The sequence below is a fragment of the Delphinus delphis genome, chromosome 5 (genome assembly GCF_949987515.2).
Source record: "Delphinus delphis chromosome 5, mDelDel1.2, whole genome shotgun sequence".
Taxonomy (NCBI): Eukaryota; Metazoa; Chordata; class Mammalia; order Artiodactyla; family Delphinidae; genus Delphinus; species Delphinus delphis.
In genome coordinates, this window is record NC_082687.1 from 75,213,563 (window position 1) to 75,501,920 (window position 288,358).

The following is a 288,358-nucleotide window of genomic DNA, read 5'->3' on the forward strand; positions in this document are numbered from 1 at the left end:
TGGCACATTCCTTGGATAAGTCAGATGGTGCTGACTACCAGTTCTGATGTGGTTACATTTTCAATTAAACCAGAAATTTGAAGTTCAGCTACTTATTCTTACAGTCTGCCGCAGTTATTATGGTAATGACATTTGATAGCTATAAATCATAGAAAATATTGTATTTATAAAAATTCTTAGTTAATAAAATGAACATAATGAAAAGAATAATTGATTATTAAACAAGCAAACGTTGACTTTAGTCCATTCACTTTTGTACAATCTCATTTAGTACATTATATATTCTCATTTCTACACTGCTTTTAAAATTCCAATTTTGGACTCTTCCATATCAGCTGACAAAGGAATACTTTGAGCCAAAGCTTGGTGGAGCTGCCTGCCAAGCAACAGTTCCATTTCTGCAGTTTCTCTTAGTTGTACAATTATTTAAATATTTGCTTGCATATTGTTCTTATTTCCTAAGAATGTGAGAAAAATGGAAAAATGAAAATGTAGATTCTAGAGATAAATTAAGGTTCACAAACTTAATGCAATTGAGAAAAATGTAGAAATCAGGTAAGCTGTCACTCACTGCTTTATAAATGTTCTATAGCTCTCTTTAAAAACAAACGAAAAAAATTAGGTCCAAAAATGAGAGTGATGAAATTTGTCTCTCAGAAGGTAAAATGCTTTTGCTACTTTACAGCTACTAACTAACCCACTTTAAGACAAATTTTACTTATGGCTGGTGGCAGGTGTATTAGTTTCCTAGAGCTGTTGTAACAAAGTACCATGAACACAGTGGCTTATAACAACAAAAATTCATTTTCTTACTGTTCTAGAAATCAAGGTGTCAGCAGGGTAATACTCCTTCTGAAGCCTCAAGGGAAGAATCCTCCCGTGCCTCTTTCCTTAGTTCTGGTGCTTGCTGGTGATCCTTGGCATTCCTTGGCTTGCAGCTGCCTCCCTCCAATCTTTGTCTCTGTCATCCCCTGGCCTTCTTCCCTGCATGTCTTTTTTTCTTTTTTTGGAGTAAAATTGCTTTACAATGTTGTGTTAGTTTCTGCTGTAGAATGAAGTGAATCAGCTATATGTATGCCTATATCCCCTCCCTCTTGGACCTCCCTCCCACCCCACCCTCCCATCCCACCTATCTAGGTCGTCATGGAGCACCGGGCCTAGGTCCCTGTGCTATACAACATGTTCCCATTAGCTATGTATTTTACACATGGTAGTGTATTTATGTCAAACCTAATCTCCCAATTCGTCCCACCCTCCTCTTCCCCGCCATGTCCATGTGTCCGCTCTCTACGTCTACTTCTCTATTCCTATGTCTTTTTTTTTTCGGCTGTACTGCAGGGCATGTGGGATTTTAGTTCCTGACCAGGGATCGAACCTTCACTCCCTGCAGTGGAAGCGCGGCATCTTAACCACTAGACCGCCAGGGGAGTCCCTCTGCATATCTTCTTATAAGAACACCAGCCATTGGACTTAGGGTATACCCTAAGTCTAAAAAAATTAAATTATCATATAAAATTTTTGAGTCTGTCTCTTTTTCTCTTCTAGACCTCAGGTGACCTGAATCGGATTAATCATAATCCTTGGGTTACAACACATCCCTCCTTGTTCCATGGATTGCTCTCATTCATTCATCCATTCATTCGCTTAACATATAATGAATGTAAATGAAGCCACCACTACACCCAAAATTAAAGCTTTAACAAGAAAATATCTGCCTATGTATTCATTCTCCCATATTGTTCCCCTGTGTTCCCTGCTTTCCCTTGTACTCCAGGGGTAACCAACATCCTGATCTTTGCTTTTGAACTTTATAAATAGGTTATCATAGTATGTCACTAAGATATACTCATGTTGTTTACATCTGTAGTTTCTTTCATATTTGAAAATATTTAGCTTTAGTTTGCTGTCCCTGCTCATTAAATAATACTTAATTTTGATAAAACAATTTTAAGAAAGCTAATATAATTAATGATACAGGTCAGCCTTCACACTTTAAATTGAAGAGAGAGGGGCTTCCCTGGTGGCGCAGTGGTTGAGAGTCCTCCTGCCGATGCAAGGGACACGGGTTCGTGCCCCGGTCCGGGAGGATCCCACATGCCGCGGAGCAGCTGGGCCCGTGAGCCATGGCCGCTGAGCCTGCGCGTCCGGAGGCTGTGCTCCGCAGCGGGAGGGGCCACAACAGTGAGAGGCCCGTGTACCGCAAAAAAAAAAAAAAAAAAAAAAAATTGAAGAGAGATGTGCATGGAGTCTAAGATATTAAATAAGATTCAAATAAAGTCTTTAAATTACCATGACAAATAAGTTAATCATTAACATCTTGGTCACACTAGGCTAAAATGATTCAGACTTCATATTTTTAGTCATCAGTCATCAGTGAAACATGTCAAATTCATTTCATTCACTACAGATAGATATGTTATTATCCTATGCCTAAATATATTTAAATTTTAGCTAAGCTGTCAGTGATATCTGGAAAGACACTTAAATAAATTAAAGTACAATTTTTTTAGTTTCACACTAATTATGATGTATTGTTAAAATTTCTCTGTGACCAGAGGTATATAGAAGATTCAAATGTTTAATCTGTGAAATTACTCAGGATAAATTAGCTAGTTACATTTTAAATTGAAAAGCAAATAAAGAATTCCAGATAAATAAAAAACATATTTTTAAAAACTGCTTTAAATATTTTTTCATTTTTATCTGTTTGGTTGTATTTTTACCTTAATTCACTTTCACTATAAATGTCTTTAGTCTTCTATTACCCCCATTCATCCTTTGAAACTACCACTCTGTTCAACATCTGCAGCATTCAGTATGAGCACAGTTTATCCTCTACCCTCATCTTCTGTCAATCACTCCTACAAACTTTTCACTCCAGAGCTGCACTGTCAAATATAGTAGCCACTAATGGCTGCTTAGATTTTTTTAAATTAAATTAAATTAAAAATTTAGTTCTTTCATTGTAGTAGCCACCTTTCAGGTGTTTTATACTGGTACCTACAGTATTGGACAATACAAGTGTGGAACATTTCCACTGTTGCAGTGCCCTAGAGTTTGGATCTAGAATTTCTATGTAGGAAGAATTTGTGGTTGGTAGTATGATTGAAATAGGGGGTTAGGGATTTGTCCTGAAGCTGCACTGGATGCCATTTTGTACATAGATTGTATGCTTGTACATTTGTATATGGGAGAGGGGCTGATGGAAATTAAGTGGGGGTAGAATAAGTCTCACAAAGCCAAGCTACTCTTTTATGCAACTATTGTTCTAATCACATCAAAGTCTTTTCCTTAAAAAGAATTTGCACTTAATTACCTCAAGGCTTTTTTTCACCTTGTGGTTATCTGTTAACTATTGCTCGCCCCACGAAAACTACTCACCACAACAACTCACCCTCCAATGGCCAGCCTCAAATGCCCCTTCCTTTGGGAAGTTCCCATAGCACCCCTTTCCGAGGCTCCCAGACAATATAATGTAAATCCCTATTATAATATAAATCACACCCTTGCCTTGATTATGTTTCGTTGTATGTCTGTGATTCCTCCATTAGACTCTGATCATGTCAAGATCAGGGACTTTGCCTTCTTGTTTTCTAAATATTTCCCCAGGGCCTAGTATAATGCCTTACCCACTGCAGGAGCTGAGTAACTGTTAAATTAACTTTTATTTATTTATTATTATTATTAATTTATTTATTTATTTATTTCGCGGTACGTGGGCCTCTCACTGTTGTGGCCTCTCCTGTTGCGGAGCACAGGCTCCGGACGCGCAGGCCCAGCGGCCATGGCTCACGGGCCCAGCCGCTCCGCGCATGCGGGATCTTCCCAGACCGGGGCACGAACCCCCGTCCCCTGCATCGGCAGGCGGACTCCCAACCACTGCGCCACCAGGGAAGCCCTAAATTAACCTTTAAATAGCTTAGATTCTAAAAGACATTCTGACTCTCAATCTGCTCCAAGCACAGTCCTCCCCATCCCAGTTAGTGGTAACTTCATCCTTCTAGTTACACAGGTCAAAAACTTTGGAGCCATCCTTGCTTTCTTGACTCCTCTCTTTTTCTTGTACCATTTTTCATCACTTCCACTGTTATTACCCAGTTCTTATTACCATCTCTCCTTGGGATTTTTGCAGTTGTCTTATACTTGGTTACCCTACTTTCACTTTTGCATCTCTACATTATTTTCAACTCAGCAGCTAGAGTGATTCTTTCATTTTACATATACTAAAAAATTATGTGGGGGCTTCCCTGGTGGTGCAGTGGTTGAGAGTCCGCCTTCTGATGCAGGGGACACGGGTTTGTGCCCCGGTCCGGGAAGATCCCACATGCCGCGGAGCGGCTGGGCCCGTGAGCCATGGCTGCTGAGTCTGAGTGTCCGGAGCCTGTGCTCCACAACAGGAGAGGCCACAACAGTGAGAGGCCCGCATACCGCAACAGGAAAAAAAAAAATTATGTGGAGCTTAGTATGTACCAGTTACTATTCTAGGCACTTTACAAATGTTAACTTATTTATCCCTCATAATGACCCTCTGAAATAGAAACTATTATCCTTGTTTTACAGATGAGGAAAATGAGGTACAGAAAGATTAATTTGTCAAAGGTTGCCTAGCGCATAGAACATAAATCATATAATATCACTTCTCTTTTTAAAACACTCCCATCTCAGAGTACATGCCAAAGTCTTTCCAAAGGCCAAAGGCCTAAAAGGTTATATGTGGTCTGCATCTCACCCCTGCTTCTCTACTTTATTTTCTTCCATAGCAATTTATTTATTTATTTTGTCTATCTCTCCCCAAACAAATTAAGCTCTACCACAACAGGTAGGGATTTTTGTCCACTTCCCCACTACAGATTTTTTTCTCAGTGCCCAGAACAATGCCTTGCATAATAGGCCCTCTTTAAATAATTGTTGCTCAAATGAATGTACCTCTTCTCATTTACACTAAGTGAAAACTTTTTAAAAAAGAAAGTAAAAACAAGAATTTCAGAATTCCTGAATTTTAGAATTATATAAATTCCACATTTTTATGTGTTATAATCCTTAGGGCTTACTATCCTATGAGTGTTTATAAAATCAAACAGTATCAAAAAAGTAATAAGTTGTATAAAATTAAAACTTATGGGTATATACAAAACTCCATTTAATTATGGGTAAATTACTTAGAGCAAGAATGAAAACAAAAAGCAGCACTCTTTAGCTATTTAAATGTGACAGATTTTTAAAAATCATAAGTGAGAGAAGAGCCTGAAAAGAGTGTAGGTTTTGGTCAGTTTCATAGTTTGGATGGAGACAATCTTAAATGGATTCTGCCTGCTACTCTAAATGCCCAAGAACAGAGCTCTGACTTTTGGGCAGAGTTGTAGCAAATCGGCAACTGTGGTGTGTTAGATTCCAAGATGATTGTTCCCTTGTGGAATACCTGAAAAACAATTCAGTGAGGGCAGCACCTATATTTTTTTTTTAGAAAGAATTTTTAATATTTATTTATTTATTTGGTTGTGCTGGGTCTTAGTTGCAGCAGGCAGACTCCTTAGTTGCAGCATGCGAACTCTTAGTTGTGGCATGCATGTGGGATCTAGTTCCCTGACCAAGGATCAAACCCGGGCGCCCTGTATTGGGAGCGTGGAGTCCTATCCATGGCACCACCAGGGAAGTCCCAGCACCTATAATATTTTTAAGATCAAGCAAAGAATGTGGAAAAGACCGATGGATATCCATCAAGAATAATTTAAATAAATAATCGAATATAATTTTAAACTATGGTAGTGGTCAGTTTCAAGAGCTGCCTGCTATTTCACATTATTGTGTTCTTTTTTCAACTTCATTTTCGGAAATTATGTACGTGCTTCTGAGGTTCATCTGCTTCAATTTTCTTTTACATTAAACTGCTCAAACACCACTGCATTGGGCTTTCCTTTGGATGAAAGAAAGTTATTCTTCGGTATACTTAACACTTAAAAAAATGAATTATTCCATATTCACAAGAGCCATCTATCTAAATTGTAAACACGCTTATTTCTGGATTCCAGTCTCATAGATCTTCATTCTCCAGGTTTGGGAGTGGAGCCCAGGATCCTACGTTTCAGACCTTTCTTTAAGAACTACTCGACTCAATGCTATTTTCATATTTTGCTGCTTTCAAAATATTAATTTTAGGCATCTAAAGAGGGGAGGGCAAACTCTGGTGGTTGTCAGAAGGAACAAGAATGAGCGGCCCACGTTGTACCATGTTGCAAAACTTTTCCTCAGTTTGTAGATCCTCCGTCCCTGGGGAGGAAATCAGTTCATTTTCACCAAGTAATTCACCATTTTTCAACCATTTCCGTCCACGTCCCTCAGGATGAACCCCAAAAGTCATGAACTCATCTCCGCGGCATAAGATAAAGCCCTGTTCGTCCCGCTTGCCCTCACAGGGCCGCGGGGACCGGTTCGCTTCCCGCCAGCCGGGCTCCTCCTCCGCTCGCCTTTTGGGTCTAGTCCTCCCGGAGGCGTTCGCCGAGGCAGGTCTTGGCGCCAACCGGGTGGCGGCGCTGTCTGCCCCGCGCGCCACCGCCTCAGGCCCGAGGGAGGCGGAGGCACGGCCTGCGGAGGAAGGGGCGGGAGCGAGGCGCGCGCCCTTCTCTCGCGTGCTCCCGCACCGCTCGCGTGACCGACCGGTGGGTGCGAGAAGCGCCGGCTGCCCGGAGCACGGACTGCCGGGCGCGCGCCGCTGCGAGGGGCGTCCGGGTCCGGGTTGGCGGACCCGGCCGGCGCGAGGTGCCGGCTGGCGGGCCCGGGGTTCCGGGGCGAACACACGAGCACACGCTCCCGGAGGAGCCTTTTCCGAGGCTGCTCTTCCTCGGCCAGACGGAGAGCGGCAGTGTCTCCCCGCCCAGCGCTCACTCGCCCCGCGTCTCCCCCCGCGGCGACTGCTCCTCCTCGGCACCGCCAGCCCCAGCGCCGCTCCGGGGCGGGCGGCGGCGGCGGCGGCGGCGGCGGGACCGGCGGAGCCGCTTTGTGTGCAGCCCGGAGAGGGGCGGCGGCGCAACCACCTGACAGAGGCCCGGGCGCTCGATGCACCTTCCGCCCGCATGAGGAGGAGGTAAAGGCGGCGGCGGCTCGGCTCCCGCCCTCGGCTGGTGGAGGGAGGGGACGGAAGGGGAGACCGGAGCGGGTGGGGGGTGGGGGCGCGGGACCGAGGCCCGGCGGGGCTGCCCGGAGGTGCCGGTAAGGCCTCGGCGGCGCCGAGTGGCCGGGGGCGAGAGAAGCCGCCGGGGAGCCTCAGCCGAAGTTGAAGGAACAAAATGTGAAGTGCGGAGCCGCGTCAGCCGCTTCCTGGCTTGGGGTTCGGGGTGGAGGGCGGCTTGTTTTCCCCTCCCGCGGGGGTGGGGGAGCGGGACATGGGAGGGGCGGGAGCGTGGCGGGGACGCCTGGGGTTCAGCAGCTCTGCCCGGCAAGGGCGTTCGTCCCCGGGAGACGCCGCTGCGTGTGGGTCCGGTTGGGTCCCTAGTTTTGCGGCCTAAGCCGAGCCCTATAGGCCTCGCGTCTCCTTTCCCGGAGGGGACCGGCCGGGCGGGGACTCGAGGCTTCTCTCTGACCGAGCGGGGGCTTTAGGGGTTTTGCCGGGCTCTCGAAGCCGCCAAACTTCGGACTTCGGTGTTTGGGGGTGGATTTCATTGTGAAAGGAGGACTGGGAAACTCCTGGCGCTGCCCGGGGCTTCCCGCGGCCGCCGGTGCCAGAGAGCCCAGTGGGCCCGGTGTTGGAGGGGCCCGCGTGGGTGGGCGCGGCGCGGCGGCCGCCAGGATCCAAGCCCCGGGAAGGAGCGGGTGGCGGGGCCGCCGCGAGTCCCCGGCCTCCCGGGAGAAAGGGCCCTTTGCAGATTAGAGATTTTTGAAATGAAAAAAGAGGTTACAAAGTCGTCCCTTTCCCGCTGAACTTTTGTTTTCTGACCGATAGAGGCCGGTAGAGGACTGTGAAAGAAAAGTTGTCCCCCAGGATGGACTTCTCGACCGCGCAGCCCAAGCCTGCCCCTGCCCTCTGTGGCGTTGTGAGTGCCGACGGGAAGATCGCTTACCCTCCGGGGGTAAAGGAGATCACCGACAAGATCACCACCGACGAAATGATCAAACGACTGAAGGTAAGCTCCTCTGGACCGAATGTTCACATTTCAGACGTTTGTGGTAGGAGGTGCTCTCTCCTGTGGTATTACAGCTCTGCTGGGCCTGGCCTTTAAGAGTTTCACTGACCAGGGCTTTTTTTTTTTTTTTTTTAGATATTTTACGTTTTCTCTTTTACCGCCTCTGAAAGATATTGTTCTATCTTGGCTATATCTTTGAATGGTGATTTCTGTTAGGGGCATAACCATTATGGGAAATTAGAAGGGTGTGTGTGATCTTTTTTAATCTTACTTTTTTTTTAAAGTATAAGAATTCGAGTATTTTTTTAAGTTTTTTTTTTTTTTTTTCTAGAAATATTTACGAGAATACTATTCAGAGTAGCTTGCAGCCTTAAAGGTAGGCAGTAATTTGCTTAGGAAGGTTTTCATCAACTTCTGAGGAGACTGATTTATCAAAGCACAAAAGGCATTTTAAAAATTATCACAATTTTCTAACATCCAGAAGCTTAAATATGTATATAGTATGGTTAAACTTTGACAGAAGGTACTGACTTTTCAAACTTCAGGCTTGAAGTAAGGTGATGATTTATGCCCACATGTTCAGAGGGGTTTGTATGTGTTTGTTTGTTTAAATATTTATTTATTTGGCTGTGCTGGGTCTTAAGTTGCGGCATGCGGGGATCTAGTTTCCTGACCAGGGATCAAACCTGCGCCCCTTGCATTGGGAGCACAGAGTCTTAACCACGACCACCAGGGAAGTCCCCAGAGGGGTTTTAAGAGAGAGTGATTATGGCTCTTTTTATGAGTCAGTGTATTTTTAAGCGTGGTGGTCCTAATGTCAAGGTTGTAAGTTTCAGCCTTAGGTAAGTTAATTTTTTGCTTTTTGTTGCATGGACATAGATTGTGGATACAGCCTTACAAAGTAAGTGCTGTTCTTGTTAAGGGATCAGCTTGATGCAGTGTTTCTCAACCAGGACATGTTTGACCCCCAGGAGACATTTGGCAATGCTGAAGATGTTTTGGTTGTCACTATCGGGGCTGGATTGGAACAGGGTAAGACTGGAGACAGGGAGTCCAGCTAGGAAACTGTTAACAGTAGTCTAGGTCAGAGATGTTGAAATCATGAAGTAGGGCTATGATAGTGGGAATAGAGTGATAGGGAACGTTACAAGACACATTTCAGTGTTAGAATCAATCAGAGTTGGTGGGAGGTGAGGGAAGAAACGATGTTGACACTTTGCCAGTCTTCACCTTGGGCACTTGGTGAAATGTATTTTAAGGAATAATCTTGCCCTTTTGCTTTTAGAACTTATAGTGTCTAGTAAATGTTTACCATGTTATGAGTGATTAATATTTAAAGTATTCCTGTAGTTTATTGTTAAAAATCTAATTGGATTCTGCGGTTTGTTGCCCCTTTGGAAGGAATGGGACACAATGCCGTCCATTAAAATAAACCTTGATACTAAAGACTGTACATAAAGTAGGGTGCTTAATTGATGCTTCTTAAGGTTATATTATTGTTCTTAAGTGTTCTGAGATGCTGAAATATGAATTATGAAATATAAAGCTAAGTTAAAAAATTTATAGGTCCTTTAATTTTTATTTTCATATTAAGAATATCAAAACGTTGAATTCTAGTGATGGATAATCTGGTTAAAAAAAGAAAAGTTATGACTGTATATACATCTTCCATTTGGAAATAGATTAAATATCAGAAATATTGTTAACTAGAAATTGACACCAAGTCTAGAATGAGCATACGGTTAGAATATTCATTTTTATGAGTTCTTTTGGAAGTTAAATTTGATACACATATTAACAAATTTGAATGTCCTGTTGCTAAAATTTTGCTTTTCTCAAGAATTATGATTCTGTCTTCCTCCTGCCTTTCTAAGTCGATTTTGACTTTGTACATTTTAGGGATCCATGTTTAAAGTATTACTGTCTCGTTGGAAGTATAGGTTTCAAACAATGTTTAACTTTTTTTTGATAACTTTGGTGTTATTTGTGGATAAATTTTATAAATTTGGTAGTTTGTTATAATACAGTAACAATGTTCCAATGCTGTATAAATACAAAACCGCTTAAAGGCAAGTAAAATCTTCGTTAATGGGGCTTCCCTGGTGGTGCAGTGGTTAAGAATCCGCCTGCCAGTGCAGGGGACATAGGTTCGAACCCTGGTCCGGGAAGATCCCACATGCCACGGAGCAACTAAGCCTGTGTGCCACAGCTACTAAGCCTGTGTTCTAGAGCCCTCGAGCCACAACTGCTGAGCCCACGTGCCACAACTACTGAAGCCCGCACGCCCAGAGCCTGTGCTCCGCAATGAGAAGCCCACACACTGCAACGAAGGGTAGCCCCCGCTCGTCGCAACTATAGAAAGCCCGCGTGCAGCAACGAAGACCCAACGCAGCCAAAGTTAAAAACAAATAAATTAAAAAAAAAAATCTTGGTTAGTGGAATTCAGAGATGTTTGGTCCATTTTGTTCAGTTTTCAAGACTGGAACAAGCATTTTTACAGTGGAACCATAATTTTAGAGTTAGAATGATTCTAAAAGAAATTCTGGAACTCCCTTTATTTCACAGATAACAAACGTTAGACCCAAAGTGGCCAGGTAACATTTACCAAGGTCAGCCATAGGACAGGTTAGTGGCAGAGCCAGGGCAATAGCATCATGTATCTTTTTATTCTTACAGCTGCTTTCTTCTAAGGAATCTAAACGAAGTTGAACAAAGAAGTTGTGATTTTTATTATGCAGTTGAAAACAGTAAAGTGAAAAGAGAAGGGAATCAATGAGAGTTAACTTGGTCTTTTGCAGGGAGATATGGGACAACGTTTTTTTTTTTTTTTTTTAACATTAGAAATTATTGTGATGCTTTGAAGCTTTCTTGAAAATAATTCTTAGAGTATATCTTTGGAAGAACTTAGACATACTTTTGTATTTTAGAAGTTTTAATTTCTGTTTCCAAGGAACTACTTTAAATATTTTTATGTCCAGTCACACTGGCCTTCTGTCAGTTCCTTGAACATGCCATGCTCATTTTTGTCTAGACAGATTTAGAATTATGTAGCCCATATATGTACTCTTCCTCCCAGTTCATTAAGGGAAGTCTCTTAGATTCCCTGTTAATATATTCTTTTAATTCCTTCATATCACTTATTACAGATGTGATATTACATTTATGCATATGTTTATTTGGTTTGTCTCCCCAGCTTCTCTGTAAGCTTCATGAATATAGGTATCACATCTGTTTGCTTAGTTTTGTATCCTCCCAGTGCTAAGTTTAATACCTGGCACATAGGTTCTCAACATATATTCCTTGAATGAACGAATGAATGCTTTGGTTTTTTTTTTTTTTTGGCTGTGTTGTGTCTTCTTTGCTGCTAGGGCTTTCGTGGAGCGGGGACTACTCTTCGAATACTTTGTATTAATACTGATTTAGACAAATATTTTTATTTTTGAAGATGAAGGATAATTTGAAAATATTTTGAATTGCAGCTAAGTACTTTATCTGAGATTGCATACTAGAGATGATAACACAGATATTTAGAATTTTAGAACCAGAAGGTAGCTTAGAGTTTATTTCATTTTGTTCTAATTTTCTGGATGAAGAAACTGTCTCAGAGGTTGTGACCAACCCTAGTCACATAAAGCTGAAAACCATCATTAACAGTTTTGTTATTTAGATAAATTACAAATATATATTAATTGGCAGAAATATTAAAATTCATACAAAGGCTGTTTGCAAGGATAGCAGACATTTTAATACCAATGTTATATTAAGCATCAAGATTTCATTAAGGATTCTGAAACTAATGCAAATCATGTCTGATAAGTTTAATAAACAAGATACACCTATAAACAGTGTTATACAAAGTTCCATTAAGTGCTTCTGCCCACAGTTTGTTATACACAGTCTATCTCAGATCATGTATTACAAAGCTGTGTGCTACACACTTTTTTTTTCTTCCTTTTTTGCTATTTTGGAAGTGGGAAGCCCTTGAAAGCCTTCATTTTTAAAGGGAGGGATTAGGATGAAGTTTGTTACTATATCCATTTCTTATTATCTGCTCTCAGAGTTCAGTGCCCCAGACAGTTCTCTAGCCACAACTCCATACCCAAACCTGCCATATTCATTCTGTCACAGAATCAAATCAAAATACTTATTACCTTGGTGCTAAGAATTAGGAAAAATTAAATAATAGGGTTTTATTGTTCTGAAAATGTCCCCCACTTTTCTCCCACTAGGTGTTACTTCTGTGTTTTCTTTGTATTTTTCTGTAATCTTTCTCTTTCTGTCAGCCATTCTCCCTCTTCCACATGCTCGTGCTTCTACTTTCTATAGTCTGGCCTGTTGGATAGTTCAGTAGGAATTGGGGTATGGTGAGCTTGATTTAGGTAGGACATCTCCCTTTTGCAATCAAACCTAGGTTGGAAGAGGGGAGGAATAGATTAGGGGCAGGAAGGCCATGAATTCTTTCATTTTTCTTCCCCTCAGGTGGACCTCAGAAATACTTGATTTGTTGTAATTATTTTCACTTGCATAAATGACTTTTATTTATCCCTAATTGCCACATAGTATGCTAATTTTGCTCATGATTCAGTATGTGATTTCAAGTCTGAATTTTGTTTATATCTTTTACTTTAGTATTTGTATTAATGCAGAAGATTCTGCTAAGTAATTAAGAAGTTAAATGGAGAGGCAAGATTTCTTAAAATGAAGTCCTAAAATATAGCCAATATACATTTGTGAAGTAATACTTCATGCAGCACAGCTTTTATTTTATTTATTTATTTATCTATCTGTTTATTTATTTATTTTTGGCTGTGTTGGGTCTTTGTTGGTGCGTGCAGGCTTTCTCTAGTTGCAGTGAGCGGGGTCTACTCTTTGTTGTGGTGCGCGGGCTTTTCGTTGCGGTGGCTTCTCTTGTTGTGGAGCACGGGCTCTAGGCACGCAGACTTCAGTAGTTGTGGCACACGGGCTCAGTAGTTGTGGCCTGTGGGCTCTAGAGTGCAGGCTCAGTAGTTATGGGTGCGTGGGCTTAGTTGTTCCACGACATGTGGGATCTTCCCGGACCAGGGCTCGAACTGGTGTCCCCTGTGTTGGCAGGTGGATCCTTAACCACTACACCACCAGGGAAGCCCCTACCATTTTAATCATTTTTAAGTGTACAGTTCAGTGCTATAAGTACATTCACATTGTTGTGCAGCCTCATCATCCATCTCCACAACTTTTCATCATCCTTAACTGAACTCTGTACCCATTAAATTATAACTCTATTCTCCCCTTCCCCCAGCCCAGGCAACCACCTTTCTGCTTTCTGTCTCTATGAATTTGACTACTCTAGGAGCCTCATATAAGTGGGATCATACAATATTGCTGCTTTTGTGACTGGCTTACTTCACTTGGCATAATGTCTTCAAGGTTTATCTGTATTGTAGTATGTGTCAGAATTCACGTGTATAACATCTGTTTATCCTTTCATCCATTGATGGACACTAGGGTGACTTCTGCTTTTTGCCTACTGTTGGTAACTTTTCTTACTATCTCACAGTTTTGTGGATTAGAAATTTGGGCAGGGCTTGGCTTGATTATTCTGCTCCACATCGCATACTGGGCTCACTCACTGGTATTCAGCTGGTGATTAGACTGGTGAAGTATATACACACTGGCTTCTCTCAAACACTTGGTACCTCAGTAGGAACAGTGGAAAGACTGGACTCAGCTGGGCCCTTCTTCTTGTCTATGATGTAGTGTTAAGGTTTCTCCACATGGTCTCTCCAGCAGGGTAGTTGGGTTCAGGGTTCCAAGACACTATGGAGGAAGTTGCCAGTACTTTTAAAGACTTTATTCAGAATTGGCAGTGGCACTTCTACCTTACTCTACGGTTTAAAGTAGTCATAGCACAGCTGACATTCAAGGAGAGAAAATTTGACCCTACTTCTCAATGGAAGAAGTAGGAAAGAATTTGTAGCCGTCTTTAATCTACCACAGGAGCTCTCATGGTAAGTCAAAGTGTACTATGTAGTTATAGTCATACATTTGTAAAACATTTAATCTCAAAAACAACAGTATATATTTGCAGCCAATTTGCTAGATTTGTAAAATTTATTTTAAATACTCTAAGAAAAAAATTGTAGGAACTTTTTTACGTGCTAGTTATGGAAGAATTATGGGGGAGGTTCATGATTTGATCCTAGAACTTGTTTCTTACACTTTTTGAATTTTTACTAGAAAGTATCACTGGCCAATCATAATGATGATTCCCCCTTCTCTCTTTTTCAAAAAAAATCCATTTTAACTTCTTATTTTGAGACATTTTATCCCTCTAGAAAAGTTGGAAAAGTTGTACCTTCAACAGCCATCCCTTCACTTAGATTCACCAGTTGTTAACATTTTGTTACTTTTGCTTGCTTTAATTTTTCTCCAAACACACACACACAGAGGGAGACAGATGTAACATACATTTTTGTTTGAGAGTTACTTGCATCTGTCATGACATTCCACCTCTGAATGCTTCAGCAGTCTTCTTAGAACAAGGATATTCTCCTACTTTATAACAATTATCATTATCACACTCAAGGAATTTAACATTGATACAGTGATATCTGTTATGCTATCCATAATAAAATTCCCTCAGCTGCCCTAAAAATGACTTATTAAAAGTTGAATTTTTCTTCCTCTATCCAAGTTGCAGTATAGGATCACATGCATTTATTACGTCTCTTTTGTCTGTTTTAATCGAGAAAGTCCTCTCATTTTCTGGGGGTGTGTTGTTCATGACATTTTTTGAAGCATTTGTCTTATAAGAGTTCATAATCTGTTTTGTCTTATTTCCTCATGCTTAGATTCAAATTGAACCTTTTTTGGCAAGTATACTACACAATCGGTGTTGTGTAGTTCCCTTAGCATCATATCAGGAGACATATAATGTCATTTTGTCCTGTTGGCTTTGCTAAGTTTGATCACTTGTGTACAGCTCTCTGCATTGTAAAGGTATTTCCCTCCCTTTGCAATTAATAAGTAATATTCAAGGTAATAAATAGTTTTTAAGAATAATTTGTTTTCCAACAATTCTTACTCAACTGTTTTAGCACCCACTTTGGTGGTTATAAAATGTTGCCTTGATTGATTGATTGATTTGGTTTTTTTTTTTGTTTGTTTGTTTTTGGCTGTACGCGGGCCTCTCACTGTTGTGGCCTCTCCCGTTGCAGAGCACAGGCTCCAGACGCGCAGGCTCAGCGGCCATGGCTCACAGGCCCAGCCGCTCCGCAACATGTGGGATCTTCCCGGACTGGGGCACGAACCCTTGTCCCCTGCATCGGCAGGCGGACTCTCAACCACTGCGCCACCAGGGAAGCCCTTGATTGATTGATTGATGGCTGTGTTAGGTCTTCGTTGCTGCTCATGGGCTTTCTCTGGTTGTGGCGAGTGGGGGCTAATCTTTGTTGTGGTGAGCCGGCTTCTCTTGTTGCAGAGCATGGGCTTCAGTAGTTGCGGCGCACGGGCTTCAGTAGTTGCAGGGCATGGGCTCAGTAGTTGTGGCTTGCAGGCTCTAGAGTGCAGGCTCAGTAGTTGTGGAGCACGGGTTTAGTTGCTCTGCAGCACGTGGGATCTTCCCGGACCAGGGATGGAACCCGTGTCCCCTGCATTGGCAGGCAGATTCTTAACCACTGCGCCACTAGGGAAGTCCCAACAATTGGTTTATTTTTTTCTGTTTGTATTCAATTTTATATGTATATACACATACATACATACATTCACTCTTGTGGACTGGACTCTTCATTTCTACTGACGATTATTATCTTTGCTTGATTTTTTTTTTATTGTGGTAAAAAACATAACAAAAACCATCTTAACCATTTTTAAGTGTACACAGTACAGTAGTGTTAACTATATGTACATTGTCAATACTACAGATCTCTAGAAGGTTTTCATCTTGTAAAACTGAAACTCTGTACCCACTGAACAACTCCCTTTCCCCCATCCCCCTCAGCCCTTAATGACCACTTCCTGTTTCTAGGAGTTTGACTACTTTAGATACCTCACATATAAATGTGGAATCATATGGTATTTGTCCTTTAGTGACTGGCTTATTTCACTTAGCATGAAGTCCTTAAGGTTTATCCATTTTGTAGCATATGACAGGATTTTCTTCTTTTTTAGGGCTGTGTAGTATTCCAGTGTATATATCTACCACACTTTCTTTATCCATTAATGGAAGTTTAGGTTGCTTCTACCTTTCAGCTATCATGAATAATGCTGCAGTGAACATGGGTGTGTGTATATCTCTGAGATCCTGTTTTCAATTCTTTTGGATATAGCTGGGATTGCTGGGTCATATGATAATTCTATTTAAACATTTTTGAGGAACCCCTTCATACTGTTTTCCATAGTAGCTGCTTCATTTTACCTTTCCACCAGTAGTACACAAGGGTTTCAGTTTCTCCACATCAGTGCTTATTTTCTGTGTTTTTGATAGTGGCCGTCCTAACAGGTATGAGGTAATGTCTCGTGGTTTTGATTTGTGTTTCCCTGAGGACTGGTGATGTTGAGCATCTTTTCATGCTTACTGGCCAGTTGTGTATCTTATTTAGAAAAATGTCTATTGAAGTCCTTTGCCCATTTTTTAATCAGGTTATTTGTTTTATTGTTGTTCAGTTGTAGGAGTGTGTGTATTCAGTTTTAGGAATTACATTGTTCGTTCTTTTTATTTAATTCTACATGGTTCAAGAGTCAAAACTATAGAAAAACTTACACTTCTGGAAGTCTTCTTCCCATCTTTATCCTTTTCACTTCATTTCCACCCACCTCCCCTCTGTAGATAATCATTTTCATTAGTTTCTGGTTTATCCTTTCTGTGTTACCGCCCTTCTTCTTAAAAGATAAACTACTATATATACTCTATTGTGCTTTGCTTTCTTCACCCAATATGTCTTGGAAATCACACCATATCTGGAAATGTCTTTAAATTCATTTTCATGGTGTTATATTATTCTATGTGTAGATGTGCCATAGTTTACTCAACTAGGCTCTCATTGTTGATTTGAGATTGCTTGTAATATTTTCCTATTACAAGTAATGCTGAAGTGAATAACCTTGTTACACATTGCTTTGTATTTGTGGAAGTGTATCTTTAGGGTAAGTTCCTAGGATTGTTGGGCAAAAGGGTACATTTCTGAGTTTTTGTTAGAGGTGGTCATATTCTCCTTCATATGAGTTGTACCATTTTGTACTTCCACCAGCAAGTATAAGAGTGTCCAGCCTCTCAGTAATGTATTGTCAAGTAATGTCTACTTTTAAAGTAGCAAATTGGCAAATTAACTCTTGCCCCAAAAAGCCATTTTATTGCCTCCTGGCAACAAGAGAAGTTCTTTATGAGAATGATTAAATATAAGTGCTCCATTGAGGTTCAAAAGGATAAGAACCCTATTTAGATTTCCTTAGAAACTCAAAAGGAATTGAGTGACTTTTTTAGTATGTTTAAGGAAATGAGGGTGGGTAGGGTAGAGATGGAGACAGAATTTTAGGAACAAAGATGAAGTTGAAATCATCAAGCCTCACTTAGGTCTTTATTCAAGACCTTGAGTTAAATAGAAATGAGGTGAAGGCTTATTATTAAAAATCATAAATGAAATAAATAACGTCATTGGCATGTAAAATGCCAGTGCCGTGATTTATTTTCCAATTATCAGAAATCTGTAGATGTCCAAGGGAAAAAGTGCTTTGTGTTCACAGTAGGAGAATAGGCTTAAAGCGTTAATGAATTTTGTTCCTATTAGCTTCTATTTTCAGAGTTAATTATTTAAATTAAATACTACTTTGACTGAGGTTGTTGGCATATGGAAGTATGTCCAGTTGAATTCACTGGTCAGATAAAATGAGTGGAGTTTATACATGATATAAAAGCATAACAAGTTTTTATTTGCTGAAGACAACAAATCGAGACGTTTCTAGATAACGGTTGTAATAGAAATCTAAACACAAACATAATGAAGGAGTTTACTAAATTTCTTTCCCTTGCTGTTGGCATTTGGTCTTTTACATTAGTACAGATCTTCCCAACTGATACTCTACACAGTTGTAAGTATGCCTAAATACAGAGTCCCTCAGCCTTTGGAGATTACAAATATTACATCGTTTTTTGTATATTATGTGATATTTTAAAAGTTGGGAACTGCCATAATATATGTGTTGTTTTTCATGTTATATTATAAAATTATTATTAAGATCAAACACTTAAAACTTCCTACCAAATAGGGGCCCTGTGATTAGTGCTGATAAAGCCAGCCCTTGAATAGCATTAGTCCATTAGGGGAACTTGGATTTATACGAGGAATAACACTGGAATGGATTTCCGTTTATATGAAGGATATTTGAGATTATTATATCATAAGTTAAATGTCAATTATGTGCTAGGATTGTATCTGTTTCTTTGGATAAAGAGCTACTAAGAATTTTGGTGGTCAAGAGAAGTTTCAAGGAAAAGGTGACAGTTATACTGGGATTTGAAGGCTTAGACTTTGGTAAGCAAATAGGTGGTAAAACATTTCAAACAGATGAATAGCAGGGACAAAGAGACAGAAGCATGCTTGGTGTGTTTGAAGAAAATGAGTAAAATAGTTTTGCTAGAACTAAAGCATCCTAAAAGAGTAGTGGAGAGGCAAAAAGAGGAAGTTACCAATGAAATTGGTAGAATCCTTAAATGACAGAGGAATTTGTATTTTAAAAAAATAGCTAAAAAAAAAAATAGAGCTGAAGAGTGATATGTCTGCATTGTGGTTTTGCATGATTAGCAAAGCTAGGTGACCAAGGAGTTTTTTAAGCACATGAATACCACCCTTCTTTGAGGCCAATTTGTGGAGATTTTTTATCCTCACATCCAGACCAGATAGTATCTTTTGTTGAACAGTAATCCACTTCTAATTGATACTGTCTGAATGAATCTGTTGGTTGCTGAGAGTTTAGTCACATGATACTAGGTGTGAAGGCTGTGGATGAGTAAAATTTTAAGAACAATTAGTAGGATTTTATGTACTAGATTATAACAATATGAATTGGATTTTTAAAAAATAAATTTATATATTTATTTATTTATTTTTGGCTGCGTTGGGTCTTTGTTGCTGCACGTGGGCTTTTTTCTAGTTGCAGTGAGTGGGGGCTACTACTCGTTGTGGTGCGCGGGCTTCTCATTGCGGTGGCTTCTCTTGTTGTGGAGCACAGGCTCTAGGCACATGGGCTTCAGTAGTTGTGGCACATGGGCTTAGTTGCTCTGCGGCATGTGGGATCTTCCCGGACGAGGGATGGAACCTGTGTCCCCTGCATTGGCAGGTGGATTCTTAACCACTTTGCCACCAGGGAAGTGCCAGATTTTTATTATATATATTCAGTGCATGTTTTTCCAAAATTTCCTGGAACTTCTGTGGTAGGAATTCAAGTAAACATTAATTGTAATTTGATGCCAAATTATTTTTTTTTCTAATTTTTATTTATTTTTGGCTGCATTGGGTCTTCATTGCTGCGTGCAGGCTTCAGTAGTTGCAGCATGCAGGTCAGGTGTTGAGGTGTGCGGAGTCAGGAGTTGTGGCTTGCGGGCTTTAGAGCACAGGTTCAGTAGTTGTGGCGCACAGCCTTAGTTGCTCTGCAGCACGTGGGATCTTCCCAGACCAGGGAAGGAACTGATGTCCCCTGTGTTGGCAGGCGGATTATTAACCACTGTACCACCGGGGAAGTCCCTCAAATTATTTCAATACTTGAAAATTAAGTTCAGTGACCATGTATTATTTACTGTAATTTCAAATGTTTGTTGAATTGAATAGCCTTCATCTAGCCACTATAAAATTAGTAGAGGTGAATTTCTCATCTGCAAAAAGAAAATCATTGAATAAAAGTGTTTAAGATTTATAAGGACTGAGTCAGTGTATATCAGGAGACTGCTTTGTTTCTGGCAGAAGTTTCAAAATGATTTTCTTCTTGAAGCATATACCTAAATAGCTTTGAAGAACGTGATAAAAAGCATCAGGCAGTAATAAAATGAAAATATTTTTAGATCTCTTGGAAATCATGTTATATAATCTTGTCTACTATATTCAGTTTTCATCCTTTTTTTAAAAATTTTATTTATTTTTCTCTGCGTTGGGTCTTCATAGCTGTTTGCAGGCTTTCTCTAGTTGCAGTGAGCAGGGGCTACTGATAGTTGCAGTGTGTGGGCTTCTCATTGCGGTGTCTTCTCTTGTTGCGGAGCACAGGCTCTAGAGCACAGGCTCAGTAGTTGTGGCATGTGGGCTTAGCTGCTCCACGGGATGTGGGATCTTCCCAGACCAGGAATCGAATCCATGTCCCCTGCATTGGCAGGTGGATTCTCAACCACTGTGCCACCATGGAAGTCCCCCAGAAAGCGTACTTTTAAGATCTAGTCTTTTGAAACCTATTAAGCTTTGTTTTTTTGGCCCAGTACATGGCCTATCCTGGCAGACATACCATGTATACCTGAAAAGAATGTATGTTTTGCTGTTGTTGAATGTAGTGTTCTATAGGGTCAAGTAATGTTCTTTAAGCCAGGAGATTGAGATCGTTATTCATCATCAAGTCTTTTCTAATTCTGAAAAGTTTTGATCTAGTTCTGTTGCTGAGAAAGAGTGATAAAGCCTCAAATTGTGATTGTGGAATTGTCTGTTTCTCCCTTTAAATCTGTCAGTTATTCTTTCATTTATTTTGAAATTCTGTTGTTAGGCACGTGTGCATTTAGGATTGTTAGACATTACCAAGAGTTGACCCTTTTAGCATTATGAAATGTTCCTGATGTCTAAATTGCACCTTTTACAGTTTCTGTATGCATTATATGTTTTTATACCCTTTTGTTTTCAACTTATGTGTCTTTATATTTTAAATGCATCTGGCATATGGTTGGGTCATGCTTTAAAATTTTTTTTTTAATATTTAAATATTTAATCTATTTTGACAATCTTTGCCTTTAAATTGGAGTGTATAACTCACATTTAATATTATTGATGTGGTTGGATGATATATGTCTACCATTTTGTACTTTTCCTTTTTTTTTTTTTTTTTGCGGTACGCGGGCCTCTCACTGTTGTGGCTTCTTCCGTTGCAGAGCACAGGCTCTGGACGTGCAGGCCCAGCGGCCATGGCTCACGGGCCCAGCCACTCCGCGGCATGTGGGATCTTCCCAGACCGGGGCACAAACCCGTGTCCCCTGCATCGGCAGGCGGACTCTCAACCACTGCGCCACCAGGGAAGCCCTGTACTTTCCTTTTGTCTCATCTATTGTTGTTCCCCTCTTTTCCTGCCTTTTATCTTTTAAAAAATATATTTGTTGATTTATATTTTATTTGGCTGCATCCGGTCTTTTTTTTTTAATTTTTATTTATTTTTGACTGTGTTGGGTCTTTGTTGCTGTGTGCGGCTTTCTCTAGTTGCAGGGAGCAGGGGCTACTCTTGGTTGTGGTGCACAGGCTTCTCTTGTTGAGGAGCATGGGCTCTAGGCACGTGGGCTCAGTAGTTGTGGCTCTTGGGCTCTAGAGCACAGGCTCAGTAGTTGTGGCACACGGGCTTAGTTGCTCTGCGGCACGTGGGATCTTCCCAGACCAGGGATGGAATCCATGTCCCCTGCATTGGCAGGCAGATTCTTAACCACTGTGCCACCAGGGAAGCCCTGTGTCCAGTCTTAATTGTGGCACATGGAATTCTTCTGGTTGTGGCATGCAGAATCTTTTGTTGTGGGATGCAAGATCTTTTAGTTGTGGCATGTGGGATCTAGTTCCCTGACCAGGGGTCAAACCCAGGCCCCCTGCATTGGGAGTGCAGAATCTTAGGCACTGGACCACCGGGGAAGGAGCCCTGCCTTTTATCTTAATTTGCTATTTTTTAGAATTCCATTTTAATTATTTTTGATTTTATAGGTATATCTTTACACTCTGTGTGTGTGTATCTGTCTGGCTATGTCTGTCTGTCTGGTTGTGTTGTACAGGGATTGCAATACATATCCTTAACTGTTCATAGTCTTAGACTTTTATTTTTCTGCTACTTCATGTAAAATGTAAGAACCTTTCATTAGCATGGGTCCATTTATCACAGCCCCACCCTTTATGCTATACATGCATTATAAACCCCACATTAAACAGTTATATGTATTTTAAATAAATGCAAGGGAAGTAGTCTTTTATATTTATGCACTTATTACCATTTTTTGTGCTTTTTTTCATTTTTTCTCAAATGTTGGATTTTCCACCTGATGATATATCCCTTCAGCCTGAGAAACTTCCTTTTAGTGTTTCTTTTAGTGAAGATTTGCTGAGATAATTTCACTTAGTTTTCATTTGTCTGAAAATGTTTATTTAACCTTCATTTCTGAAGGATATTACATTTTGGATATAAAATTCTGGGTTGACAGTTTCAGTGCTTTAAAGATGCAATTCCACTGTCTTGTGTTCTCCAGTGCTTCAGATGAGAGGTCAGTGATAATATGTATTTTTGTTTCTTTGTATGTAATGTGAGATTTTTTTCTGGCTGCTTTTGAAAGGTGTCTCTTTTTCTTTGATGTACAGCAGTTTCATTGTGATGCCTTGAGGTTTGTGTTTCCCAAATACTTGTCCTGCTTTGGAATCACTGAGCTTCCTGGGTCTATAAATTTATGTCTTTCACCAAATTTGGGGAATTTTTGGTCATGATATCGTCAAGCTGTTTTTTCTTTTTTTTATTTCCTTTTTTCCTCTTTCCAGGTTCCACTTACACATATGTTAGATTTTATTTATATTGCCCTCAGATCACTGGGGCTCTTTTTTTAAAAATAATTAATTTATTTATTTATTTATGGCTCCATTGGGTCTTCGTTGCTGCGCGTGGGCTTTCTCTAGTTGCGGTGAGTGGGGGCCACTCTTCGTAGCGGTGCACAGGCTTCTCATTGCGTTGGCTTCTCTTGTTGCGGAGCACGGGCTCTAGGCATGCAGGCTTCAGTAGTTGTGGCATGTGGGCTCAGTAGTTGTGGCTTGCGACCTCTAGAGCGCAGGCTTAGTAGTTGTGGCACACGGGCTTAGTTGCTCCGCGGCATGTGGGAACTTCCCGGACCAGGGATCGAACCCATGTCCCCTGCACTGGCAGGCGGATTCTTAACCATTGTGCCATCAGGGAAGCCCTCTTTTTCTTTTTTCAGTCATTTCTCTTTGTGTTCTTCAAATTTGGTCATTCCTATTGATTTGTTCTTAAGTTTATAACTCTTCTATTATTTTCAATCACAGATACAGCCTGAAAAATGTAAAATCACAGGGACTTGGGAGATGATCTATATAGCATTAACTGTGTGTGTGTTTCCTCTTTTTAAAAATATATAAATTTTTACATATAGTAAAGTTCATAAACCTTAAGTATGACATTTTATTAATTTTTACATATGTATATGCATATTGCCATTATCCAGATCAAGATGGCACTGCAGTAGTCTGCCTTATGTTCCCTTCCCCAGAGATAGAGACCCTTCTGATCTTTATCAACTTAGATTAGTCTTGCCATCAAAAAAATGAAATCATGCAGTATGTACTCTTTTATGTCTGACTCTTTTCCTAAACGTTGTGTCTGAGATTCATCCATGTTGTTATGGGTTGTAGTGGTTTTCATTGTATGAGTACACCAAAATTTATTTATCCATACTGTTATTGATAGGTATTTGGGTTAGTAGTTTTTTGCTTTTATGAAAAAAACTTCTATGAATAATGTACGTGGTTTTTGGTAGTGGTAAGGATTCATTTATCTTGGGTATATACCTGGGATTGGTGGATTTTTTCTGTGAAGGGTCAGTAAAAATTTATTTTGTGGGTCAAGAGAATACTGTATAAGTACTTACATAGTAAGAACTTATATTTTTTTTTAACAAAATTCAAAACATAGTGATTCAGTACTTTTTTTTTTTTTGTAACACAGGTCTGCTAATGAGAAAAATGGAATTCTTTGGAGGGGAAGGTGTGGAACTAACATTTTACTTAATTGGGGCTCAAAGTTAGTGTTTTCTGTCACCAAAATTGATTTCAAATGTTTACCTATTGAGCATCCCTGGTGGCGCAGTGGTTGAGAGTCCGCCTGCTGATGCTAGGCGACACGGGTTCATGCCCCGGTCCGAGAAGATCCCACATGCTGCGGAGCAGCTGGGCCCGTGAGCCATGGCTGCTGAGCCTGCACGTCCGGAGCCTGTGCTCCGCAATGGGAGAGGCCACAACAGTGAGAGGCCCGTGTACAGCAAAAAAAAAAAAAAAAGTTTACCTATTAATGCAGATCTGTAGTGAAATGTGGTGTATTTCATTTGAAAATGTTTTTTCACACAGAGACTTCCAAATATTGATATCAGTTCATGAACATATGATTTTAATTGATCATATTCATTGCTTGGAAGGCATTTATAGAATTATTTTATATTTTTCTCTTGATAATTGCCTTTTAGCATGTCATTACATTGCATATTAATAGCCTCCAGTGGAAGGGTTAGGTGGAAGTTCCTCAACTGCAATTTGAAATGGACTTTGAAATGTGGAAATTTCCTGTGCATGTGTGTTGAGGTCCTAAAAATCCTGCTAGAATTGCAGTTTGAGCATGGAAATCTCAGTTTTTATTATAATTTTTGGCAGCACAGGAAGAAGGAGCTTGACATTTCTTGTGATTCAGTGGATGTTAGTTATAGAAATATGTTAAATTTTCACATAGATGTGCTTAACAGCCCTTTGGTTACAACTTGAATTCATTGAGAAACAGCCCCACACCAGTAGCCAAAGCTACTTTCTGAAGCCGTTCAGTGTTTAAAAATACTAACAACAAATACTATCAATTAAGGGGTGTTGAGTCTACTGGAGTGATGTTTGCAGGAATCGCAAGAAAAACAAGAAGGAATTCTCTTTTTCCTATTCCTGCCTTCTAATCACCTTCCTGTCAAGTCTAGGCAATGCATTTTCCAGAATCCCAGTTTCAACATCAGAACAGAGTATAGAGGAGGTGGATTTGGAGTTGAGAGACACTGTGTAAATAATTAGCATACTATTCTGATATGTGAACTTCAGTAGAACAAGAAAACTTGGTTCATGTTTCCAACTAACAAGATACAGCTATCCTTCTTTTAAAAATGAGGATGTTCTCACCTCTTTCCAGATAGTCTCAGTAGTTATGCAATATCCAGTCCCTAGGTGACAAATACCCTATTCTGGGTGATGTTATTGGTTTTTTAGTTAAAACACTATTCCATCTGAATAGTCTAAGTCAAGGGTTAACTTAAATTTCATATTTTACACATGTAAAGGAAAATAAAATTGAAATAATTTGGCTGTTAGTCCTAAAAATCTTCACATTCAGTTTGACCCTTCTAAATCTTATTTTTGACTAGATGTTGATGTTTGTGTTTTCCCACACAGTATAATTGTTGTCAGAAGTATTAATGATACCAAATATCTTGAAAAAGTGCCCCCAAACTGACAGAGGATTAATCTCCAAAATATACAAGCAGCTCATGCAGCTCAATATCAAAAAAACAAAAAACCCAATCCAAAAATGGGTGGAAGACCTAAATAGACATTTCTCCAAAGTAGACATACAGATTGCCAACAAACACACGAAAAGATGCTCAACATCACTAATCATTAGAGAAATGCAAATCAAAACCACAGTGAGGTATCACCTCACACTGGTCAGAATGGCCATCGTCAAAAAAATCTAGAAACAGTAAATGCTGGAGAGGGTGTGGAGAAAAGGGAACCCTCCTGCACTGTTGGTGGGAATGTAAATTGATACAGCTACTGTGGAGATCAGTATGGAGGTTCCTTAAAAAACTACAAATAGAACTACCATATGACCCAGCAATCCCACTACTGGGCATATACCCTGAGAAAACCATAATTCAAAAAGAGTCATGTACCACAGTGTTCATTGTAGCACTATTTACAATAGCCAGGACTTGGAAGCAATCTAAATGTACATCGACAGATGAATGGATGAAGAAGATATGGCACATATATACAATGGAATATTACTCAGCCATAAAAAGGAATGAAATTGAGTTATTTGTAATGAGGTGGGTGGACCTAGAGTCTGTCATACAGAGTGAAGTAAGTCAGAAAGAGAAAAACAAATACCGTATGCTAATGCACATATACGGAATCTACAAAAACAGTACCGATGAACCCGGTGCCAGGGCAGGAATGAAGACGCAGACATAGAGAACGGACTTGAGGACACAGCGGGGGAAGAGGAAGCTGGGACGAAGTGAGAGAGTAACATTGATATATGTACACTACCAAATGTAAAATGGATGGCTAGTGGGAAGCTGCTGCATAGCACAGGGAGATCAGCTTGATGCTTTGTGATGACCTAGAGGGGTGGGATAAGGAGGGTGAGGGAGGCTCAAGAGGGAGGGGATGTGGGGATATATGTATACTTACAGCTGATTCACTTTGTTGTACAGCAGAAACTAACACACCATTGTAAAGCAGTTATACTCCAATAAAGATATTTTTTTAAAAAGTGCCCCAGTGTTGTTTCTGAGATGTTCTTCCAAGTCATTAAACACTTAATGCTGCAGGATTTGGTGCCAGTGCTTTTCTAGATATTGTCAGGCATTGTCAGCTCAGGGTTTTCAAACTGAAGTTTATACAAGCGCGAGCAACAGCACTTCTTACACTTACTTCCAGCTGTGACTTTTTCTAAGATCACTGATTTTTAAGACACATCTGAGTATCAGACATCTTAAAATTTGGGTGTTATAATTAATAAATATGGTAATTTAAATTTATCATGGACCCATGTATGCCAGACACTAGGCTGGGAACTTCATGTCTGTTATCTCAAAATATAATCTTTTAAGATTGTATTATTATCTTTGTTTTATAGACAAAGAAGGACTTATTTATTTATTCAAGTCACATATCCATTGAGAGGTAGAACAGAACTCACACACATGGTCTGAATAAATCCAGAATTTAATTTGTGTTCTTTTTGTGCTCTAAGGAGGAGATCAGTTTCAGAGATCAGGGTAGAATGAGTGTGTATGCTCATCAGTCCTTAGCATTGTTGTCTCAGTGGACTCAGCCAATAGGAACCACTGTGGATTGGAGATTGACAATCAAAAAATTACCAAAATCTGGGATGGCTGTAGGCGCAATACTATTAGAGTTTGACTGAAATAGCTACACTTGGGTGTAGGCAGACAGGGAGGTAAGTAAGGCAGGAGGGGCCTGTAGAATATGATTGAAGATTTAGAATTCATATTGAAGGCAATGAGTAGATTTAGTGAGAATAAAAAATGAAGGAGTTAGGGGTGGAATGTTCTAAAAGGATTTTAAACCACTGGACCACCAGGGAAGTCCCTAAAAAGGGAACTTTTTAAGAGGTAAAACACTTTGTAATGAGGTTCAAGATGTGACTCAAGTAGGATGAAGATGAAAAACATTGATGAGATAAATTAGTGAGAGATGCTTTCAGTAATTCTGAGACAACAGGTATGAACTATTTGAGGCAAATTGGGGCATGTAGTCACTCTGTGAATAAGGAAGTATAATGCTGGGATATTAATTGGGTCTTTGATCTAGAGTGAATTGTAAATTTAAATTCTTAGTCTGGGAATTCTGAATTGAGAATCTGAAGATTTACATCTAAATCCTGGATCCTCTTCTTACCAACAATGTAACCTATATAAAATCTTTTCTTTGAAGTTTTTTCCTCTGTTGAGAATGGGTATGTTAAGACTCTTTCCATCCCTCCCCCATAGTCATAGTTAAGGGTTATAGACTACACACACTACAAGCTAATGTGTTTTTCCCCCCAGGCCTAGGCTTTAGTTTTGTGGTCTTACAATTCCTTGGGACTTTTTCACTTTGTAAAAGGCATGCATTTTGCCTTGCAAAAGATTGTCCTGTCTTTGAACCTTTGCGATCTCCCTTAGTTTCTCTGGGTGACTCTTTTTTGCCCCTCTATGTTTGCTTAGAACTTACAGGAGGAAGAGAAGTCTATATGCTATAGATGTCAATGCCCAGTGGTTATATAGAAAAAGCCATGGGTAGCTTACTTGGCTTACATTGTCTAGGGCGATTATGTGTCTTCCCTTTCAGTTATTCTCTTTCCTGATGTTGGAAGGTGGCTTGTAAATCACAGCTCTCTCAGTTGAACCTTTTTCATTGCCTTAAAGGGACCTTAACATTTAAAAGAATATTTTTTTGGAAAGATATGAGGCTTTTATCTCTCCAGTTCATTTTTTAAAATAAATTTATTTATTCATTTATTTTGGGCTGCGTTGGGTCTTCATTGCTGTGCGGGGGCTTTCTCTAGTTGCAGTGAGCGGGGACTACTCTTCGTTGAAGTGCATGGGCTTCTCATTGCGGTGGCTTCTCTTGTTGCGGAGCTCGGGCTCTAGGCCTGTGGGCTTCAGTAATTGTGGCATGTAGGCTCAGTAGTTGTGGCTCACGGGCTTAGTTGCTCTGCGGCATGTGGGATCTTCCTGGACCAGGGATCGAACCAGTGTCTCCTGCACTGGCAGGTGGATTCTTAACCACTGTGCCATTAGGGAAGTCCTCTCTAGTTCATTTTTATTCATCTGTATTGTCTTGTTTTAAAAACATCCTTATTGAGAGGTAATTCGTATACCATGCAATTCACCGATTTAAAGTGTACAATTCACCTATTTAAAGTGTACAATCCACCTATTTAAAGTGTATAATCACTGGTTTTAGTATATTCACAGATACGTGCAACCTGCAATGTGTGGCTTGCGGGATCTTAATTCCCCAACCAGGGATTGAACCCGCACCCTCAGCAGTGAGAGTGCGGAGTCCTAACCACTGGACCGCCAGGGAATTCCCTAGAGCAGCGGTCCCCAACCGTTTTGGCACCAAGGACCACGTCCTTCCACCAAGGACTGTGGAAGACGGTTTTTTCCACGGACGGCGAGGGAATTGTTTTGGGATGATTCAAGTGTATTTTCATTGTGCACTTTATTTCTATTATTATTACATTTTAATATATAATGAAATAATTATACAACTCCCCATAATGCAGAATCAGTGGGAGGCCTGAGCTTGTTTTCCTGCAACTAGATGGTCACATCTGGGATGATGGGAGACAGTGACACCCAAAGTGTCTTGCTTATGCCCAGTCTACTCTGTAATCTCATTTTGGCTGCTGTCACTGCAGAAAACCCTGCTTCACAAAGATAGGATGTTGTAAATCGAAGCAGGCTTTTCAGTGCTTTTGTGGCAATCTCAGGATATTCCACCTTGACTTTAATCCAGAAGGTATAGAGATTTGAAGTTGTCTCAGACATATTTTTAAGGGCACCGTCATTTGCCATCTCAAGCAGTTGATCCTCTTCTCGCACGGACAAAGTCGATTCACCTGGCTTATTCACAAATGGGTCGCAGATCCATTCCTTCCCAGTTCGGGGGTCTTTTGTGCTTGGGAAGTAATGCTCAAACTCTTCTGAAAGCTGAGATAGGTGATGATGATGCACCAGCTGGGAGAAAGAAGGCCCTGGCTCAGTCTCTTTCAAAATCTCTGCTAATGTTTGAAACATGTCAAAAATCCCAATGTTCACTTGTCGCCCCCGTAATTCCAGTTTGGCTTTGAATGCAGCCACTTTATCTGCCGACTTGAACACAGTTGTCATTCTCCCCTGAAGTGACAGAGTTCATTGAGCAGGTTGAATATGTCACACAAGTAAGCAAGTTTTGCGACCCATTCTTTGTCACTGAAACGTGCTGCCACTGGTGACTGTTTTTCTAAAAGAAATCGCTGGAGTGGCTCTCTTAACTCAAAAACTCTGTCCAGTGATCTACCTTTAGAAAGCCATCTCACAGAGCTGCATGAACAGATGTGAGTTAAGGGCATGTACTTTAATGTGGTTGATAATTTTAATCACATCCTGTAAAATGTTGTTAAGTTCACGTGACATTTTTCGGCTAGCCAGCATTTCTCTATGGATGACACAGCATGTAGACTCACATTCAGAAGCAATCTCTATGACCCGAGTAGTAAAACCAGAAAGCCGTCCAGTCATGGCAGCCACTCTGTCCATGCATATACTGACACAAAATGACCAGTTCAGTTTTCCTGATATGTAATCATTCAAAGATTTGAATAGTTCTGCAGCTGTGGTGTTGGTTGGCAACAAAAGTGCACATAACATATCCTCATGCACATCCTCCTGAAAAATATATATCACAAAAACAAGCATTGTTGCCTTGTTGTCAACATCAGTAGACTCAGCTTGGATTGCGTACCATGGTGATTCATTAATCCTCTCTAACAATGTGCCTCAGTATCCTCTGCTATTTCATCAATTTGTTTAGTTATGGTGCTAGCTGAAAGAGGAACATGTGCCACCTTTCAAACTGCAGCCTCTCCTAAAAGTTCTTGACAGATGTCCTTAGCAGCAGGCACGATCAACGCTTCACCGATAGTAAAGGGCTTCTTAGCTTTAGCAATGTGGTTAGCCACTAAGAATGATGCTCTCAGTGCAGACACATTTGATGAAGTGTTGGCCTTCAATAATTGCTTCTGTTCTTTGTGTTCACATTTTTTTTTCTTTTGAACAATTCCAAAGGCTTGTCTTTTGATGCAGGGTGCTTGGTCTCCATGTGGCAAAGCAGTTTTGAAGGTTTCATGGCTTCGTTGGGTAGCCAGTCGCCACATGTTATACAAAGTGGGCTTGGAGAATGTGAATCACCTGTTGCAGTGAACCCGTAATTTAAGTAGGACTCTTGGTATTTTCTTTTAAATGCAGCTTTCTTTTTGTTGGCAGTCTTAAAGTCTTCTGCTGTCTCATCATTGGGTCTTTCCCCCTTTTCCAAGAAGCTCTCCAGTGGTGTTTGTTTTTTACTCATTTTGGCTAGGGTTAGCTTGTGGGCTTACCAGACTGACTGAGACAAGTGCACAGTGTGGGCAAGAGGCACGGACGGAAGTGGTAAATAAAATAATGGTGGGCCACGCGCAGACTAAAATAAGTGTCGGATTCTGACTTAAAGCCTGCCACCATATGCAGCTGTACAATTGAAGTACGTCCACTCACTTGCCACTGTAAAGCCTGCCACCAGATGCAGCTTAGCTGTCACTTGCCACTCACTGATAGGATTTTTTTTTTTAAGATTTTTTTGATGTGGACCATTTTTGAAGTCTTTTTTATTGCATTTATTACAGTATTGCTTCTGCTTTATGTTTTGATATTTTTGGCCGTGAGGCTTGTGGGGTCTTAGCTCCCCAACCAGGGATCAAACCCACACCCCCTGCATTGGAAGTTGAAGTCTCATGATGCTAATGATAATCTGTATTTGCAGCCACTCCCCAGCGCTAGCATCACTGCCTCAGCTCCACCTCAGATCATCAGGCATTAGATTCTCATAAGGAGCACACAACCTAGATCCCTCACGTGCGCGGTTCACAGTAGGGTTCGTGCTCCTATGACAATCTAATGCTGCTGCTGATCTGACAGGAGGCAGAGCTCAGGTGATAATGCAAGCGATGGGGAGCAGCTGTAAATACAGATGAAGTTTCGATCTTTCGCCCGCGGCTCACCTCCTGCTGTGTGGCCCGGTTCCTAATGGGGGTTGGGGATCCCTGCCCTAGAGCAATTTTATCTTCTCAAAAAGAAACCACCTGCCCTTCAGCTGTCATTCCCATATGCCCCTCCAGCCCTAAGCAATCACTAAATTGCTTTGTCTCTGCACATTTCCCTGATTTGGACATATCATATAATTGGAATTATATAACATGTTGGTCTTTCATGACTGGTTTCTTTAACTTAAGATAATGTTTTCAAGGTTCATCCATTTTGTAGCATCAGTACTTCATTCCTTTTTACAGCCAAATAATATTCCATTGTGTGGATGTATGAAATTTTGTTTATCCATTCATCAGTTGATGGACATTTGGGTTGATTCCACCTTTTGGCTATTAGGAATAATGCTGCTATAAATATTCATGTACAAGTTTTAGTGTAGACATTTTTACTTAATTGTTAGGTCATATGTAACTCATTTGAGGAACTGACAAACTTTTCCAAAGTGCACCATTTTATATTCTCATCAGTAGTGTATGAGGGTTCCAATTTCTTCACATCCTCATCAACACTTATAATTTTCTTATCTGTGTAATTTTTGATTCTAGCCAACCTAGTGGATGTGTAGTGGTGTTTTATTGTAGTTTTAATTGCGTTTTCCTGATAACTAATGATGTCAAGAATCTTTTCATGTGCTTATTAGCCATTTGTGTATCTTTTTTGGAGAAATATCTATTCAGATCTTTATTCCATTTTAAATTGGGTTATTTGTCTTCTTATTGAATTGTAAGTGTTTCATATATATAAATATTCTGGATATGAGTTCCTTATCAGTTATATGATTTGCAAGAATTTTCTTCTGTGGGTTGTCTTTTCACTTTCTTGGTGATGTCCTTTTTTTAAAAAATAAATTAATTAATTCATTTATTTATTTTTGGCTGTGTTGAGTCTTCATTGCTGCGTAGGCATTCTCTAGTTGCCGCAGGCGAGGCCTACTCTTCATTGTGGTGCACGGGCATCTCACTGCAGTGGCTTCGCTTTTTGTTGCAGAGCAAGGGCTCTAGGTACGCTGGCTTCAGTAGTGTGGCACGCAAGCTCAGTAGTTGTGGCTCACGGGCTCTAGGGTGCAGGCTCAGTAGTTGTGGTGCACGGGCTTAGTTGCTCCGTGGCATGTGGGATCTTCCCAGACCAGGGCTCGAACCCGTGTCCCCTGCATTGGCAGGCAGATTCCTAACCACTGCGCCACCAGGGAAGCCCGGTGATGTCCTTTGAAGTACAAACGTTTTTTATCTTGATGAAGTCCAATTTATCTATTTTGGTTTTTCTTTTTGTCACACTTTTGGTATCATATCTAAGAAACCATTGCCTAAATTAAGGTCACAAAGATATATGACTGTTTTCTTCTAAGCGTTTTACAGTGTTATCTCTTACATTTAGGTCCTTAATCTGTTTTGGTCAAATTGTTCAAAAATTTAAATTGGTCAAAATTTGTTTTGTATATGGTTTGAAGTAAGGGTCCAAGTTAATTCTTTTTTATTTATTTATTTATTTTTATAATTTTTTTTTTTTTTTTTTTTTTTTTTTTTTTTTTTTTTGCGGTACGCGGGCCTCTCACTGTTGTGGCCTCTCCCGCTGCGGAGCACAGGCTCCGGACGCGCAGGCCCAGCGGCCATGGCTCACGGGCCCAGCCGCTCTGATGCATGTGGGATCCTCCCGGACCGGGGCACGAACCCGTGTCCCCTGCATCGGCAGGCGGACTCTCAACCACTGCGCCACCAGGGAAGCCCCAAGTTAATTCTTTTGCATGTGGATGTCTGGTTGTTCCAGCACCATTTATTGAAAAGGCTGTTCTTTCCCCATTGGATGGCTTTGGCACGTTTGTTGAAAATTAGTTGACCATTGCTGTATGCGTTTCTTTTTGGACTCTTAATTCTATTCCACTGGTTTGTAAGTCTGTCCTTGTGCCCAGTACCACACTTTCCCCCCCAAGTTTTATTGAGATATAATTGACATACAGCGTTGTGTAAGTTTGAGATGTGCCAAATGGTTTACATATATTGTGAAATGATTACCACGGTAAGTTTAGTTAACATCCATCAACTTGTATAGATTTTTTAAATGTTTCTTTTCCTTGTGATGAGAGCTTTGTTTTCCCCAGTCCTGTGGAAGTCCTGCAGTCAAATCCCACTTGCACATTCCCTGGGGATTCCTAGTCCTGTTGCCGGACCCCCAGGCTGGGAAGCCTGATGTGGGCTCAGAACCTTCACTCCAGTGGGAAAATTTCTGTAGTATAATTATTCTCCAGTTTGTGGGTCGCCCACCCATGGCTTTGGGATTTGATTTATCGTGATTGTGCCCCTCCTACCATCTCATTGCAGTTTCTCCTTTATCTTTGGACATGGGGTATCTTTTTTGGTGGGTTCCAGTGTCTTCTGTCAATGGTTGTTCAGCAGTTAGTTGTGATTTCAGTGCTCTCGCAAGAGGAGGTGAGCACAAGTCCTTCTATTCGGCTGCCTTCCACAGGGGTCTGTGATGAGAACTTTATACACCATATTAATTGGTGTTGCTTTGCAGTAAGTTTTGAAATCAGGAAATGTGAATCCTCCTACTTTGTTCTTTCTCAGGATTAACTATTCTGCATGAACTTTAGAATCAGCATGTCACCTTCTACAAAGAAGTCAGCTTGGATTCTGATGAGGATTGCATTGAATCTATATATCAGTTTGGGGACTGTTGCCATCTTAACAATGCTAAGTCTTCCAGTCCATGAACGTGGGATGTTTCTTCATTTATTTAGATCTTTGACTTCTTTCAACAGTGTTTGTAGTTTTCAGAGTATAAGTTTTACACTTCTTTTGTTGAACTTATTCCTAATATAATTTATTCTTTTAATGCTATTGTAAATGGAATTGTTTTCTTAATTTCATTTTCAGATTTTTCACTCCAAGTATTTAGAAATTTAATTGATTTTTGTATATTGATTTTGTATTATGCAACTTTGCTAAACTTATTAGTTCTAATTGGTTTTAATAAATTCCTTAAGAGGAGTTTTTATGTGCAAAATCATGTAATCTGTGAATAGAGATAACTTTACTTCTTTTCTAATAGATGCCTTTTATGTCTTTATCTGTCCAGCTGCCCTGGCTAGAACCTTCAGTATAATGTCAAACAGGAGTGGTGAAAGCAGACATCCTTGTCTTGTTCTTAATCTTAAGCATCCAGTTTTCCACCTTGAAGTATGATATTGACACTGGATTTTTCATGAATGCCCTTTATCTTGCTGAGGAATTTCTCTTCTATTCCTAGTTTCTTGAGTATTTTTATCATCAAAGGGTGTCAGATTTTGTGAAATGCTTTTTTGCATCTATTAAGCATCATGTGATTGTTGTTTTTTATTCTACTGATATAATGTATTACATTAATTGATTTTCAAATGTTAAACCAACACTGCATTCTTGGCATAAATCTCACTTGGTTATAATAGAATTCTTTTTATCTGTTGAAGATTTGGTTTGCTAGTATGCTGTTGAAGATTTTTGCATCCAGAGTCATAAGAGATACTGGTCTGTAGTTTTCTTGTGATTTTTTTGTCTAGTTTGGTATCAGGATAATACTGACTTCATAAAATGAGTTGGAAGTGTTTTACCATCTTTCATTGTTGGGAAGACTTCTGGGAAAATTGGTATTCTTTACATGTTCAGTACAATTCAGCAATAAAGACATCTGGGCCTGGGCTTTTCTTTGTTTCTAGTTTTTGATAATTCAGTCTCTTCCTTTGTTATAGGTTTATTCATATTTTCTTTTTTTTTTTTTTTATGTGGTACACGGGCCTCTCACTGCTGTGGCCTCTCCCGTTGCGGAGCACAGGCTCCGGACGCGCAGGCTCAGCGGCCATGGCTCATGGGCCCAGCCACTCCGTGGCATGCAGGATCCTCCCGGACGGGGGCACGAACCCGTGTCCCCTGCATCAGCAGGCGGACTCTCAACCACTGTGCCACCAGGGAAGCCCTCTATTCTTTTTTAATTGGAGTATAGTTGATTTACAATATTATGTAAGTTTCAGGCATACAACAGTGATTCACAAATTTTAAGGTTCTGTTTCTTAAGTCAGTTTCAGTAGTTTGTGTCTTTCTAGAAATTTATGCACTTCATCTAAGTTATCTAATTTATTGGCATATAATTGTTCATAGAATTTCTTTACAATCCTTTTTGTTTCAATAAAATCAGTAGTAATAGACCCTCTTTCATTTCTGAATCTAGTAATTTGAGTCTTCTCTCTTTTTTCTTGGTCAGTCGAGCTAAAAGTTTGTCCATTTTGTTTGTTTTCAAAGAACCAGGTTTTGGTTTTCCCTTTCTCTAGCAGTCATCAAGTTCTTCTGGGCAGAAGTATTTTGGGGCAACTGATAATAGGGAGACTTCGCCCAATTCTGCTTCTCTGCCACTATCTAGTCTTTCCCACTGTACCCCTTTTTATCTTGCCCCTAGGGAGGGAATTTCCCTGTACTTACTATTGCTTATTTTCTGGCTCTCACTGCTTGAACCATAATTAATTCCATCTGTTTTTTACATATATATATATATATATACACACACACTTTGCTTGAACCTCATTATTCCTTTCTTTCTTTTGTCCAAATCTTAATCCATTTAACCTTAAGGAAAGCCAGCTGCTTTTCATTGTGGGTTTTTCATTTTTTGTAGATTATATTCCATTATAGCTTATTAAAAAATATTGTATAATTCCCTGTGCTATACAGTTGTTGTTGCTTATATATGTTACATATAGTAGTTTGTATCTGTTGTTTGTATCAGTATCTGTTAATCCCATACTCCTGATTTCTCCCTCCCCCACCTCTCCTCTGGTAACCACAAGTTTGTTTTCTATGAGTCTGTTGCTGTTTTGTATATAGATTCTTTTTAGATTCCACATATAAGTGATATCATATAGTCTTCGTCTTTCTCTGATTTATTTCACTAAGCATAATATTCTCTAGGTCCATGCATGTTGCTATAAATGACAATATTTCATTCTCTTTTATGGCTGAATAATATTTCTCTGTGTGTGTGTGTGTGCACGTGCGTGACATCTTCTTAAGCCATTTGTCTGTTGATGGGGACTTGGGTTGTTTCTGTGTCCTGGCTATTGTAAAGGGTGCTGCTGTGAACATTGGGGTGCATGTATCTTTTCAATGTTCTGAGTAAAAAGACCTTAAATTATGATTGATCATTTTAAGAATAGAGCAAATGATCCACCTTTATCAAGGAAAGGAAAGTTAGAAAACCGAAAGTTAAATTAATATATTAAAGGCATCTATTAAGCAGCCATATACCCCCGTCTACATTCTCTACCATAGTCTTCACCTAACTACGTTGTGAGAAAAGTAGGCTTTATGAGCTGGCCTGGGAACATAACCACATATAGTAGTTCTAGCGCTATAATATAGTGTAGTTTCTATAGTATACTCTCTATATATGTATATATTTTATTTTTCTCTAGTCATTTTGGATAACCACTCATATTATACTATACTATATATAATGTATGGATTAAGAATGGTAAGAGGTAGGTAAGAGTGATTAGCCACACAGCCTGGATTTGAATTTTTATGCCCTTGAGCAAATTACTTAGCTTAAGTTTCTCATCTGTTAAATGGGTATGTTAATAATGCCTCCCACAAAGAATCATTGTATTATATGGGTTAATAGTACATTTAAGTTACTTGAAATATGCCCAGCACATAGCAAAAATCAGTAAATGTTAGCCATTAGTACTATTACAAATAATTCACCTATTAAAATATGCTTTTTGAATTGCAGATTTTCTCTATGAGGATCAAACTGTAGAATAACATTGATTTGTGCCATGTTGCCATCACTCGTTTTGTCCTTCTGCCTCACAAGTACTCGGAATTAGAGAACATCTGTGGTTACAATAAACCAAAAGTCAAAACCTCTGAAGCCTCAGTGAAAGTGTCAGACCCTCAGTCTTTAAGGCTAATATTTTAGGACCTTAAGAATTTCCCTTAAAGCTAAAAATAGCTTCCATGATGACTGTCTCTTTTACAGTCAGTGTCCAGGTTATTTTTAGAATCCTAGTATTCAGGGTATTTTTAGAACTCTAGCAGTACCAGCTTATCTTGAAGGTGGAAATAAATGGAGTAAAACATTTCTTGTAATTCAGAAACTTTCAGGAATCTTTGTGAAGTGTAGTTTTGTAGTATATGCTTGTTAAATGGTTTGGGGCTGATAGAATGAGTCTTTAAAATGTAATTTGGTTTAGCTCTTAGGAAGAGTATAGTGAAATGTGTAGCATCTAACTTTTCTATACCACACAATTTAGGTATGAAATAATAACCTTGTCTCATTAAAGAATAGTGACCTTGACTAAGTATATGAGTAACAAAACAAATTGTATCTTCAAGTAGGCTCTATTGGTTTATTAGAAAAATAGGTTATTGAGTTTTTTCCATAGAGTAACTCAATTTGTTAAAATTGAAGTAGCTGTATTGATACTCTGTTGTTTGTTTGTTTTTTGGATTTGACCCATAAGAGAGATCATATGGTATTTGTCTTTCTCTGTCTGACTTATTTCACTTAGTGTCCTCTAAGTCTATCAGTGTTGTTGCAAGTGGCAAGATTTCATTCTTTTCTAATGGCTGAATAATATTCCATACACACACACACACACATATATACACACATATGTATGTATACAGAGTCTACAATTTCTTTATCCATTCATCCATTAGTGGACATTAGGTTGTTTCCACATCTTTGCTATTGTAAATAAAGTTGCAATGAACATGAGGTTGCATCTATCTTTTCGAGTTAGTGTTTTTGTTTTCTTTAGATAAATACCCAGAAATGAAATTGCTGGATCATATGATAGTTCTATTTTTAATTTTTTGTTTTATCTTAATATTAGCACTTAGTCTTGAAATATATATTGATTGCATAGCTATTGACAAATCAGAATTTTAGGGAGATTTCTGTTCTCAGACTTGATCAACCACTGAAGTCTAGAGCGTGTCAAAAAGTACACTAATAGGTTTCATTCCTTTAGAAAGTATGCATTTATATCTTACTTTATAAGACAAATGTAGAGCCCTTAGGAGATTACAATCTTCTTGAGGACACATAATTTTTCATACTAATAACTGCAGCAAGGAGACACTGTAAGATAATTGCTTTGTAATTGGTATAGTGTTTTCAGTTCAAAGGAGTCAGTGATTCCTTCAGACTAGAGTGAGTCAAGCAGGGCTTCAAGAAGAGGAAGCAGAATTTGGGCCAAAATTTTAAGAGCAGGTAAGATTTTTTTTTTTTTTTGTGGTACACGGGCCTCTCACTGTTGTGGCCTCTCCTGTTGCGGAGCGCAGGCTCGGCGGCCATGGCTTACGGGCCCAGCCGCTCCACGGCATGTGGGATCTTCCCGGACCGGGGCATGAACCCACGTCCCCTGCATCAGCAGGCGGACTCTGAACCACTGCGCCACCAGGGAAGCCCTAGAGCAGGTAAGATTTTAATAAGAGTACTGAGGGGTAGAAGCAATTCTATGACATATTCACATATTTTTTCACCAAGTGTTGAACTCTTTCCTATGCAAAGCTGTAAAGATACTCAGGATGCTTTTTGAAGATAATGAATAAACCTAGTTTGATTGGAGTGGAGAGTGGAAATCAAAATAACATTTTATATTTACATACTATAAATATATGCATTTATATATATAAATATATATACACATACCTACACATAAAGGTAAGATAAAATTATAAATTGATTATGGATGTGTTTTTTTTGTATGTTTGCTTTTGCGGTACGCGGGCCTCTCACAGTTGTGGCCTCTCCCGTTGCGGAGCACGGGCTCCGGACGCGCAGGCCCAGCGGCCATGGCTCACCGGCCTAGCCGCTTCGCGGCATGTGGGATCTTCCCAGACCGGTGCACGAACCTGTGTCCCCTGCATCAGCAGGCGGACTCTCGACCACTGCGCCACCAGGGAAGCCCTGATTATGATGTTTTAAATGCCATAAGGTATTATCAGTGGGAAACCATTGTTCTATTGGAGTGACATTAAAATAGATGTTTTAAGAGTAACTTAGAAGCTCTGGGTTTGATTTTGAGACTTAAAGAGACTAAAATCGGGTGTGATGTAATAAAGGCCTAGAGTATGGAGCATTAGAGTATTAATACAGTTTTATCAACTGTTACTAGTATGAAGGTAACTTACTTTTGAGAAGAGTAGTCTGGGCACTTAAGAATACTGAAGTTTTCTTAAAAGGAATTTACAATGTAGGTACAATGGAAAAACATTCTATTTTTTTTTAATTAATTAATTTAATTTTTTGGTTATGCTGGGTCTTAGTTGCAGCAGGCAGGCTCCTTAGCTGTGGCTCCAGGGCTCCTTAGTTTTGGCTCGCCAGCTCCTTAGTTGCAGCATGTGGGCTCCTTAGTTGCGGTATGTGAACTCTTAGTTGCAGCATGCGTGCAGGATCTAGTTCCCTGACTAGGGATTGAACCCGGGCCCCCTGCATTGGGAGCGCGGAGTCCCATCCACTGTACCACCAGGGAAGTCCCACGGTATTCTAATTTTTAAGGTCACATTGGAGTTTTTGCTTCAAGTTCTTTTGGAACAGTTAGGATTGAATGGGGGATGGTTTTACTTCTTAATTGCTTATAGGGAACAGAAATAAAATCTAGAGGGTCTGGTTTTTTTAATTAAGTTTGCAGCACTTAATGAGTGCATGAGCTTTACAGGCTGAAATACTTTGCTTTTCAATTACCTGAGAATACCCAAGATGAATGGGCACCAGTTTATTTTCTTTTTTTTTTTTTTTTTTTTTGCGTTACGCGGGCCTCTCACTGTTGTGGCCTCTCCCGCTGAGGAGCACAGGCTCCGGACGCACAGGCTCAGCGGCCATGGCTCACGGCCCCAGCCACTCCGCGGCATGTGGGATCTTCCCGGACTGGGGCACGAACCCGCGTCCCCTGCATCGGCAGGCGGACTCTCAACCACTGCTCCACCAGGGAAGCCCCAGGTTATTTTCTTAATGTCATAACTGCACCTATAGAGTAAAAATTAGAGTTATCTAGTTAACTTGAATAACCTCCCCAACCTAAATTGGGTAGTTCCAGGATAAACATCACTTTCGGGATTGCATTTTCCCATCTGTTCTATTATTGATCATATAAACTAGAAAATATCCTAACACTCGCTTTCTACTACTGTATGGGCTCCATACATACTTTAATTCTTCGAATGAATTATATATTAACATAATTACTTATACATACTACATTAAAAAGAGATTGGGGTAATATTATCTGTATATTTTATGGATCATCATATGGAGTCACGCAGAGGTGGCATCAATTTTGTTCATCAAAGCTGCTTGTAGAAAGTGGCAGAGTTTGAGTTGGGCTTCTAGGGTGAGCCAGCTGAAACTTTCTCTTCAAGGCCTGGGTCATTACTGGGGTCAGCCCAGTTCCTGTTTCCATATTTTCTTTATTGGTAAGTGGAGTTCCACCTGGGCTCCTCTCTACATCGACTTTTCTGAGTAGTTTCCGCAGATCTAACTGGCTTTTACCAGGAGTAATGAAGACATTGTAACTCGAGTTGATAACACTTTGGACTTTCGTTTCAGGGAAACGCACTGCAGGTCAGAGACAGTAACTAGTGGATTCTGTGCCTTTGGTGATGGTACAAGCTTCCTCCTTTCATCAAAACTCTGTGTCTTCTTTAATTTCACAGTCAGTAGATCTTTAACTGTTATCTGCATGGGTCCACTTTTTTTTAATGGTCCAGCCTCAAGTGCTTTAGTGAGATCAGATTTTCTGAGCAGCAAAGGTGCTGTCAGTGGTGGAGGCAGAGGCGGAGGCAGGGGCGGAGGAAAAGATGACTGGATGGCTGTCACAGTGAGGCAGGAAGTACAGCCCCGGAGTCTCCAGGGGTGGTTAGAGCACATGCAGGCACATTTGTAAGTTTACCACGCATGTGACACATCTGACCACAGCTTGGACAGGAAGAATTTTCTGAGACGGCCTTCAGTGCTTCCTGGAGCTTGCGTAATTCATTTCCCAAAATGAGAAACCATTGTTTTAGACTATGAAGTTCTTGGTGGCAGGATGGTGTCTTTCAATACTTCCAAACTCCGGGCCATGCAGTTCTGAAACCAATTGTATGTAGACCATACTCTATTTGTCCGAAGTTTTACTGAATCTTTAAAACTGGGAAATTTGAAGTTCCAGGATGGTCTTAGCCAGCTTCTGCTAAGGGGTGTATCTGTTGAAGGAATAACCACTCTTTCTGTTGACGGTGGCGGAGGGGGAGGTGTAAGTAGCTTAGACTGAAAGTGAGAGGCTTCTTTTCTTTTGAAAAATCTTTTTGCTTTGGCTTTTAGCTTTATTCTTTGTTGCTTGAACTTGGGCATGGTTTTAGGCTAAGAGTCCAGGGATTCGATGGAGTCCCGGCAGTGGTATCTCCCTCACCATAAAGAAAAATTCAAAAAATAAAATTAAATTAAAAAATCAAGACATACTATTAATGTGATAATTTAGTCACTATGTCACTTGAACTTTGAGCTTTAGGCCCCAAAGTTGCTCTGATGTGAACACACTTCTAAAATTATCATCAAATGTGTATTAGGTAGACTTAAAATTTTTGTAATTGTGTTTTTTGTTTTTTGGACACACCGCACGGCTTACGGGATGTTAGTTCCCCAACCAGAGATCGAATCCATGCCCCCTCCAGTGAAAGCACGGAGTCCTAACCACTGGACTGCCAGGGAATTCCCTAATTTTTGTAGTTCTAATGGCTTATGCATTAACTATACCCCTGCCTCGCCTGCTTCTCTCAGGTTTCACCTCAAATGTATATTAGATAAAAGGATTTATGTTAAAAATAATTAGGTGAAACCGGAAAGGAGTGCATATTGGCAAATAGCTCAGTGCTCATTCTTTTTTTAATAAATTTATTTTATTTTATTTTATTTATTTTTGGCTGCGTTGGGTCTTCGTCGCTGCGTGCGGGCTTTCTCTGTTGCAGCGAGTGGGGGCTCTTCTTTGTTGCGGTGCGTGGGCTTCTCTTGTTGCGGAGCACGGGCTCTAGGTGCATGGGCTTCAGTAGTTGTGGCACACGGGCTTAATTGCTCCGTGGCATGTGGGATCCTCCCAGACCAGGGCTCGAACCCGTGTCCCCTGCATTGACAGGTGGTTTCTTAACCACTGTGCTACCAGGGAAGTCCCTCAGTGCTCATTCTAATCTGGCAGTCCATGTATATATTTACAGAGTGAAGCACCATATTAATATAAAACTATAAGGCTTATTTAACTCCAAAACTTACATGTTTTCATGTGGATTTTATTTTTGTTCTTGAAAGGTTAGTGTACATGTAGAGATTGTCTGAACTAGTCAGTTTATTCATAATTCAGCAATTACTGAGCACTGTGTATAAGGCATAGTTTTATAGATTCTGGTACTACATAAATGAATACATTTTATTGCCTTTGCAAAACTTAAGTCTAGTGCAGGAAAGACAGAGAATAAGCAAGTAAAATATGAGAAAAATGTTGATAACGTAAAAGCATGTGAGAATTAAAATGGTGTCCTGGAAACTATTAGATTAGTAATCTTGAGACCTGGATTTAATTATCAGTCCTAGACCGGCCATTAACCCACTGTATTTCTTCAATTAATAATCCCCCTCCCTACACCTTCTCTTTTTTTTTTTTTTTTGACTAAATCACAAGTCTGTTCAATTATTTATTTCTTTATTTTTGGCTGTGTTGGGTGTTCGTTGCTGCGCACAGACTTTCCCTAGTTGTGGCAAGCGGGGGCTACTCTTCGTTGCCATGCGTGGGCTTCTCATTGCAGTGGCTTCTCTTGTTGCGGAGCACAGGCTCTAGGTGCGTGGGCTTCAGTAGTTTTGGCACGTGGGCTTAGTAGTTGTGGCGCGCAGGCTCAGTAGTTGTGGCGCACGGGCTTAGTTGCTCCACGGCATGTGGGATCTTCCCAGACTAGGGCTCGAACCCGTGTCCCCTGCATTGGCAGGCAGATTCTTAACCACTGCACCACCAGGGTAATCCCCTTCTCTTATTTTTAAATGGAAAATTTCTGAAGTCTTTACATTATCTAAAATATGATTAGGGAATTCCCTGGCGGTCCTGTGGTTAGGACTCCTCGCTTCCACTGCAGGGGGCATGGGTTTGATCCCTGGATTAGGAACTAAGATCCCACATTCTGCATGCCAGGTGGTGGCCCTGTCCCCCAAAGGTGATAAGATTAGCTCCTTTAAAAGGAATCTAAGATTCTTATGATACATGTAATTTTTTTTAACTTTTCCATTTTTCATTATGGAAAAACTTCAACAAAAACAACAGTGAAGAAAAGAGAATAATGAACTCCTGAAGCAAATCTCAGATAGCATTTCATTACTATTTCAGAATGTATTCCTAAAAAATAGGGCACTATATTTAAAAAAAAATCATACTATGATTATCATACCTAAAAATTTATTATTAGCTATTATTATAATTAAAGTAGCCATTAACTATTTTATTAAATGCATATACATATATTATGGTGGGTCTTGTGTGTGTGTATATATTTATATGTGAACATATAAAAAGTACATAGAGTTTAACAAGTAACTATAAAGTGAACATATGAACAAAGAAATAGACTATCAACACCTTCAGAATATCATCAGCACCCCCAAAAGTCTAGTGTGTACCTCCCAGTCATAAACTTTTTCTTTCATAACCACTATATAAATGCAGTCTCTCTGGTTTTCTTATAGTGTCACTGTCTATGTACAAATCTCTAAAAATATAGTTTTCTCTAGTTTTAGCTTTGAATTTTATATGAATGGAATCATATAGTATGGTTCCTTGTGTATGCGTCTTTTTCAGTATTATGTTTGAGCTTCATCCATGTTATTGCTTATGTGTTTTTCAATTATTTTTATTGCTGTATACTAAGTACTCTATTGTACTACTTAACCAATCCTCTCTTGCCACTGACTTCTAGTTTTTTGGCTTTTACAAACAACATTGCTATGAATATACTTGTATGCCTGTTCTATTGTACATGTACAGGCTGCTTTAGGGCATAGACATAGACATTGGTGAAATTGTTGGGCCATTGGGTGTGCATATCTTTTACTTGCCGAAAACACCAAAGTGGTTGTAATTAAGAATGAATGAGAGTTTTCATTTTCTATGTTGGACTTTTAAAAGTTAATTTTTACCAGTGAGGTTTTAAAGTTCTGTTACTTTACTGTTTTTCCCCCAAGACAGTGCCTTTTTAAAAAAACAGCTGTATTGAGTTATAATTGAAATACAATAGGTTGCACATGTTTGAAGTAGATACTATAATATATATCTAGTCTAGTCTTTGTTACCAGTTCTTAGCAGGGAGCTTCAAAAACCCTTGCAACTTCCTGAGTGATAGGAGTATCTTTGTTATGTTAATGAGGTGACTCTTGACCCCCTTCCTGGAGAGCTTCAGGAAGGGACTGGTCAGCAAAATGTTGGAGATTTGGAATTTTCAGCCAACTGGGAGAAGTGAGGGGGAGGCTAGTGACCTAGCTCAATGAAATGATAATGAATGAATGAATGAATTATTCCCACATAAGGAAGCCCAGTAAACCTCTGGAAACCAGGAGGAGCTTCCTGGTTGATGAACACATTGATGTGCCAGGAGAGTATTGTGTCAGATCCACCAGGAAAGAACATGGAAGTTATTCATCCCTGCCTTCTCTCCCCAAGATCTTGACCTATGCGTCTCTTCTGTTTAGCTGTTCCTGAGTTATGTCCTTTATAATAAACCTGTAATCGTAAGTATAATGCTTTCAGCGAGTTCTGTGAGTCATTCTAGCAAATTACTGAACCTGAGGGTATTGTAGGAAACCCTAAAGTCATAACTGGCCTATCACAAATGCAGGCGGCCCCCAGGACTTGCATGTGTCATCTGAAGTGCGGGGAGTTTTGTGAAGGAATTTTTTGCTCTTTTACTTGCGGGGTCTGTGCTAACTCCAGGTAGTTAGTGTTAGAACTGAATTGAAATGTAGTACATCCAGTTGGTATCAGAGAGTTGCTGTCAGGGCAAAACAATTTGACAAGTTTTGACGTACATATATAGCCTTGAAACCATCATCACAATCAAGAAAATGAATGGATCTATCTCCCCCATATGTTTCCTTGTGTCCTTTTTTTTTTTTTTTTTTTTTTGCGGTATGCGGGCCTCTCACTGTTGTGGCCTCTCCCGTTGCGGAGCACAGGCTCAGCGGCCATGGCTCACGGGCCCAGCCGCTCCGTGGCATGTGGGATCTTCCCGGACCGGGGCACGAACCCGTGTCCCCTGCATCGGCAGGCGGACTCTCAACCACTGCGCCACCAGGGAAGCCCTCCTTGTGTCCTTTATTAATCTACCCTGCTCCCCATTTGTGTCTGTCTTTTTTGGCTCTGAACACAATGGAATTCCCAATTAAATTGGGAATTATATTCCCAATGGAATACTTCTCAGCACTTAAAAGGAATGAATTACTGATATGTACAGCATGAATGGATCTCAGATGCATTATGTTAAGTGATAGAGCTAGATCCAAAGAGCAATGTACTGTGTAACTCCATTTATGTGATATTCTGGAATCACAGAATATCACAGATCAGGGGTTGCCAGACAGCACAGATCAGGGGTTGCCAAGGGCTAAGGAAGCAGCTGAGGGTTGACTTCACAGGGACACAAAGGAACTTTTTTAGGGTGATGAAGTAGTCTATGCCTTGATTGTAATGTTGGTTACACAACTGTGTATTTGTCAAAATTCGTAGAATGGGACACTAAAAAGTGAATTTTATGTAATTTAACCTCAATAAACCTGTCTTTTAAAAAAAAGGTAAAAAGATTGGAAGAATTTGCTAATGCAGATCATAAGTTACAGTGGCAGTATTTCAAGCAAAGTGGACTTTAGAACAAGTGATAGTGCCAAGGATAAGAAAAGATACTTGATAATAATAAAGGGGTCACTGCAGTAAGAAAATACAACAGTATATACCTAATAACAGCTTCCACATAGCTGAGAAATTAACAAGTACACATGGAAATTTCAACACTCCTCTTTCAGTAATTGATTAAACAAGTAGGCAGAAATCAGTAGGGTTGTAGAAGAGTTAATGTACCAATGCACTTGACCTAATTGACATTCCATTCAATAACAGCAGAAATACACATTCTTTTCAAGTGCACATGAATCATTCACTAAGACAGATAGCCCATGTGGTGGGCCATTGAACAAATTTCAATACATTTAATATGATTCATATTACATACAGGGGTAATATCACAGGGAGTTTAATGAGAAATTAGTAAGAAAAGATGTCCAGAAAATACCCCAAATATTTGGAAATTAAACAGTATATTTCTGAGTAATACATGAATAAAAGAAGGAATCACAAGGAAAACTAGAAAATATTTTGAACTTCGTAGCAGTGCTTATTGAGAAATTTATTTTGATAAGCATTTAAATGTTCATATTAGAAGAGAACAATCTAGAATCAGTGATAGGCTTCTACCCTGAGAACCTAGGAAAAGAACAGCAAATTAAACCTAAAGAAAGTATTGGGTTGGCCAAAAAGTTAGTTTGGTTTTTTCTGTTAAGATGGCTCCAGTAGCGCTTAGTTGTCTTTAACTTCCTTTGAAACAATTTTGTTAGATTGTATTGTGACAGCTGTCATATCAGTGTGCATTAAAAAAAAAAAAATCTTATCAAAATTGGTGAATTTTTGTGTAGCCATTTTAACATTGAAGATGGAAGAAAAACAACATTTTCAGCATATTATGCTTTATTATTTCAAGCAAGGTAAAAACGCAACTGAAATGCAAAAAAAGCTTTGTGCAGTGTATGGAGAAGGTGCTGTGACTGATTGAATGTGTCAGAAGTGGTTTGCAAAGTTTCCTGCTGGAGATTTCTTGCAGGTAGACCAGTTGAAGTTGATAGCGATCAAATGTAGACATTAATTGAGAACAATTAACGTTATACCATGTGGGAGATAGCTGACATACTCAAAGTATCCATGTCAAGCGTTGAAAATCATTTGCATGAGCTTAGTTATGTTAATTGCTTTGGTGTTCAGGTTCCATGTAAGTTAAGTGGGGGGTGGGGGGGGTGGGAACCTTTCGGCCGTATTTCTGCATGCCATTCTCTATTTAAACGTAACGAAAACGTTGTTTTTAAAACAAATTGTGACGGGCGATGAAAAGTGGATACTGTACAATAATGTGGAATGGAAGAGATTGTGGGGCAAGCGAAATGAACCACCACGAACCACGTTAAAAGCCGGTCTTCATCCAAAGAAGGTGATGTTGTGTATATGGTGGGATTGGAAGGGAGTCCTCTATTATGAGCTCCTTCCAGAAAACCAAATGATGAATTGCAACAAGTACTGCTCCAAATTAGACCAACTGAAAGCAGCACTTGACGAAGAAAAGCATCTGGAATTAGTCAACAGAAAACGCATAATCTTCCATCAGGATAACACAAGACTGTGTTTCTTTGATGACCAGGCAAAAACTGTTACAGCTTGGCTGGGAAGTTCTGATTCATCTGCCGTATTCACCAGACATTGCACCTTTGGATTTCCATTTATTTTGGTCTTTACAAAATTCTCTTAATGGAAAAAATTTCAATTCCCTGGAAGACTGTAAAAGGCACCTGGAACAGTTCTTTGCTCAAAAAGAGTAAAAGTTTTGGGAAGATGGAATTATGAAGTTGCCTGAAAAATGGCAGAAAGTAGTGGAACAAAAGGGCGAATACGTTGTTCAATAAACTTCTTGGTGAAAATGAAAAATGTGTCTTTTATTTTTACTTTTAAAACTGAAGGAACTTTTGGGCCAACCCAGTAGAAAGCAGGACATAGTAAAGGTAAGAATGGGGATCAATCAAATAGAAAATGCGCAGACAGTAGACAAAACTAATAATGCCAAATTTGGTTCTTTGAAAAGATAATAAAATTGGCAAAACCGCTGTTAGATCAGGTTTCTCCACCTTGGCTCTGTTGACTTTTACAGCCTGATAATTGTGGGGAGCTGTCCTATCCCTGGTCTCTACCCCTAGATGCCAGTAGAGCCCCTTTTCCCAGTTGTGACAACTAAAAATGTCTACAGACATTGGCAGATATCCCCTGGAGGTGGGTGGCAAATTCACGCCTCCTCGAGACCACTACATTAGAACAACCAAGATAAAAAAGGGGGGGCAAGGGGGAAAAAATAAAAAGTAAAAAAAAGAAAGAAGACAAAAATTAGCAATATCAGTGAAAAAAGAAACATCAGTTTAGATTTTATAGTCATTAAAAAGGTAATAAAGGCATATTATAAGCAAGTTAATGCTAGTAAATTCAGTATCCTAAATGAAATAGATATATTTCTGGAAAAATGCAAATTACCGAAACTGACTTAAGATGAAATAGAAAACCGGATAGCTTTATACTGATTTTAACTATTATACATTGCAGGTGATAACTGGTCACTTAGCTTTTGGCAGATGTTGTGATTGATTATCACTCCTGCTCAAGGTCAAGAAATATTCACTTAGGAGCTACTCTGTGCTAGGCAAAGGGCTAGGCACTCAGTGTACAGTTTTTGTTTTTGTTTTTTGCCGCTCCACACAGCACGAGGGATCTTAGTTCCCCAACCAGGGATGGAACCTGTGCCCCCTGCAGTGGAAGAGCAAAGTCTTAACCATTGGACCGCCAGGGAAGTCCCACCTTATACTGGTTTTATTTTATTTTTAAAATTTTATTTATTTATTTTTGTCTGCATTGGGTATTCGTTGCTGCGCGTGGGCTTTCTCTAGTTGTGGCGAGCAGGGGCTATTCTTCATTGCAGTGTGCCGGCTTCTCATTGTGGTGGCTTCTCTTGTTGCGGAGCACAGGCTCTGGGCGCGTGGGCTTCAGTAGTTGTGGCACGTGGGCTCAGTATTTGTGGCTCAAGGGCTCTAGAGCACAGGCTTAGTAGCTGTGGTGCACAGGCTTAGTTGCTCTGGGGCATCTGGGATCTTCTCGGACCAGGGCTCGAACCTATGTCCCCTGCATTGGCAGGCAGATTCTTAACCACTGCACCACCAGGGAAGTCCCTTTATACTGATTTTAGAAACTAGATTTGCAACTAAAAACTTTCCCACAAATAAAGACCCTGATGACTTCATTGATGAATTCTATTAAACACTTAAGGAAAAAAGCGTACTAGTCCGACACAAACTAAGCGAACAGGAAGAGTGAACACTTCCAGCTCACTTTATATGGCCAATATTACCTTGATACCAAAGCAAAACATATTACAAGAAAAGAAATCTGCAGACCAAGAGCCTAAATGAACAACAAAATATTAGCAGGGGAGATCCAGCCAGCCAAACCAAACAAACCAAAAATAGGAAAAACAAAAAAACCCCACCGCACACATGCGAAACATAGTGCACCCCCAATGACCACCATGTCAGGTTTATTCCAGGAGTGCAAATTTGGTTTAATATTTGAAAATCAGTCAATTTATTTGCACATATTAACACTAGTGTAAATTGGGAAAAACATGTTATCATCCCTACAGATGTGGGAAAAGTATCTGAAAAAAAATTTCATAAAAACTAACAGCACCTTAGGAATAGAAGGTAAAACTTTCTCAACCTGGTAAAAAGGCATCTACAGAAACCCATTAACTTAATATGTAATGGTGAAAGACTGAATGCTTTCTAAGATCTCAAAAGAGGCAAAAATGTCTGCTCTCACTTTTGTTCAGTATCGTGGTTTTGCTAGCACTATAAGGAAAAGAAAAGGCATACAAATTAGAGAAGATAAAATTAAACTGTCCTTTTTTGTTAATGATATTGCATTTATAGAAAATCCTGAGAAATGCATAAACAAGCTACTAGAACCAGTAAAGCTGTGTAGCAGTGTGAAAGGCTCAGTATGCAAAAATTGACTGCCTATATGTAATAGGAACCAGCAATTGGAAAATGCAAAGTTTTTAAAATTCGCAGTAGCATCCATAAGGTAAATAGTTGGAAGTAACAAAATATAGAAGACCAATACACTGAAAACTACATAATAAATGCTGGAAGACATTTTTTTCCACTCAACAAACTTTTATTGAGTATATGTCAAACCAAAGTCTTCGTGCCAAAGGTATAGAAATAAACAGGGTGCAGCCATAGCCCTAGGAGAGACAATAAATAGGAAAGCAGAAAGCACAGTGAGATAAGCATTGTGATGGAAGTGCAACATAGAGAGTATCCTTCCAGAAGGATGCAGTGATTGTCCCAATATTCAGTCAGTCTGGAAGAGAAAAACCTAAATCAGTGGAGACATATACCATATTTGTGGATCAGAGAACTCAGTATTATTAAAATGTCAGTTCTCTTACCATTGTTTTCCGTTGCATGTCCTTGGCCACCAATGGGATTTAGTCCCCCATTTTTTTGACTATTTGGGTTTCTTTCAAAAAGTGCTTAGTCTAGCAAGTCATTTGTCCATTTTACAATTGGCTTTTCTCTTCCTTACTGAATTGTAGGAGTTCTTTACATATATTTAGATAGGTTCTTTGTTGGTTATGCGTGTCACAAGTATCTACTTTCATTAAGTGGCATGTCTTTTTGAAAACTTTAGTGATACCTTTGATGAATGCACATTAACTTTAGTTTATGGAAAGAATCAATCCATAGCTAGTGCTTTTTGTGTCTTGATTTAAGAAATCCTTCCTGCTCAAGATCATAAAGATATTCAATTTTTTTTTTGCTGCATTGGATCTTCATTGCTGCGTACAGGCTTTCTCTAGTTGCGGCGAGTGGGAGCTCCTCTTCCTTGTGGTGCATGGGCTTCTCATTGTGGTGGCTTCTCTTGTTGCAGAGCACGGGCTCTAGGTGCGCGGGCTTCGGTAATTGTGGCACGCAGACTCAGTAGCGTTGGCACACGGGCTTAGCTGTTCTGCGGCATGTGGGATCTTCCTGGACCAGGGCTGGAACCTGTGTCCCCTGCATTGGCAGGCAGATTCTTAACCAATGTGCCACCAGGGAAGTCCCTCTTATTATGAATTTATTTATTTATTTTTGGCTGCGTTGGGTCTTTGCTGCTGTGCACAGGCTTTCTCAAGTTGCGGAGAGTGGGGGCTATTCTTCCTTGTGGTGCACGGGCTTCTCATTGCGGTGGCTTCTCTTGTTGTGGACCGTGGGCTCTAGGGGCGCGGGCTTCAGTAGGTGTAGCACACGGGCTCAGTAGTTGTGGCTCGTGGACTCTACAGCTCAGGCTTAGTAGTTGTGGTGCATGGGCTTAGTTGTTCCGCAGCATATGGGATCTTCCCGGACCAGGGAATGAACCTGTGACCCCTGCATTAGCAGGCGGATTCTTAACCACTGCGCCACCAGGGAAGTCCCCCTCTTAATTTTTAAAAACTTTCTTAGATGTCCCTTTCAAATTTTGATTTTTATCCCACTGGGAATTAATTTTTTTTGGTAGGTTCTAAAGTGGTCTGTTTTTACCATTACTTTTGGGCTTGGAAAATGTTATTGGTATTTTCTGTGGTATGGTTTAGGAGTATGTGCTATAAAAATCCTCATTAACATTTTGAAGGCTCTCTGGATTTTAATGATGTTCAGTTTATTGAATATTTTCTTCATAATCTTTTATAACTAATTAAAGAAAACTAAGTATAAAAGAAATGGCAAAACAGCTTTTCAGAATAATTTGTCTACCTGAAAAGTTGACTGTGCTGACATTTTTCCTTTGAAATATTTCTAACAATTTGTAAATTGCTGATTTGGGGACCACATAGACACGTTTTGCTTGTCCCTCACAATGGTATGAACTTTTTGGAGTTGCTGAAATTCTCAAGTCGGATGATTTCACTTAACCTTTTATTGTGTCCTGATCAACTGAATGATTTTGCAGTACTAGGTCTGCATTCTCACCTGGCAACAATTAGCTGAAACCAGCTCTTGTCTTTGGATGGGGCATGTGCTCTCCATTTCTCCCAAGTTGTTATTTCCATTTCCCTCCCCTTGAGTTGTGACCCCTGCTATAGACCTATGTTTAGACTATATTTACTTAAAAATTCTAAACAAATTTCGAGCAACAGACATAATATACTGATTGTCTAGAACTGATGAAGTTTTTTGCCAGAATGGTAGGGACATATGGATCATATTTTTAAAAATATACATGATATATATTATCAGAGTAGATGTTAAAAAGACATTTCATGAATTTAAAAAAATTTTATTGAAGTATAGTTGATTTACAGTGTTGTGTTAATTTCTGCTGTACAGCAAAGTGATTCAGTTATACATATACTTTTTCATATTCTTTTCCATTATGGTTTATCACAGGATATTGAATATAGCTCCCTGTGCTATACAGTAGGACCTTGTTGTTGATCCATTCTATATAAACTAGTTTGCATCTGCTAATCCCAAACTCCCAATCCTCCCCCACGCAAAGCTTCCTAGCTTTTATGAGGGGTAGCAATGGTTTACAAACGTATTTTAGTCTTAAGGTATTGTACTGCCCAAATACAGAAGGTCAATATATAAAGCTAATGAAAAGCCAGCTGCTCAGAGGCAAGCAACTGAGAGACCCTGGGCATGTGCCCGTCACACCACTCCTTTTGGCTGTCTTGTTGCCTCTACCAGGGCTACTAGGAACCTCAAAATTGGAACATGGTTGAAACAGCTGTTCTGGAAAATCTCCCAAGTAGCTCAAGTCATATTGGAAACTTGCACCCGAAACCTTAAAAACAAAAGTTCGTTTTACCTAATCAAATTGCGTCCTTATAATTTTGTAATATTTCAGACATTCATAGGGAATAATAAGACAAACATTTATGTACCTACCACTCACCTTTATCAAATCTTAACATTTTACTTCGTTGCTTTGGTTTTTTTATTTTAATTGGAGTATAGTTGATTTACAATGTTGTGTTTCTGTTGTATAGCAAAGTGAATCAGTTACACATATTACATATATCCACTCTTTTTTTAGATTCTGTTCCCATATAGGTCATTACAGAGTATTGAGTAGAGTTCCTTGTGCTACACAGTGGGTCCTTACTAGTTATCTGTTTTATATATAGTAGTGTGTATATGTCAATCCCAATCTCCCAATTTATCATTCTCCGCCTTTCCCCCCTGGTAACTATAAGATTGTTTTCTACATCTGTGACTCTATTTCTGTTTTGTAGATAAGTTCATTTGTACCATTTTTTTAGATTCCACATATAAGTGATAATCATATGATATTTGTCTTTCTGCATCTGACTTCACTCAGTATGACAGTCTCGGTCCATCTGTGTTGCTGCAAATGGTATTATTTTATTCTTTTTTTGTGGCTGAGTATTATTCCATTGTATATATGTACCACATTTCTTTATCCATTCCTCTGTCAATGGCATTTAGGTTGCTTCCATGTCTATTGTAAACAGTGCTGCAGTAAACATTGGGGTGCATGTATCTTTTCAAATCGTGGTTAGCTCTGGGTCGTGAATTTTAATGTTCTTTCAAAAAAAAAGTTTGCAAGCTTACTATGTGCCAGTCGTGTTCTAGTCATTGAGGATACAACTGTTAACAAAACAGATAAAAATTCTTTTCCTGACAAGAGTTAGGTGAAAGAAACAAATGACTTCTAAAACTGGAAAACATTTTTCTCAGCTATATGTTAATGTTAAAATCAAGTGGAATAAACACAAATATTTCAAAACATGTTAAAAGAAATAAAGCTCTGGATGAAGTAATAGTAGTGTAATAAATAATAATTTTAAAAAGAACATCTGGTCCTTGGGAATTCGCTAGGATTCAAAACTTTCAGAAGGGAATGCACCACACACATTGTCATAAAATATAGACAAGTATAATATGAATGGCTTAACCTGGGAAAAACAACACAGATGTGGATGACTGTAAATCACTATGCCATATGCATTTCTGATTTAAAAGGTTTTAAAGTAGAATTAGAATACTTTATAAATGTGATTTTATTTCCATATTATTAACATCTCTATATCAAACTAGTGATGCACAGATAAAATCAGAAAATCAGAAGATTTTATATATTAAAATCAGAAAAAGAATAATACATCTTCCCCACCCCCGATTAATATTTAACATTATTTGTTAAAAAAATTTTTAAAAGACAAGTCTTATTTGGTGAACTTTCATTTCAACTATTAATATATGTATGTTCGTCCCATATCATGTGGTAAATGTGTTCTTTTTTAATTTTGACTTTTGATATAATTGCTGACTTGGAAAAGTTGCAAGAATAGTAGAGAGCTCCTGTATTCTCCAGATGTTGACTGTTTCCACTTTTACTGTTCCCTTCCTCCTTCCCCACCCCCAAGCTCTGTATGAGCACAAAGCCATTTATAATAAAATCACCGAATTCAGTTCTTTAAGATGCCATTCCTGACATTTGTATTTAGGCTCATAAGGAATAGTGATTTACAGTCATCCTCATCTGTGTTGTTTTTTCCAGGTTAGGTCATTCATACTATACCTGTCTATATTTTAGGACAGTGTATGTTATACATTAAAATTGGATTATAATTAGAAAACCAGTCAGTGGGATTTACTCTCATAACAGAATTAGGTGGAAAACATCACTTCAGTAGACACAGAAAAAAGTATTTGAAAAAACCCAGCACTTACGATAAAAAGTCTTGTCAAAATAGAAATAGAAGTACACCTTCAATATTTGAGAATGTTGACTGGTTAGGTGAAGTCTGATTTATTTAAAGAAGAATTGTGATGGCATGAGGAAATAATCATGATTGGATAAATGAATAAGGAATGACTATATGGTTATTTGCATCTTTACAGAGAAAACAGACCAGCATAAAATACACAAAAACATAAATAGTGGTTATTTTCTGGGGTTGAGAAATTATGGATTTTTTCATTATACTTTTTTTGCCTTTTAGAGTGATTCTAAAATGTGCATTTGTTAATTTTGAAACCATAAATAAGAACAGAGGTTATTTTATAATTAAGGCTTTTAATCAGAAGTACAACTACATAAAAATATTTAAACATGGCTTTCTATTGTGAATTGCAAAACCCATTAAAGTGTGAAATGAAATAGTTTTAAGGAGCCTAAATCAAGGCAGCTTTGATGATAAAATGTACAAGAAACATAATTGATGAGGTTGCAAAATAACAAATGATTTGCTTATCCATATGAAGCCATGAACTTTTTACCTGGGGCTAGATATAATATAATAACGAGAGTCTTTAGTTCTTCGTAAACCTGGTACAAATGCAGATAATGTATCTATCAGTAATCCAAAAGTTGGCATTTGTTCACGCTTGGAATCTTTACTCGAATTCTTAAATGAAGATGTACAAAAATTGATTGTGAATCCTCTGATGGTAACTGATTGCTAGTCTGTGTTGTAATGGAGATGATTAAATATATATACTCCACTGGTTTCTAAATATCAAGAGTTGTATTTTTCTTCTATATATTTTTGCAGATGGTAGTCAAAACTTTTATGGATATGGATCAGGATTCAGAAGATGAAAAACAGCAGTATCTCCCACTAGCCTTGCATCTAGCATCTGAATTTTTTCTCAGGAATCCCAATAAAGATGTGCGTCTCCTTGTAGCATGCTGTTTGGCTGACATCTTTAGAATCTATGCCCCAGAAGCTCCATATACTTCCCACGATAAACTTAAGGTAAATACAATCTTTACAAAATTGGTTTACTTTTATAGTTTAGCTTACTACCCTTAGGAACATAGGTTTCATTTTAATCATCCTGTGACCGTAAGAAGATTATATCATAAGTTCTAAAACTAATTAATTATTCATTCAATTAATATTGAGTATCCACAAAAATGATTGGTATTTTTATGTGGCATTAAAAGGTATGGATCAAAACTAGTCCCTGTCTGCTCATATCTAACCTTCAGGAATATCCATCTGAAAGCCCAGATGGCTGAATTGAAGGGGGGATGGTGGATGAATGACACTTTTCAAAACAACTATATAACAGAATTTACACATTCAAATGACTGTTTTCCCCTGCAAGTTATATTATATGCAAAACTGTATGATCATCTTGATGGTTCTGCCTTTGTTAGAAATGTTTGAGGAACTCCTCTTTTGAGTTGATCTCTTGAGCTGATTTCGTATTTTGAATACTTTTATACTTTAATCCTTTGGATTGCTTTCTTTTAAATAGTCCTAAAATCAGTTTGTTCCATACTGATACTATTTGGGGTTAAAACTTCTAAAGAAAGCTTATTAAGAAATGGAGCACTATTGTTGTGGAAAGTACAACCCTTGGACCAGTCTATTATTGCTTTTGTTCCACACAACTTTGTAGTCACTCATCAAATTCAAAACTAGGTACTGAAAATTACTATTTAATTTGGGAAATTATAATGGGAGACTCATATCCAGGTACTTAAACTGAAGATAACTGCCATAATACAAGATGAAGATAGTGAATAAAGTTCTGTACTAGAAGGGTAGCAAGATATAGAACCTATGGTCCTCTCAGAATGAGAAAGCCTAAAGATTTGTGGCAGTAATAATCTTTATTTTTGCTTCTAAAGAATGTAATTTTAGGTGATTTGCTGTTTTCCAGATATTTTAAGTAATGGACTAGGCCAGTCCCAAGTCATTGGCTAAAGGAGAATTTTCTTTTATTGTCTATAATGGAGAATATATATTGTAGACTATTAGTGTATTGTGAATGTGACAAGTATTTGTATCTAAATTAATATGTTTTATCATTTTTTAAAACAGGACATATTTTTGTTTATTACCAGACAATTAAAGGGTTTGGAGGATACAAGGAGCCCGCAGTTTCATAGATACTTTTATTTATTAGAGGTAAACAAATTTTATTTAATAAATATCACATTATTTCATGTTGTAGAAAATTCTTTATAGTAACTTTATAATGTAAAATGAATCTTTTGTTTGTTTGTTTTATACTAAGCCCACTTAAGAAAATGTCATTTACAATCTTTTTTTTTGCTCCTCATATCCTGAAAAGATAAAGCATATTCCACTGGCAAAGCTGTTATATTATTTGAAACTTTATTTTTATATTTCTGTTTTTATTCTTTTCTAATCCCAAAAGAGATTAAGTTGAATTAATTTTCACTGTGCCCTATATTTTGTACGTATATATGTGTTACTAGCCTCTGACAGTATTTTTCAATTAGAGAAGGTTAATACCAGCAGATACGTCTTTTTAAAGATCAGAGTACGACTGTTTAAACAATTGTAATTTTATATGTTGGGCCATTATAAGTTTTACTGTAGATTTATAATTCTAAAAATTAAATTTTATTAATGAGCTTGCTTTTGTGTAACTTTTATGTATGTGTAAATAATTTTATTTATTTATTTATTCAAGAATTTAGCTTGGGTTAAATCATATAACATCTGCTTTGAATTGGAAGATTGCAATGAAATTTTTATTCAGCTTTTTAGGACTCTCTTCTCAGTGATCAAGTAAGTTATTTTTTAAGCATCTCTGTCTCTTTTTCTTGCTCTATGTATTAAAGTATCATGTACTGTGCATTTACACTAAGATCTTTTAGTTAAAAGGAAATGTTTTCCTTAGAAGAGTTAACATAAAAAGGAAAATAAATTCTGTTGTCTGAAACCTGCCTTTGTCCTTATATTACCATTTTAAATAATGGTGTCAATTGTATAGGTTGACTCTTGTAAAGCAAGCGGTATGAGACCTTATATAATGAAGTACTAACTGATGAGGTGGAAATTTTAAGTATTGTAAGTATCATTAGTGAGTACTGGGAGGCATAATAGCTCAGCGGTTAAGTATACTGACTTTGATATCTTCTCATTTTACAGCTAAAAAAAATCGTAAGCATTGCTCTTTCCTTATAGAAATAGGGACATTCATGTACAGAGGAGTTTGGTGGCTTGCCGGGGCACAAATTGCTGAACAGGAGAGCCAAAACTGATTTCAATCCAGTGTTTCATTCTGGTGTGTGTGTGTGTGTGGTGTGTGTGTAGTAAACCAAGCATTGTTATGAGATGTGTTCTGCAACATTACATTATATGCAAACATAATATATGTCAAATATATTTTAAATTTTCTAGTAGCCACATTAAGAAAGGTAAAAAGAAACAAGTGAAATTTATTTAAATAATATACTTGGGCTTCCCTGGTGGCGCAGTGGTTGAGAGTCCTCCTGCCGATGCAGGGGACACGGGTTCGTGCCCTGGTCCAGGAAGATTCCACCCACATGCCGCAGAGCGGCTGGGCCCGTGAGCCATGGCCGCTGAGCCTGCGCGTCCGGAGCCTGTGCTCCGCAACGGGAGAGGCCACAGCGGTGAGAGGCCTGCGTACCGCAAAAAAAAAAAAAATATATATATATATATATATATATATATATATATATAATAATAATATACTTTATTTATTTCATGTTATCCAAAAGCATTATTATTTCAACATAAGGCTCTCTATTCAGACTTTATCTTCAGTAGCCAAGTGGCTGTTGGATAACAGCTTCTGTATTGGACAGCACATTTCTAAAGTTTTCTGTAGATTTCTTATGAATACTTTAACATATTTTTCTTTTCCTTAGATAGAATGGTAGGAAGAGAATTAACCAGAAATAAACAGGAAAGGACTGGACCAACCTGGTCTAGTGATAGAAGCTTATAAAAAAACTGCATGAGAAAAATCTTCCTGTGGCAACTAACTGAAGGCCCTTAAATAAAAGATAAAATGTATAAACTTTACCTTTGTGTTACTTAGCTTTTGCTGCATAACAAAGTAACCCACAACTTGGTAGTTTAAAACAGATTCCATTTTATTTTGCTCATGATTCTGCTTGTCAGTTCTTTCTCTCTGGGCTGGACTTGCTCCTGTATTTGCAGTCAGTTAGCAGGACATCTGGCAGTTGGCTGAGGTAATAGGACAACTGGGTCACGTGTCACTCTCTTGTCATCCAGCAGGCTAGTTCAGACCTCTTCTTATGCTGACTGGGTTTCAAATGTAGCAAGAAGGGCACACCCCACCACACAAGCACTTTTTAAGACCTCTGCATACTTCATGTTTACTTATATTTCATTGGCCAAGCAAGGTTCATAGGCAAGCCCAGATGCAAAGGTTGGTTAGATAGACTCCATATTTTGTTGGACAGAGCAGCGTTTTAAAGGCTTGTGCATAAGAGATGGGAACAGTTTGTGGCCATTGTTTGCACTCTACCACATATTTGCAGTTTTTTCTTTTAATATTAAAATCACCAACAAAATGAAAAAAAAAAATGCCTGACTTGTCATTCTGCCCATTTTGTGACCTTGGTTATCCACTTAAGTCCGCTTCCCACTCTGCAGTTATACTTCTTTCCTCTATTACTTTTACGTACAATCCTATCAATATTTTTCTTTACTAACTCTGAAGATCTAAGTTTATTGTTGACCTAATTATCTAATTGAAAGAATTCACAATGAGGTATCAGTAAATAAAGGACTTGCCTTTTGATAGAGTTTATTGATTTGTATTTACTGACGCATTCACCATATATCTGGTATTCTTCATTCCTTCGCATATATGCAGATTTCCACCTGGTATTATTTTACTTTACTCTGAGGGATTTCCTTTAACATTTCCTATAGTTCAGGGCTACTGTTGATAGAATTCTTTCAGTTTTTATATGTCTGAAAAAGTCTTTTATTCCACCTTCATTTTTCAAAGTTATTTTCATGGTATGAATTTCAGGTTAATAGACTTTTTTTTTTCTCTTTCAGTACTGTTAAAGATGTTTCCTGCATCTTTCTCTGGCTTGCATTGTTTCTAATGATAAGTTTTGTCATTTTAAATCTTTGTTCCTCTGTAAATAATGTATCTTCTTTTTCTCTACCCACCTAAGATTTTCTCTATTACTGGTTTTAAACAGTTTGATTTTGATGTCCCATTGTGGGTGGAGCTCGTAGAGGATATGTGGGTTTACCCTTCTGATTACTCTATTAGATGCCCTTGTAAGTTATAAGATTTTCCACTGTAGTTGGAACATGCACATTGTTAAGACCTGTGTGAATTCCGGGAATTATTCCCTCCACGCCTTTCAGGTGGTACCTTCCCCAAACTCAAGAAATTTCCTCACCTGCGTGTGCTGATCACTAAGCACCTGAAGACTCGGGGAGGGGGGTACCCTCTGTGAGCTTGCTCTCTGAGTAGCTCTCTCCCCTCTGGTATTCTGCCCTGCAAGCTATAGTCACCCCAGACTCAGGAAAACCATTAGACTCTGCTAGTATCTTCTCTTCCCATACTGAAGCCTGGAAACTTTACCAAGTAGGAAAAGTAAGCTGCGAAAATTGTTCCCTTGTTTCAGCAGCATGTGTATAATGTCTGAAAACTGTTATTTCTTATATTCTGTCCAGTTTTTTAGTTGTTCAAGTAGGAGAGTAAATCTTACCCCTATTATTGAAGCTTGGGCTGGAACTTGTGGAAATAATTTTTAAGTCCATTTTTCATTTATCTTTCCTTCACTCCTTTCCTATCCTCAAGTGCATATGGATCTGAGAGCTATATACTCTCTTCATTCTTTTGCATCAAGCTGAATATCTGTTCTTCTTCACCCCCTACCACACACACACATCCCACTATATAATTGATCTTTCACAATCTTGGCCTGTAGTAAACAAGATATTTAAGAGAGGATATGCAAGAGGGGTATCTTTCTAAAAGGGGTATTTTTCTGCCTTGTAGAAAACTGTGTCTCTAACGATGGGACAATTTTTCTACCAACTTTATAAATTTTTTCATCTTTGATTTTACAACTAAGTGTCCAACAGGTGTATTATACATTATTTCAAACTAATTTTTAAAAAATTATAGGTAAGAAATACATAAATGAAATAACATTTAGTTTAGTCTTAATTTAAACTTCCCTGTGTCTGTAGTAGTACAACTAAGTTATATTATCTTGATTTGTCTTTGCATATGTATTCTGATAAATGTGAAAATGGATAGGTCAAGTCTTTATTTAAGATGCAGTCAGAGAGGGAGAAACCTAGATGCTCTACTAATTTATAACAATTTTGTAGCCAATCTTTTGGGGTAAGTTTGTATCAGCAGTAGAGATATTTACTGAGGAGGTCCACATTGACTCTATACTGGCTAAGGAAGCAGGACTGAAACTGATTCTTGGCTTTTTACCTCGTTGATTTTTCATTCGTTTGAAATTCTTTGAGAGATAGCAGGATGACATTTTCAGAACCTTCTAGTTATAAGTTCTGGTAAGCATTTTATATCATACTTTGGGTTTTCAGTATGGTTGAACTAAAAAGTCCAACGGCAAAAATATAGGAGTGTTGACTTAGGCTTTTTTGTGTGTTTATAGTTCTGCCTTATTTGGAGGAATTATTAAGATCAAAAAGGATAAAAAGGATGAAAAACTGCCTACCTTCATTATCTTGTACATTTTTTTTGTTTCCTTACTTAAAATTTTATCACCTTTTAAAATCCAGGGGCATATAAGCAAAGATGTCCTTTCTTTGAAGTTGACATTTTTGTTTAGTTGAATTTAACTCACTCTTTGAATTCTAATTGTATAGGGGCTTAGTTAAATTTAAAGGTTTTTGTTTTTGTAAAATACTTTACAATGATATCTTAGTAGCTGTTTTAATAATCAACAAAGGGAGAAAGTAAATATAGAGCAGCCAAAGTTTCTTTGCCATTACTGGCATGGTTCCCTCAATCAGGTGAAAATCCTTTTACATTTGAGATAGTTGTTTTAAACTGGGAAGTTTTAATTTTCTTTTGTAAGCCTAATTGTTTTTTCTTTTTTTTCTTCCTCTTTTTTTAAAGCAATAGCCACAATAGGAAGGTACAAATGCACATGCTAGACTTGATGAGTTCTATCATCATGGAAGGTGATGGAGTTACTCAAGAATTATTGGACTCCATTCTTATTAACCTCATTCCTGCACATAAGGTCTGTATAGTATGAAGATATTAAAGGTTAATATTTAATGGTAGTACTACACATATGAAAAATAATTGTTTTTCACCATTTGCAATCCCATGTAATTATTCCCATTATCATTCTCCAGCCCCAAATAAAATAGAGTAACACATATTGGTCTTATAGCTATTGTTATCTTTAGAAGATATATTGATTAATATATTATGGAAGATTTTCATTCAGTTAAGTGCTGCCTATTCTCTGGAAAACTAAAAATGTTCCAGATTGATTGACCACTCATATCTAATCTAGAAATTACAAGGGATTGGAGTACTGTCTTGGTTAGTTGCTGTTTGTTTGTTTTGGAAAAGAAAATGTATTTATTCTTTTGTAACGTAGATGTAGAGTGTAGGAATTTGTATTTCTTCTCAGAACCCATGTCCTACATTTTTCTTAGGCACTTTCAGAAAAAGATTTAGGCAGAAGTGGGAACTATGTGGTTAATGTTAAGGGGAAAAGGATGATTCAGAGCTGTATATTCCTCTCCATTTCCTTTTCTGTTTCTCTCTGCTAGCTCCCCCTAAGAAACTGAAGGACTTAGCTCCCTACCAGCTTCCCCTCTGGGGTGGACTCAGGCCTACCCCACTGTTGATACTTACTCTTCTGCCCTTTTCCTCTGACTGTTCAGTGACCTATTATCAGATGTTAAATGAAGATGTATCTAATGATACTTACTCACTATAAGATGCAGTCAATTATAAATTTTTCTCCTTACTCACTATATATTATTTGCATTTTTTTAATTCAAATGAGTCTGTAATTGGTAAAAATTTTGAGAGTATGGCATAGGGGGAGTATATGTCAGGCAGAATAAAGGAAAAACTTTTTGAGGAATAGTGTATTTGGTGTTTGTATTCTAGTTAGAGGTTATTTTTAATGAGTAGGAAATATACCTTTTTAGGAAACAGAAAGGTTGCCTTAATTTTTTTCTTCCAGTTTTATCGAGTTATAAGTGACATACAGCACTGTATAAGTTTAAGGTATACAGCATAATGACTTGACTTATATTATGAAATGATTTATTTCATTTAATTTAAACATTATAAAATGTTTAGTGAACATCCATCATCTCATAGATATAAAATTAAAGAAATAGGAAAAAAATTTTTTTCTTGTGGATGAAATGTCTTAACTCTCTTAACAAGTTTCATATATAACATACAGCAGTGTTAATTAGATTTATCATGTTGTACATTATATCCCTAGTGCTTATTACCTCATAGCTGGAAGTACCTTTTGAATGCCTTCATCCAATTCTGCCCCCCCACCCCCCGCCATAACTACAAATCTGATATCTTTTTTTGTTATTGACCTACATAACACTATGTTAATTCCTGTTACACAATATTTCTATACGTTTCAAAATGCTCACCTAAATCTAGTTACAATATATCAGCATATAAAGATATTACATAGTTATTGACTTATGTTCCTCACTCTGTACATTTCATATCTGTGACTCATTGATTTTTCACGTGGAAGTTTGTATCTTAATCTCCCTCACCTATTTGTTTCCTCCAAGGTTGCCTTAATTTTGAGATAATCTTATCCTCTTGCCAATGGAATAAAAACCTGGAGCAAGTGTCAGGAATCTACAGTTTGTAGACCAAATCTGACCCACTGCCTATTTATGTAAAAGTTTTATTTGAAAACAGCCATGCTTATTTGTTTTCATTTTGTCCGTGGTTGCTTCCTGCTACAACAGCCAGAGTTGTGTAGTTGCAGTGGTGACGATATGGCTGGCTAATAAAGCCTAAACTATTTACCATCTGGCTCTTTGCATAAAAAGTTTGCTGACTACTAACCTAGAGTATAGGATATCCTTGCCTTTTTGGGGGATAGGTGCGAGATGATGGTCAGTGAATCTCAGGTTGGTCTAAAACTGCAAAGTGTGGAGATGTTAATGGGTACTCTTCAACACAAGAATTCCATTTACAGTAAGTTTTTAAAAATTAAATATATGTCTTTTCTATAGGCTTCCTCAGACCCTTTAATTTGTTACCATGCATTGGGAATCTTGAGGAGTGAAGACAGTATTTGGCGTTTTAAAAACATAATTGGCTGAGAATTTTACCAGAAACACTTACCAGGTCCACTCTTGCTCAGAACAGACGTTAATTAGACGGTGAAATACTGAGGATAGTGGGTTCGAAAGGGGTGTGTCCGTGCGTGTGTGTGTATTTGTTTAGGATGCATGGGTGTGATTGCCAGTTCAAATTGGTTAACAAACAAAACCAAAAAGCCTTAGGTCCAATTTAAGTTAAGTAAAACTAAACTTAATATAGGGTTGGGCTTTTGGCTAATTATCTAATGTATTTTAGTTTTTGATTCATGGTTGTGCTATTTGCAACTTCTGCATTTATGACCACTTGACTAGCCAGATATTGGGTAAAACCTTGAATGGAGTTCAGTTATATTTTTTGCTTCATATTTTGTGGACTTGAAGACATTGGTGTTCTAGTGTTGCTATCTAGATCATAAATTCACTAATTCATTTGTAACTTTGCATATTTTTATTGTGTTTCAGAACTTAAATAAACAGTCCTTTGACCTCGCAAAAGTCCTATTGAAAAGGACAGTCCAGACTATTGAGGCATGCATTGCCAATGTATGTATTTCTGCCTATATTTTTTTTCATAATTCTATAGTTCTTAATCCATTGTACTAATTTATTGAAACCTTTCACATAAAGGCTTATTTAGCCTGTAAACAGTTTCATCTTTTTATAAGAAATATATAAAAAACTGATATGTCTAAATGTAACCAAATGCAGCATAACTTTGTAAGCTATAGACATTATTTTTAAATGGCATAAGATGGGAGGATGTTATTTTATGAAAATTTGTTTACAATTTCTACTCTTTTTTCTACTGCCTTTGTATTTATCTTTTTATCTCCTGGATATGCTGACCTCTTTCACTTTCTCCTTTCATCTTTATCTATGGGTCTCTCTCTTTTTTCTTCTTCATGTCTCTAGGCCATTCTTCTGAACCTTTTTGGTTTGCTTTCTTAAATAATTGTTATAGAGTAATAAATTTTTTTTTTTACTTTATTGAATAGAAGTTTTTTCGTTTTCTTTTTGTTCTTTAAAAAATCAATGAAGTAATTTGGAAAAAAAAATTATAATTCTACTACCTTAATGTAGCAATTTCATTATTGAACATTTGCTCAAACTCCTACCTATTTTTTTCATATATAAAACTTTGAATTGTCTTCATTTATACATGTATTTCCATATTTTGATTTTTTTATTTATGATAAGAATGACTATAAATGTTCCTTTGAATTCACATATAATTTACCTAATCATTTCCCTCTTGCCTCACATTTATATTTTTTCAGTGTTTTCCTTTAGTAACTATCTTTAGTAACTATCTTTAGTAACTGTCTTTGTAGCATTTCTCTATTGTTTAATTATTTTCTACATATAAAAACCCAAGTGAGAGTCTGTTAATTTAAATGGTATGAATTATTAGTATTATTTATATTACTAAATAAATACTTAAACGTGGTAAAAAAAAAAATGTTTTCTCAAGTAGTACAAAAGGTATACAGTGAAAATTGTCTCTTCAAACCCTGAATACTCTATTCTTAATTCTCAGAAATAGGCATCACCAATAGATTTTCATGTATCCTTTCAGAATTTGTGTTCTGTGCTTATTTGTGTGTGCATGTGTACTTTTTAGTTTTGTTAAAACTATTTTCCTTACTCTTTTCAAGGTCTGTGTAATAAATATTAATGTTTTCTAACTCTTAATGTGTGTTGCTTTTCAAAAGAAATATATCATTTGATGATACTACCAAAAACATATGCTCAAATCGGTTGCATACAGCTGCCTCTGTAGCATTTTTACATTTAATTTTTTTTCTAAGTTTATGTGTGTTAGCAAGGAGTGGAGGTATCTTTTAATTTGTGCTTTTATATTCTCTCTGTTTCTTTTTCCTAGAATTCTTTTAAATTATCAGCCTTTGTATCATCACATTTTCCTTCTCTTTGTCCTCTGAGTTACAGTGTTTTTGACTTTCTGGGTATTTAAAAAAAAACCAAACAACTCATCCTCCACCTTCAATTATTCTTTATTACTAAACTAATAGAGAGAATCCTCAAGCTTAAATAAAAATTCAAAAGATTAAGACTTTAAAAAATTTTCTGTGCTATAAAAGGAAATTTCTCAATAAAATTCTCTATAATGAATTACATAAACTATCTAAATTGTTTTGTTTTAATGAAAGTTAAGATTCCTAGAATTGTCATCCTAATTTGAAAGAAAGCTAACAACTCAATTACTTTTTATCTCTTTCATGTAACATTCATAATTTGATGATATTTAGAGGTTTATTTCTTCTGTTTTGGTGGACTGTCCTATCATATATATTAGTAATTTAAACATCTGTTCTTTTTCACCACCTTCACTTGTATATGGAATGCCTAATTATATCGTTTTCTTTTAACATGTTTATTAAAAAACCTATCTAAGTTTTTAAATGAAACGGATATTTTATTTTTATGTTTATCTCCTGTAGTTTTTCAATCAAGTCCTGGTGCTGGGAAGATCATCAGTAAGTGATTTGTCAGAACATGTATTTGATCTGATTCAGGAACTTTTTGCTATAGATCCTCATTTATTATTATCTGTCATGCCGCAGCTTGAATTCAAACTGAAGGTAGGACTGACTATAATTTCTAAGCCCTTTAACATTTAAGAGAAAAATATATATCATATTGTTTTTCTCTAACTGTAAAAGAATAAAATGTGAGTTCAGTTTACCTTCTTATATTTAGTTAAGGTATGCATTTTTTAAACTTTTTATTTTATATTGGAGTATAGTTGGTTAGCAGTGTTGATAGTTTGTTGATCAAACTGTCAACATATAGTTGATAGTTTCAGGTGTACAGCAAAGTGATTCAGTTATGCACGTGGGCTTTCTCTAGTTGCATTGAGCAGGAGCTACTCTTTGTTGTGGTGCGCGGGCTTCTCATTGTGGTGGCTTCTCTCGTTGCAGAGCACAGGCTCTAGGGTGCATAGGCTTCAGTAGTTGTGGTGCGTGGGCTCAGTAGTTGTGGCTCGTGAGGTTCAGAGTAGTTTAGGTACTATCTATATATAATTAGGGTGCCCCCTTTGGAGTCACCAGTGTGTGCTAAGCAGATAGCCTAGGAAGTTTTTATAGCTGTGGTGATTTTCTGTAGTTATATCCCTGAATCATATAGCTACAGCTTTTTATAGTTAAAAGTCCTAGGTTACAGTCCTCTGAGAACAATAAAAATACTTGAGAAAATGCTTCAACATAACAGTTTGTTTGATTTTGCTTTATACTGGGCCACTGCATGCAACTGTATACACTGTCCACTGTGTGGGTCCATAGTGCTATTATCACTTATGTTTTAAGGGATACTCTGGAGTTGTGCTACTTAGCAGCTTTGCTATAGTCAGAAAATTTGCCACATTTTATATATAAGACTTTTTTCATGTTAGGCAGAGATAGACATTTACATTTATTCACCAATTTAAAACATAAAACAGTCATAATTGCTTTATTTTGGTTTTAGAAAATTTTTCCAGAGAATTGTTCTGAATCAATTACTTTGTAATTAGAAGCAGTAACAGAGTGGTTACCTTTTTCAACTAAGGTTGAAGAAAAATAAAAACTAGGTGGCCATTTGAATTTCTTTCAGAAAGTCACTGGTAAATTACTAATGCAGAATTTCTCATTTTACCCATTATTTTAATTAACATTATATATATATATATATTTGTATTCAAACAATGTATTAGGTAATATCTTAATGAGATAATTTTCACTTTGGTATAGATTACTAATAACAGCTGTACATCAGAGACACCAAATGATTTTTGCACCAGAAAAAAATTACCAGCACTATCATCATATTCCAACCTCACTCAGAGAACATATTTAAAAATTCAAAAAGGCAGGGGGTGGCTTCCCTGGTGGCGCAGTGGTTGAGAGTCTGCCTGCCAATGCAGGGGACACAGGTTCAAGCCCTGGTCCGGGAAGATCCCACATGCCACGGAGCAACAAAGCCTGTGTGCCACAACTACCGAACCTGTGCTCTAGAGCCTGCGAGCCACAACTACTGAAGCCTGTGTGCCTAGAGCCCGTGTTCTGCAACAAGAGAAGCCACCACAACGAGAAGCCCGTGCACCGCAAGGAAGAGTAGCCTCCCCTCTCCGCAACTAGAGAAAGCCCGTGCGCAACGAAGACCCAGTGCAGCCAAGAATTTAAATTAAAAAGAAAAAGAAGGCAGGGGGTGGGAGCGAGTTTTCATTTAATTTTATTTCAGTAGTTAAATTACATAGATGTGAAATGTCACATTTGAAATAATCACTAAGCTACTAAAGTAGTCACCTTCAAGTAAAGTAAAATTTCCAGTTTTTCTAGTGTTTGACATTTAAGGGATAGATTGATTTTTCTTTAAAAAAATAAATCATGTTGGATACTAAGTTGGACTTACTTACCAAAAGGCAGCACTAATCTGCATTGTAGTCACATTGCTTGCGAAAAACTTTGTGAAAGAAAATCATTTTTGTAGTTATAAGTGTTAAAACTTGAATTTTCATTTTTATCTTTGTTTAGTAAGTGTGCCTATTTTAACCACAAAACCCCTATCCCTGAGAGTTGAGACATTCTTAAGGAAAAGATGATATCCTGGAGTCATTTTTCTTTTTTCACTTACTGCCTTTCCCCATAAATATTTTTTTTATTGACTTGCTGGTATTGCTTTAGACACATTATATTTGAACACTTTACAAATTAGCAACTGCTTTTCATTATTGCTTTTATTTTCCTAGTGAATATGTGACTTTTAAAAAGTTTCATGCACCATATGGTTTCAGAATAACTTAATTTATATTAAGACGTGACATCACTAGTGAAAACTAGAACACTTTTTATAGAGTATATTGATTCAGGATAAGAAAATAGGCCTCTATCAAAAAATAACTTTAAGTTTTGTTTTGGTTTAAGTCAACAACTTTTATTACAACTCACATATTTCATAGAAAAAAGAATGTAGCGTCAGGTCCAGTTGTGTGAAAAACGGTAAAATGCAGGTTTGTCCTGGTTGCTCTCTTGACACCCGGGGCAGGCTCTCCGCGACACCAGGCACAGCAGCTTCACTTGTCCGAGGCCCCTTTGCAGACGCAGCCCTGGGCACACTTGGCGCAGCCCACGGGGCAGCAGGAGCAGCAGCTCTTCTTGCAGGAGGTGCATGTGCAGGCTTTGCAGGTGCAGGAGCCAGTGCAGCTGCAGGAGCCGCCAGTGGGGCAGGAGCACTTGGGGTCCATCTGGAGGAGAAGTGAGGCCCAAGGTCCAAAGCACGGGACGAAGCCGGTTCACTGGTCCGGTGGGGGGCATCAAGTTTTGATTTTTGGTAGTGTTCAGTTCACCTGACCTTTTAGGTACTCTTAAGATTCATGCTCTTCTATTAAAATGAGTTTTCCTGAATCATGACATTATTCAGTATCATGTGCTCCAGTCAGCAGGGGAACCTTGATTAAAACTTCATGTATCAAAACCTTAATTGATATGGGTTTATGTTGGAGATCAAATTATAGGATTAGGGCAGGAATTATTTGTAGCTCTTCCCTTTATAGAATTTTTTCTAGGACTCTTACGGAATGTTAGAATTGAATGATTATCTTCATGTTTCTACAGCATCTGTACAGATTGCAAACAAGCAGTGAAGTAGGCATATATTAACAGTTGGGAGTGTATGAAATAAGAGCAAAGAACCTGATGATCTAACATGGAATCAAGTCAACTTCTGCACAGTAAATGAGAGAACATGATATTTTAAAGTTCTTATCATTTTAAGCAGAAATAATGAAATTGTAGCTTCTCAGAAATGTTTCATGTTATTTTTTTGTAATCTGATGAATAAACCTCAGGGTTTATTTATTTTCTTTTTTCCCTTAGAGCAATGATGGAGAAGAGCGATTAGCTGTTGTTCGACTTTTAGCTAAATTGTTTGGTTCTAAAGATTCCGATTTGGCAACACAGAATCGTCCTCTGTGGCAGTGTTTTCTTGGACGGTAAGAGAACATAATTCTGTGGATTCTAACTTTTATATTTTGGAGGCTAGTGAATGTGGCGCACTTGATTAAAACCACACATATCAAAACTTTGATATGTGTTTGTGTCTTTAGTACCTGTGTTGCTGTCTTTATTGGAGAATAAATTGTAAGACAAATTCTTTATGAAGAAAGCTTTGTCTTATTTACCCACATAACAGGTTTTAATCTTTTTTGTGTGTGCTAAAATAATGTCATTAGAATAAATAATTCACATCTGAGAATGTTCAGAGTCTTAAATTTTTTAAATAAGTCATGAGACTGAAGACATCATGGTCCAAAACATGCTAGTATGTACTATGTGTTTTTTTCTAGAAGTTTTCTAGGTGTTAAACTTCTAGAAAAAAACATAGACAGTACACACTTACTGGTTTTAGTAGTATGCTTTTGGATGTGTCTCCTCAGGCAAGGGAAACAAAAGCAAAAATAAACACATGGGACTACATCAAACGAAAAAGCTTTTGCACAGCAAAGAAAACTATCAACAAAATGAAAAGGCCACCTGCTGAATGGGAGAAGATATTTGCAAATGATATATGTGATAAGGGGTTAATATCTAAAATATACAAAGAACTCATACATAAGTCAACCTGATTTAAAAATGGGCAGAGGATCTGAATACACATTTTTCCATAGAAGACGTACAGATGTCAACAGACACATGAAAAGATGCTCAACATCACTAATCATCAGGGAAATGCAAATCGAAACCACAGTGAGATATCACCTCACACCTGTCAGGAAGACTGTTACCAAAAAGACAACAAATAACAAGTGTTGGCAAGAATGTGGAGAAAAGAACTGTGTACTGTTGGTGGCAATGTAAATTGGTACAGCCACTATGTGAAATAGTATGGAGGTTCCTCAAACATTTAAAAATAGAACTATTGGGAATTCTCTGGCAGTCAGTGGTTAGGGTTCATGCTCTCACTGCCAAGGGCCCAGGTTCAATCCCTGGTCAGGGAACTAAAATCCCACAAGCCACACAGTGTGGCCAAAAAAAAATAATGATGAAAAATAAAAATAGAACTATTATTTATCTGAAGAAAATAAAAACACTAATCAGAAAAGATACATGCACTAGCTCTATGTTCATTGTGGCATTATTTATAACAGCCAAGATATGGAAGCAACCCAAGTACCCAGTCAGTAGATGAATGGATAAAGTAGATGTGGTATATACATGAACAATGGAATTTTACTCATCCATAAAAAAAGAATGAAATTTTGCAATTTGGGATAACATGGACGGATCTAGAGAGTATTATGCTAAATGTAATAAGTCAAACAGAGAAAGACAAATACTGTGTGATTTCATTTACATATGGAATTTAAAAAACAAAACAAATGACCGAACATAACAAAACAGAAACAGAGTCATAGATAAGGAGAGCAAACAGGTGGTTGCCAGAGGGGAAGAGGGTTGGGAGAGGAAACAAATGGGTAAGGGAGATTAAGGGGTAAAAAAATCACATTATTCATAATTAATATGTTTTTAAATTGCCCAATAAATTTAAAACTTGAGAGTTTCTCAGCTTATCCTTATTATATGCAGTTCTGAATTGACATACTGAGTTTCATATTATTAAGTTCTTAAAATATATTAGACCTAAAATAGCAGTTACAGGTTGGTCCCAGCCATATGAAACTTTTTTGCTATGAGGCAATATGGCACATGTATTTTATGTACTTACCTTTGAATTTCTGGGTCTGCCTCATATATGATTTGCTTTCTACCTCACATTCCTCTAGTATTTTCCTCCTATTAACTTCTTTCAAATAGATTTTGTGCATTTTGAATATTTATTTTTTGTTTTGTAGCATAATTTTAAGCTCCAATTTTTGGTTCTCCAGTGAAGGTAGTTTGGGTTGGGGGATGTGTTTATACCGTTTTTGTTTTAGCATGGTGAAAAAATCCTGTTGTAAAAAATATTCTTGTGAAATTATGTATCTTTTTACTTTATATTCTTCCTTCAGTACAAGTTAACTGTCATTTTAATAAACCAACACATCTTATAATCAGTAACTTGTTGTTTATAGGTATTTACGTAACGTTGATATACCTTATTTGAAAATAGTTATTTTGCCTTACAACTAATATTAGCAATCTTTTTCTATGTAGATTCAATGACATTCACGTTCCTGTGAGATTAGAAAGTGTGAAATTTGCGAGTCACTGTTTAATGAATCACCCAGATTTAGCAAAGGATCTCACAGGTAAGGTAGCTGGTTTATTGAAGTATGAGAGTAATCACACAAATATATTTTAGTTGTGGCTTTTGACTTTAACTTCGGTTTCTGAATAGGTTTCACTCTGGCACTCTTTCAGGTCTCTATCAGTCATGGACTACTAGTAAGGGATTTCACGTTTATACAGTAAAATTACATTTGAAATCTTCACATTGTAATCCTTTGGAATTTTCTGGAAATCATAGTTTGAGGAAGTAGACTCTTCCTTATGACTCTGGGTTTGGGCACAAATCATTATATCTGTGTGATAATTAAATATAGTAACATATCTAATAATAGGTGGGAAAATGATTTCTTCTGAAGTAGACTAGAATTTCTCATTTTTCACTTGAAGTAGAGCATTTAAACCTACTTACTTGGTTGTAACAAATAAATAACTGCTATCAAAATATTGTTTACCAAAAAAGAGGAAATAACTTTATTTGTATCGTAGTTATTTAGGATTTTTTTTAGAGGTCACAGAATGTTATTTTATGTTGCGTAATGTGAAGATATATACCTATCAGCAAACTTGCTATAAGCATTTTTACTATATTTTAAGTCTTTTAATATGTATCGTTAACTTAAATTCTAAACTGTATTAAATCAGGTGCTGATTTGATTTCAGGTGCCGATTTGGCTTTTCCAGAATAGTTGATATAAAATGTTTTATTAAGATGTGACTTTACAGTAATAAATAGTGTGGTATAGTTTATTTTGTTATTATGTAGGGTATTGCCACCTGAAAAATTAAATAATTTTAATTTATGCCACATTTTACAATCATTGTTCCAGTATGGACATAAACTTAAAAGCATTAGGGTTTTTTTTGTCATTCTGAACATAGTGAATGTTATAGCTAACATTTAGCTTAATTTTTTCTCCTATTTCAGAATACTTGAAAGTTAGATCACATGATCCAGAAGAAGCTATTCGTCATGATGTCATTGTTACTATAATAACAGCTGCCAAAAGAGACCTTGCCTTAGTAAATGATCAGCTACTTGGCTTTGTAAGAGAAAGAACACTGGACAAACGGGTAAAATCTGAGGAATTTTATTCTTTTATAATTTACTGTGTTTACATTGTTAGCAAAATACAATAGAAATTATTTTCTATTTAAAGTTTTTCTGTGTGAAAGTCAAACTAATACAATACCAAATAAAAAGCTAATAATTTGTATGTTTCCTGTGTATCTTTTAATTATCTTTACAAATGAATACATTGGATTCTGTAGCTTTTCAGATCTTAGGCATGGGTTTTTTAGCCTACCTTTACAAAAAGAGCAGCTAAATCAAAGTTTTATTTTACCTTTACAATTACATGATGAGTTTCAGAAGGATAGTGATTGATCACCAGTATTTATTTCTTTTATAGTTAGCATCTTCAAAAGTAACTGTCTTAGAATATCGTACTTTCTGTGAAAGTGGTGTTTCCATATTGCTGTGCTAAGCTAAGGGCCGAAATGATGTTTAGTTACTATTCTTTTTGTGTAATTTCCTCCATGTGGATGCAGTTAAAAACGTGGGTTGATAAAGAAAAGCAGTACTAAGAACAGTAGTAGCAGTTGCTAAGAAAGTGTCAACCATGAGTAAGAGATACACAGGCAAGGCAGGCTGATTAAATGTGTTACTTATTAACATCTTCAACAAAGGTTGCCTTTGCAGTGTGGTATTTTATTTGAAGCATAGTTGAAAATCTGCTACCCTCTTGAAACCAATGTAATTTAGCTATAATTTCAGGGTAGAAAAGCAGTATCTTGCTATAGAGATATAGCAAGATGCATTCTTTTTTTTTTAACATCTTTATTGGCGTATAATTGCTTTACATTGTTGTGTTAGTTTCTGCTGTGTAACAAAGTGAATCAGCTATATATATACATATATCCCCATATCACCTCCGTCTTGCGTCTCCCCACCACCCTCCCTATCCCACCCCTCTAGGTGGAGACAAAGCACTGAGCTGATCTCTCTGTGCCGTGCGGCTGCTTCCCACTAGCTCTCTGTTTTACATTTGGTAGCGTATATATGTCCATGCCAGTCTCTCACTTCGTCCCAGCTTACCCTTCCCCCTCCCTGTGTCCTCAAGTCCATTCTCTGTGTCTTTATTCCTGTCCTGCCCCTAGGTTCTTCAGAACCTTTTTTGTTTTTTTTTTAGATTCCATATATAATGTGCTAGCATACGGTATTTGTTTTTCTCTTTCTGACTTACTTCACTCTGTAGGACAGACTCTAGGTCCATCCACCTCACTACAAATAACTCAATTTCATTTCTTTTTATGGCTGAGTAATATTCCATTGTATATATGTGCCACATCTTCTTTATCCATTCATCTGTCGATAGACACTTAGGAGCAAGATGCATTCCTTAAGTTCTTTTGAAATAGTCGTAGGAAACAGATACATAAAGTAGACACCGTCTAACTTGTTCAACTGTGTCAGTAATTCTAACTCTGAGAGTTTTTTCCCCTTGGCTTTAATTTAAATGAAATGACACTCCCTACTGGTTAGTTGTTAACTACCCCCTCTCCCCTGCCTCCTACTCCCAAACCAGATTTCAGGTATTGCCGTTTGTGTTACTTCCTCCTTTTAGAAACAGTTCACTCCTACTCCTGTCAGTGTTTGTTTATAGTTTCAGGAAGAGTTGAATAAATGATTCTTGCTAACTGAGACTGTATGATATGGTCTAATAGTTCAAATAACACCTACTGTACATCTTAGGAACTGGTTTTTGGTGTAATGAATTAAATGACCTTGAGTATAGCCTTTCTGAATTTTGTTTTCTATAAAATGTGGGGACAGGACTTCAATCTTTGATTTCACGGCTTACATTCTTTTGTTTCATGTTAGACATGTCAAAAGACATCTGTTACCTGTTATATGGGAACAGAATTTCATTTCATCTACCAAATAGCATACAAATGAGAAAATTATACTAAAAAATTATAAGAAAGTATTAACTTAAACAAGCCAAAGATGGGACTCCCCTGGTGCCACAGTGGTTGAGAATCTGCCTGCCAATGCAGGGGACATGGGTTCGAGCCCTGGTCTGGGAAGATCCCACATGCCGCGGAGCAGCTAAGCATGTGCGCCACACCTATTGAGCCTGCGCTCTAGAGCCTGCGAGCCACAACTACTGAGCCCACGCACCACAACCAAGAATAGCCCCCGCTTGCCACAACTAGGGAAAGCCCGCGTGCAGCAAGGAAGACCTAATGCAGCCACAAAATAAATAAATATATTTTTTAAAAAATAAGCCAAAGATAAGTAGCCTCTGATTTGTTATTGAGACAAATAACTTGTGATTATTATTACATCGTACTGTTGTTCTAACTCTAGATTTTTATAGTCTACTTTTCTGTCCACTCTCCTCTCACCACCTTTCTTTCCTCCTCATAAACCATTCCAATCTCTTTAAGTCCCAAAGAATCTTTCACGGACTAGGATGTGACTAGGTAAATAATTTGCCCTTTTAATCCACGTAAGGAAGTTCACTTAAGATGATCACTAAGGTGCTTTCCAACTTTGTAATTCTAAAATCTTGATACTAAATTTTGCTCTTATTATTCTGAGTTAATATCAAAAGGGATGTAACTAGGACAAAACATTCCAGACGATAGGGCTTTTGTTTGCAGAGTGAATTATACGCTTTCTCTTTTATTTTTTAATCACTTCTAAAACTTGGCCAAATTTTTTTTAGACAGAATCTAATGAAATCTTTGTAAGATTTACTATTGCTTGGCTTTGAGGGAAATAAAAAATTGGTAGGTGATTTAGCAGTATTTGCACTGGATGATTTCTAAATAGGAACATAATCAAAATTGTTGGTTAAGTGATTTGTCTGCCTTTTTTGAAAATTAATATTGTGCTAATCTATGCACACATAAATCTCATTGTGCAACCTAGTGAAGAAATGGTAATTTTTGCAGATTTGTATACTAAAGTTTGGTATCTAGCTTATCCAATAAACTTTATACTTTCTAGTGGCGAGTAAGAAAAGAAGCTATGATGGGTCTGGCTCAGCTTTATAAGAAATACTGTCTTCATGGTGAAGCAGGAAAGGAAGCTGCAGAGAAAGTCAGCTGGATAAAGGACAAACTTTTGCATATATATTATCAGAATAGCATCGATGACAAGTGAGTCTAATTTGTTGGTAAAATGGTTGAATATAAAAGTGCTTTTAATTTTTAAATATTTCTGTTTAATTTTTTCATAATAATTAGTTTCTCTAAGTTTAGAAACCACTTTCTACATATTTAGACATACCGTGTTTAAATAAGATTCCAGCCAAGACTGTGAGTTAGCATAATAATAGTGAAATATGCATGAGATTTGGACTCAGACCAGAGACCAAATATTCATTCTGCCCGTTATTAGATCTGTGCCCATGCACAGCTGATTTAACTTCTGTGTACTTGATTTTATCTAAAAAGGAGTAATAATAAGCCTTTCTTACAGAATTGTCTTATGGATTAAATAAAATAATGAATGTAATGACCCCTAGCTTACTGCCTGGCAGAGTAGCACTATTTAATAACTGTTAGTTATTTTTTCCTTTTTACAACACTGTAAGTACCAATAGAGGTATTACTGTATTTTTTTATTGAAGTATAAGTGACATACAGAATTACATTAAATTTCAAGTGTATGACATAATGATTCTATATTTGTATATATTGCCTAATGATCACCACAATGTCTTTAACATTCGTCCCCGTGCATGGTTAGGAAATTCTTCTCTTGAGATGAGAACTTATATTGTTTTCATTTTCTGAATATTACTTACAATTCTCTGTTGGATTATAGTAATGATTTCGGTTTTTGCAAAATACTTTGCAGTGTTTTATTGAGTTAGACTGACTACTTTGACATGATCGATTATGTATTTCATTGACTAATGAAGAGCCCTTAAATTTTCTTATTCCAGTGATGTTGCATAATAATTATAAGCTTAGCAAGAAGGATATTTTAATATTGGTGAGGAATTTAGAATGTGGAAAGGAGACAGATGTGCATAAGAAAAGCTGAATTTTCAGGAAGATGAAGAAAGAGCCCCCTGATTTTACTAAATGTGACAACATGGGAAAGGAGCCAAAATAATCAAAGGAAATTTTTTTTTTTGGAGAATTAATTATTCTTGAGATCATAGCTTTATGTGTAATGTTAAGTAATTTGCTGTAGCTCCAGACTGATGAAGAAAACAGGTAGAACAGCCTAGCACCCTGTGCTTAGGAATAATATATAACCCTTTTAGGACAAATGTTTCATACTGATAAAACATAAAGTCACAAATAGCAACAGTAGCTCTAAATTTTAAAATAGCCATACTTGCAAGGAAAAGCATTGATCACATACTGATCTTTTCCATTGTATTTTCACAGATAAGTTTCATCATTGGTGTGATATCTTTGCATGAGGTGGATAAAATATGAAATGGCTGTGGCGTCTAACAAATAGAATAATTTTGTTATTTGGGTTTTTTGTTTGTTTGCCTCGTAGACTGTTGGTAGAGAAAATCTTTGCTCAGTATCTTGTCCCCCACAACCTGGAAACAGAAGAGAGAATGAAATGCTTGTATTATTTATATGCTAGTTTGGATCCAAATGCTGTCAAGTGAGTTACTTTTTAAATGATTGGAGTATTTCTTGAAGATTTTATAAAATTACTTCATCTTATTTAATTAATTGTTGTTGATAGGGTTGTTGCTTCTTCTGGTTGAATCAAGAACCTCAGATAAGTATTTATAGAGGAAATTTTTATTATATAAGTCCAGTTAAGTTAAAAGCAAAAATATTCCTATATGCATAGGCATATTTGGCAACTGAGCCAGTAATATGGTTTCAGGGATTCAAAGAAGTCCCCGTGTCAAAATTATCTTTTGGTCACCTGTTGGCTGAGATCTGAATCATACTACTGGAGCTTTACCATACTAAGCCTAAGAGCTAAGAACTGGTTCTTTGTCAGGAGAGCGTGTCCAGATCACTTCTATGTAGAATAACCATGTGATTGATTGTCCAAACTGAGATATTTTTGAGATTGAAAGGAGGCACTAGTAATAATTTTGTTCAGACAACTGGCATAAACTTTAACTATCCCAGGCTACCTAGGATGTGTGGACATTCCACTTTAATAAAGCTTTTAAAAAACGAAATAACTCCTGTCATTGAGAATTCTGATTTTTCTGAATAAGAACCTCAGCTGTTCCATTTACATATATATATATATTGCCTTTAATTTCTTATAATTTCAAATTTACAGAAAAGTTGTGAGAATAAAACAAAGCTTCGTGATATACTCTTTAGCCAGATTCATAATTTTTGACCATTTGCTTTTTATCATTTGCCATTTGCACATACTTTATATATGTATTTTCTTCTGATCCATTGATAGTAATTTGCAGACATTGGATCCCTTCACCTCTAATACTTCAGTGTGTATTCCCTAAGAACAAGGATACTCTTTTATATAACTAGAGTGCCTTTATGAAAATCAGGAGATTTAACATTTTAAAATATTGTCTAATCCAGTGTGTATTCAGATTTCTTCAATTGTCAAATAATGTCCTTTTTGGATGTTTTTTTCCCTTTCTAGGATTACACATTGCATGTTTAATTATCATGTCTCTAGTCTTTTTTAATTTGGAACCATTCCTCAGTCTGTCTTTGTCTTTTATGACTTTGACATTTTCCAGAAGAGTATTGCCTAGGCCAGTTATTTTGTAGAATGTTCTCTCAGTTGGGATTCACCCAGTGTTTCCTCATCATTGGATCAAGATTATGCATTTTCAGCAGAAAGTCCACAGAGTAATGTATCCTTGGTGCATCCTATTAGGAGACATTAGCCATCATTTTAAAAAAGGATTTGAAAGTGGTTTATAATGTTCACTGTAGGTAGTAAACCCCGGCCTAAGGTCTTGATCTCTGTTTATATTTCAAAATATTTGACAAAGAGTACTCAGAGATAGACTAACTTCCCAGAGGTCTTTTGGGCACCGGAAATTACAGAGTGGGTTTGTGAGAGAAGAAAATCTGCTTTCGTGGAGAGAAAAGAGTCTAGAATAAAGAAACTCAGTTTAATTTAGCATTTTGAATCCACATCATTTCTAAGAAATTCATTTTTTGAAATAGTCTACACTGCTTCATGCGTACCCCCTTAGCCTGGCATAAAAAGGCCTTCATGATCTGATCCTTTTCTATTGTATGTTCCAGCTTCCTTATGCTCCCCCAATCACATTCTGTGCTCCAAGCCTATAAATTTTTTTTCACTTTCCTGTATGTGCCATGGGCTTTGATGACATTTTATCTCTCTTTGTAGCAGAACATTCTGGCTTCCTCTGCTTAGACTGTCTCAGTTCCTTCAGTTTACCTGGCATGATCCTGTTCATCCTTAGAAACTTCTCAAATATTTTCTCTCATAAGAAGCCTTATATTAAGTAATTTAAACTAAACTGTTAATCCTAATAAGTAAATTTTCTGGTGCTTAAAATTTTAGGTAGATGTAGAAGAATGGTGTAAGAGAAGTAGTAAGGTTGAGTAGTTACCAGTATTGTTTTATTATGTATTTTTTTTCATATTTTTAACTATTTACAGGGCTCTCAATGAAATGTGGAAGTGTCAGAACATGCTTAGAAGTCATGTACGAGAACTATTGGATTTGCACAAGCAGCCTACGGTAGGTTCATGGTGTTTTATTTAAATTCAGTTTTAGTCATTGTTCATTTTTCTATAGTCATATATAATGAAGCAAGCAAAAAGTATTTCACGTGTTTTGTTTTCCACATGTCAGTTAAACAATTTCTGTGGTTATCCAAGCTAAATTTGCATTTCACATGAATATAACAAAATTTTATTTTCCAGCATGAGCAAAGAAATGGTGTTTTCCAACTTATCAAGTATTTAGACACTAAGAAGTTATAGTTTATCAATTATCAAATCATTAGAATTAAACCTTAATATAAAATTAGAAGTCATAAATGTTTTTTGCTCTGTGATTTGGTCCTTTATTATAGAGTCAGTATCAAATCAGGTATCAATCCTTTGAATATGCCAAAGTCAAATTAACAAAGAAATACTGCCCAACATTTTCTGGAAGGTGGATAAAAGAAATTTGAATAATCTCTTAATATATTTCTAAACATATTTGCTAGAATAGGTGTTCTTAACCAGGGAACCATACACAGAGACCCCTCAGTGGCCCAAGCAAGGGTTGTCGAACTTTTTTTTGTAAATGACCAGATAGTAAAAATTTAGGCTTTGCCAGCCATACAGTCTCCATGACTGCTTAACTCTGCCTTTGTGGTGCAGAAACAGTCAGAGATACAAATGAATGGGTATGACCGTGATCCAACAAAACTTTAACAAAAGCGGGTGGTTCATGGGACCATGCAGATTCAATAATAAAATAATACTCTTGTTGTAATGGAGGAAAGGGCAGTAGGAGGGGAGGTGATATATTAAGTAATGGGCCACAAAATAGCTGATAGAACTCTATTCAGAAAGAAAATTTTTCTGCTCTCCACATTTTTATTTAATTTTCTTTGGTGTATGGTTTCACAGTAATTTTGATATGATAATTGTTTTCATTATCTTCTCTGTTCAGTCTCCTGGCAAGATAACTTTCCTATGAAAGCTATATACTCTTAAAAATTTTTAAATAACTTCCTGCTGGCATCTCCTTTCATTCTATTTGTGCTAACTTAATAGTTGTGGGTACTTCATAGTTCTTTGTCATCAACATAGGGTGTAGATATGGTAAGCCATTTGCTAGTGGGTATATTGTGATGGATTTTTTTTTAACTTAAAAAAATGTACAATACTGAGTATATTTTTCTTACCAAAATTTGGTAGCACATGTGACAGCTTTTGTTTTTGTTTTAAATTTCAGTCTGAGGCTAACTGTTCTGCCATGTTTGGAAAACTGATGACCATAGCAAGTGAGTATGTTTATTCACTCCGTAGGTATATAGTAGACATCAAATAATTTACCCAGGGGGACTATCAATTTAATACTAAGTAAGAAAAAGTAATCCTTTTCTTACTAATTTTATTTCTAAGAGCCAGATTGACTGATTATCTTTTGATGCCTCAGCAGTATTTTTTAAGACAGCTTGCTTTTAGTTTAGTGGTTTTTCTTTTGTAGTATTGATTCTCTTTGAATTTTATAGAGAATTTGCCTGACCCTGGGAAAGCACAAGATTTTGTGAAGAAATTTAACCAAGTCCTTGGTGATGATGAAAAACTGCGGTCTCAGTTGGAGTTGTTAATCAGTCCAACCTGTTCGTGCAAACAGGCAGATGTTTGTGTGGTTAGTAAATTATACTTTTATATTTGTTCTCCTAGCTTTGCTTATAGAAACTTACATTTCATTAAAGCCTTCTTTACATAGATTATTTTATTTGTGTGAGTTTAACAATACTGTGAGCTCTGAATTACCTAGGAGTATATCTGTGGTCAATTTAGTTCTCTTTACTTACCACTCGTCAGCCAAATTCCAGGAAAAACACTAGAGAACTAAGCCAGGGAGATTGATCCTAGGAATTGAGCAAGATAAAATGCTTTGTATTTAGTAGACATTCATTAGGTAAATTAAATGCTTTTGTGTGTTGTGTGTGTATTTTCTTCTCCCATGTATTAGTAGGTAAATCAACAATAGTTACATTGGCATATACGCATTTATAGATAAAGTAATTCCTATTTAGGCTTTTGTCTTCATTCTATTCTTAGACTCTTTATTTTATAGAGAAAACCAATTGTTGACAATATCAGGAAGGAAAAATTCATCCATTCATTTATTTAGCATTTTATGAGACCGTTTCTGTTTAATTTCATATTTACCATTTACTACCAGTGAGACCTTTAGTAAGTTCAGTATTTTTGAGACTCATTTTTCTCATCTCTACATGTTAACAACCTCACAGGATTATTAAAACGAGATAGATACAGATATCCTATATAGATATAGATACATGGCCCTACACTGCCCTTTAGGATTTAAATAAATTGCATTTCTATAGTATTACACATATATGACAAACACTGTGCTTGCGACCAGGCTTACAGAGATGAATAAGAGAAAGAAAATCATTTCAGTTATTTATGTCTAACTTTGTTCTAGAAAGATAATTATTTAAATATGTGATAAGGGATAAGGACTATAATAGATGTATATACAAAGTCATCTGGGAACGTGGAGTATGTATTTTTTTCAGTCTAGTAGGGATATAGGGTCTCTAAGTGGATCTTAAAAGAGGAGTCGGGTTTCCCTGGTGGCACAGTGGTTGAGAGTCCGCCTGCCGATGCAGGGGACACGGTTTGTGCCCCGGTCCGGGAAGATCCCACGTGCCGCGGAGCGGCTGGGCCCGTGAGCCATGGCCGCTGAGCCTGTGCGTCCGGAGCCTGTGCTTCGCAACGGAAGAGGCCACAACAGTGAGACGCCCGCGTACTGCAAAAAAAAAAAAAAAAAAAAAAGGCGTAATCAGGAACAGGTGGGAGGAAGCCAGTTTAGGGAAGGAAGCAGTGGACTCTTCCACTGGGCCTAGGGATGTGCTTGTGCCAGGTGCCCAGAATACTTCACTCTTTGCACTTCTGAACAGGATGGTTTGCTGAGAACATTTAAAGGTTTCATTTACTTCTTCGGCATTTAGAATTCTAGTTCCAGAATACTGTATTCTGCCGGGCATCTACTAATATAATTGATCATAGAATGAAATAGCTTGAAAAAAATGCAGAGAGAATTGGTTTAACCACTTCATTTTACAGGTAGGGATTGAATTTTAAAGAGATGAAGTTTCTCATCCAGTGTTTCACAGCTGGTTATAGTGGCTGTGCTGCAAGTAGAGTCCAGATCTCACAGACCCTCAATAGTGCTCTTTCTATACATTTCATCATTGTTTGCAAGAACCAGTACAGACTGAGTACTGCTCAAGAAATGTGGACCTTGAGAATGAACAATCAAGTGGTATTTTTTGGTCTGAGAAAAATAAGACTTGAGCTTGAGTTTGAGAAATGGTACTAACATGAATTCCTACTATTTGTCAGAACAGAAATATCTAAGAGTTACCAAATCCAAAATGTATATGTAAAACAGATGTTGTAAGGAAAACATCTCAGGATGAATTGATTGTAGGAAGCAGGAAGGTGGAGATGAGGACTGGACTTGCACTGGAAAGAGCATGGTAATGACACCTTTTTGGAGGGGAGGTTATTCTGAGGATATTTAAGAAATGGGCCACCAAATGGCTAAAAGAACTCTGTTCCAGAGGGGAAAATTTCTACTCTTCGTATTTTTTAGTTCATTTTCTTTGGTAAATGGTTTCACAGTAATTTCTCTCTTAGCTTACATTAGCATTGTGTATTCTGAGCACATTATTTAACTTTACCTCTATGTTCTCATGTGTAAAGTAGGATTTGTAATACCCTTTAAATGCTCAGGAAAACAACCACCGTTAGAATAGTTTTGCTGTTTCCCAGAACATCTGTATCATTTTGTCCTTCTCCGCAAAGGCTATTGTTATTAGTTATACATATCCTTTAATATCCACATTCCTTTTTTCCTCAGTAACAGTTAGTAGGAGTGGAGATCTGATATTTTTTCCCCTTTTGTTTCAATCCCATTCCTAAAAAATTTTAGCGAAAGTACTTCGAGCGAGGAATATGAATAGACACATACCGTAGATTAATGCGAGTATACATGATGGTATAGTGAGAGGGTGAGCAATGGTATTGAAATACGTGCTGTATAGATTTGCTTTCTCTTTGGACTTCAGGTTTTGAGTTTCCACACCTTGGTTCTAGTGGAGGACCACTTATTTGCCATAGCTTCAGCTCTGCTTGCTATTTTATCCTCTAGCATGTTCCTATGACCATGGTTCCCAAATTTTAAGATTTTCCAGGAATATTGTTGATTCAGCATTTGAGACAGTCCTAGGTTTGAATTTCAGCATTTACTACCAATTTGACCTTTAATAAGTTACTCAGCATTTCTGAGCCTCATATTCTTCACCTATAAATATTATCAACCTCATTGGATTGTTGAATGAATAAGATAAAATTAAAATTTATGTACGGCCTACTAGAGGGCCCCTTGCACTGCCCTATAGGATGTAAATAGATAGTAATTCTTATGATGTTACATATACATGACAAACACTAAGAATTATTAAAATAGGTCTAGCGTGGGGTCCTGAATCTCCATCTTTTAGCAAAGTCTCAAAGTGATTCTGATGAGTAGTTCACGGACTATACTTTAAAGAAAAACCTTCCTTGCGGGATTATTTGGATATGCATTGTGTCTTCAGAAGTCCAAAGTATATTTTGTCCTTTGGTCAAGCCTACACCATTATAATTCATTACATAATTTAGTAAATTGTATTATACATGCTCTCTCACCGAAGTTGCTGTTTAGGTGACAGAGGCAGGCAAATATTTCAATAGAGAATACAGTGTGTTAAATATTCTGATAGAATCATGCGCTTCATCCCAGGCAGGGGTGGAAATGGGAATAGCTTGTTCTAGAATAAGTCATTCCTGAGTTGAATCTTAAAGGATGAGTAGGAATTAGACCAGTATATGAAGAATGACTGCTTTATTTCTAGTTGGGATGACTGGATATCAGAGGAGATACTTTAGGGATAGGAGAAGATAATGATGTATATGTAGCCTCCAGCAGTTATATTTAGAAATCTGAGATTGAGGCCTTGTTGGTATGTATTAGCATAGTTATATCTCCTGGAGGAGGTCGAGAAGAAAAAAACAAAAGGAGAGAGAGATGCTAACTTACGCTATTTAACAGTCATAGAATGCTTCCTGTTTTCTTTTAATATAATTTTTGTTTGTTTTTTTGGCCGCGTTGGGTCTTCGTTGCTGCACACGGGCTCTCTCTAGTTGCGGCGAGCAGGGGCTACTCTTCGTTGCAGTGCGCGGGCTTCTCATTGTGGTGGCTTCTCTTGTTGTGGAGCACGGGCTCTAGGTGTGTAGGCTGCAGTAGTTGGAGCACGCGGGCTCAGTAGTCGTGGCACACGGGCCCTAGAGTGTGCGGGCTTCAGTAGTTGCGGCACGCGGGCTTGGTAATTGTGGCTCACGGGCTTAGTTGCTTCGTGGCATGTGGAATCTTCCTGGACCAGGGATCGAACCAGTGTCCCCTGTATTGGCAGGTGGATTCTTAACCGCTGTGCCACCAAATCATGCCTATGTAATGAAGCCTCCATAAAACCCCAAAAGGACACAGTTCAGAGAGCTTCTGGTTTAGTGAACATGTAGAGATTTGCAGAGAGTAGCAAGCGAATAGAGAGCATGGAAGCTCGTCCTTTCCTTGTCCTATGCATTTCTTCCATCTGGCTGTTCCTGAGTTATATACTTTTATAATAAACCAGTGATCTAGCAGTAGTAAGAAAATGTTTCTCTGAGTTCTGTGAGCCAGTCTAGCAAATTAATTGAGCCCAAGGAAGGGATGGGGGTTGTGGGAACCTCTGATTTATAGTCATTTGGTTAGAGGTACAGGTAAACCTGGGCTTGCTACTGGCATCTGAAGTGGGAGAGTTGGGCGGGTGAGGGGTAGAGATTGAATTTTAGTATGCTCTGCTTGTGTGCAGAGAATTGCTTGTTGGTGGCGGGGGAACACCCCCCCCCCCCCGCCCCTGTTCACCATGTTGGAATTGGGCCCAGGAATCCAAAAGAATAGGTCACTAACATGAAAGTTAAACCTTTGGAAATTATTTCTTGTGAGAGATGTGTTTTATCTAGTTTACTGATTCCAGCTACAGAAAAATATTGATAATCCAAATCCTTTCAGGAATCTTTTTTTTTTTTAATGCAGAAGCCTTTGTTTTTTAATTTATTTGGCTGCACTGCTGGCACATGGGATCTTTGTTGCTGCATGCGGTATCTTCATTGCAGCATGTGGGATCTTCTTTTTTTTTTAGTTGTGACATGCGGGATCTCTTAGTTGCGGCATATGGGATCTGGCCAGGGATCGAACCCGGGCTCCCTGCATTGGGAGCATGGAGTCTTAACCACTGGACCACCAGGGAAGTCCGTCAGGAATCATTTTTATTAGCTAGGAAAGCAGTAAATTATACAAGAGGAAATACCGTGTATGTGAAAGAATACTTTCTTTTTTAACTTTTTAAATTTTTTTAATTTTAAAAAAAATTATTTATTTTTGACTGTGTTGGGTGTTCATTGCTGCATGCAGGCTTTCTCTAGTTGTGGCACACGGGGGCTACGCTTCGTTGCAGTGTGTGGGCTTCTCATTGCAGTGGCTTCTCTTTGTTGTGGAGCATGGGCTCTAGGCACGTGGGCTTCAGTAGTTGTGGCACGTGGGCTCAGTAGTTGTGGCACACAGGCTTAGTTGCTCTGCAGCATGTGGGATCTTCCCGGACCAGGGATTGAACCAGTGTCCCCAGCATTGACAGGTAGATTCTTAACCACTGCACCACCAGGGAAGTCCACTTTTTTTTTTTTTAAACAAATATGTATTTCTTATTGTCAGAATGAGAAAGCAGATATGTATGAAAAAGAAAGGAGATATATAGATGCAGCATTTTTTAAAGCTTTAAAAATTTTTTTGTAATAACAAATTAGTAAATTATAAACTGCTTGAGAATAGGGGCTATTTCCTTATTTCTTTGATATACCTTAAGAGTGCTTAAGTATTCTAAACAACTTATGTAATTGTAACTAGTAACTGTGTAACTAGTAAATATCAATCTGCAGTGATAGCATAGATTTGATCAGAAATTTCTGAAGCATTGTCAGGAATATAGAAAGAATTAATTTTCTTACTCTTTCTGCCGTCATTTCCTAAAAGGGTTACATATGGTATATGTTTCTGTTTGTGTATTAGAAGTATGTGTGAGTACCCCTTTTTTTTTCTGGAGTGTGTAAAGAAAACAAGGAAACTGTTTATTTGTTGCTGCTTACTTGCCACATACTAATTTGGCTTGTTGCTTATCCCCAGTATCACTTATGATTATGACATATATTATTTTAAAATAATTGTTATAAGAGATTACCTAAATATTACATACATAAAATATGGTTTGAAAGACTACTTAAATGTAAGATTGTTACATGGGAATACAAAAATGTCAGGTTTTTAAAACTGTGCCTTAATATTATTATTTACATGCATTGGTGTATTTTATATAGTGCTATTACTGTGCTTAAATGTGATTTATTCTTTTTCCTGTTAGCATTTCCTTTATTTTTCTTATGCTTATATATGTATTACTGTAACTCTTTCCTAATGCCTAGTTTTTACATTTTTTAGTACTGACGATATAGTTTGCCTAGCAATTTTCCAGTGGCATATTTGTTGTTAGACAATCACTTGACTTTATCTTATGTTAAAGCAACTATATTTTATACGAAGTCGGGGAAAATCGCCTCTTTGGGAGACCTGCACAAAATAAGTCTGATTTCAAAAGATAGTAGAGGGGCTTCCCTGGTGGCACAGTGGTTGAGAGTCCGCCTGCCGATGCAGGGGACACAGGTTCGTGCCCCGGTCCGGGAAGATCCCACATGCCGCGGAGCAGCTGGGCCCGTGAGCCATGGCCGCTGAGCCTGTGCTCCGCAACGGGAGAGGCCACAACAGTGAGAGGCCCGCGTACAGCAAAAAAAAAAAAAAAAAGTAGAGTATTTAAGTTGATTTTAAATGTGTATCTGTGGTTTAGAGCAAAGTATATAAGGCCTAAGCACTCCCTAAAATATTTTTATTTTCTCAAATGCTGAAATTTTGCTTGATTAATTACAGCTTGCAAAATAAATCAAGCATCTCCTCGTGACTAATAAATTTTCTTCAGAATCTCAGTCCTTTGGATTTACACTCTAATAACAAATATGGGTGGTATCTAATTTAATGTGACCTTTATAGTTAATTTGTGTCAAGATGTTACTGAAACTACAATAGAAATATTTTTCCTTTCTCCTTTATCCCCTTGGACAAATATCCTTAAAAATTTTTTTTACAAAAAATTAATAGAGTGACTATCATTTGTTATTGCTTTATAGTTCAGAAAGCACTTATAATATGCTTTATCTTGTCAGCTAACATTTTTCACCTATTCATCAGAGATAGTCAATTAAAAGCCTTGTTATTAAAGTAAATTTCTTACCCCAGTGCCCAGCACATTGTAAATTTAACCTTGTCTTTGGAGAACTCAGTCTTTACAAACATTAAGTCCTTATATTCTTTAGAAAGTTCCAGCAGTAATATCTTTTCTTTGTAGGAGCTCTTTGATGTAATGCCACCGTCTTTGAACTCAACTGTGTTCTTCCAGAGCTGAAAAACTTTATACACTTACAAGTCTTCCCCTCTTTAAAAAAAAAAAAAGCAAATTGTTGACTGAAATAAAAGTATTTTTTCAAACTATGAAATAAACCAATGAAACCCATGAAAGTATAAATTGTTTTAATTTTTTCAAAAGTAGAGCATTAAAAAGATTGTTTACAAGGTATTAATTTTATGGGAGAAATATGAGACAAAGGGCATAAATCATACCTTGTCACCCCCTTTCTTTTCTCTACAGTCCAGGTTTTCTAGTGATTGCCTAATGAGTATATCATTTTAGTCAGGCTGTAAAGCAGGAAAAGGGCTTTTTTACGCCTGATGGTTTTGAATCTTTAAATGCTTTTGTTGCCTGTGATCATTTTTATTTTGAAAAACATGAAAGAGGATGATACTTACCGTAAAAACTCTTTTCCTTTTTATAGAGAGAAATAGCCCGGAAACTTGCAAATCCTAAGCAGCCAACAAATCCTTTTCTAGAAATGGTCAAATTTCTGTTGGAAAGAATTGCACCTGTGCACATTGATTCAGAAGCCATCAGGTAAGCTAGGAAATATATTCACTCATAAATAGAATATAATCTGAAACTACAGTATTGTAAGTTTAAATTCTGGGTCCCCAAGGAGACCTAAAAAGGTTTCCTGTACAGCTTTTTAAAGGCAGAAGCATATATCATTGAAGTTGAAAGAAGGACCAAAGTTCATTTTTTGATCTTTGGTTTGCTTCACTGTTGATTTTTTTAAGAGTTCTTGTGTTTATTTTTAGCTTGTATGTGCTCATTAAAGAAAACCTGGAACATGAGAAGGAAGAAAATTTTACATCTATAGGCTATCATCAGCCTTTGAGTTTTCTTAACAGTTTTCATGGCCACATAGTGTTCTTTAGTGTGTATTATATTACTGTTCACTTGAGATATGTGAAAAACAGAATAATAGTTTGAAGGTAGCACAAGATTGCCACTGGACTAATCTGCTTTCTAAACACGTGTATTACTTACCAGTTTTTTGGCCCTACTTTATCTGAGTTTTTAATTTATTTTTAACTTTAATATGAGTATAACATCTTGTTATATGAATGTGAAAATTAGTGATAATATGCAAAAAGTAAGCAGACTAGCATAATAGACATTGACAGCTATTGTTTTTAATTAACTGTTCCCATAATTTCATGCATTTCACTTGTTTCTAATGATTTTCTGTTGTAAACTTCTGAGAATGCTTTTCCCTTGCACTAACCATTTTTCCAGTAGATTATCTACATATCTTTTTATGTTGGGTAACTAAATAGCATTTATTGATTCTCTTTTCTTTGGATTAGGAGACCTGGTTCTAGCTGTTAGTTATTTTATCTTATGTGAATCACTGCTTTGGTTGTATTGAAATTCCAATTGTATTAGTTTGCTAGGGCTGCCATAACAAAAGACCACAGACTGTGACTTAAACAACAGAAATTTATTTTCTTATATTCTGGAGGCTAGCAGTCCAAGATTCAAGGTATCAGCGAGTTTGATTTCTTGTGAAGCCTCACTCCATGGGATGCAGAGATAACTCTTTGCTTTCCTCACATGTCTGTCTCCTAACCTCCTCTTCACATAAGGACACCAATCATTTGGGATTATGCCCCACCCATTTGACCTCAGTTTACCTTAATTATCTCTTTAAAGGCTCTATTTCCAAGTACAGTCACATCCTGAGGTGTACTGGAGGTTAGGACTTAAACACAATGAATTTGGGGGTACACAATTAAGCTCGTAATGGTGATGTTTGTAGGGGTTTTTTTGTGGAGCTTTCTTGTTTTTTTAAGCTAAGATCTCCTTATCTTTTAATTTCCTTATTTGCAAGTAAGAAAGCTAAGGTTCTGAGAGAGACCAGGTAGTTTTTTTACAGCTGGGTAATAGCAAAAACCATAACTTAAACTGAGATTTATTATTTTCAGTGTCAGTGTCCTTTGCTCTATACCGTTTGGTTTTAATGGGGTAAATCAAGGAAATGGTAGGCACTCTTTCCTTTGCATATTGATTTTGAAAGAGACATATAATTGGCATCAGGAAGCCTTTGGTATTTGTCTCCATGAGGCCTCACAGAGTTTCATTACTTTACTAAATTATAATAAGCTAGTGTTTGATCTCCAGTCTTAAAAGACCAAAAACTCAGTTTTTTCAGTAGTGTCATGATTGTTTGGGCTCAGAAAAACCAACTAACTTATGGTTAGGATGTCTAAGGGACTAATTTTATGCAAAATTCCAATTTATTAATTTTACTGAGAAATATATGTCATATAAGATTCCTTCCATGTAACCAAATTTTCATGGAATATAAATTGCAAACAAAGGGTTTATTTATTCATTAAACATACCTTTAGAGGAGTGATTTTTAAAGTACATCGGGCAATTGGGGAAGGAGAGTTACCTAACCTGAATTGTGTGAAATGTATTTGTTATTAGAAAAGGCTCCTGAAATAGATGGCACATAATATGGGTAGTGAATGATCAGTAGGAATTATAGAGATCAGCCAGGTGAAGATTGCAGAAGAGCAGACCAGGCCACTAGCCCTGTGTCATTGAGCAGGTTATTTAAATTACTCATCTTTAAGATAAGAACAATAATAATTACTAAGTGAAGTTTTTGAGAGGCTTAAATAACATATACGTATGTAGAACACTTAGCATAATGCCTCACACATAGTTAAGTGCTAAATGAATGTTAATAGCTATTCTAGGAAGAAAAATAGCAGACACAAAAGAACAAAGGCAAAAGGAATCAAGAATTATTTAGAAAATTGCATATACTTCAGCCATAATGAAGGATTTGGGAAGGAAGCATTGAGAATAGTAGAAAATCATTCTAAGTATAACTTTTTAAAATATATTTATTTATTTTAGTGTATTTCCCCCAGACTTATGTACATACAAATACACATATGCATGCTACAGTTAGTTATTGGTCTGTAGATAGTGGTTGAAAATGAAGTAGTGATTGTAATAATGATTGAAACCTGGGGGGAGGGTAAAATTTAGAAAGAGAAAGGTTGAGGACTGAATCCTGAGGAATATTAACAATTAAAAGGCTGGCAGAAGAAAAGGAATTTATTAAATTAAAAGATGTTTTTTAAGAAGGCATGGTCAAAAGAGATCAGGGGTCAGATACTGCCCAGATTTAAATAGTAAATTCAAATATCCACTGAATTTAGAAAATAGAAAACCACTACAATGCCCGGAATAGTTTCTTTGGGTTAGCAAGGACAAATCCAGATTACTATGGATTGAGAAGGGCATAGGATAGTCCTTCCACACCACATCATGGTACACAAAGAAAATTACAGTATTTGAGCAGAGAAAACTGCTCAAGTCTAGAGGTGACTGGCCTAGCTGAGTAGGAGCCCACTAGATACCACTTGGCCATCTTGAGGTCTGAGAAAATCAAAGGGATATATACCATATCACCCTTCTAAACTGCTATAGGAGATAAATTGGGATTTGGGGACAGCTAGTATAGACAGTTTAGCTATAAAAAGTAAAGGAGAAAAATGAGTTGATGGAAAGAGAGTAAGGTTGAAGAAGGGTCTTTTCTTGTTTTTAATGAAGGGATTTTGAATATTTGAATACCTTTAAAAGGTGCTAAAAGGAAAGAAGAGAGGTTGAAGATGGGGTAAGGGGAATAGAACTAGGATAGAGCACCATCCCTAAAGAAATGGAACAGGAAGAAGAAAATCTTCCCCTATGGCATTAAAGGAGGTTAGAAAATAGGATATGGAAAATTACAGTTTTCACTCAAAGCCTCCATTGTTCTCCTTTATGTCAACAGTGAGGTAGTCTGCTCAGTGGAAGGATTTAAAAATTAGACCTGAGTTAGAATGGTAAAGATTTTTAACAGTTGTTATATAGGATAGGAGAGAAACGGACACATGGATAATTTCCCAAGCAGTTTTGAACATGCATTTGGATTGGTGATGATCTTTTGCTTCATCATACTCTGTGAAGTATATGGAGTGTATATTATTTATCTAATTTAGAAATGAGGAAGAATACTTTCACAAGAGGAAGGACTATAGTTCTGGCTTCAAGATTTGGGTCTGTCTCACCCAAATAGCTTTTTGACTCATAAGGGTGATCCCACCCACATTGTAATGAAAACAGAGATTATGCCTGTCTTGTTTTGCACTGTATTTCCAGGATAGACCCTAAGACTTCACACACAGTAGGTAGTCAATAAATACTTATTAAATAAATGCATGCACGGACTCTATTATGAGTAGTCAGATACATTTGTAAATTTTATCAAACACATTTGTAATCGTGTTAATAAATTCATGCGTTTTACGGGATTTCCTTCTAATAGAAAGCTTAATTCAGAATATTTTTCTCAAATTGGAAATAATTTTTTTTAAATGTATAATGTCAGAGGTAACCATTCTAAAACAAAATAACAGGGTGAGCAAGATTTTAGATGGGACATAAAGAGTACAAACAATGAGAGAAAAATTAATTATTTTTTTCCTCTCTGCAAGGCATCATTAAGAAAAAGAAAAGTCAAGCCACAGACGGGGAGATAAGACAAACAAACCAATTTTAAAATGGCCCAAAAAATTGAACACATACTTTATCAAATAAAACATACAAATAGTAAATAAGCACAAGAAAAGACAATCAACATTATTACTCATTGGGGAAATGCAAATTCAAATTAGAGTGAGAAGTACCACTACACACCCACTAGAATGGCTAAAATTAAAGATACTGTCTATACAAAGTATTGGTGAGTATGTAGACTTACCTAATCATGTGTTGGTGATATTTAAAGTAGTTTGTTGTACATTAAATGTACATACCATTACCTTACGACTCAGGAATCCCAATGGGGCAGACATTTGCCTATAAGAAAAGAAAACATCATAAAAAAAAAAAGAAAACATACTTCCCATAAAGACCTATACTTAACTGCTTTTAGCAGCTTTACTTATGTCTTTAATAGAAATACCCAGAAGTCCATCAGTTGGTAATTGGATAAACATAACTGTGGAATATACATACAACGAAATACTTCTCAGCAACAAAGAGGAACGAACCACTGATTTCTATGCAACAACATGGAGGAGTCTCAAAAGTATTATGTCACATAAAAGTTTTCAGACACAAAATATGTAAAACTTTAGAAAAGGTAAAATTATATTGACAGAAAGCAGATCAGTTATTGCCAGGATAGGAAAAGGGAATTGACCACAGAAGAGGCATAAGGCAGGTTTTTGTGGAGATGGCAATGTTTTATGTATGTATCTCCACAATGATTCACCACTTTATACCCACTAGATGGCTGTGATCAAAAAGATGAGTTGGTGAGGATATAGAAAAATTGGAACCCTCATGTATTGCTAGTGGGAATGTAAAGTGGTGGAGCTGCTTGTGAAAACAGTTTGACAGTTCCTCCAATACTTAAGCGTAGAGTTACCATATGACCTTGCAATTCCACTCCTAAATATATGCCCATACAAAATCTGTATATAAATGTTTATAGCAATGTTATTCATAATAGCCAAAAAATAGAATGTCCCAAATGGACCATCAACTGATGAATGGATAAATAAAATGTCTTATGTGCAGACATTGGAACATTATCCAGAATTAAAATGAATGAAGTACTGATACATACTACAACAAGGATGAACCTGAAGAGCAGTATGCTAAATGAAAGGAGTCACTCACAGAGACCATATATTACATGGGTCCATTTATGTGAAATATTTAGAATAGGCAAATGTGTATAGCAACAGAAAGTAGATTAGTAGATGCCTGGGGCTGAAGGAGGTGGAGGTGAATAAGGAGTGACTCCTAATGGGGAAGAGGTTTGTGTTGGGGTAGGGTGAAAGCTAAATTTGTTGAATATTTGCCTGTACTAGGCCATTTGCTGTAATAATTTAATATCCTCAAAGTTTAATATCCTTCTTCAGTTTACTGATGAAGAATTGAAGTTTCAAAAACAAAGGTCATGTTTTGTTTTTACTTAAAATAGTATCATGTTGACCAGGCAATATTCCATTTTGTGGTGGTTAGGTATATTTGAAAACTGATTCAATAATGTTGGACAATTAAATAGTTTTTAATTGATCAATGTTTATGGATATATTTAGCACGATGCTTCTCATGAATTGTTATAAATTTCTTTGTTATAAATCTCTAGGAATGGAATTACCGATTCAGTGTTAATTATAAGTGATTAATGCCTTTGTCCATGTGAGTGTTTGCTATGTTTTTTTGCTTTGAGTGCATTGTCATTTGTCCATTTAGCAACTGCCATCTTTACTGTTTTTCTTAAAATTGCAAATGATCTCTATATATGGGTATGAATATTACATTGCTTATACTTATAAAAATATATTTCCAGTACATGTGTCATTTAATTTTAGTTTTGTTGTTTTTCAGTAGAATTACTCTTATTATACATGGGTGGGGCAGATAAACTAAAAATAAGCTCTGTTGTTATGTAGAGAGCAAAATTTAAAGTCACAAAATAACTTTTTCTTCCAGAAGATATTTGAAGTTGTTGTTTAGATTCTGTGTATGTCTGCTACAATGTAATTAGGATATAGTTACTAATATAGTAGTGTTACTAATTTAGATTTTCTTACTTTAATAGTGCACTGGTAAAACTAATGAATAAATCAATAGAGGGGACAGCAGATGATGAAGAGGAGGGTGTAAGTCCAGATACAGCTATTCGTTCAGGACTTGAACTTCTTAAGGTATTTTTGAAACAGTTTGTCTTTTCTGCAGTCATAATTTGAATCCCCTTAAGGATATGCAGGAGTCAGGCTTTATTTCATTGGAAACTATTCAAAAGATTAAAATTTGTAATAGAAATCATATTTTATAAAAATAACACATTTTCTACATTATAATAATATAATTATTTTACATTATAAAATAATAGTTTTATGGGTTTTGCTGTTCCGTACATCACTTGCGTGCCTGCTATGCTTGTAACAGTATGTGCTAAATAATCTAGTCTTATCTTTCAAATAACCTGCATCTGGACTGTTCACAGGAAATTACTGTAAGACATCATCTATCTGATTGGGATTTTTTTTAAACAATTGGTAAACATAATAGATGCCAAAGAATTAAGAGAATTGAACAATTAGTAAGAGACATGATTTAATCTAGGGGGAACACAGCATCATCAAAGAGAATAATTCTTGGCATGTTTTAGGGATTGTTGTGAGTGTAGTCTCACTAGATAAAAGTATTGCTTTGGGGAGTAATGGAAGACAAGGTTGGTTCTAGATTGTGGAGTGCCATTAGGGCAGAAAGGTACCATCAAGGGCATTTAACACTCCTTTTTAAAATGATACAGCACTTGATGGAGCTTTCGTTAGATGGAGTAAAGAGAAGAAATTAAAGGCTAAGAGACATGGGCTTCCCTGGTGGCACAATGGTTAAGAACACACTTGCCAATGCAGAGGACATGGGTTTGAACCCTGGTCCGGGAAGATACCACATGCCGTGGAGCAACTAAGCCCATGTGCCATAACTACTGAGCCTGCACTCTAGAGCCCGCGAGCCACAACTATTGAGCCTGTGCTCCACAACTACTGAGCCTGAGGTCTAGAGCCCAAGAGCCACAACTACTGAAGCCTGCGCACCTAGAGCCCGAGCTCCGCAACAAGAGAAGCCACTGCAGTGAGAAGCCTGTGCACCGCAACGAAGAATAGCCCCCACTCGCCACAACTAGAGAAAGCCCATGTGCAGCAACAAAGACCCAATGCAGCCAAAAATAAATAAATAAATAATTAAAAATAATAATAATAAAATAAATAAAGGCTAAGAGACATTTATATCATTACAACATATGAACTAAAGGAGAAGAAACAAACCAGTGCAATGGACATTAGACAGAAAAGAGAGTGATGGGTTTGTATTGCAATGGTCTTAAATATCTTTTTTTCTTTTTCTTTTTGGCTGTGCTGAGCAGCTTGTGAGATTTAGTTCCCCGACCAGGGATTGAACTTGGGCCCTCAGCAGTGAGAGCATGGAGTCCTAACCACTGGACCACCAGGGAATTCCCTTAAATATCGTTTCATGGAAAGAACTGATGTGATTCTTCATGAGAAGGACTTTATATTTTTAGTAATGGAGTAATATGTTTAAATACTTTTTTTTTTTAATTTTTTTGTTTGTTTGGGGTTTTTTTTGCGGTACGCGGGCCTCTCACTGTTGTGGCCTCTCCCGTTGCGGAGCACAGGCTCCAGACGCGCAGGCTCAGCGGCCATGGCTCACGGGCCCAGCTGCTCCGCGGCACGTGGGATCTTCCCGGACTGGGGCACGAACCTGTGTCCCCTGCATCTGCAGGTGGACCCTCAGCCACCGCACCACCAGGGAAGCCCTGTTTAAATACTTTTAAGAGTAAAGTCATCTTTAAGGCAAATGTTTTTAATAGGTTGTTTGATTCAAATTTTCAAATTTAAATCTCCATTTTTCTATGAATAATTAAAACCTTATAACTAAATATTATCACCGTAAACCCTACCAAATGAGACACTTTCTCCACTTTATAACACATTAAAAAAATGCTGGGCTTCCCTGGTGGTGCAGTGGTTGGGAGTCCGCCTGCCAATGCAGGGGACACGGGTTCGAGCCCTGGTCCAGGAAGATCCCACATGCTGCGGAGTGGCTGAGCCCATGCGCCACAACTGCTGGGCCTGCGCTCTAGAGCCCGGGAGCCACAACTGCTGAAGCCTGTGCGCCTGGAGCCTGTGCTCTGCAGCAAGAGAGGCCACCGCAGTGAGAAGTCCGTGCACCTCAGTGAGAAGTCCGTGCACCGCAGTGAAGAGTGGCCCCCGCTCGCTGCAGCTGGGGAAAGCCCGCATATAGCAATGAGGACCCAATGCAGCCAAAAAAAAGAAAAAAAAAATGCTTATTTAATAAGTTAATGAGGGTTTACATACTCCATTCCCCCCACCTCCTTATTTTTCTACTTTTAGCCCTTACTGCCTATATTATGCTAACTAAATTGTTTCTACTTCGTGGAAGGTAAACTTTGTAAATACGTATCTAACTTGCTGTAAATTCCTTAAGGATAGCCTGGAACTTACGTCTCAATAAAGGGAATAATTATTTATATGTTTGTAATCATGATTGAGTTCCCAATAATGGCTTCTTTGTTTTTAGTTATGATGAGTGAACTTTTTGTGATGGATTTCATTTAAAATATTTCCTTATAGAGTATCTTTTTGCCAGTGAAATAAAGCTCAGTGTTAGCATTTTGTTCACATCACAGTATCACTCCACGAAAAGGAGCCACATTTTCCACATTCCCAGTATCAGAATAGACTAAGAGGTGAAGAAGAAAATATAGCAAGGGCTGTATATCGGGAATCATTAGCCACAACTCAACTTCAAGGGAGACGCAAGATATAATCTTAGTTGTATTGCTAGCATATGCAGCCCATAATTTAAAATTTTATTTGTAGTAGAAAATAGTTCTCTTCTTTTAATGGATTAAAACCATTGTCTGTACTTATAAAGTTATATCTATTCCTCTAGGTTCTGTCTTTCACACATCCTACCTCGTTCCACTCTGCAGAGACATATGAGTCCCTGTTACAGTGCCTCAGAATGGAAGATGACAAGGTAGCAGAAGCTGCTATACAAATTTTTAGAAATACAGGCCACAAAATAGAAACAGACCTACCCCAGATACGATCGTGAGTATGTTTTTTCTCATGGTAAACACAAAAGTTTTCCAAGTTTGGGAGTCATAGGATCATTGTTTCCCTTTTCCTTAGGAAGATAGGAGAGAGGAAAGACAACTTTTATTTAGAAGCTACTTTACTGTATCCTTTGTTTTCATCTTTTCTCGGCCTCACACACCTCCTCTACCATTAGAATATGGGCAGAGGAACAACCTGAAACTTTGTTTAAACAACATGATTTCAAAATATTAATATTAACAATCAAAAGTTAGTATAGAATTTAGGATTAATATATCTTCCTAATTTATCTTTTTCTCTCCAACTCCAAATTCAATAGCTACTACCTTCATATCCCACCCAAGAATTGGATAATCAAGTAGTGTGCTTAATAAAATGTTTATTAGTTGCTTAGTTGTTGGCCATGGTGCTTTTGTCTCTTCTTCTAGACTACCTCCCCTCTCCTTATAAGAATGAAGTATGTTTTGGTATTTTTACTTTGGCATCTTAAAGAGCTTGCGTTAGGATCAAAATTGTGCTGATGTCTTTTGGAGGAAGAACACATTGCTGATAGCTGTTATAATCGGATGTTATTATATATATGTAAATAGACTGGGGTAAATCCAAATGAAACCCGTTTTTCCTTACGAGGTAATAATAGGACAAGAGGACTCATGACTCCTAAAAGTTTTTATTGAATTTGTAAGCTAATAGTTTAATTTGAGAAATAACTCAACATTTATTGTACATTCTCTTCATTGTCGGCACTGTACTGGCTAATATAAAAGATTACCACTGTCAGTCCCTGCTCTTAAGGAGTTTATAGTCTAGAAATGATAATTTTATCTTCGTACATTATAGAAAAAGATCATTGACACAGGATAAAGTTAATTTGTGAGTTTTTCAAGGTGGGAAAACCTATACTTTTTTAAGGTAAAGGATTTATTCTTAAAGGAATTCTATCCCAGAGGAAGCAGTGGAAGAGTTAACTTTGGACACAAGGACTAAAACCTCTTGTTCTTAAGACTAATGGGGAAGGAAGGAGAGAATCACTGAAAAAGCAGAGAAGCACAGCACTGCGGACCTCAGTAACAGCACTGGTGGCATCACTGGATTGTAGCACACTAGAAAAACAAGGAGAAAGGTTAAACTTGACCTATGTATCATCCATTCATTAGGCTAAGAAGAATTAATAATATATTTAACAACAATTTGATCAACACTGTATCTTCTTTTGTTACTAACTGGTGTTATTTACAAGAACTGTTCCCCTGATAAATGAATTTCAAAGAAAGACTTAAACAGTGCTAGTCAAGGAAGCTATTTTGGCATGAAAATCCTTCTCATTATTCTAAATTGCAGCGAGAGAAATGTGTCATATTCATAAATATCAAATTCGACTTAGACTGACCAGCATATGTTCCCGTTTTTTCTTTGAGGTGCATTGCTCTTAATGTCTAGCCTCCCATTATTATAAGAGGACCCTTTGTCACCATTGCATTTGATATCATTGACCTTTATGAAGTAGTCTTATTGCATTAAATATATGACAAGTATCTTTCCTTAAATATTTGTTTGGCTTTATAGATTTTCTTCTGATTTAAAAAACTACTTATAAGATCATTGTAAAAAGGTGAAACTTTAGAAAATATAAAAGAAAAGAAAGAGTCAGTGTTAACATTTTGATATATTTTTTATGAATCTTATCTATTTGATGTGTATGCCAATTTTAATGCATTGACTGTAATATGTATTTCCATATTCTATAGAAAGATTGTTGTAAATCTTCAGTGTCAGTGTGGTGGTTAAGTGCATGGATTTGGAACAGAAATGTTTATCTTTTTTAAAAAACAATTTCCATTTTATTTTATTTCATTTATTTTTTTTCATTTTAACATCTTTATTGGAGTATAATTGCTTTACAATGGTATGTTAGTTTCAGCTTCACAACAAAATGAATCAGTTATATATATACATATGTTCCCATATGTCTTCCCTCTTGCGTCTCCCTCCCTCCCACCCTCCCTGTCCCACCCCTCCAGGCGGTCACAATCATTTATTTTATTTTTTAAATTTTGGCTGCGTCGGGTCTTAGTTGTGGCACGTGGGTTCTTTGTTGTGGCACATGAGCTTCGCTCTAGTTGTGGCACGCGGGCTCCAGAGCGCATGGGCTCTGTAGTTGGCAGCGCACAGGCTCCGTAGTTGGCCCGCTGCACGTGGGATCTTAGTTCCCTGACCAGAAATGTTTATCTTTAAACCTCAATTCCACCCTTTCCTATCTCTGTCACCTTAAGAAGCTTACATAAATAATATGTTTGTGCTTTAGTTTTCTCATCTGTTTAATGATCATAATAATAGTCTTCGGGTGATTGTGAGGATTGATTTAATTAATCCATGTTTGTTTTGTTTTGTTTTGTTTTAAAAACACCACTTAGAAGGGTGCTTAGCACAAGTACTCAATAACTGTTAGAAGTTTTTGTTACTTTTCTACCTATGTATTGTCTATATCCTTGCATACTCTCTTTCACTGGTATGTTCATTTCTGTTTTTTAATGTAACTTGGCCTTTTGCTACTTTATTTCCCCCCATGGTTGCTTTAAAAATAACTGAACAGGGGACTTCCCTGGTGGTGCAGTGGTTAAGAATCTGCCTTCCAATGCAGGGGACACGGGTTTGATCCCTGGTCAGGGAACTAAGATCCCACGTGCCCTGGGGCAACTAAGCCCATGAGCCGCAACTGCTGAGCCCCTGCACCACAACTAGAGAGCCCACACACTCTGGAGCCCATGCACCACAACTAGAGAGCGCTCGCACTGCAACTGCGCCCATGCACTCTGGAGCCCATGTGCCACAACTAGAGAGAAGCCACAACAAAAGATCCTGCATGCTGCAACTAAGACCCAACACAGCCATAAATAAATAAATATTTAAAAAAACAAAAACAGAAAAACACTTGATTCTTAAAAAAATATAACTGAAGGGAATTGTGAAAGGGAAGTGGAAAATTTAGGAATATTTTCTCAGAAGATAAATGTAAAAATATAGCATGGGGCAATTTTAGATTATAAATTAAGGGTGGCTTGTTTATTTCTCCATATTCATGAGGTGGCTTTAAAATGAAAATTGTCTTCTGTAGTAGCCCTTTTTTTTTGAGGCATTGTATTTCTGGGATTATACTTGGGGACAGGGAAGGAGTTTTAGATCTTTTTATAGATCAGGTAATTTAGAAGAGAGGCTTTCTACCAGCATACATCCAGATAGTTACTGCAGATGAAGTAGGAGACAACCAGAAGAACTACTTGTGGTTTATGGGCTTTTTTTTTTTTTTTAACTGATTATTATTTTTTGCAGGACCTTAATTCCCATCTTACATCAGAAAGCAAAGAGAGGTACTCCCCACCAAGCAAAACAGGCCGTTCACTGTATACATGCCATATTCACAAATAAAGAAGTACAGCTTGCACAGATTTTTGAGGTATATATAATTACATAGGATGTGTTGTTGATTTTTATTTTCATGCTCTGTGGTTTGATGAAGATAGAAAGTTGGTTTTTTAGCTATTTAGTCCCACTCTAGAATATAAATTCCATGGGAGCAGGGACTCTTTTATTCAGCACTTTAGATATTCCCAGCCTTTAGATCAGACTATATAACCAAATACTACATATTGAAAGATGTTTGGTGTGTTTTGTGTTACAACATTTTACTTAATTTTAGCTTCATTGGCTCAGTGGTCCATTTAGTTTAAGAAACTATCAGTAGATGACTTTGAACCACCCAGTTTAAAATTCTGGACAATCCTACTTGAAAATTCGTTCTGTTTGCCTTTCCTGATGTATGATCCTTTGCCTGATTCCACTACTGGAAAAGTATTCCTATTATAAATTGGATACTATATGAACAGAACCCATGAACTCTTATTTTTTATGATCCATGGTCATTTAAAATGTTCCCACAGGTTAAGAAATTCAACAACATAACAAAACTATTGTACATGACTTGAAAATAATGCTGATTTGACCATGCAGGAATTTTCTTGCTTTTACTTCTACCTTATATGTGGGATTTACTTTTTTCTTTTATCTTTGTTTACCTTTGAATCTTATTAAATTTCGGTAGGTGAAATAAGAATCAAGTGTCTAATATGATTGAAGTTACTTTTGATCATCTCATTAGAACAGATTTTTTGGGGCATGATAAATTCAGGAACATTTACTGTTTCTGTACAATGTCTAGATATTTATAAAACAAACTAGTAATTTTGACTGTTTTATTTTTATAGCCACTCAGTAGGAGTCTCAATGCTGATGTACCAGAACAACTTATAACTCCATTAGTTTCATTGGGCCACATATCTATGTTAGCACCAGATCAATTTGCTTCCCCAATGAAATCTGTAGTAGCAAATTTTATTGTGAAAGATCTGCTAATGAATGACAGGGTAAGTTTCTCATTTAATTAAATTTAGAATCATAAGATTAAGACTGTTTACATCTTTATTTGTCACAGAAACAACACTTCTGCTTCTATGTATGATTCTCTTTTACTTTAAAATTATTATATATTTTACCTCCTTATTTACTTACTTAAATTTCCAAATGACATCCTGCTGTGTAGCTATTATTACTAGAACTTAACTTTTCTTTAAGAAAGAAAAAAATGAGAACATGAGATAGATGAATCATGAAGTAAAAAATATAAGTCAAACACTATGAAGGACAATTAACTAGAGTACTAGAATTTTGTTTTATCAAATATTGTTTAAAGTATAAGTGGAATTGTATTTGACTAGCTTTTTGAAATATAAATTACATTGCACTTTTGGCACTAGATTATGTATTCTATTTTAGTTATTGAAGTGTGTGTGTGTGAGCGTGCACACATACTGATGAATTAGCTTTGGGTTGGAGCTTTGGGATGTATAGCTTGGAAAGGCTCCCCAAGTGATTACTGAAACACGTGTCTGATTAAGAATCACCACTTTACCAAACAGATCTAAATTAAAGAGTTATTGAATGAAGACACAAATCAGTCTACCTGCTGGATCATTGTGGATGACTTTCAGTGCAGTACTAACTTATCCAATTTATCTAGTCTTTCTAAATGGTCCAGTAGCCTTTGAACACTCAGTATTGGAACTTAAAAAAAAAATACTTGCCAGCGCACTCCTTACTCTTTTCCCTTCCTCCATTTGGATGTGATAGGGATGCAAGAGCACGGCCAAAGCCTCATTTCCTACTCCATACATCTGTTCTTTGCACTACTGATAGATTTGGCTGGCAACAGATGTGAAATTTGACACTTCTTAGATGATGACTTGATTGTTGATAAATTCTATTTTAATATAGTTCTCTTTTTTTGTGTGTAGTAAAATATAAATAATATAAACTTTGCCATTTTATCCCTTTTTAAGTGTACAGTTCTCTTACATTATATACACCCACATTCTTGTTGTTGGGTATTTTTTGTTTAAAAAACAAACAGAAGTTTAATAACATGTGTACCTCCTGTATACACAGAGGATAACCCAGGAAAGCCAAGCAACTCTCAACAATGGCCCAAGCCACCACCTACAATATACACCCACATTGTTGTGTAACCATTGCCACTATTTCCAGAACTTTATCATCTCAGAGAGAAACTCTGTATCTGTTAACCAGTAACTCCCCATTGCCTTCTCTCCCCCCAGACTCTGGTAACCTCTATTCTATTTTCCTGCTTTATGAATTCGCCTATTCTAGATACCTCTTATCATACAATATTTATCCTTTTGTGTCTGGCTTATTTCTCTTAGCATAACAGTTTCAAGATTAAGCTATGTTGTAGTATGTATCAGAACTTCATTTTATGCCAGAATAGTATTCCATTGTATGTGTAACTTACATTTTGTTTATCTTCTATTGATGGACCCTTGGGTTTTTTCTACCTTTTGACTGTTGTGAGTAATGCTGATATGAACATTTGAGTCCCCAAAGTCAAATCTTTGGGGTATATACCTAGGAGTGGAATTGCTGGGTCACATGGTCATTGTATGCTAAACTTTTTGAGGGACTGCCAAACATTTTTCCACAGTGGCCGTACCATTTTACATTCCCAGCAGCCATGCTCAAGTCTTCCAGTTTCCTTACATCTTGGCCAACACTTATTCTTTCCTGTTTTTTTTTGATAATAGTCATCCTAGTAGGTGCAAAGTAGTATCTTGTGGTTTTGATTTGTTTCCCTCATGACTAATGATGTTGAGATTTTTTTTCATGTGCTTAATGGCTGTTCTTTGGATATTGAGTCTTTTGCCCACTTTTAATTGAATTTGTTGTTGTTGAGTTGTAAAAATTCTTTATATATTCTGAATATTAGATCTTTGTCAGGTATTTGCCAAATCCAGGATTATAAAGATTTTCCCCTGTACCTTCTTCTAGGAGTTTTTTAGTCTTAGTTCTTAAGTAAAGATCTTTGATCCAGTTTTTTGAGTTAATTTTTATATATGATATAAGGTAATAGTCCAGCTTCATTCCTTTGCTTGTCGCTGTATCTAGTTTTTCCAGCACCATTTGTTGAGGAGACTGTTCTTTTCCCAATAAATGGTCTTAGCACTTTTGTTAAAAATCAGTAGACCATATATGTGATATATGTGAGGTTTTCTGGGTTTCTGTTTCATTCCATTGGTCTATATGTCTATACTTATGTAGGTACCAGCCACATTGTCTTGATTCTCATAGATTTGTAGTTAAGTTTCAAAATCAGGAAGTTTGAGCCCTCTAACTTTGTTCTTCTTTTCAAGTCCCTACTTGGTGACTTTCTGTGGGTTTCCTAGAGCACTGCACTGTTAAGCATGAAAAACTTAATGAGCAAAATTTAAAATTTTTTTCTAAAAGTTAAATTTATTCAATTGTCTATAGTCAACAGGTGAGAAGAATGGGAAATTATGGTCTCCAGATGAAGAGGTTTCCCCTGAAGTACTAGCAAAGGTAAATTTGTGTAGGTCTTAATAACTTTTATGTTGAGATAAAGAACATTTATAGATACCCTTTTTTTTTAAACCTAACAGTTAATAAGCATTTTAAATGAGGTACTTTATTTTTAAATCAAAAGTTGTGGGCTTCCCTGGTGGCGCAGTGGTTGAGAGTCCGCCTGCCGATGCAGGGGACACGGGTTTGTGCCCCAGTCCGGGAAGATCCCACATGCTGCAGAGCGGCTGGGCCCGTGAGCCATGGCCGCTGAGTCTGCACGTCCGGAGCCTGTGCTCCTCAACGGGAGAGGCCACAACAGTGAGAGGCCCGCGTACTGCAAAAAAAAAAAAAAAAAAGTATGTTTCTCAAATTGTAGTTGTCATTGACTTATTTACATATAGGTGTATGTCAGCATGTTCTTTAGACCTTCCTGCCTTGCTAAGATAATTTCAGTGAGGCTGTTTTACATAGAGATTGTAGAATATTGATGCTCAGAGCACCTCAGGCCTAGCCTCATTACCAATGTCTGTCTACAGGCATAAGAATATTAACTTGGCAAAAACAGATGGCTGTCATCATATTGTAAACTTCTGATAGATGTAAATTATCCCTCAGGAAAGCTAATTTTTAAAGTGGTAGTCTTGGGATTTAAAACAAGACTTCTTCATTATCATCTTACTTGATTGATAATCTGTTTCACCTTGTAGCTTCACAGTTCGCATTTATTCCATCAGTTCCTTTTTCCAGGTTGTCAGTAAATATAGTAAATAATATCTACATTCTTTAGCTAGTTCTTGCATGTATTCCATAACAATCTTTTGAGTATAAGCCACCAAGCAAATATGGCTACAAATAATTATGAAATCTCCTAGTTTTTTAATCAAAATAGTTTTTCAGTACTACAAAAAATATTACAGTCTATCTAAATAGTTATTTTTAATCACTGTAATCAGTATAGTTCAGTTATTTTTAAACAATATATTTTTAAACGATTTGAAAAGCAATTGTTCAGGTGTGAAAAGTCTGAATTCAAGGAGCCAGACCTTGGGCAAGTTATCACAGTAATGTGTCTAAGTTGCCTTATTTATTGGAAATAAGAATACCTCTCTCGGGGCTTCCCTGGTGGCGCAGTGGTTGAGAGTCTGCCTGCCGATGCAGGGGACACGGGTTCGTGCCCCGGTCCGGGAAGATCCCACATACCGCGGAGCGGCTAGGCCCATGAGCCATGGCCACTGAGCCTGCGCTTCCGAAGCCTGTGCTCCGCCACGGGAGAGGCCACAACAGTGAGAGGCCCGCGTACCAGAAAAAAAAAAAATACCTCTCTCATAGAGTTGTTTGGGAGATTAAATCAAGTAATATATGTGTAACTCTGGGGAAAGTACCTGGCATAGATTAAACAGAATAAGTATTAGTTCTCATTGTTATTATCCTATAGGCTTGTTTAATAAAACATGTCTTCCGGCAGCTAAGTAATCTCACTAATCTAATTAACATAAATTAATCTAACCTTTAAGTGGAATTTTAAGTTGCTTTCTTTTTTTAGCATGTTAATATTTTATAGGTACAGGCAATTAAACTTCTGGTAAGGTGGCTGTTGGGTATGAAAAACAACCAGTCTAAATCTGCCAATTCAACTCTTCGGTTATTATCAGCGATGTTGGTTAGTGAGGGTGACCTGACAGAGCAAAAGAAGATCAGGTGAGATTTTTCTTCCTTTCCAGGTTTTTTTAGCTCAAGATGTTGGTAGAGCTTACGTAGGAATTATTTACTTAATATTGACTGTTGTAATTGCACTATGTGCTTTGTGTTTAAATTTTACATACTTATTTGGGGTTTATATCTGAATAATGATCATGTATTTTTCTTCATCCCTAAAGACACCTTTCTCCAGTAAATTTTTAGTAATAATCACTACAGCATTGTTACAGTTAACTTCAACATTTGAATCAGTTAAACAAATATTTGTTGAATTACTACTCTTTGCAAAACACTATGAAAAGCATTGCAGCAATAACAGATAAAATTCCGTTCCTGCCTTTAAGGAACTTACCCTAGTATAGTGATTGAACAAGTAGAGTGTCTTGATGCCACGAAGGGAATAAAAATTTCAGTGTAGGTTCAAAGAAGAAAGAGATGCAGCCTCCTAATGGTTTGCAGAAGACTATACAAGGTTCTGCAAATGCCAAAGAAAAATGTTTCATTTCTACACCTGTTCACTCTTCAAATCTGTGAGATCACCATTTCTTCTTTCTGTTCCTTTTAAGATGAAAATAAAAGCCAAATTTTTTTATTTACTAGGGTCCAGCTGAAATAACTGAAAAGTTCTACTTGCGATGGATTCTTACTTTAAAATTTTTGTTAGAGGATAGATTTAACTATGTATTTATGCTTTCAGTATTTATTGAGCACTATCATGCCAGGTACTACCAAGCCTTTTAAAGATACAATAATCTCTCCCTCTAAGGGATATGCATTCTAGTGGAGGAGATAGGAAATGCACAATTACAGTAGAGATGCTGAATGCTCTGATAAACTGAAGAAAACTAAATAAACTAAATCAAAAATTATTTTTATCATAAAATAAGCCAAGGGTAGCTTTGCATGAACAGATTGAAGAGTAGAGATAATGAGAAGTTTTAAATTTGGGGAAACTATGTACAGTGTACAGCAAAGGCTTAATAATGAGCTCTTACAAATCAATGATAAATAGGATCCCCAATAAAGATGAAGATTATATATTACCAGTTTACCTTTAAAAAAGTGTTTGACATCACTAAATACAATAAGTACAATTTTAATTTAAGTGGAACCTCTTGTCTGTCAAATCAGCAAAAAGTTTTTTAAGCAATCATCACTCCATGGGATCAGGGAAATGGGTTCCCTCATAAATCCTGTGAATATAAATGGGCACAGTCTTGGCAGGACAGTTTGGCACTTTGTTTCTAAGTCCTTAAAAATGTTATCCATTGACTCTTTTTTTTTGACTCTTTATTTTTACACTCATGAAATGATAAAAGAATCATACAAAAATACATATACGAACATGTTCTTTCCAGCATTTTTTATCATCACAGAAGATAGGGGAATGGTTAACTGTGGAACACACATGTTATGAAATATTATGCAGATCTTAATTAGATGTTATGTATCCCATAGTTTAGCTTAGGCTCTGGAATCAGAAACTTATTCAACTCTACCTACGCTCCATTTACTAGCTGTGTGAACTTGTATAAGTCACTTTCCTAAGCCTCAGTTTCCTCATCTTACAGAGTTAAGTACACAAATAGTAGCATTAATTTTTTAAATTCCTGAATCATTTGCCTCAAAAGCCATTTGAAGGTTCCTCATTGTTACCAGTGCTCAGTTTGATGGTCATGTGGTCCAAGAGTGCCATGTTTTCTCCTCCTGTATGCTAAATAATAGTCCCTTGTGGATTCAGGGCAGCTTTCCACATTTCCTAAAGTCTTTGATTTATCAAAGCTATGTTATGTTCCTTATAACAGTTGAAGTAAGAAGACTATCCTTTCACCACCTCACTGTCACATTTTACCATTTAGGTTATAAAAGTTGACTGGGTGTGGGTGGGAGTGCCTGGACTCCTGGAGTCCCTTGGAAAACTTCCTGTTGCAAAGGAAAGTCTGCCTCAGAGACTAGTACCTGAGAGAGACTGGCTCTCACCTCCATATCCTTTCCTTTTAGATATTTGTCTGATGCCTCCCACTTTCTGGTACAGATCACCTCCTAATTCATAGCCCCCTCCATTTCATCAGACATTTGTAGGCTTAAGATTGATTTCTGTTATGTCTGTGTAAATATGTGTATGCATTTAAAAATTGTGGGAAATACAATAGATTTTAAATAAGTGATTTTTAATTTTTCAGGTTTTTTTAATATCAAGTTTTCTATGATGAATGTGAATGCCTCTTAAAATGAGAAATACAGTTCCTAATGTAAATGTTTCTTGCTAGCGTTGCAGTTAGTGCTGTTGTACGCATAAGCAGAGTTGCTTAGCTGTGGTGGAAGATCTAAGCTAGAGTGTAACTAAAAACGAAGGCAGACATAAAAAAAGAATGAAATTTTGCCATTTGCAACAACATGGATGGACCTGGAGAGTATCATGCTTAGTGAAATAAGTCAGACAAAGACAATACCATATGTTATCACTTATATATAGAACCTAAAAAATTAAAAGAAACTAATGAGGACTTCCCTGGTGGTACAGTGGTTAAGAATCTGCCTGCCAATGCAGGGGACACGGGTTCGAGCCCTAGTCCGGGAAGATCCCACATGCTGCAAAGCAACTAAGCCCATGCGCCACAACTACTGAGCCTGCGCTCTAGAGCCTGTGCTCTACAACAAGAGAAGCCACCGCAATGAGAAGCCCACGCACTGCAACGAAGAGTAGCCCCCGCTCGCCACAACTAGAGAAAGCCTGCGTCCAGCAACAAAGACCCAACACAGCCAAAAAGTTAATTAATTTGATTGATTGATTGATTAATTAAAGAAACTAGTGAATATAACAAAGAAGCAGACTCACAGATACAGAGAACAAACTAGTGGTTACTGTTGGGGAGGGGGAGGGGCAAGATAGGGGTACAGGCTTAAAAGGTACAAACTGCTATGTATAAAATAAGGTACAAGGATATATTGTACAACATGGGGAATATAGCCAAGATTTTATAATAAATATAAATGGAGTATAATCTGTAAAAATTTTGAATCACTATGTTGTACACCTGAAATTAATATAATATTATAAATGAGCTATACCTGAATAAAATAAATTAAAAAATTTTAAATGAAGGCAGATAAATTTAATATCAGATAGTCACGATGATTTGAGCCTTCTGCCCTGTGTTGAATTGAAGGACTCAAAGTAACTTTCCCATATTTGTACATTATGTCATTTTAAGCATAAATTATGATAAAGACCTTAACAGTCAAAAAGGGATCAAAGAGTTTTGTGAATGATAATGGTTATAGGAAATGTTTATTTCTTTTTTGTTTGTTTATAGTAAATCTGATATGTCTCGCTTGCGATTAGCTGCTGGTAGTGCCATAATGAAGCTTGCTCAGGAACCTTGTTACCATGAAATTATAACCCCAGAACAGTTTCAGCTCTGTGCGCTTGTTATTAATGTAAGTAACAATCTTATTTTTGTCATTTACTTGGCCTTCAAAGTTAAATTTATTTACTTTCTATAGATTACAGATCCATTTGCTGTATGGATGTATGCACAAAAGGGATTGCTATTATTACTATTCTAACCAGTTAACTCCCCAAAATTGTTATTTACTCCCTCAGTATAATTATCTTTTTTTTTTTTAAATGAAGACGTTAAAAATGCTTAAACTGTTTTTTTGTAAATGTTTGCCAATTTTTAAAAACTAAACTAGGGGTTTTTGTCATGGTTTTAAAAGTACTAATACTTTTATTTAAGTATTTTTGGTTTTGTGCTGCTGTAGGATGAGTGCTATCAAGTAAGGCAGATATTTGCTCAGAAGCTACATAAGGCACTTGTGAAGTTACTCCTCCCATTGGAGTATATGGCGATCTTTGCCTTGTGTGCCAAAGATCCTGTGAAGGAGAGAAGAGCACATGCACGACAGTGTTTACTAAAAAATATCAGTATACGCAGGGAGTACATTAAACAGAACCCCATGGCTACTGGTAAGTAACTTTCAAAGTGCTCAGTGTGTAGCTATATCTTGTCAGTGTATCAATTTGTGGAGGGTTTTATTTCATATATTTCTATTATAGTTTATAATAACACTGGGACCTTTATAGAATGCTGTTGTTGTAGCTAAGATGTAAGTAAAATCTAAAATCCTGGTTTCTGAGTCCTAGTTATAATGCATAAAACTGTTTGGAGGAACTGCGTTTTTCCTTAGGGAATCTGTAGTGTGGCTTGATTTGAACACATTGCTCTGATGTCAGAGAATAAAGAATTACTTTCCTAGCTTTGCCAGGGACTCAATCTTAAATTATCCTTTGTCTTCAGTAGCCTTCAAAATTGAAAAAAGTTATTTCAGTATCATCTAGATGTCATGTTGCCTCTAATTTAGAAATAACTGAGGGAAAAAATGTTAACTGAAGCGGTTAGAACGTAAATTAGGGAGGGATTTTTATAAAGGCTATTATTACTATTGTTAATAATAATGTTTTCACTTCAGAGAAATTATTATCACTGTTGCCTGAGTATGTAGTTCCGTATATGATTCACCTGCTAGCCCATGATCCAGATTTTACAAGATCACAAGATGTTGATCAACTTCGTGATATTAAAGAGTAAGTCATGTTGATTTTTAATAAGTCTAACAATTATTTTTCCTTTTTAAAAAATGCTAAACTTTTTCCTTTTACTATTCGCATTAGAATAAAAACATTTTTATGGTTTTATTCTTCTATTGTAAATTTTAAGTTTCATCTTACAAAATTGTTCCTATCTAATAAGTTCTATTTGGTTATTTTGTTTGTTTCCTGTTTGTTTGCAGTTAGCTTTAGCTGATTCTGTGACATAAGTTGATTTGGTCTTTATGTTATTTTTACCTTTGTATTAAGATGGGCTTCAATTACTTCAGTTTGATAATTTAGAAAGCCATGTAGTGAAAATTTCTCTCCTTAAAACTATACTTCAACCTCAAAAGATAATTCCTCAAAAATATGCACACACATACGAGATACTCTGTGGCAGGTCTATGGTAATACAAAATTAGATTTGTTACACTAGTCACAGAGAGATTTGTCTCTAATGGAAAGACAGGCAGGTAAACAATTGCAAAACACTTGTTTAAGAAGTGTTTTTATGTAAAATAGAACTTTATATATGATGCAGGGTGAGTGAACAAGTACGAAGTAGCCTAGGATTGTCTACAAATGACCTCCAAGAAACTTTAAAGCAATGTCTATTTTCCCATTGCTGTGCTTTTGCTTTGCACGTTTAAATTGGTTCCCTCAGCTTGTATTTAAAGTACTATGATTTTTCTATGTGTGACATGAAGCCTTATCCCTAATCTTATTTGAGGTTGTAATCAACAGTTTATCTCTGCCTCCTGTAGCTCTTTCAGGAGACATAGGTTCTAGTCTTAGCTATCTGAGTAAAAACTTTACTTCTCTGCTTCAGTTGCCTTATCCATAAAATGCAAGATATGAAATAGATAATCCCTAAAATATCTTCCAATTCTAGTTTCTGTTTACTTAATAAATATATTTTATTTGCAAATTCTTTTTCCTTTTTTTTTTAAATAACTTTTATTTTGGGATTTTCCAGAAAACACATTCATAAAGTGAAAAAGTGATGTATGTATTTGCCTAGAACACAAGGTCTATGTTAAGGAACCTTTTTAGCCCTATTCAGTTGCAAGGCAGTCATGTGAAAAAGGGATTAGATTTGCGAGAGGCAACAGTGATGTGGGAAAAGTACTGAAGTCGTCAGTTAGGATTGAAATCACTGGCACATACTTTTTGGTTCTATCTAGCATGCAGTACTTTTGAGTATCTTTAAACATTTCATTTTAAGTTACCATGTAATCTGAAGTGTTCACTTTTCTTTTTCTAGTTAAGGTGTACAGTTTCTTAAGGTATACAGTTAGATCATTCATTGAGATGTTGTTTCTTAACAGAGGGTGTTATCGCTGTAAATTTCCCTTTTAGTACTACCAGTGCTGAATCCTATAAGTATGGTATGTTGTGTTTTTGTTTTATTTGTCTTAAGGTATTTTCTAATTTTTCTTGTGACTTCTTCTTTGACCCATTGGTTGTTTAAGAGTGTGGTTTGGGAATTCCCTGGCGTGGTCCAGTGGTTAGGACTCTTCCTTTCACTGCCAAGGCCCTGGGTTCAATCACTGGTCAGGGAACTAAGATCTCACAAGCCACACGGCCAAAAAAAAAACATAGGAATGTGTGGTTTAATTTCCATATATGTGTGAATTTTCCAGTTTTCCCTATTTTCCTTCTTTTATTGACTTAGTTTCATGCCATTCTGGTCAGAAAAGACACTTTTTATTAAGACTTGTTTTGTGGCCTACCATACGGTCTGCCCTGGAGACTATACCATGTTCACTTGAGAAAAATGTATTCTGCTATTGTTAGTTGGAGTGTTCCATATATGTCTGATATCTGATTGGTTTATAGTGTTCAAGTTCTTTATTTTCTTTTTAGTTCCTGTCTGGATTTTCCATCCATTATTGAAAATAGGGTATTGAAATCTGTTATTGTGGAAACATGTATTTCTCCCTTCAATTCTGTCAATTTTTGCTTCATAGATTTTGGGGCTTTGTTGGCTAGGTTCGTATGTGTTTATAATAGTCATATCTTCTTACTGGTTTTACTTTCATCAATACAGTCCTTCTGGGTCTTTTGCAATCCATTTTGTCTAATTATAAAATAGCCACCAGCTCTCATTTGGTTACTGTTTGAATGAGTATATTTTTTTCATCCTTTTACTTTCAAATAATTTGTGTTTTTATATCTAAAGTGAGTCTCTTGTAGATAAGATATAGATGGATCTTTTTCCCCCCCCTTAATGTACTCTGCTTCTCTGCTTTTTAATTGGGGGATTTAATCTATTTTCATTTAAAGTAATTACTGATAAGGAAGAAGTTACTTCTGCCATATAGCTGTTAGTTTTCTCTGTGTCTTACCTATTTTTTGTTACTTAATTGCTCCATAGCCTCTCGTTTTTGTATTTACAGTTGACCCTTGAACAACACAGGTTTGAACTGTGTAGAGGGTCAGCACCCCTAACTCTTGTGTTGTTCAAGGGTCAGCTGTAGTTGTTTTTTGTAGGGAAACTTTTTGATTCCTTGCTTTTGTGTATATTTTTTAGTTATTTTCTTAATGATTACACTTAACATCTTAAAGTTGTAACAGCCTAGTTAGAATAATAGCAACTTAGTTTCATGAGTATAGAGATAGTCTGCTTTTATACAACTTTATTCCACTCCCTTTATATTTTAATTGATAAAATTATATCTTTATACATTGTTTTATTTTACATATATATGATTATTATTTTATGCATTTTCCTTTTAAGTCATATATTTAAAAAGGAATTACAAATCAGAAGTTCAGTAATGCTGGCTTTATATTACCTATGTGATTACCTTTACCAGTGTTCTTTATTTCTTACAGCTTCAAGTTAACTGTCTATTGTTTTTTCGTTTCAGCCTGAAGGGCTGAGTTTAGTATTTCTTGTAAGACAGGTCTACTAAAAACAAAGTACATTAATCTATTTCCCCCTTACAGTAGTCTCTTAAGACATTTACATATACTATAGCCAAAGACGTATACAGAGATTATCATCAAATGTTTTTTCTCTCCTGTTGATGGAGTAAAACAGTAAGTCCATGGTGGTTGCCTGAGAATCATCATGGCAACTTAATAATAGGCTTTGATCCTATATTTGTCGATGTAAGCTCCCCAAGTGATTCTAATGTTCATCCTGATTTGGGATTCATTTTTACTTAGAAATTCAGGTGTCACCTTCAGACACTTTATGTATTAAATGAATATAAAGTAACAAGAAGAAAACAGCAAAAATGGTTTGAGATGTGACTGTTTAGCTGAATTACTGGTTACTATGCACACCAGCCTCATAGCATGTGAAATTCAGTTATGTCACAGTAGAATTACATACAAATCTTAGATCTTCTGCATACCTTGCAAATAGTCAAAATGGCAAGACTGTGCTGTATGCTGGTTCGCTTATCATTGCTGGATATTAATACACGTTATATCATCTAAATGTTTATTAAATACCTATAGAATGAATCTTTGCCTCATGAAACTGTCAGACTTTCTCATATTAAGCTATATGTTCATATTTGTTATTTGTGATATGATTCTATTTGAATTGAATATTATTAACAGGATATTTCTATTAATCATTAGAGTTTTCTCTGTATTATACTCTTTTATATTCAGACAACAGAACTTCCCAGTAAGCTATTAAATCCCTTAAGCAAAAGCACCTACAATCAGTCTCTTTACTAAATGAATATGTTTGTCATTTAGGTGCCTGTGGTTCATGCTTGAAGTTTTAATGACAAAGAATGAAAATAACAGCCATGCCTTTATGAAAAAGATGGCAGAGAACATCAAGCTAACAAAAGATGCCCAGTCTCCAGATGAATCCAAGACAAATGAAGTAAGATATATATTAGGCCAGTGGGTATTAAGATATTACAGGAAAAAATATTATGACCCTTGTCCCACTTGTTTTTCCTAACTATTACATAATAAAATAGATTACAGAACATTTATTAAAAATACTTAGTTTTTACTTTATTTCATTAAATTGAATTCTATTATTTGAAGAACATTTATTACTTTGAAAAAGATATTAAAACTTCTACAGAGCACAGGAATAAGAACTAGTAAAATTTACAACTATGCTGTCTTAAGAACTTTTAGTAAGAGTTACAGACAAGTAGATATTCTTTTTGTATGTTTCCTTTAGTTTGGTTTATTGTTTTTAACACATACTTGGCATTCATGTTAAATTAAGATGAAGGGGTCTTTTTTGTTGTTGTTTACTAGGAGGCTACATAAGAAGAAATGCCAAATACAAATGCAGAATGTTCAAGGAATAAATAATAACCCCATATTATTGTTTTGATTCGATTTTATATATTGGTTAGAATTGGTACTTGTGGTTATTTTTCACTACTGAAAGGTATATGTGATTTTTTTTTTTCCTCCCTAGAAACTTTATACAGTGTGTGATGTGGCCCTGTGTGTTATAAATAGTAAAAGTGCTTTATGCAATGCAGATTCACCAAAGGATCCAGTCCTTCCGATGAAATTTTTTACACAACCTGAAAAGGTAATTTCTTCCCTTCATTTTTCTACCATACTAAACCTATTTAAATTTGTTACCATCAACCCTAGTGGCAAGTATTGGATTGTCTTGACTACAGAGTAAAAAAAAAAAAAAATACCTCTGTGAGTTTATCAAGAAATGGGAGATTGTCTTCCAAAGCCTGAAAAATATCATTCTCACCTTACAGAGTAGAGAATACAAATCAAGCTTGGTGGTGGTGTTCCTATGTGAGCTATTCCTTCTGGATATTTCTAATATGTAAGAGGAATTTTCAAATTTCTTAAATTGTTTTCATCTCATTAAAACACTGTTAGTATTTTTTCAGACAAGAAGTAAACAAAATATTTGGTAGAGTATAAATATATATACATCTATATATGAAATAAAATGTTAGAATGAATGGAATTGGTCTTGGCAATTGACAGACCTGGATTCGAATCAACCATTTCTAATTTGAGGGACCTTACACATGTTAACTCTTCTAAGCCTCAATGTCTTCATCTCTAAAATGCAGATGATGATAATACCTGTGAACAATTACTAATATACCTAGGTTTCTAAGAGTTTGTCACAAAGTAAGCATTTAATAAATGGTATTAATAATAAATAGTACATTTATTCTGCTGTCAGCAAATGAAGTTTTCCATGTAAGTAAATTTTTCAGCTAACTAAAGCTCTTTAAGTTTTTCCAGCTAATTTGGATTAAGAAACTTTTTCAAAAAGAATGCCTTTCATTACCCACTTTAAGGTGGTATTTTAAAGTTTAACTTTCCTGTGCTTTGTTTAAAAAAATATCCTTAATATTTTTAATTGGAAAAAATAAGGCATTTAAAATTTTCAACAAAAATTTTAATCAGACTTTGATTTAGTACTCAGAATTTACTCTGCCTGGTTTTGATAGGAATAATAAGGATTGCAAAGTTACTTCTGTTCTAATTGAATTTACTGGTCTTTATAAACACTCCTGAGTGACCTCCTGAATTTAAATTTACTTTATTGTTGACCCAGGGCTATCGTGACTGGAATAGTACCCAAATAGAATCTTCATACATCATCAAGAATTTAAATTGCTGTTTGTCACTACACCTGATTCTAATTGTTTTTTGTTTTGATATTGAAACTTAGAATGTCTTTAGCCTTCTTAATAATAATTTTGTTTTTTTTCTGTTTTAAATGATCAGCTTTCCTCATTGCCTTTTCTAATATGTTGCTTTCAATATGGTATAAATTCAGACAGGAGAAAACTAGGCATATTAAGATAGCTTAGTGAAGCTATAGTATATCTTTATGTAACAATATTTTCAGCTACATAAAAGCCTTTGTGGGGAAGAAAAGAAAGATAGAGCCTTGCCTAGAATACATGCCAAAAGTGTTATTTCTTTTTATAGGCACATTTAAGCCTTCTGTTCTTTTCTGTGACACTAGTGTGAAGGTAAACTTAATAAAAGAAAAATAATTTTTTAAGTGCGATTACTTACAAATTAATGAACTTCCAGACAGCAGTAAGTCATTTTGCTTCCGTGAGACCATTGTGGTTTACTCGTGTGCTATTCCCAGGATAATTAACAGATAGAGGCACCATAGGATCAAATTGAACTCTTATACAGATGTAACTTTCAGAAGTATCATCAGTGTCCACATTTGGTTTAATTCATTTATTAACTAGTTAATATCACTGCAGCCAAAGAACATTACAATTGACTTAATTAGATTTTGATGGTGTATTTACCTTTATGATTTGGACAGTCTACTTATGGTTCTAGGAAACAAAACATTTTTAATTAAAGTAACAGATTTTTTTTCAGTAAGGATAATTTTCTTGAGATTCTGTGTGGGGTTCTTTTAGTGAATATTAAGTGCCTGATATATGCATAGTACCATTTTGGATGCTTTGGGAGCCCCAAAGAAGTAAATTTTAGGGACTTCCCTGGCAGTCCAGAGCTTAAGACTCTGTGCTTCCACTGCAGGAGGCGTGGCTTCAGTCCCTGGTCGGGGAACTAAGATCGCGTGTGCCACGTGGTGTGGCCAAATAAATTTTTTTAAAAAGTAAATTTTATAATAGAGTGGAGAACATAGTTCATTGAATAAACTGGAGACTGTTTGCCCTGAACCATATGAAAGAATAGAAATGTGTTTTATTTAAAATGTGATTTAAGGGAATTCCCTGGCATTCCAGGGGTTAGGACTCCGTGCTTTCACCGACTATGGCCTGGATTCAATTCCTGGTCAGGGAACTAGGCTCCTGCAAGCCACGTGGCACTGCCAAAAAAAAATGTGATTTAAGTAATTTATATCTGACATTTGACTAAGTCTTGTGTGTCACTGAGTTAATTTTAAAACTAGACTTATGGTATGGTTCATGAAATATGCTTTGATGGTTTGATATGTTTCTTAGCGCAAATGAAACTGTTATGGTAAAGCAGAATGCCTTGAAGTCTTGTATGGACAATAAATATATGTTTACTTTTTTTTGTTTGTTTTTTTGATAGGACTTCTGTAATGACAAGAGTTATATTTCAGAAGAGACAAGAGTACTTCTGTTAACAGGAAAGGTATTATGTACTAGATAATTGGGGGATCTTTATCTCATGTGCATATTACTTCTGCTATTCTTAGAAATAACCTTTAAATGTCCCTCAGATTTTATAGTTCCTGATTCTTAGGGATCATGTTGTGGATTATAGCATCTAAAGCATTTGTTCTCTCAGGCTTTTTTTTTTTGTCATGAACCACTTTAGAATTACAACCATGTGTTCTCACCAGTACTGATAGGCTTCAAGTTATTTAGAATTCACAAAGCAGATTTCCCTGAAAAATGATATAATAAATTTAGATGTGTAAGATAAAGATAATTTTAAAGTACTAATAAGTTAGACAGTTTATATTCTATAAAGGTAATATGACATCTAAAAGAGCAAAGGAAAATTTAGTATTTGATAAACAGTGTCTAAACTATTACTATATATACTCAGTAGTTTACCTGTAAGACATTTTATTGTGTCTTAATTATTATGTATTTCACTGTTTTAGGGACACTTTGTTTTGATTGAGCAACAGGAATAATTAAATATTGCATAGTTATTTTTAAGTAGAGGTAATGCTTTTGATTTGTAATTATGTTTAGATATAGTTTTACAGAATTATCATTTCTAATAAATTTAGGATTTAACTTTCCAAAGCAACAACAATTCCTGGCTGTAAGCGAAACAGTATCCCTTACATGTGTCTAAATTTGTATGTATTCGTTTCAGTAAGGTATAAAATAACATGCGTATATGTAATTTTTAGCCAAAACCTGCTGGAGTACTAGGTGCGGTAAACAAGCCTTTATCAGCAACGGGAAGGAAACCATATGTTAGAAGCACTGGAGCTGAGACTGGAAGCAATATTAATGTAAATTCAGAGCTGAACCCTTCCACCGGAAATCGATCAAGGCAATTTTTTTCTCCAATTGTTTTTGTTACTATCACTCACTACTTGGTTCATCTTTCAGTTTCTTTTCTTAAAGCACTGTATCACAAAAATGGACTTTAGGAAACATCTTAGTAAAAAACAGTAGTGCTAAATTTTAGTATAATTAATGATGGAAATTGAGAGTGTCGTACACATTTTGAAACTGTTTAGCATTCTAAATGTGTAGAAAAGTTAAATGGAAAAACGTAAGAATTAGTAATATACTAAAACTAATTTACATGGGAGTGTGTGTGTTTAAATTTAACACTTAGGAGAACTGAAAATGTAACTCTTTAAATAAATTTAATTTATATGCTTTTTAATTTTTAACTCAAAATTAGTATAGCATGAGTAGAGATAACATTGTTAATAACATTTTCCACTTATTAAAGATTCCATGTTTGGGACTTCCCTGGTGGTCCGGTGGCTAAGACTGTGCTCCCAATGCAGGGGGCCCAGGTTCGATCCCTTGTCAGGGAACTAGATCCCACATGCTGCAACTAAGAGTTTGCATGCCAACAACTAAGACCTGACACAACCAAATAAATATTTATTTAAAAGATTCCATGTTTAACATGTCAAGTGTTTACTGTCTTAGCTACTGCATAAAAATTTCCATCTGACCCTACTCTTACCAACACTAAATATTGAGGCTTTTAAAGATTTTATTCTAATTCATGAAATTTTAAGCATAAATTCAGTGGTGGTGTTTTAAACACATTTTTAGCAGTAGAATCCCAAAATATTAAAAAATTAACGTGGAACATCTGTGGTTTACATAGATGGTGGGGGTCAGACACCTCCCCTGTGGCCTCTTCTTGCAGCCCCTTCCCTTGCAGAGCATTAAGAACACAGACTGGAGAAAACTATACGCTCATCTGTTGTATTTTTGCTTTGTTTTAGGGTTTTCCACCCCCCAACAGATAGGCTTATAGAATAGTTGTGTTGTTTGTTCCTTGTCAACTACGCTTTCTATCTGGTGGTTTTAGGCAGTCATATCTGTCTTACATTAGTAAGGTAAGATGGAAATCCAAAACTTGATATAGTAGAGCAGTAGTCTGTAACCACAGAAGATCTGAGTCTTGTTAACGTTACTTCACTTGGCCAGGCTTCTAAATCAGCCTAAGCCTCTTTCCTTATTGGTATAGTGAGAGAGTACACTTCCTATTCATATGGTGAAATAAAGAAGCTTTGGTTTATTTCTCTTCAACAGGGAACAGAGTTCAGAGGCAGCAGAAACTGGAGTTAGTGAAAATGAAGAGAACCCTGTGAGAATTATTTCTGTGACACCTGTAAAGAATATTGACCCAGTAAAGAATAAGGTAAATTTTAAAATTTAACAAGTGGGTTTTTCCCATGGAGATTCTTATTACAATTTTATGATGGGGTAAGAAACCCACAGTCTACACATTAATATATACTACATACTATACCTGTGTGTATACCACCCCCTGCTATACTTACTGGGCTTCCACTCTACAGAAGTGATTCTTTGTCCACTGTCTTCATTTACCAGAGTTTGTGTGGTCACCTTCTCCCAATACCTTGAAAGAATAGGAACTGAAGTGTTTTGAGACCTTGTTTTCAAAACTTCATTGACTCCCACCAGGGATCAACACTGTTTCTGTTGTCGTTTTAAGTTAAACTTAATGAGCTGACCTTTTAAAATATGTTTTTTATTTAACAGCTGCATTCTTTGATGGTGTATCTTTTAATACTTTTAATACTTTTAATAATAATATTCTTAATTTTTTGGCAGGACAGAAAGGAGTATAACATTGGTAGGAGGATAACTTGCCTCAGTAAGAATGACCTAATACTATTATTTCTTTTTCTATAGAATCATGTTCTTGATATACTTTTTTTTTACCCCCCATATATTTATGGTATTATCAAATGTTTTAGGAGTTATCCTCAGGTACATAAAATATGGGACTATACAGTTATTCCACAGTAGCTGAACTTTTCCTATCCAAAATTATCATCTGAATTCAAACTAAATAGGTAAGGATACATTTTTTAGGTCAGTCTCTGACTATCCATACTCTTGCTGTTTGCTATCTGAACTTCATTATGTCAGTAAACTCAGGTAACAGGGAACCTCTCACTTTCAAAACTCTTAGAATTCAGAAACCAGTAGATTTAGATATTGTGGGATCCTTCTATAGAATTAAACATTGAACATAATCATGCTTAGATGCAGATATGCATATTGCCACAGATACATAAACATGCTTATAATATGTATTAAGAGGTGGTACAGGGATGCAAATATTTATCTAGTACAAACATCTATCTATAACCTTTTCAACCTCTGCTGTAGAATTGTATAGAAGATAAATTGGACATTTAAATTCTAATTTCTGAGGGGCCAAAATATTACTTTGATTGATCTGTAATATTATATTGTTCCAAACACTGTTTTAACTTTTTCATACTTCCAAAGAATGTTTAACAGATTCACTGTTGCCTGAAGAGACTGGGGTTGTATTTTGACAAAAGCCTGATAGCTTCCCAGTCAGATCTCCCAGAAGTTGATACGGTCATTTCTTTCCAGGGTCTGGTTCTCAGTCTTGCAGGCTCAAAACACTACCTTGTTGTACTGAAAGAAGATAAAGATCTAAGAGAGTGTTTCTTGGTAACCAATTTCTCAAAGAGATTGATGCATAAACCAATTTATTAGTTATGTATATAAAAATTATCCAGCAAATTGTATATCCATGTTTACAAATCAGAACATTTTCTCCTATTATTTACTCTGTGAGCAAAATCAAATGGTAATATGAAGAATGAATAAGGGAGGTGGTTAAAAGAAGAAATAACACATTAACATTCTGTGGAGCAGGCAGGCAGTACCACCAGTGTTGCCCTTTAGAGTCTTCTATTTCTTCATGCCTACAGCTGACAACTGATTTCCTCTTCATTTGGCTTTTGCATGAGTTCTTTATACATATGCACATAAATGTAATGTTCATAAATGTGTAAATATGATCATGTGCATGACATTTAATAGTCTTTTTTTCCCCTTTTAAACAGCCTTATCTGTGTGTTCCATTTTTTCTCTACAGTGTTATCATTTTCATGTTTGTATACACATAAATACTTCCTTTCCCTGTTCTTTGTCACTACAATGTTGCATTAAATTTACTGGTGATTTTATTTCTAGGGGCTAATAAGTTCTAGTAGTGGGAATGCCAGGTCAAGGAGTAAATATACTAGAGATTTTAGATATTTTCATATTGTTTTCTTCGAAAATTAGAACACTTGACATTTCTACCAGCAGGGTACTTTTTCTCTGTATACCCACTAACAACAGGTTTATAGTTCTTTTGAATTTTTTTCAGTTTAAAGTATCAAAACTAATGCCCCACTATTGTTTTAATTTATATTTCTCTGATGATCAGTATTTTTGTTGACCGTTTGGATGTACTCTTGTGTGAACTGCCTGTTCATATTTGCCCGTTTTTAAATTATCTTTTTCTTATTTAACTCAACTTTTTTTTTTTTTTGGCCATGCCATGCGCCTTGCAGGAAATTCGCCAACCAGGGATTGAACCCAGGCCATGGTAGTGAAAGCCTGGAATCCTAACCACTAGGCCACCAGGGAACTCCCTAACTCAACGTCTGATAGTGTAGTAGTTCTACCTTCTTGTTAACATTCTTGCTCCCTTCCAATCTCATCACCAAATATAGCAGCCAGTGTGATCTTTTTAAAATATAATCTGGATTATGTTTGTCCTCTGTTTAAAGTCCATCAATGACTTTTATCACCACTTAGAATAAAATCAGATTTCTTACATGTCCCATAAGGCATTCATGATCTGGCCCATGCTTGCTTCTCCTACCTTATACCAGTCTCACATCACTTCAAGTTCCTTCAATCTTCCAAGCTCTTTCCTTCTTCAGGTACTTCATGCTGCCTTTTCCATCTGTCTAAAATACTTCACTTTTCATGTGATAAGTCCTGCTTTGATATTATTTAATTAATATTCCCCAGAAGAACCAATGAGAAATTGATGCTTCCTGGTTTTTTTTTTTTTCTGAATGCCCTTTTCTTTAATCTCTTAGCATTTAGGGTAATCTGTACTTAAATGTTTGTTTACTCTTTAAAAAATTAGTCAACTACTATGCTAATCTGTTTGAGGACAGGAAAAATAAGAGTTTTGTTCCCCAATCTATGCCCAGCAGCCACTGCACCTAACAGGCATTCAGTTGAATGGTTTCTACTTCAAGTTTAACCACACTTAGTTTTTATTGACCCTTCTTATTTTGCCCAGGAATCTCCATCTTTCTCCAGGGTGCCTTCGCATATCTTTTCTCTGATCCATTTTGTATTGTTTTACAGTTTAAATCCTGTGGCCCACCTTACTCTTGTTCCCTTTTGATGATTTTTGTAACACGACTCTCCACATCCCAAGAGGGTGAAAGAAGTAGGAGTCATTAGCTCATCATCCTGGAAGGATGGATTTAAGTCTAGCTGCCCATGTTAAAGGCTCTGATACTGTCTCTTAAGATAGGGTTTACTTTAATGTTAATCCTCAACGTGAAACACTGATTTGTGGATTTTCTAACTTAAGATACTACTTTCACGAGTTTTCATTTAAGTAAATTTTCTTGAAACATGAAAGATTTATGTGTTTCCCTGGTCATTGAAAACATTTTTTGGGGAAATGAAAATTAATTAATTAATTGAAAAGATAAAGTCACTTTTTCGGTGAGGATAGTGTTCCTTTGTTTCCCTTGAATCAGTTAAAATTATTATAATTGACTCCTAAATATCATACATATAAAGGTCACTTTCATTCTGAAAATTATTATTCCTCCTAATGTCCATTATGTCTCATATTAAAATGGAATTTTATTACTTTGAACATTTTAGATGACAATATGTAATATATATGCCAAACAGAGGAAAAAAGAGAATGCTCAGAAAAAAGTAGAAGGTTAATGATTGATAAAGAAGAGACAAAAGTTAGAATGAATGAGTGGAGTGAGATATTAAAGAACTTTGTGTCACAGAACTACAAAGATTATTATAGTCAGATGCATCATAGAGAAAGAAAATAACATTGAATTATGAAAACATTCCCCCCTCTTTTGAAAAGTGATACATTAAGAGCATACCACAATAAAAAGGACCTTGTCATTTAAAATGGCTGTGAAAGCAAAACTGAGTAGGTTTTCTCTTATATAACTGCCTATGCACTTTAGTAAGCATTTATTGAGTATATTATATATGCCAAGCACTATGGTAGGCACCTCATTCAGTCCTTATCCTTGAGGAGTTTACATTCTTCATGGGATGTAAGCAGTTAATCAGAAGCCCTGGAATTCCAACTCTTTTAAAATACTTGCAGAATGCTTCTTTGTAGTATAGATCAGTGATATTTAAGGAATTTATGTTCATATAATTGTTTTCTGCTCTTTTAGGAGATTAATTCTGATCAGGCTGCCCAGGGCAACATCAGCAGTGACCGAGGAAAGAAAAGAACAGTAACAGCAGCTGGTGCAGAGAATATCCAACAAAAAACAGATGAGAAAGTAGATGAATCAGGACCACCTGCCCCTTCAAAACCCAGGAGAGGACGTCGACCCAAGTCTGAATCTCAGGGCAATGCAACCAGAAATGATGATATAAATAAACCTCTTAGCAAGGGAAGAAAGAGAGCCGCAGTCAATCAGGAAAGCCCTGGAGGTTTGGAAGCAGGTAATGCCAAAGCACCCAAACTGCAAGACATAGCCAAAAAGGCAGCACCAGCAGAGAGACAAATTGACTTACAAAGGTAACGTACACCGTTCTTTCTGAACTTTGAATTTAGACATCTGGTTTTAATCTTAGTTGCCAGTCACCCCCAAACACCTAGGCATTTGGGAGTGAAAACTGCCCCTGGTTTTCCTAAGTTATGGTGGCATTTGCTTTTATCTCATAACTTTCAGGACAACAATTTGAAGAAAGATCTCCTTTTTTCTTTGGTTAATTTTTAATTAGGATATGGTTTTTGATGTTTCTATTTATTAGCAAGGATAACATTGTCTTGGTGTCCCTCACATAGTTGCATGGGGTTTTCTAAATATAAACGGCTACTTTTTTGATACAGAGATCCCAGAGTGGAATAGATAGATGTCATGGCATGCTCTTTATTTCCACTTGTTACAGTAAATTTTAATATAAGTCAGCAACTTACCTCTCCCCCACCCTCCCTCACAGCTACTCATCTTTGATCATGTTGTGTTGGGATTTCAGATTTTCCACACTGTAACAGTGGTGCCCCAATGAGATCTAGAAGTTGGCTCCTTACTTGGTCTACAATTAGAACTTAGCTCTACACTGCTTCTTTTTCCTTATATACCTATACCTAATTCATCTCCCCCCTGAATTAGATTGTAAGATTCTGAGTTCCTTCTAGGAAAGAACCAGCTCTGATCATGTCAGGACACCCTCACCATCCTGCTTCAATATTTTTATAAAGTACAGTGTTGCTAAGGCATATGTGTTTGTAAGTACATTTTTTAAAATTACCATTTTTGAAATTTGGAAGTTTGAGGCTACTAGATTTTCTTACATTTTAAGTGTCTCTGAGTACCTTTTTCAACATCTCATGGCAGCTGATCCAGGCCCAAACCTGACTAAGTAATGGGTGTTTCTTCTACTTAGCCACTTCTACTTTTATGGACTAAAAGTGTAGTAAGGAAAGCCAGTATTGGGGGCAAATTTATTATTTTTCTCCTCAAACCTGGACCTTTGACCTGGAACAACATACTTAACCTCGGCCTCCTTTTCTTCATCATTAAGGCAGTATAATTATACCTTCCTCAAAGGACTGTTCCAAGAATTAAATGGTCATTAAATATAAAGCACCTAACAAAATGCCTTGTACAGACTAAATGCTCAGTAATTATTTTAACCATTGTTTTGAATTCTAGTTGCTTTACCTCTTACTATATTTTTAGTTATACAAAAGCTGAACAAATTTCGTTGGAGATTGCCAGACTTCTCTTAAGGGTTTCTAGAATTCTAGCCATTCCTCACCCACATAAAATAGTACTGATCATCACACCCAGGCCACCTGAGCCACCTGACCTTACCTCTCATGTGCTGTCCTTTTGACATCTAACCAAAATATGCAGGCACTCACTTGGACCCTGAAAACGTTTTCAGTAGCAACCAACCTTGTCTCTGAAATTGAGCATTGTAAAACCCATTGCTCTTCTTTTAGTTAACACCATTTGCCCCCAAAGCATTAAACAAACCAACAAAAATGGCTTACATGCCAGAGACTGGTGTTGATTAAAAATGGCCTTGGGCCTTTTTAAAACTCTTAAAACATCTTTTTCAAGAGTGAAAAGACACCTTAGAAGTCTTAAGTATGCCATTTAGTAGATCAGTTGGGCAATGTGTTATCCAAAATATAGAATTCTTTGATGGTTTTATATTCTCAGTGAAGTTAGATGGTTAAATTTGGTGTTCATGATAACACTGTACTTCAGTAAAACAGATCAAAGACTTTGCGCACATATTTCAGAAACTTCTGGTTGAATTATTGACTACTAATTCGTGGCTAACAAAACATAGAAGGACATTCTGAAACTTTCTCCCAAGCTTCCTTTTGTCTTTTCCATTCTTTCCTGAATCTAATATACAACTCTGCCCTTAAATTCTAGCATTATGACTTCGGCTTGGAAACCTAACTTACTCCCGAAACTCTGTATTACTCATGATAGCCTCTTGCATAGGACTGAATGTATTATAGGCACATGAGCATTGTTCCTTATACTTCTCATTTGTTCTTCTAACAAATACAGACAGATTAAACTGCCAGCATTGCGCTGGATGTTGGCAGTACAAAAGTATCCAAAATGGATAGGTTCTCGCCCTCAAAGAATATATTTCTCCAGCTTGTCAATTCCAGAATAGAGCAGAAAACTTTCACTTTAAGTCTACTGATTGATAAAAGTATAAGAATTATTTTATTATTACTATGTAAAACAATGAAATTCTGACTTATGCCACAATATGGATGGGCCTTAAGGACATTATGCTAAGTGAAATAAGCCAGACCCCAAAGGGCAAATACTGTATGACTCCACTTCTGTGAGATACGAGAGTAGTCAAATTCATACAGACAGAATGAGGTAGTTGCCAGGGAGAGCGGGAGGAGAGAATAGGCATTACTATTTAATGGGTACAGAGTTTCAGTTGGAAGATGAAAATATTCTAGAGATGAATGGCAGTGATTTATGTTACATATATTTTATTTCACTTAAAAAACTGCTACATAAGATGAATAATAGCTAACACTAATATAATGCTTATTATGAGCCAGGCTCAATTCTAAGCTCTTTGTTAACCTATTAAATGCTTAAAACATCTCTACATGGGTAAGTACTATCATTATCCCCAGTTTATAAAGAGGAGAGAACCAGGAATAGAGAGTCCATGTAGCTTTTGGTCCCTTTGCTTATATACATAGTGGAGGCAGCATTAAAACCAGGCAGCATCACTCTGGAGTCCACACTATATTGTACTTTAAGGTAAAATTAAGTCTTAATTCTACAGGAACTATACCTGCACACAAAAGTAGTTTAACAGAGGATGCTTTGAAAATATATTTACTTCCATATTTTAAATAGCTAATGTAGTTAATATATGTGGTAGTTTCCATGAAATGGAAAATCTTTGCATATAGTTTATTATTTATAATTACTACATAAGAAGCTGGTTTATTTAAAATAATCGTAGGTTAAACCACACAACTATAGTCATCTTTTGAACCTATTTCAGAGTTCATGCAAACAAAAGCTAAAGTATTTTAGCTTCAGAGAGGGAAAAAACAAAGAGAGATCAGATGTTCTTGAATTCAAGTGGCAAACTTAAGTGAAGCCCCTAATGCTATAAGAACATTGAAAGACCGTAGTGAATATTAGGTAGAATAATGTATGGGGTATTTGCAATGGTGCTTGGCATATATATTGGTAGAAATAATAATGATAATAAGGAAAGGTTGTTGAATGTATATTTGCCTTGCCAACCATCATTATGAAGCAAGTACAACCCTATGTTAGAGATAAGGGGGTTAGACCTAAAAAAATTACTTTCTCAGGCCACCTGGCCAGTGCTACACAGAACAGGGTTTTGAATCCAGGCTGTGTCCCTTATTAATCGCCTTACTGTACTGCTAACAGTGGCAGCTGCGGTTATGTTTCTCCTTTAAACTATGAACGTTCACAACTCTATTATTTTCTTTTTCTCTTAATGTGTAAAAGGAAATGTTTTAAGGTATAGTAACCACCAAGCGATGGAATAGACAGGCACACTAAAACAAAACTTCCTTGTTTGTGACTCAGCTGTTCTAACTATCCTTCAGCTTGAGGAGAAAACGTTGAATGGTCAAAATCCTGAAGGTGCCAGCTTTATTTTTATTTCATGGGAAACTATAGCTTTCACCTTCATACAAGATTCTAAACATACTTTTGATTAACCAAAGGTATTACCTATGATTGATTTGACATCTCACCTGTATTTTCCTGAGACCTGGTGAGGATCAGATACAGGTTAAAGCCACATGATTGAACAATTCTGAATACAGAGCTAATATAACACCTTGAATCATCCTGTTAAGGTTATCATTACACTTTGAACCATCTCATTAGTAAAAAAAGAAATAGGGTTGCCAAAGCTGAGAGCCAAGCACCACATTTCTGAGCTAAGGATGAACCCAGAATGGTAGGAACAGCTCACTTACTGCCCTGGCAACTTGAAGCATAGCCTAGAGTCCTTGCATTGTGGAACCAGATCTGGATCTGGATCACTGCACTAAAGTAGTTTACCCCCGGATTTTAAGCTTGACTGCAAGCCTTTGAGAAATAAGGCCCAGCACCCTTGTGCTTCTCTGTGGCCCTGCTTTCTAACACTATTTCATCTGTCTTTTCCTTTACCTTGCATTATTCTTCACACATTTTACTTGCTTGCTTTCTCACTTCCCTGATGGTCAGTTCCTGCGCTGGTCACAACTGTCCCTACATTAACATCTGAAAAGAGCCTTTCCTGACATTACGCTCCCTTCTTTACTCCATGTGCTCCTTTGTAGATCTGTCTGAATACAAGATGATCTCGAGGCGGTCAGTCTACACTGTATACTAGGACCACCTCCAGAAAACGCCCATTTTTATTACTTGGTATTTATACTCATCATATTGTATGATTTCAACTTTATTATTAAATAGTTAGTGAAAACCATTTTTGAGGCCCTAGTATCCAACCACAGTCTAGATGCTTTATGTTTGTAACCTCACTAATCCTTCAGCCCTGTAAAAGTAGGACCCTTGATAAATGGTAGCCTCTACAGTCATTTAAATACCATAGCAATCACTTATGTGTAACCCCTCTAGAATTCCTCTTACTAGGTCCTCTCACTGACAATAGGTAAATAATAATTTTTAGTATGACTCCTACTTATATACTTTATTAATTCAAGGATAGATATGTTATTCCACCAAAATACAAAAACTGTACAGAAATTTCCTGGCATAGAATTTACTTAATCTGGGAGTTCATACATTTTAACTTGTAAACTTACCTGTAGGATTTTTAGATCCCTCTGGATTTTTGCAGTAAATCTATTCCATCAGAGGGGTGTGTGTGTGTGCGTGCGCGCGTGCCAATAAATGTTCCTGTTTATATTTTGGGCTGCATTTGGAATTGTTACTTCTTTTCAGAAAATTCCTTGAATTTACCCTGTAAATTTATGAAAATCAGCCATTTGTATACTATAGTCAGGAAATAGTATCTGAACAACTGGACACTTAATGTTGGCTTCCTGAGTTTGGGAATGGAGGATTCATCATCATTTCAGTTATTTACTTGTTTTTCTTTTGTTTTTGAATTATTATTCAAATGGCAAACAATTCCAAATATTTTGCATTGAAAATGTGTTTTTATAGGTCTGCTGATTCTTGAGTATGTTTTATCTTTGAGGCCAAATTCTTCCATGAAAAAGAAAATATCAATTAACACCAGTGGAGACACAGTCCTTAAACTTGGGACTTAAGGGGAAACTGTGAATTTAAGGAAGTTACCTATAGGATAACAGACTATAGTTTTCCCATCTTTGGATTAATATGTTTTGCTTAGTATGCTTAATATTGGAGTGTTCAAGAGTCTTGGAATTTCTACTTTTTTTAAGCAAAGGATTTCCCGATTTCCTGTGCTCATTTGTATATTGAGAGTTTCCTCACATCACATCGGTTTGTATCTTAAAGTATCCCCTAAGTGTGTTTCCTCATGTATTAACAACCGTGTATTAGTTTAATATGAATATTCTTCAGTAACAAGTGAATTTTTATCAAAATAATATGAAATTTTTCAGAAGCCAAGTGCTCGGAAGTGATGGCGATTCACTTTGGGACATAGAATCAAGTCCAGGAAATTCTTCCAGTGATCTGGATCGTTTAAAAGTCTGTGAGAGCAGCCAGGAAGATACTGAGGACTCAGAGCTAGTAAAGGGAAGCTTCCTGAAGGTGCAGCAGGCAGCTTGTAGAGGATTCTTTGATATCATATTATTAAATTTTATCTATTATAACAAATTAATTTAATACTATGTAAGAATCTTAATCACTTATTAGCTTTCTTTGGTTAGCATTGTTATCTTTATTAGAAGGTATATGTTATGTTGGGGTTTGGGAATATAAGAAAACAGCCCCCTTATCTTTCTCTCCCAAGTTTGGAATTGTTAAAAAGGAGATACCATCTTAATACTGATGTGGCTGATTAAAAATGTGGAATGACAGGGAGTTCCCTGGTGGCCTAATGGTTAGTATTCTGGGCTTTCACTGCCCTGGCTCGGGTTCGATCCCTGGTGGGGAACTGAGATCCCACAAGCCACACTCCCCCCCACCCACCACCCAAATCTGAAATGACATAGGCCAGGTAACTACTAATGCCTTGCCCCTAAATTGAACAACCTCCGGCAGACCAGAACACACCTTTTGGAGGCAAAGGAGAAGAAATCTAGACAAGACCAAATTCCAGTATGCTCAGTTTTTCCTTCCCCCACCCTCTCACCCATTAGATGGGTTCTTCCTCCTCCCAGAGAGGAGTAGGTGAGGGGAGAAGAGAAAGAGACCCTATCCCACTACTTCATGCTTCCAGAGGTCATAATTTTCCCTCCCTATTAGGGAAATAGGATCAGTGGGGCATTTCTCTTAACAGAATTAAGCTAAATTTTCCTCCTTTTTTTAGTACACTAAAGAACAGAACTTATTTTGCTGCTTTTATTTGCCAGTTGTCTAGTAATTTTTCTACTACATAATTTTGAAAGTATTCATTAAAAATCACAATTACTTCAAATAGCTTTTAGTGTTTTATTGTAGTAATAAAACAGATTGGACACTGGGTAGCAATGCTTAATGGTTGAAAATAAAAACTTCTTCATTGGTATTGTGTTTTTATGTAATTTAGGGAAAGATTACTAAATCAACTAAAGTGTCACATGAACAATGAAAAAATATTTTCAGATTTTAGGTAATAACTATAGAAATTAAATAATCTGTGTATGGTTTGTTTTCCTGTTTATATCTTTTCTAACATTGCTTTCTTCTACTCCTATCCCCAAGGTAAAAAGAAAATTCATTTGCAAAGGGAGAAAATGAAGGCCAAACAGAAGCAGGCTCTAGCTTCTGCAAAAACTTGGATTCAGAATGACCCTGAACAGAAAATGAAGTTAACTTCAAAACACACTTTCTGCCTTGAAAACTGAAAAAAGCTATTACTTCCTTTTTTCACTTGACCACAAGTCCTTTGATGGAAATGTACAGCAGAAACTCTTGAGAGAGAGGCTAAAAGCAACTCTGTTCTACCCTCCCCCCAGACTTTTCTTATGAAAAGTCAATAATTAAGCAAATTGCTTAACACTTGGTTCCAGTTCCTGCATATCTGGAGTTTAACAGCATAATACACCATTAATTTCCATGCTGCAGTCTTTATTTTAAAGAAATTAATAGGATGTCCTTACACTGACAGTGAGAATTCATCAATTTTAGAGCCAGGAATTTCCCATGTTACACAAGAGAAAAATAGAAGTCTACTGAATTAATTTTTTAGAAGAAAAGAGATCAGATTAAATATTTCTTTGTTTTTCCTTTTGGAAACTTTTATGTATAATTCTTTCTGCCTGCCTACTTTTCTGCAAAATGAGATGTACAGATTTCAGTTCCCTGCTATGAAAAGTGATGTGGTGGCAATTTTATAAATGTTGCTTTCTGATTTTTATCAGAGTGAGAAAATAATTAAAATTATTATTGATTTCATATCACTTCATATTTTGATTTCCCCTCCATTTTAGTTTAATATAATTTGCAATAAATGTACATATTGTTTTTTGTTTCATAAAGCATATCACTTTAAAGTGGTTTTTACTCCTGTGATTATGTTGGAATATTTGGAATTTTAAAGGAGTAAAGACTGTCCAGCATTTGGTTTTATAATGTCTGTCACCAGATTTTTATTATTGATGTAAAAAAAAAAGTCAATTTTTTTAAATAGTTGGACTCTGGCAGCTTTGTAAGGAAAGTGGGAGGAGTTTAGGATTGCTATCAGTTTTCAGCATTGTGCTATTGGGAAATAAGTGCTTTGCTTTTTGTCTGCCAGTCCGGGCTCCGTTTTTATGTTTATTTTAGAAAACAACTGTTGCATCAATATATTGTTTCTTGGCATTGTTCAGCATAGGTAATGTGTGCACTTTTTGTGTGCACATTCATATTTAAGTTTTTTGCATAAAATAAATGCTTCTAGATGTCATATGGTAGTCTTTTTTAATCTTTTTATATTATGTTTTCTTGTGAAATTTTTTATGTAAAAGGGCTAAAGTCATAAAGAAACAAAGAACATGATTACAGTCAACTCTCCATTATCTATATAAAATAGTGACTGCCTCAGGTTTTAGATTTTGCAGTAATCAATCATAAAATTAAAATAACGAAGGCATACCATAAGAGCTAATTCAGGAGGAACTTGAGATTGGTCCTTTCTCACGCCCAGAGTTATCACCTGCCCCCATTCTCCACTTTATGCCCTTCCCCCAAGCCCTATCTGAATGTGCTCAGTGTCCTTGCACATACCTATCATGGGTTCGAGGGCATAAACGTTTGTGTGATAACTTGGTCTTGACAGGCTGTAGTCTACGTGAGATGTAAAACAGTGAACGTGAGCTGTGTCAAAAAAAAAAAGATTATGTTAAATGTGAAATTTTCTGGTAGTAAATGTCACTTATGTTCTCATAGGTAATCAAGAGTTGGCTGTATACTGACTGAGTGAAAGATGGGTAATTCTTTTAAAATATGCATATACATACACATTTAAGTATTGGATGATGGCTAGGGAACAGTGGATACCAGTGATAGAAAATATCTTTGGAAGGGCAGAGAGCTCTACTCTTCCTTATTGCCTCTTCATAACTCTTTAGAAGTATAAAATATTGCCTCCGGCATGCTGAAAGAGTACCTATGCATAAGCATCAGAGAGGTCCCTCAAGCAATCAGTGGGCATGTTCTGTTTAGATTTTGAAGCTCTCTTAGAATCAGACAGCTTGATTCTTAAAGGCCACCAATTTGCCACCAATAAAAAGCACACTGGTAGGGCCTTCTGTCTCATTATCTCCTTTTAACTAATTACCCAGCATCATATCTGTCTAGATTACCTAGTGTGAAGTCATATTTAACATAATGTAGCAGACCATTCCCATCAGTTATGGCTGCTTAGATTTTTGCAAGAGAGGAGTTAGCTAAAAGGATCTGGTCCACAGACATATGTAAATGGCCCACCCCTGATTTTTTAATATAAGCAAGTATCTGGCACTAAGGGATGGGAGAGTAGGATGATAGACTGAGCTGATGGGGAGGGACTTGAATAAGGGAAACTTGTCATTTTTCCTTTGAAAAAGGAAAAAGTAAAAATCCCTTAGGAATTTGGTATTCACATCTCAGAGAAATACAACACAAAGTGCAGACTTACATTTGAGAATTAATGTTAACCCTTTGTGTCTAGTTTGAAGCTTCTTGTATTTGTCTAAAACTACAAGCCAGAATTTTGTATCTCCTTTGATAAAAAGTGTGTATAATGTAAAGTAGTTTTGCATATTCTTGTGCTGCACATGGGCTGAATTTTTTAAAAAAATTTTTAAAGACTTGAAGAGAACCTTGTAATTTGTGTAAATGACAAGTGTAAAATCCTACCATAAAATGCTAAAAATATGCATTGTTTCAAATAAAACCAAGAAATGCAGCATTATATAGTAGTGTGGAACCCTGAATATTCATGAACCCCCTTGGTATGTCACAAGCTGATAAAATGTCTTTGCATATTTTGTTTAGATTCTGGAGTTTGCACATAAGGGATCAAATGCCACCTTCGAACTTCCTGACTACATACTCTGATCTGGCTTACAGTGACTGAGGGAGAACATAATAATTAATAGATGATAAATTCTTACGGACATTTGGGAAATTTTAGAAATTGTTTAAGAACTTAAAAGTGGCCTTCCATTCATACTGGCTATTGATACATCTATTTATCACAAATTCTGTATATGCACATTTAGTTCAAAAACTAGTTCACAGAGAGCAAACAGATTACATATATGTATCTGGAATAAGATGAACAGAATGAGAAGAGAAGCTATCATGACTGGTTATGTATTTTACCCTGAATGGGATTATCTTTCCACACTTGGGATACTTCTATTCACATGAGTAACTGTCAATAGAAACCACTGGTGACCAACAAGTCTCCAACAGTCTGACGAGCTTTGCAGTGTGCCTAAATAATGGTGGCTTTGCCTACAAGAAGTTTAAAGTTTGCTACAAGCCAGCAACAGTGGAAATCAATGGAAATGAGTGTACATAAACACTCAGCCTGTAAACTAGAGCTCCAGCTTTTCATTCCCATTTAAGAGTAATAACCTTCACTTATTTTATCTTGTACCTATTTCAAAGTCCAACAGCAACATGTACAAAGTACCATTTCTAAGGAACATGGGCCAGGCTGGTTGGTGATCAGGACTTCAAATTTTGGGGTATTTCTCAAATAACGTTTTTTAATCAATGCTGATTACAACTTAAGGCACTTTCCTCCCCTTCCTTCTCTAGTCACTCCTTTCTCTAGCAAAGACCACGCATCCTTTTAAGAAACAGCACTGTATGCGTTCTTCCGGGAGAAGCTTGAAAAACAATCAACTGGAGGTCAGTTATACACAGAGAGAGTGCTGTAGTTCATGGTCCAGATCTGTGGAAGCCAGTAAGAAAGTGTAAGGGTGGGAGGTAACCATTCTGTACAGACTGGGCTTATTGGCAGGGGCTGGCATTAAAACACTAAGATGCGTGCCTTAGAAGGACTAGCAATATAAAGCAAATGGCACAACATGGGCATATATGGCTATTCAGGTGTCCATTGCCTGGACCTCATAGATGCTGTAGAAGCAGAAAATCCTTACCTTTTCTAGAGAAGTGTTAATTTTGACAACTGTTTTGAGCACGTAGGTCCCTAAAGTGGGCTGAGCAAGCCACCCGCGTCCGGATTAGCTGGACCTGATGCAGGAGTCAGTTCTCCAGACTGAGGGCCCCCTGGAAGGAGGTGACCGTAAGGGTGGGCTGGAGACAGATTAGAAGATGGCTCTTTCAGCAGCACGAACACCACTTGAGCACTTCCCTTGTACAAAACATTGCTCTATTCACAGACTCTGGAATACCTGGTCCCAGCCCTCAAACCTTGGTTGTCCACCATCCTGAGTGCACCCCCATCTTGCACAAATTCTGGTGTGTTGATAATTCCTGTGCCTTCTTTGGACAAACTTCAGGGATTGAGTGAGCTTCTCCAAGAATCAAATTTTGATGGGGACCCAGGCAGCAACCCCTAAAAGCACCCATTTTAGTTTTATTCTGAGCCTTTTTGAGAGATCACGCTGGTGGCCACCCAACCCAAAAAAAACGCCTGAAACCCTTTCCCTCCCAGGAAGGTCTTGACAGTTTTGCCATCCGGTTTCACCTGGCATGTGGTGGACTGTATCCTCCAAGATACAGCTGCAGAGACAAAAGAGTAACCTGCCCCTTTGCCACCCACCACAGGTTAAGAGCTGAAAGGCAGAAGGCTGGTACCCTTAAAAACTACCGTACTTGTGACCATTTTACGAGCAGGCTCTTTAAATGCTGTACATAGAATCAGCCCAGGAGTCCAGGGTCTCTGCATTCATTGCCCATTTGGAAGCTTGGCCTGCCCAGGGAAGCTTATAATTATGTGCAGCAGGGCCTGCCTCTTTCTAGAAGTCTATTACATCACTTGCAGTCTCCTAATTCCACCTTTTCATCACAATGGTAACATAAATGGCAATGAAGTGTTTGTTGTCCAAAGACCTGATCTTCAACTGATGCATGATTTCTCTCTTACTGATATTTTTGGCGTTGTGTTTTGAAGGTCACAGCTACCTAAATTTTACAGTTCCTATGGAAGGATGAAGGACATTACAAATATTCCACAATTAAGTAGAAAAAAGAAGAAAGCCACACAGCAACCAAGACAAGAAAAAGAAATAAAAGGTATTCAGGGCTTCCCTGGTGGCACAGTGGTTGAGAGTCTGCCTGCCGATGCAGGGGACATGGGTTCGTGCCCCAGTCCGGGAAGATCCCACATGCCGCAGAGCGGCTGGGCCCGTGAGCCATGGCCACTGGGCCTGCGTGTCCGGAGCCTGTGCTCCGCAACAGGAGAGGCCCGCATACCGGGGAAAAAAAAAAAAAAAAAAAAAAAGTATTCAGATTGGTAGGGAAGAGGTAAAATTGTCATTCTATGCAGATGACATACTATATATAGAAAACCCTAAAGACTCCACACAAAAACTACTAGAACTGATCAACAAATTCAGCAAGGTAACAGGACATAAGATTAACATACAGAAATTGGTTGCATTTCTTTACACTAACAATGAAATATCAGAAAGGAAATGTAAACAATCCCTATTAAAATCATGTCCAAAAAAAAAAAAGAAAGAAAGCTTCAGGATAAACCTCACCAAGGAGGTGAAAGACTTATATGCTGAAAACTAGAAAACACTAATAAAGGAAACTGAAGATGATTCAAAGAAGTGGAAAGATATCCCATGCTCCTGGAGTGGAAGAATTAATGTTGTTAAAATGGCCATACCACCCAAAGCAATCTACAGATTTAATGGGATTCCTATCAAATTACCCGTGACATTTTTCATAGAACTGGAAAAAATAATCCTAAATTTTATATAGAACCATAAAAGACCCATAAATGCCAAAGCAATCCTGAGAGAAAACAAAAAAGCAGGTGGCATAATCCTCCCAGACTTTAGACAATACTACAAAGCTACAGTAATCAAAACAGTGGTACTGGGCTTCCCTGGTGGTGCAGTGGTTGAGAGTCCGCCTGCAGATGCAGGGGATGTGGGTTCGTGCCCCGGTCTGGGAGGATCCCACATGCCGCAGAGCGGCTGGGCCTGTGAGCCATGGCCGCTAAGCCTGCGCGTCCGGAGCCTGTGCTCCGCAACGGGAGAGGCCACAACAGTGAGAGGCCTGCGTACCGCAAAAAAAAAAAACAACAGTGGTACTGAAACAAAAACAGACATATGGATCAATGGAACAAAACAGAGAGCCCAGAAATAAATCCACACACCTGTGGTTAATTAATCTTCGACAAAGGAGGCAAGAATATACAATGGAGGAAAGACAGTCTCTTCAGCAAGTGGTGTTGGGAAGGTTGGACAGCTGCATGCAAATCAATGAAGTTATAACACACCCTCACACCATACACAAAAATAAACTCAAAATGGGTTAAAGATTTAAATATAAGACATGACACCATAAAACTCCTACAAGAGAACATAGGCAAAACATTCTTTGACATAAATCATACCAATGGTTTCTTAAGTCCATCTCCCAAGGCAATAGATATAAAAGCAGAAATAAATAAATGGGACCTAATCAAACGTATAACCTTTTGCACAGCAAAGGAAACCATGAACAAAATGAAAAGACAACCTACGGACTCGGAGAAAATATTTGCAAATGATGCGACCGACAAGGGCTTAATTCCCAAAACATACAAACAGCTCAATAACAAAAAAACAACCCAATCAAAAAATGGGCAGAACACCTAAATAGACATTTTTCCAAAGAAGACATACAGAGGCCAACAGGCACATGAAAAGATGCTCAACGTCACTAATTATTAGAGAAATGCAAATCAAAACTACAATGAGGTATCACCTCACACCAGTCAGAATGGCCATCATTAAAAAGTCTACAAATAATAAATGCTGGAAAGGGTGTGGAGAAAAGGGAACCCTTCTACACTGTTGGTGGGAATGTAAATTAGTGCAGCCACTATGGAAAACAGTGTGGTGGTTCCTTAAGAAACTAAAAATAGAGTTACCATATGATCCAGCAATCCCACTCCTGGGCATGTATCAGGAAAAAACTCTAATTCAAAAAGATACATGCACCCCTATGTTCATAGCAGCACTATTTACAATAGCCAAGACATGGAAACAACCTAAATGTCCATCGACGGATGGATAAAGACGTGGTACACAAACACAGACACACACACACAACGGAATATTACTCGGCCATAAAAAAAGAACGAAATAATGTCATTTGCAGCAACATGGATGGACCTAGAGATTATCATACTATTCAAAGTAAGTCATAAAGAGAAAGACAGGGCTTCCCTGGTGGCGCAGTGGTTGAGAGTCCGCCTGCCAATGCATGGGACACAGGTTCGTGCCCCAGTCCGGGAAGATCCCACATGCCGCGGAGCGGCTGGGCCCGTGAGCCATGGCCGATGAGCCTGCGCGTCCGGAGCCTGTGCTCCGCAATGGGAGAGGCCACAACAGTGAGAGGCCCGCGTACCGCAAAAAAAAAAAAAGGAGAAAGACAAATACTGTATGATATCACTTATATGTGGAATCTAAAATACGACACAAATGACATATGTGTGAAACAGAAACAGACCCACAAATATAGAGACTTGTGGTTGCCAAGGGGAGGGCAAGGGAGAGATTGGGAGTCTGGGATTAGCAGATGCAAACTATTATATATAGAATGGATAAACAAAGGTCCTACTATATAACAGGGAAATATATTCAACATCCTGTGATAAACCATAATGGAAAAGAATACGAAAAGGAATATATGTATGTGTGTATAACTGAATCACTTTGTGCTGTACAGCTAAAATTAACAGAACATTGTAAATCAACTATACTTCAATAAAATTTTAAAAAAGAAGAAAGCCATTGTGCAAACCCATGGCCTTCACTGCCATTTGGCTTTGGGGAGAACAGGGTTGCGAAAGTGCGAAGGAGAAGATTAGAAAGCTTTCTGGCTGTGTTCACTTTCATTTTAATATCCCTGCTTATAATTAATATTTTTTAACAGTAATAGTTGAGCAGAGAAACCCAGAAAGGGCTGGTGGCATTGCAACAATAGATTTTCTTCCCCTTAGAACAGCTGAATCATGAGAGCACTAATCTATCAGATGCAAGGAAACTTTTGCTCTGTAAATTCAGGCCTGAACCCTTGAAGGCTTGGGTTGAGTACCTCACAGTGTCAATCAAGTGGCAGGAACCAAGTGATGATGGAAATCTGCCTTAAAATAATTGCGAAGTCCAGCAGGTGTGGGAGGACTTACCAGCTCTCCTGGATACTCAGAAGGGCAAGTGCCTCAGAGAAGCCCAGGTGGGGAAGGGGCCTCACCCTGTAGGATGCGAGCCTGGCACACAGGCCTTCATTCACGTTGGAACAGGATGATTAGGTGGAGAAGACCAGAATATTTTCCTACTTAGGAATTAAAATTAAAAGTTGCTTCCTTGGACTTCATAAAGTTCAGCACCACTGAGATGCTTTTTATTTTCCTTACTCCACAGAGCACCTTCCTTTCATGGGGCAAGATTCAGTCTGTCTCCTTGGAAATTGGCCGCTTAGTACTTTTCCCCGTAACCGTCAGGTCAGAGTGTGCTGGTCCTTCATTGCCTAGTCTGTCCTGGCTCTGTTTTAGCTATAAAGAAAGTGAGACACAGAAGAGGCTGTTTGTTTTGTCTAAGCTCTAGTCCCCCATCCCACACCCAAAGCTAATACTTAATAAATTACTAACTTATCAAAAGCTTGGATCTTTACATACACTGGCACTCACAATAATCTCATAACTACTATGTTCATCTCCATTACACATGCCATTGAAGCTCAGAGATGTGTTTAAAACAATAAGCCCAAGACTCAGCAAGAACGTGGAAATTTAAACCCACATAGTCTGACTGCACAACTCAGTGCTTCCTGCTTAAACTTTTCCACCAGGTTTCTGAGAGGCCCACAACCTCTCTGGAATCTGATGGTGAGTGAAATACAAAAGTAGAAAGAGAAGGATAATGAATACAAGATGGTGGGGAGCAGCTGGGATGATAGCACCTATTGCTTTCTGTTGCCTCCACGTACGCATTCAGCAGACAGTATCCTAAGGAAATCAAGGTAAAATTGAACAACAATCATTCAATTGGTGGATGCATGAACAAAATGTGATCTATCCATATATATCAAATTTATAAATAATAGAATACTACTTAGCAATAAAAAGGAAGGAAATACTGATCATGCTGCAACACAGATGAAGCTCAGAAACATTCTGCTAAGTGAAAGAGGCCAGACACAAAGAAGCATACATTGTATGCTTCCTTTTATATGAACTATCCAGAGAAGGCAAATCTGTAGAGACAGAAAGTAGATTAGTGACTGCCTGGGGCTAGGGTTGAGAGCAACAATTAACTGTAAATTGGCTCATGGGACCTTAGTGGAGTAATGAAAATGTTCTAAAGCTGTATCATAGTGATGGTTACACAGCTCAGTAAATTTATTGAAAATTATTGAATTATACATTTTAAGGGGGGTGTATTTTATGATATGTAAGTTGTACCTTAAAGTTTAAGATAAATGAGACATCTTCTCAAAAAAATGTTTAACTATACAAAACAAAGCAGCATCTACTTAAGTATCACATTGTTAAACCCACATTATGTCAAAAGCACCATTATTAACAATAATTGAGTTTACAGGCACACCACCTTCCCATCAGTGAGCTCCATTTCTCAGAGGGTTACTTGCTGGGGTTACTCCTGTTCTCAGTTAGGAGGGTCTGGAAACAGTTTTTTTCCATGGGACTGGCCTTATTAACCAAAGACTATTAAACATAGTCTTTTATTTACACAAAAGACTATGTGTAAACCAGAGGCCAGCATGTTCACAATGACTGATTATTTCCTTCTCTCTGCTTGGGAAGTCTCTGTGGGAAGCTGAGTTGAATGAGGTCTGGGAAGTGTAGACTCTACAAGAAGAGTTGGCTGGGTCATCTTCACGATCAGCCTCTATTAGCTGCAACTGCCTGCAGAACCTACCTCTGCTCTGATGTACCTGGCACTGTGAGATCTTGGAAATCTCACAGGCCCTTTCACAACTCAGGTTTCTCACCTGTAAAATAATAACTGCTTCATAGTCATGAGGGTAATATACGGAGAAAACCTCACAGAATGCCTGGCCATAGGAATGCTTACATGCTCACAGCTGTTGTCACCATTCAAGCAGACTGGCAGCCCCAGCTATGGCCAGAACATCCTCGGGCAGCGATCGATGCTTCATTCTTGCTTGCTGCATCTGTTTTCCAGGTTCTGGGCCAACCACTCCACTTCTGTTAATCAATCTTTCTTGAACCAGGGAGAAAGTTTCCACTTCCTCACATTTCCATACCGTTCAGCCCCAAAGAGGCCACATTTACAAGTAAAACCTCATCATCATTTTTCAGACAGTCAGCATACTGAATGCCCTTTTTGGGTTTGGGGAACCCCCACCCCACAACTGACACCCCACGAGGCAGAGCCCATTTCCCTCCGCAGAAGCTGAAAACACCAACACTTACTTTCCTAGCCTCCCTTGCACCAAGGGCTCGGACATATGACCTGGATGCTATCAACCAAACACCTATAACCTGCTTTTGAGATGTGGACTGTGGCACTACAGAATGGGGACCATTCCACCCTAGAAATGGAGGGCAGCAGTATCCAACGCCCAGAATTGGTGGTATCAGTGCTATAGGCTGGCTGGGGTGCCTCAGGCATTGGCAGTGGAGGCTGTATCTTCACAGGACCAGTTCTATGATATTATTTTTGGCATTGCTTCTGGCATTGCTTTTGGCATTGCTTGGCATTGCTTCTCATCCTTATAAGATGAGAAACCAGAGAACTTGTACACTCTCTCTCCACCTGCACTAACTGAGGAAAGGCCATGTGAGGACAGAGCAAGAGGTGGCGATCTACAATCCAGGAAGAGGCCTCACCAGAAACTGGGTCAGCAGGCAGGAAAACATTTAAGGGGTGGGGCTTCCTCAATGATCCTGACCCCCTCTCAGCAGTAGGAGGCTCTAATGGCCTGGCTCCAGGATAGTTTTCCTCCTCTTCCCCATGGGACAGGGATTTTTTTCTTTTTCTTTTTCCAGCCTCATTTGATCTTCACCTGTACTCTGCGGTGAAAGGTTGCTCTCCTTCTCAAGCAGATACTGCTTTTTTTTTACCTGGCAGAGATGAGTTCAGGCAGGGCTTGGTTTCTTTTCCATAGCAGCAACTGCTCACCTCCCCCAGGCCTGAACTACCAAGAAAGTCTTATCTCTGGTCTCCACCGGTACCAAGTGTTCCTTGTGAGTGCCGATGGAGGACAGTGTAGAAGCGCCTACACGTAGGCATAACACTCCCCTTGTGTCTCAGGCACCTTTCTTTAGATTTCAGGCCATTGGGTTACTTCAGTTCTCTGATGGGTTGAAGAAAAGTTATGACTTTGTGGATTATCTGCCTGTTCTTGTTAGGGTGGGAACTACCCTCTTCACAGTTTTCTACATTCTAGGCAGAAGGCAGAAGCCTGAAGCCCCTAGATTTAAAATAATCAAATAAAGAAACTAAACTTCAAATATTGCAAATTTGCCATTCTACATGACAACTTGGAGTTTTTGTTTGAATTTTTTTTCTATTGAAGTCACTACAATCAACCCTGAAAAGCAAAAACACTGACAGTATTGCTATTTCTGGAATATTCTGTGATATGGGACTTTATGAATTTCTGACACACTATCCTTATGTTTAAGACTTTTCCTATAATTTGTTACAAGTTGCTTCATTCAATACTTTTCAAATTTAAAACAAAAAGTGTTCTTCACTCATCTATGAGTAAGGATAAATGACAAATCTGGGTATAATCTTTTCTGAACATTAACACAGAAAGATCAATTTTGACAATAAATTTGGAGAAGACTCAAAAAATAAAGATTGCAATATTCATTGTACATCAGACTAATATGTAGGTTCTTCCTTTATCTCAAAAAATATATTAATGTAAATTAAAACTATTAATCTATTACTTTTCCTCTTACTCTAGAATTTTAAATGATTATACATATATGAAGTTCAATAAAATTTTCAGTTTTATTATTATTTCAATGATTACTGGAAATAATTTTGTAGAATAAAAGGTGTTAAAAAATAATGCACTTCCTCTTGTGCATTTCTAGTTGCTTCATCCATGTGGGACATGAACTGTGCAATATCAGGGGCTCCACTCACATGAAAAGAATAAATGAGGTTATGCAATAAGGCAATCTGTCTCTATATCTAATATTTTATCAAGTCTTTTTTTCTAAGAGTCAAAAAGTCCTCTCAAAGCCCTCTGTCCTGCTCTAATAAAGGGTTTCTTTTTGTGCTGTCATTATGGGTCTTTCCTGTATTGCGCGTCCGGAGCCTGCGCTCCACAACTGTGCCAATCTCTGTGCTAGGGTTACAGGTAAAAAAGACATGACTCTAACCATTAAGGAGGAAAAGACTGAGATGAAAAAAAACTGTGCTAATACAGTGTGATGTGTGCTATAATAAAAGTTTACACAAAGAAGTATAAGCGTTCTGAAAAAATTTACTGTGTCTGAATGAGAGGGAGTTCAGAGAGATGTAAGAGGGAAAGTTTCAGAAAAGTGACATTTAGTTAAAAAGGGATTTAATCAGCAGGGAGACAGGGTATTTCAGACTGGGTTGGAAGGTATAAAGAACATGGATTTGGAGGTAGTCTTAATTCCAGCTACATGATTTATTAATAATGTATATATGAACCTTAGGCAAGTCACATCTCAACTTGAGTTTCTCACCAGTAAAAATGAGAGGGATTGCCTAAAAGATCTCTATGACTCTCCCTACTTCCTACAGGGTATATTTACAGCAATCTACACTCTAGACAATAATTCCTTCAAAAGAGTAATAAAACATTTTACATCCAATGTATTTCTTTTTTTTTTTGCGGTATGCAGGCCTCTCACTGTTGTGGCTTCTCCCGTTGCGGAGCACAGGCTCCAGACACGCAGGCTCAGCGGCCACGGCTCACGGGCCCAGCCGCTCCGCAGCATGTGGGATCTTCCCAGACCGGGGCACGAACCCGTGTCCCCTGCATCGGCAGGCGGACTCTCAACCATTGCGCCACCACGGAGGCCCCCCAATGTATTTCTTGATTATAGAATCCACACATATTCTGTAGACCACTCTTCCCACAAAAAAGATAGTATTTTCCATCTCCCCAACATCTTCAATTTCTCTCTCCCTACTGGCATTTCTCCTTTTGTCACAAAGAAGTATCTGCGCACAAGTTTATCGTATCTTCGAAGAAAAGCAAACCTTCACCTGACTCTACTTGGTAATTATTTTAAACAGCCAAACTTCTGAAGTTTTAGCTCACCACTGTAACTTCTAGACTAGCTGTTAATCCTATCATATGATCAAAACTGCTCAGAGATTGCAAGAAAACAACAAAATGTCGAAAATATTGTCCGTATGAAATGACCAGCTCAAATCTGCTCCATCTTTCTGATGCCTTTAATGTTGCTGATGGTGCGTCCTTAGTTCCGTTTCCTCTGCTCCTCTTGATATTTATTTCTTCAGTACACACATAAGTCAATTCATTTGACATTCACTGAGTGCCTATTTTATGTCATGAGAGTAACAAGATCGTGTTTAAGGAGTTTACAATAAAAAAAAAAAGGAGTTTACAGGGAGTTCCCTTGCAGTCCTGTGGTTAGGACTCAGCGCTTTCACTGCTGTGGCCCTGGGTTCAAATCCCTGATCGGGGAAATAAGATTCCACAAGCCGTGCAGCTTGGCAAAAAAAAAAAAGAGTTTACAATCACTTGGGTCAACAACTAACAAGGATGTAAGGTAGGATGTACATAAGTACTAGAACGCTTACAAAGTCCTATGGGAGATGTGAGGTGGCATTTAGGGGTGGACTTGATGGATAAGATTTCAATTTATAGAAAAGGAAGAGAATCGTATCCAAAAGAAGAAACAGTAATTTTAAATGCACAGAGGCAGAAAGTACAATGTGTAGAGAAACATTACTATAGGGTGGGAATGGAAGTTCTTTTAATATAAACATATTTTTATGAAAAGAATAAATAAATGGTAGTTAAAGAAACAAAAGGCTTATAGTGAAAATAACAGTCTTTTGCCCAGCCTTTTTCAGTCTCTGGTTTTACTCTTTAGAGATAAGCTTTCTCGGCCATTTCTTTGGATATTTGCCATCGTATTTTAAAATAATGTACTTTGAATACTATTTCTTAGTTTATAAATTCTGGATATATCTACAATCTGCTCTGAGATGAAAATCTGACATTCTAAGAGCCATCCCCCTCATCTTGCAATTCAGATTTATCACTACATTTGGTTAAATTGATTATCAGTGTTTACTGCCTTGCAAATATTGCTCATAAAGTACCAAGTTGTGTAGTTTAATTGCTATATAGCAGCCCATACTGGAGTTCAAACCCTGAATAAGGCAGTTCTTAGCAGTGTTAACTTTGAGGAAGTTATTTTATCTTTCTGCCATTTCCTCATGTGTAAAATGAGCACAGGATCTACAAGGTTGTTTTAAAATCAGATTAGGGACTTACCTGGTGGCACAGTTGTTAAGAATCAGCCTGCCAAAGCAGGGAACACGGGTTCAATCCCTTGTCTGGGAAGATCCCACATGACACAGAGCAACTAAGCCCGTGCACTGCAACTACTCAGCCTGTGCTCTAGAGCCCGAGAGCCACAACTACTGAAGCCGCGCACACAGAGCCCGTGCTCCACAACGAGAGAAGCCACCACAATGAAGAGTAGCCCCCCTTCTCACAGCAACTAGAGAAAGCCCGCGCGCAGCAACAAAGACCCAATGCAGCCCAAAATAAATAAATAAAATAAAAATTTTTTTAAAAAATAAATAAAATAAAATCAGATTAAATAAATACATGTAAAAGTACATAGAACAAATACTGGTACTTAGTATATAGCCAAAAAATATTAGCTATTCCTATTACTGTGGGTTTTGTACTCGAGTTTATACTTGTCTTCCTCTTGTGCATTTCTAGTTGCTTCATCCATGTGGGACATGAACTGTGCAATATCAGGGGCTCCACTCACATGGAAAGAATAAATGAGGTTATGCAATAAGGCAATCTGTCTCTATATCTAATATTTTATCAAGTCTTTTTTTCTAAGAGTCAAAAAGTCCTCTCAAAGCCCTCTGTCCTGCTCTAATAAAGGGTTTCTTTTTGTGCTGTCATTATGGGTCTTTCCTGTATTACTCTTCCGGATTAGTTCCACTGTTTCTTTGACCCCAAGTATCTTTATTTTTGATATACTCTAATTTGCTACAGCCTATCTACAAGCAACTTCTTAAGATGGTGTGTATAAGTAAAATTTCTGAATATTTGAATGTTAAAAAAAAAAAGTTTAGGGCTTCCCTGGTGGCGCAGTGGTTGAGAGTCCGCCTGCCGATGCAGGGGACGCGGGTTCGTGCCCCGGTCGAGGAAGATCCCACATGCCGCGGAGCGGCTGGGCCCGTGAGCCATGGCCGCTGAGCCTGCGCGTCTGGAGCCTGTGCTCTGCAACGGGAGAGGCCACAACAGTGAGAGGCCCGCGTACCACAAAAAAAAAAAGAAAAAAAACCTATCAGCGAGTAGCAAGTGACAATTAAGCTGCATCTTACGGAGTAGACTGGACATAAGCAACACACATCGGGTGTCACTGTCTCCCATCACCCCCAGATGGGACCATCTAGTTGCAGGAAAACAAGCTCAGGGCTCCCACTGATTCTGCATTATGGGGAGTTGTATATATGAGCATGTTAATGCCATTAACAAGCATGTTACAATGTAATAATAATAGAAATAGAGCACACGATAAATGCAATGTGCTTGAATCATCCTGAAACCACCCCCCAACCCCCAGTGGAAAAACTGTCTTCAATGAAACCAGTCCCTGGTGCCAAAAAGGTTGGGGACCGCTGCTCTATTACATTTCTATTCATTCATTCATTCAACAAGTGCTTACTGATGACTGACCTATTATATTCTTCTATGTCCCAGGCAATGTTCTGCTAACTGGAGATAAAGTAGTAAGATAATCCCAATCCTCACGTTGAACAAAATTGAAAAGTGGGTTAATAGTAAGTGCCATAAAGTACCATAAAGAAAAATTAAGCAGGCAGGAGGAGACATGAATGGAAGTAAAAGCTGTTTTAGTTAGGATGGTCAGGGAAGGCCTGACATTAGAACAGCAACATAAATGAAATGATTAAGACGTGAGGATCTGGGGAAAAAGCATTCCAAGCAGAGAGAACAGGCTATACAAAAGACCTGAGGTTGCAAGAAGCCTGGTGTGTTTGACAAATACCAAGAGGCTAGTACATCTAGTATAGAATGCTCAAGGGAAACAAAGGGATAAGGTTGGAGGAGTAGTCAGGAGCAGAGGGAGTGGTAATGTCACATAGAGTCATATTATGAACATGGTAAGGAACATGGATTTTATTCTAAATTAAGCCATTCTGAGCAGGTAAGTACTACTTTAAAATAACAATCTGGCTGCTGTGTAGCAGATGGACTGTAGGAGTTCAAGAGTGGAAGTAGGGACACCTACAAGTTTAATAGTCAAAGCAAATGTGATAGTGGCTTGGCTAGGAAAGTAGCAGACAGCAGTAAGTGGAAATCAGAGCCAGAATATATTTAAAGGTTGAGCTAATAAGAGTTGCTAATGAACATGGGCCATTAGGCAGAGAAAGGAATGAAGGATGATTTAGGAGGTTTTTGCTTGAGCAACTGGATAAATGATGTACCATTCAACCACCTAAGGAAAGATGAAGGAAGCAGCAGATCTGGGTTGTAATGGAGAGGGAAGAGGATTGTTTTTTTCTTTTTTTTGGCCACACCGCACAGCTTGCGGGACCTTAAGTTCCCTGACCGGGGATAGAACCCAGGCCCCTGCAGTGGAAGTATGGAGTCCTAACCACTGGGCCACCAGGGAATTCCCAGAATTCTGTTTTTAAACCTAAGTTTGAAATGTCCCACATAACGGTTAAAAGCACGCAGGTGAGTTGCACGCATGAGTTCAATTCCTAGACTGGATGGGGTAAGAGCCTATAAAGGCTTCCTTTTTCTCTTTAAGATGGAGACATAGAGTAAGTCTGCTACATATGAACGAGTTCTGTTCCAAGAGCACGTTGATAAGTCCAATTTGTTCCTAAGTCCAACAAAGTTAGACGAGGTACCCAATTAACACAATCAGCTATATAGTACTATACTGTAACAGGTTTAAAAATACTTTCCACACAAATAATACATAAAAAAAACAAACACAAAAACTAAGAAAACATTTTTAATATTACAGTACACTACCTTGAAAAGTACCGTAGTTACCAGCTACATCACTGCTGCTTTTATGCTTGCTTCCAGACATCCTGGGCTTGAAATAAAGATACTGTACTACTGTACTCTATACAGTACTGTAAAGTACACAAAAACACAACCACTTGCAGAGGATGAACACACGTGACAAAGTACGCCAGACACGTGAACTAACTTATAAGCCTGGACGTGTGAATGCATGTTCACATCTTTGAAAATTCGCAACTTGAAGGTTTGTATGTCGGGGACTTGCTGTAATACCCAGTTTGTACGTTAAAGTAAACAAAGAGAAATTAACAATGCAGGAGAAAGATGGGAGTAAAGTCCTTAAATAGATGAGAAGGAAGAGAGTATATAACACCAGATGCAGGTAGGAAGATAAACTTGATAATGAAAAGATTTAGTGCTCCTTGCTCTATCTCTCAATATAAAAAAATTAGTTAATTAGTTGTCAGGAATTAGAAGCTGTTGGAGATTTGAGGCAAGTAAGCTGTGCAACAGTCACCTCAGAGAGTGGAAGACTGAAATGATCAGAGAGATATAAGATTTTAGCTAGGTGCTAAAGGCCCACTTCAGAAAAGTGGTTATCAGTTCACAGTAACAGCACAACTGTTTTTCTCCAGGTAAAAAACAGCTATGCAGGTATATATAGGAGCTGACTATGCAGAGATGAAATATTGCAAGGAAGGTCAGGAAGCAAACGATAAGGGGATAATTATAGTGATGACCCATGGAATCTAAACTGGGTGAAGAAGAAGGTGAATACCAGTGAGTGTACCTGTCTCACCTTTAGGAATGTGGGGTATGGGATTAATGACAGTTACTGAACGGACTTCCCAGACCATCCAGTGGTTAACACTCCTCGCTTCCACTGCTGGGGGCGCAGGTTCAATCCCTGGTGGGGGAACTAGGATCTCACATATGCGCGGCACAGCCAAAAAATAAAAAAAAGTTACTGAAGATTTTAAATCAACCATATAAGTTATCACTTTAGATGGAAATGGTCAAAACACACCAATTAAAAGACATGAGATTGTCACAGTGGATTAAAAAGCAAGATCCAACTATATATATGCTAGTGATAAGAAATCTACCTCAAAGACACAGATATATTAAAAGTAAAAGGATGGAGAAAGATGTATCATGCAAACACTACCTGCTGGAGTGTTTATATTAATTTCAGATAAAGTAGACTTCAAAACTAGGAACTGGGGCTTCCCTGGTGGCGCAGTGGTTGAGAGTCCGCCTGCCGATGCAGGGGACATGGGTTCGTGCCCCGGTCCGGGAAGATCCCACATGCCGCGGAGCGGCTGGGCCCGTGAGCCATGGCCGCTGAGCCTGCGCGTCCGGAGCCTGTGCTCCGCAACGGGAGACGCCACAACAGTGAGGGGCCCGCATACCGATAAAAAAAAAAAAACAAACAAAAAAAACAACTAGGAATTGTATCAGAGATAAAGAGGGACCCTGGAAAATAACAGATGTCAATTCCTCAAGACAGAACAACACTAAATGTGTATGCATTTAAAACAAGTGAACTTCAAAACACACAAGGCAAAAATAAATATGAAAAGAAAAATACATAAATCCATCAACATAGTTGGAGACTTCAAAACTCCTCTCAGTAATTGATAGTACAAGTAGGCAGGAAATTAATAAGGACATAGATGACCTGAGCAACACTTTCAACTACCTTGATTAAGTGACATTCAGAATATTCCACTCAACCATGTCAGGTTATACTTCTTTCCAAGTACGCATGTAACACTCACCAAAACAGACCATATGTTCCATGCCATAGAGCAAATCTTAATAAACTTAAAATAATAAAAATCTGAAAAAACATATTATTGGATCCTAATAAAATTAAATTAGAAATAAATAACAGAAATATCTGGGAAACCACCAAATATCTGGAATTAAACAATATACTATCATCTAAGTAGCCCTTGGATCAAAGAGGAACTCTCAAAAGAATTTAAAAAATAATTTAATCTGAAAAAAATGAAAATATAACAGTAAAATCTGTGAGATGTATCTAAAGCAGTGCTTTATATTTTTTCTAATATAAGCATTAAGCGATTATATTAGAAAAAAAAGAAAGCTCTAAAATCAGGAACTTTAAGATTCTATGTTAAGAAAAAAGAGCAGGGACTTCCCTGGTGGCGCAGTGGTTAAGAATCCACCTGACAAAGCAGGGGACACAGGCACCCTGGTTCAGGAAGATCCCACAAGCCAAGAAGCAACTAAGCCCATGTGCCCCAACTACTGAGCCTGCACTCTAGAGTCCGCGAACCACAGCTACTCAGCCCACGAGCTGCAACTACTGAAGCCCACGCGCCTAGAGCCCGTGCTCTGCAATGAGAAGCCTGTGCACTGCAACAAAGAGTAGCCCCCAATCGCCTCAACTACAGAAAGCCCGTGCGCAACAATGAAGACCCAATGCAGCCAAAGAAAACCCCAAGAAACAAACAAAAAAAGAAAATGGAAGAGGAGAAAACCCTCTCAACTCATTTTATGAGGCCACCATTAGCAAAAACCAAAGGTAACAAGAAAACTAAAAACCAATATCCCTTATGATCACAGGTGCAAAAATTCTCAACAAAATATTAGCAAACTGAATCCAGCATCATATAAAAAGGATAATACATCATGACCAAGTGGGGTTCATTCCAAGAATGCAAAGCTGGTGCAACATTTGAAAATTAATCACCATTTAAACAGACTAATTAAGAAAAGCCTCATGATTATCTCAATAAATGTAGAAAAAGCATGACAAAATTCAACATCCATTAAGCTTATAAATAGAAGGAAATTTCCCTAACTTAATAAAGAACATCTATAAAAAACCTATGGCTAACATAATTATTAGGACAAGTTGAAAATGAAGTAAAACTGCCTCTATTCACAGATTACATGATTGTCAACATAAAAAAGTATAGCTATCAACTGAGGAGACTCTGGGGGAAACACTGGGCTCAGGGAGTAGTCAAGCTTCAATTTTATTGATGACAATTCTAAAAATTAGGGCACGGTGGAAGGAGGTGGAGAAATGGTCAGTTAGTAAGACTCAGTCAGATTAGGAATTAGTTTCTTACGGTTAAAACTCTATGTTTTAGGTCAAATAACCTTTGAGTCTTGAATTGGATGAATTAGATAAGCCAGATAAAAAGCACGATGTGATTAGTCTTGAAAAGCTCTAGAAGTTGTATAGTTACGATTATAGCTTCCTTCTTGGGATGGGTTCCTTAGGCAGTTTGTGGTGATAAAGTGTGTGACAGATCATGGAGGTCTTATAAGGAATGCTTTGGGTCTCCCTTAAATCCTGTCAGGACAGAAATAAATCTGAAAGAGAATCAATTTTTTTAAGTTTTTTTATTTATGGCTGCATCGGGTCTTTTTTGCTGTGCACGGGCTTTCTCTAGTTGCAGTGAGCAGTGGCTACTTTTCGTTGCAGTGCATGGGCTTCTCACTGCTGTGACTTCTCTTGTTGCAGAGCATGGGCTCCAGGTATGCGGGCTTCAGTAGTTGTGGCACGTGGGCTCAGTAGTTGTAGCTTGCGGGCTCTAGAGCGCAGGCTCAGTAGTTCTGGTGCACAGGCTTAGTTGCTCCATGGCATGTAGGATCTTCCCCAACCAGCACTTGGACCGGTGTCCCCTGCGTCTGCAGGCAGATTCTTAACCACTGCACCACCAGGGAAGTCCGAGAATCAATTTTTTAACGTCATGATCTTTTTTTTTTTTTTGCGATACGCGGGCCTTTCAATGTTGTGGCCTCTCCCGTTGCGGAGCACAGGCTCCGGATGCGCAGGCTCAGCGGCTATGGCTCACGGGCCCAGCCGCTCCGCGGCATGTGGGATCTTCCCAGACCAGGGCACGAATCCGTGTCCGCCATATCTGCAGGCGGACTCTCAACCACTGTGCCACGAGGAAAGCCCCATCCATGACCATTTAAAATTTTTTAAAGTTCTTATTTCCTAAAGGTCCTTTTTTCTTGTTAGTGTTGTATGGGTGCAAAGAATTCAATGTCAATTAAGAATAACTAGACTTTTAACTACTCTTCTGTTCCCTACATTGTTTCCTCCAATTTTTTTTTTCATCTTGGTTTCATGTTGAACGCATTTCTCAAATTTTTTATCTTAGTTTTTTGCATATGGTTAAGGGTGAGGCACTGAAAGACTGATTAAGAGTACTGTGACTATTGTTTATTGGCTACCATCAGATCATCTATCAGTTCCTTTCTTTCATTTTATTAATCTTACCCCAAACTATTTCACCTTTCTAGTCCTCTATGTACTGAAATGGCTGCTCAACGTTGCTGCACAGCTGGCATTATGGATTTCTCTTCATTTATCCCAGAAATAACAAGCTCTGGTTTGTATCTCATCTTTCTTTTGCATGGCTTACTCCTCCATTTTGGTGGAGTAGGTCATTCAAGTACTTACCAAGAAAGGGACAAAGAGAAGACAAAAAAAATCTTTGACACTTGGAATATATGAAAGTATCTTTATTCTACACTGGTACCTCTGCTGGGAATAGAACTCTTAGAAATAATTTTCACTCAAAACTTAGAAGTCATTGCTTCCCATAGCACTACTGAGAAACTTGATACCATTCTTATTCCCACTTCATTTTAGGGGCCCACTCTCCATATTCCAATCCCGTTTTTTAGACTTTCTCATTTCTCCTAATGTCCTGAAACAAAATATGCCTTATTATGGGTCTTTTCCCATTCACTGCATTCATTGTGCTGAGTGCTTTCAAAGTGAAGAGTGTCAAGTATCCTTGATTATTTTCTTGATCCTTTGCTTTATTCCATTTCCTTTAAGAAACTCCTAATAGATGTTGGACAATCTGGAGTGGACCTCTTAAAAAAAATCCATACTTTTGGATTTTTTAATCTTTCTTATACTCCTTAAACTTCAAATGTTTTAACTAATTTTTAATTTGAGCTATATTTAATTTACAAAATCTATTCTTTAAAGCATTCTGTACCTCCTTCATAGATACATAGATTTCTTACCTTTGAAAACATTCATTTTCAGGTTTTCTGTTATCAATCCTGTTTTGGTCTCGGTTATTAGTGCTGGATCAATCTTCAAAAATCTAGTGATTTCTGGGTTTGTTCGTACTTTGAAACTCACTTGGTGGGGACTCAACTTTCTCACTGGAAAATCTTCAAATGTCTGCATCCCTTTTGAGGTATTTTTCTAGGACCACTGAGTTTCTACAGAAAAGGATCCTCCCTCCTTTTCCCTTGAGACTTAATTGTCACCATTCTAGAAACTAGGAATATGCCATCCAAGTACACAGAATTTTATCTTATCTTCATTTTCAATCTATGACTGGTATCTCTCAGTCTGAAGACTTGTTTCAAATTCATAAGACAGAAATTCTCATTCCATGGTAAGAGGACAGTAGTAAACTATCTACTTACCTAACTGGGTAGAAAGGAATAGACTTTCAATCAACCCTACTTCCAGCTCAAAAGCTCACCCTTACATTCAGCAGTGTCTTTTTTCTCCCATTTCTAGGTTATTCTGAGTCTTAACGAGTAAATCAGCTTGCTTCTAAATAAGCATTCCTTCCATAATCAAATTTTTAGGTTTGAACTTCCTCTACTATGCCAAATCAGTTTCTACTCTTCAGTCTGCTTTCCATCTTCCATTCTGTGGCACTACAGATTTATACCTTTAGAAATGTCATTTCAGTGGAGTTTTAGGAGGCAGCTAGTATTAAACATTAGTGGTACCCATTACGTTAAGTCCAGGCAGCATAATTTCTAATAGAGAAAAATAGGAAACCATCCACACGTCTAATAGGGTAATTGATATGTATAATATGGTAGCCCTACTCAAAGACCTATTTATAACTATTTAAAATATTCATGTAAAGAATTTTTAATTTTTTCTTTGTTTATTTAATTTTGGCTGCGCTGCGTGGCTTGCAGGATCTTAGTTCCCTGACCAGGGACTGAACTCAGGCCCCAGCAGTGAAAGCACCGAGTCCTAACCAACCACTGGACTGCCAGGGAATTCCCAAGAGTTTTTAAAGAACTGTGATTATCAGTTTTAAAAAGTCAAATATTGACAATTATATACTATTAATTGTGTAAAAACAGCACAGCAAGGAGAGAATACTCCAAAATACTTAAGTAAACTCTAGGATGTAGAGTTAAAAGTTTTTTGAGTCTAAGGTTCCTGAAATTAGCACTTTACCACTAAAACTTTTTTTTTTTTTTTTTGCTGTACTTGGGCCTCTCACTGTTGTGGCCTCTCCCGTTGCGGAGCACAAGCTCCGGACGCACAGGCTCAGCGGCTATGGCTCATGGGCCCAGCCGCTCCGCGGCATGTGGGATCTTCCCGGACCGGGGCACAAACCCAGGTCCCCTGCATCGGCAGGCGGACTCTCAACCACTGCACCACCAGGGAAGCCCCTACCACTAAAACTTTTAAAAATAAAAGTAAAGCAAGAGATATAGTGGATAGAAAACCCAAGTTCTCAGTCTGACAATGTCTTGTTATCTCTGGGCAAGTCAGGGCCTCATTTGTTTGTATCTGTAATTTGGAAGGGCTGTAGGATTTTCAGAAAAAATTTCGAAGGCCAGGTCCAAACTGTGAGAGTTAACAAAGAAAAGATGCAGACTATTCAGAAGGCAGCATTTTGTAAATGTGATAAGAAGTGGAGTAGGAAAAGGAAATAAAAGCATGAATAGTTTAATGAAAAGAGATATGGAGGAAAGAATGGTTAGATAGTGCCAAAAAAAAAAAAAAAACAACTAAGACCTGTAGAAAGTAATAAACAGTATAAGGAGGTATCCTTGAGAAGAGAAGCAGCTTACTCAAAGGCCCAGTGAAGAGAATATCAATCTACTGAATCGAGTTGAAAGGGTTGGGGCTAGAATGTAGGACTGGCAACTTGAACAAATTAAAAGGATTACCATTTAGGGCCAAGGTCTTTGACTACACTCCCTACATGCATGTCTTCCCACCCAGACACTCTTTTCCCCTCCTACCCTCCCTTCCAAGGGAGGGAGGGTGTGATCAAGGTTCACAACCTTGATCTTTTACTACATCTTGCCTTTCTATCATAATCTCTCCCTCTCTCTTCATCTTTTAATTACTACCCCAATCTAGGTATCACAGTCTCCTTCTTTCAGTTTACTTTTGAATCTTACCTCTACCTCAGTTCCAACAGAATTTGTTTCAGTGAGTAAATGCCCCTTACCTGTACATGCACTGCAGCCAAAGTCACACTACTTTCTCAATGCTTTTGTGTATGCAACAGCCCTCCCTCAACCTAAATTCCATTACTAAGTGAAGATAAAGGTTAGGGATAAAAATAGGGAGTGAAGAGATACTAGGTATAACTGATGGAAGAGAAGTGTAATTAACTTACTGTTACAAAGCCTAGAGTTACTTAAAGAGGAATAAGCATATTGCTTAATGACCTGGAGATAACTCAAAAACAAAAATCAGAGATATTCAGAAGCTACTGTCTCTATGGATTAGTAGTAGAGGTAGGAAGAGGATCACACATTTTCCACTGTGGACTCTTCACCACTACTAATTTTTAAAAATACACGTTTATGGGACCTCCCTGGTGGCACAGTGGTTAAGAAACCGCCTGCCAAAGCAGGGGACACGGGTTTGAGCCCTGGTCAGGGAGGATCCCACATGCCGTGGGGCAACTAAGCCCATGTACCACAATTACTGAGCCTGCGCTCTAGAGCCAGAGCGCCACAACTACTGAAGCCCACGTGCCTAGAGCCCATGCTCCGCAACAAGAGAAGCCACCACAATGAGAAGCCCACGCACCGCAACAAAGAGCAACCCCCGCTGGCCGCAACTAAAGAAAGCCCGTGCACAGCAAAGAAGACCCAATGCAACCAAAAATAAATAAATAAATTTTAAGAATGCACACTTATTATTTGGAAAAATAATTTTTTTAATGAAGAAAATCAACCATGCTAATAATCACCTCAGCAGACTATTATCCTGAATTTGTTTCCTTATTAAAATTTTGCCTTTGTTTTACCTCCAGGTCATGACATCTTAACTAACCAAAGATGAACTACCTCTTCTCCTCATATACACAGAAGTATGACATTATGCAATTAAGAACTAAAGTATCTGTAATGGAATACAATATTTAGGGCCAATTAGATTTTGCAGTCTAAAAGATCTTTTTCTATGGGTTGCATAAACCAAGAACAATGCTATTTATTCTATTCTTCCAAATATCAGAAAAAAAGTGTGCCTGGTGCATGTAAAGCAACTTCAGTAGAAGTCATGAAACCCTACAGTTGAACTTAGTTCATCAAAACATTCTATTCAATTCATACCATGAGGAGTGGTTTGGATATACTTCCCTTGGAATGAAGACCTCACTCTCACCTGAACTGGTTTTCCTTTTCATGCTTGCAAAGGATCCCTCCACATTTCCTATTTTTAAGGAAAACAAGAATAGCATTTTAGGTCTCAAAAAGCTACCAGGTTTAGTAGGCACATATAAATAACAATATTAAGGGATTGTCCCCCCCAAATAACCTGTGACTCTAGGTATCCAACTTATTTTAATCGATCTATTTTAAAAAAGGAGACTGGAAGGTCTCCTTTTCCTTAAAATTCTGTAATTCTATGAATATGGTTAGGAGATACCACTGGAACGTCATTAATCCTGTTCCTCAGTACTACTTACGACAGGAGGACATTCATCTATCAATATAATACAAATAATAATGAATGTATATAGCAAAGGAATATATATTTTTCACATACTAAAAATGAAGAGCTGAGGAATACAGTAACTAGAGAGCTGAATGTTAGCTGTGTAGGAGATAAAAGTCACTATTTGTTGCTCTTAATAAAAATTAGGTATATTCTGTACATGTAGCTAAGCTTTTACACTGTAAGGGAGAAACAGAGTACTAGGTATATTAACTAAGTATGAAACACTCTGAGTTTCTGAAATTTTGCCCCGTTTTATAGTGTTTGCCTTGTTTTATCTGTGTATCTTGAAAAAAGGCTCTACAAGTATCAAGTATCGTAAACTGAATATTTAAAACAGATTGCCCTTCTTGACTTTGGTCAACATCCTATTAAAAAGTAATTTATGATAAAAGATTAAGTAGATTTATAAAGTTGTGCTTTAATATACTTTTACTGAAATTCAATGAGGGGAAATGAACATTACAATATGAATACTTGAGTAGATAGTATATTACTGTAGGAAATACTCCTAAAAACTTTAGAGAATTCATGTTAATTCTTTGATGAATGAAACAAAACACATACCAAGTGTTTACTATCATTTGAATTTGACCATCCTGTGCTAAGGATTAGCATGAGGACTCTCGAATTCCATTTGTTATCCTTGATTTTTAATATGTAAGGATATAGCTTGCTCCATGAAAAGAGCCCTTCATACTGGTATTCCAGTGAGAAGCAATTCCATCTCCAGGCTATAGTAACTCATAAGCCTGCTGAAAGCTGGTAGTAAATACCCTAGAGACACAAAGTTAACAATCAGTTTGCCATATGAAATAATACAAACCCTAACCAACACAGCCTCTTCTAATTATCAGTATCAATAGTGGCAGAAGTTATCCAGTATAACCCAGAACTTGCTGAAACAATTCAGAGTCCTTGTCACTGTATAGGCACCCTTTCCAGAAAGATTTGTGTGCTTACATGAAAATAAATATTACTTTCAGTATCAACTACCTCTGGATTACTCTAAATTTTGGATTAGAATCTAGCCAAATAGTGTTATATTTTCAAATAGTTTTAATTAGAATTTCAACCTATTTTAAAATTCAAAGCACTAATATAATTTATTGCATTTATCAACATATACTCATTACTGTAAAACGTGCCTAGTAGAAATATCTACTTGGTTGTTTTTCTTGTTTAAAGCAATGTGGAGGCTTAACTGCCTGTCTATTGATGAGCACCTAGAAAGAAGATATAAACCATTTTCAGGGGAAAACATGCATGCATTTATTTTTAAGAATTCCCAGTAAGGGGGAAAAAAAATTCAACATCTTTAAAAATGTGTTTATTTTTTAAAAAATCAGTTGTGTACAAAAGTGTTTCGTAGTTTTTAATTCTCAAGACAAATACCCAACCCTCCACCCCCAGCCCACCCTGCTTCAATAGTCTTTCTGGTAACCCACCCAATTTTCCCCTTACAGGAAGTTAACGGCTCAGAATAGATCCTCCTATAGAATTTATCATCACTAACAGATTGTTTAGAATAGAGATCTAGAGAAGCTAACAAGCAAGATTCTTTCTCAGTGAAGTTAATGAAAATCCCTATAATGGCAGTAGACTTCCAGCAGACACCACAACAAAGCACCATCAATTGCTGAAAGCTAAAAAATAGATATTATTTTCAATAGTATTTCATTTTCTATTGGAAAAGTCTTTAAATTACATTAAATAAGTCTCTTTCCCCCCCAAAGAAATAGTCTAGCTTTTATTATGATGCCTGTAAAAAGTAGGTAACAGCAAGCACACAAGGATCATTTAACAGCACAGTGCAAATGATATGAATCCACTCACCCCCTAGGACCAAACCGATAAACTGTGCCACACCTGATTACATACAGCAGCATTGAATATATACATATATATGTATATATTCAATGCTTGGTTGAAATAACCAAGCAAAAGGTGACACATTCACAACTTACATTTAGGTGATGATCACAGGTTTATGAGGGTAGATCAGTCCAACAGAGCAGTAACAGAACAAATGGGACAAGTGAGATACTGACATTCCCCTACCCTTATGCCACAAGATTTTTGATCCATATTGCAACAGTGCAAACAGAATATGTGACATAATATGTAGACACGGCAGAAAAGTCACACTTGAAGAAAGGCTATTTATCAGTAAATACTTCAAGTTACCTTATTCCCCAAGTGACGGCAAATAGCTGATGTTAAGCATTTATTTTTAACTGGTACTAAAAGAATGGAAATGCAAATTTTTAAAATCAATGGTTTGTACCCTGGAATTGAAATTTCTTGAACTAGAAAAAGTGATTAAATACATCATCATTTTGTAAAACTCCATGAAATCAAGTTAACTGTAAACAGCTTCCTTTTCCTATCCAAACATTGTTTCCATCTAGGTACAAGAGTATACCTGGCTCCAACTCTTCCAAGCCCAAATCCATCTTTAAAACACCAAAAAAAAAAAAAAAAAGTTTTTGTTTCCTGTGCTAACAAGGATCGTGGAACATTATTATATCCCTATGGTAGAGTTTTAAAAGCTCAAATCAGGCATACACTTAGAGCCAAGAACTGCTTTTCACATTGATAAACTTACAAAGCAGCAGTAATACGATATGCTGCATTCTGTAGTGCATAAATAAGCAATATCCAGTTTATCTGCCAATTTTTTCTTATACTTTAAAATTATTTTGCATAGTTTTAAGCACCACCAGCAATCACAAACGTGAAATACTTCCAAAAAAAGGAAAATTATGTATTTCATTCCATAGATAACTCTCCTCAGAAGCAAAATGGTCAGAATACAAACACACATATATATACTTGAACGTGTTATGTGTTTAAGTAAATCATAGTCACAATTCCAAACATTTGGGGGAGCCAACACAGAGCATCTGATTTAGTACCAGTTTCTCAAATATTTATATATCTTACCGTATACTTATTTGGGTCACAAATTGCTACTCATTCATTTAGTCATCTGTACTGAAATACTACATAACTAATTATTTGTTCTTTTAAAGGTCAGGCACATACTCAGGAAACAGACCTGATTACAGTAAAAGCCTATAGGAGTATCAGTGACTTGTAGCAAATCTGTCTGCCCTAAATGGGATAAAACTATTTATATTTTTTACCATAATTTTTGAGGCCTTCACAACTGACAAATCACAAATGATTGAGAATTATAAAAATAATTTCCATCAGGGTACCTCTTCCCTAGACCTGCACTTTTAATGTTCTTTTTCCGAACATATATAAGACCACAGAAAAGAGCAACTGCCTTTATTTCTATGTTTGGGAAATAAATCTACCTGTAGAAAAATAGGAAAAAAATAAAAACAAACAAAACAACAGAAGGCGACAGTAGGAAATGTACCAGAAAAAGAAAGAGATTATCACATTAAATGTAAATGAGGTAAATTTTAGAAATGAAAAATTCATTATGAAGAACCTCTCATACAAAATATTGTACTTTTCAATTTCCTGGGCATTGGGGATGTTGAACTGTAGTTAGATGAGTAAACCCTAAGGGGCTAATGTGCATAAAAGTCATAGGCAAGGTATAGCTGCCTCCAAGAGCAAAGTATATAATGCTTGACCCTTAGTAAATTCTCAGTTCTTTCTCTCTCATTTGTCAAACCACAGGACAATTAAATATACCCTGATAAAATGGGCAAAGAGTAAATTGGGTAGAGGTGTCTGATATTTAAAATAATCCAAATATTACTAATATTACCAAGCCACCCACCACTAAAAATAAAAATTAATTCTAACCAACAATGGAACAAAACTGTCCACATTTTCACACAATTCCAACCTTACTTCAAAAATATAAAGAAAAGTACATGGTTTTAGCTATTTAAAATAAATAAAGAAAAATCTTGTTTCCTTTGGCATCTTTAGAAAGTAACTAAACTACAACAAAAGGAGGTGATTGTATAAAGAAATTTATACTTAAGCAAACATATAGGGGAAAAAAACAGCAACTTGTGTTTAGTATGCAATAAAATCAACTACAAGAGTTTACTATTGATTAGGAAAGCCTTACAAGTTGTTGGAAGAACCTCCACATCTTAACATTACAATATATTTAATAATGGTTCTTTTATTGCTTCTAAGATTATTGAGAAGTCAAATGAAATTATGCTGAATTTATGGTTCAAAACTATTTTCCAAACACTTAACCATTATAATTTAGGATAAGTAACACTTGAAGAAAGCAAACCTTTTATAATATGACTTTCAGTATACAGCCTTACTTTAATTCACTCTGATTCCATTACATTTTTGTTATTTTTGCATTGGTCCTGAATATGTAATAATAACTGTGTTTCTACGTATAGAACAGCCTACACAAATCCATTTCACCCTTCATAAAATGGTCACATTAGTGTTTGAGCTTGCAAAACTAATAATTTTCAAACTTTTGAACTTAGAATGAAATGTAAGTTTAATACGTATAGAAAGTCTGACTATGTACAAGAGAAGGTAAAGTTTTCAATTCTCATATTATCAGAAACATCATAAAGAAAGCTAGATTTATAACACACTTCTATTCCTATGTGCATCTGAAGTATGTACAGTAAAACACCAACACAGCTTTCATGTGTCAATTGGGGGAAATGCACACAAGAGTGACTTTTAAAGGATCTGATAAAGCAATCTCTTATAAAGCCAAAATTAGGCTTAAAAAACTGCCAACAGTTGATTTCACCCTTGCAAGTTGTCAAAGAAAAATTTCATCAGTTTAAAAATAGAAAGATGTTAAATTCACTGAAAAATTAAGCTGGGTTCTTTCATTAAATCTGGGAATACTGCAACATCAAGTTTTTACTGTTTTTGCAAGAGAAACAAAACTGGCAGCTCCGTTTTTACATTATTACTTATATATGAAAGTTCTAAGAGTGAAGAATTGTGACAAAACATTCCAAATGGACAACCTAAAAATGGAGCAAGGGATACTGTCCCTCAGCACATTTCCCCACCAAAGAGAGAAATTTACTATTAGAATATTAGCTGTGTGTGGTAAGAGGGGAAAAACAGATATGGTGTCCCAGTCTGCTGACAAGGACAAAAAGGCTCTGAATAGGTCACCATCTTCAATTCTGAATAATCTCATATTTAAGAATTCTCAAATGCTTAAAATGGTGGTCTTTTCAGCTACCCATCCTAAGAAGTCAAGTACAAGCATGCAAGTAAATTCACAGGCACAGAGGATCCATGTTAAAAACAGTTAAGGTAGCTGTGATGCAACACCAACGATATGAATGGCCCTGACACACTCAAAATATTATCTTAATTATTCAACAAAATCCTGAAGCAAACTCTTGCTAGTCTTGGTACACTGCTAAACACTAAAGTAGCATGTTTTTTCCATGGTTTTAGCTTAGCTCAAAGAATTTTTACACTATTAAGTAAGAAAAAAATTAAAGTATTTCCCCTTTTTAAATTTACAGAGACGTTTAATTAGCTTTATTTACAGAGCAGAGATTTTTTTCAGTCTCCAATGGTGCCTAGATAACATCATTAGGCAAGAATGCCAGTTTAAAAGAAATCTACGCAGAATCCTAAAAATAACAGATGTTGATGCTCCTCAAGAAGGAGCAAGCTTGACTATATCAGCAGCTCTATGTCTCAGTTACTCAGAAGCAATTCTGTTGCAGTCTCTACATCCCAAGATTTTGAAGACAAGGCCACTATTACTGCATTCTGTAGAAAAGAAAAGGGGACAAAATAAATAAATAAATAAAATCTCAAGGAAATATTTTTAAAATACTGCATCACCCACTGTCTTTATATTAAGAAACCACACCTTGTTTTTTCATTTTTAAGTTACCTTGCACTTCATAAAAAGAAGCTTCTAAAACCAATGACTGGAATCAGCCAAAAAAAAAAAGAAAGATCACTGGTTTTAATAACAAAGTTTGCTTATCAAAATTAGATTTAGGGTATTTTTTTGAGTCACTTTTGTCAGCCAAGGATTTGCAGCAATAATTTAATGAATAAGTAAAAATCAACATGCCTTTATGTACTTACCCTATCAAAGCCCATAGCACATAGGTTTTCTATTTTTTTGGTGTATTCTGGACTAGAAACTGGTGCTCCAGCATACACATGTGCCCAAAGTCGAGCTGTCTGTTTGAACATTTCGGGATTTTGTTTGTACTATATGGGGGAAAAAAATTGATTGGCATGACAATGCAGTTATAATATTCAATATAGTTAACTCATGTCCTAATTGCCTAACAACCTGATTTTTCTAAGTAAATGTAAATAAATGTAGATTCAATTTTTAAAATGTGACTGATTCACTTTCCACTGCAAACATACTATGTCACTCAAGAAAAGACTGTTTAACCTGAAGCTGTGATTCACAAGTTGCACTGAGGAAAGAAAAACAAAAGTAACGTTTATCAACTTTAATCCCCAATTTCAACAAAGTAGCAGAAAACTAATACTAAATGGAGTTATTAGAGTTGTCTCTAAACACTGTGCAGTGGCAAACATTACAGAGATAAACAGAATTACTAGCTTCTAAAATTATGTGGACATTAATAAATGTAACCAACTTCTGTATCAATCATAGCTCAGGCTAGAATACAACTTGACTTTGCTGTTTTGCTAGAGCTGTATTAGTGTACAGGGATTTAAGAAAACCCCATATGCAAAGTCCTAACTTACAGCACATGTTTTGAGATGATTATGAACTCACCATAGAGTACTTTTCAAAAGGTAAGATTTTCCATATGCATTGGAAAGAAGTAAATTTATTCTCAAATATTCTGGGACTACCATTAATTAATAAAGCCAAGTATAAATTTAAAATATTAAATTCACTTTAATATTTCTTAAGATGTTTTATACACATTAAATATTTCTATACATTAAAATGATAAATCTAGTTTCCACCATTATTAAAAGGAAATAAGTCAAACTACTGAACAGAGTTAGAAGAAAACTGAGTCCAACCTCAACCTTTGAGGCTCAGAACTCAACAGAAAATCAAAGCTCGAACTCAAGCCATGTTTCTGACTATCGAAAATGAACCAATAGCACATATATAACACGTTAAACCATAATTCTAAGCACTCTAAGGCAAATAATAGTAGAACACATTAACAAGGATATATACAACATAAGGAGTGACGAACTTTTCAAAGGAAAGGAAGAAGTTTCTAAGAGGAAATGTTTTCTTAGGCAGAGGGAAAATGGCAGACTGGGTGAAATGACATGTAGGAATGATACCATCTTGAACAGCGTGAGTTTGAAGAACAGTAAGAATTTAGGAGATGAAACTGGGTTTACAGACAGTTCAAATCATGGAGGAACTCTTCAAACTAAACAATTTGGACTTATCAAGTAGGTGATAGTAAAGCTACTAATAGGTTTTAACAGTAAAGTGAAATAAGATTTACACTTTATAAAGCTAACTGCTATCAGTGCAGAATATGAGGGGAAGAAGAGGCTGAGGTAGGGAGCTCCATCAGAGCAGTAAAATGAGAAATTTTTAAACATGTGAATTAAGTCAATCAGAGAAGTATTACGACAGAGAGATACTGGGATACGAGAGAGAAGGAGACATAGAGAAGTACTCCAAGCCTGTGACTGGGATATATAAATAAGCTGATTATATTACAGAACGATGAACAGGTTCACAGGTTTAAGATTCTGCATTCAGTTTTGGGAATGCTGTACTAAGGTACCCATGGAATATTCATATAGAGCTCTCCACTTCCAAACAGGCTCTTGGGCTCAGGACAGAGGTCAAGCCTGAATATCGTTATCAACATACAGGTGGTAATATCAGCATGGATATGATCGTCCAAGTGAGCGTATGAAATGGAAAGTGAAAGAAACAGTGTAAGAACTGAGAAAGTATATTTAAAAGGGAGGAGAGGTAATTCCTTGGTGGTCCAGTAATTAGGACTCCACACTTCCACTGCAGGGGGCACGGATTCAATCCCAGGTTGGGGACAAAAACGCAGGGCGGCAGAGTGGAGAAAGAAGAGAAACAACTGTAGGAAGTAGGAGGGAACAACCACAACTACGAAGATGGGAAAAGAGAATAGTATCTCAGAAGTCAAGAAAAAAAAATTTCTGGGTTAAAAAACAAAAATAACAGGGCTTCCCTGGTGGCGCAGTGGTTGAGAGTCTGCCTGCCGATGCAGGGCACATGGGTTCGTGCCCTGGTCCGGGAAGATCCCACATGCCACGGAGTGGCTGGGCCTGTGAGCCATGGCCGCTGAGCCTGCGCGACCGGAGCCTGTGCTCCGCAACGGGAGAGGCCACAACAGTGAGAGGCCCGCATACCGCAAAAAAAAAAAAAAAAAAAAAAAACACACAAGGCTCAATAAATCCTACTGGTTTAGAGCAGGGGTCCCCAACCCCCAGGCTGCGGACCAGTACCGATCCTCGGCCTGTTAGGAACCGGTCCACACAGCAGGAGGTGAGCAGCGAGCGAGCAAAGCTGCACCTGCCGCTCCCCATCGCTCGCATCACCGCCTGAACCATCTCCACCCCACCCCCCACCACCGGTCCGAAGAAAAATTGTCTTCAACGAAACCAGTCCCTGGTTCCAAAATGGTTGGGAACCACTGGTTTAGAGTGTGGGTTGGCAAACTTTCTTAAAGGACCAGAAAATAATTATTCAGGCTTTCAGACAATACTGTCTCTGTCATAATTATTCAATTCTGCCACTTGTAGCTGTAAACAAATGAGGGTGGCTATGTTCCAATAAAACATTATTTACATAAACAGTCAGTCTGGCAGTAATTTGCTAACCTCTGCCTTGGAAATCAAAGATCACAACTGAAAAATATTTATTCCATTTGGCAATTACAAGGTTTTTGATAACCTTCACCATGCAACTACTCAGTGCCACAGTTGGAGCTGATTAACATTATCATGAGGGAAGGATCATCACTGAATTAAGAGACAGACAAATGGATACACACATGATAAAGCACATGAAGTAAAATGTTAATCATAGAATCAAGATGGTAGGTAGATATGTGGGTATTCACTGTGTAATTCTTTCAACATTGTGTTTTTGAAAACTTCATAATATGTTAGGAAAAAAGCATCTACCATATAAACAAACTACTGTGTTAAAAAAAAATCACAAAATTAGGTTTTCACTATTACATCTGATACAATAATCTCACAGCAAGAAAGGAAACCATTTCCAAATTTACTTTCAATAGACGTATGCTTCTGTTCTAACCACTGCAAACCACTAAAGTAAACACTCATAGGTAAGTACAAGAAAGTCGTTCAAAAGCAGCTACCTTACCTGATTTGCTACTACTGCATCTTGTGGATCATCTGGTTCTGCAGCTGCCAGTAGTGCTTGCAATGACAATAATACCGTGCGGAGAGTCATTGCTGCTGCCCTGAAATTCAAAATAGGAAGATATCCCAGTTAAGAACAAACCAAAATAGAGGTTTTCTGAATAAAACATGGAAACTACTGAAGCTAAAAATAATCTAGATTTTTATCTTAATCATATAATTAAGTCTTAGAAATTTATAATTATATATCTGCCTACCCTTTTTTTTTTTTTTTTTAAACAACAAATGAGTCATTCTATTTCTTAAGACACCTCAAATTGCCCTTAATTGGCTTAGTTTTTTTCGTATTGCCCGTGTTGTTGACATATCCTTCTGGTCAGCTTTATCTACTGACTTACTTTCTATCCATTTCTATAGACACAAACTTAAAATAAAGTGATAAAGTAACATGTGAAACTTCCTTTCTGTGCAATTCTAAAAACAAGATACCATCAAGCAAATATCCTTTATTTTCAAGAAAGCATAAAATTACTTGGAGGGCATTATGCTAAGTGATATGTCAGACAAAGAAAGACAAATACTATGTATGATAGCACTTAAACATGAAATCTAAAAAATAAAACTAGAGAATACAACAAAAAAGAAGCAGACTCACAGACAAAGACAACAAACTAGTGGTGAGCAGTGGGGAGAAAGAAGGAGGGAGAGGCAATATAGGGATGGGCTGTAAGAGGTACAAATTATCAACTATAAAATAAGCTACAAGGATATACTGTACAACATGGGGAATACAGCCAATACTTTATAATAATAAATATATATTATTTTGTAAGTATAAATGGAATATAACCTTTAAAAATTGTGTATCACTATATTGTACACCTGTAACGTATAATACTGTATACCTGTAATTAACATAAAATTGTACACCTGTAACTTATATAATATTGTACAGCACCTATACTTCAATAAAAAATGAAAGAAAATTAAAAAATCATTCTATAACATTCTGAAAAGGGAAAATTTTTTGCTTCATATACATAATATTCATGCCTCTAAATGTGTTTATAAAGCAAATATTTATCTAGAAAATGGTATCTACCTAACCAAAAAGGACTCTTAGCATTTCTGTTAAAAAATTACTTGACCACTTAATATACAAATATTTCTGAATACAATAGTGAAATAGCATAGTAGTGAACTATTTTAAAAGTTGAAGATTATTTTTTAAGATGATCATATGGTTTTTATTCTTCAATTTGTTAATATGGTGTATCACATTGATTGATTTGCGTATATTGAAGAATCCTTGCATCCCTGGAATAAATCCCACTTCATCATGGCGTATGATCCTTTTAATGTGTTGTTGGATTCTGTTTGCTAGTATTTTGTTGAGGATTTTTGCATCTATGTTCATCAGTGATATTGATCTGTAATTTTCTTTTTTTGTAGTATCTTTGTCTGGTTTTGGTATCAGGGTGATGGTGGCCTCACAGAAATGAGTTTGGGTGTGTTCCTTCCTCCGCAATGTTTTGGAAGAGTTTGAGAAGGATGGGTGTTGGCTCTGCTCTAAATGTTTGATAGAATTCACCTGTGAAGCCATCGGGTCACGGACTTTTGTTGGAAGATTTTTTTTTTTTTCTTTTTTTGCGGTACGCGGACCTCTCACTGCTGTGGCCTCTCCCATTGCCGAGCACAGGCTCCAGACGCGCAGGCTCAGCGGCCATGGCTCACAGGCCCAGCGACTCCACAGCATGTGGGATCTTCCCAGACCGGGGCACGAACCCGTGTCCCCAGAATTGGCAGGTGGACTCTCAACCACTGCTCCACTAGGGAAGCCCTGTTGGAAGATTTTTAATCACAATTTCATTACTTGTGATTGGTCTGTTCATATTTTCTATTTCTTCCTGGTTCAGTCTTGGAAGATGATACCTTTCTAAGAATTTGTCCATTTCTTCCAGGTTGTCCATTTTATTGGCATAGAGTTGCTTGTAGTAGTCTCTTAGGATGCTTTGTATTTCTGCTGTGTCTGTTGTAACTTCTCCTTTTTCATTTCTAATTTTATTGATTTGAGTCCTCTCCCTCTTTTTCTTAATGAGTCTGGCTAAAGGTTCAGCAATTTTATCTTCTCAAAAAAACAGCTTTTAGTTATATTGATCTTTGATAATGTTTTCTTTGTCCTATATCATTGATTTCTGCTCTGATCTTTACGATTTCTTTCCTTCTGCTAACTTTGGGTTTTGTTTGTTCTTCTTTCTCTAGTTCCTTTAGGTGTAAGGTTAGATTGTTTATTTGAGATTTTTCTTGTTTCTTGAGGTAGGCTTGTACTGCTATAAACTTCCCTCTTAGAACTGCTTTTGCTGCATCCCATAGGTTTTGTATCGTTGTGTTTTCGTTGTAATTTGTCTCCAGGTATTTTTTGATTTCCTCTTTGATGTCTTCACTGATCTCTTGGTTATTTAGTAACATATTGTTTAGCCTCCATGTGTTTGTGTTTTTTACATTTTTCCCCCTATAAATGATTTCTAATCTCATAGCATTGTCGTCAGAAAAGATGCTTGATATGATTTCAATTTTCTTAAATTTACTGAGGCTTGATTTGTGACTCAAGATGTGATCTATCCCGGAGAATGTTCCGTGTGCACTTGAGAAGAAAGTACAGTCGGCTGCTTTTGGATGGAATGTCCTATAAATATCAATTAAATCTAACTGGTCTATTGTGTCATTTAACTGATATAAATATCAATTAAATCTATCTGCTTCTATTGTGTTTCCTTATTAATTTTCTGTTTCGATGATTTCTCCATTGGTTCAAGTAAGGTGTTAAATTCCCCCACTATTACTGCGCTACCGTTGATTTCCTCTCTTATAGCTGTTAGCAGTTGCCTTATGTACTGAAGTGCTCCTATTTTGGGTGCATATATGTTTACAATTGTTAAATATTCTTCTTGGATTGATCCCTTGATCATTATGTAGTGCCCTTCCTTGTCTCTTGTAACATTCTTTACTTTAAAGTCTATTTTACCTGATATGAGTATTGCTACTCCAGCTTTCTTTTGATTTCCATTTGCATGGAATATCTTTTTCCATTCCCTTACTTTCAGTCTGTATGTGTCCTTAGGTCTGAAGTGGGTCTCTTATAGACAGCATATATTTGGGTCTTGTTTTTGTATTCATTCAGCAAGCCTGTGTCTTTTGGTTGGAGTATTTAATCCATTCATGTTTAAGCTAATTATCGATATGTATGTTCCTATTACCATTTTGTTGATTGTTATGGTTTTTTTTTTGTTTTTCTTTGCAGTACGTGGGCCTCTCACTGTTGTGGCCTCTCCCGTTGTGGAACACAGGCTCCGGGTGCGCAGGCCTAGCGGCCATGGCTCACGGGCCTAGCCGCTCCGCGGCATGTGGGATCTTCCCGGACCAGGTCACGAACCCGTGTCTCCTGCATCGGCAGGCGGACTCTCAACCATTGCGCCACCAGGGAAGCCCATGGGTTTGTTTTTGTAGGTCCTTTTCTACTCGCATTTCCCACTTAGAGAAGTTCCTTTAGCATTTGTTGTAGAGCTGGTTTAGTGGTGTTGAATTCTCTTAGCTTTTGCTTGTCTGTAAAGCTTCTGATTTCTCTGTCCAATATGAATGAGATACTTGCTGGGTAGAGTAACCTTGGTTGTAGATTCTTCCCTTTCATCACTTTAAATATATCATGGCACTCCCTTCTGGCTTGTAGAGTTTCTACTGAGAAATCAGCTGTTAACCTTATGGGAGTTCCCTTGTATGTTATTTGCCGTTTTTCCCTTGTTGCTTTTAATAATTTTTCTTTGCCTTTAATTTTTGTCAATTTGATTACTGTGTGTCTTGGTGTGTTTCTCCTTGGGTTTATCCTGCCTGGGACTCTGCGTTTCCTGGATTGGGTGGCTATTTCCTTTCCCATATTAGGGAAGTTTTCGACTGTAATCTCTCCAAATACTTTCTCGGATCCTTTCTCTCTCTCTTCTCCTCTGGGACCCGTATGATGAGAATGCTGTTGTGTTTAACGTTGCCCCAGAGGTCTCGTAGGCTGTCTTCATTTCTTGCCATTCTTTTTTCTTTATTCTGTTCCGCAGCAGTGAATTCCACTATTCTGTCTTCCAGGTCACTTATCCGTTCTTCTGCCTGTTATTCTGCTATTGATTCCTTCTAATGTAGTTTTCATTTCAGTTACTGTATTGTTCATTTCTGTTTGTTTGTTCTTTAATTCTTCTAGGTCTTTGTTAAACATTTCTTGCATCTTCTCGATCTTTGCCCCCATTCTTTATGAGGTCCTGGATCATCTTCACTCTCATTACTCTGAATTCTTTTTCTGGAATTGCCTATCTCCACTTCATTTAGTTGTTTTTCTGGGGTTTTATCTTGTTCCTTCATCTGGTACAAAGTCCTCTGCCTTTTCATTTTGTGTATCTTTTTGTGAATGTGGTTTTCCTTCCACAGGCTGCAGAATTGTAGTTCTTCTTGCTTCTGCTAAATGTTGAAGATTACTAAAGAACATGCCCATTTTCACCACACAAATTAGATAATTCTAAACCAGTCTTTTTGAACTGGATTCCTCATTTTAACCACAGAACAGAGAAAATTACTAAGTATTTTCTCAATTTCCCCAAGGATAGTATATAAATAGTACCATCCTGGATGCTTAGGAAAAAACTTAATTTATTATCAGCAACAAATGTCTTAAGGAATGCGTCTTCTTCAACCGGTAGCAGCAACATCACTTGGGAACTTCTACAAAATGAAAATTCTTAGCCCTGTCCCAGACCTACTGAATCAGAAACTCTGGGGTGGCTTAACAGATACTCCAAGTGATTCTGATGCAAACTAATTTTTGAGAAATACTACTTCAGTGCATTACAGCTTAAAGTGAATTGAGAAAGGCTGTTCTAAACCAATATAATTAAACCAGTATCACAAACATGTCTATATTTTATCTACTAGAGAAAAATTACAATACAAATGGTTCTTAATCTAAAATGCTATCAGAATTGTCATTTATATTAAATTCCAGAAAATGCAAACTAATCTATAGTGACAGCAGATCAGTGGTTGCTGGGGAATGGGGGAGCAGGAAGGGTGGGAAGGAGCAATTACAAAGGGACACTCACTAGGAAACTTTTGTCTATGTTGGTTATGTTCGCTAGCTTGATTTGTGATAGCTTCATGGAGGTATCTATTTATCAAATTGTGCATTTTTAATGTGTACAGTTTAAGATAAATCACACCTCAAAAAGCATTTTTTAAAGTTGTGTTTAAAAAACAAAGCTATCAGAATAAAAAATTTTATTGATCAACTCATCCTTTTAGAGAAGCTACAGAAATAGGAAAAACTTTGGTTATGATGTTTTAAAATTAGGTGAAATGCTAAACTAGCATTGAAAAGAAAAGAAAATTTTAAAAACTTTTTAAACCACTACACATAGTTATATGAAATGGAAATTTTTTTTTTTTTTTTGGCTGCACTGCACGGCACATGGGATCTTAGTTCCCCAACCAGGGATCAAACCTGCGCCCCCTGGATTGGAAACATGGAGTCTTAACCACTGGACTGCCAAGGCAGTCCTGTGTAATGGAAATTTCTAATTCTGAAACAGGGCTGGGAAAATAGAAATTATTTTTCTAGACTAAATTTCTAAATTTCCTAAGAGTGTGCACAACTTATTTTCAACCAGAAGTTTTAAAATCTTTAGAATGGACAATATTCTTTTAAGACAGTAATCAAAACATAAAATTCCAAATTTAGTCCTTAAATGTTAATTCTTGTTCTACCATTCATTATCACTATTAACAAGATGAAATCTTTCTTACTTACTTACTCTAACTTCATTTTATATTTGGGTAATTGTACAGAGAATGTTTAAAGGCACATGCACATCAAGAGCTGCCCAGATATATCACCTTGAGGCTGACTTAAACCACTCAAAAAAGGACAAAAGTACAAAATATCACAGAAATAGGATATACAAAGCCGGCTACTCTAATATCCCAGTGGAATTAAGCATCCTGATTTAGAAATCTGTTTTTTTTCTTGGCCACACCACGCAGCAGGCAGGATCTTAGTTCTCCAACCACGGATCGAACCTGTGCCCCCTGCATTGGGACCACTGGGCCACAAGGGAAGTTCCGCAATTTAGAAATCTATAAAAATACTTTAAACAAAATATTAAGTTATATAATGTTTAATTGATCCCACATGATGCGTGGCATGGCCAAGAGAATAAATAAATAAAATAAAATTATTTCAAGGAAATGTATCTGAATATGGAAGAAAAATCTTCAAAGAGTATTTAATTGTATATACTAAAACAACTATTAAACTCAATAATTTTAATTTACAATAAAAACAAATATGTTTACAACTCAACAAGGCAATAAACATTATTCTTTACAACTTAATGAGCTCTACTATTTACGATAGCCAGAACATGGAAGCAACCTAAGCGTCCATCGACAGATGAATGGATAAAGATGTGGCACATATACACAATGGAATATTACTCAGCCATGAAAAGAAATGAAATTGAGTTATCTGTAGTGAAGTGGATGGACCTAGAGTCTGTCATACAGAGTGAAGTAAGTCAGAAAGAGAAAAACAAATACTGTATGCTAACACATATATATGGAATCTTAAAAAAAAAAAAAAAAAACCACGGTTCTAAAGAACCTAGGGGCAGGACAGGCATAAAAACGCAGACGTAGAGAATGGACTTGAGGACACTGGGAGGGGGAAGTGTAAGCTGGGACAAAGTGAGAGAGTGGGATGGACATATATAAGCTACCAAATGTAAAATAGATAGCTAGGGCCCTGAACCAAGATGGCGGAATAGAAGGACATGCTCTCCCTCTTGTGAGAACACCAGAACCACAACTAGCTGCTTGACAATCATCGACAGGAAGACATGGGAACTCACCATAAAAGATACCCCACATCTAAAGACAAAGGAAAAGCCACAAAGAGACGGTAGGAGGGGCGCAAGCACAGTAAAATCAAATCCCATAACTGCTGGGTGGGTGACTCACAGACTGGAGAACACTTATACCACAGAAATCCACTCACTGGAGTGAAGGTTCTGAGCCCCACGTCAGGCTTCCAAACCTGGGGTTCCGGCAACGGGAGGAGGAATTCCTAGAGAATCAGACTTTGAAGGCTAGTAGAATTTAATTGCAGGACTTTGACAGGACCAGGGGAAACGGAGACTCCACGCTTGGAGGGCACACACAAAGTACTGTGTGCATCGGGACCCAGGGGAAGGAGCAGTGACCCCAGGGGATACTGAACCAGACCTACCTGCTAGTGCTGAAGAGTCTCCTACAGAGGCTGGGGGAGGGGAGGGTGGAGGGTGGTGGCTGTGGTTCACCGAGGGGACAAGGACACTGGCAGCATAAGTTCTGGGAAGCACTCCTTGGCCTGAGCCCTCCCAGAGTCCACCATTAGCCCCACCAAAGAGCCCAGGTAGGCTCCAGTGTTGGGTTGCCTCAGGCCAAACACCAACAGGGAAGGAACCCAGCCGCACCCATCAGCAGTCAAGCAGATTAAACTTTTACTGAGCTCTGCCCAGCAGAGCAACAGTCAGCTCTACCAACCAACAGTCCCTCCCATCAGGAAACTTGCACAAGCCTCTTAGACAGCCTCATCCACCAGAGGGCAGAGAGCAAAAGCTAGAAGAACTACAATCCTGCAGCCTGTGGAACAAAAACCACATTCACAGAAAGATAGACAAGATGAAAAGGCAGAGGGCTATGTACCAGATGAAGGAACAAGATAAAAACCCAGAAAAACATCTAATGAAGTGGAGATAGGCAACCTTCCAGAAAGAGAATTCAGAATAATGATAGTGAAGATCATACAGGACATCAGAAAAAGAATGGAGGCAAAGATCGAGAAGATGCAAGAAATGTTTAACAAAGACCTAGAAGAATTAAAGAACAAACAAACAGAGATGAACAATAAAATAACTGAAATGAAAACTACATTAGAAGGAATCAATAGCAGAATAACAGGCAGAAGAACGGATAAGTGACCTGGAAAACAGAATGATGGAATTCACTGCTACGGAACAGAATAAAGAAAAAAGAATGAAAAGAAATGAAGACAGCCTAAGAGATCTCAGGGACAACATTAAACACAACAACATTCGCATTATAGGGGTCCCAGAAGGAGAAAAGAGAGAAAAAGGACCAGAGAAAACATCTGAAGAGATTATAGTCGAAAACTTCCCTAACATAGGAAAGCAAATACCCAGCCAAGTCCAGGAAGCACAGAGAGTCCCATACAGGATAAACCAAATGAGAAACACGCCAAGACACATATTAAGCAAACTGGCAAAAATTAAAGACAAAGAAAAATTATTGAAAGCAGCAAGGGAAAAACGACAAATAACATACAAGGGAACTCCCATAAGGTTAACAGCTTATTTCTCAGCAGAAACAATACAAGCCAGAAGGGAGTGGCATGATATACTTAAAGTGATGAAAGGGAAGAACTGACAACCAAGATTACTCTACCCAGCAAGGATGTCGTTCAGATTCAATGGAGAAAACACAAAAGCGTTACAGACAAGCAAAAGCTAAGAGAATTCAGCATTACCAAACCAGCTCTACAACAAATGCTAAAGGAACCTCTCTAAGTGGGAAACACAAGAGAAGAAAAGGACCTACAAAAACGAACCCAAAACAATTAAGAAAATGGTCATAGGAACATGCATATCGATGATCACCTTAAACGTGAATGGATTAAATGCTCCAACCAAAAGACACAGGCTTCCTGAATGGATACAAAAACAAGACCAATATATATGCTGTCTACAAGAGACCCACTTCAGACCTAGGGACACATTCAGACTGAAAGTGAGCTGATGGAAAAAGATATTCCATGCCAATGGAAATCAAAAGAAAGCTGGAGTAGCAATACTCATATCAGATAAAATAGACTTTAAAATAAAGAATGTTACAAGAGACAAGGAAGGACACTACATAATGATCAAGGGATCAATCCAAGAAGATATAATAATTATAAATATATATAGACCCAACATAGGAGCACCTCGATACATAAGGCAACTGCTAACAGCTACAAAAGAGGAAATCAACAGTAACACAATAATAGTGGGGGACTTTAACACCTCACTTACACCAATGGACACATCATCCAAACAGAAAATTAATACGGAAACAAAAGCTTTAAATGACACAACAGACCAGATAGATTTAATTGATATTTATAGGACATGCCATCCAAGAACAGAAGATTACACTTTCTTCTCAAGTGCGTACGGAACACTCTCCAGAATAGATCACATCTTGGGTCACAAATCAAACTTCAGTAAATTTAAAAAACTGAAATCATACCAACTATCTTTTCGGACCACAATGCTATGAGAGTAGAAATGAATTACAGGGAAAAAAACCATAAAAAAAACACAAACACATGGAGGCTAAACAATACGTTACTACATAACCAAGAGATCACCGAAGACATCAAAATAGGAAATCAGAAATACCTAGAGACAAGTGACAATGAAAACACGACGATCCAAAACCTATAGGATTCAGCAAAAGCAGTTTTAAGAGGGAAGTTTATAGCTATACAAGCCTACCTCAAGAGACAAGAAAAATCTCAAACAATCTAACCTTACACCTAAAGGAACTAGAGAAAGAAGAACAAACAAAACCCAAAGTTAGCAGAAGGAAAGAAATCATAAAGATCAGAGCAGAAATAAATGAAATAGAAACAAAGAAAACAGTAGCAAAGATTAATAAAACTAAACCTGGCTCTTTGAGAAGATAAACAAAATTGACAAACCATTAGCCAGACTCATCAAGAAAAAGAGGAAGAGGACTCAAATCAATAAAATTAGAAATGAAAAAGAAGTTACAACAGACACAGCAGAAATACAAAACATCCTAAAAGACTACTACAAGCAATTCTATGCCAATAAAATGGACAACCTGGAAGAAATAGACAAATTCTTAGAAAGGTATCATCTTCCAAGACTGAACCAGGAAGAAATAGAAAATATGAACAGAACAATCACAAGTAATGAAATTGAAACTGTGATTAAAAATCTTCCAACAAACAAAAGTCCAGGACCAGATGGCTTCACACGTGAATTCTATCAAACATATAGAGCAGAGTCAACACCCATCCTTCTCAAACTCTTCCAAAACATTGCAGAGGAAGGAACATTCCCAAACTAATTCTATGAGGCCACCATCACCCTGATACCAAAACCAGACAAGGATACTACAAAAAAAGAAAATTATAGAGCAATAGCACTGATGAATACAGATGCAAAAATCCTCAACAAAATACTAGCAAACAGAATCCAACAACACATTAAAAGGATCACACACCATAATCAAGTGGGATTTATCCCAGGGATGCAAGGATTCTTCAATATTCCCAAATCAATCAATGTGATACACCATATTAACAAATTGAAGGAGAAAAATCATATGATCATCTGAATAGATGCAGAAAAAGCTTCTGACAAAATTCAACACCCATTTATGATTAAAAAAAACTCTTCAGAAAGTGGGCACAGAGGGAACCTACCTCAACATAATAAAGGCCATATACAATAAACCCACAGCAAACATCATTCTCCTTGGTGAAAAACTGAAAGCATTTCCTCTAAGATCAGGAATAAGACAAGGATGTGCACTCTTACCACCATTATTCAACATAGTTTTGGAAGTCCTAGCCATGGCAATCAGAGAAGAAAAAGAAATAAAAGGAATACAAATTGGAAAAGAAGAAGTAAAACTGTCACTGTTTGCAGAGGACATGATACTATACATAGAGAATCCTAAAGATGCCACCAGAAAACTACTAGAGCTAATCAATGAATCTGGTAAAGTTGCAGGATACAAAATTAATGCACAGAAATCTCTTGCATTCCTATACACTAATGATGAAAAATCTGAAAGAGAAATTAAGGAAACACTCCCATTTACCACTGCAGCAAAAAGAATAAAATACCTAGCAATAAACCTACCTAGGGAGACAAAAGACCTGTATGCATAAGTATATGTATAAGACACTGATGAAAGAAATTAAAGATGATACCAACAGATGGAGAGATATACCATGTTCTTCGATTGGAAGAATCAATATTGTGAAAATGACTATACTATCCAAAGCAATCTACAGATTCAATCCAATCCCTATTAAATTACCAATGGCATTTTTTACGGAACTAGAACAAAAATCTTAAAATCTGTATGGAGGCACAAAAGACCCCGAATAGCCAAAGCAGTCTAGGGAAAAAAACGAAGCGGTAGGAATCAGACTCCCTGATTTCAGACTATACTACAAAGCTATAGTAATCAAGACAGTATGGTACTGGCACAAAAACAGCAACAAAGATCAATGCAACAAGATAGAAAGCCCAGAGATAAACCCACGCACCTATGGTCAACTAATCTATGACAAAGGAGGCAAGGATATACAATGGAGAAAAGACAGTCTCTTCAATAAGTGGTGCTGGGAAAACTGAACAGCTATATGTAAAACAATGAAATTAGAACACTCCCTCACACCATACACAAAAATAAACTCAAAATGGATTCGAGACCTTAACGTAAGACCGGGCACTATCAAATTCTTAGAGAAAAACATAGGAAGAACACTCTTTGACATAAATCACAGTAAGATCGTTTCTGATCCACCTCCTAGAGTAATGGAAATAAAAACAAAAATAAACAAATGGGACCTAATGAAACTTCAAAGCTTTTGCACAGCAAAGGAAACCATAAACAAGACCAAAAGACAACCCTCAGAATGGGAGAAAATATTTGCAAACAAATCAACGGACAAAGGATTAATCTCCAAAATATATAAACAGCTCATGCACCTCAATATTAAAAAAAAACAACCCAATCCAAAAATGGGCAGAAGACCTAAACAGACATTTCTCCAAGAAGACCTACAGATGGCCAAGAAGCACATGAAAAGCTGCTCAACATCACTAATTATTAGAGAAATGCAAATCAAAACTACAGTGAGGTATCACCTCACACCAGTCTGAATGGGCATCATCAGAAAATCTACAAACAAATGCTGGAGAGGGTGTGGAGAAAAGGGAACCCTCTTGCACTGTTCGTGGGAATGTAAATTGATACAGCCACTATGGAGAACAGTATGGAGGTTCCTTAAAAAACTAAAAATAAGATTACCATATGATCCAGCAATCCCACTACTGGGCATACACCCTAGGACAACCATAATTCAAAAAGACACATGCACCCCAGCGTTCATTGCAGCACTATTTACAATAGCCAGGTCATGGAAGCAACCTAAATGCCCATCGACAGACGAATGAATAAGGAAGATGTGGTACATATATACAATGGAATATTACTCGGTCATAAAAAGGAATGAAATTGGGTCATTTGTTGAGACGTGGGTGGATCTAGAGACTGTCATACAGAGTGAAGTCAGAAAGAGAAAAACAAATATCGTATATTAACGTATGTATGTGGAACCTAGAAAAACAGTACAGATGAACCGGTTTGCAGGGCAGAAGTTGAGACACAGATGTAGAGAACAATCGTATGGACACCAAGGGGGGGATGCCGCGGAGGGGTGGGGATGGTGGTGTGATGAATTGGGCAATTGGTATTGACATGTATACACTGATATGTATAAAATTGATGACTAAGAAGAACCTGCTGTATAGAAAAATAAAATTAAATTAAAAATTAAAAAAAAGAAAAGCATTGGCACAAGGAGAGAAAGTAATATTCTTCTTCAAGTAAAAAAAAATTAAAAAAGAAAAAGGAGGAAGCTCCCAATTTCTCCTAACATTATCATTTTTTCTTAATTTGCCGAAAATGTGGGATACATGTGTATCTATAACTGATTCAGTTTGCTGTACACCTGAAACACAACATTGTAAATCAACTATACTCCAAGAAATTAAAAAATAAATAAATTAATTAAATTAAATAGATAGCTAGTGCAAAGCAGCCACATAGCACAGGGAGATCAGCTCAGTGCTTTGTGACCACCTAGAGGGGTGGGATAGGGAGGGTGGGAGGGAGACGCTAGAGGGAGGAGATATGGGGATATATGTATATGTACAGCTACTTCACCCTGTTATAAAGCAGAAACTAACACACCATTGTGTAAAGAAATTATACTCCAATAAAGATGCTAAAATAAATAAAGCTACTATGATAGGAAAAACAAACAACAACTTAATGAGCTCCCAGAAGAGTGAAGGTGGACCTTTGCCATGCCTTATATATAAAAATTAACTCAACACAGGGAACTATACTCAATATCTTATAACAACTTTTAATGGAAAAGAATCAGAAAAAGAATATATACATATATATGTATAACTGAATCACTTTGCTGTGCACTTGAAACTAACACTACATTGTAAATTAACTATTCTTCAATGTTTAAAAAAATCAGAAAAAAAATTAACTCAAAATGGATGAAAGACCTAAACGTAAGACTAATTTTTTGCAGGGGGGCTGCACCGCATGGCTTGTGGGATCTTATTTCCCCAACCAGGGCCCCGGCAGTGAAGGCACTGAGTTCTAACCACTGGACCTCTCGGGAATTCCCAAAACTAAACTTATTATAAAACTCTTAGTAGAAAACATAGGGTGAAAGGTCCACGACACAGCAGTTGGCCATGATTTCTTGGATATCAAAGGACAGGCAAAAGCACAGGCAACAAAAGAAAAAAGTAGAGAAACTGGTCTATAACTACATCAAAATTAAAAACTCCTGTGCATAGAAAAAGAAAAATTTTTTTAAATCTTCCTAGGCAGAGAATACAGTCAATAGAGTGAAAGTCAATAGAGGAAAAGAATAGAATACAGTCACAGAATGGGGAGAAAATATTTACAAATCATAGATCTGACAAGGGAGTTAATACCTGAAATATATAAAGAACTCCTTCAACTCAACAACAAAAAACAAACCTGACCAAGAAAGGACTTAAACAAGCATTTCTCCAAAGATGATATACCAGTAGCCGATAAGCACATGAAAAGATGCTTAACATCACTAATCATTAGGAAAATGTAAATGAAACAATGAGATACCATCTCACATCCATTAAGACAGCTACTGTCAAAAAAACAGAAAATAACGGTGGCAAGGATGTGGAGTAATTGGAATCCTGTGCACTGTTGGTGGGAATGCAAAGGGACAGTTTATTCTCAAAACTGAAGGAAAAATCTAGAGCTGTAACTTCAGATTCAATTCGTAACAATCTCAATGAGCAAAGTTTTAAGTCTTCTGTATGCTTGAAAACTTTCATAATAAATGCAAGGGAGGTATTCATAAACCATTAAGAATTAATTAGCTAAAAAGAAGCCTAAATGAAAAGTTTTTAAAAGGTGAACACAAGACCAATGGCAAACAATGACAATGTTTTCATAATTAGCTGTAATAAAATTAACATTAAAACAAAACTTATTCTTTTGACCATAAATACTATAGAAACTATAACATCTTTGATGGTATAAAGAAATGTGTACACTTTTTGTTCTACATAAATTTTAAAACCTAAACTTGGTAATGTGAAAAAATACACAAACAAAAATAAAACTTTCTATTCCATTTATTTTGCTTTTCACAAACTGATTAAATTCATACTACATTAATATTTTTAGCATTTAATGTGTAAAATTAGCATAAATCTATTAAAAACAAATCCTAAAAGGCAAACAGAAGTATGAAATTTCAAAATGTGTTAGCTAATTTTAATTAATCAGTGGATAAAAATGAGTACTTTATAAATCTATCTTCAGTAAATTAATTTTGCTCAGATCTCAAAAATCAATAAGCACAGTTAATATGGCTAATATTCATTCATATGGATAGGTGGGGCCTTTAATATGTAGAGTAAGCACCAAATTGTGTGTATTGTTGACTAACTTGTCTGTTAAGGATCTTCCAGAAAATCATTAATAATCTATGTTCATTATTGAATGCTACTTAAAAATAACGGCAGCTTTTTTGTTATTTTTTTTGTTAAGGTATAATCAGAGTAAAATGCTTGACAGCTAGATGAATTTTTATATATGTATACACCCGTGGTAACCACCAGCTAGATCAAAATACGTAGTACTTCCAGCACTCAGAAAGCCTCACTCTTGCCCCTGTTATTCACGACCCTACCTACCCACCACTGTCCTAGTTTCTATCACCCAAAATTAGCTTTGACTCATGTTGAATTTCATAAAATGAAATCATACAGTATGTACTCCTTTGTGTCTGGTTGTTGCCACTCCACATGTCTATGAGAATCATCCATGTTGTTTGTGTCAACATGCCTTTTTTTTTTTAACTGCTATGTAGTGTTCCACTGCATGATTATAGCATTATATATCCATTCTCTTGTTTACAGACATTTGGGTGACTTGCAGTTTGAATAAATCTGCTATGAATATTCTTGTACAAGTCTTTTGGTGGACATATGCACTCATTTCTCTCGGATTTCTCTTGGATATATACCTAGGAGTAGAACTGCTGTGCCAATAGTGAAGGTGTATACTTATTTAGCTTTGGCAGATACTGCTGGTTGAGTGGCTGAACCACATTCTTACCAGCAATGCATGAGAACCATTTGCAAGTGTGTAGTGGCACCTAATTGTGATTTGAATTTGCATTTCCCTGATGACTAATGGTGCTGAGCGCAGCTTATCAACCATACAGATATTCTCTTAATGCCCGTTTGTGTCTTTTGGAAGAGCAGTATCAATGAGTGCAATTTTTATGTGTTGTCATTTTCTTCCCCAGGTAAACAGACACCTTTAGTCATAAGAGGTGTCGCAGAAAAACATAATATGGTTTCCACACAGGGTAAGTTACAAAGTTAAGAAATAACCCATACTAACATAAGTTGTTAAATATTAAAGGTAAATCACCATCCACATGTATTAATAAAGACCAAGGTTAACAAACTGTTTTCTAAGATAACTGTTCCAAATTAGCCTAAACATTGACATTTAGATATCCACTGAATGTCAATTTACTTCAGTAAAGGGGGGGATATCCACTGAATGTCAATTTACTTCAATAAAGGGGGGGATATCCACTGAATGTCAATTTACTTCAATAAAGGGGGGGGGCTGACAAACCCATGGATATCCAATCTCACCTATTTTATCTGATGTCTCTGATATCTTTTAGTATTTCAATGATATAGATATGAAAAGACTAAATTCAGCTATTTGACCTGCCTTAGGAAATGGGAATAGCTGATAAAAAGTGTTCTGATACAAAATTTCAAGTTCTCTATATACACCATAATCTTTCAACTATTTATAGGAAGATAATCAGAAGTGGTAGTACTGCTGGTTTAACTCTGAGCAAAAAGAGAAGACAGTGGAAAATTTTAGTGTGGAGTTTTGTTTTCAAAGGGGTGGAGGTTTCATTCTGTCTGCTGAGAATAGCCTGAGTAAAGTCAGAAGCAGAAGGACAGGCTACTGTAACCGTCCAGGCAAGAGGCAATGCAACTTTGGACCAAGGTAGTAGTAATGAACTGCTGCTAAAATGTTGGCGGTTTCAACAAGAGGATTTGCAGATTTCTCTGGTATAAAGGTACCAGAGAAAGAAGAAAGAAGAAACAAGAATCATGATGAAGTTTTGGCCTTAGCAACTGCAAGGATGTAGCTGCCAAAACTTACATGGGGAAGAAGTAAATTTTGGGCTGGGGAAATAGTTCAGTTTCCAACATGTTTAAGTTTGAGATGTCCATTACATATTCAAGTATAGATGTTAAGCAGGCAGCAGGACATGAGTCTAGAGTTCAGAAAATGTGCGTTGCAAGTAATATAAACAGTGAAGTTATGAAATCAGATGAGCTCACCAAGGAAATGAGTATAGATTGGAAAAAAGCAGACTTAGCCCTGAGGTATTCTCATGTACAAAGCTCCAGGAGATGAGGGAGGAACTAGTTGAGAAGTCTAGGAGTGGGAAAAGGAAGGGGAGAACAGAAGAACTGATGTCCTAGAAACCAAGTGAAAAAAAGGACAATGTCTCTAATACTGCAAATTTTCATTAATATCACTGAACAACAGAGCTATAAAGGGTCTTCGAGATGACTTTATAGATAAAAACATGGAGGCACAGAAATTCAATAAATTATGAAAAGTCACAAATCAAAAGAATGACAGAAGATAAAGTTAGGTCTAGTCCACAATGTTCAATGTTTAACAGTATGGAATACAGATCAAGAAACTGGATCCCAAGAGATGATCTACTGAGGGAGAGGCTTTACTCAGGTGTGCTATTAGAATGGAAAAACAAAACAAAACCAGCAACTCTTGTCTGTTTATCCAATTACTAAATATACCAAGTGACCCATATGCTAAATGCTGTCATCCTGTTTCAGCTTATTCAGGTTCATTTCTTTCCCTTTCTTAACAAATCAAACACATAACTTATTGTTTTCTTCCACCCCAATGTCTTTTTATATCTCGTCTTGGTTGTTCAATCCATACTGTTAGAATATGCCAGGCTCTAATCTAAGAGAAATACATAAAACAACTCATTTACTCTTCTCAACAGCCCTATGAAATAGGTATTAACCCCCAATTTTTTCCAATAAGGAAACGAAGGCAAAAGACCAGGTAATTTACTCAAGACCACAAAAATGAGTAAATTGCAGAGCCACGATTTTAACCTAGTGGTTAAACACTATACTGCCAAGATAAAATCATACAAAACATGTGAAAGCACTGTACAAATGACGATACCACCTACAAAGGTACTTCTTAGAATCTTAGAACCTTAATCGCACTCAATTAATACGTTTTAACGTTTTCGTTGTCTACGTTCCATCCAAGTCAGAGCTGATTACTACAATACTTGAATTATTTTAGTCTTTCACAAATATCTTTCTGAGATAGCAAAAAATCAAATTTACCAAAGCGACAAATAAAATCCAAGATTTTTCAAGATGGAAAGCTAGCATCTGACATTACCTAATAAATCACTATTTAAATATAGATTCCAATTTCAACTGTAACATATTTTCTCTTATGTACTTAAGAGACTTCATCTAGTTTTAAAATTATTGCCAAATAAAAGTATAATATATGCTTATGTTTTGAGGCAAGTACACATTTAACACTCTAAACAGTCTTAGAATTCATATGAGAGAGGGTTGAAGGTGAATTCAAAATCTCTTACCATTGATCTTTCAGGATATCCAAACAAATAGCCCCTGTGACGGAACTAATATTAGGATGCCATATTTTAGTGATAAACCGGACCTAGAATATAAAGCACATTTGAGTTTTAAAGTACAGAAGTAAAACATATATAGTTTAAGTAGAACTATAAGAAAATGAAATCCTCGAGCTAAAAAAAATGCTCATACTTACATCATTTTGCCTAAGTGAAGGGAAGGGTGTAGGAGACAAAGCATTCAGTGAGCCAAATGCTATCAATGACATACATTCTTTTTAAACCTTTTAATAAATGCTCAAAGAAACCCAACAATTAACTAGGTGTTTATAAATTACCTAGCATAGTGTTAGATGCTATGAGAAATTTAACATGGACTAAGATCCATTCAGGTAGATAAAGTAGTACAGAAAATCAAAATATAGATAGTAAATGGCAATTTTTCTAGAGTGAAGGGTGTAGAATAGGTTTGAAGGAAAAAGTAAGCAAAATCAGTACATGGAAACAGAAGTAGAAAGTGACTATAAGATTACTCCTGATTTTTTTGTAGCACTTTTTTTCTTAAATACTTTAAAAAAATTTTTGACAAATATTTAAAGGCCTACTATTATTTGCCAGGCACTGAGGCTCAGAGTTTAAGAAATTTACCCAATATCAAGTAAGTAGTTTACAACAGAAGATACAAACTCACACAATCTAATTTCAGATTCTGAGTGTACTTATTTAAGCATGAAAGAATAAGAAATCAACGATGTGAAAATGCTAACTCTATCATATCACCTTGAAATGAAATCTACTTCATCAGCTCTTACTTATGAGCTTTTGGAGGAGGAACAGGAGGAGGAGAAGGATTATACCTGACACATATATATGATAGTCATCTAGGTCAAAATTCTTTAACATTTAACAGATTAATTACTATGAACCAAGCTATGTTCTAGTACCTTGCAAAAATTAACTCATCAATATATGCTGTGATGAACTGGGAGATTGGGATTGACATTATACACTAATATGTATAAAATGGATAACTAATAAGAACCCACTGTATAAAAAAATAAAATTCAAAAAATATATATGCTCCAAATGTAAGCTATTTATGAAAAGAAGCTAAAAGAATTATCATGCTTCCACTTCTCTCCCTGTGACTTGTCTATACTATCTGTTCTTAATTCCTCACATATTCACTCACTAACTTACAAGCCATCTGAAAAAGCACTTCCATTCACTAATGACTTCAAAACACTTAAAACTAATGGAGACTTTCCACTCCTTGATCCTTTTTAATTCTTAAAATAACCTTACTGCTTTCAATGATATCTACTTCTTTCCATCCACAGAACACCATGTCTTTAAAGGAGACTATCATTCTTCACCTGGGTTACTGAACAGTTTTTGACTTTACTGCCTTCAGTTTTCTTCCCTCCAATCCATTCTCCACAGTGAAACCAGAGAGCCCTTTAAAACAAACCTGATTCATGTCACTACTCTACTTAAGGCCCTTTAACGACTTCTCATTCCGTTTATGTAAGCCCACACTGTTAAACTGATTCTAGCCTCGCTCTCAAATCTCACATCTACCCTACATTCAATACAAGTGCTCAACAAGTCATATTTTTAAAAAAAAAAATTTTTTTTTTGGACTCAGGGTCTTCATACATTTCTTCTTTCAATAACACACCTTGATATCCTCTTCTCCTGGCTAACTCCTACTTATCATTTAAGTTTCAGCTTCCATAATCACTTCTTCCTGACCTGTCCTATAGCACCCTGTACTTTCTCCTGTGTCACAGTACTTGATCACACTTCTATCATCTCTTTCTTATTTGCCTGGTCTTCTCTAAAATGCATGGTGTCTATCCTGCTTAGTAGAGCATTCCAAGCATCTAAAGTGCCTCACACTGAATGAATGTGCAATAATATTTATTATATATATATATTTTTGGTTTGTTTTAATATTTTGGCGACGTCAAATAGCATGTGGCATCTTAGTTCCCCGACCAGGGATTGAACCGTGCCCCCTGCAGTGGAAATGCAGTCTTAACCACTGGACCACCAGGGAAGTCCCGAGGAAAACAGAATGTTAAATTACTACTGAAGATGTCAGAAGGTTTACAATTTAGGCAGATGATCTAAGGATGTGTGAATTGTTCTTGCTTTTTAAAGAAGAATCTTCAATACATGATTCTCTGAAGACTCTACATGAAAAACAAATATGCTTATATGCAGGATCAAGGAAATTATTAAACTATTTCTTTGTACTACAATCTACAGTTAGAAATAAATAACTTTGAATTTGCAGATAATCTAATAAAGAAATTAATTTTCAAGAGGCCACTCCATTATCTACCAGTACAGATGTAAGTAACTTCTATAAGTAGTTCTTTGTGTGGTTTTACACTCTTTTATCTATTCCTCTCTTTGTCATTCTTTATCATCAACTATCTCCTTTCTTAGATTTTTCACTTCTTTCTCAACTCTTAATATTACCAATGGTAACCACATATACCCCATCATTCTACGCTCAATTCATATCCATTGTATTCATCACATTCTCCCAGAGTACTACCATCCCCGACCTAAAGCAACAAAAATGTACAAAGAACTTGGAAGGGATGAGGTATAAAAGTAACAATACAAAGACATTTATTATGACCTACTTGAGTCATACTTGACTCAAATATGAGATGGTTTACAGTACTAAAATACTTATATGAATAACAATTCAAGTTTCCTTATTTTCACAAATGAAACTAATACTAGCACTGTCTGGGTAACTTGACAACACTCATTAGCTTTGAGGAGCACTCAAAGAATTTAGAAACAAAAATCTTAACACTATGTACACAGTGTTACCAGACTGAAATAAAGGAAGGGGACGATTCTTAGGGGACGATTCTTAGTTATTTATATTGGTACACCATCATCAGTAATCTTATCTCCTCCCACAGGATGCAGCCTATATTTATGCACTCTTTAGTTCAACAAATATTTTACCTTCCACCTCATGGTAGATGTGAGCTCTATTTCCATCAGGAATTTCCAGTTTCAAGTTTGGAACTCAAGGAAGTTACAATATTAAACCTGCTTTAACTAACTTATTGTACAAAAGAAAATGCTATTTTATTTTAAATATGCATGTGCAGAAGGGAAGACTCATTGAAGGCTATTAGCATCGGTATTTATACTCAATTTCATATATAAAAGTACTTATAACACAAAGGAAAAAGAGGAAAATTCACAACCTAATCTCCAATAGTAAGTTCGACAAATCACTGAGCTAGAGTTTTCCTAATTTAATGGGGTTTTCATTCGTAGAATATTATTACAACTTACTTAAAAATAAAGTATGTGGCCAACAAACACATGAAAGAATGCTCAACATCATTAATCATTAGAGAAATGCAAATCAAAACTACAATGAGATATCATCTCACACCAGTCAGAATGGCCATCATCAAAAAATCTAGAACAATAAATACTGGAGAGGGTGTGGAGAAAAGGGAACACTCTTGCACTGCTGGTGGGAATGTGAATTGGTTCAGCCACTATGGAGAACAGTATGGAGGTTCCTTAAAAAACTACAAATAGAACTACCATATGACCCAGCAATCCCACTACTGGGCATATACCCTGAGAAAACCAAAATTCAAAAAGAGTCATGTACCAAAATGTTCATTGCAGCTCTATTTACAATAGCCCGGAGATGGAAACAACCTAAGTGCCCATCATCGGATGAATGGATAAAGAAGATGTGGCACATATATACAATGGAATATTACTCAGCCATAAAAAGAAACGAAACTGAGCTGTAATGAGGTGGATAGACCTAGAGTCTGTCATACAGAGTGAAGTAAGTCAGAAAGAAAAAGACAAATACTGTATGCTAACACATATATATGGAATTTAAGAAAAAAAAATGTCATGAAGAACCTAGGGGTAACACAGGAATAAAGATGCAGACCTACTGGAGAACGGACTTGAGGATATGGGGAGGGGGAAGGGTGAGCTGTGACAGGGCGAGAGAGAGTAATGGACATATACACACTAACAAACGTAGTAAGGTAGATAGCTAGTGGGAAGCAGCCGCATGGCACAGGGATATTGGCTCGGTGCTTTGTGACAGCCTGGAGGGGTGGGATAGGGAGGGTGGGAGGGAGGGAGATGCAAGAGGGAAGACATATGGGAACATATGTATATGTATAACTGATTCACTTTGTTATAAAGCAGAAACTAACACACCATTGTAAAGCAATTAAAAATAAATAAATAAATAAAGTATGTGGGCATCCCTGGTGGTGCAGTGGTTAAGAATCTGCCTGCCAATGCAGGGGACATGGGTTCGAGCCCTGGTCCGGGAAGATCCCACATGCCGCGGAGCAACTAAGCCTGTGCACCACAACTACTGAGCCTGCGCTCTAGAGCCCGCGAGCCACAACTACTGAGCCCACGTGCCTAGAGTCCATGCTCTGCAACACGAGAAGCCACCACAATGAGAAACCCGTGCACCACAATGAAGAGTAGCCCCCACTCGCCACAACTAGAGAAAGTCCGCGTGCAGAAACAAAGACCCAATGAAGCCAAAAATAAATAAATAAAATAAAATAAATTTTAAAAATAAATAAAGTATGCATTGAATCAAACTTCTTCTATCCTATACTCAGCTGATTCAAAGATACATCTTCTCTGTTCAGAAGTAAACCTTCTGCTCTTCAGGTCAATAGTTTACAGCAGAGTAATAAAAAATACTCTGTAACCATGTTAAGATAAAACAATGTAAGTTTTCAACTGGGTGCAATTTTAGCTGCACAGTAGTGAGAACATGACAGTTAACGTCAATACTTTTACCTCAGAAGGCTTAAAATTAAACCTGAGGCTACATATTAAACATATGTGAACATAATTATGCAAGACATTTACACAAATATTCCCCACTCTTTCCATCATTATCTACCAGTCAAAATTCAAATCTAATATAGTAAATATCTAGAACATATTTATCAACATTAATTAGCATCTACTCCAAAAGCTTACGGCCATAAATGGGAGGAGTACCATATTTAAAAGAATACTAAATTCCAAGTATAACTAACTGGTAGAAGCCAGAGGGAGACAAATGTGGGTTGACTGAAGGAAGACCTTTCTAAATCTTGAAGTTACTTCAACATGGTATGGCTGGAATTAAGACAGTAGTGGCCTGAAGAGCAACATGAACTAGTAGCAAAAACATCAGACAGACCTCAGTTCTTATGTTTTTAGTCCATTTTTCTTGCTTTTCTGAAAAAGGTGGGAGGAGGAAGTGTTAATACAATAGTGATTTCAAAGATTAAATGAAATAATGTATCAAGTGCCTAAGACAGAACCAGAACTATGCAATCACTTTTGACTTACATTTACAGACTACAGAGGGAAATAAACACTTTTATTGAGACAATAATTTGCCCCCATTTAAAGTGCACAACTTCATGGTGGTTAGTACATTCACAGTTGTGCAACCATCACCAAAATCTAATTTTTGACCATTTCAACACCTCAAAAAGAAACTACAGGGACTTCCCCGGGGGTCCAGTGGTTAAGACTCCACACTCCCAATGCAGGGAGCCCAGGTTTGACCCCCGGTCAGGGAACTAGATCCTGCAAGCCGCAACTAACACCCGGCGCAGCAAAATAATTATTTATTTATTTAAAAAACAACAACAACAACTGGGCTTCCCTGGTGGCGCAGTGGTTAAGAATCCACCTGCCAATGCAGGGGGCACAGGTTTGAGCCCTGGTCCGGGAAGATCCCACATGTTGTGGAGCAACTAAGCCTGTGCGCCACAGCTACTGAGCCCGTGTGCTAGAACTACTGAAGCCCACGCACCTAGAGCCCGTGCTCCACAACAAAAGAAGACACCGCAATGAGAAGCCCGCGCACCACAATGAAAAGTAGCCCCCGCTCACTGCAACTACAGAAAGCCTGCTCACAGCAACGAAGATCCAACACAGCGAAAAAATGAATAAATTAATTAAAAATAAAATTAAATTAAAATAACGAATTGTATTTCTATAAACTGTAAATAAACAATTTGAAAATGAATTAATTTTAAAAAAAAGAAACTACGTAACCAACAGCAGTCACTCCCCATTCCTCCACACTCCTCCAGCCCTAGGCAACCACCAGTCTACTTTTTTTTCACTGTGATTTGCCTCTTCTAATGTTCATATAAATGAAATCATACAATGTGTGGCTTTTTGTGCCTGGCTTTTTCATTTAGCGTGATGTTTTGAAAGTTCATCTATTTTGTAGCACATATCAGCACTTTTATCACTTTTATAACCAAATGTGGTATGGATATACCACATTTAATTTTTCCATTCAGTTGATGGACATTTAGAGCACTTCCATTTTTTGGCAGTTATGAATAGTGCTGGTATGAACATTTGTGTGCAAGTTGTGTGGACACGTTTTCGTTTCTATTGAGTAGATATCTAGAAGTAGAACTGCTATGTGTTGTATGAAAGGAGAGAAGGTTAGCACTGCCCTCGACAAGGATGGAAGAAGCTCTCGGGCCTGACAACATGCATATGGTTAAGGCACTGACACCTACTTTGTGGCATCTAACCATTTTTTTTTCAATAAAAAATAAATTTAAAAAAGAAATAAGTGTTGTAGAAGTAGAACTGCTAGGTCATAAGGTAACTCTACGTTTACCATTTTGACCAAAATATTTTTCAAAGCCAGCTCCAACACTTTACATTCCTACCAGTAACGTATGAGAATTTCAAATTAAAGAGGAAATTTAAGCATCAATGCTACTGTATTTTACAACGTTGCAGAGGGAAGCCAACAGACTACTTCAAGAAGGCCCTCTTAGGGTGGTAGTCACTGGTTAATGCTAGCTAATATTTACAGCATGCTTAGTCTGAGCAGGCACTGTTCTAAGTATTGTATTTCACTGAATCTCAGGTACCATCAATTATTCAATACACCATTATTTTATGTACCTTGAGAAAGAAAAAAACTCTGCCAATTAAGTTATAACATCTCATCCACTGAAAGATATATCCTGATTTCAGAGATGTTAAAAATATGAAAAAATATTTCATAGAATTATTGAAGTATTGTTTTTTAAATGGACTACTCTTTTAATCTTCATAATCCTTTCAAAGGATTTTACAAATGAGGAAACACACAGTGGTTAGATAGCTTGCCTAAAATCAAGAAGCCAGTTAAATGCCAGAAGTAAGATTTGAACTGTGGTTGATTAGTTTTGTTCTTGGTGGAGTCATATTGACCGTTTCAGAGATTTTGCCCTTATTCCTTCCTCATTAGAAACAAGAAGTAGAGCACAGTGGGCCTTACAGGATCTAGTTTCTATTTAACCTCTAAGCCTCAGTTCCCTCATTCATTAAGACTGTTATGAAGACTTTCAGGAAAGGCATATAAAATTCCTAGCACAAAACAAGTGACAACTGCTACTATCATTATTTAATAGTAAAAATATAGTGGTTGAGAGCAGTCTCTCTTGAGATCTTTTCTTTCTTCCCTCATTTCCATTAAAATTTTTTTAGGCTTTGAGGTCATCCTTATCTCGAAACATTTTAAAATCCTCTTTTCTTAAATTTACAGTATTCTATAATTAAAGTAACCTCAAGTCACTACTCATTCTAATGATCACACTGACAACCAAGATTACCTAGTGGAGGGTAACTAGGGTAAGGATGAAAATTAAGTCACAAATGTAAGATGAAAGCTTAATAGTGGTCATCTCCAAGTGGTCATACTGGAAAAAAAAAAATGTTCTTTTAATTCTTCACTATTCAAATTTCTACAACAGGGGCTTCCCTAGTGGTGCAGTGGTTAAGAATCCGCCTGCCAATGCAGGGGACACAGGTTTGAGCCCTGGTCCGGGAAGATCCCACATGCCGCGGAGCACCTAAGCCTGTGCACCACAACTACTGAGCCTGCGCTCTGGGGCCCACGAGCCACAACTACTGAAGCCCGTGCACCCAGAGCCCATGCTCCACAACAAAAGAAGCCACCACAGTGGGAAGCCCATGCACCACAACAAAGGGTAACCCTGCTTGCCGCAAGTAGAGAAAGCCCACGTGCAGTAACAAAGACCCAACACAGCCAAAAATAAAATAAATAAATTTATTAAAAAAAAAAATTTCTACAACAAACACAAACTACTTTTACAAAAGGCAAAAAAAAAAAAAAATCAACCAGGCTTAAAAGGTAGAAACAACGAAAATGTCCATCGATGGTTAAAGGGATAAACAAAATGTGGTGGGTATGTACAAGGGAATACTATTAAGCCTTAAAAAGGAATGGCATTCTGCCACAACTTATAATATGGATGAACCTTAAAGATATTATACTAAGTGAAATGAGCCAGGTACAGAAGGACAAAAATCGTATGATTCCACTTAAATGAGGTACCTAGGGTAGGAAAAATTCATAGAGAAAAAATATAACAGTGGTTACCAGCATGGAATATCAGGGAGTTATTGTTCAGTAGGGAAGATGAAAATGTTCTGGAAATGGATGGTGGTGATACACAGAAAACAATGTGAATGTGCTTAAGTGCCACTAGACTGCACACTTAAAAATGGTTAAAATAGTAAATTTTATGTTATGTATACTTTACCACAATTTAAAAACATCAACCAGGCTTATCAGAAAATAGATATACATAAACAACAGGATAACAGGCACCTCAAACTGGTAGGTGACTCAACTTCACCCTGGAACTTCCACTGCTGTGTCTATATTCTTAAATGGGGCACAACCAGTAGGCTGAATGAATGAATTCTGGAACATTTTCTGAGTGACTACTATCATATGCTCAAGGGACACTATACTTTCAGGAGCCATAGAAAATACAAAGGTGTATTAAGCCGTGGTCTTTGACCTCAGGAGCACAAAAGCTAGTGAAAGATACATATCCCCAAATAATACAATACATTAATTGGTACTGTAATTGTGGTGGTACTATATAAATTACATAAAATGCTATTGGGAGTAGAGGGAGAAACATTTTGACAGGCACAGCGTAATGGAGAAAGTGATACTTTACCTAGACCTCAAAAGAAAAGTAGAATTTTAAATGACAGGGACAATGGTTCAAGTGAAAATGACAGGGAAGTGTGAAAGAATAAGCATTAACCTACAAACAGCAAATAATCTAGGCTGGAGAAAAAGAAACTCATATTGTGGGTGAGGGCAGCAGAAGATTAGGATGGAAAAAAAGACTAAGGTCAGGTTACAGGAGCTTTTAAATGCCCAGCTAAGGAGTTCAGACTATTAACAAGGAAAGAAAAGAAACATGATCAAAACTGCACTTTAGGAAGATTTATAGAACAACAGTGCAAAGAATGAATAGTATGGCAAAGATGAAAGGGTGATCAAATAATAGGCAAAACAGGTGCAGTAATAAAGCTGAATGCCTAAACTAAAATGGTGATGATAGTAAAAGTAAAGACATAAAGGAAGCAATTCAGTCAAAAAATAAGTTTAGGTTAGTTCCCTTTGTTATACACAATCCTAGATTATTGTTTCCTCTTTTAACATTCATCACAGTTGCAATGATTTGTTCATTTTTCCCCCCACTAGAACACGAGCTCCATGAAAGCAAGGACAGCAGTGTAATTCTTACTTATTGCTATATTGGCACAAAGTACTCAAATAATTGTTGAATAAAGTCAGAGTACTCTCTTCCCTAAAAAATATACTTCTCTGAGGCAAATAAGGACTTGTATAAGGATTCTCTAAATTTGGGAACACTGTAAGTTTTTCCAGACCCAGAATTTAAGCCGTTGTCAGATACACATCCTATTCCTGTCTAAAGCCATTACTAGCTGCCTCTGAGTAAGCTTACTTTCCATTCTAATTCCAGAAGCAAACCATCTGTCATTACCTGACATCTTGTCCATGCTAAACTTACACAGTAAACAACTAAAAAATTTGTAATTTTAATAAACACTAAAGTACATATTAATTAAAGGAGCCAAGAAAAAGTTCATGCACAAAAATAGGCTTACAATACCTTAGGGGGATTAAATGGATATGTTTCTGGTATTTTAATCTCTAGTTGATATCTTCCTCCTAAAAAATGGGGAAAACAGAAAGTTAACAGTGCTGCTCACCTCAAATATGTAAAGCCAAATATAGTGATAGAACTTTTCAAAACATATACTATTTTATAGTCAATTACAACAGATTCATTTTAAAGCTGAAACCCAAAAAGGAAATAAACAAAAGCACTAGTTTTTAATTTAAAGGTTATTTAAAGCATACAGAATACCCATTTTAAACTGATATTAGTTTATCAGTGAATAATTGGAGAGATGGATGAATACATTAAATCCACAGACGATCCAATGCCAAAGACTTCACTGGAACAATTACGTAGCACAGGTTCCATCTCTTTTTGTTTCCTTTAGTCCACACTGATAAGTGTTGCTAAATAACAGGAAAAAATGGAAAGAAAAAAGGAAAAGAAGAAAAAAAGAAAGAAGATAGGGAAGTATAAAGGCATAGGTGGTACAAAGAAAAAGGATACACAGATTACGCCAAAAACTGAAAAATCTACTTCTAGCTGGTTCTCTCAAATGCAAAAATGTCCCAAAGTTTTAATCTGGGACATTAAATTAAATGCCAACACTTCTTGTTAAAATTTAAAAAACAAAATTCAATAGTAAGACAAGAGGCAGGAATAAAGACAAAAACCTAGTCTCTTCCTGTAAATGGGTATACAAAGAGACTGTTCTAACCAGTAACATATAAACAGTAGGCAACATTCCATTTTGGTCTGAAGTTATCTTGAGCAACTAGCAGCTAAATAAGTATTTTTTTTTTAAGTTTATCTAGCTTCCCATAACTAGGATATTAAAGGGGGAGGATAACTGCTTCTCAGGAAACTCTGAAGGGGGAATCTTGCACTGGATGGCAGACTGGATTTGAATCCTAACTCTACGGAACCTTCCAATTCTAAGATTTTATGATCCATTACCAAAGAATATTTATCATTCCAAAATACAGCAAATAAAACTGAGCTAGTGAAATATTTATATATGAAACTATGCCTGGGATTTGCTTCAAAATAATCAAGGGATGAATTACATCAAAGACTGGCCATGAAATGATAGTTATTAAAGCTGGCTGATGAGTGCCTGGAGGTTTTTACCTTCTGTATATATCTGAAATTTTCCATAATAAAAAGTAATAAAACAAAAACAGTAATTGTGCTCTAGGAATGCTACTGACTTCAAAATTCCGTACACTCAATTCTCAGTATATCCTGCCACTTCCTTCATTGTTAGAACAGATGAATGTGGATCTAAGAAAAAAACAAAAGAGCAATTCACTTGGTACCACTTTCTTCAAGCCCTTTTGGTGCCAATTCTTCTTTTCTTGCTTATTCCTTTTAATAGAATCCCATACTGACTAATGCACAAGTTGAACTAGATGCCTGAAGCACACAGAATACAGCAGCAGTGAAATATAAAGGAAAGAAGTAAAAAAAAAAGAAACAAAAAAAGACAGGTAAGAGAAGAGTACCTCAAGAAATTTTTGTGTATACAGAGATAACTGTTTATATTCAGAGTTATAAATGCTAGCTTCAAATATAGGTATAATAAATTTAGCCTGAGTAATGTGTACATTCTTCTTTTTCATTCCTATGAATCTTACTTTTTTCATTAAATTCCAAATTACTGTCTCTATAACCTTTCATATAAAGTTTTTCCTTCTTGAATGTCCAAAACAATCTCTTAGGAGCAGTGTGAGAGCCCTGAAATACTATATAAATAATGCTGGACCCTAGAGTCCCCCAAATCCTATTTCTACTCCATATGCTATTGGTATGCTCTGTCTTGCATTATTTGACAACTTCAATATATAATCAATACAGCATTAACCACAGCATTATTTGATATATATCAGAGTAACACAACTAAGGGAGCTTTATGATAACTACATTATTATTATCATAACAGTTTTCACTATAAAACATTTACTTCTTGAAGAACAGCTTTTACTACTACACATTTATAATCTTTAAATGGGGAAGGGATGAATTTTTCAAAAAATACCAAGAATGATTCCATAAATTTAAAACAACTCTTAGGTACAAAGCCTCAAGAACTAAATTGTTCCTCTGCCACTGAGCCGTTAAGGCAAAAGAAGAAAACATGTACAATACGGTCATTTTAACTCAATCTGATTACTTTTAACACTACATAAAATAGCTACCTGATTTCTTAATGATGTTATTAACAATTTAACATTCCACATGTAAACTTTTGCCCTGGCTATTGAGATAAACAACAACAACAAAAACCTTCAAAAAAAAATCCCTCAAAATTTAGCAAGAGTCCTGAGATAAATATTAGCAAAATATTTTACCCCTGTTCGTATTTCAAAAAAAGTATCTAAGTTTATGCCCTCAAATGTGCTTTTCTTAAACAAAATGAACAACTTCAATAGTTTTATGATAAAAAGAATACAATTTAAGTTTATCTACTTCAAATATATACCTAAGAAGCATATTAAAACTAATCTTATCAAACATTAATGTCTCATTTAGTGGCAGCAGCAGACATAAGCACTTAAAAATGACCAAACTTGTTTCTAACTAATGAATGTGGTATAGTTATAATTTAATCATCCTACAAATAAGTATTGTCCAATTTTTTAAAAATTCATGTACCTTTATTAAGGGTTGCTAAGAAGGTAATAAACATTCTGCCTAGTTCAGGAGATCTCTTGTTTATAAATATCAATTTACTGGAAGAGCTCCATGGTGATAATGCTACTGCCCTAATATCTTTCAAAAATACATCTAAACAACCTAAAAAGTAATTCAAGAATATTTATAATGTATGCCTTCAAGAAGAAGCTTGTATATCATTACAAACAATATCTGCTATTAAGGACGAACTTGATTTTTATAAGATAACTAAAGATCTCTTCTCCATCTAACAACTGTCAAAAGGACTAAATGAAGAGCATCCATGAAAGCATCCAGATGAGGCCTGGCATACAGGAGGCACTCATAAAACAATATACAAAATTAAATAAGTCTAGCAATGGCTCATATGAACTATAAAACAGAAAATAAAATATTGTCATTTAAGATTTGGTAGAATGTGCTAAAGACATTCTAGGGTCTTTAAAACTTTGAATGAAGAGAAACACAGTCTAGAACGTTGAATTTTTCTGAAAAATTTTGGGTAACTGTTCATTACAGAATTGTAGAACCACTACATTCAAAGGAGACATAACCACCACTTCCAATATTCAGTCAATCCTGATTTATTCAAGAGCAGAAAGTGATTAGAAACACAGGCTTTGGAGTCAATGGCTATTAGGACTCAAATCCCAGCTGTGCTGCTTAGATGTCTTAGCCAAGTTACTTAACTTTCCTGAGCTTAAGTTTCTTTATCTATGAAACAGTGATAACCGTACTTACCTCTTAAGATTGGTTATAAGGAGTGAATGAGAAAGTACACGTAAACCTCTAACAAGTAAGAACTCAATAAGTGCTACTACTACAAATTCCGTGACATGATTTCCATTAAACAAATATTTGAATGCTTATTATATGCAAGAATCTTGGTTATGCTATATAATCCAAATTTACAGTAACACTCACTACTGAAGATCTGCCTAATGAGGAAATAAAAAGCTATAAAGCTTCTTTCTGTATCTTACCACCCAATTCCATGGTCTAAAGTAGCTATAGACTTAGTTTGTAAACACAGAGTTCAGCAAAACTGTCTCCTTTCTATATGTCTTGAAACGATCACTCAAAGCTTTCCTGAATAAAGAAAATTAAATATTTGGAATACAGCCTGTATGAAGACATATGAGTAAATTACATGCTAAATGACAAACAGGGGAGAGAAGCTTTTCTTTAAAAATTAACATAAGTCAGAAATTTAAGGCAAGGTTTGTTTACAGATACCATATGAAGGGTAACTGAGAGTCCATATAAGTTAAAGTCTTAACATGCTATTTGTTTTATACTGTTAGATTCTAACATAATATAACCTGTAACTTGGCTCTTTGGAAAAAGAAAAAAATTAGCTAAAATTCAGTAAGAAAAATCAGTCTAGATAAGTATCTAAATTTATTATTTAAAAACTGCTGTATATATCCTTAAGCCAAATGAAGTTACCTTTCACGTAGTTTATAAATGCTTGAGATTATTCTGATTTAATGTTTCGGACAAGTTCTAATATGCACAATATTTTGATACAGAAAAAAGTACTTGCCTTCATATGGTGTGTCTGGAGGTCCTGCTATTTCTCCTCTTAATTCTGTAAAATTCTCATCTACAAGATCTACTTTAATTTGATTTTTGCTCGTCTTAAAAATAAACAGAAAATAAATGTTAGTTATATCAGCAAGAAAAATGCCTATTTTTATTGAAGTATTACCTATAAAAAATTTTGAAACACGCTCTTTCATAAGCTTATCTGCTCTAGTAAAAATAATAGTCTGCTTTTCTAGAACGTAATTAGCCAATCTGAATATTTAAAACAAAAATACTAACAAATTTTAACTGCAATGTTTTTAATGACATAACACCACTTTGAACAACAGTACAATGTCTGGTTGACTTTACAGGAATGTTTTGAGAAAACTAGCAGACACCTTTATTTTATATTTGCTGAGTTCATGTGTGTTAGGTCCAAAGTGATAATTCTATTCATCTGTAGATGAACTCTGCAATTCGATACCCCCGGGCTACATGGGTTCTAGCCCCAACAGAAAATTCAAGATCATTAAAAACTATTTAGGCTATAAGCTCTCACTTAAATTTCTAGATGTTTAGGTTAACTGAAATACTACACCATCAACCAGGATGATGAAAGCTCTAAGTGTCTAATTAATATCGCTTTCCACAATAATTCCTAAAGCCTAAATGCCTCAACAGAATCTTCTAATGCCTTCCTCAAACTGTTTTTCTGCTTAGTTTACTTCAATGGCAATTACTTACTTCTCAAAACAGATTTTTGTATTTATCTACAGCTAATTATTTTGTACTTTACACTTCTCAAAGTACTGTCATATCAATATTATCACTTCAATCTCTCAATAATCTTTAACAATCCCTTCTCATAGTAAACAGTGATCATGATTCAGGAAACCTTCCAGTGGGATTCACTTTAACGCTCCCAAGTACCTGCCTGCAAATGGGCTCTCCGCTTACATTATGTAACCTACCCCAGTATCTTACTGGTCTATTCACCAAACACAATGATCCTCCCCTTTTCTCAATTTTTTAAAACATAAATCCTTAGTATACAAAGCTCTCCTTTCATTTTTTTGGTTAGGATTTTTATATTTATCTACATCTACTTATTTTGTACTTTACACTTTATACCTAAGTGACACATGTACTCTTATGAAAGAAAGCCCGACAAGATTTCAAAAGTAAATTTTTGCTTTTGAACCCACCTTCTTAAACTTGCTTACTGGATGAAACAGTGTAGGAATTATTGTTTTAAGGTCCCTGACTTCCTCCCCTCACCCCCAGGAGAAGATACCATCATTTTCACTTTCTCTGTACTAAACAGTTTAGTACCGAACGTTAAGTACAGAAAAAATACATAATTTAAAACTCAAATTTTAAAGATTTAATGACTCCTAATTTATCTTATCTTTTAATAAGAACATAGGATTAAAAAACTTACTTTATGCATTTTAACTAGTACTGGTTTATTTCATAACCTTTTTCTACATTTGGGATTGAAGTATTTCATATTTTTCTGAAGATAATTTTACCCCCAAATTAAATTTAATTATAAATATGCATAACGGGGAACTTCTTCCTGTGCCCTAAAAAAATCATTATCATCCTTGGTATTTTCAGAAGAGGATGAAATGTACAATTTTAGTAATGGTAAAATACTTTTTCCAGTAAGCACAGGAATTAATGTTAAAATGAAAATCATAGGCACCAGACGTTCGTTCACCGACCAATTTAAGAAACCAAAAGTGTAACTTACAGACATCTATTTTTCTCCCCTACGATTTCTAAGGGAAACAAGAGTAACCGAATCTTGCAAATCGTGAATGCTTTCAAACTTCTCTATAAGGTTCCCACAATATCCCCTTCCCCAAAAGAAGTAAATAATCCTAAAATGGCAGGATACTAAAGGACACTTACTACACTGAAGTTTGGGGAAGGGTAGAAAGAAGTAACAAATTAGAAAAGCTGCCTTCTAGATTGTCCCCAACTGTTTGTTTAGTAAAATGCTAAGTAAACAAATATTAATAAACAAATATTACCTCTGTCCTCATTCCCCCAAAATTGTAATTCAGAGAAAAGTGAGTCTTTTTTTCACTCTAGGGAAAGAACACTATTCGTGTATGAAAAATTTACTAAACAACTCAAGAAAATACAATCACCATGATGAATCCCATTATAAAGTATTCTATGTTCTAGGGTAGGGTTTTTATCCACAGATAACCAAAGATAAAAAGAAAATGGAAAGTTAAAGACAGATTTTTCACAGCTTAATTTTTCTACCACGCAACAATTATCATTTATTACATCCATACTTTAATTCAAACATCCAGTATTTCCACAATCCAAAACTCCAACCCCACTGCCCACACAAAATAACTTAAAATCCCACTTTAAGACTCAAGAACTGAAAGGGGAAAAAATGGAAAACAGCAAAATGACAGACAGTATTTTAAAAAATCATGGCCTTGGAAGTCAGACAGATGTGAGGTGATTCCCAGTTCCGCCACTTATTTGTGATGTTAATTCAGGTAAGTCACCATCTAACTCTCAATTTTATTATTGTAAAATGAGAATACACCTCAGAATTAAATGAAAATTTCCTGGATAGAAGTAGCATAGTTACCCTTCTCCTAACACTATTAATTACAAAAACCTTTGATTTCAAAATCCTATTTTATAAAATTTATTTCACAGGTCTGTTTCCAAACTAAGAATGGAAACTGTAATTTCTAAAAATAAATAAAATAATGTGTTTTCGATTTTAATGACTGCAACAACCAGGGAGGCTGAGGCTTTCGGATGAAACCTTGAATTGTTTTATCACTATACTATTTTTTCTAAGAACTGTTGGAAAGTTGCTTTACTATATTTTCTTCTCCCAACTTATCTGAACACACAGTGGGACCTCTGGTAGTCTTGATTTTTCTTACGTTTCCTTGTGGCTCCAATGCATTTCCAACACATAAAAGGAAAAGAGATGAACAAAAGCTACAGCTCCTAGTAAACAATTTTTTATTAAATATTTTATTAAGATATAACATGCATAAAGTATGCCAAACAGTACATAACACTGAAGTTAATTTGGAAGTGGTAGATAAACGAACATTACTGCTAATAAGCAACAGTGCAAAATTTAAAGCAATTCTAGTAGATTCTCAAGGCCAAGTGTCTTGATGAACTGACATAATCATCATCACAAAATTCTTTCAAATAATTCCTGGGATCTACTACATGCCAGAAAGCAATCTCAACTGTCAGTGAAACAACTAAGTGACAAAACTAAGTCCCTACCCACTTGGAGCTTACATTCTCCTGGGAAAAACTAAAAATTGATAGATTTTATTGAGAAAGCACTAAGTATAAGCTACTGTTGTTTAACCTGTTTAAAACGTACTACCTATGTGACCTTGAGCAAGTTAACTAACCACTCCATACCTCAGTTTCATCCTCAGTCAATTGGGAATTATAATAGTACCTACTACATACAGTTCATGGGGGAATTTAATGAATACAATATTAATGCCTACCAAATAGTAAATGCTGAATGTATAGTAGCCATTTAACACTTCAATATGTTGACTTTTGATAATGATGTTGGAGCAGAAAACTTCTACATAAAGCAAATATTATACTTTAAAGGAATAATTTATCACTTTAGCCTCTCTTCTATTCATTCTGGAAAAAGTTTTCTAAAATATAATTTAAATCCAAATTTCAGATAAGCAAATATAATTCTAAATGACTCCTAAAGTTATAGATAATTCTCATATGCTATTAAAAAAACTATTAATTTGTTTCCTAGTCAAATCACTACTACCAAAATTCAGGAACACTGCTCATTATTATCATGTAAATAAATGTGAAATTCAACTCTTCCTCATTTGTTGGAAATGAGGCTTGTTTAACACTTGCCATTACTTTCTCATAATTTAACATAAATGACTTATGTTTCCCCTACTATTCTAGGGCTCAAGAAGAAACATTTCCACCTCCTAAGCAGTTAAAAACCTGAAACTTGGGACATTCACATTTCCAAGGCAGGGCTGACATGGAAACTAAGAGACTAGAAGAAAAATGGGAAACTGAGGCCATGGGGACACATTTGTGGTCCTTACTAAAAACCAAATTCTAGACCAGTGCTATCCAATAGAAATATAACATAAGCCACAAATGTACTTTATTTTATTCCAGTTATTCATAAGTGATTGTATTTTTTTTAATTGAAATATAGTTGATTTACAATGTTGTGTTAGCTTCTGGTATACAGCAAAGTGATTCAGTTATACTTATATATGCTTTTTTTTAAAAATGGTAATTATATGACCATTTCTCTTTCTCTTTTCTTTTTTTTTTTAAATTTATTTATTTATTTTTGCTGTGTTGGGTCTTTGCTTCTGTGCGAGGGCTTTCTCTAGTTGTGGCAAGCGGGGGCCACTCTTCATCTCGGTGCGCGGGCCTCTCACTATCGCGGCCTCTCCTGTTGCGGAGCACAGGCTCCAGACGCGTAGGCTCAGTAGTTGTGGCTCACGGGCCTAGCTGCTCCGCGGCATGTGGGATCCTCCCAGACCAGGGCTCGAACCCATGTCCCATGCATTAGCAGGCAGATTCTCATCCGCTGCACCACCAGGGAAGCCCATATATATGCTTTTTTAAAAAAATATTTATTTAGTTATTTGGCTGCGTCGGGTCTTAGTTGCAGCACTCCGGATCTTTAGTTCAGCATGTGTGATCTAGCTCCCTAACCAGGGATCAAACCCAGGGCCCCTGCATTGGGAGTGTACGGTCTTAGCCACTGGACCACCACAGAAGCCCCCATATATATTCTTTTTCATATTCTGTTCCATTATGATTTATTACAGGATATTTAATATAGTTTCCTGTGCTAAACAGTACGACGTTGTTATCTATTTTATATATAGCAGTTTGTATCTGCTAATCCCAAACTCCCAATTTATCCCTTCCACACCCCCTTCCCCTTTAGTAACCATAAGTTTGTTTTCTATGTAAGTCTGTTTCTATTTTGTAAATAAGTTCATTTGCATCTTTTTTGGGGGGGCGGGGGGCACGCAACTTGCAGGATCTTAGTTCCCCAACCAGGGCTTGAACCCGGGCCACCTCAGTGAAGGCACTGAGTCCTAACCACTGGACCTCCAGGGAATTCCCCATTTGTATCATTTCTTTAGGTTCCACATATAAGTGATATGATATTTGTCTTTCTCTGACTTACTTCACTTAGTATAATCTCTAGGTCCATCCATGTTGCTGCAAATGGAATTATTTCATTCTTTATATGGCGGACTAGTATTCCATCGTGTGTGTATATGTATATGTATATACACATCTTTTTTATCCATTCATCTGTTGATGAACATTAAGGTTGCTCCCATGTCTTGGCTATTGTAAATAGTGCTGCTATGAACACTGGGGTGCATGTATCTTTCTGTATTATAGTTTTATCTGGATATACGCCCAGGAGTGGGATTGCTGGATCGTATGGCAACTCTAGTTTTTTAAGGAACCTCCGTACTATTTTCCATAGTAGCTGCACCAATTTACAGTCCCACCAATACCATAGGAGGGTTCCCTTTTCTCCACACCCTCTCCAGCATTTAAAATTTGTAGATTTTTTAATGATGGCCATTCTGACTGGTATGAAGTGATACTTCATTGTAGTTTTGATGTGCACTTATCTAATAATTAATGACGTTGAGCATTGTTTCATGTGCCCCTGGTCATCTGTATGTTTTCGTTAGAGAAATGTCCATTTAGGTTTCCTGTCCATTTTTTGATTGGGTTGTTTGGTTTTTTTGTTATTGAGCTGTATGAGCCGTTTGTATATTTTGGAAATTAAGCCCTTGTTGGTCACAACATTTGCAAATATCTTCTCCCAGTCCACAGGTTATCTTTTCGTTTTGTTCATGGTTTCCTTTGCTATGCAAAAGCTTTTAAGTTTGGTTAGGTCCCATTTGTTTGTTTTTGCTTTTAATTCTATTGCCTTGGGAGACTGACCTAGGAAAACACTGGTACAATTTATGCCAGAAAACGTTTTGCCTATGTTTTCTTCTAGGAGTTTTATGGTGTCATGTCTTATATTTTAAGTCTTTAAGCCATTTTGAGTTTATTTTTGTGTATGGTGTGAGGGAGTGTTTTACAAATGTATTTTTAAATTTTTCTAGTAATCACATTAAAAAGAGTAAAAGGAAACAGGAGAAATTAATTTTAATATTTACCTCCAATATATTAAAAATTATTTTAATATGTAATTAAAATTTCTGAGATACTTCACATTTTATAATACTAAGTCTTCAAGATTCAGTGTCTAACTTACAATTACAGCACCTGCAATTTGGAATGGCCACACTTCAAGTGTTCTAAAGCCACATGTGATAGGCAGATCCACAGAAACAGAAAGTAAAATATCGGTTTCTCAGGGAGGAGGGGAAAATAGGAAGGATCTGTTAATCAGGGATTCTTTTGGGGGTGACAAGAATGTTCTGGAATTATATACTTGTAATAACTGCACAACCTTGTGAATATACTAAAAACCACTGACTAATACACTTTTTAAAAGAGTAATTTTGGGGCTTCCCTGGTGGCACAGTGGTTGAGAGTCCACCTGACGATGCAGGGGACACGGGTTCGTGCCCCGGTCCAGGAGGATCCCACATGCCGTGGAGCGGCTGGGCCCGTGAGCCATGGCTGCTGAGCATGCGTGTCCGGAGCCTGTGCTCCGTAACAGGAGAGGCCACAACAGTGAGAGGCCCGCATACCGCAAAAAAAAAAAAAAAAAAAAAAGAATAATTTTTTTTTAAACTTGAAGGAAAAGAAAAAATCACACATAGCTAGTGGGTACAGTACTGGACAGTGTAGCTCCAAAGAACCAGGAAATAATAGCCTCTCCAATTACAGAAACAGTGTGCCATTAAAATTTTACTTTCTGGACTTTTGTCATCACACTTCACACAATCTAGAATACAGAATAATTACAGTTCTGAACCTACTAATTCCATGAATATTTATTAAGTACCCACCATTTGCAAGGCAAATAGGTACTGGTGGTAAAATCATCAACCAGAAATGTTCTCTAACCTACCTTATCCCCATAGAGTTTTCATTCTAAGGTATTAAACAACAAATTATATAATTTTTAAATGAAGGATAGGATATCATGAGTCATGATTAAGAAGAGGATTCCCTCAGGAAATCACCTTTAAACGATTTAACTTAGGCAATGACAGCATTTCAGGCAGAAAGTTCATCCTGTGCAAAGTAGAGGCGAGGAAGGACTTGGCATGTTTAGAAATTGAAAAGCCACCAATGTGACTAGAATACACAGAATAAAAGAGCAGAAATGAGGGAGGGAAAGTAGGCAGGAGCCAGATTACGCAGGGTCATGAAGAACAATAAGAAAAAAAAGTTGTGACAAGACAAACAGATTTGGGTCTTTTAAAACATCCTGGCTGCAGTGGGAGGGAAATGCCTGGAGGGAGATTAAAGCAGATACAGAGAAGAAGGTTAGGAATCCAGTGAGAGTGATTAGAAAGTACACTGAGATGAAGAGAAGCAGATGAATTAAGACTGGCAGGAGATAAAATTTATAGAACTTAGTTATTATATACTAAAACTGTATGATCTTAAGGAGGGAACAAGGATCACCCTACGGTTTTGATTTTCCACTGGGTGTATGGTAAAACAATAACTAAGATAAGGAAACGGGAAATTGAGGGGTCAGAGTTTGGGGAAGAGGGAAAATCAAAAATTCAGCTTTGGACATGTTGAAAAAAGATATTTACGAAAATCCAAAAGGCCAAGTAGACAGTTGAAAACTCAGGTCTAGAGTTCAGGAGTGAGCTTGGCTGAAGATATGGTGAACAAGAGGAAAATCCAGGATACTCTGTTATCACTGGCACCAAAGAAAGAAAAATGTTTCAAAGAGAAGAGCAGTTAGGGCTTCCCTGGTGGTGCAGTGGTTAAGAATCTGCCTGCCAGTGCAGGGGACACGGGATCGAGCCCTGATCCGGGAAGATCCCACCTGCCACAGAGCAACTAAGCCCATGCACCACAACTACTGAGCCTGCACTCTAGAGCCCACAAGCTACAACTACTGAGCCCACACACCACAACTACTGAAGCCCGCGCACCACAACTACTGAGCCCGCACACCACAACTACTGAAGCCTGCGCGCCTAGAGCCATTGCTCCACAACAAGAGAAGCCACCGCAATGAGAAGCCCGCGCATCGCAACGAAGAGCAGCCCCTGCTTGCCACAACTTGAGAAAGCCCGCACGCAGCAACGAAGACCCAACACAGCCAAAAGTAAATAATTTAGAAAAAAAAAAAAAGCAGAGTAGTTAATGTTGCTGAGAGATTAATAATAATAACTAATACACCATATAAGCTGTATCCTAACTGACTTATACGTAATAATTCATTTAACCCTCACAACTTTATGTGTTTACCAATAAGGAAACTAAGACACAAAGAGATCACACACAGCTAATAATCAGAAAAGCCTGGTTCTAAAGATGATGCAGGAGCCAAGGCATATACATTCTATTTCACCAACTCTTAAGATACCATCAATTATAGGATGCCCCAGTGTCTGCCCAGTAAGAAATACATACCACCATTTACACTATGACACAATATTTACCATTTAGAATTTTTATTTTACACTTAAAGAGACTTTAAACTTTACATATATTACTATTAAGACTGCACAAAGAAAAAATAAGCAAAAATTATCTTCTTCACAGTGAAAGCCCTGAATGTGCACACACACAAACTTCCGAAAACACATACAAGAAATTGGCAATGGTGGATCTCTGAGGGTAGGAAAACAAAGAACTATGGATCTGAGGTAAATGGGAGACCATGGTGCTGTTTGAAAATTATTTTAAACACATACACATGTAACTTTCGCTCTGACTGAAACACTTTAAAAAGGCTGAGCAGCAGGGAGGTCTTTGCAAAGTGAAAAGATAAAAACACCCACTATTATTAACTGGATAGTCATGAATGGTGAGGAAATGGAGAGCATGATTAGAGAGAACTCCAAATGTTGGCTACAAAGGGGGAAGTGAGAAACAAAGCAGTAGTTTGGACGAAGAAAGAGGGCAGAAGGTGGGGTTTCTTTATAACATAGCCATTCAACAGTATGTTTAAATGCTCATGACACAGCTATGGTAGAGTTAGACGTTAAAAGTAAGGATGGCAGATAATGTAATGAAGAAGATGGAATGGGGTAGAATGGGTGAAATCCGAAATGAGAAGAATAAATGACTGTCCAAACTGAAAATCAACTACTCTTCTTAGATCCATCAGAGACTTGAAGTCACAGGGTCAACCACAGCCCCCATAACTGGAGAGACAAACGGGCAGAAAAAGACAAACCAGAACAAAAGCTCACAAGCATCTCTGCTTGAACCACTACCAGAGTATGAAAACCTAAATTGTAATTGACATTGCTGGAAACACAGTGGGGATAAATTTGAGAGTGAAAAACTCCCAGGGGGCCCTACCACTTTTGTGAATTTTCACCTCCAGGATTCCTACAAGGTTTTCACAGTGAAGATCAGAGAAAAATCCCCTCATGCTTCTGGCAAGGGAAGGGAGAAAGTAGCCATTTCTTTTATTTAGAAATAAGCCCAGAGTATTTGATTCTTCTTAACAAAGCCTGCCCGCAAGCGAAACTATTTCACCAGAGCATAGCATCAATTGGGGTTTTAACAGATCTAACCAACCTGAGGGAGGGGCAATACCCTCCAGCCCCCTCTAGCCTGACACCTATAGCTACTGCAAATCGTAAACACAGCCTAAACCCTAGCTAGATAAACATAAAAGGTAACACTAAAGACCTACTTGTATAGTTCCTTTTCTAGTACATTATGTCTGGCTTTCAAGAAAAAAATTACAAGGCATACTAAAAGACAAAAAACACAGTTTAAAGAGGCAGAGTAAGCATCAGAACCAGACTCAGATATGGCAGAAATGTTGGAATTAGACTGGAAATTTAAAACTATGACTTTCAGGGGACGCCAGTTCGATCCCTGGTCAAGGAACTAAGATCCCACATGCTGCAGGGCAACTAAGCCCACATGCCACAACTAAACAGCCTGCATGCCGCAACTACATAGCCTATGCACACTGGAGCCCACGTGCCACAACTAGAGAAAAGCTGCAACTAAGACCACAACGAAGAGCCCGCGCACCCCAACTAAGACCCGACGCAGCCAATAAATAAATAAATAATGAATGAATATTTTAAAAAATAAATAGGGAAACCATTAAAAAAAAATTTAATGGCGAAGTACTTGAATAGACATTTCTCCACAAGATATACAAATGGCCATCAAGTGCATAAAAAGATGCTCAATTCACTATGCAACTATTATTAGGAAAATGCAAATCGAAACCACAATGAGATACCACCTCGCATCCATTAAGATGGCCACTATCAAAAACACTGGAAATAACAAGTGTTGGCAAGGATGTGAAGAAACTGGAACTCTGTGCACTACTGGTGGGAATATAAAATGGTGTGGCCACAATGGAAAACAATATAATTCATCAAAAAATTGAAAACACACACACACACACACACACACACACACACACACACACACACACACACACACACACAAAGATAAAAAGGAAAACAGAATTACCATGTGATCCAGCAATTCCACTTCTGGGTACATACTCAAAAGAACTGCAGCAGGGTCTCAAATAAGATAATCTGCACACTCATGTTCGTGATTATTCAAAAAAGCCAAAAGGTGGAAGAACCCAAGTGCCTACTGGCAGATGAATAAATAAACAAAATGTGGTGTATACAATGGATTATTCAGCCTTAAAAAGGAAGGAAATCTGACACGTTACAACATGGATGCACCTTGAGGACATTATGCTAAGTAAAATAAGTCAGTCACAAAAAGATACTTTATGATTCTACTTACAGAGTCAGAAAGTAAAATGGTAGTTACCAGGAGCTGGGGGTAGAGGGAAAAGGGAGTTATTGTTCACTGGGTATAGACTTTCAGTTTTGCAAGATGAATACACTCTGGAGAGTGGATTCACAGCAACGTGAATGGTTAAGATGGTGACTTTTCTGTGTATTTTACAACATCACAATTTTGAAAAAAAAAGTAAAGGGACGGAGAAAAATATACTAATCCAAAGAAAGTTGTAGTGGGGATTTCCCTGGTGGTCCAGTGGTAAAGAATCTGCCTTCCAATGCAGGGGATGTGGTTCGATCCCTGGTCGGGGAACTAAGATGCCACACGCCATGGGGCAACTAAGCCTGCGCGCTGCAAGTACTGAGCCCACGCTTTCTGGAGCCCACTCACCACAACTAGAGAGAAGCCCGTGTGCCACAATGAAGAGCCCATGAGCTGCAACGTTTGATCCCACATGCCGCAACAAAGATCCCGTGTGCCACAACTAAGACCCAACGCAGCCAAATAAATAAATAAATAAATAATTTTTTTTAAAAAAAAAGAAAATTGTAGTCATTTTAATTTCAGACAAAGTAGATTTCACAGCAAGGAAAATTACCAGGAATAAAGAGGGACATCACGTAATGATAAACAGGTCAATTATCCAAGAAGACATTAAAAATACTTAAACTGGGGACTTCCCTGAGGACTTCAATGGGGAACTAAGATCCCGCAAGCCGCTCGGCATGGCCAAAAACACAAAACAAAAACAACAAAAAACTTAAACTGTATGAGCGTAACAACAGAGTTTCAAAATACATAAGGCAAAAGCAATAGAACTACAAAGAGAGTTAGATGAGTCCAGTATTACAGCAAAAGACTAAAACACTCCTCTGCCAGTATTTGACAGATCCACAGGCAGAAAGACAGTAAGGACACAGCTGAACTAATTAGCACCAACAAACTGGATCTAATTGATAACCATAGACTATTTCATCCAACAGCAAGATACACATTCTTCTCAAGGTCACACAGAATATTTACCAGGTAAACCATATTTGGGGCCACAAAACACACCTTACAAATTCAGAAGAACAGAAATCATACAAAGCGTGCTTTCAGACCACAATGGAGTTAAACTAGAAATCAATAACAGAAAGATAGCAGGAAAACCTCAAAATACTAAACAACACAGTTCTAAATAACACATGAGTGAAATAAGACATATTAAGAGAAATTTTTTAACATTTCCAACTTTGAAAACAAAAGTACAACTTAACAGAATTTGTGGGATTTCATGAAGTATAGTGCTTAGAGCAAAATTCACACCGAATGCATGTATTAGAAAAGAAGAAAAAACCAATAATCTAAGATTCTACCTTACAGAACTAGAAAAAGAAAAAATTAAATACAAAGGAAGCAAAAGAAAAATTAATTTAAAGATTAGAGCAGAGGGACTTCCCTGGGGCACAGGTTCAATCCCTGGTTGGGGAACTAAGATCCCACATGCCGCACAGTGCGGCCTAAAAAAATAAAAATAAAAATTAGAGCAGAAATCAATGAAATTGAAAACACAAAGGAAAATCAACCAAACCAAAAGCTGGTCCTTTGAAACAATCAAGTATATTGATGGGCCTCTAGACAGGTTAACAACAACAACAAAAAAGAGCCAAGACACAAATTACTAAATATCAGAAATGAAAGAGGCCATCTCTACTAATCCCACAGACAAAGGAATAAAAGAGTACTGCGAATGATTATGCTCACATATTTGATAACCTAGATGTAGTGGACTGATTCTCTGAAAGACACACTCCGTCAAAACAAAAACAAATAGATACTCTGAATAAGGACTGTATTTATTAAGGAAGTTGAATAATTAATAACTTTCCAAAACAAAAAGCACCAGCCCCAGATGGTGTCAAAGATGAATTCTACCAAACATTTATGGAAGAAATTCCCTACAATCTCTTTCACAGAATAGTTGCAAAATACTTCCTAATTCTTTCTGTGAGGCCAGCATTACCCTAATACTAAAAGGAGACAAACACAGATGAAAGGAAAACTACAGACCAATATCTCTCATGAACAGGGATGCAAAAATCGTCAACAAAATATTAGCAAATTGATTCCAATAACATATAAAAATTATACACCACAATCAACTGGGATTTTTTTTAACATCTTTATTGGAGTATAATTGCTTTACAATGTTGTGTTAGTTTCTGCTGTATAACAAAGTGAATCAGCTATATGTATACATATATCCCCACCAAGTGGGATTTAATCCCAGGTATATACAAGGCTGGTTCAACATTCAAAAATAGAATTAGTGTAATCCAACCAATCAACAGGCTAAAAAACAAAAACCACATGATCATATCAAAAGGTGCAGGAAAACCATGTGATGAAATCTAACACTCATTCACAATAAAAACTCTCCGTAAGTCAGGAATAGAGTGAAACTCTCTCAACTTGATAAAGAATATCTGCAAAAAAGCTACAACGAACATCATACTAATTGGTGAGAAACTCAACACTTTCCCAGTAAGATCGGGTACAATGTGAGGATATCCCCTCTTGCCACTCCTTTTCAACATCATACTTGAAGTTCAAGCCAATGTAATAAAACAAGAAAAGGAAATAAAAGGTGTACATATTGGGAAGGAAAAAATAAAACTGTCTTTGTTTGAAATAATCATCTCTGTAGAAAATCTGAAAGAACAGAGTAATTCCTAGAACAAGTAAGTGATGATACGAAGGTTGCAGGATACACGGTTAACATACAAAAGTCAACTGCCGTCCTACATACCAGGAGTAAACAAGCAGAATTTGAAATTAAAAACATAATACCGGGGCTTCCCTGGTGGCGCAGTGGTTGAGAGTCCGCCTGCCAATGCAGGGGACATGGGATCGTGCCCCCGTCCAGGAAGATCCCGCATGCTGCGGAGCGGCTGGGCCCATGAGCCATGGTCGCTGAGCCTGTGCATCCAGAGCCTGTGCTCTGCAACGGGAGAGGGCCACAACAGTGAGAGGCCCGCATACCTCAAAAATAATAATAATAAAAACATAATACCACTTACATTAACATCAGAAATTAAAAAAAGAAAAAAATACGTATAAATCTAACAAAATATGTGCAAAACCTATATGAGGAAAACTACAAAACCCTGATGAATGATATCAAAGAAGAACCAAAAAAATAAAGGACACTACCCAATTTCAATACTTACTATAAAGTTACAGACCTCAAGACAATGTAATATTGGCCAAAGATTTAACAAATAAGTCAATGCAATAGAATAGACAGCCCAGAAAGAGACCCACATAAATACAGTCAACTGATATTTAAAAAAAACAGCAAAGGCAATACAATGGAGCAAAGACAGTCTTTTCAACAACAGTGCTGAAACAATAAGATATACACATGCAGGAAATTCCCTGGTGGCCTAATGGTGAGGATTTCAGCTTTTGCTGCCATGGCCTGGGTTCAATCGCTGGTGTGAGAACTGAGATCCCGCAAAAAACAACAACAACAAAAAAAAACCACACCCTAGGCACAGACCTTACACCATTCACAAAAATTAACTCAAAATGGATCACAAACATAAATATAATATATAAAAGTATAAAGCATGGGTATGACTATGATTTTTTAAGATACAACACCAAAGGAACAATTCATGAAAGAAATAACTGTTAAGTAGGACTTCATTAAAATAAAAAACTGTTCTGCAAAAGACAATGTCAAGAGAGCGAAGACAAGCCACAGACTGAGAGACTATACCTGCAAAAGAAATATCCGATAAAGGACTGTTATCCAAAATACACAAAAAACTCTTAAACTTCAACAATAAGATAACAACCTAATTTAAAGATGGGCCAAAGCGGGCTTCCCTGGTGGCGCAGTGGTTGAGAGTCCGCCTGCCGATGTGGGGGACACGGGTTCGTGCCCCGGTCCGGGAGGATCCCACATGACGTGGAGCGGCTGGGGGCGTGAGCCATGGCCGCTGAGCCTGCGCGTCCGGAGCCTGTGCTCCGCAATGGGAGAGGCCACAACAGTGAGAGGCCCGCGTACCGCAAAATAAAAATAAAAATAAATTTATGCATTCTACAACTATTATCAAAAAGAGAATAAATAACAAGTGTTGGTAAGGACGTGCGAAAAGGGAACCTTTGTGCACTGTTGGTGGGAATATAAATTGGCCGCAGCCACTATGGAAAACAGTATGGAGGTTCCTCAAAAGATTTAAAAAAAAAAAATGGATCAAAGGGACTTCCCTGGTGGTGCAGTGGTTAAGAATCCACCTACCAATGCAGGGGACATGGGTTCGAGCCCTGGTCCGGGAAGATCCCACATTCCACGGAGCAACTATGCCCGTGCGTCACAACTACCGAGCCTGCGCTCTAGAGCCCTCAAGCCACAACTACTGAAACCCACACACCTAGAGCCCATGCTCCACAACAAGAGAAGCCACCACAATGAGAAGCCCGCGCACCTGAACGAAAAGTAGCCCCTGCTCACCGCAACTAGAGAAAAGCCTGCGCACAGCAACAAAGCCCCAACACAGCCAAAATAAATAAATAAATTTATTTTTTTTTAAAAAAAGGCCAAAGACCCAAACAGACACCTCACCAAAGAAGACACACAGATGGCAAATAAGCATATGAAAAGACACCCCAGTCAAGTCATGGGGAAATGCAAATTAAAGTGAGATACTGCTACACACCTATTAGAATGGCACAAATCCAGCACACTGACAAGAGCAAATGCTGACAAGGTTGTGGAGCAACAGGCACTCTCATTCATTACTAGTGGGAATAGAAAATTATACAGCCACTGTGGAAGACAGTTTGGCAGTTTCTTAAAAAACTAAACATACTCTTACCATATGATCCAGCAATCACACTCCTTGGTAATTACCAAAGGGATGTGAAAAGTTATGCCCACACAAAAACCTGCACACAGATGTTTATAGCAGCTTTATTCATGATTGCCAAAACGTGGAAGCCAACAAGATGTTGTTTAACAGGAGAATGGATAAACAAGCTGTTACATCCAATGAAATATTATACAGCAATAAAAATAATTATCAAGCCATGAAGAGACACGGAGAAAACTTAAATACACATTATCAAGTGAAACAAGCAAATCTGAAAAGGCTATATATTACACAATCCCAACTCTATAACGTTCTGGAAAAGCAAAACTATGGAGACAGTTAAAAAATCAGTGGTTGTCAGTGTTTTGAGAGAGGGAAGGATGAACAGGCAGAGCACAGAGGATTTTTAGGGCAGTAAAAATACTCTGTACAATACTATAATGATAAATACATGTCATTATACATTTGTCCAAACTCACAGAATAAACAATACCAAGAGTGAACCCTAAGGTAAACTATGGACTTTGGGTGATTATGACATATCAATGTAGATTCAACCACTGTAAAAGATATATATGTTGGTGGGGGATGTTGATAATGGGGAAGGCTATGCATGTGTGGGGGCAGGAGGTATACGGGAAATCTCTGTACGTTCCTCTCAATTTTGCTGTGAACATGACAGCTATTTTTCTTTTCTAAGTCTTCAAGTTAAAAAAATGAGTACTAAACATTCAAGTGTTCACGATATGTAAAGAAAAAAATAGAACAGAAAGTATTTATTCTATGATTACCAACTACACAAATTTGCAGAATAAAAACTAAAAAGATTGTAAAAATGAAAAACAGCCTTTGCATGTTTCTGAGACAACTGGAGAAATCTGAATATGGACTTTATTACATGATATCGACATGTTTTGGTTAATCTGTTAGATGTAATAATGGTACTTCTGTGTAAGAATATATTTTTAAAGATATTAATACATGCTGAGAATATCAAAGACATTTATATGTGAAGCTATAGAGACAAGATAACCTAGATATGCTTTAAAATTCCCGAATAAAGAAAAGGCAAGATGAAAATTATCCTTGGGCCACTAAAGTATTTCCTAGACCTGGAGGATCCAAAATTATTTGTCAATCAATTACCATATCCACAGACACAACAGAGGCTTAAAATAAAAAGTTTGAGAGACAAAAATATTAGAATATTAACTGTTAAATAATATTAATATATCTAAATAACTAGAAGTTTAATTAGTTCATGGAAATGAAAGGCATTCTGTCAAAGTTGAAAGTTGTTTGTTAAAGTTTATGCAAATAAAAATGAAGATAAACATAAAATGGAAGCACAAAGTTACCAATTCCAACAATAAATTTACACGTTGCTGAACTCTTCAAATGTGTCACCATGTATCTTAAAATCAAAATCCAGGGCTTCCCTGGTGGCGCAGTGGTTGAGAGTCTGCCTGCCGATGCAGGGGACACGGGTTAGTGCCCCAGTCTGGGAGGATCCCACATGCCGCGGAGCGGCTGGGCCCGTGAGCCATGGCCGCTGAGCCTGCGCGACCGGAGCCTGTGCTCCGCAACGGGAGAGGCCACAACAGTGAGAGGCCCGCGTACCGCAAAAAAAACAAAAACAAAAATACTCAAGTAATTTCTTCAGAAATATCATAATAAAACACTACAAAATAAAAACTTATTTTAAATTTTTATCAGTTAATGGCATTCTCTTGTCAAAATCTAAAGGACTATATAAAACTCTCTTACCAACTAATCAGGTGTCAGAAGGCTGTTCTTAGATCTCTTTTTCAAAAGTCTTGTGATTCTGCACAAGCTTTCCTTTACAACATCTATCATCACACAGAGCTAAAATAACTTTTAGTGTGTCTGTACTCGTTTGTATTTATGAAAGTTCATAAACTTGTAGACAAAAAATACTGCTTGCAGTATCCGTAAACAAAGGATGTTGCAGCCATCTAGCATTCAGCCACTGCACCCAGTCCTGACAGTGTACCCTTAGGGGACTCACGATGGAAAAAAGCAGGATACATACAGGCCCTAAATAGTTAAGGTGCATATCAAAGGAACGATTTCAATGAGTCCAAACTCTCCCATCTTCCCATACATAGAAAAGTGTTAAATTCATTACCCTGAGATGTCTGGTTTTCTTTAATTAATGGTAATCTTTTGATGTTCCGACTACCTGGTTTTTGTTGCAAAACTCCTGTAAGTCCTGGCTCCTCCCTTACCTCTTTGGACCAGTTCCTCAGAGCAATCTGAGAGGCTATCTTCCAGGCTTAAGTCCTTGGAAAACCCGCCAAACAAAATGTAATTCTCAACTTCTAGGCTGTGTATTTTTTTTCAGTCGACAAACTAGAAGTTCCTATGTTTTCTGAATATGTAGATGCATAGAAAAAATTATTAAAGGTTCCTTCTGAAAGACAGGATTAGGATTGAGGGAAGGAAGGAAGGAAAGGGTGGATGGGTAACTAAAACTTTTACTCTGTGTATTTCTGTTAATTGAAAAATTTTAACAATGAGACTCTGTACCCTTAAGTAATTTAAAACAACTTTTCTTTTAACCTTCCAAACTCCTATGTCACCTAAGAAAATTTAAGAAGGAATTTTAAAGGGTTCAAACTACTGACAGCAAAAAGGAAAAAAAAAAACTAAACAACTGAACCAAACAAAAAGGAAGAAAAACGATGGAACCAGTGACTCAATGAAATAAAATAAAATAAAACCAAAAAGTCATGGGCTCAACTGATAAAATACAGAATAAGTAAACTAAAGGCAGGAAAGAGAAAGGAAACTAAAAAACGAGATAAACTGGGACTTCCCTTGTAGTCCAGTGGTAAAGAATCCACCTTCCAATGCAGGGGACGTGGGTTTGATCCCTGGTTGGGGAACCAAGATCCCACATGCCGTGGAGAAACTAAGCCCACGTATCACAACTACTGCGCCTGCACACCCTGGAGCCTGTGCACCACAACTAGAGAGAAGCCCAAGTGCCATAACGAATGCCACAATGAAGACCGGATGCAGCCAAAAAAAAAAAAAAAGGTAGAAATAAATAAATAAATAAAATTTTTAAAAACCTTTAAAAAAACGAGATAAACCAAAAAAAGAGATAAACCATATCCTGTGTTTACTACACATTAAAAACAGATTATAAATAATAAGTGAAATGTAATATATTAAATAAGAGATTTTTTTTTGATGTGGACCGTTTTTAAAGTCTTTATTGAATTTGTTATAATACTGCTTCTGTTTTATGTTTTGGTTTTTTGGCCATAAGGCATGTGGGATCTTACCTCCCCCGATCAGGGATTGAACCCACACCCCCCTGCATTGGAATGCGAAGTCTTAACCACTGGACCGCCAGGGAAGTCCCAAGAGATTTTTTTTTAATACCGAAACTGACAAAAATTTAGCAACCACTCTCTAAAAAGCCACCTGGTTCTCAAACATACATTCCACTTTACAAAAAATGATCCCACACTGTTTCAAAACAATGAAAGGGACAGAATGATTACAAACACGTTTTATAGGACAAACAATGGCTTTGATCCCCCAAACTCAGCCAGCACAATTCTGAACAAACACAGGTTAGTCTCACTAAAAAGATACACAATTCTCAACAAAATCTTGGTTAACATACCATAACAAACTTAAGTACTATTCACTATGACCAAGAGGGGTTTATTCCAAGAATTCAAGAATACAATTCCATGAAAAATTTTATCAAAAAGGTATTTGGAAATGCCTTTATTTGACAAATACAGATGTTAAAGTAACAAAGGATATATATCTAAAACTGAGGCAAAACTATGTTTTCCTTAAAAAAAGGGATAAGAATATTTGCCATCACTGCTACTACTTATAGTAATCCTTCCATCTAAACACAAACTCTTTTATAAAATCAAACATAGACAAATTTATTTTGCATAAACTTTTTTTTTTTTTTTTTTTTGCGGTAAGCGGGCCTCTCACTGTTGCGGCCTCTCCCGTTGTGGAGCACAGGCTCCGGACGCGCAGGTCCAGCGGCCATGGATCATGGGCCCAGCCGCTCCGCGGCACGCGGGATCCTCCCGGACCGGGGCACGAACCCGTGTCCCCTGCATCGGCAGACGGACTCTCAACCACTGCGCCCCAGGGAAGCCCCCATAAACGTATTTTAACCACAATAATTTCAAACAGAAACCAATCTCAAATTACTTTCACAGCTATGACTTGATGTCCCCTGCCTCCAAAACTGTGAGAAAATGAATTTGTTTATGCCACCCAGTCTATGGTGATTTGCTGTGGCAGCATGGGCTAAGACATCCACACACTGATTAAAAAATGAGAAAAGGGGACTTCTCTGGTGGCAAAGTGGTTAAGAATCTGCCTGCCAGTGCAGGGGACATGGGTTCAATCCCTGGTCCGGGAAGATCCCACATGCCGCAGAGCAGTTACATCCGTGCGCCACAACTACTGAGCCTGCATTCTAGAGCCCACAACTACTGAAGCCCACGTGCTGCAACTACTGAAGCCCTTGTGCTGCAACTACTGAAGCCCGCACGCCTAGAGCCCGTGCTCTGCAACAAGAGAAGCCACCGCAATGAGAAGCGCCGCTCGCCACAACGAGAGAAAGCCCACATGCAGCAACGAAGACCCAATGCAGCCAAAAATAATAAATTAAAAAATTTTAAAAAAAGAGAAAGAGGAAAATCATTTGTTGCCATAGGAGGTGACTATTAAACCAAATCTATACTCTGATAATAAACAATTTTCATCCCAGTTAATGATGGAAAGCTCTTCTTTCTAGAAGAATTCTAGCTAGGTAAATATGAAGTTGACAATTAGGAAAATCAATGGATGATGATCCTTTTCAGGTGAAAGGATACTAAAGAGTAAGATATTTGCAAAGGACCAAAGCATTAACTTCAGTTTACTTGCGAACTGCAAAAGGAATAAAACGTACCTTCACAAAGAGATCTTGTGGCTCTCACCTTAATCAAGTGATTACACAATTGACCCGACATCACGAACAGTGAGAAAACCTGATATTACACATATATTAACATAATTCAATATGAAGTACTGACATTACACTTGGAGTCTTGCCAAAAATGTTTAACCTGATAATCCAGTCAAACCTTTATACCTGAACTCCCAGTTTGTAAGAAATACAAATTAAAGCATCACCATGAGGAAATCTCCAGGATTAAAAATGGAGGTGTGTGCAGGAGAACCATCATAAATTTTAAAAGACTAAAAACTACATTCAGGGAATCCCCTGGCTAAGACTCAGCGCTTTCACTGCCATTACCAGGGTTCAATCCCTGGCTGAGGAACCAAATCCCGCAAGCCAAAAAAAAACCCCCAAACAAACAAACAAAAAAACTACATTCATATGCAATGTGTAAACCTTAAGCGGATCCTTCAAAACAAAAATCCAAAAAACTATAAAAGACATTTTTTTAAGTAACATGGGAGATATGGAAAAATATGAATATTCGATACTAAGGAATTAACAATTTTCTTACGTAGAATAATGATACTCTGGTTATGTAAAAGAATGCTATTTAGAGGAGATGCATGCTCAGCTTTTGGTAGTGAATTATCTTCATAACAGCAGCATTAACAATTGTTGAATCTAGGCAGTGATGACAGAAGCATACGTTCTTTCAACTCTTCCACTTGAAAATTTTCTTAATAAAAAGTTAAATGAATTATTTGTTTTATTTTTTCTGCCACTTACTTGCCCATAGAATGTCTATTTCATAGAACTTGCTCAAGTTCACTGGATAAACTAGGGCTTGGTCAAATGTTTATCTAAATAAACAATGTTTTTCAAAAAAAAAAAGTTAAACAGATAAAATGGAACAGTTAATTTTTCTATCTGACTTTTAAAAAAAGGTTGTATTAATGGTAAGAATATGATGAAATGGGCTGCCTCATACAGTGCCAGTGCTAGAGCAATTTACACCCAACTTTCTAGAAAACACCTTGGTCATAAGTTCAGATACTATGACCTAGTAATTTTCTTCCAGTAATCTATCTTAGGGAAATAAACTCAGATTAAAAAGTATTATGGGGGCTTCCCTGGTGGCGCAGTGGTTGAGAGTCCACCTGCCGATGCAGGGGACACGGGTTCGTGCCCCGGTCCGGGAAGATCCCACATGCTGCGGAGCGGCTGGGCCCGTGAGCCATGGCCGCTGAGCCTGTGCGTCCAGAGCCTGTGCTCCACAACGGGAGAGGCCACAACAGTAAGAGGCCCACGTACCGCAAAAAAAAAAAAAGTATTATGGGACGTCCCTGGTGGCGCAGCGGGTTAAGAATCCGCCTGCCAATGCATGGGACACAGGTTCAATCCCTCGTCTGGGAAGATCTCACATGCCGCGGAGCAACTAAGCCTGTGCGCCACAACTACTGGGCCTGCGCTCTAGAGCCCGCGAACCACAACTACTGAAGCCCGTGCGCCTAGAGCCGGTGCTCCACAACAAGAGAAGCCACAACAAGAGAAGCCACCGCAATGAGAAGCCCGCACACCGCAATGAAGAGTAGCCCTCGCTCGCCGCAACTAGATAAAGCCCATGCACAGCAACGAAGACCCAATGCAGCCAAAAATAAATAAATTTATTTAAAAAAAAAGTATTATGTAAAGATATGCCTTTCAGCAGGAAAGGCTATAACAAGAAAAAATAGAAACAACTTATAAATATTTGACAAAAGAATGGTTTAGTCAGGCACTACTAAATATTAATATATAAATACTATTTAATTCTAATACTCAAGTTAAACACTAAATATTTAAAAAGAATATTTAATGCCCTGAAGAAAACACAAGATATATTAAGAGGAAAAAGATATAAAACAATATACATACAAAGATCTTGATTTGATTAAAAGGATGTTTATATCAACAGCTATCTGTGGTTGATGAGAGACTGTTGCCTAATTTGTCATCTTTGTACATTTCTTCTCAATTCTCATAGAAGAGCAAGGAAACAGGATTAAGAATGCCTGTGTTCCCGACAAATACTAACAGACTGTAAGCGCTTATCCCCATAGTCATACTCTTGATTTTGTCGTTACCTAAACCTGCACCTTCTCCGAAATCCACTTCAAGTTTCTCAGATTCCCAACCTCCGTGGATCAAATAAATTCACTTTGGTACTCCAAACCCAGCTATTAGCTGGCTTCATCAAAACAGAACCACTCTCCCTGACTCTCCCTCATTATCAGTCACCTTTAAGGTCCTCACTTCCTGCTTAGCCAGTTTAGATTCCTTGGGCATTCATTATAATCACTCCCTTGCAAATACTCTTGACAACCTTGATACCTTTCTTCCTGCAGTGTACTCATATGGCAAAGCCCTAATGCTAATTAAACTCATTCTCCAATAAACTAAAAAAAAAATTTAAAAAAACTTCCTGTGTCTGCCCCAAGCAGCACTGCTGGGGGAGGGAGCAGGGAACAACCACCATTAAGTGGTCTGATGTTCAAGTGAAAACCACAAATCCCAAATAGAAACTTAACATTGCCCTAAGTGTCTCTGCTCCTATTAAAGATTAATCCTTCCACTTATGTTAGGAACACCACCCCCTGTTCTTCTCAAGGACTTTGCACCTTCAGTTACTCCTCTCTCTAGCATAATCAATTTCTCCCATCCATCAACATACAAACATACTCTAATATCTACTAGAAATTTTTTTTTAAAGATCTCTGAAGCCATGGTCTTCTCCAGCTCCCCCTCTTCTCTCCTTCCCTGTAAAAGCAAAACTCCTTTAAAAAGTTGACCATAGTTGCCAGTTCCTCATCTCATTCCTCTTAACAATCCACCCCAATAACACATGCACACCATTCCAATGAAAATATTCCAGTCAAGGTCACAATGATCACACTGCAAATTCAACGGTCATTTCTCCCATTTAAGCAGCATGACAAAGTTGACCACCTTCTTCTTGGAACTCTGTCTTCTCTTGGCTTCAATGACACCATGCTCTCCTTTGCTGGTTCTCGTCAATTCAACTTCAACATGTGCTACAGAACCAGGACAAAAACCAGATTTTGTCCTAGACCCCTCCTTTTCTAACCAAATTCTCCTAGAGTTAAGTTACCCAGTCTAAGCATCAAATTATACCATCTATGTATGTATGATGCCAAATCTCTCTTCAGATCTAACCTCCAGACTCACATAACAACTGCTTAAATTCTTATCCTCCCCACCTCCAGTGTGCTCTTCCCACTCCTCAACTCAGAAATTAGCACCACCATCCATCTAGTTGCAAAGACAAAAATCTAGGTGTTTTTCCAGCTTCTTCATTATTTCTCTACACCATCAGCAAGCTCTGGTGACTCCACTCTTAAAACATAACCCAAACACTTCTCTTAAGCCTCCTCTATTCCACCCTAACCCCAAGCTACAATCATCTCTTGCCTAGGCTACCTAGAAAGGCTTCCCGAGTTCATTCCTGCCTCCTATCCCCAACCCCACATGGGAAGTGCCTAACAAATTTCCTTCTCCTTCCTTACTAACAAAACCCTCATTTTAATTGGGGAGCAATGTGCTCAGCTAATAAACATTTCCTAGCCTACCTTAAACCAAGAAGTGATTATGACACTGTGGTGAATAAAAAAATAAAAAGAGAGGTTACTGAATGGAACCTCAGATATCTCTTTTAAAGGGAGTGAACTCAGCTGGCGGTGCCTGGTGCCTTTCCCTTTTTACAATTCAGATAGGCTGCCTGGTCCTCTGATAGCCATTCTGAGAGTTTAGGGACAAGGGTCAAACTCCTAAGAATAGTAACCTGAAAGTTAGAAGTAGATTATTAACACTATAAAGCCCCTAACCAAACAACTTTGGGATACTTCCCCTCCAGACTTTTCGTATTTATTTCAATCACTACTACTGTTTCTTTTGTTACATCCAGCAAAACTCAACCTTTAAGTAGTAAACGTTTCCTCACTATCTTCAGGGTCAATTCATTCCCCACAGCAGCCAAAGTGATCTTTTAAAAACACGAATTCTGTCGTTTGCTTTAAATCCTCAAATGGCTTGTGTGTGATCTGGCTCACACCTACATCTCCAACTTCATCTTGCACCATTCTCCTCCCTCACCCACAATACTCCAGCCACAACAACCTCCTTTTGGTTGCTTACACACAGCAAATTCATTCCCACTTTAGAGCTTTTACACTAACAGTTTCCTCTGATCTGGACTGTTCTTCCCCAGTGACGTGCTTTTATCATTCAGATCTCAATTTAAGTTTACAATTCTAGGATAAGCCTTTTCTGAACACCCAATCAAAAACAACCAATTAATTTCATCTGGACAATATTATTATACAGCTCTGCACTGCATTTATTACTTATTTGTCTGTCTTCCCTTATCCCACTCATTACTATATCCCCAACACATATCATGGTGCCTACCATAGAGAGAGTCCTCAAATATCTGTTAAAGAGCTCTTGGTACTGATAATACAAAGATGGATGAGCCATGATGCCTACCCTTGAGAAGCTTGGAGTCTAATAGGGAAAAACAACTTCAAATGATTAAAAATTACAGATTTCGGTTTAAAGTCCCATGGGAATTGTATTCAATGCTCCCCCACCCCAAAAAACTCTAAATATGTATATATATGTACATAAATAGATAAAAAGAAAGGAAAACCAAAATTAAGATGTATCTCTGTATATGTGAAATATTTCATAGACAAACATTTTTTAAAGAAAAGAATTATCTCTGGGAGTGAGATTACCGATAATTTTTACTTTATAATATAGTTCCCGGTATTTTTCAAAGTTTAATAAGTTTCTTACTTTTATATTCACAGAATTTTGACTATTTATTTAAAAGAGAAAAGCAATTAAATGGTTTACATTCTTGACTATATAATTATTAGCTTTCTATGTGCATGTAAGAGTTGATCATCCTAATATATGACTAAGTTAATTCCAATTTATCCTCCCAAGTATTAGTTTAAGGGTTATTCCCAAGGAACTCTTTCCCTGAGTTTAGGTTACCTCACCCTCACAGTTCTCCTTACTTAAACTCAACAAACATAACTAGCTGTTCAATGTCTCACCATCTTACTGGACCATAATTTACTCCATAACAGCATGGACCATGTCTAGCTTATTAACAAACACAGGTGGCATTCAATAAATATTTGTTGAATAAATGAAGAAAAATGTAGAGTTAACTAAAGAGTTTAAACTAAACCATAGGATACAGATGATGTCATATATAATACTAAATAGATGCCCCCTGAGATCTTCAAAGGGGAAAACTACAAAATAAAGCAAAAAAGATTCTCTTCCCACCATCTTATTTCCCCAGTTTTGGGCTTGGACAGTATACCATCCCAATTCAGGACCTGACTACATTATGAACAGAAACCCAACTTCACTGGCGGCCACCTTTATCAACATATTCAATTCTTCCTAGTACCAGAAGCAGGATGAAAGGTATTACTTTCATAGTGCTTGGGGATTAGCTCCCTGGAGCTTAAGAAATACTGAACCTCATTCAGGAAAACAAATGCCTCCTGCTCACCAGGCAATGTGCTAAGCAATGGAGGATGGAAAAATCAGTAAGACAGGTCTATGTCCTCAATGACACACATTCACAGTTCCATCAGACAGATGGAGATAAAGCACGTAAGTAAACACCTAAGGATATAGTCAAAGTATGACCAAGCCAAGAGACGTTAAAAAAAAGTCTGACATATATAACCTTCTAAAATCTCATCTAGCAATACACACTAAATTCTTGCACATTTGTACCAGCAAGAAACTGGAAATAACCAAATATCCAATGCACAGATGCATAAACTGCAGTATATTCTATACATATATTTTAAAAATAAAGGAACTAGTACAGAATGATTTAAGAAAAATGAAGCACAAAGTGTTTTATATCACTGCTGAAAAGCAATAGTATCAGACAACCCACAACTAAGTACACCAATCCCAAATAGGATGGTTCACATGAAACAAAGAAACCTAAAAGTAAAGCACTCCACAGTCACTTGAGAGAAATGGCTACATATGCTAGTTAGCCCTGCATTTGTAATCACTAGAAAAATCCACAATCACACAAAGACTAAAAATAATGAACAGAGTAACACAGACCTGTCCTAAACCTAGGCAAAGAGCACTTTCAGCAATAGCTCCAAAAGATTAGACACCTATCAAAGATTTGGGTGGGGGGGGGGCAGGTGTGGCATACTTTAAATGTTACTAAGCCTATTACATTTCAGGCACCATACTGGATGCTGAAGAGAAAAAGATGAATAAGAATCCTCAAGGAGCCCAATGATCTAGCAGGAGCAAAAAGACATATATACAATTACCCAAAATATAATAACTGCTCTAAAAAAAAACCCCAACAAAGTGATACTGGAGGAAAAAAAGTAAACTGTGGGTTCAAGAAAAGCTTATCAGGGACTCCCTGATGGTGCAGTGCCAATGTAGGGAACACGGGTTTGAGCCCTGGTCCGGGAAGACCCCACATGCTACAGAGCAACTAAGCCCGTGCACCACAACTACTGAGCCTGCACTCTAGAGCCCATGAGCCACAACTACTGAAGCCCTCGCACCTAGAGCCCGTGCTCCACAAGAGAAGCCACTGCAATGAGAAGCCCGCGCACCGCAATGAAGAGTAGCCCCCGCTCGCCACAACTAGAGAAAGCCCACGCGCCACAACTAGAGAAAGCCCACGTGCAGCAACAAAGACCCACTGCAGCCAAAAACAAATAAATAAATTTTAAAAAAGGAAAAAAAGAAATAAGTTTTTCAAAAGGCAAAGAAAGGAGGTTAAGGACTTATTCCAAGCAGACAGAACAACTCAATATAGCTAAAGGCTGGAGGGAGAGTGAGGGTCTGAGGTATGTTCAGGCATACAACTTAAGTTGAGACTTGACAGGAAATAAGGAAAGGTAGGCTAGAACAACAGTAAAAAGGTTTTGACTTCATGCAATAGGGCGTAGACAATGTAAAGGAAAATGACAAAATTAAATCCAGGGAGGCAGGGCTGGGCCGCGGTGCGGGGCCACCGTCCTCTGCGCTCCTGGGCGTTCCTCCGCGCTGTGAGCCCCACAGGAGGAAATCACAGGAAAACAATCTGACATCAGATGAGAATCCAAGTCAAAACTGGGTGAAACTGAAGAGAAGTTGGACGTTCCCACTGGCTCCTTAAGTACCTATGGATTATGGCAGGAAAAGTGAAATGAGTCACTGATATCAAGAAGTCATCGCTGGGCTTCCCTGGTGGCGCAGTGGTTGAGAGTCCGCCTGCCGATGCAGGGGACACGGGTTCGTGCCCCAGTCCGGGAAGATCCCACATGCCGCGGAGCGGCTGGGCCCGTGAGCCATGGCCGCTGAGCCTGCGCGTCCGGAGCCTGTGCTCTGCAACAGGAGAGGCCACAACAGTGAGAGGCCCACGTACCTCAAAAAAAAAAAAAAAAAAAGAAGTCATTGCTGATAAATAACTCTGAAAAGACAGGATGGGTCCAAGTGACAGAAAACGAGAACTGGAATTTTTACTGGAAGAGCAAGCAAACCATCCGCAATGTTTTTAGTGTCAAAACTGGCTACCAGCTCTCAAATGATCAAATAGTCAACCATTTCCCGAACCACTATGAACTGATGCAGAAGGATCTGATGGTGAAAACCATCAAGAGATACTGGAAAGAGCTGGAGAAGAAAGGGAGTCCTTTAGCAGAGAAGGACGAAAGTGGGAAACACCTCTACCTGGACTTCGTCCCTGTCACCTACATGCTGCCCGCCGACTACAACCTGTTCGTGGAGTTCAGGAAAAGCCCTTCTAGCACCTGGATCATGAAACCTTGTGGCAAAGCTCAGGGAAAGGGCATCTTTCTGATCAACAAGCTCTCACAAATCAAAAAGTGGTCCTGGGACAGCAAAACATCTTCGTTCATGACTCAGTACCAAGGAAGCCTACGTGATCTCTCTGTACATTAACAACCCGTTACTAATCAGCGGCAGGAAGTTTGACCTGCGCTTGTATATTCTGGTGTCTACGTACCGCCCACTGCGCTACTACATGCATAAACTTGGATTTTGCTGCTTTTGCACAGTAAAATACACCCCGAGTACCAGTGAGCTGGATAACATGTTTGTTCATCTCACCAACGTTGCCATTCAGAAACAAGGGGAGGACTACAACCACATCCACGGGGGCACGGGGGCACGTGGACCGTGAACAACCTGTGGCTCTACCTGGAGAGCATCTGAGGCAAGGAGGTGACCAGCAAGCTGTTCAACGAGATCCACTGGATCTTCATGCAGTCCCTGAAGGCCGTGGCACCCATGATGAACAACGACAAACACTGCTTTGAGTGCTACGGCTACGACATCATCATCAACGACAAGCTGAAGCCCTGGCTGATCGAGGTGAATGCTCCCCATCCCTCACTTCCAGCACTGCCAACGACCAAATCCTTAAGTATAACCTGATTAATGACACCCTCAACATCGCGGTCCCTAACGTTGAAATTCCAGACTGTAAATGAAACAAGTCACCCCCAAAGGAAGTCCTTGGCAATTATGAAATTCTGTATGACGAGGAGCTGGCACAAGGCGACAAGGCTGACCAAGGGCTGAGAAGTCCACCGGGCCAGTCGCTGGGGCCCAGAGGGGGCCGATCGAGAGACTCCAGGACAACCGTCCTCACAACCTGGAAGTGACCTCTAGTGAGATCAAGACTCCAGCCTGGACTTGTCACTGCACCCACCCTTGCTGAAGACCTATTTTGGAAATTTCCTTTTTCTAGAGCTTTTTTCCTTTCCTAAACCCTGTAATAAAGGCACTTCTTTGGAAAGTTAAAAAAAAAAAAATTAAATCCAGTGGCATGGCGCCAGTTGAATTAGAAGTTGGGACAGACCAAAGGCAGAGAACTAAATGTAAATAAGCAAACTATTTTAATATAAATAGTCTATCTGAGAAATGAAAACCTGACCTAAGATGATTCACAAACAACGCAAAAGCGGAAACAAAGACTCAGGAGATAAATGGATGATGGAGGACGACGCAATCAGTAACTTACAAAGGACAGTAAGAGAAGTTGAAGAAAAACCAGAAAAGTCGTATCAGAGTAACCGAAAGGGGAAAGCTCTAAGATGGAATTGGAAATGTGGAAGAAAGAGGTACAAAATGGACAATTGCTGAAAAGTTACTTTTTGTTTCACAATTTAGAAGATATTGGTAATGCCTGAAAAAGTAGTTTCAATATGATATGATAGAGACAGAAGAAACCTGAGTACAGAAGTTAAGGAATGAATTAACTTTTAAGAACCAAATACAGGAGAATATCTTTATGATAACCAGAGTAGGAAAAGATTCCTTAAACAAAATACAAAAACCACACCATATAGGAAAAGACAGACAAATTTGGCTACTTTAGAAGTAAACTCAGTAAGATCAAAGATACAATAAAATTAAGTGAAATAAGCCAGCAGAACAAATAATGTATAATAATCAAATTCATAGAGAAAGAAAACAGAATGGTAACTGCCAGGGGTTGAGCATTGAGAAGTAAGGAGTTAGTGTTTAATGGGTACAGAGTTTCAATTTTACAAAAAGCAAAGTCTTGGAGATGGATGGTGGTATTGGTTGTACAACAATGTGAACACACTTAATGCCACTGAAATTGTGCACTTAAATATATACAGGATGAGGGACTTCCCTGGTGATCCTGCAGTTAAGACTCGTCGCTCCCAATGCAGGGGGCCCAGGTTTGATCCCTGGCCAGGGAACTAGAGCCTGAATGCTGCAACTAAAAGATCCTGCATGCGACAACGAAAATGCCACGTGCCACAACTAAGACCCCAGTGCAGCAAAATAAATAAATAAATATTTTTTAAAAATACAGTGAAAAGTTTTATGGGGCTTCCCTGGTGGCGCAGTGGTTGGGAGTCCGCCTGCCGATGCGGCGGACACGGGTTCGTGCCCCGGTCCAGGAAGATCCCACATGCCGCAAAGCGGCTGGGCCCGTCAGCCATGGCTGCTAAGCCTGCACGTCCAGAGCCTGTGCTCCGCGATGGGAGAGGCCACAACAGTGAGAGGCCCGCGTACCACAAAAAAAAAAAAAAAAAAAAAAAAAAAAAAAAAAAGGGTAAGGAATGCAAACACTAATTTTACAAAAGAAAGCCTTATGGCCAATAAACACAAAAACATGCTTAATATCTCTACTGACAAGGAAAATGAAAATTAAAATAAGCTATCATTTCATATCCATCAGACTGACAAAAATCTAAACCTTCCAAATGTCAGGTCCCTAGAATTCTTACTTCTAGAGCAAGTGTAAATTGATACAATCATTGGGAGAATAATGATGCAATATCAAGTCATGTAGAAGATGCAAATACACTCAGATCCTGAAAGTCTACTTCCTATAAAACCCTTATGTGCCCAAGAAAACAACTATAATAATGTTCAATGCATCCTTTTTTATAATCTCTAAAAGTTGGAACTATGCGCCATCAATAAGAGGATGAATTTTTAAAACTGTGACACGAAATACTCTACATAGTAGACACTTGAACAACGAGGGGGGTTAGGGATACCGACCCCCTGCTCAGACAAAAATCCAAGTATAACTTATAGTTGGCCCTCCATATACCCAGTTCCTCCACATCTTCACATTCAATCAACAGTGGATTGTGTAGTACTGCAGTATTTACTATGGAAAAAAATCCACATATAAATAGATTCATGCAGTTCAAACCCATGTTGGTCAAGGGTCAACTGTAGTTTAAAACTGAAGAACTAAAAAAAAAAAAAATTAAAAAAAATAAAATTGAAGAACTAGAGCATATGCATCGTCACAGATAAATCTCAAAAAACAACGCTGAAAAGAAAAGTTGCAGGAGATGTAGAATATTATAAACCATCTATGAAAAAAAAATTTTTTTAAGTTTAAAATACTAAAAAGTGATTTTACACTCAAAAATACTGTGTTTATCAATAGTAAAAACAAAAATATGAATGGGGGGATATACTCAACCCCAGCATAGTGGTTACTTAAAGAAGGAAAGAGAACAGAATGAGCTTTGTCTGTATGTTTTGTTTTATTTCTTGGGGAGGTGGAGGAAGGGCTAAACCCAGTATGAGTTAAGATCTATTAAATCTGGACCATGGATATAAAGGTGTTCATATATTATTTCTTAACTTCTAAGTCTAAAATATAATTTTTTTAAACATCTTTAAAGATAATGGATAGGAAGCAAGCAGCAGATATGATTATACTCTATTCTTTCCACCATAACCAGTAAACAGAGTCAGAGACCTGGTTTTAAACCCCTGTTCCACCAAGTTACTCGACACTGAGGAAACTTATTTAATTTCTTCAGAGCTGCAACTTTCTAATCCATAAAACAAGAATAACACCCATCTCATAAGGCTATGATATATATAAAATATCGGATAGTAGACATTCAACTACAGGTAGTTACTGTTTTAAATTTGCAGTAAAGGCACTTCCCTGGTGGTCCAGTGGGTAAGACTCCATGCTCCCAGTGCAGGGGGCCCGGGTTCAATCCCTGGCCGGGGAACCAGATCCCGCATGCATGCCACAACTAAGTAGTCCACATGCCGCAACTAAAGATGACGTGCCACAACTAAGACCCGGAGCAGCCAAAATAAATAAATGTTAAATTTGCAGTAAAAGTAAAGAACTAAGGGAGGAAAAGGACAAGGGTTTTGAATGAAATGAACTTGTCTCACCTTTTCAGAATTACATAACAGAACATACGACAGATGTCACATGGATGTGACCACGACTTTCTAGTTTCCAAGACCCAACTTTAAAATAGGGATTTTACAAAGGAATTCAAGATTACACACCAGAGGATTAGCATATGGATTCCATGGTCCAGTTAAAGGAGACCAGAGCCATGTCAAGAAGTCCAAAATAATCCCATTACTCCATATTATATGAAAGGCTCCCAAATAATTTACTTCTTTTTCACTCAGAAAGGTCATTTTAACACAAACTTCTCTCCAATTTATAACTGTCTCCTAAAGAAAGACTAACCAACATCTTCAGAACAAAGCCCACATACATTCTTTTGTATTCCCCTTGGCCACCAGCCCCCAAAGGTTATTTGCACACAAAGAAACAATATCAGAAGTACTAAAGTCCCTCATCATGCTATTAAGCCTTTTCTGGAGGCAAATTCCCGTAGAGCTATCACTAAACCATTGAAGGAAACCTTTATGGTCCAAGGACAACAATAAGCAGAGTATGAAAGTACAGTTAATTTTGACATCTTAGCAGCTATCCATTTACTGAATGTTCCAAGCACTGTTCTAAGCACTGTAAAGCCTCTCTTGATCTCCCTATTTACAGATAAGAAAGCTGAAACAGTCAGTGCTGTAGGTATTAAGCAGAAAAGCCAGGACTGAACGCTGATCTAATTCCAAAGCCCACACTCTTAATCACTAAGCTAAACTCACTACATCATGCTTGGGGAAGTAAGTATCTCTGCCTCCTGGCAGACTTTTCTCACAGTAAGAGAGAAAAGCAAAATATATTTAAATACAATACTCAATATTGAACTGTCACCCACTGTTGTACTTAGTTTTATTAGCATTCAGCTTTTATATTGTTTATGAAAAGTATAGTCCCATAAAGCAACCATATATAATGGTTGGAGTAAACTGGTATGCCAAAAGCTTGGGTGAAGTTCACCATTAACCAGATCTGAGTCACTGAGCAACAATCAATCTCTCTAGGCCTCAGTTTCCTGATCTTATAGATGAAGTTTTTGACCTAGATCTAAGGTCTCTTTCAACTTTAACATTCAACACATTTTCTAAGACACTGTTAATGCATGCTTTGAACAAAGACTTTGAAAGTCATCTTTTGAAAACCTTTAAAATGAAATCATATAGTATATGCTCTTATGTCTATCCTTTTACTCAAATATACTCAAAGCAAAAAACAAAAAAACATACTCAGGGCTTCCCTGGTGGCGCAGTGGTTGAGAATCCGCCTACCGATGCAGAGGACGCGGGTTCGTGCCCCGGTCCGGGAGGATACCACATGCCGCAGAGCGGCTGGGCCCATGAGCCATGGCCGCTGAGCCTGCGCGTCCGGAGCCTGTGCTCCGCAACGGGAGAGGCCACAACAGTAAGAGGCCCACGTACCGCAAAAACAAAAACAAAAACAAAAAAAAACATACTCAAAGTTAGTCTGTGCTATTAAAAACCAAGAAAATGACTGGAAAGGGGTGGGGTGTGGGGATTCTGATGGTGCTGGTAATGTTAATATTGTTTGTTTTGGGTGCTGGTCACACTTTATTGTATGTACTTTGTGTATTACCATTTATTATTTTGATATGAATAAGGTGGTTTTTTCTCCAAAGAAAACTTATGTGTTCTAATTCCACAACTATGTTTGTGTATATCAGAGTTGTGTAACCTTTTTGTTATAAATATATAAATGTGGTGCTTTGTGACCACCTAGAGGGGTGGGATAGGGAGGGTGGGAGGGAGACACAAGACGGAGGAGATATGGGGTATATGTATATATATAGCTGATTCACTTTGTTATAAAGCAGAAACTAACACACCACTGTAAAGCAACTATACTCCAATAAACATGTTAAAATAAATATATAAATATATATATATTTATATATACACACATATATATAAAAATGTGTTTCTTGCCTAATTTTGTCCATAACCCTGCTCCCTAGTTCCAGTTCAGGCATCTACAGAAGAGATCATTTACTTGTAAATTACAGTATTCCTGTAATTCCTTTATGACTGTCTCCTGAAATTCGAAGTCAGTCTTAAATTTCCTTTGGAACCTAGCTCAAGAACCTCCCTACATACACATACCCTCAGAACTCCCATAGCATTGATTTTTTGCATCTAACATTTTTATCTTCCTCCAACCAGGTAAGTCTTTTAGGGCTGTTGTCAATATGCTCAATAACTGCTGATAACATATTTACTGAGAAATAAGAATATATATTCTTTACAAAGGGGTGACCTGCAAAGGGATCCCAAATGCATCTAACTCTGTGCCTGACAGACAGAGATCAAAGCCTTTATAATAACCAAAAAAAAAAAAGAGAGAGAGAGAAGAGAAATGCACCCCAAAGAGTATTACTTGGACAGGCTTTTTGTTGTTTTTTTTTTTTACCTCAAATCTATAACACTTTCCTTGCTCAACCTACACCCAGAACCTCTTAAGGCACACTATCTAAATAAGTTAAACTGATGTATAATTTACATAACTGTAAAAACATACCACTTTTCTATTAGTAAAAAACTGTTCAAATTCTGGTAACATTAGTTTATAGCAGGAAATTTCAGCTTTTTCCTTACATCAAAAAGGAAAACGTTTAAAAGAAAATGATAATTAATTGATAAGGGTCAAAGTCTTAAAACAAAAACAGAACATTCAAACCTAGTAGAGCCATGCTATATAATTTTTTGTACCTTTACTTCCCATTCATTCAACTTTTAGAGAAATTATACTACACATCCTACCTAGTTAACAGTCTTAAATGTTCTTCTAAAGAGTTTTGTCTACAGCAGTGGTTCTCAGCATTTGGCAAAGTCTGGAGACATTTTTAGTTGATATGATTGGCAGGGAGAGGGTAGGGAGGTGGAGGGAGGATTGCCTGTGCTATTGGCATCTAGTGCTATTAGTCAGGGATAGTGCTAAACATCCTACAATGCACAGGAGAACCACCCACAACAAAGAATTCATTATCTGCCCCACATAGTGCCAAGGTTGCATGGTCTATAGAAATCAAGAGACTTTCTTCTAAAGATTTGCAACTAGTTCTACACAGAATAATCAAATATATAAAATTTAAAATAAAAGATACAAAAATCCATTTAAATACTTAAGGAAAACGTATACAATAGTAGTTTTCATGAAACCAATTTGTTAATGCCATAGATTTAAATATTCCCTATGAGAATCCTAGAAAATCCTAGCTAGCAAAGTGCAGCTACAATATGAAAAAAACTACAGGTACCATACAGCACAAGAACAAGCAAGAGTATGTGCACTGATTTAAGGGCATTTTACTTCACTGAACATCAAATTTAAAAATATTTTCCATATTGAAATGCAAGTAAACCTTTAATTACAGGTAACACTTATTTTAATGTTTAAACTAACAAATTAGGTTGTGTTTAAATCCTTTAATCAGTAATACAAACCAGGTTCAATTATTTTTAAATAATTAAAAGTATGCCTACCTTTGGCAAGTCATGACAGCATAGTACAATATAAACACAAGCAGACTTAGATCTACATCTCAAAGCTACACATTTGCGGACAAATAATTTAACTTCTCTGAATCTCAATTTTCTCATCTAAGAAATAAGAAATCTAATTCAAAGACCTGTTCTTGAGAATTAGCAATAATGTATATAAACCAATGGAACTGAGAGCTCCTCTACAAATGGTGGTTAATTGTTAATACCAATAATAATTGATAGTAAATAATAATACAACCTATGAATACAGATTATAGTTTTATTCTATCCTCATAAGCAACAACTCATTTATGTAATTCAACTCAAAAAAAACCATAAAATGTACTTTAAATCAATTTTCCATGCCTAGCAACTTTGAAACATTACTTAAAATTCACACTCAGATTTAAATAAACCTGACACATAAAGGACAGACTTCCAAACACAGTTTCAGGAAAAAAGGCCTACATGGTTTATTTATTTTGAGTAAATAAAGTATTAGCATGACTCAAAATTCAAAAGGGATCTTTTGATGCCTGTTGCCCAAGACACCCAATGACAGAGAAGCAATCAATGTTACCAATTTCTCATTAATCCTTTCACCTATACAGACAAATACACTTATTCTCCCACTTCTGATACAAAGGGTGGCCTCCTCCCACTATTCTGCACTGTGCTTTTCACATTTAATTTATCTTGGAGGCTGTATTTTAACTAACAACACGCTCCAACAGTGGCCACTTACAACTTCTTATGGCCCGAATTCAGCAAATGTCAGCTATCTTTACTAAGGCACTTAAAAGGGGAAAAAAAAAATCCTTAAAATCAATCAGGAGTCTTAGTAAACACAAGAATATGAAATAAACTTTGGTAAAATGGAGATTTACATGAGGAAATACTTGATTAATTGACCAGCCACTCAAATACTGCATTTACCTACATAAAAAGGAAACACGTGGACGGTACTACAAGTTCTTCAATGAGTTGAAAATAATCAACATAATCCACTCATAGAACTGGACCTAGTAAAATATCAATTAAATAAAATATTGGCGAAAATAAAGCTATTTACTGGTTATATATTCCAATATCTGACCCTTTCCTAAATGTTCTTTTCACTTACTTTCTGGAATAAGTTTCATTCCAGATTTATAAAGGTACTGTCCTTAAAAAAATAAATTTTCCTGTTTGTATTTTCTGTTTTCTTCCTCTGAAACACTATGTCACTTGAAGCAAGGCTTCATCATCCCTTACTCAATATAGAGCTGTATTATTTTAACAATATGTATTACTATAGCAATACAAGATTTCTTTTAAGCATCAATTTAAGTACTAAGAATATCACGGTGAAAAGTCAACTCACATAATGCAGAGACTATATGAATTATAAGAGCAGTAACTTACCACTTTTAATTAATAGAAAATAACGCATTAAAGTCTTATATTAAGTGTCAGGCTTGTACAACCGTATCATAGAAGAAATGTTTTAGGCTACTGGCAACAATATTAGCTGCAAACTTTCATTAGGAAGATATATGTCAACTGTCCTGGAATATATTTTCTTATTAGAGAAAAACTTAGAATCACTGTTTCACTGTATATCAGTACAGGCATTTACGACTCTTTTTCTGCACTGTACCACAAAAATACAAAGTCATCCTTCCATTCAGAGTTTTGGCACTTGAACAAATACAGAGGTCAGAGTACATACACATGCTCTGTAAAACCAATCATTACTTATATACTATTACATTCAGTAAATCTGCTAGGATTTGGCATTTTTAAATAATTTTAAAGAATTTTCTCCATGTCTAACTGGAAAAATACATAATCACTTTAGACTCCAATAAAGTTCAACTGCTATCAGACTTACGTTAATAACTCATCACATACTTAAAATGCTGAATTTCACAAATCATTAAGATCATTAAAGTACCAATGTAAGAGTAAAATACAAATAGCAATAATACATCCAATAATGATATGTGACATCTTGAAAATAACCAGTCAGTATTTTTAAACTCCCTTTGTTGAATCCAAGGAGGAAAACAACCTAGCATTCTTCTTGATTTGGGTATGAAAAAAAAACTGTACTGATTCGTTCATAATTTTGAGTCAAATTACTAAAACACTTTAAATATCTTACATTAATAAGTGCGGCTAATACAAGAGTATCTAAAATTTCCAAAGGACTCAAGAGCAGGTTAAGACAAAAATTTTTTAATCATTTCAGATATAAATATGTTGGGATAAACCTACTTACTTAAAAAGGAAATATAACAATGTATTAATCTGCTGAAACCTCATGTTTTTTAATAGGGATGTTCTTCAAAAGAAAGAATCAAGTTAACTGTGAGGGACATCATAATGACAACTATGAGGGACATCATAGTGAAGTTTCATGGCACAACACAACAGTGTCACAGAGGCACTGTCTTGGGACACTCTGTAACTTGCAGACAGTATTTTGAAATAAGCTTCTCGTACACTCCATTATTTTATCCTAATCCTAGCTAAAAATATTTAAATGCCTTTAATACACCAAACAACTTGCCTTTACCCAGTCAAAAAGCTTTAGATGTCAATCGAAAAGAGGCCTAGATGTCGGGGTAAGTAGAAATGAGATAACGGTCTAATATGGAATTAATTTCCTATCTCAGGTGAAAATTCCCTTATCCCCCCACCCCCACTCAAAGAAGACAGCACCCCATTATGCCTTCTCTTCTCTCCCAATACCGAACTGAGAGGGAGTAACTCTGAACGTCCTTCTTTCATCAATACCTAAGGACTCGCATCGCTCCTTCCTTAAGGAAAGGACCGTGGCGGCCAGACCAGTTATAACCCAGAATACCCTTAAAAAGAGTGGGCCTTTGGGCAGCGCGGCTCTCCGGATCCAGTTACCACCTTTCCCCTTCCCCCAACCCACTTCCCGGGCTTTCTCAGGCTCGGCCTGCTCCCTCCCCACCCTACAGCCACACTTCCAGCTGTTGCCACTGCCTTGGGGCTCTCTCTAGAGCTCACACCCCGCCGATAAGCGCCCCTCCTCCATCCGCCCCCCTAGCCGTATTCCTCCCCAAACCACCCGCCCGCGAGACCGTCCATCCCAGGGCCCTGGGAGGGGAGGGGAAAACGGCGGAAGGAGGGGGAGACTGCTGCTTCCCCACAAGCAGAAGGGTGGCAGCAAAGCAGGCCACCCGGGGGTTACCAGGGATATTGGGGTCGCCACTGGAAGGGCCCTCCCGCCCTGGGCTGAGGTGGGGGACGTCCGGGAGTTCATTTCTGACCTCCTCGCTCTTCAGCACCTCCTTGAACTCCCGCTTGATTCGCTGCACCGCGATGTTGGCCATGTCTCCGCCCGCAGCTGATTCGTACCCGCCTCCTCCGCCACCGTTACGACCACCGCCACCGCCGCCACCTCTTCCTCCACCGCCTCCTCCCTCTGCGAGTCACACCGGTGCACACGAACGCGGCCAACGCCACCCCTGCCGCCGCGCTCTCCTGAGCGTGGAATCACCTCCGCGCCCGGCCACCAAAATGGCGCCGGGTCCGCGCATGCGCACGACGCTGACCCGGCCGGGCGGCGCAGCCGCTGCCGTCGTAGCCCCTTACGCCACAGTCGCGAACCCGCGCCGCGCTGCGCCGCGCCTCGCGTCTCTGCCCGAGCTGCGGCCGCGTGGCTCCGCCCTGCCGGCGTTTGGGGCCAGGAGGGTGCGGCTTCTGCGCCGGCCGGCGCTACCCAGGCCTCCCCGGTCTTCTCCGGCGCCTCCTCCTCCGTACGAACCAATGTGATATGGTCGAGGCTTCCAGAATTTAGCCTCTAACCGAAGGTTCGAATCCAACCTGACCGGTTCACGCGGCCCCACTCGGCTCAGAGCGCCGCCCTGACTCAGCCAGACCCAGAACCCACGGGATTAATGTAGTCGTGTGTGTCTAGTGTCTGAAAACACTGTCCCGGAACTCAGTCCGGCCCATTTTCTATTGGTAAAGAAAATCTACTGCGGTTCGTTTTTGTTCTGAAGCCATTATAATACTGTTACTACAATCATCCCAGGATCTTTCCAGGTATAACAAATCATTAAATTAAGTATGGTCATTGTTGGGTCTCAGTTGTATCTAAGACCGCTTACTCCACAGAGATGCCTGAGAGTTCAGAAGCCGGATGTTGATCTTTGACCTACTTAGATAATTGATGTCAAGCCGTGGAACTAAAACCATAGTTTTTAAACTTGAATGTACATCAGAATCCCTGGAGAGCTTGTTTAAAAACAAAAAAAAAAAGATTGCTGGAGTGTAGTGTGGGCCTAATAATTTGCATTTTTAACAAGTTCCCAGGTGCTTCTGCTCCTGCTGCTGGTTCAGGGACCACACTATGAGAACCACTGAACTAAGCCCTGTAAAAATAGTTTATAAAGTGAACAATGGAGAAATAGTTGCTTCTTGGGGACGAAGGGCAGCTTCTGTAAGCCTAGGGTCTACAACAGTGTCTGGAGCTAGTAGGCAGTCAATAAATATTGAATGAATAAATGAGTAAAGATAAGAGTAAAATGTTTTAAGTGGAAAGTAAATTTGAAAGTGGTTGCTAGGGCTTCCAGTAACTAATATGGTTTTGATGCTGAGGGATGCTTTGAATAGAGAACATTTTGTAATAAGTAATAACGTTTATTTAGAAGTTTATATTTCTTGCATTTCTTTCACCTAACCAATCAGTAAAGTGTCCTATTAGAAGAATATCATAAATACACCGTCTTAGCAAAAATTACCAAAATTGTGGCAGTAGAAAAGAAAATAGCCACTGGGGGTGAATCATTCAGTGGAGGCACATGGCAAAAAAGAATTTATTGAACTCCTGCCGCGGGAACCAAGAGAGGATTTTAAATTCCAGCTCTCCTCCATACCAGCTCTCTCGGCCAAACTTGGTTTCCTCTTCTGCAAAATAAGGAAGCTGGATGAGATGATCTCTTTCAAGTTTTAAGAGTTTAGAAATCTAAAACATCTCGAAACATTCCCGTAAATGGACTAATTAACTATAAAACCCTTCCAGCAGAGCCCCCTAGTGGTCCTAACAGGAACCGACTATACATGTGGGTCATGGCCCAATAAATTATTGGTATAATGTATAAATCATGCAATGCTATGTGAATTTGTGCTAGTACATTAAAAATAGTAATTTCGAAGTGTGCAAAAATTTTTTGAATACTTTACATTTATCACCTTCATTCAGTCCCCAATATTAATCTTGGAACTTCAAAGAAATTTACAACACTCAAATCACTGGGAGACTAATTAGAAGGGTATGCTAATTTCTTTGAGGAAGAGAGGTTTGGTAATTTTTAAATGCACATAATCATTGGTCCTGAAATTCCACTTTCAGTCCATTTTTACAGTCCTTCCAGAGAATGAGGCAACTGCATATAAACTGACCTGAGACGATCCTCAAAATACATTCTAAGGGGAAAAGAGCATTATGCTAAAAGCAATGTGGTATCCTGGATTGGACCCTAGAACCACAAGGACATAATTAGTGAAATCTGAATAAATTCTGTAATTTAGTTAGTAGTATTGTAGCAATGTTAATTTCCTAGTTTTGACATGGTACTATGATTGTGTAAGATTCTAACAGTAGTAGAAGTGAGTAGAGTATACAAGATTCTCTAAAATTTTCTGTAAATACAAAATTATTCCAAAAGAAAAATTTTATTTAAAAAAACCACTATTCAGTCCAGATTGTGTGTAGTATACCACAAAGTATGTGATGGAAGAAAGGAATATGCTTGTGAATCCATAAAATATCACTGGAAAAATACATCAGAAACTGACAGCATCATTGTAAAACAACTATACCCCAATGAAAATAAATAAATAAATAAAATAAAAATGTACAGAACATTAAAAAGAAAAAAAGAGAAACTGACAGCAGTGGTTATCTCTGAGAAAACAGCTTAAGTTCCTTGGGGAAGGCAAAGTGGGAGACTTTTCATCATGTATCCCATTGTAAATTTTACCTGTTCAAAACTAATTTTTAAAAAATGAGTTTCCAGTAATGCAGATTATAAGCTCTTCACTATTATGATCTAGTTCTGATTGCTTACTTCATTACATAATAAATTAAACAAATAATTATTGAATGCCTACTATGTGCCAGGCATAATCTAAGCCCTGGAGGCATACTAGTGAACAAGACCACAAAAACCCTCGAATCGTAAAAGGATTTGCATTCTAGCAAGGATAAGGAAAAATTCATCTCAAAGTATAGTCTGAAGGCACCTGGGGGGCCCCTGAGATGTCTTCAGGAGTCAATGTGCAATGCCCAAACTATTATCATAATAAAACTAAGATATTATTTGCCTTTTTACTGTGTTGACATATGCACTGATGATGTAGAAGCAGTAGTGTGCAAAAAATTACTAGTAATAATTTTACTAATGCTATACACTCACTATTTGAAAATGCCAGTTTCACTTTAGAATGTCTTCAGTGAAGCAATAGAATTTTTAAAATTTATTTATTTTATTTATTTTTTTTTTTTGACTGCGTTGGGTCTTCATTGCTGCGCGCGGGCTTTCTCTAGTTGTGGTGAGCGGGGACTACCCTTCATTGCGGTGCGTGGGCTTCTCATTGCAGTGGCTTCTCGGAGCACGGGCTCTAGGCACGCGGCCTTCATTAGTTGTGGCGCATAGGCTCAGGCTCTAGAGCGCAGGCTCAGTAGTCTTGGCGCACTGGCATAGTTGCTCTGCCGCATGTGGGATCTTCCCAGTCCAGGGCTCGAACCCATGTCCCCTGCATTGGCAGGCGGATTCTTAACCACTGCACCACCAGGGATGCCCCAGAAATTATTTTATTAAACTTCAACTTTAAAGTACATGTCAATATTCTATATGATACATGGGAAAGGTACATAAAGGACTTCTGCATACCAAAGTTCATAGTAAAGCACTTGTGCAAATGGTTGCGTTGCAAGCTGAACTTAGCCACTTTTTTCATGGAACACCATTTTTACTTAAAATAATGATTGAGACAAACTATGTTTATTAAGAGTTGGGTATTTGGCAGGCGTTTTATCAAAAATGAACAAGGTAAGCCTATCACGTCAAGGAAAACAACTGGCAGAATTTGTTGAAATGATAAAATTCAAGCTTTCAACTGAAAATTAGAGAGTTTTTTTTTTAACCCATAAGAAAACTTTTTAATATGCGTCTTATTTTTTAACAAATTATATACAGGAAGTTCTACACATATAATGTATGTACATTATAAACCACACAGATATTTTTTAAATGATACAAAGGCAAATAGGTTCTAATATTTTCTTTTCCTAACTCCTAAGGCTTAGAAAATTAGAGTTTTAGAAAACATATCTGCCACTGTGACTTGACAGCTTCCCAATATGCTTAAAGACCTTTCTGATTAAGTTGGGTGATATTAATAAATGTGATTGCTAGAAATTATGCAATGAAGTATGTCAACGTTTGGAAGCTCTGCATAAGTTAGTGAGGCAATAGTTTCCAAATGACCAATGCATGATGTCACAAAATCATGCATGGGTAAAACATCCATTCAAGGATCAAGACAGACCAATGGATTTTAATGTAACAGAATACAAAAAGTTCATTCATAACATTTCAGATTCCATATTGTACCTAACCTTTGAGAAACTACCATTTGCCTAGATTTAGTTACCTGAAAAAAGTTATTAAAATATTCTTTCCCTTTCCAACTACGTATCTGCGTGAGGCTGGATTTTCTTCATGTACTTCAACCAAAACAACATGTGCAACGTATTGAATGCAAAGACATACATGAAAATCCAGCTGTGTTCTATTAAGCCAGGCATTAAAGAGATTTTGTTTGGGAAATATAGTTATTTTTCACTGAAGTTATACTATTTATATAAGCATGTATGGATTTTATTATAGTTATTAATAAATGTTTCAATAACTTCTCAGTTTTAATTTCTAACACAATGTTGTTTAACCCACATAAACAAATGCTTTTTGGAATCCTCAATATTTTTGAAGAGTGTAAAGGAGAACATCTGAGTATACCGTGCTGCTTAAGCATGAGATTTAGATCTAAAAAGTTTCCCAATTTCAGAATATATAATATATGTAAACATTATTTATGTGAACGTTGTGAAATTGGCTTTAGATGGATGGAGGAAAGTTCATCTGGTAACTCTTCTGATGTCTCTAACAGAACAATGTGTTTTGATGTGTTGAAGCACATAAAAAGAAATGTGACAAGGGATAATTGTGCTTAGCTGACCCCTGATAATACTCGCCTACATTGGAACTGTTCAAGTCTTCCTTTTTGTAGCTTCTGATAGTTACTATTACTGCTCTACAGATTCAAATTTCCTGTTCTAAATGCAGAGCAATATTTTTTTTTCCTACAGCCCTTTCCTGACCTTGTGTTTTGCCAGCTTTTTGAGACTTTTTTCTTGCGTCTCTTACCAATGCCTATTCTATCCAAGTCTGTCATTTAACTCTCTTTTTGAAACACTCAGTCATAACTCTAAAGTCATTTTGCATTTTTTCTCCTCTTTCACTGAGTCCTTATGGTTCCCATCTTGTTAGCTCCTCTCCTTTTTACCCACCCCAGCTGGGGTGAGGAGCTCTAGCAGCAAGAGTAGAAAGCAGCATTTAGATCTGCAGTCAAACTGCATATTGATTGTAATGCACACTGTATTATCCCAAATATAGAGAATAGATCAGAAACCCCACCATTGTGGCTTTCAGAATATCTGCAGCATGGAGTAGAAAGCTTGTTTCAGTAGCACAGAATATGCTTCCTTGCCTTAAATTACTTATTGTTCCTGTCATGCACAGAAGTTCGTTAGGTGGGAGGTTTTTTAGGAAAGGACCTCATAATTCCACTCTGTCCAAGGAATATGCAGCTACAACTGGGACATGGCTATAGGACCTTCATACTCCACAGTCAATACACCAGCCACCGTTCTGGTAGACTGCCCTCTGCTGATCATCCCATTTGTTTTTGCTGAGTTCATGAATTCCTTTCTGTCCGCTAAACCAGAGGCCTCTCTTTTAGAGCCTAGAATCACTGGAGCCCCAATGCAAAACTCCCAATCCTCCAGAAGCTACTCTTCAAAATCCTCTTCCTCTGGTTGTCTCAAAGGCCATGAACTAGTCAACATGGGACTTCCTGCTAATTAAAATCCACAACTAGCTTCTACCTACTCAGCCCCTCAATTATGTCAATTATTTTTTTTTAATATTTATTTATTTGGTTGCGCTAGGTCTTAGTTGCGGCACTCTGGTTCCTCGTTGCCACATGCGGGATCTGGTTCCCTGACCAGGGATCAAACCTGGACCCCCTGCATTGAGAGCATGGAGTCTTAACCACTGGACCACCAGGGAAGTCCCACTTATGTCAATCATTTATCTTTCATTTAGAATACAGATTTTCACAAATCATATAAGCCTCATCAAATTGGCCAGATATTCTTTGTTTGCTCCTCCAAATCCACTCTCCAATGTTTTCTACTTTGTGTGCCTAGATGCTGGAAGTATGGGCTACCAAGTAGCTGTTACATGTAGAAAGCTTTCTTACCATCTGGATTCCAGTTGAGCATGGCCAGTGGAAGGCTCTGGCAGGAGATGAAGCCAAGGGTTAACAATGCTACCTTTCCCTACCAAAGCCCGCAGTTCTGATAGCTCTTTCCTTCAACTGCAGCTACAGCTACTGCTATAGCTCTTTCAAGATCCCAGTAATCATGCTCCCCTATCCTTTCAAGCCTGGAGGTGCCAAGAGCTCCCTGCTGTTGTTAGCCTTTGCCAGCTTCCTTTAACTTTTGTAAACAGTCTCTTTTTTTTTTTTTTTCTTTTGCAGTACGCGGGCCTCTCACTGTTGTGCCCTCTCCCGTTGCGGAGCACAGGCTCCAGACGCACAGGCTCAGCGGCCATGGCTCACGGGCCCAGCCGTTCTGAGGCATGTGGGATCTTCCCGGACCGGGGCACTAACCCGTGTCCCCTGCATCGGCAGGCAGACTCTCAACCACTGCGCCACCACGGAAGCCCCATGTAAACAGTCTCTTAACAAACCCTTCTCAATATCCACCGGCTTCCAGCCAGGATCCTGTCTGATACACCAAGGTAAAACCGTAAGTTCTTACTCTCCTGGATGTTGTTATTATTGAGAAAAATTGCCTGTTGATCTCTCCTGCTCTACAGCCTCTACATCAGGATTACTTAGAGGAGCTCAGAGTTATAGCTTTCCCCACTAAGGTGAAACTCTGAAGGGCCAACTGAGGTATTACCCTAAGAACAATAGATAAATATCTTTCCCTTTATTGGTGCTCCCTGTAGTGGCGATTCACACCGACTTCCACCTCTTTATAGCTGGGCATTTCAACTGTATGATCCTAGGGAGTGACTCCTTTCCAGGGTGAACAATCCAGCTTTATCTCTTTCCCTAGAGGCTTAGGGAAGCATATACAAAAGAATTCCCCCATACCCTCTGAAGTTAGCAAGCACCATGACTCAGACACTCTCGGGAGACCCTACAGTAACATAATGAAAATCATAATTGAAAGCAGCAGGAGACATATTTATCATATAAATATCTCAGCAAAAGCACTGTGCTCAGCATTTTTTTTTAATTTTAAATTTTATTTTATTTATTTTTTTATACAGCAGGTTCTTATTAGTCATCAATTTTATACACATTAGTGTATACATGTCAATCCCAATTGCCCAATTCATCACACCACCATCCCCACCCCCCAGGAGCTTTCCCCCCTTGGTGTCCATACGTTTGTTCTCTACATCTGTGTCTCAACTTCTGCCCTGCAAACAGGTTCATCTGTACTGTTTTTCTAGGTTCCACATACATGCGTTAATATACGATATTTGTTTTTCTCTTTCTGACTTACTTCACTCTGTATGACAGTCTCTAGATCCACCCATGTCTCAACAAATGACCCAATTTCGTTCCTTTTTATGACTGAGTAATATTCCATTGTATATATGTACCACATCTTCCTTATTCATTCGTCTGTCAATGGGCATTTAGGTTGCTTCCATGACCTGGCTATTGTAAATAGTGCTGCAATGAACATTGGGGTGTATGCGTCATTTTGAATTATGGTTGTCCTAGGGTATATGCCCAGTAGTGGGATTGCTGGATCATATAGTAATCCTATTTTTAGTTTTTTAAGGAACCTCCATACTGTTCTCCATAGTGGCTGTATCAATTTACATTCCCACGAACAGTGCAAGAGGGTTCCCTTTTCTCCACACCCTCTCCAGCATTTGTTGTTTGTAAATTTTCTGATGATGCCCGTTCTAACTGGTGTGAGGTGATACCTCATTGTAGTTTTGATTTGCATTTCTCTAATAATTAGTGATGTTGAGCGGCTTTTCATGTGCTTCTTGGCCATCTGTAGGTCTTCTTTGGAGAAATGTCTATTTAGGTCTTCTGCCCATTTTTGGATTGGGTTGTTTGTTTCTTTAATATTGAGGTGCATGAGCTGTTTATATATTTTGGAGATTAATCCTTTGTCCGTTGATTCGTTTGCAAATATTTTCCCCCATTCTGAGGGTTGTCTTTTGGTCTTGTTTATGGTTTCCTTTGCTGTGCAAAAGCTTTGGAGTTTCATTAGGTCCCATTTGTATATTTTTGTTTTTATTTCCATTACTCTAGGAGGTGGATCAAAAAAGATCTTACTGTGATTTATGTCAAAGAGTGTTCTTCCTTTGTTTTCCTCTAAGAGTTTTATAGTGTCCGGTCTTACATTGAGGTCTTGAATCCATTTTTAGTTTATTTTTGTGTATGGTGTTAGGGAGTGTTCTAATTTCATTCTTTCACATGTAGCTTTCACATGTAGGTCCAGTTTTCCCAGCACCACTTATTGAAGAGACTGTCTTTTCTCCATTGTATATCCTTGCCTCCTTTGTCATAGATTAGTTGACCATAGGTGTGTGGGTTTATCTCTGGGCTTTCTATCTTGTTCCATTGATCTTTGTTGCTGTTTTTGTGCCAGTACCATATTGTCTTGATTACTATAGCTTTGTAGTGTAGTCTGAAGTCAGGGGGTCTGATTCCTCCCGCTCCGTTTTTTCCCCTCAAGACTTCTTGGGCTATTCGGGGTATTCTGTGTCTCCATACAAATTTTAAGATTTTTTGTTCTAGTTCTGTAAAAAATGCCATTGGTAATTTGATAGGGATTGCATTGAACCTGTAGATTGCTTTGGGTAGTATAGTCATTTTCACAATATTAATCCTTCCAATCCAAGAACATGGTATATCTCTCCATCTGTTGGTATCATCTTTAATTTCTTTCATCAGTGTCTTATAGTTTTCTGCATACAGGTCTTTTGTCTCCCTAGGTAGGTTTATTGCTAGGTATTTTATTCTTTTTGTTGCAGTGGTAAATGGAAGTGTTTCCTTAATTTCTCTTTCAGATTTTTCATCATTAGTGTATAGGAATGCACGTGATTTCTGTGCATTAATTTTGTATCCTGCAACTTTACCAGATTCATTGATTAGCTCTAGTAGTTTTCTGGTGGCATCTTTAGGATTCTCTATGTATAGTATCATGTCATCTGCAAACAGTGACAGTTTTACTTCTTCTTTTCCAATTTGTATTCCTTTTATTTCTTTTTCTTCTCTGATTGCCGTGGCTAGGACTTCCAAAACTATGTTGAATAATAGTGGTGTGAATGGACCTCCTTGTCTCATTCCTGAGCTTAGAGGAAATGCTTTCAGTTTTTCACCATTGAGAATGATGTTGCTGTGGGTTTGTCATATATGGCCTTTATTATGTTGAGGTAGGTTCCCTCTATGCCCACTTTCTGGAGAGTTGTTTTTAATTATAAATGGGTGTTGAATTTTGTCAAAAGCTTTTTCTGCATCTATTGAGATGATCATATGGTATTTCTTCTTCAGTTTGTTAATATGGTGTATCACATTGATTGATTTGCGTATATTGAAGAATCCTTGCATCCCTGGGATAAATCCCACTTGATTATGGTGTGTGATCCTTTTAATGTGTTGTTGGATTCTGTTTGCTAGTATTTTGTGATTTTTGCATCTGTATTCATCAGTGCTATTGCTCTATAATTTTCTTTTTTTGTAGTATCCTTGTCTGGTTTTGGTATCAGGGTGATGGTGGCCTCATAGAATTAGTTTGGGAATGTTCCTTCCTCTGCAATGTTTTGGAAGAGTTTGAGAAGGATGGGTGTTGACTCTGCTCTAAATGTTTGATAGAATTCACGTGTGAAGCCATCTGGTCCTGGACTTTTGTTTGTTGGAAGATTTTTAATCACAATTTCAGTTTCATTACTTGTGATTGTTCTGTTCATATTTTCTATTTCTTCCTGGTTCAGTCTTGGAAGATGATACCTTTCTAAGAATTTGTCCATTTCTTCCAGGTTGTCACTTTATTGGCATAGAGTTGCTTGTAGTAGTCTTTTAGGATGCTTTGTATTTCTGCTGTGTCTGTTGTAACTTCTCCTTTGTCATTTCTAATTTTATTGATCTGAGTCCTCTCCTTCTTTTTCTTGATGAGTCTGGCTAAAGGTTTAGCAATTTTGTTTATCTTCTCAAAGAAACAGCTTTTAGTTTTATTGATCTTTGCTACTGTTTTCTTTGTTTCTATTTCATTTATTTCTGCTCTGATCTTTATGATTTCTTTCCTTCTGCTAACTTTGGGTTTTGTTTGTTCTTCTTTCTCTAGTTCCTTTAGGTTAAGGTTAGATTGTTTATTTGAGATTTTTCCTGTTTCTTGAGGTAGGCTTGTATAGCTATAAACTTCCCTCTTAAAACTGCTTTTTGCTGCATCCCGTAGGTTTTGGATCATCGTGTTTTCATTGTCATTTGTCTCTAGGTATTTTTTGATTTCCTCTTTGATTTCTTCAGTGATCTCTTGGTTATTTAGTAACGTATTGTTTAGCCTCCATGTGTTTGTGGGGTTTTTTATGTTTTTTTCCCTGTAATTCATTTCTAATCTCATAGCATTGTGGTCAGAAAAGATGCTTGATATGATTTCAATTTTCTTAAATTTACTGAGGCTTGATTTGTGACCCAAGATGTGATGTATTCTGGAGAGTGTTCCGTACGCACTTGAGAGGTAAGTGTAATCTGCTGGTTTTGGATGGAATGTCCTATAAATATCAATTAAATCTATCTGGTCTGTTGTGTCATTTAAAGCTTTTGTTTCTGTATTAATTTTCTGTTTGGATGATCTGTCCATTGGTGTAAGTGAGGTGTTAAAGTCCCCCACTATTATTGTGTTACTGTCGATTTCCTCTTTTGTAGCTGTTAGCAGTTGCCTTACGTATTGAGGTGCTCCTATGTTGGGTGCATATATATTTATAATTGTTACATCTTCTTGGATTGATCCCTTGATCATTATGTAGTGTCCTTCCTTGTCTCTTGTAACATTCTTTATTTTACCTGTTTTTTTTTTTCTTTTTTTGCGGTACGTGGGCCTCTCACTATTGTGGCCTCTCCCGTTGCAGAGCACAGGCTCTGGACACACAGGGTCAGCGGCCATGGCTCACGGGCCCAGCCGCTCCGTGGCATGTGGGATTTTCCCAGACCAGGGCACGAACCCATGTCCCCTGCATTGGCAGGTGGACCCTCAACCACTGTGCCACCAGGGAAGCCCACATTCTTTATTTTAAAGTCTATTTTATCTGATATGAGTATTGCTACTCCAGTTTTCTTTTGATTTCCATTTGCATGAAATATCTCTTTCCATCCCCTCACTTTCAGTCTGAATGTGTCCCTAGGTCTGAAGTGGGTCTCTTGTAAACAGCATATATATGGGTCTTGTTTTTCTATCCATTAATGAAGCCTGTGTCTTTTGGTTGGAGCATTTAATCCATTCACGTTTAAGCTAATTATCGATATGTATGTTCCTATGACCATTTTCTTAATTGTTTTGGGTTTGTTTTTGTAGGTCCTTTTCTTCTTTTGTGTTTCCCACTTAGAGAAGTTCCTTTAGCATTTGTTGTAGAGCTGGTTTGGTGGTGCTGAATTCTCTTAGCTTTTGCTTGTGTGTAAAGCTTTTGATTTCTCCGTCGAATCTGAATGAGATCCTTGCTGGGTAGAGTAATCTTGGTTGTAGTTCTTCCCTTTCATCACTTTAAGTATATCATGCCACTCCCTTCTGGCTTGTATTGTTTCTGCTGAGAAATCAGCTGTTAACCTTATGGGAGTTCCCTTGTATGTTATTTGTTGTTTTTCCCTTGCTGCTTTCAATAATTTTTCTTTGTCTTTAATTTTTGCCAATTTGATTACTATGTGTCTCGGCATGTTTCTCCTTGGGTTTATCCTGTGTGGTACTCACTGCGCTTCCTGGACTTGGGTGGCTATTTCCTTTCCCATGTTAGGGAAGTTTTCGACTATAATCTTTTCAAATATTTTCTCTGGTCCTTTCTCTCTCTCTTCTCCTTCTGGGACCCCTAAAATGCGAATATTGTTGCGTTTAATGTTGTCGCAGAGGTCTCTTAGGCTGTCTTCATTTCTTTTCATTCTTTTTTCTTTATTCTGTTCCACAGCAGTGAATTCCACCATTCTGTCTTCCATGTCACTTATCCGTTCTTCTGCCTCAGTTACTCTGCTATTGATTCCTTCTAGTGTAGTTTTCATTTCAGTTATTGTATTGTTCATCTCTGTTTGTTTGTTCTTTAATTCTTCTAGGTCTTTGTTAAACATTTCTTGCATCATTTCAATCTTTGTCTCCATTCTTTTTCCGAGGTCTTGGATGATCTTCACTATCATTATTCTGAATTCTTTTTCTGGAAGGTTGCCTATCTCCCCTTCATTTAGTTGTTTTTCTGGGGTTTTATCTTGTTCCTTCATCTGGTACATAACCCTCTGCCTTTTCATCTTGTCTGTCTTTCTGTGAATGTGGTTTTTGTTCCACAGGCTGCAGGATTCTGTGCTCAGAATTTGATGCAACTACATTTTATTCTTTTTACAGTGATTTTGATGGGGACTTCCCTGGCAGTCCAATGGTTAAGACTCTGCGCATCCACTGCAGGGGGTGTAGGTTGGATCCCTGGTTGGGGTACTAAGATCATGCATGCTACACGGTGCAGCCAAAAAATAAAAATAAAGTCTTAATATAATTAATTTTAAAAAGTGATTTTGATGTGTTAACAGTAGTATGAGTTCTTATACATCTCTAACCTATTAGCATAACATTTTATTAAGTTGACATTAGGAAGGAAGTTAAAGAAAAAATAGTTTAAAGTAGCATTTTGTAACTTAGTATTCCACAGTTTTGTTTCTTTTTTGTTTGTTTTAATAAGTTTTTACATTTTTTAATATATATATTTTTTATTTTTATTTTTTAGCTGCGTCGAGTCTTCATTGAGGCATGCAGGATCTTTCCTTGCAGTGCACAGCCTCTTTCTTGCAGCACCAGGCTTCTCTCTAATTGTGGTGTGCACGTTTTCTCTTCTCTAGTTGTGGTGTGTGGGTTTTCTCTTCTCAAGTTGTGGCTCACGGGCTCCAGAGCACATGGGCTCTGTGGTTTGCAGCATGTGGGCTCTCTTGTTGAGGAGCACAAGCTTAGTAGTTGTGGCTTGCGGGCTTAGTTGCCCTGCGGCATGTGGGATCTTAGTTCCCCAACCGGGGATCGAACCCACGTACCCTGCATTGGATGGTGGATTTTTTACCACTGGACCACCAGGGAAGTCCCAGTATTCCACAGTTTTGTATTCTTGATTAAGGAAGCTACATTCTTACATTTCCCAAATGAAAAGTACAGGAAAGCACTTAGCTACTACAACAATTAGAGTTTCAAATATGTGTAGACTAGTATGTAGACTGAGCACACTTACTGCTAAATAGAATTATTTTTTAAAAACACAAAGCCTTATTCTTCACACTGGATAATTAGATTTTTAGATTTCTGTCATTTTATTTTATTTTTTAAATTAATTAATTTATTTTTGGCTGTGTTGGGTCCTTGTTTCTGTGTGAGGGCTTTCTCCAGTTGTGGTGAGCAGGGACCACTCTTCATCGCGGTGCGCAGGCCTCTCACTGTCGCAGCCTATCTTGTTGTGGAGCACAGGCTCCAGACGCGCAGGCTCAGTAGTTGTGGCTCACGGGCCCAGTTGCTCTGCGGCATGTGGGATCTTCCCAGACCAGGGCTCGAACCCGTGTCCCCTGCATTGGCAGGCAGATTCTCAACCACTGTGCCACCAGGGAAGCCCCTTATTTTATTTTTTAAAATAAATTTATTTATTTATTTATTTTTGGCTGCATTGGGTCTTCGTTCCTGCCCGTGGGCTTTCTCTAGTTGCAGTGAGCGGGGGCTACTCTTCATTGCAGTGCACGGTTGTCTCGTTGTGGTGGCTTCTCTTTTTGTGGAGCACAGGCTCTAGGTACACAGGCTTCAGTATTTGTGGCTTGTGGGCTCTAGAGTGCAGGCTCAGTAGTTGTGGCCCACGGGCTTAGCTGCTCTGTGGCACGTGGGATCTTCCCAGACCAGGGCTCGAACCCATGTCCCCTGCCTTGGCAGATGGATTCTTATCCACTGCGCCGCCAGGGAAGTCCCAGATTTCTATACAGGTTCTTGCTAGGCTTCCTTGCAACCCCTCATCTCAGGCTTTTTTATTTTTTGAAATTTTTGTGAAATATACAAACATAAAATTTACTCTTACCCATTTTTTAAAAATATTTATTTGTTTTTATTTTTGGCTGTGTTGGGTCTTCATTGCTGTGCGCAGGCTTTCTCTAGTTGTGGCAAGCAGGGGGCTACTCTTTGTTGTGGTACACAGGCTTCTCATTGCCGTGGCTTCTCTTATTGCAGAGCACAGGCTCTAGGCGTGTGGTTTTCAGTAATTGTGGCACACGGGCTCAGTAGTTGTGGTTCGCGGGCTCTAGAGCACAGGCTCAGTAGTTGTGGTGCAGGGGCTTAGTTGCTCCATGGCATGTGGGATCTTCCTGTGCCAGGGATCAAACCCATGTCCCCTGCTTTGGCAAGCGAATTCCTAACCACTGCACCACCAGGGGAGCCTTACTCTTACCCATTTTTAAGTGTGCTGTTCAGTGGCATTAAATACATTCACATTGTGTAACCGTCACCACCATACATCTCTGGAACTTTTTCATCATCCCAAATTGAAACTGTACATCCATTAAAAAATAACTTTCCATTCCTCTCTTCTTGCAGCCCCCAGTAACCGTTATCCTACTTTCTGTATCTATGAACTTGACCATTCTAGGTATCTCATGTAAGTTGAATCAGACAATATTTGTCCTTTTGTGTCTGTCTTATTTCACTTAACAATGTTTTCAAATTTCATCCACTCTGTAGCATGTATAAGGATTTCCTTCCTTTTTAAGACTGAAAAATTTAAGATTCCATTGTACATATATGTCACATTTTGTTTATTTGTTCATCATCCATCAAAGGACAACTGGGTTTTTTTCATCTTTTAGCTACTGTGCATAATGCTGCTATGAACATGGGTGTGCCAATTCTCTCTTTGAGACCCTGCTTCAGATCTTTTGAATATATACCCGGAAGTGAAATTGGTGGATCGTTTGGTAATTCTATTTAATTTTTTTTTAAAAATATTTTATTGGAATAATTATTCAATTGTTAGCATGATATTCATGATAACATTATTCATAGGGTGATTCTTTCCACTTTAAGGAGATCTATTTTTATTTTATTTATTTATTTTTGGCTGTGTTGGGTCTTCGTTTCTGTGCGAGGGCTTTCTCTAGTTGTGGCAAGCGGGGGCCACTCTTCATCGCGGTGCGCGGGCCTCTCACTATCGCGGCCTCTCTTGTTGTGGAGCACAAGCTCCAGACGCGCAGGCTCAGTAGTTGTGGCTCACGGGCCTAGTTGCTCCGCGGCATGTGGGATCTTCCCAGACCAGGGCTCGAACCCGTGTCCCCTGCATTGGCAGGCAGATTCTCAACCACTGCGCCACCAGGGAAGCCCTATTTAATTTTTTGAGGAACCACCATACCATTATCCACAGTGGCTGTGCCATTTCACATTCCCACCAGCAGTTCACAGGGGTTCAGATTTTTCTACATCTTTGTCAACACTCATTACTTTCTGTTTTCTTGGTAATAGCTATCCTAATGGGTGTGAGGTCGTATCACATTGTGGTTTTGATATGAATTTCCCTAGTGATTAGTGATGTTAAGCATCTTTTCATGTGCTTATTGACATTTGTATATCTTCTTTGGAGAAGTGTCTATGTATGTCCATTGCTTATTTTTGAATCAGGTTGTTTGTTTTGTTGTTGTTGAGTTGTTGGAGGTTTTTAAATATATATATGTATTTTGGATATTAATCCCTTATTCAGATATATGATTTGCAAATATTTTCTCCTATTTTGTGGGTCAACTTTTCACTAACTTGATAGTGTCTTTTGATGCAAAAAGTTTTACATTTTGATGAAGTCCAATTTTTTTTTTTGTCACCCATGCTTTTGGTGTCATATCTAAAAAAATCATTGTCAAATGCATTGTCATAAGATTTTCCCCTATGTTTTCTTCCAAGGCTTTTATAGTATTAGCTATTTTATAGTTTTAGCTGTTTAACTGTCTTTGATCCATTTTGAGTTAATTTTTGCATATGGTGTAAGGTAAGGGTCCCACTACATTCTTTTACACGTGGATATCCAGTTTTCCCAGTATCATTTGTTGAAGAGACAGTCCTTTCCCTGTTGAAGGGTCTTGGACTTGTCAAAAATCATCTCAAGCTTTTAACCACAGAAGGTTATTCTTATCTTTCTTCCCAGGCAAAGCCATATATTTGAAGAAATGACACTATAATTATCAGTATTTATGGATGCTCAAGTAACTATGACACAAGGGGTACATGGAGAAATAAGATATGGACTCTGGTCCTGAAACTATCAATTTGTTGGGGAAGATAGAATATCTCATTAAAAGACAACTACAAATACAGGATAGCACATGCTAATTTTAAAATAAATGACACAGAAATTACATGTCTCGAGAGTTCAGAGGTTGTGGTTTTAGGAATGGATTTTAAATATGAAGTTACCAGTATGTACACAAATGTTCATAGCAGAATTTTTCATATCAACCAATAAAAATAGAAACAATGCAAATGTCCATCAGCTGATGGATAAACAATATGTGGATATATATATACACACAATGAAATAGTATTCAGTAATTAAAAGAAAGAAAGTACTGACACATGGTGTAACATGGATATACCTTAATAACATTATGCTAAGTGGAAGAAACCAGTCACAATGGACCACATATTGTGTTATTCCATTTTTACGAAATGTCAAGAATAGGGAAATCCATACAAAGTAAATTACTGGTTACCTAGGTATGGAGGATAGTGGAGGAACAGAAGGGAGGAATGGAAAGTGACTGCTAATGGGCATGGCGTTTGTTTTGGGGGTGATGAGAATATTCTGAAACTGATTATGATGGTGATTGTAGGTTGAATCGTGTGGTATGCAAATTGTATCCCAATAAAGATGTTATTTGAAAAATAAACACAAATAAAAAACCTCACCAACCACATCTCTCTAGGGAAAAATACGAATTTTATCATATGAGATCATATACATCTCAATAAAGCAGTTAATAAAAAAGAAAGAAAAGATAGTAATCCAGAAAGAACTATAGTCTGGGCCAGATGACCTGTTTCTCTTAGGTTTATATAATCCTATCAGAAACAGTGCAAAAGAGTGTGAATTTTTAATATCTGAGGCAATGAGTAATTATTGAAAGTTTTTGATTAAGGTAATGAAATACTAAAACTGTGTTTTAGGAAGATTGATACTGGCAGCTCTCAGTAGGCTGGACTGGAATGGAGAGGGACTGGAAGAGGGAAGCCTGCGTGGGTGGCTGTTAAAATATTCTAGAACCGTAGTTTCCAAATTCTGTCCAACAGTGTCCGTATCACCTAGGAACTTGTTAGAAATGCAATTCTTGGTTCCCACCTCCGAGCTAGAATCAGAAACTCTAGATTAGGGTCCAGCAATCTGTGTTTTAATAAATCCTCCTGGTGATTCTGATGCAGGAAAATACTGAGAATATTTCTGCTCTAGGAGAAAAGTAATGGGTATCTGAAAGAAAGTGGTAATAATGTGAATGAAGAAAAGCTTATGATGTGTAGGTAATATATTTCCAGCCAGCTATTTGAAAATAAAGGCAAGAGGAAGGAAGGAAGCAAAGAAAATTCACAGATTTCCTTTGGTATCATTAACAGAAATAAGGAGGCGAGAAAGAGATGCAGGTATAGGAAGAAGACAAGGAGTTCAAATGTTTACATTCTGAGCTGATTTATGAAGCAAACACTGTTAATTGCCTATCCAAATTTATTTCCCTCACCTGCCCCATCCTCCTTCTTAGCCAAGTCCCTTTTTGTTCAAGCGTTCATCCTCCACGCAGCCGTGTGCTCAAGGGAGTCTAGGTCCCTCCTAAGACCTAAACGGCGACCTAATCTTAATTAGATTAGGCATAAGCATGTGCCATAATTCTGGCCAGTGAGCAATGAAGGGAAATCTGTGGGGGGTCTGAGATAGAAGGAGCTTTCTTCAAAAGGACTTAAAGCAGGGTCATTCCTTTTTCCCTGCCTCTGGGTGATAACACTGAGGTGGAACTCATGACTGTGAGGGTACTATTTAACAGTGATCTGGAAGTTCTAAACAGTTCAAAATTCCAAGGAATAAAAGGAACATTTTGAGTGCTTAGTTAGTGTTAGGCATGCTTCAGGTACTTTACACATGTGATTATGTTATTAAAATGTAAATTAGGGCATCCCTGGTGGCGCAGTGGTTGAGAGTCCGCCTGCTGATACAGGGGACACGGGTTCGTGTCCCGGTCCGGGAAGATCCCACATGCCACGGAGCGGCTGCGCCCGTGAGCCATGGCCGCTGAGCCTGCGCGTCCGGAGCCTGTGCTGCGCAACGGGTGAGGCCACAACAGTGAGAGGCCTGCGTACCGCAAAAAAAAAAAAAAAAAAAAAAAATGTAAATTAACTTTTAATCTATAATAACCTCATTTTGCCGATGAGGAAACTGAAACATGGCAAATTAAGTAACTTGCCCAGCACAAAGTTAAATACTAGGAAGTGAAAAAGACAGGATTCCCATAGGTCTTTGACTCCAGAGCCTACACCCTTAACTTCAATGCTTAAATTACAGTGATCAGAAAACAAGGGACAAGATTATAATTATTTGTACGTGCTCTGACTGTTTACAAAAGAAAGAAAAAGTATCAATTGGAAAATTTTTTGGAAATATTGAATTCAGTACATGTAAAAAATTAATTAGTGTAAATCTCAACTAAATAGAACTGGGAGATCAGAATAGGGAACTCTCACGCCCTGCAATGATAACAGAACCCAACAGGAAGGAGGAAGACTCCTTTTTTTTCCCCCGGCAAGGACTCAGCCAGTGAAAAGCTATGGACTCTGTTTACTACAACCCTCCCAAATCCTTTTGCATCCTATAAAAGTGTTCTCCTTCCCTTGCCATGAGGGGGACTGCATATGGTTGCAGATCCCAAATTGCAATCCTCTGCTGATCCCAAATAAACCCATCTTTGCTGAAGAGATATCTGGCAGAATACTTGTTTTAGGTTAACATTTTGGTGGCCCATATAGGGACCAGAGAAGACCCCAGAAGACTCTGGGGCTGGTGAGCAAAGAGGTGCAGTTCCTACAAATTGAGCCCATTGTACTCACTGCTTTTGTCACCGACCCTGAAGCTTGGAGGTACATCTTTCTCCAGGATCCAAGCTCACACCCTTTTTGCATTTTGAAGGTCCCCAGGTTTTTAAGGTTTTTTTCTTCCAAGTTAAGTCCTGGTTCTGTATTCGAGTACTTGTTTGGCACTTTGTTCTGATTTTTAGATCAGACTGTTTGAATCAAAGGTGGCTGACAATGCCTTCAGCCCATTCCTTTGGAAACAGGGGCTGCTTCATGGAAACTGTGCCAGGTTTTTCAGCTGGAAACTGGCTTTAAAAAGCCTTTGGTCTGGCTCCTCCAGGACCAAGCTGTTTCCTTAGAATTGACTGTGATTAACTTGCAAACAGTTTGAACTGAGCTGTTTGAACTGTAAGGTGTTTGAGCTGTTTTAAAATTATTCTTTAGGGACTTCCCTGGTGGCGCAGTGGATAAGACCACATTCCCAATGCAGGGGGCCCAGGTTCAATCCCTGTTCAGGGAACTAGATCCTGCATGCATGCTGCAACTAAGGAGCTGGTGAGCTGCAACTAAAGAGCCCACCTGCCACAACTAAGACCTGACACAACCAAATAAATAATAAAAAAAAATTTTTAATAAATTAAAAAAAAATAAAATTAACCTCTGAGAATTGAAATCCAAGTTATCTAAATATTTTGAGGGTGCTCCCTCCACAGGTTTCCAGCTGATTTTATGTTTAAGAACAATGGTCCTTGCCATGCTCATTTCTAACTAAATGGACTGACCTGACCAAAGGCAATTTAGAATATCAGTGACCATTATGGGGAGCTCTTGAAATTCTCAAACTTAATTTCCTTAAAACCAAATTTAATTAAAATAGCTCAAAAATTTCAAGAACTGAGTGGAATGGTTATTTCATCTGGTATTTTGAGGCTTCCCAACATTATCAGGAGTCTAAATTTGCCTCTGTAAAATAAAATTTTAAGATGAAATATGGCAAACAATTAAAGACAAAATGACTCCCAAAGCTTCAGGCTCTTCTTCCTTGGCTTCTTTATTTCAGGCTCTGCCTCCAGTGCCATCTTGTCTCTCTCCTGCTCCACCTCTGGTGCCATCTTCCCACTTCCTTTCTATGCCACCTATACCTCCTCTATACCCTCAAATTCCCCCACACAAACTCTGTCACCAAACTTCCTCTTTTCTCTGAAACTTTTCCGACTCCCTTTTCCTCTGAACTTGTCAGAACCTATCCCTTTAAAATTAAGCCTTCTGAGGATCCAAATGCCAAATCCTTCATTTCTTGTATTCCCTAGACTAAAACTGAACTGCAAGCCATAGTCAAATATTTTCCCAAAGTAACTGAAGATCCTCACAGATTTGCTGAGGAATTTAATATTGTCATTCAAACTTATTGACCTGGTTTTTCTGACATATATCAGCTAGTTCATATGCTTATTGGTGAAGGACAGGCCCAGCAATTAGATGAAAACTGCTAATTGGGAAAATCCTGAAAGTTCTCTAGAATTACAACCAGGAGACCAGTCTGCTAACTTACTATATAATCAGGTTTGGGCAATTGCTAGGCAACCTCACCAAGCAGTTCCTAGAACTTTTCCAAAGCCCATTGATTGGAACAAAATTCAGGCTTGCACACAAAAGTCTGATGAATCTGTTCATGTCTACCACAATGATTTCATATTATTTTTGAAAATCCGGTCTTCCATCATATGTTGATTCCACCTGGGTAGCTTTTAATTCTATGTTTATTAATTGGCCAAACCAGGACCTTTCCCTCTAGTAAAAAGGACCAGGATGGAATGGAAAACTATATCCACTCCATATTTAGTTAATCTGTCAAATCAGCTCTCTCACACTCTAGATGAGTCACCTGAAAGGAAGACCACCAAAAATCTGAATCTTCAACTGCAGCAAACGAATGCTTCTAAATGAAACCAAAACCCTCCTAGTTTCTGCTATTATTGCAAGGAGCAAGGACATTGGAAAAGAGAGTGTTACAAATGTAAGCACTTTAAGTGTCTTCAGTCCTCTAATCAGCCTTTCCAACATCCTCCCAATTCTCAATGACAGGGTTCTGAGGAACTACAAGGGTTCTTCCCAATTCTCCCTTTTAATTAGCTTGGAGAAACATTTCTCCAGATTGGGGATTAATCTCTTTCAGTTCTAACTGACACTGGAGCCACACTCTTGATGCTTGACCCCACTGCTATAAAACAGCCCCTGCCTCAGAGTACTAAAACAGTTCAAATAGTGGGGATCACTAATGAACCTCAAGAGATACCTGTCTCTGAACCTGTTCCCATTTGTTTAGGCCCTTTGAGAGATACACACCCTTTTCTCCTAATTTCTCCACCCTTACCCATTTATTAGGCTTGAGACTTCTTAGAGAAATATAGTGCCAGAATTTCTCTCTCCCAAAAGTGCGAAATAATTCTAGAATTTGACAGTAGTTATCAAAATAACCCACCAGGTGAATTAAATGATCCTTTGACATTTTTAATTTGTTCTATCTCTGACAGTACTAGAACAGATTCTGGAAGCACCTTCCTAATGGACAAAATTTCCAGCTGATGTTGGCAGAATTCATAGCTCACTTCCCATCCCCATTCAAATACATCCCTCAAAACCTCTTCACAGAATTAATTAATACTCTGTGTGTAAAGGAGCCCTTCAAGGCATACAGCCAATAATAGAAGATTTTAAGGCTCACAGCCTCATTATCCCTTGTACTAGCCACTGTAACAACTCCCAATTTACCAGTGAGAAAACCTAAGGGCTGAGGGTACAGGTTTGTCCAGAACCTCCAAGCAATAAACAACATCGTTATCAACACCCTGTTTTTCACAGCCTCAATACTGTTACTAACTTGCATTCCCACAGGATGTAAATTCTCTGCTGTAATTGATTTATGCAGTGCATTCTTTAGTATTTCAGTTGATGAAGCTAGCCAATATCTTTTTGCCTTTTCTTGGGAAGAAAAACAATTCACTTGGACAGTGATGACTCAGGGTTTTACTGAGAATACTTGTGTCTCGAAGATCATGAAGGCTGATTTGGATGATATAAAGTTCCCTAGAGGCCCTACTTTGTTGCTGTATGTGGATAATTTGCTCTCCTTCTCAAGCCTCCTCACAGGAAGGCAGCATTCATTTACTAAATTTTTTTTTTTTTTTTTTTTTTTTGCTGTACGTGGGCCTCTCACTGTTGTGGCCTCTCCCGTTGCCGAGCACAGGCTCCGGACGCACAGGCTCAGTGGCCATGGCTCACGGGCTAGCCGCTCCGCGGCATGTGGGCTCTTCCCGGACCGGGGCACGAACCCATGTCCCCTGTATCAGCAGGCGGACTCTCAACCACTGCGCCACCAGGGAAGCCCCATTTACTAAAATTTTTAGGCTTAAAAAAAAAAAACAAAAAAAAATTAGCTTTAAAGGGACATAAGATAGCCAAAGAAAAATTACAGTTTGCCCAAACCCAGGTTTGATACTGAGGGCATCGAAATCAAAACAAGGGTTCCACCTAGATCCAGATAGATTTCATGGTGTTCTAAGTGTCCCCAAACCCAAAACTAAACGCCAACTGCAAGGTTTTCTTGAGCTATTTGGTTATTGCTGAAATTGGATTCCAAATTTTTCTCTTATGGCAAAACCTCTATTTTACTAAACAATAACAACCTCGACCCAATTTTATGGGAAGAATGGGACCACAGGCTTTAAAGGAGAGTTTGATGAACCCACCTGCCCTGGGCATCCCAATGATCAGATTCCCCTTTTCCTTTTTGTATACGAAAGGTAGAGACTTCCCTGGTGGCGCAGTGGTTAAGAATCCGCCTGCCAATTCAGGGGACACAGGTTCGAGCCCTGGTCCGGGAAGATCCCTCATGCCTGGGAGCAACTAAGCCCGCGAGCCACAACTACTGAGCCCACATGCTGCAACTACTGAAGCCTGTGCTCCTAGAGCCCATGCTCCACAACAAGAGAAGCCACTGTAATGAGAAGCCCATGCACTGCAATGAATAGTAGCCCTGCTTGCCACAACTAGAGAAAGCCTGTGTGCAGCAGCAAAGACCCAACCCAGCCAAAAATAAATAAATAAAATATAAAATTACTTAAAAAAAAAGAAAGAAAAATAAAGTAATGTCCTTGGGGTACTCACCCAAAAATACAGGGACCACCATCAACCCGTAGAGTATTATAGCCAGCCATAGGGAACACACGGATACCTCCCTCATTGCCTTAGAACAATTACAGCCACCGCCCTTTTGATTAAGACCAAGAAAATCATCGTGGGATCCCTTTTAACTATTTTTATACCTTATGAAATAGAAATTCTCCTGAATTCTTATCACACTCAACATTTCTCATCAACCACATTACCTCCTATGAGGTCCTTTTGTTAACTGCTCCTCACAAAGCTCTTTTACAATGTAGTGACCTTAACCCTGCTACTATTTTCCCCTTTGTCACTGATGAAGTCCTTCACAACTGCTTAATGCTGATGGATCACCTCCTGACTCCTCATAATGATCTACAAGAAACTCTTGTAGGTAATGCTGACTTTTTATAGTTCACAGATGGTTCTTATTTAAAAGGTCAAATGATGGCAAATGTTGTGCTGGGTATACTATTGCAACTCCTTTGATGTTGCTGAAGCAGCATTTTTACCTAAGGCTACTTCAGCCCAACACGCTGAATTATATGCTCTTACATGGACTTGTATTTTAGCCAAGGATAAAACTGCCTGTATGTATACTTATAGTAGATATGTTTTCAGAGTAACTCATGATTTTGGAATGCTGTGGAAGCAATGTGGCTTCCTTCCTTACAAAAATAAAAATGGCCCCTAAGTTCAGGAATTATTAGATGCAATACTTTTACTTGCCCCTTTAGCTATTAATTACTAACATTTCAGGGAATTCTAAACTTGACTCTTTGGAAGGTAAGGGAAATTACCTTGCTGATATTTCCACAAGGAATGCTGCCCTTAAAGGGACCAACAGCAGCCAAAGCTCTGTCATTGTCCATAGGGATATTACCCCAAATGATAACTTCGAAAAACTGGCTAGAAAAGGCCAGCAATTGGCCTCAGAAAAGGAAAAACAAGATTGGAAATTCAACAACTGTTGGTTTGATAAAAAAGAAAAAGCTCTGGTTTGGACTAAATAACAACCCAGTCCTATCAGAGACTCTAAAATTTCCACTCCTCACCACTGGACATGAATTAAACCATTGGTCTACTGACAAAATGATAGCCTTCTTTTTTTTTTTTTTTTTTCGCGGTACGCGGGCCCCTCACTGTTATGGCCTCTCCCGTTACGGAGCACAGGCTCCGGACGCGCAGGCTCAGCGGCCATGGCTCACAGGCCCAGCCGGTGCATGGCATGTGGGATCTTCCCGGACCGGGGCACGAACCCATGTCCCCTGCATCAGCAGGCGGACTCCCGACCGCTGCGCCACCAGGGAAGCCCCATGACAGCCTTCTTGAATCACCATTGATGGGAAAACATTAACAGGGCCACAAAAAGTGCCTGACTCACTTGTCCCATTTATCCGAAGTACAACCCAATGAAGTCTGTTTGTACTGCTCCCAGACGTTTTGAAGTGCCCGATGGACCATTCAAGTTCTGGCAAATGTATTTCATACAACTTCCTCCTTCTCATGGATATAAATATATTTGTAGTCATGGTCTATTTGTTTTCACACTGAACTGAAGCCACCATTACAGTATCATACAGAATAGTTTCACTGGCCTAAAATATCCTCTGTGAATGAAGTGATGAATAAATGAATGGCTGTCATAAGCCCACGTGGTCATTGGCTCTGAAACAAAATTACCTCAGTTTGAATCTCATCTCCCCACTTACTAGCTGTGTGATCTTGGACAAAATGACTTAACCTTTCTGTATTTCAGCTCCCTCATCTGAAAAGGCTATAATTGTTACCTTACAGGATTGTTATGAAGATTTAAAATCTAGCACAGACTTCTCCTTCCTGGGAGAAATGGAGCAGATGTACTTTTCCCTATTCCTTCCACTAAATGCAACTAAAATCCCTGGATATTCTATATAAAACAAAATATAAGGAGACTCTAAGAAATGTAGAGGGAAAGCAGACCAGCTAAAGATGTCAGGACCCAAGGAAGAATATAGTGGTGAGTTCCTTGTGTTTTCTTTTCACCAAATATATTCCAGTCTGGATACTGGAGAAGCCAGCAGCCTGGAAACACCAATGGTTGCAGACAGAAAAAAAAAAAAAAAAAAAGCCCCAAGAGAAACCTGCTGTCTCCAGCCAAAGGACCAGGAAAGGGGCAGTCTAGCAAAACAGAAAACCTTTAAACAATAACTGCTTTACTTTAGGCAAACATCACAGAAAAGAACTGAGGCTCCACCCACACAATCTCCCATAAAGGCCCAGTGGGGAGCCAAGACTTCCACTCTTTCCAGGCTGTAATGAGTCATCCCACACCCCCTGCCAGGGTAGTAACAGAGAAAGCCAAAGGGAGAGCCATGACTTTCATCTCTGCTTGGTGGTAAAGACCACCAGATCCTCCCCGCCCCAGCTGTCAGTGGAGACCTTATGGGGAGCCTGGACTTTCATCCGCACCCAAGGCACCCATTCTCCTCCTTGCCCAGTGATGTCAGAGTAAGCCTAGTAGACAGCCAGGACTTTCACCACCTCTCAGTGGTAACAATGCCATATGCCCCTCCACGGAGTTGGCAGAGGCCGCAGAGGGAGCCAGAACTCCCACCCCAATTCAGCAGTAATGAAATGCCCCTCCCTCCACCGAGGGTATCACAGAGGAGAGCCAAGACTTCTCACACCTGGCAGTGATGAGGTAGCAACCTCCTTTACCCACCAGAGCAGCGTCAGAGGAGCCTTGCTAAAACACAAGCTCTAAATAAGATCTAGAGTCTTATTAGAACATCCCAAATGCCCAGGTTTCAGTAAAAAAATCACTCATCATACCAAAAACCAAGAAAATCTCAAAGCGAATGAGAAAAAGACAATTAACAAATGCCAACACCAAGGTGACACAGATGTTAGAATTAGTTAACAAGGATTTTAAAGCGGCCATCAATTGCAATTATAAGCATACTTGAAACAAATGAAAAAATAGAAAGTTTCAGCAAAGAAATAGAATGTCTTAGAAAAGAAATAGGTTATAAAGGAGACCCAAACGGTAATTTAGAACTAAAAAATACAATAACCCAAATAAAAATCTTGATGGATGGGCTCAACAGAAGAATGGAAATTTGAAAGAAATAACCTAGCCTGAACAACAGAGAAAATGGATTTTTAAAAAAATTAACAGATCAAACCTGGAGATATATGTATACATATAGCTGATTCACTTTGTTATACAGCAGAAACTAACACAACACTGTAAAGCAATTATACTCCAATAAAGATGTAAAAATGAAAAACAACAACAAAAATTAACAGAATCTTGAGGACCTGTGAGACTATAACAAAAAATCTAACATTCATACCATCAGAGCCCTGAAGGAGAGGAGGCAGACAATAGGGCTAAAAAAGCATTTGAAGAAATAATGGCTGAAAATCTTTCAAATCTGGCAAAAAAACATAAACATGCAGTTCATGACTATATGACTGAACTCCAAACAGGATACTTAAAGAAATTATGTCAAGGCACATCATAATCAATCTTCTGAAAACTGAAGACAAAGAAAAATCTTGAAAGCAGTCAGACAGAAATGAAACATTACCTATAGAGGAGAACAATTGGAATAATAGCAGATTTCTCATCAGAAACCACAGAGGCCAAAAAGAAGGCTCACAAAACTTTTGATGTGCTGAAAGAGAAGAACTGTCAACCCAGAATTCTGCATCCAGAGACAATATCCTTCAGAAATGAAAGATCAATTGAGACAACCTCAGATGAAGGAAAACCAATAGAATATGACACCAAATTCACCAAATTAAACCTACCCTAAGACAATGGTCAAGGGAAGTTCTCTTCTAAACAGAAAGAAAATGATAAAAGAAAAAATCTTGGAACAACAAGAAGGAAAAAAGGGCTTGCTTCCCTGGTGGTGCAGTTGTTAAGAATCCACCTGCCAATGCAGGGGACATGGGTTCGAGCCCTGGTCCGGGAAGATCCCACAAGCCACAGAGCAACTAAGCCCATGCGCCACAACTACTGACCCTGCGCCCTAGAGCCGGTGCTCTGCAACAGGAGAAGCTACCGCAATGAGAAGCCTGCGCGTCGCAACAAAGAGTCGCCCCCGCTCGCCGCAACTAGAGAAAGCCCATGCGCAACAACGAAGACCCAACGCAGCCAAAAATAAATAAATAAAGTAAATAAATTTATTTTAAAAAATGAAGGAAAAAAGAACACTGAAAGAGCAAAAATATAGGTAAATACAGTAGACTTTCCTTGTCTTGGGTTTTCAAAGTTATGTTGGGCAGTTGAAGCAAAAATTATAACACTGTCTAATGTCATTCTCAATGTATGTAGAAGAAATCATTAAGGCAATTATAAACTGGGGAGAATAAAGGTACATAAAGGGAGGTAAGGTAAAATGTCAACACCAATAAATTTTCTCCATATGTGTGAGAAGATGACATATAACTATGCACACACATTGTACTGATGTGAAATTCCTGGTTTTGTTGTTGTTCAATAATTATATGAGGTAACCATTGGGAAAAACTGGGTGAAGCATATGTGGGACTTCTCTGTAATGCAACTTCCTGTGAATCTACAATTATTTCAGAATTAAAAGCTATTAAAAAGTTAACATACAGGGACTTCCCTGGTGGTCCAGCGGTTAAGACTCCGCACTCCCAGTGCAGGGGGCCCGGGTTTGATCCCTGGTCGGGGAACTAGATCCCGCATGCAATGGGAAGAATACCTTTTAAAAGATATTTGTATAGTGAACAGCCTTGGAAGAAAGAGATAGTGTCTTCCTCTGGGGCAGAGGGCAGATTTGTTTCCTCTGCAGTATAATCAGACAATAATATGATACTGTCACTCTCCAAGGCAAAGGTTGGGCAGATTTGCTTGCAGCCCATTATAAAAGATTGGGAGGGGTTTTTTGTTTTCTGTTTTGGTTGGGGGGTGGGGTACAAAATGAGCTGTATGAACAAGAAGCTTATGCAGCCTGCTATGCTGTGAGTAATAAAATCCTCTATCTGTAACCTGGGAGTCTCATGTCTTCTGCTAGATCCATGAACTGTGTGGGCAAAATCTGAGCCTCTACAGTTTGTAACACTATGCACAGAGGTGAATTCTGGGAAATGTAGCTTAGCTAAATTGACAACACAAATCCAATGCAGAGGACCAGAGGGAGAGAGGGTGCGGGGGGAGGAGAGACACAAATGTGGCAAAAAGTTAGCACATGGTGCATCCTGAGGAAAGCTATGTCAGTATAAACGGTACTAGTCTTTCAACTGAAATTTACAAAATAGAGGAAAAAAATCACTCAGACTGCTATGTGAGACAGTAGAGTGGGAAGAGTTGAAGCAGGGGTATTAGTTAGGAAGTCTCAAACAGCTATCCAAATCACAAACCAGAAATCTAGTAATAATACTTCGGTCAGGACCTAGACTAATAATCTCCTAAATGGTGATCCTGCCTTGAGTCAAGCTCTCTACGAGTCATCCTTCATCTTGCTGCCAGGATGATTTTCAGAGATCTTTCTCTGACCAGTCATTTCCCCACTCAAAACCCTCTCATCCAGGGCAAGGTTCAAATTCGTGTACATGGCATATATGGCATCACAATCTGTACCTCACACTCCATTTACACACTGCACTAGAACATTGGTCATCTTTGTTTCTACACACATCATGTTCTTTACATGGCGTGTCTGCTGTCTGGAATGTCCTTTCCACCTTCTTGCTGCATACTTATTCACTCTTTCATATCTGTGACTGCAACATTCACTGGTGTTCTGTGACACTTTCCTGAACCTCACAATGAGAATATCCTCTTTTGCACTATTTCACTCCCTTGCACATGCTTCACTTGTTTCACACATCACACACTGTTGTATTTTTTATTGACAAGGCTATCTTCCCAACTAGGCTTTGAGTGCCTTAAAGTCAGAGACTGACTCATAGTTATAATCCGATGCGAAGGACAGGCAATATGTGTGGCAGCTGTTCTAGAACAGTTCATTGAAGTGAACTGAAAATCCTGCCACATTAAGAGAATTTAGGAAAAGCAGAGCAGACATAAAATGCTGAACATAAACTTTGCAGTAGCTGAATCCTAACATGCCCACCCAAAGAGTCAGCTCTAAGTCACCTCTTTTGAGTTTCAAAATCACATAAATGAGGCTTCCCTGGTGGCGCAGTGGTTGAGAATCTGCCTGCCAATGCAGGGGACACGGGTTCGAGCCCTGGTCTGGGAAGATCTCACATGCCGCAGAGCAACTAGGCCCGTGAGCCACAACTACTGAGCCTGCGTGTCTGGAGCCTGTGCTCCACAACAAAAGAGGCCGCGATAGTGAGAGGCCCGTGCATCACGATGAAGAGTGGCCCCTGCTTGCCACAACTAGAGAAAGCCCTCGCAGAGAAACGAAGACCCAACACGGCCAAAAATAAATTAAAAAAAAAACCAAAAAACAAAAAACTTGTATGACCAGCATATATAATTTTTTAAAAAATCACATAAATGAAGCAACTGAACGTAGAATCTAACCACTTACTTTGAAGAGGGTTTCTTGCTAGTTATTTGGGGAAATACAAAATTATGTAAATATCTTTTTTTAAATAGAAAACCTGTGGATATTCAAATCAAGTATTAAATTGCAAGGCTATCTTATCTCTCCAGAGAGAATGAATAACTTGCAAGGGGGGAAAATGGTCTAAACAAAATTTCTATTATTAATATACAATAGTATTTCTTTTTTTTTTTTTTTTTGCGGTACGTGGGCCCCTCACTGCTGTGGCCTGTCCCGCCACGGAGCACAGGCTCTGGATGCGCAGGCCCAGCAGCCATGGCTCACGGGCCCAGCCGCTCTGCGGCACGTGGGATCCCCCCAGACCGGGGCACGAACCCGCGTCCCCTGCATCAGCAGGCAGACTCTCAACCACTGCGCCACCAGGGAAGCTCTACAATAGTATTTCTTATTTTTCCTGTATTATCATTTTGTACTTTCTGAGAGATGGAACTCAATTTCTATTTCTACCATTTAAACGGGCTTCCATTTAAATCTAAAAAAAGCCGAATGCAGAGAAACAGAGAGAAGAGTGGTGGTTACCAGGGACTGGGGGATATGGGAAATGGGGAGATATTGGTCAAAGGGTACAAACTTCCAGTTATAAGATTAACAGGTTCTGGGAATCTAATATACAGCATGGTGATTATAGCTAATAATACCATATTATGTACTTGAAAGTTGCTAAGAGAGTTGATCTTAAGTGTTCTCACCAGAAAAAAGAAATGGTAATTATGGCGCAGGATGGAGGTGGTAGCAAACACTATGGTGATTATCATTTTGCAATATATAAATGTATCAAATCATCAGGCTTGTACACCTTAAACTTATACAGAGTTCTATGTCAATTATATCTCAATAAAGCTGGGAAAAAAAGGCCTTCACTTTAACAATAAAGTTGTTGAATTGCTGTCTGATACTCTACATTTTAGAGAAAATGTTATAAATAGAATATAGTTATTATTTCATAAAAGAACAGCTATAAAAATGCTTTGAAATAGGTAAAATATTTTTAAAAGCAAGGTTTTGTACTAAGCTGCCTATGATGTATTTTAATAAATTAATCCCAAAATACTAACTTGTAATAATAGTGTTTAACAGCACTAATACAGAAAACTGATGTTCTGAGCAAGAAGAACGAGGAACAGAAGTTGTAATGATAACAGATGACAGAGGAAAAAGCAGAATTCATCAGCTCCTACTTTGCTTTCATTTTCCATCACTGAGAACTATCCTCAAATTGGAAAGGGTAGGACCTACATGGGAAAGAGGGAATTATTATTATTATTTTTTGGCCGCACCATGCAGCTTGTGGGATCTTAGTTCCCCGACCAGGGATTGAACCTGGGCCCTCTACAGTGAGAATGCAGAGTCCTAACCACTGGACCGCCAGGGAATTCCCCTCATTTTCTAAAAAAAGAAACTGTAAGCCCGTGAGCACATTTTTCCTTGGCAAAATTCTGGAACGGATAATTAAGCAAATGCTTTGTGAATCTTTAGAAAAGTGGTAAAAACAAGGCCCAGCTTGAATTCACTAAGAAATAGGTGGATGTTGCTGATAGGTTTCCTACTCTCCCTGGTCTGACCCCTGCATGGTCGTACAAGGGAAGAAAGTGGGCCTTGGAGTGGAATGAGGCTGAATTTCCAAACACAGCTCCACCACTTACCAAAAGTGAGGCTTGGACACAACTTCTCTGAGCCTGTCATGTAACCCAAATGTAATGGAGCTTCTTTGGGCTAACTCTGCTCTCATCCAGGGCCTTCTTGGAGACCAATCTCACACACATGGTCTTACCACAAAACAACAACAACAATCCAAACTTTGAAGGCATTGATAAATAATGGGGATTATATTATATATGACACATCAAAAACTTCATAAAAATCCCCTTATCTAACCTGACCCTTTCCCTAAGTTCCCCCTAGGGAATCTACATCATCTCCTTCACTTCTAACTCCCTCAAAAGAACAACAACAACAAAGATACTCCACAGCTTCTCCACTTATACATCTGCTTTCCCACCAGTCAGTAAAAGAACAATACTTAGAAAAATATGTGGTTAACCAAAACCAAACTACATCCATGTATGCCCTAGGGAGCCTGAATTATTCTACCATAGCAAAAATTAAAATAATAATGCCTACTTCACAGAGTTTTTGAGAGGACTATATTTAAAATAATATATGAAAAAGGCTTAGACTGGTCACTCAGTAAGTATTCATCACTATTATTTTTCATCACTACTCTCACTACTGTGGTAGATCAAGAAAATGGTGTGAACCTTGTTTTTTGAGGCATTTGACAAATCTTCACAAGTAAGGAGGGCTGGATGATAGCACAGTTTGTTGGAAGTTCAAATGATTTCTACAAGGGTGAAATAGAAGTGTCCAGCAGTTTGTCAAAGCCCTCCATAGCCCCATCCTGTTAATCATCTTCATGAATCACTTAATATGAATGAGCATACTGGAAGCTCATTATCAAGTTTACAGATAGTACAAAATGGGGGGTGTTTAATAGGTGATAAGCTAAATGACGGAATGAAGAATCCAGAAGATCTAAAAAGGCTGATCCAAAAGGTAATTTAATACGGGTTAATGTAAAACCGAGTTGTGTGTTTAAAAAAAAACCCTGCTGCTTAAAAACAGAATGGTGAGGCTTGGATTTACTTGTATATCAAGTGAAAAAAAAAAACAAAAAAAACCCCAGGAAAGTCTTCTTGACTACAAGATCAAAATGAGCATTCAGTATTGCATGAAAGTTAAACAGCAACTACAGCCCTACAAATAGAATGCAAAGAGAGGTGTCTGATTTTGAGTTACATTCCCACTTCCTGTAGCATAGAGTAGTGGTGTCATAGCCTCAAGATCCCAGCTTCTAGTCTTGGCTCCGAGCAATCATTACCTGTGTGACTTTGGCAAGTTGGTGAACCTTTCTGGGAGCTCCTTAATCTTGAAATTCAAGAGAAGTAGGGAGGAAAGTTTAGACTAAATTATTTGTTATTGTTTTTTACATCTATTTATTTATTTATGGCTGTGTTGGGTCTTCGTTGCTGCACACGGGCTTCTTATTGTGGTGGCTTCTCTTGTTGCAGAGCACGGGCTCTAGGCATGCGGGCTTCAGTGGTTGTGGCACACAGGCTCCGTAGTCGTGGCTCACAGGCTCTAGAGCGCAGGCTCAGTAGTTGTGGCGCATGGGCTTAGTTGCTCTGTAGCATGTAGGATCTTCCCGTACCAGGGCTTGAACCCATGTCCCCTGCATTGGCAGGTGGATTCTTAACCACTGTGCCACCAGGGAAACCCCCTGGACTAAATTATTTCTGAAAGAACTCTGGCCATGAAGTTCAATTTCAATTATTTAATTCAAGTAGTTTAAGTAATTTAAACTAATTTACCTTAGGAGATTAACTGCCACTTTAGATATGAGGGATATATTAGTGGTTATAAGTGATATAAACCCAACTAAAATTATTTTAGGTAAAATGGAAGTATATAGGCTCTCCGAATGTGAAGAATGGTTCATGAAATCATGAGAATAACAGAGAAGCTGGACTTCAGGAACACTGATGTCCACACAAAGAGAATTTCATTCTGAGGGAAGTAAGGTTTGAAACTGGTTAGCTGATGTAGATGGGAAAGTCAGCCTGGAGTGATAATTTAGGGAAAAAGGGAGAGGCAACAGGAACTAAGCTTTGTTGAATGTCTACTATGCGTCAGGTTCTACACTAATCTATTTCAAGTATGCTATCTTCTTTAATCCTTACTTTTATAGAAACTGAAATTCAGAGTGGTTTAAGAAACTTGCCTGAAGTTAAGTAGTAGAACCAAAGAAATGGCAATGGCCAATGTAGTTTTTAGTGGTGTGGCCTAAAGATGCTTGACTAACAATGTGCTTGTAGATGTTGCTTAATGATGCTAGCATAGGGAATTCCCTGGCAGTCCAGTGGTCAGGACTCCAAGCTCTCACTGCCAAAGGCCTGGGCTCCATCTCTGGTTGGGGAACTAAGATCCCGCAAGCTGTGTGGCAAGGCCAAAAATAAAATTAATTAATTAATTAAAAAAAATAATGGTAGCACATTTATAGTGCTTACTGTGTAAAAATAACTATTCTAAGTGCTTTATGTATGTTAACTTTTTAAAAAATATTTTATTTATTTGGCTGCACCTGGTCTTAGTTGCAGCACTCGGGATCTTCACTGCACTATGTGATATTCTTCACTATGACCAGAAGGGGAAGTCAAATACAGCAACATTTCAAAAATTATTTTCTCTTTCTCTTAGTTATGGAATAACAAGCTTCTTATTTTTTTACTTTTCAGTTTTTTTCAATTTACTTCAATGAAAAAGTATTCCCTGTATTCAGGAAAAACCTACAGCTTTAAATATATGTATATTTCTTTTTTACACTTATAATTGTCTTGCTTCTACCCTGGGGTGGACACACTCTATTTTGAAGGTCAACATTGCATTCTGGGATTGAGTTGAAAAGGTCATTAACTAGGAGAACAGTAGAAAACAAACACTGCACCAAGGAATTGGGACATAATGCTTCTCTCTAACATCATGCACACATTCTAGATACGAATAAGGGTAAAGGTGAAAAGCAAAAGGAAGTACGAATGCCAAATGAGTTTATCCCCATTCTATTGGTAAGAAAGAATAGGTTAATTGATATTGGGTAGACAATTTGAAATCTCTGCCTAGCAATTGAGACCTAAGAAATTATCTAATTCATACTCATTTTGCAAATGAGAAAACTGAGGCCTGGAAAAGTTTGCCTCCAGTCACATAGCTTATTAATTATAACAAGTTGGAGTAGAAAGAGCATGGGCTTCTAGAGTCATATTCTGGCTCCACCACTCCCTAATTGTGCAAATTTTGGGTCAGGTTATTTAACTTCTCAGAGTCTCAGTCTCTTCATTTTCAAAATGATAGTAATCTTACCTATTGCAATTGATTGTTGTGAGAATTAAATGTATAAGTACATAGCTAATCCCAAATAGACAGTTGGTGTTCAATAAATTTTATCTTCAAATTCCTTCTGGTTATTTGCAAAGCAAGGTCACCATCTATAACTCGTAGAGATTGTACAGTATACTGCTTTGAATAAAGAAATTTGTAAGACTCAAATATTGAAATGATACCCTTGTTATAAAACAGTGGTGCTGGAAACATTTTAAAGAGTATGCAGGACAAAGAATTAAACGTATTAAAAAAATTTTTTTAATTATTCTTATTTTTAAAATATTTATTTAGGCTGCTCTGGGTCTTCATTGCAGCATGCAGGATCTTCGTTGCAACGTGTGGGATCCCTCAACTGCAGCATGCGGGCTTCTTAGTTGCGGCATGTGAACTCCTAGTTGCGGCATGCATGTGGGATCCAGTTCCCCCACCAGGGATCGAGCCCGGGCTCCCCTCATTGGGACCGTGGACTCCCATCCACTGGACCACCAGGGAAGTCCCCATATTTTAATTTATATATATTGTTAATACCTATGATGGTTAATTTTATGTATCTATTTGACTGGGCCACGGGGTGCCCATATATTAGGTCAAACATTATTCTAGCTGGGTATGTGAGGGTGTTTCTGGATGAGATTAACATGCGAATCAGTAGACTAAATAAAGCAAATTTCCCCCTAATTTAGAGAGTGGGCCTTATTTAATCAGTTGAAGGCCTGAATAGGGCAAAAAGAGTGACCTTCCCTCAAGTAAGTGAGAATTTTTCCTGCCTACAGACTCAAACTGAAACATCAACTCTTCCTGGGTCTCTAGTCTTCCAGCCTTTGGAATGGAACTGAGACATTGACTCTCCTGGTTCTCAGACCTTTGAACGTGGACTGGAAGTACACCAGCTCTCTTGGACTTCCAGTTTAACTACTCACCCACCCTGCGGATCTTGGGACTTGTCAGCTCCCATGATTACATGAGCCAATGCCTTGTAATAAGTCTCTTTATAATTATAAATAATTATACACACACATACATCCTAACGGTTCTGTTTCTCAGCAGAGCACTAATATCATACCAGAGGTATACACGTGCACATACCTATTCCTCATGTTTTCATAACAGTCAACAAGTAAGTATCCATTTCAAGGAATGCTTATGCAAATCCACAAGAAATTGGGAAATACTGAGCAACAGTTAACGTCTCACATCTGATAAACCTCTTAAGAATATATCCACCTCTCTGAGAGCACTGCTCTTCTCCAGAAGAACATGGCTAGTTCCAGGAGAAGTAGAGGTGACTTAGGAGCAGCAGAACCAAAGAATACATGTCAATCAACTCATTCCTAAGAGGGTTACCTTGAGGGATAGAAAGTTTGAGCAACTCTTTTTTAAACTTTCCTATTCGTGGTGGCCTCAAGCAACCAGCTTTTGCAATGCTCTATCTATGGCATTCTTTTTAGTGGACTTGGCAATATCATGGATCTGTCTCTTCACTGGTTGGTGACTGGTGGCAGCTGGATAGGGAATCCATTAAATAGAACACATTTTTCTAATCCTTTCATACGTTTGGTGTAAGTGCTATCATCAATTCAACATTAAATCAATGTTTTATGATTCTGGCTTTTAAATCGCTAAAATAGGGATAATAATGCCATCTATATATTTTTAAATATGGTAGGAAAATTATAAAAAGTAAAAACATTATAAAGTATTATAAGTTAATACTTTTACTTTTCAGATGTGTTGAAATGGTGCAAACACAAAACATTGCAAACACTAGAAGGCACTATTTCTCTACTGAGGCAGAAAATGTTCTACCACAAATTTCTTGTGTACTAAACTCCTTCTCTTGTCTATTTCCTTTTCAAGAACAAAAAGTGCAGTGTGAGAAACTTTAAAATATACATTTCTACAATGTACTAAGCAGTGTACAGAAAAGGGAAAAGGAGAACTAGTGATATAAAGGACACAAAGAAAAAACGTAAATCCAATAAAAAGAAGACAGAAACAAAAAAGCTGCAAAAGACGATAAAGGGGAAGACAGATAATGAGAAGAAAATGAGGTCAAAGCAAGTTTCTTTCTTTTTTTTTTTGCGGTACGCGGGCCTCTCACTGTTGTGGCCTCTCCCGTTGCAGAGCACAGGCTCCAGACGCGCAGGCTCAGCGGCCATGGCTCACGGGCCCAGCCGCTCCGCGGCATGTGGGATCTTCCTGGGCCGGGGCATGAACCCGTGTCCGCTGCATCAGCAGGCGGACTCTCAACCACTGCGCCACCAGGGGAGCCCAAAACAAGTTTCTTTATACAATATAATATGGGAACCGTTTTCCATGTCATAACTCTTTGTCATGTTATATTTAAAAACCCTAATTTATAATTAATCAGTGGCTCTCTAGGTCTGTGCTGTCTTCCCTTTCCAATCTTCTCACCCATCCTGTTTCTCTTAACTGCACCTTGCAGGGAGGATACTGGGAATGCATCAGAATCTATAATGAAGACAAGAGTGACTGAGGGGTTTGGAATTAACCGTGGAAATGCGAGTGCTGTTTTGATAGTACTGGCTCGTAGGAAGGAAAGTAGACAAATGTCCTACTTATCCCTCCCTAAAAAAATTGTGTCTGAACAGTTGGTTCAGACTTACAAAAAAAATTGAGGGGATTGTGAATAATGGAGAACTAAACAGTCCTGGACTATTTGGTTAGAGGCTTTTTTAAAAATTTAACTTTTGGGACTTAAGGTTTCACAATAGCTTGAGGTTCATTTGTTGTTGTTGGTGGTGGTGGTTTTATTTTTCTCTCTTCCTCTGAAAGGATGCTTTCTTCACCTTTTAAATGTTTTTTTAAAAATATTTATTTATTTATTTTGGCTGCACTGGGTCTTCGTGTGGCATGCGGGATCCTTAGTTGTGGCATGCAGACTTCTTTGTTGCAGCATGCATGCGAGATCTAGTTCCCCAACCCAGCTCCCTGCATTGGGATTGCAGTCTTACCCACTGGACCACCAGGGAAATCCCCACCTTTTAGTTCTTGACAATTAAAGGAATCCAGGAGGAGGCAGCACAGAGCTGCCTGGCTGCTGAGGATCTGACCTAGTTTTAAAGAGTGATCTTGAGGTTGGCTTCTACTAATCTATCTTTGAAATCAACTTAGAAAAGTAAACAGGAACTGAAAGTCACATTTGTCAAATCAAATATTGTACATTTAAGGGCCAAGGCAATCATGTTTGATTGAGACTCAGGAAATTTTACTAACTGTGCTTTGAGAACAAGGAAATCGAAGTGCCTCATTTAACACATTTAGATTGGAGGTTAAAACCCCTGGCCAAACAATTTCTCAGCAATAAATACTCTGTTAAGCTATGAGCTCTCAGAGAATCATGTCTTGCATCTTATACACCTCAACTTGTTTTTGTACTCACAAAGCCTAGTATATATCAGGCACTCAATAAATGGTAGTTGAATGAATGAACATGAAAACATTCTCCTGGAGTTAGGCATTCAGGCTATCAACTGTTTTGTTTTGTTTTGTTTTCCTCCGATCTTTTTTGTCCTTGCTTTCATTGAACCATGCTCTTATGTTGGAAAGTATTAATTAACAATCTCTTTCTCACCTCTTATCAGGAAGAGTGTCTGAATCCAAAGAACATAATTGAGACTAGTGCCAATCTCTGAGTTAGAGGGAGAGAGGAGACTTTAATAGCCAGTAAGTAAATTTGTGGTGCCCTCAAGTTCCTTGGAGGAGTAGGAAAAAAAATTGGGAAGTTATTAACTCAACTGGGGGTCTTGATGACAGAGGACACATTCTTTCTTCAGTATGAATTTAGACTTTGATGCCTTCAAGAAAAATCATTAATGCAAGTCCTTGGGAGATATTCTCACCTCATATATGACCAAGGGACTGGCAGTGTTAATGCTCACCTAGTTGAAGTTCAGAAAGTTCTTGTCTAGCAAGAGAAAATTAGTATTGATGTGCAATATAGTCAGTCTTCTTATAGTGATTTGTGCTGCCTTTCTTCTGCTCTTGTAGTCCCTCTTTGAGACCATAGGGCTAGACTAGGGAAGATTAAGGGAGAAGGGTCCAGGGGATGAATCTCTTCCTATGGAAGGAACAAGAGCAGGTTTTCCCCCCCCAGGAATAGGGTGGGGTTTGTAGGACTGAGTATCTTAAAGAGGGGGTACTTGGGGTAGGGGAAGGGGCAGAGCCTGGAATTTCCTGTTAGGAATGGAGGGGAGAGCCCAAAGAGGACTCCCTCCTAATGAAATCTTTGGGTGCTTTCCCTTTTGGAATGCAAGGGAAAGTTGAAGTTAGTTGATATGTTAACTCTTGCCTCTTCTATAGTATGATTTTCTATATAAATAATTAATTCCTATTCCAGCAGAGTCTGTTGTATTTATATGTGGAGGCTGAAGGGACAGGGTAGTGAGAAGGAATGGGCTCTTCTACCATATCCTTTTTAAGCACTCCAGTAGAGATAGGGTATAAGCCCAGCAGGTGGACTGTGGCTGTTGACTAGAGACCTCAAATCTTTGCCAAGTGGACCTCTTCTCATGATATGAGTGATCCAAGAAAGACCAACACAGAAGTGAGCCTTTACGACCTAACCTTGAAGTGCCATACCATCACTTCTGCCATGGTCACATAGACCAACCCTGATGCATTGTGGGAAAGCATTACAGAAGGGAGTAAATACCAAGAGACAAGGATCATTGGGGACTAGCCTGGAATTTGGCTACCGCAGATGAAATTCCTAAATTTATTTGATCATAACATCTTTTTTGAAAATAATAATTTCCTGGGGCTGTTATTCTATGGAACACATTTTAGGAAATGCTTTTATAGGTAATGGAAATCCATTGGAGTTTCTACAAGATTATGACATGAATCTATCTATGGTTTGGAAGATTACTGGCAGAAACATGCTGAATGAATCTAAGGAAGAGGAAAGATTAGAGAGATTCCAGTTACGAGGTTTTACAGTGTTGTAGATGAGAGGTGATGGAAGTGGGGAATGGGAATTGGGGAGGAAAGGAGGAACCGAGGTGAGATATATTGTGGAGGCAGAAACAACAGAACAATGTGATTGCGAAAGAGGGAGGCATCCAAAATGACTTGGATTTCTGGCTTAGGTGATTAGGACCATAATAAGTCCATTAACTAACATTGGAAATACAGAATGAGGATCAGGTTTGGGAGAAGCTTTGATGAACTCACTTCTAGATATCTTGAAATTTTGTGTAAGTAAGCCTATTTACAGTAAGGAGCCTATTTACATGAATACATCAATTAACACATTTTGGGCCACAAACAACAAAAACCCCTATTCAAAATGGCTGAAATGATAAAGACAGTATTCGGCTCACAAATTGGAAATCCAGAGGTGGGATTGGCTTTAGGGGCGACCTAAAGTGTCTCCAGTTCCATTTCCCAGTGATTCTCTTGGCTCTGCTCTCTTCCCTATGTCAGCTTCTTCCTTAGGCTGGTTTTTAAGAAAACTGCAACTATTCTGGCCTCACACCTGCACATGACTATACTGGAGAAAAAAGGGCCATCTCTCCCCCTGAATTGGTCTTTCCTCATTTGTCAAAGCCAAGATTGAATCTCATGTCCAGCATTAATCAGTCCCTGAGGCCAGAAGAATTCTTTGTGCTCATGTAAACCAATTACTGGCAAGGTGGTTGGATAGGATTCTTAGACCATAGAATCATTCTTAGACCAATGAAACCTGCCTCTGGAACTAGGGTGTAATGGATATAGAGGAGATAAAGTCCACTGGAATGAGTCCAGTAGGCAATTGGAAATGTGATTCCAGAGCACAAAGAGTTGCAGATTTGGGAATCATTTGCACTGATGTTAATTTGAAGACTTGGCAGAATTTGAGATCATGTAGGGTGACATTGTATGGTAAGAAGAACAAGAGAACGTTGAGGAGCAGTTACATTAAAGGGTCAATGCTTAGTGATGGCAGCCAGCAAAAAAAGTGAGGCGTGGCCAGAGAGGCAGGCTTCTCTGTAGCCATGAGAGAGGCAAAAGAGTTTATTTTTCATTTGTTTTTTCTTACCTCTCCAACTCAGTAGTTCTTCATAAGCAAATATGCCATGTCATTTATTTCCTTTCCTCTCTCACAGTGTCTTTCAAAGTCTCATATATATGGCAAATGCTCAGTAATTATCTGTTGATTGATTTTTTTTTTATGATGGAAAATTTGGCTAAGAAAGCACATTTTATGTATAGGGAAAAGTGTAACCAAAAGCAAGAACATTTGAAGAACTCTGGATTTAATTAAACTCAAACATTGGTGTCATATTTAAAAAATTGTTTTTGAAACTAAAAGTTATTTTTGTGCTAGTAAAACCACTAGGAAGCATCTCCTGAGTATGCTGCTGTCTTCAGAAACATTGTTTAAAACATTTACTAAAAATATGACAAAATTTTTTAAAATGTAAAAGTTCGCATTTGGAAAAAAGTCCACCTTATGTAATGTGAATTTAGTGGTTCTTCTGTTGCTTTTCTCCTCTCAGAATATGAGTTTAAATGTGTACATTTTGCATATAAGTAAGATAAGGGCAAAGAAGCACCTCTTTATCAGACAGTTCAGCCTCTGTTTTAAAAACTTTTATTTTGCATTATCTAATTTTATCATGCAATGCCTTCTCAACATTTGTGTAGGCAGGGATTGTTTTGCTTCATTGAAGGGAATGGGCACCTGATAAAATCCCCAGCACACTAGGAAGCATCAGGAATCACACTGGGAATTAATGAAACTTTTGATTTATTGACTGATTGATTCTTTAAGATTCTAGCGTCTATGCCATGCACAGTTTACAATTAACACTGGATGATGATGATAATGATGAAGAAACTATTTTATAAAAGTGGAAATTTAATTGGCGCTGTGACCTATAAATTATGCACAACTTATATAAAAAAAGAGGTAGAATAAATTCTTTATGCTGAATTCTGCATTTGAAGTAATCACTTTTGGGTAACTAAAGTCTAGTAAGCTGCTTTATTTTCAGAAATTCTTTCTCCATTGTTGCCCCTAGCCACTCAGCACAGGTCATGAAACAATGGCCTGAAACAATGTAGAGACAAGAGTTTTAGAGAACAGAGATTAAAAGCTCTGGCTCTGAAGTCAGAAAGTTGGAGTGGAAGTTTTAAATTCCAGTTTCAGATTTCTCAGTTTCCTCATCTGTAAAAAGGTAATAATGTTATCTATTGCATTATTGTGAGAATTACACACAGCGTGAAAGCCGGACATCAAAAATGTTCAGCTATTGCTGGCTAGTGACTGTTAGGTTTTATTTTAGACTGTCCCTGATGATCTATCTACTCCATTTGCAAGTAATTCGTGGACATAGTCATCCATAATTTAATGGCAGTTGCTGCTTATGTGATTTCCAGTATTTGGGTGGAGAACTATTTATCAAAGCCAAGGACTCTGTGTTCTGTTTCTGTGTCATGTTTATTCAGTCATTAAGTAACCACAGTGTCTTGTCTTTGGCCTTATATTACTCAGTATCTATGATTTAATTGTTGAAAATGATATCTGGACCCAAATTATGTTTGTAAGTCAGGTCAGTCTTCCAGTAGAGAAAGCAGGCCTCCGCCCGTATAGATCATCTGCTCAGAAAACTGCATCCTAGATTTTGTTCCTGGTTCAAATACAAATCCCTGGGTTTTTATAGTTTTAGAGTAAGACTTCTTTGTTCTTATACTGTACTTTCAAACTATTGCCAATATAATCTCTTTTTCATTCTTGTCATTTGGATCTAACTGATCTTATGCTGTCTCAAAACTTTTGCCCTAGCCCTAGATAACTTACATTCAAGAACTGAGAGTTCTGTGGGAGGTATCTGTTTCCAACTTCTTCCCATTTCAATTCATGTTGGATGCTACAAAGTATTTCATCAGACATACCAACTTATTCATGAATACCTCTCCTTAAACTTCCCCGGAGTCTCATTTAATTAAATTAATTAATTTGTGTATTTATTTATTTATTTTTGGCCACACCATGCAGCTTGTGGGATCTTAGTTCCCTGACCAGGGATTGAACCCCGGCCCACAGCAGTGAAAGCACAGTCCTAACCAATGGACCGCCAGGGAATTCCAATCAGAGTCTCATTTTAGACATAAACCATGGTGTCCTTAGCTCGGAGTTAGGGGAGACTGTAGGATTATATGTTTTAAATATCATAAAATCATTCGTTGGAATCTGACCATACTCTTGGCCAACCACACTGTGATATCATAGCAGTTGAAAGTTTAGCCAAGTATTTTAATTTCAAATAAACTTCTATGTGTTGAAGATGGTTCTGACTGGAATTGGAGCAGCCAGTGTTGACTCTCCTCTTAAGTAGTGGCGGGTCTAGAGTCGAAATATTCTGCCTATTATTTTTTCTCCTAATTAGGTAATATTATATCCTTTTGTCATCCTTTCTTATCTTTTAAACAGAGCCCCTGATAATAACCTAACCTGTATGGGCTTATTGTCTTAGAATACTTTATTTAATGTGTAATATCTATACGTGCACTAACAGTAGTAGTTAAATAGAGTTTTATTGCTAAAGAAGATTCAAAGGACTCAAAATGACAATGCTTGTAAATTTACAGTTTAAGGGCTTCCCTGGTCGGTCCAGTGGTTAAGATTCCGTGCTCCCAATGCAGGGAGCCCAGGTTTGATCCCTGGTCAGGGAACTAGATCCACATGCCACAACAAAGATCCTGCATGCCGCAATGAAGACCCAGCACACCCAAATAAATAAATAAATATTTTTTAAAAGATAAAAATATAAATTTACAGTTTATTACAGGAAAAGAATATATCAATGACATAAAAGTAAGGATTGCATCCCTGCAAATGCTGACTCACTATAAGGGGTCCAGAGAGGCCAGGTCTTGCTGCTTTGTTCACCTTCTGTAAGAGTTGAGGTCAGATGCAGTGGTTGGGAACCACTGATGTGAACACAGAATACCTTGAAAGCAGAAAGCCCCAAATGGAGTCTTAGGTGGAGTTTTTTGTATTTTCTGGTCACATAGACAAATTCCTGCCAAATAACCTGTCTCAACAGCAGAGCTGAAACCAGGTGTAAAACACTGATCTCACTGATATTAATAATCAATGTTGACAAAGTGGTACAAACTGCAACTACCCCGAAACTCCTCTGACCCATGGTTACAAAACAACACTGTTAATGAATATGTTTCATGCCTTGACCAGGGTCAGTGCCATGCAGGAACTTTAGCAAAACAGTTCAGGCTGATTCCTGACCTGTTGAAGTAAGGTTCACAGTAAGGTTTACCTGTCACAGTAAGGGTCACCACCCTAATCTGTGGTCAAGACCTTTCTACGACAAAACAATTATCCTTAGTTTGACAGAAATTAACTTGCCTTACAATCAGAATGCACACACAGATTCTAAACATTTGCAATAATCAGTGAGGAGTTGGTACAGATTTAAACAGAAACTAAACCATTCAATAAGAACAGCATAACTTTTCTCATACTTTCATAATGATTTTATAATTCTTTTGCCTCCCTGATCTATAGCTATCTGAACTTTAAGGAATACATCTGCTGAATGATTAAGAACCATGATCAATCTACCATTAATTAAGTTAACATCTTCCTTAGGCTAATTCTTCTCCATAAGAATAATGTCCTATGAAACAAAAATCAAAAGACATAGCCACATTAGTATTTTTCTATGTAGTCATAGTTAGAGATCTCCTTTTTCATTCATTTTGAGAATGTAGACTATTTCTGGATGTTTGTTTTTCATTCAGCTCACTTCTTGGCTCTTCAAAAGGGAAAAGGTTTTTTCAGGGTCTTTCTCCCCAACAGGCATTGAAGTCCAAGCTAAGACAGAATATTATTCTTTTGTTTTAAGCCTCATCAGAATTGCTGGATTTTCCCTTTTGTAAAACACATTTATTGGCTCCTTTCCTCTCAGCAATAGTTTCACCTCTCTTTCATTAATCATTAATTTAAATCCAAACCTTTCCTCCCTGAAATAGATCCCTGTGGTTCAACCACTGGGCTAGTCCATTTGACTTGTAGCAAGATGAGACATGGCTGGATTTCCCTTTCAGTCCATACCTAATTGTAGGGGGTCAGATTGGGTAAGTAGAGAAAAGGGAGCTATCCTGTCCACCAGCAACAAAACATTGGTACAGTTAGCCCCAATGTGGCAAAGTGGGGGAAGGGATAATCTATCCCACCAATCTCTTTGGAATTCTTGCATTATGTTCAAATTAATAGCAACAGTATCTTGTTTTACATTATCAGCCTCTGGAGCCCTTAATTACACACCTAGTCTAGAGACTACGAATTTGGCATTTGTTATGGACTGAATTTTGTGTAACCCCCCCAAATTAATATGTTAACCCCTACTCCCAACGTGATGGTATTAGGAGGCGAGGTCTTGGGGAGGTAATTAGGATTAAACGAGGTTATGAGGGCAGAGTTCTCCAGAATGGAATTAGTGTCCTTATAAGAGTCACGTGGGAGCTTGCTGCTCTCTGCTCTCTGCCTTATAAGGATATAAGCAGGTGCAGTTTGCAGCCTGGAGGAGGGTCCTCACCAGAATCTGACCATGCCAGAACTGTGATCTCCAACTGCCAGCCTCCAGAACTGTTGTTCATAAAGCATCCAGTCTATGGCACTTTGTTATAGCAGCACAAACAGACTAAGACAGCATTGAAATCAAGAAAATTATGGAAGACTTGTATTTAAATTCCTGCATCATTCCTCATTCTCTTTTCCCTACTTCCACTGTAAAAGCATAACAATTTATCTAATGGAGACATGACGTTAGTCAACTTCGTGTTAAGTTGCAAAATACAAACTATAGGTTTGTAGACCAATCCTTCAATCCATCGTCACCCCTACATCTTTTTAAGCAGTTGTGTTTAGTTCAATTGTCTATTAATCTACCACTTTGAGGGTGATAAAGAATATGATAAGTCCAGTCCATTGAACGTGATGTTTCTTTGCCCATTTTAGTACCATGTGGGCAGAGAAGTGAGTGTCTTGATCCAAGGAAATGTGACTAGGAGGGCCAAACTGGTACGATATTTTTGTTCTAACATTTTTTTTTTTTTGGCTGCACCACGTGGCATGTGGAACTTCTCCGACCAGAGGTTGAACCCATGCCACCTGCAGTAGAAGTGCAGAGTCTTAACCACTGGACCACCAGGGAAGCCCTATTCTAACTTTTTGATAGTATTGAAAACATTGGCTTCAGTCACTGGGTATGCAAAGCCAAACCCAGAATATGAATCAGGTTCTGTCAATACCCATCTAAGTTCCCCTAGGGCAATAGATAAAGGGTCAATATTACCTACTTGCCAGCTATGAACTGGACATTCTCCCTTGGGAATACTTCCCAGGGCTAATTGCAAACACTGCTTTTCTGATAGCAAACAGAATAATTATTATTAATGGTTTAAGCTTCAGTAAGGGGCACTGGTATATTTGTCATTTGGTCCATCGATGCATGGTTTGAATTCCCCCATGTGAACTCATTTCATGGACCCAGGTTGCCACTTCAAGTGGTCAAGCTAAGTCATCAACTTGTTGATTCCTTGCATAAGGCTTCTTTGCTGAGCATTCACATGTCCCACTTTGGTTTGCTCTTAGAATTTACATAAAGATTTCCAAAGAGCAGTACCCCTTTTATCATCCAGTTATCTATGGCCCACTTGCCAGACCAAATTGCATATCCATTGGTCAAGAGTCAGTACACACTCAAAAAATAGGACATTTACTTGTATCTAATTCTTCTATCACTGACAGGAATACATCCTATAATTTAGCTCCCTGGACCAAGTTGTTCTTATTTTCCCTCATGAGAATTTTACTATCTGCTGGACACCAAACCACAGCTTTCCTTACTGAGCCATGACCTTCAATTCTGGAACATCTATCTGTGAACCAGGCAAATTGCCTAATATCCTTGAAAAATTGGTTGAAGTGAGGGGCCCAATTCCACAACAGCAGCAGGCAAAGCCAGGTGTAGGTTACTCTAAAGGCTCCCATTTTGCATCTTCAACTAGTGTTGGCCAAAAAGTCGATGAATGTATCATTTCTTTTTAAATTTTACCTAATAGAGGAGAAATTTCCATTCAAACATACCTACACCAATTATACATTCAGGTAGAGGTGATACTTTCACATAAATTTAAAAAAATCATACATTCTACATTTCTTTTTTTTTGGCCACACTGCACGGCATGCGGGATCTTAGTTCCCTAACCAGGGATCGAACCCATGCCCCCTGCATTGGGAGTGCAGAGTCTTAACCACTGGACCACCAGGGAAGTCCCATACATTCTAAATTTTAACCATATTTTAATTTTCATTCCTTTTACAGTAGCATGCCATATCCCTTAAATTAATTCTATCACCCTAAGGGGTTGATTAGCAAGCCTAACCAGTATTGTACATTGTGCACATATATTCAATGGATCTAAAAGTTTATTCTTTACTCCCAAGCCATTTTATATAATCTTGGTGTTCAACTGATATACCAAATTATCATCTTGAGCTGAATACTGTAAGAAAAAAGAGCTCATAAATCAGTGGCTGGATAAAATACCCTATAGACAAACATTTTTAAATTAGGGGTGGAGGTTGCATAGACCACTCGACTCCATTAATTACACCTTTGGATTTCTTATTGATAGGAAGGATTCTCAAAGATTGCGAGTATGTAAAGCTGTAATAGGATTTGATCAGAGAAACCACTGGGAATAATATAGTATTTTTTATAGAGATTTGACCTTACACAATTGTGGAAACTGGTTAGATAGTTTATGTATGGCTTTTGCTTCTAGGTCTGGTGCTGGACCTGATGCTAGCATGGCAGGAAGTCAAGAAGGAAAGATGGACATGAAGTGGGGAAGAACAAAGACAAGCTGGAACCTGCCTTGGTCCCTTACCATCTCTAAGCCTCTAACCTTAGTGATTCAGATGACCTGCAATAGAAGCTAGTATCCTTCATTATGAAGCTAAATGTACAGTTGACCCAGGAGTAGAGTTGGAGAAACTGACGAAGGAGATCCAGCAGGAGATGGATTGCTGTGGACCCAGCTGCTGCCTCACATCTCCAAAGTGAGTCAAAAAATCAGTGACAACCTGTGTGAGCTACAGCAGTACCTGATACTCTGCACTGACCCTCTGAGTGTAAAAAGATGACGACAATGGTGAGTTGTATGGTATGCGAATTATGTCTCAAAAAAGCTGTTTTTTTTGGTTTTCTTTTTAGATAGCTGCTGTTTTACTGCTGCCTTCTTAAATCTCGCACAAAACGTCTTTTATTGTCCAGGCTAACCTTGTAAGTATGTAGGGGAGGGAATTTCTGGGAATCATAGCTCCGCTTAAATAAGTTACCACTGTATAAACCTGCTGCAAATGTTTTCTGTTCGGTTATATAAATTTTTAAATTTAGTTAATTAATTAATTTATTTTGCTGCACTGGGTCTTCGTTGCTGCACGTGGGCTTTCTCTATTTGCAGCGAGTGGGGGCTACTCTTCCTTGCGGTGTGCGGGCTTCTCATTGCGGTGGGTTCTCTTGTTGCAGAGCACAAGCTCTAGGTGCACAAGGTTCAGTAGT

The 288,358-nt window shown here is 37.6% G+C and overlaps 2 protein-coding genes, 1 non-coding gene and 3 pseudogenes across 8 annotated transcripts; 3 read left to right on the forward strand and 3 right to left on the reverse strand.

The window, feature by feature from the left end:
- Window positions 1-6,985: 6,985 nt before the first annotated feature.
- PDS5A (PDS5 cohesin associated factor A) lies at window positions 6,986-134,322 on the forward strand. Of its 5 annotated transcripts, none has more exons than XM_060012671.1 (33): window positions 6,986-7,081; window positions 7,937-8,117; window positions 56,133-56,336; window positions 57,414-57,500; window positions 58,033-58,130; window positions 62,467-62,593; window positions 65,151-65,231; window positions 67,148-67,288; window positions 70,559-70,674; window positions 72,836-72,930; window positions 73,836-73,981; window positions 76,926-77,077; window positions 78,441-78,554; window positions 80,531-80,612; window positions 81,825-81,873; window positions 82,105-82,244; window positions 89,651-89,766; window positions 95,855-95,960; window positions 98,761-98,921; window positions 102,258-102,381; window positions 103,190-103,348; window positions 105,804-105,872; window positions 107,416-107,552; window positions 110,870-110,993; window positions 111,321-111,525; window positions 112,029-112,143; window positions 115,870-116,002; window positions 116,561-116,680; window positions 119,167-119,229; window positions 119,966-120,111; window positions 121,344-121,452; window positions 125,561-125,913; window positions 131,497-134,322. In XM_060012671.1, exons 2-33 carry the CDS (start codon window positions 7,977-7,979, stop codon window positions 131,720-131,722), a joined length of 4,239 nt encoding a protein of 1,412 aa, XP_059868654.1. In that variant the 5' UTR covers window positions 6,986-7,081; window positions 7,937-7,976; the 3' UTR covers window positions 131,723-134,322. The 5 variants fall into 5 exon arrangements, with proteins under 5 accessions (XP_059868654.1, XP_059868657.1, XP_059868656.1 ...); XM_060012674.1 differs by having other exon boundaries at window positions 132,743-134,322; XM_060012673.1 differs by having other exon boundaries at window positions 67,148-67,183.
- LOC132426016 (proline-rich protein 11 pseudogene) lies at window positions 40,725-42,630 on the reverse strand (annotated as a pseudogene).
- LOC132425475 (metallothionein-1E pseudogene) lies at window positions 69,652-70,498 on the reverse strand (annotated as a pseudogene).
- A 23,412-nt stretch (window positions 134,323-157,734) lies between the features above and the next one.
- UBE2K (ubiquitin conjugating enzyme E2 K) lies at window positions 157,735-239,983 on the reverse strand. Of its 2 annotated transcripts, XM_060012676.1 has the most exons (8): window positions 239,738-239,983; window positions 202,427-202,483; window positions 200,404-200,497; window positions 196,173-196,231; window positions 186,145-186,227; window positions 167,956-168,055; window positions 164,700-164,828; window positions 157,735-164,372 (listed from the first exon to the last, which is right to left on the reverse strand). In XM_060012676.1, the coding sequence occupies exons 1-8, from the start codon at window positions 239,798-239,800 to the stop codon at window positions 164,298-164,300; spliced, it is 660 nt and encodes a 219-aa protein (XP_059868659.1). In that variant the 5' UTR covers window positions 239,801-239,983; the 3' UTR covers window positions 157,735-164,297. The 2 variants fall into 2 exon arrangements, with proteins under 2 accessions (XP_059868659.1, XP_059868660.1); XM_060012677.1 differs by lacking the exon at window positions 202,427-202,483 and having other exon boundaries at window positions 157,736-164,372.
- LOC132426368 (U6atac minor spliceosomal RNA) lies at window positions 192,632-192,757 on the forward strand. Its single transcript, XR_009519664.1, has one exon. It is a non-coding gene; the product is annotated as a U6atac minor spliceosomal RNA (small nuclear RNA).
- On the forward strand, window positions 226,848-231,193 carry LOC132425655 (polyglutamylase complex subunit TTLL1 pseudogene; annotated as a pseudogene).
- Window positions 239,984-288,358: the final 48,375 nt, after the last annotated feature.

Excerpts from the sequence above, each read along its gene's own strand:
- PDS5A (XM_060012671.1), top strand. The coding sequence starts at position 7,977 with ATGGACTTCTCGACCGCGCAGCCCAAGCCTGCCCCTGCCCTCTGTGGC. Across the intron at positions 80,613-81,824 it reads ATTTGCACAAGCAGCCTACG|TCTGAGGCTAACTGTTCTGC; the intron begins GTAGGTTCATGG and ends TTTAAATTTCAG. Across the intron at positions 103,349-105,803 it reads ATCTGCTAATGAATGACAGG|TCAACAGGTGAGAAGAATGG; the intron begins GTAAGTTTCTCA and ends AATTGTCTATAG.
- UBE2K (XM_060012676.1), bottom strand. The coding sequence starts at position 239,800 with ATGGCCAACATCGCGGTGCAGCGAATCAAGCGGGAGTTCAAGGAGGTG. Across the intron at positions 200,498-202,426 it reads TTGGGGGAATGAGGACAGAG|ACGAGCAAAAATCAAATTAA; the intron begins GTAATATTTGTT and ends TTTATTTTTAAG. Across the intron at positions 168,056-186,144 it reads GATATCCTGAAAGATCAATG|GGCAGCAGCAATGACTCTCC; the intron begins GTAAGAGATTTT and ends TTTGAATTTCAG.